Source organism: Scyliorhinus canicula, chromosome 2, assembly GCF_902713615.1.
Source record: "Scyliorhinus canicula chromosome 2, sScyCan1.1, whole genome shotgun sequence".
Lineage (NCBI taxonomy): Eukaryota > Metazoa > Chordata > Chondrichthyes > Carcharhiniformes > Scyliorhinidae > Scyliorhinus > Scyliorhinus canicula.
The window spans coordinates 49101694-49313819 of record NC_052147.1 but is presented as its reverse complement, the minus strand read 5'-3'; the positions used below and the strand labels follow the sequence as shown (position 1 = coordinate 49313819).

The window sequence follows — 212126 nt, the reverse complement described above, 5'->3', positions numbered from 1 at the left end:
TAGCACAGGCCTCAATCTCGCTGATACCTAAGAAGGACAAAGACCCAATGGAATGTGGGGGTCATACAGACCCATATCTCTGCTGAACGCAGACGCCAAAATACTGGCCAAAATCCTAGCAAAAGGCTAGAAGATGTGTACCTGAGGTGGTCACAGAGGACCAGACGGGCTTCGTCAAAGGTAGACAGCTTACCGCGAACATCAGGCGCCTGCTGAAACGTGATAATGAACCCTCCGGGGAGAGAAACACAAGAGGTGATCTCCATGGACGCAGAAAAGGCCTTCGACAGAGTCGAATGGAAATACCTCATAGAGGTATGGAGCGGTTCGGGCTTGGAAAGGGTTCACCGCTTGGGAAAGCTCCTATACAATGCTCCATGGCGAGTGTACGGACCAAACAATACCAACTCCCAATACTTCCAGCTGCACAGGGGCACCAGACAAGGATGCCCACTGCCCGCTGCTGTTCGCACTAGCAATCGAACCGCTAGCAATCGCGCTCAGGGCAGCAAAAAATTGGAGGGGGATCGAAGGGGAGGTAGAGAGCACAGAGTTCACTCTATGCGGACGATCTGCTCGTCTATATCTCGGACCACAAAAGCAGCATGGACGGAATCATTGCGGGGGGAGGGGGGGGGGGGGGCAGCACTAAAGGGGCTGCCGTTCAAACAAGCCTGACACAACTTCCGTACCGGGGATCCAAATAGCCCATGACTGGAAAGGGATCCACAAACGAACCTCACCAGCCTGACGGAGGAAGTTAAAAAGGACCTGCAAAGATGGAACACACTCCGCTCTTCCTCGCGGGGGAGAGTCAGACGATCAAAATGAACGTACTGCCCAGGTTCCTTCCTGTTTAGATCCATTCCGATCTACATCCCCAAGGCCTTTTTCATAGCGGGACAAACTTATCATGGGTTCGTATGGGGGGGGGTTAAAAATGCTAGGATCCCAAAGAAGGTCCTACAAAAAACAAAATCCAGGGGGGGGCTAGCCCTCCCGAATCTACAATTCTACCACTGGGCGGCAACAGCCGAGCGAGTAAGGGGGATGGATCCAGGAGCCAGAAGCTGAGGGGTGCGTGCGGAGGAGGCCTCCTGCATGGGGACCTCCCTCCGGGCCCGCCACGGCAGCACTCCCATCCCCACCCAAAAAAAGCACTCCAGCAGCCCAGTGGTGACAGCCACCCTCCAATCCTGGAACCAACTGCGGCAGCAATTTGGCCTGACCAAAATGTCGGACAAGGCTCCCATCTGCAACAACCATAGGTTCACACCAGCACTGCTGACGCCACCTTCAAAAGGTAGAGGCAGGACGGGGGGGACACTGACAGTCGGGACCTATACACGGACGACAGGATCGCAACACTGGATGAATGACAGAGAAATTTCAGCTAGCTGGGGGGAACGAGCTACGGTACCTGCAGCTCATAAACTTCCTAAGAAAGGAGACAAGGACGTACCCACAACCGCCATGACAGACATACTGGAAGACCTACTGGACGCAAGTACCCTAGAGAAAGGGAACTGTAGCAACATATATGACCGATGGTGAAAAGGGACGACACCGTACTGGACGCAAAACAAGAAGGAAATGGGAGGACGAACTGGGGATGGAGATAGGGGTGGGGACTCTGGAGCGAAGCACTGCATAGGGTCAACTCCACCTCCACGTGCGCAAGGCTCAGCTGACGCAACTAAAAGTGGTACATAGAGCCCACTTAACGAAACCGTATGAGCAGGTTCTTCCCGGAGGTGGAGGACAGATGTGAACGGTGCCAAAGAGGCCGGCCAACCACGCCCACATGTTCTGGTCTTGCCCAGACTTGTGGATTAACTGGACAGCCTTCTTCGAGGCTATGTCCAAAGTGGTGGGGTGGAGGGTGGAGCCATGCCAATAGTGGCGGTCTTCGGGGTTTCAGACCAGCCAGATCTATTCCTGGGGAGGAGGGCGGACGCCCTTGCCTTTGCCTCCTGATCGCCCGCCATAGAATCCTGTTTGGCTGGCGGTCAGCTGCACCGCCCAGAGCTGCAGACTGGCTGTCCGACCTCTCGGAATCTCTCCAAATGGAGAAAATCAAATTCGCCATCCGAGGGTCAGACGACGGCTTCCATAAACGTGGGAGCCATTCATGCAACTGTTCCGGGACCTGTTTGTGGCCAACGTACAAAAGGAAGATAGCGGGTGGCCAAGAATCGGGGAAAATGGACGGGAATCGGGGGGAAGGTAGCCCGGGGGGGGGGGGGGGGGGGGGTTACAGGTTGTTTGATGGCAAGCTAAGCCCAAAAAACCAAACTATAAATAAATGCCTATAAACATGTGCCTCGGCATATTGGGGAATGTAAAATATGTATGCTGGCTAAAGGGGGCGGCCCAATTGTTGTTATAAAAGATGCTTACCTGTAAATATACATGTTAAATTTTGTTTTCTTTTTTCTCTCTAATAATTTGTAACTTGTCATATATAAAACATGAAAACTCAATAAAAAACATATTAAAAAAAAAATGCTGTTAAAGTTGATCAGTCACAAGATGTTTCTGAAAGTGAAAGTTGCGAAGGCAATGGCCATAAACTTTCAATTCTCCTTCAATTCAGGGGTGGTGCCAGAGAAGTGGAGAATCGCAAATGTTACATCCTTGTTCAAAGAAAAGGGATGTGAGCATAAATAGAGCAACTATAGGCCAGCCTGATTAATCATTTAGACAATCAGGAGAATTATAAAAGGTTTATCATGTTGAACTCCCTTGATTGGGTTTTTGTTTAGGTAAGATAACAGGTAGGGTTGATAAGGGTAATGTTGTTAATGTGCTGTACAGGGACTTCCAGAAAACATTTGATAAAGTGCCATATAAGAGGCTTGACAGCAGAAAACTCATCGGATGAAAGCTGTAGTAAAGCTTTGAGAGGAAGTCAGCTGAGTGACAGGAAACAGAATGTGGTAGCGAATGACTATTTTTCAGACTGGATGAAAATGATGAGTGGGGTCAAGTCACCGTGAAAGTTGCCACAATTGCCCCCTCCCCATCAGTGGCGGGACGCATATCCTGCTGTTCAATGTCGAAACATCATTATGATGGCATTTAAATCTCATTATCAGACCCACATGCCAGAATAAATCCCCCCGCTTCCCCCCAGCGTTCAAGTAATCTATCCACAGCGGCATGAATCAAAGCTGGCTTCAAACTGTGTGTTCCTGGTGAACACCCTCGTGGGGAGGGCATAGGGTGAGCTCGGAGCTCACGGAGCGGCTCTGCATTAAGAGATTGACATGGGGGTGACCAGCCTTAGACTTGGGTTACCGGCTCTGACTGGGGGTGACCAGGCCTGATTGGGGGTGACCAGGCTATGACTGGGGGTGACCAGGCTATGATGAGGGTGACCAGGCCTGACTGGGAGTGAGGCTCTGATAGGGGTGACCAGGCTTTGACGGGGGTACCAGCCCTGACTCGGGTGTGACCAGGCCTGACTGGGAGGTGAACAGGATCTGACTGGAAGTGACCGGACTCTAACTTAGGGGGACCAGGCCTGACTGGGGGATGACCAGGCCTGACTCGGGGGTGACCAGGCTCTGACTGGGGGATGACCAGGCCCTGACTCGGGGGTGACCAGGCTCTGACTGGGGGATGACCAGGCCCTGACTCGGGGTGACCAGGCTCTGACTGGGGGATGACCAGGCCTCGTCTCGGGGGTGACCAGGCCCTGACTCGGGGGTGACCAGGCCCTGACTCGGGGGTGACCAGGCCCTGACTCGGGGGTGACCAGGCCCTGACTCGGGGGTGACCAGGGCCTCGTCTCGGGGTGACCAGGCCTGACCGGGGGTGACCAGGCCCTGACTCGGGGGTGACCAGGCCTCGTCTCAGGGGTGACCAGGCCCTGACTCGGGGGTGACCAGGCCCTGACTCGGGGGTGACCAGGCCCTGACTCGGGGGTGACCAGGCCCTGACTCGGGGGTGACCAGGGCCTCGTCTCAGGGGTGACCAGGCCCTGACTCGGGGTTGACCAGGCCCTGACTGACTTCAGTCTGACCAAGCCCTGACTCGGGGTTGACCAAGCCCTGACTCGGGGTTGACCAAGCCCTGACTCGGTGATGACCAGGCCCTGACTCGGGGGTGACCAGGCTCTGACTGGGAGTGACTAGGCTCTGACTCGGGGATGACCAGGCTTTGACTGGGGGTACCAGCTCTGACTGGAGGTGACCAGGCTCTGACTGGGAGTGACTAGGCTCTGACTCGGGGATGACCAGGCTTTGACTGGGGGTACCAGCTCTGACTCGGGGGTGACCAAGATTTGACTCAACAGAGACCAGGGTAACACTGGAGCGAGACCGGGATATCAGTGGATGGGTACAGAGAACTTAGTTTTTAATAAAATATATTACAGACTCAAATATTTCAGATAGTTTGTCATTTTTGATTTTGTCAATTAACTAAATTAACTAACTATAACCCCACGGTCACCGACTTGGTCCCAAAGTTCGAGGCCCAGAACTCAACCAATTTTGGACAGACCCAGAACATATGCGAGTGATTCGCTGGCCCTCTTAAATACCTTTCGCATCTGTCCTCCACAGGGGGAAGAACCCATTCATGTGCGCTCTAGTAATGTAATCCCTATGGACAACTTTAATCAGCCTCAGCCTGGCGCAAGAGGAAGTCGAGTTTACCTTTACAGTATCCCACTCCAGGCCCCTCCCTCCAGTGCCAAGCCCAGTTCTTCCTCCCACTTCCCCTTTATCTCGGGGGAACGTTCCTTGCGAGCAAAATCCCGCACATGCATATATCCAAATTCGCTCCCCTCGAGAGTTGGTACTTTTCCTTCAACTCCTCCATTCTCCTGAACCTACCCTCCACAAACAAATCCCTAATCATCTCGACCCCTTCCCTCTTCCAAATCCTACAAGTTGCGTCTATCTCCACGGTGCAAATCGATTCCGCAGATTGGCGACAATACTAACATGCCCACCATCCAAAATGCCGCCTAAACGGATTTCAAACTTTAAGGGATGGCACACTACCGGACTTGTTGTGAACCTGGCCGGGAAAATAGGAGTGGCACAGTGTCCAATACCCTTAAACATGACCCAACACAAGAAGCCTCCTCCATTTTCCTCCAACCCAGCGCCTGCTAGATCCACCACCGCTGCACCTTCTCTATATTTGCCACCCATTACGCCAGCCCTCCTGAATGCCACCCTTTCTGCAGAAAGGCTTTCCAAATCCTGACTGTCTTACCTGCCCATACAAATGCTGAAATTAACTTATCCACCCTAACAAAAAAGATTTGGGGAGGACGATTGGGGGAGACAGGAACATGAATAGGAACCTCAGCAGAATGTTCATTTTGATCGTCTGCAGTATTCCCAAAAGAAAGTGGGAGGCCATCCCACTTCTTCAAATCCCCTTTCACCCCCCTTCACCAGACTGGCCAAGTTCAATTTATGCAACAGGGACCAATAATGAGCCACCTGAATCCCTAGAGATCTGAATTCGGATTGTCCTGTTTGAATGGCACCATTCCCAAGTCTGCTCTCCTGCCCAGTGATTTTATCATAAATACTGCACTCTTGAATCCTGAGGAGGATCCCAAACTTCCTGAACAGCCCCATTACATTCCCCATTTCCTGATAGAAGGTCCGAGACATATGACAACAGGTTGTCTGCATAAAGGGGACACCCTATGTTCCCTACCTCCTCTCTCAATACCGCTCTATTCATTTGACACCCAGCACAAATAACATGCGGACAACGGACATCTGTCTCGCGGCCCCTGTACAGCCGAAAATATCCTGAGCTCACTGCATTAGTCCCTAAACACTCGCCGTGGGAAGCTGTACATAACATTCTCACTCAGGAGAATATACATTGGCCCAAACCCAAATCGTCCCAGGACCTCAAAAGGTACCTCCACTCCACCGATCAAAAGCCTTTTCTGCGTCCATAGAGATGTTTTATTTCAGGCACCTTCCCTGGATGGCATCATGACCACATTCAAGAGTTGCCTGATATAGTCAACAACTGTTATGCCCCTTAAAAAAGCCAGTCTGATCCTCGGAGGCCACCTCCAGAACACAACACTCCAAACGCTTCGCCAAGACCTTAGCTAGCACCTTCACATCAGTGTTCAGTAAAGTGGGCCTATAAAACCCGCACTCTGAACCGGGGGGGGGTGGCGATCCTGTGGGGAAGAGGGTGGCGTTTGAGGCGTCTGAGGTTGTGGCTGATAGTGGCGGCAGATATGTGATGGTGAGCGGTAAGCTGCAGGGGGAGAGGGTGGTGTTGGTTAATGTGTACGCCCCAAATTGGGATGATGCTGGTTTCTGAGGCATATGTTGGGCCGCATTCCTGCCTGGAGGTGGGGGGCTTGATCATGGGGGGGGGGGGGGGGACATAATACGTGCTGGATCCCCTACTGGATCGTTCTAGTTCAAGGACAGGCAGGAGGCCAGCGGCGGCCAAGGTATTGAAGGGGTTTATGGCCCAGATGGGAGGAGTGGATGCCCTGGAGGTTCGGGAGGGCCGAGGGCTCGGGAGACTCCTTTTTCTCCCATGTGCACAGGGTTTATTCCCGCATTGATTTCTCTGTTCTGAGCAGGGGACTGGTCCCGAGGGTGGAGGAGGCCGAATATTCGGCTATCGCAATTTCGGACCATGCTCCGCATTGGGTGATCTGGAGATGGGGGAGGCGCGGGACCAGCGCCCGCTTTGGCGTCTGGACGTGGGGTTGTTGGCTGATGAGGAGGTGTGTAGGAGGGTTCGGGGGATGTATCGAGAGGTACCTCGAGGTCAATGATACTGGGGAGATCCAGGTGGGGATGGTGAGGGAGGCTCTGAGGCGTGATTGGGGGGAGCTGATCACCATCCGAGCCCATAGGGAGAGGGGGGGAGAGGAAGGAGAGGAGAGACTGGTGGAGGAACTGTTGAGTGTGGATAGGAGGTACGCCGAGGCCCCGGAGGAGGGATTGCTGGGGAGCGGAGTAGCTTGCAGGCCAAGTTTGATTTATTGACCCCAGAAAGGCGGAGACACAGTGGAGGAAGGGGCAGGGAGCGGTCCTATGAGTATGGAGAGAAGGCGAGCAGGATGCTGGTGCACCAGCTTCGTAAGCGGGACGTGGCTAGGGAGATTGGTGGAGTGAAGGATAGAGATGGGAATGTGGTGCGGCAGGGGGCAGAGGTCAATTAGGTCTTTAGGGACTTCTATAGGGAACTGTACCGGTCGGAGCAGCCGGCGGTGGGAGAGAGGAATGGAGAATTTTTTGGACAGGCTCCGATTTCCAAGGGTGCAGGAGGAGCAGGTGGAGGGGACTGGGGGTGCCGATCGAGTTGGAGGAGCTGGTTAGAGGATTGCCCACATGCAGTCGGGGAAGGCGCCGGGACCGGAATGGGTTCCCGGTGAATTTTATAAGAAATATGCGGACCTGCTGGCTCCGTGGTCAGGACCTTTAACGAGGCAAGGGAGGGGGTGTGTTCTGCCCACGACGATGTCCTCGGGCACTAATCTCCCTGATCCTGAAGCGTGATAAGGACCCCTTGCAGTGCGGTTCATACAGGCCCGATTTCACTGCTGAATGTAGACGCCAAGTTGCTGGCGAAGATCTTGGCCACTAGAATAGAGGACTGTGTGCCGGGGGTGATACATGAAGATCAGACGGGTTTTGTGAAGGAAGGCAGCTGAACACTAACGTGCGAAGGCTGCTAAATGTGATAATGATGCCGGCAAGCAGAAGGAGAGGCGGAGATTGTGGTGGCATTGGATGCGGAGAAGGCCTTTGACAGGGTTGCGTGGGGGTACTTGTGGGAGTGTTGGAAAGGTTCGGGTTTGGGGAGGGGTTTATTCAATGGTGAGGTTGCTGTACGAGGCCCCGATGGCGAGTGTAGTGACAAATGGGAGGGAGGTCCGAGTACTTCAGTCTCCACCGTGGGACGAGGCAGGGGTGCCCCCTGTCCCCCTTGCTTTTTGCGCTGGCAATAGAGCCTCTATGCCATGGCTCTCAGGGAGTCGAGGAGGTGGAGGGGTTTGGTGCGAGGGGGGGAGGAGCACCGATTTTCGCTGTATGCGGACGACTTGCTGTTGATGTAGCAGACCCGGTGGGGGAATGCCGGAGGTGATGGAGAGTCTTGCTGAGTTCGGAGTTTCTCGGGATATAAATTGAACCTGGGCAAGAGTGTAGACTGTTTGTCGTGCAACCGGGAGATCAGGAGGAGGGGATTGGTGGGCTCCCGCTAAAGAGGGCAGTGAGGAGTTTTAGGTACCTGGGGTTTCAGGTGGCTAGGAGCTGGGGGACTCTGCACAAGCTCATTTTACTAGGTTGGTGGAGCAGATGAAGGAGGAATTTAAAAGGTGGGACATGCTGCCGCTGGCGGGTAGAGTACAGTCCGTTAAATGACGGTGCTCCAGAGGTTTTTGTTTGCCTCCCCATTTTCGTTCCGAGGGTCTTTTTTAGGAGGGTAAACAGCAGCATTCTGGGATTGTTTGGGCGCATGGGACTCCGAGGGTAAGGAGGGTCTTTTTGGAGCGGGGCAGGGATAGAGGGGGGCTGGCGCTGCCCAATCTCTCTGGATACTATTGGGCGGCTAATGTCTCGATGGTACGCAAGTGGGTAATGGAGGGGGAGGGGGCAGCATGGAAACGGATGGAGATGGCGTCCTGTGGAGGCACGAGCCTGAAGGCACTGGTAACGGCTTCCGTTGCCGCTCCCTCCAACGAGGTACACCACGAGTCCGGTGGTGGCAGCCACCCTCAAACTTTGGGGGCAGTGGAGGCGACACAGGGGGGAAATGGGGGGCTCGGTGGGGGCCCCGCTGCGGGGGAACCACCGGTTTGTCCCAGGGAACATGGATGGCGGGTTCCTGGGGTGGCACAGGGCGGACATTAGGAAGTTGGGAGACCTGTTTATTGATGGGAGGTTCGCGAGCCTTGGTGAACTGGAGGAGAAGTTGAGCTCCCCGGGGAATATGTTCAGTACGTTCAGGTCAAGGCGTTTGCTAGGCGCAGGTGGAGGGGTTCCCTTTGCTGCCCCCGCGGGGGGTAAGGGTAGGGTGCTTTTGGGGGTGTGGGTCGGGATGGGAAGGTGTCTGACATCTATCAGGTAATGCAGGAGGTGGGGGAGGCGTTGGTAGAGGAGCTGAAGACTAAGTGGGAGGTGGAGCTGGGGGAGCAGATTGAGGAGGGGACATGGGCGGACGCCCTGGAGAGGGTGAACTCCTCCTCTTCATGTGCGAGGCTTAGTCTCATCCAGTTCAAGGTGCTGCACCGGGCCTACATGTCTGGATCTAGGATGAGTAGGTTCTTGGGGGCAAAGACAGGTGCGTCAGGTGTTCGGGGAGTCCAGCGAACCATGCCCATATGTTCTGGGCATGCCCGGCACTGGAGGAGTTCTGGAAGGGGGTGGCGAGGGACGGTGTCGAGGGTGGTGGGATCCAGGGTCAAGCCAGGTTGGGGACTCGGGATATTTGGGTTGGGGTGGAGCCGGGAGTGCAGGAGGCGAAAGAGGCCGTGTCCTGGCCTTTGCGTCCCTAGTAGCCCGGCGGAGGATCTTGCTGCAGTGGAAGGATGCGAGGCCCCCAAGTGTGGAGACCTGGATCAATGACATAGCGGGATTTATTAAGCTGGAGAGGGTCAAGTTCGCCCTGAGGGGGTCGATACAAGGGTTCTTTAGGCGGTGGCAACCTTTCCTCGACTTTCTGGCTCAACGATAAGGTACTAGGTCAGCAGCAGAAGCAACCCGGGGGGAGGGGGGGAAAAGGGGGGGGGGGGGTTTAGGGGGATAGTGTTTAAGTTAATTTGATTAATGTTAATTTATTCTGTTAAGTTAATTTGCTTATTGTTAATTTATTCTGTTGTTTATTGGGGTGGGGGGGGGTTTGTTATATGAGTTGTTACGGGTGCCGGGGGGGTGTTCATTATTATTATTGTTATTATTGTATTGTTTTGTTGATATATATTTTTCAAAAAATTTCAATAAAAATTATTTTTTTAAAAATAAAACCCGCACTCCACCAGATCCTTGTCCTTCGGGATCAGGTGATGGACGCTTGCGTGAACGTGGCCTGCAGTTCCCCCTGTGACAGAGAGTCGTTGTACATCCCCAATAAATGTGGTGCCAGTGATGTTGCAAGCTGCTTATAAAATTCCACCAGGAAACTGTCCGGTCCCAGTACCTTCCCCGATTGGATAGAACTGATGACTCCATTATCTTCTCCAGCCCCAACAGTGCCTCCAACCCGTGTCCCCACCCCCTTTCCACAGCCGGGAAGGCCAGCCCGTCTAAAAATTGCTCCATCTCCAGGCCCTCCGCTGGGGTTCAGACCTATACAGACCCCGATAGAATGCCGCAAATGAACCATTAATTTTGTCCAGAGCCTTCACCAACCCTCCCCCATCGTCCCAACCTGGGCTATCTCTCGTGCAGCTGCCTACCGTCTCAGCTGGTGAGATAATAGGTGGCTGGCCTTCTCCCAATACTCATAGAATGCTCCCCATGAGCGACACAGTTGGTTGACCACCATCCCCGTCGATGCCAAATCGAACTCCACCTACACCTTCTTTCTCCCCACTAATGACTCTTTTGTCGGGGCCGTGGAGTACTGCCGATCTACTTCCAGAACAGAACAACCTCTTCCTTTCGACCCTCCCAACTTTGTCCCTGTGGGCCTTATATGAAATTACTTTCCCTCTGAGCACCGCCTTCAGCACTTCCCAAAATGTGGAGGGCGAGTCCTCCCCATTCTGGTTGAACTGCACATAGTTCCCTATGGCCGAGGCTATCTTTTCACAAAACTTCTTGACTGCTGGAAGCGCCGTATCTAACCTCCCCGGGGGCTGCTGGGCTCCACCTGCCTCTAGCCTCACATCCACATAACGTGGTGCATGATCCAATATCACTATCGCAGTGTACTTAGCCCCCAGCACCCCAGGAGTACCAACTTCCCTACCACGAAAATGTCTATTCAGGAGTATACCCGATGCACGTGGGAGAAGAAGGAAAACTCCCTGGGCTGGATTCTCCAAAAATGGGGCTACGTCCCCACGCCAGCGTAAAACGTTGGCGTTACACTCCAGACTTTCCTCAAAACAATATACAGCTATTCACCTATCTGCAGGGGGCTGGCAGGGACCCGGAGTGTTTCACACAGCTTTGGCTGCGGATACGTGCCCGCGCACTTCCGGTTCCGAGTCCACGCATGTACACGGAGGCAGCCTCGCCGAGCGCGATGGCGGACTCAGCCGGCAGACCTGGACCAACAGAAAAGGTCCCACCGATCTGCCCCGCGCCACTCCATCTGACCCGCCCGATCGCCGCCCCGGCCGCCGACAAAGCCAGCCACCCCCCCACCCGGTGCTTGATCCCCCCCACCAGTGTGCAGCCGCTGCGCGAGAGTCCCAACCAACTATACGTGGTTAGAACAACGTCTTCGGGAATTCGGCCGGTCAGGGCCGGGGTATCGCTGGGAGGGCCCCGGGAAATGGCCCCCCCAGCACGCTGCGTAATTCGCGCATGAACGATTCTCCGAGGACCGGAGAATCGCGGGAGCGGCGCCATGCCCGATTCTCACGTAAATGTTGATTCTCCGTCCCCACGCCAAATGCGATTTTGGTGCGGGGCTGCGGGGAATCCAGTCTCCTATCTCCCGGATGACTAAACCTCCATGGTCCACCCATCCCCTGTCCCTCATCTGATCCATAAACAGTACCAATTCTTTCGCCATCCCTGAAGTTACTATAATAATAATCTTTATTGTCACAAGTAGGGCTTGTGGGCTTTAGGGCAGCACGGTAGCATGGTGGTTAGCATAAATGCTTCACAGTTCCAGGGTCCCAGGTTCGGTTCCCGGCTGGGTCACTGTCTGTGTGGAGTCTGCACGTCCTCCCCGTGTGTGCGTGGGTTTCCTCCGGGTGCTCCGGTTTCCTCCCACAGTCCAAAGATGTGCGGGTTATGGTGGATTGGCCTGCTAAATTGCCCGTAGTGTCCCTAAAAAAAAAGTAAGGTTAAGGGGGGGTTGTTGGGTTACGGGTAAAGGGTGGATACGTGGGTTTGAGTAGGGTGATCATTGCTCGGCACAACATCAAGGGCCGAAGGGCCTGTTCTGTGCTGTACTGTTCTATGTTCTAAGTAGGCTTACATTAACCCCGCAATGAAGTTACTGTGAAAAGCCCCTAGTCACCACACTCCAGCGCCTGTCCGGTTACACAGAAGGGGAATTCAGAATGTCCAAATTATGTCTTTCGGGACTTGTGGGAGGAAACCAGAGCGCCCGGAGGAAACCCACGCGGACACAGGGAGAACGTGCGGACTCCGTACAGACAGTGACCCAGCTGGGAATCGAATCTGGGACCCTGGCACTGTGAAGCAACAGTGCTAGCCACTGTGCTACTGTGCCGACTTGGGGCTCGACCTGTCCATCCTTGGCTCCAACACACAGTTGATATCCCCCCCCCCCCCCCACCATGATCAGTTGATGAGAGCTGAGGTCCAGGATGGCTGCCAACACCTTCTCAATAAAATCCATGTCATCCCAGTCTGGAGCATAAATGCTGCAAAAACTACCGACGTCCCTGCCAAGACCCTACTCACCATCACGTACCGTCTACCTGGATCCAACACCCTACTGGATGCCAAAAAGACCACCCTCTTATTAAACTAACCCATCTCGACTTTGAATCAAAATTTGAGTGGAATACCTGGCGCCACCCATCCCTTCCTTACCCTCATCTGATCCCTCACCATCAAATGCGCCCTCGTGAGAAGATAACATCGGCTTTCAAGCTCTTGAAATGCACAAACACCCGGATCTTTTGACCGGACCATTTACCCCCTCACGTTTCAAGTAATCATCTTGACAGGGGTCTCTGAATCCCCCTCTATTAGGATCCACCATCCCTACTTTGTGAGGAGACCCAGTTGGGTCCAGGTCCACCTTGGTTTCGGACCAATACAAATTGGCCACCATCACCACCTTCTCCTCAATCTGACCACAAAGATACCTGCGTCCCAGCATTCTACCCTCCCCTCGCCCCCTCTTGACTTCCTAACCACCCAAACCAACCCCCTCCCCTTTGTGAACAATCAACCTGCCCAACCAACTCGTCAAAACATCCATCCCCTCCTCCCCAAACAATGAAAACCTAACCAACTTAGGAATGTTGCCTCCCCCCACTGACTGACTGACCGCCCCCCCCCCCCCCCCCCGCGCCTCCGGCTACCCACTGCAGCTCCATCCCTCACACTCACACTGCTTCCGTTTACCAGCATCCCTGATTGGAAAACAACGGTGACCCCTGATTGGAAAACAACGGAAAGAATGCCACCCACCCACATAGACCAAACAACCCTTCACCCCGCTCCCCCATCCAAACTGGGAAGAACAAACCCATACCCCCCGACAGGGCCCCAAATTTCGAATAAGAGAAAAACGCCTTAGAAGGATGATGGTGGATCGGCAGGGGGAGGGGGAGTGGGGGGGAGGGTGCCCCCCGACCAGACTGATCACATGGAACGTGAGAGGGCTGAATGGGCCAGTCAAGAGTGTCATAATATACACATAAGTATATAATGGTGCAGAGACACACACTGACTGACACACTGCAAGACCAATCAATATACACAACACAGCAGCCAATCACCAGTTAGGGCACGGTCACTATAAAGACAGAGGGCACTAGATTTCCCGCTCATTCGGGATGCAGCCTCTGAGACAGACAGAGCCCGCAGTCAGTAGCACAAACATCCACCATGTGCTAGCAGTGTAGGCTGGTCAGGTTAGGCATAGGTCTTCAGTCAATCTAGCATAGTGTCGACCCACAGTGCAAGTATGTTTAACAGCTCTTAGTTAAATAAAATAGAGTTGTACTTCTACAAGTGTTGGTAGCCTGTCTATGTTACTGCTAAGGTAAACGCCGTCTCCACAGATCCAGAGTACCCAACACATCATGGTACCAGTACGTGATGTTAGAGTTTGATAGACCTACCCTCAAGTGATCTGCCTTCGACCAGCAATCAGCCAACCGGTAGTATTGACAGCGTCTGCCCTCCCCGCCTCTCCGCATCACCGGCAAACCTCGGTGCGAACTGGAAAATCTTTAAACAAAGATTTCAGTTGTACCTCGAAGCTACAGACCTGGAAGCTCTGCGCCTTTAACACCCCATTTGGCCGGTATTGTTACAAACCGGATGCCGTTTGGCATCATCTCAGCATCTGAAGTGTTCCACAGAATAATGGAGCAGATGATGGAGGGCATCGAAGGGGGTTCGCGTACATGTGGATGACATCATCGTCTGGTCTACCACCCCACAGGAGCACATTGATCGCCTCCAGTGCGTCTTCCGAAGAATCCATGAGCATGGCCTCCGTCTCAACAGAGCCAAATGCTCCTTTGGTCAACCAGAATTCGTCGCCCACCTCAGAGACTGAATTTATGAACTGCCTAAATGCATGGACTCTTTGAATTCATGAACTGATTGTTTCGTTACCCTGTTTTATTAACTCACTGGTTTGTACATTCTAGTTGTACTGTTGTACATTGTACTGTTATTCTAGTTATGCTTTGTGTTACATACTGTCCATCTGCACTAGACAACTTCCTATGTAAATATATTAGAGTTTCTGGTTATAGTCCTGTAAATATGCTCACATATGCCCCACATAGTTAGGAACATTCACATATTATTTATTGCCCCGTACACACACAATTTATTTAAAAAGGGAGGATGTCATAATATACACATCAGTATATGATGGTGCAGAGACACACACTAACTGACACACTGCAAGACTAATCAACAGACACAACACAGCAGTCAATCACCAGTTAGGGCACGGTCACTATAAAGCCAGAGGGCACTAGTTTTTCCGCTCATTCGGGATGCAGCCTCTGAGACAGACAGAGCTCGCAGTCAGTAGCACAAACATCCGCCATGTGCTAGTAGTATAGGCTGGTCAGGTTAGGCATAGGTCTTCAGTCAATCTAACATAGTGTCGACCCACAGTGCAAGTATGTTTAACAGCTCTTAGTTAAACAAAATAGAGTTGTACTTCTACAAGTGTTGGTAGCCTGTCTATGTTACTGCTAAGGTAAACGCAGTCTCCACAGATCCAGAGTACCCAACACATCAAAGCGGGCTCGCGTGATTGTGCTTTTGAGGTGGTTGAAGGTGGACGTGGCAATGCTTCAAGAGACAAACCTGAGGGTAGTGGATCAGACTAGACTGAGGAAAGGGTGGATCGTCAGGTATTTCACTCGGGGCTAGACTCAAAAACTAGGGGGGTTGCGATCCTGATCAATAAGCGGGTGTCATTTGAGGTAGGGAATATAGTGGCGGACTCAGGGGGTAGGTATATCATTACGCACCAAATTGGGACGACGCGGAGTTTACGAGGCAGATGTTAGGGAAGACCCCGGACCCGGACTTGCATAAGCTGACCATGGCGGCGGGAGGGGGAACTTTAATAGTCATCGATCCGAGGTTGTATCGATCGAGTTCAAGGACAGGGAGGGTGCCAGCCGCGGTTAAGGAGCTATGGTTTTATGGAACAGATGGGGGGTGGGGGTAGACCCATGGAAGTTCGGATGGCCAAGAGCGAAGGAGTTTTCTTTTTTTTCCCCACATGCACAAAGTTTACTCCCGGATTAATTTTTTTCATTTTAAACAGAGCTTTACTGGCAGGGGTAGTGGATACAGAGTATTCGGCAATTGTGTCGGATCATGCCCCTCACTGGGTGGATCTACGGGTGAGCAAGGAAGGTCAGCGCCCGCAATGGAGATTGGATGTAGGACTGTTAGCGGATAAGGGGGTGTACGGGCGGGTGAGGAGGCCATCCAGAATTATTTGGAGATCAATGATACGGGGGAAGTTTCAGCAACAACGGTATGAGAAGCGCTGAAGGCAGTGATTGGGGGAGCTAATTTCGATACGGGCTCATAGGGAGAAGATGGAGCGGGTAGAGATGGTTAGGCTGATGAGGGAAATACTCCAGGTGGATAGAAGGTATTCTGAAGCCCCGGAGGCGGGGTTGAAGAAGCGGCAGAAGCGGCAGATGGAGTTTGGTCTGTTATCCACAGGAAAGGCGGAGGGGCAGTTGAAGAAGGTGAGGGGGGTGGTATATGGGTATGGGGAGGTGGTCAGTAGGATGCTAGCACACCAGCTAAGGAAGAGGGAGGTGGCCAGGGGAGATAGAAAGAGTGAAAGACAGAGGGGGGGAACAAGGTCTTGGACCCAGCAGGGGTGAATGTGGTGTTTAAGGCGTTTTATAGTCAGCTGTATGAGTCGGAACCCCCAGCTGGGGTGGAGCGGATGAGGCAGTTTTTGGAAGGATTGGAGTTTCCGACAGTGGAGGAAGGGCTAGTGGACGGGTTGGGAGCCCCGATCGGTATTGTAGAAATAGTAGAGGGGTTGGAGGCCATGCAGTCAGGCAAGGCCCCGGGACCGGATGGCTACCCTGTGGAATTCTACAAGAGGGATGCTGGGCCCGCTGCTGGTGAGGACATTTAATGAGGCAAGGGAGTGAGGTGCCCTTGCCCCAACAATGTTGCAGGCTTCGATATCATTGATCCTGAAGCGGGAGAAGAATTCAAAGCTATGTGGGTCATACAAACCAATCTCCCTACTGAATGGCAATGTCAAATTGCCGGCCAAAATTTTGGCCTCAAGGATAGAGGAGTGTGTTCCGGGGGTGATAGGGGAAGACCAGATGGGGTTTGTTAAGGGTAGGCAGTTAACAGCCAATGTTAGAAGGCTCCTAAATGTGATCATGATGCTCTCCGAGGGGAGGGAGGCGGAGGTAGTGGTCGCTATGGACGCGGAAAAGGCCTTCGACCAGGTGGAATGGAATTATTTGTGGGAGGTCCTGGGACAGTTTAGGTTTGGACAGGGCTTTATTGACTGGGTTCGGTTGCTGTACCAGGCACCGGTGGAGAGTGTGCGGACGAATCGGCTGAATTCGGACTATCTTAAATTGCACTGGGGGACAAGGCAAGGATGTCCTCTCTCCACACTGTTTTTTGCCTTTACCATGGAGCCATTGGCGATGGCGCTGAGAGCATCAAAGAACTGGAAGTGGGGGTGGAACACAGGGTCTCATTATATGCAGACAACCTACTCCTATATATTTCTGACCCGTTAGGGGGGATGGGGGAGATTATGTGGATTTTTTGGGATACAGGACAAGTGTGTGAGGTGTGCGAGAGGGCTAGCAAACCATGTCCATATGTTTTGGGCATGCCCGAAGCTTTGGGGACAATCTGGCAGGAATTTGCGGATGTCATGTCCACGGTACTAAAGACAAGGGTGGCAGCGAGTCCAGAGGTGACAATTTTTGGAGTGTTGGAAGATCCAGGAGTCCAGGGAGAGAGGCTGACGTTTTGGCCTTTGCCTCCTTGGTAGGCCGGAGACGGATCTTATTAGCGTGGAGGGATTCAGAGCCCCCAAAATCAGGGGTTTGGGTTAGTGACATGGCTGGGTTTCTCAGACTTGAGAAAATAATGTTTGCCCATGAGAGGATCAAATTTAGGATTCGTCCGGAGGTGGCAGCCATTTATCGACTTCTTCAGAGAAAATTAAACTGTTAGCAGAGACAATAATGGGGTTTAGAGTAGGCGGAAACAGTGGGAGATGGCGGGATGTGTTACGCACTGAACTATGTGTACATTTGTATCTATATTGTTTATTGTTATAAATCATAAATGCCTTAATAAAATGTTTTTAAAAATAAAAAAATAACACCAAAACTGTACATCATTCGCAATAATCCTCTCCCAAACCATTCTCAAAAGGCCATTTACCTCCTTCGGCGTATTAAAATAATGTCCTTTGTTCTAGAACGTGACCCATTGTTTTGCCGGGAACAGCTTCCAGAATCAACTTTGTTCCTGAAGAGCACTGCCTTGGTCTTGTTAAAGCCTGCTCAACGTTTGGCCAGGTCGGCCCCAATGCCCTGGTAGGTCCATATGGAGTGACCCTCCCAGCTAGTGTCTCACGTGGACTTCGCCCACTTCACAATTTGCTCCCTCTCTAGATATTTATGCAACCGAATGATTACTACCCATGGCAGATCACCGGCTCACCTGACACAGCGACTGGTAGGCCCAATCCATCTCTGGGGGCTTTGCGAAAACCCCCTCCCCGACCAACTTCCCAAATATCCTCGCCACATATTTGGTGACACTCGTACCTTCTATTTCCTCCTGATAGTCCAACTATCCTTAAACTTTGACGCCTTACTCGACTCTCCTGATTGTCCACCCTGGGCTTCAAAACTTTGTGGGCCTCCAACAGCATTGTAATCACTAACTCCAGGGAGACAATCCGATCACTGTGATCCGAGACCGCCTTCTCCACCTCCTGAATCGTCGTGCTCTGCGACTGCAGTTGTTGCTTCACCCTTTCCATCCCCCCTGCAGAGAGGAGCTACCACTACCTCAATCACCTTGGACATATCCTCCCACATCTCCTGCCTGCTCTTCTTGAATTCACCAACAATGAACTCCATTAACTGCTCCATTGGCAATGGGATGGCAGCAGCGATATGGTGAGGTCCGCCATATTTTCCTTCGCTGCCTCACGAGGGTCCTCCAAATCTTGAGCAGGGGCTTTGTTCAATTTAAGCCTTGTATTATAACCCACCGGCATCCCACATCGATGGAGGGACCAACAAACTTCACTTACTTTGTTCAACTTCCCACCAAAACACAAAAGGTTGCTGCATAAGATAAAGATGCATGGCATTAAGGGTAAAGTAGTAGCATGGATAGAGGATTGGTTAATTAATAGAAAGCATAGAGTTGGGATAAATGGGTGTTTCTCTGGTTGGCAATCAGTAGCTAGTGGTGTCCCTCAGGGATCCGTGTTGGGCCCACAATTGTTCACAATTTACATAGATGATTTGGAGTTGGGGACCAAGGGCAATGTGTCCAAGTTTGCAGATGACACTAAGATGAGTGGTAAAGCGAAAAGTGCAGAGGATACTGGAAGTCTGCAGAGGGATTTGGATAGGTTAAGTGAATGGGCTAGGGTCTGGCAGATGGAATACAATGTTGACAAATGTGAGGTTATCCATTTTGGTAGGAATAACAGCAAACGGGATTATTATTTAAACGATAAAATATTAAAGCATGCCGCTGTTCAGAGAGACTTGGGTGTGCTAGTGCATGAGTCACAGAAGGTTGGTTTACAAGTGCAACAGGTGATTAAGAAGGCAAATGGAATTTTGTCCTTCATTGCTAGAGGGATGGAGTTTAAGACTAGGGAGGTTATGTTGCAATTGTATAAGGTGTTAGTGCGGCCACACCTGGAGTATTGTGTTCGGTTTTGGTCTCCTTACTTGAGAAAGGACGTACTGGCACTGGAGGGTGTGCAGAGGAGATTCACTAGGTTAATCCCAGAGCTGAAGGGGTTGGATTATGATGAGAGGTTGAGTAGACTGGGACTGTACTCATTGGAATTTAGAAGGATGAGAGGAGATCTTATAGAAACATTTAAAATTATGAAGGGAATAGATAGGATAGATGCGGGCAGGTTGTTTCCGCTGGCAGGTGAAAGCAGAACTAGGGGACATAGCCTCAAAATAAGGGGAAGTAGATTTAGGACTGAGTTTAGGAGGAACTTCTTCACCCAAAGGGTTGTGAATCTATGGAATTCCTTGCCCAGTGAAGCAGTTGAGGCTCCTTCATTAAATGTTTTTAAGATGAAGATAGTTTTTTGAAGAATAAAGGGATTAAGGGTTATGGTGTTCGGGCCGGAAAGTGGAGCTGAGTCCACAAAAGATCAGCCATGATCTAATTGAATGGCGGAGCAGGCACGAGGGGCCAGATGGCCTACTCCTGCTCCTAGTTCTTATGTTCTTATGTAAAACACCCATTTCCCAAGCGGGAGCCACCTTGTATGCGACCGATCAGCTCACCGCCAGAGGTCCCGAGGGCCAAGTTGATGTGTACTGGGGGCAAGACTCCAGGCTACTGAGGGGAAGACTCCAGGGTACCAAGGACCTAGTCGAGAAAGACCAGGGAAGTAAGACTCCAGGGTACCTGGGAAAAGAGTACAGGGTAACGGGGAGAAGACTCCTGGGTACCGGGGAGAAGACTCCCTGGTACCGGGGACAAGACTCCCTGGTACTGGAAGCCTAGTCTGGGGAGATCAAGGAGGGGAAACTGATAAGTGTGAGGAAGTGAACCCGAACAGTGCAGTGGGCAGTCATCAAGGACTGAAGGCTCTACTTAAATATGGGGGATGGGTGGGCATATATACTGTATAAGAGGGGGTGGAACAGCTGGGACAGTGATTAGTGGGAGCTAGGAGGTATTGCAACAAAGATGTAGCAAAACCTAATAATAAGTGACAGATGGCACAGTGGGGGAGGGTGGGTTTAACATCGGAACAAAATACTGATGAGATATAAAAAACCGGGATATGATGGAAGAGAAAGGTCACACTCTAAAGTTGTTCAACTCAATGTTGAGTCTAGAGGGAACATTACAGATATATTCTTTTGCTTTGCTACACTTTTCCCATCTGACATCGGCTTTTGCCAGCTTCCGGGTAAATCTCGCCCCAAGTGCAGTGGCAGGTGGGAAAGTTGGCGTAGTTCCCACTGCCGGCATGGTTTCTGCGCCAGATTGTCCACGTTTCACCTCATAATATATGCATAAACGAGCAGCATTGACAATAAGGGAGAGTAAGTCACAGGCATGAGGGAGGGAACCCACGAGTCTTTGTATCTGAGTTTCTGTGTGATACCTAGTACGGCATCATCACTGCAGAGGATCTCTTTGATCAGGGCAGACTGTACGTTTGTCTTTGCATTCAATATGAACAGATTATTTGACCTAGAATGCAGATAAAGTCCTTCCATATTTGCAGGAATGGCAATGGTCAGAAGCATGGAGAAAGAAATACCAAAGTGGGAGCGAGGACACAGTCCTGGTTCAGTCTATTCTTCATCCTGAAACTGTCAGAGGTGGTACCGTCAAACCGTACAGCATTGTGCATATTGTCATGAAAGACGCAAATGAAGCTAAGAAGCTTTGGTGCACAGTCAATTCTCACCAAAACCTTATAGAGTTCTGATCTGCAGATGGTGTTGATTGCTATTCCTTACATTTCTTTTACAGCTAGCGTCTGGTGAAGAGCACATCCACTGGAAATCTGCCAGCACGGAAGCTGAACTGTGCGTCGAGATTCATTTGGTCTGTTAGCTGATGGAGTCTTTTCAACGTGACCCTTAGAGAGACCTTCCCAGGAATATGGCTGGGAGATTTAATGGAGTTCCCAAGGTTAGAGAAGGTTAAATTTAGTTTCAGAGGGAATGATGAGGGGTTTCATAAAATATGGCGTCCATGTATACCTCACTTTAAGGAATTAATCTCAGCAGCTAAAATGGGGGGAGGGTAGTTAGTTAATTAACTAATTGTTTTCGGGTTGAGGAAGGGATGCTAAATGTTAGTTAAAGAGGTGTAATATAGAACTTCCGGTGGCGGCCATGGAGGAGTAGGTCGCACATTCAATAGCTCCTGCCTGTAATGGACTTTTGGACCTTTTTTCCCTGACTTTTCGCGGACTTTATGGGATGAATCGGTGAAGCGGATAATAGTAAGGAGGATTCCCTCTCCGGTGTATGGCTAATTGGACTAAAAGTGTCCCGTGTGATACGCCTCAGTCCTGATAGAGAAAAGCAAGTGGAGCTGGTATCGCGGCACAGCATGGCGGAGGGTCAGGGCCAGGGAGCGGTGGCTCAGCGGTCGAAGGAGCAGCAGATGAAGTTTTTTAAGGATTGCTTCGCCGAGCTAAAAAAGGAAACACTGGACCCGATCAAGGCTTCGATTGATCAAATGGTCTTGAATCAGGCAGCCCAGGGGAAAGCGATACAGGAGATCGAGCTAAAGTTATCTAGCCAGGAGGACTATTTAACCATGCTGGAGCACAAGGTGGAGGTGCTAGATGACCGCCACAAGAAGATGCAGGAGAAGCTGGAGGACCTGGAGAAGAGGTCCAGGAGGCAGAACCTAAGAATTGTTGGCCTCCCTGAAGGCATTGAAGGACTGGATGCGGGAGCATATGTGTCGGGCATGCTGGAGACGTTGATGGGGGCTGAGGCGTTCTCTCGGCCCCTGGAAGTGGACGGAGTGCACAGAGCCCTTGCGAGGAAGCCCAAGGCGAATGACCCGCCGAGGGCCATGGTGGTGCGTTTTCACCATTTTTCGGACAAGGAACATGTCTTGCGGTGGGCCAAGAAAGAACAGAGCAGCAAGTGGGAGAACAGCGAGGTGCGCATCTATCAGGACCTGGGAGCGGAGCTGGCCAAGAGACGTGTTGGGTTCAATCGGGTAAAGGCGACCCTCTTCAAGGAGGGGGTGAAATTCGGGGTGCTATACCCAGCGCGGTTGTGGGTCACGCACGAGAATCGGCACTTTTACTTTAAGACGTGGGACGATTTATGGACATTTATTAAAGAAAAGAAGCTGGAGACGACCACTTAAATGACACTTAAGCTTCGGAGAAGTTATGTTGTGGTGGTTCGCAATACTGTACCGTTTTAAACAAGATTGTATGTAGTTCTGAGTGAAATAATGGGCTGTGGTGATGGTTGGAGGGTGCTTAGTTTTGCAGGGATTTGATGCGGGGAGGGGGTCCTGAAGTTAGTGCTATTCTTCGGGAGACTGGGTTTTGTTTTAAGTGATTGTCTCTTCACTGGTTTATGTTAATTTATTTCTTCTTGCTGCTGTTTACTTACTGGGGAATGTGATGTTGTTAAAAGGTTTATTCATGTGGGGAGAGGGGTTCAAACAATAGGGAGGCAGTCTGATCGGCGCCAAGGACGGGGGTTATCGGTGTCAGCATGGGTCAGCTGACTCTCGGAAGCGCAGTGGGGGGTGAGCAAGTGCTAAGCTGGTGCTTGACCTGGGGGATTAGGTGTCGGGTGTTCGGGTGGAGAGGGTGAGGCTGCTTTGCTGACAGGGGAGGAACTATTATCGGGGAACAAATGGGAGTTTGGGACGGCTGCTGCTCATGGGGGTGCTCGGGGAAGCGGGGGGCGCAGGCCCGGGGCTGGCCAAAAAAGGGTGATGGCTAGTCGGCAGGGGGTGGGGGATTGTGGTGGTAGCCCCCCATCCAGGCTGATTACATGGAACATGAGATGTTTGAATCGGCCAGTCGAAAGGGCCCGTGTGTTTGCACATTTAAAGGAGCTGAAGGCAGATGAGGCAATGTTACAGGAGACACATCTAAAGATCATAGACCAGACGAGATTGAGAAAGGGATGGGTTAGCCACGTGTTTCACTCAGGGCTGGACTCAAAGACCAGGGGGTAGCAATTTTGATCAGTAAGCGAGTGGCATTTGAGGCTGGCAGAATTGTGGCAGATAAGGGGGGTAGGTACATAATGGTGAGTGGGAAGCTGGAGAGTGGGGGTGACTTTAACACAGTCATTGATCCTGAATTGGACCGGTCAAAATCTAGGACAGGGAGGAGGCCGGCTACGGCAAAGGAATTGAAGGGGTTTATGGAACAGATGGGGGGGAGTAGATGGAGGTTCGCACGGCCGAGGGCGAAGGAGTTTTCTTTTTTCTCTCGCGTCCATAAAGTTTACTCTCATATTGATTTTTTTGTTCTGAGTAGGGCGTTAATTCCAAAGGTGGCGGGGATGGAATACTCGCCAATTGCAGTCTCGGATCATGCCCGCATTGGGTGGATTTGAGGGTTAGTGAGGAGAGAGGGCAGCGCCCGTTGTGGAGACTGGATGTGGGGTGGCTAGCGGATGAAGTGGTCTGCGGGCGGTTCAATAAGTCCATCCAGAACTACCTGGAAACAAATGACATGGGAGAGGTATCTGCAGCGACGGTCTGGGAAGCTTTGAAGGCAGTCGTTAGATGGGAACTAATTTCCATTCGGTCCCATAGAGAAAAGGGGGAACGGGCGGAGAGGGAGAGACTACTGCAGGCGATACTCCGAGTGGATAGGAGATACGCGGAAGCCCCGGATGCGGGGCTCCTGAGGGAGCGGAGGAAACTATAGGCGGAGTTTGAGTTGTTGACCACAGCGAAAGCGGTGGAACAGATGAGGAAGGTAAAGGGGGCGGATTATGAGTACGGGGAAAAGGCGAGCAGGATGCTGGCGCACCAGTTTAGGAAGAGAGAGGCGGCCAGGGAGATTGGGAGAGTAAAGATTAGGGAGGGGAACATGGTCTTGGACGCAGGAGGGGTGAACGAAGCTTTCAAAGAATTTTACAGGAAATTATATGAGTCGGAACCCCCGGCTGGAGCGGAAGATATGAGGCAATTTCTAGATCAGTTGAGGTTTCCAAGGGTGGAGGAGGACCTGGTGGAGGAGCTGGGGGCCCCCGACTGAGACAGAGGAAATTGTCAAGGGGCTGGAGGGCATGCAGTCGGGCAAAGCTCCGGGACCGGACGGCTACCCGGTGGAATTTTATAAGAAGTTCTCAGAGTTATTGAGCCCACTGCTGGTGGACTTTTTTTTTAATAAACAATTTTATTGAGGTAGTTTTTGGCTTTATAACAGTTACAGACATCATCAGAGAGAAAGCAAAAAAGGCAAAAATGTGCAAACATCCACGTACTTTCAATACCTCCATCGTAACATATTGCACAAGCCCGCTCCCCTCCCACCGGTACTACCCGCCATATTTTCCCTCCTACTCTACTCTTACCCCCCCCCTCCCCCTCACCCCCCTGCTGACGCTCACTCTCCCGCAAAGAAGTCAATAAATGGTTGCCACCTCCGGGTGAACCCCTGCACAGATCCCCTCAAGGCGAACTTAATTTTTTCCATCCCCAGGAGACTCGACATGTCCGCAAGCCGCCACTCAGTCTTCGGGGGCTTTGAGTCCCTCCACGCCAATAATATTCGTCGCCGGGCTATCAGGGAAGCAAAGGCCAAAACATCGGCCTCTTTCTCCCCCTGGACGCCCGGGTCTTCCGAAACCCCAAAAATTGTCACCGCTGGACTCATCACCACCTTTGTTTTTAGCACCTGGGACATGACCCCCGCAAATCCCTCCCAGTACCCCCTCAGCTCAGGGCATGCCCAAAACATGTGAACATGGTTCGCTGGTCCTCCCGCGCACCTAGCGCATTTGTCCTCTATCCCGAAAAATTTGCTCATCCGAGCCACCGTCATATGGGCCCGGTGAACGACCTTAAATTGGATCAGCCCGAGCCTAGCACATGTCGCGGTCGAATTTACCCTACTCAGGGCCTCTGCCCACAGCCCATCCTCCATTTCCCCGCCTAGCTCCTCCTCCCATTTAAGTTTCAGTTCCTCTGTCTGGGACCCTTCCTCCCTCATAAGCACCTTATATATACCCGAGACTCTGCCCTCCCCTTCTTCCCTCCTAGAGACTATTCTGTCAAGGATCCCCATTGGCGGGAGGCGTGGGAAAGATGGGACCTGTCTACGAACAAAGTCCCGCAACTGTAGGTATCTAAAATCATTTCCCCTTACCAACCCAAATTTCTCCTCCAAGCTCCTCAAACTCGCGAAGCTCCCTTCCAGGAACATATCACCCACCCTTCCCGCCCCTGCTCGCCGCCATACTCGAAACCCCCCACCCATACTCCCGGGGGCAAACCGATGGTTGTCGCAGATTGGCGCCCAGACAGACGCCCCCATCTCCCCCACATGCCTCCTCCACTGGCCCCATATCTGCAGGGTCTGGTGGTGTACTTGGCCGGCGGCAGCGGTAGAGGAGCCGTGACCAGGGCTTCCAAACTGGAGCCCCTGCACGAAGCCGCCTCCACCCGCTCCCAAATAGACCCCGTACCCACCATCCACTTCCTTATCATAGCGATGTTGGCCGCCCAGTAATAATTGACCAGACTCGGCAAAGCCAGCCCTCCCTCGCTGCGGTTCCTCTCCAACATCGCCTTCTTCACCCGCGGAGACTTTCCCGCCCAGACAAAGCTCATGATCAGCCCGTTAACTCTTTTGAAGAAGGACTGTGGGATAAAGATCGGGAGGCACTGAAAAATAAACAAAAATCGAGGGAGGATTGTCATCTTTACAGTCTGCACCCTCCCTGCCAGCGACAGCGGGAGTGCATCCCATCTCCGAAACTCTCCCTTCATTTGCTCCACCACCCTGGCCAAATTTAACTTATGCAGCCTGCCCCAGTCTCGTGCCACCTGGATTCCCAAATACCGGAAATTTTCCTCAACCAGCCTAAATGGTAGCCCTCTCAATCTGTTCTCCTGGCCCCTTGCCTGGACCACAAACATTTCACTCTTGACCGTATTTAATTTGTATCCTGAGAACTGGCTGAACTTCCTCAGCATTCCCAGTATAGTTCCCATCCCGGCCACTGGGTCCGACACGGACAGGTCGTCTGCATAAAGAGAAATCCTGTGTTCAACCCCGCCCCTCACCATCCCCTTCCAACCCTCTGCGGCTCTCAGCGCAATCGCCAGCGGCTCTATGGCCAGCGCAAACTGCAGCGGGGAGAGCGGGCAGCCCTGTCTGGTCCCTCGGTACAACCTAAAGTACTCCGACACTTCTCTGTTAGTCCTGACGCTGGCCCTCGGGGCCTGATATAATAATTTGATCCAATCCACCAATCCCTCCCCGAACCCAAACCGTCCGAGCACCTCCCATAGATAGTCCACCCGGTCAAAGGCCTTCTCGGCGTCCATTGCCACCACTACCTCCACCTCTGCTGGTGGACTTTTAACGAGGCAAGAGAGAAGGCAATCCTCCCCCCAACAATGTCGCAGGCCTTGATCTCACTTATTTTTAAACGGGACAAGGATCCTGAGCAGTGTGGGTCATATAGGCCGATTTTGCTTTTGAATGCAGATGCCAAGCTATTGGCTAAGATTCTGCCACAAGGATAGTAGATTGCGTCCCGGGGGTGATAGGGGAAGACCAGACTGGATTCGTTAAGGGTAGGCAACTCAACGCTAATATTCGGAGGCTCTTAAATGTCATTATGATGCCTCAGAAGGAGTGGAGGCAGAGGTGGTGGCGGAGAAAGCTTTTGATCGGGTGGAGTGGGAATTCCTGTGGGAGACGCTAGGAAGGTTTGGGTTTGGTAAGGGCTTTATTGGCAGGGTGCGATTGCTCTACCAGGCACCTGTAGCGAGCGTGTGTACGAACCGGCTGAGGTCGGGGTACTTTAAACTATAATGAGGGACAAAGCAAGGGTGCCCCCTCTCCCCGTTACTATTTGCTCTAGCTATAGAGCCGCTGGCCATGGCGTTAAGAGCTTTGAGGAACTGGCAGGGGCTGGTTCGAGAGAGGGGGTGGGGGTGGAGCACCGGGTCTCGCTCTACGCGGACGATCTGCTTCTGTACATTTCGGACCCAGTGGAGGAATGGGGGAGGTTATGCGGATCCTGGGGGAATTTGGCAGTTTTTCGGGGTACAAATTAAACATGGGGAAGAGCGAGATGTTCGTGATCCAGGCAAGAGGGCAGGAGAAGAGACTGAGAGAGTTGCCGCTTCGGATGGCAGAGAAGAGCTTTTGGTACCTGGGAATACAGGGGGCTTGGAAATGGGAAGCACGGCATAAGCTTAATCTAACCCGGCTGGTAGAGCAAATGGAAAGGGACTTCAAGAGATGGGTCATGCTCCCGCTATCACTGGTGGGGACGGTACAGACCGTGAAAATGACGGTCCTCCCCAATTTCAATTTGTCTTTAAGTGCCTCACCATCTTCATCCCTTTAAGGCCTTTTTCAAGCGGATGAACAAGATTATTTCAGGCTTTGTATGGGTGAATAAGACCCCGCGAGTGAAGAAAATGTTGTGGAGCGTAGTCGGGGGGAGGGTGGGTCGGCGCTGCCGAACTTCTGCAACTACTACTGGGCGGCTAATATAGCCATGGTTAGGAAGTGGGTAATGGGGGAGGGGTCAGCATGGGAGCGGTTAGAGGCGGCGTCATGTAAAGACACCAGTTTGAGAGCACTGGTAATGGCACCTCTGCCATCCTCGTCGGCCCGATACTCCACTAGCCCGGTGGTAGTGGCGTCACCAAAGATCTGGGGGCAGTGGAGGAGATACAAGAGGGTGCAGGGTGCGTCGGTCTGGACCCCAATTTGTAATAACCACAGGTTTGTACCGGGCAGGATAGATGGCGGGTTGCAGAGCTGGCAGAGAGCAGGAATTAGAAGGATAGGAGGTCTGTTTATAGACGGGAGTTTTCCCAGCTTGAAGGCTCTGGAGACAAGTTCAAGCAGCCGCCGGGGATCGGTTTCAGATATTTGCAAGTGCGAGACTTCCTGAGGAAACAGGTGTTGGCTTTCCCGCTGCAGCCGCCACGGGGGATACAGGATAGAGTAGTTTCTGGTACCTGAGTGGAGGAGGGGAAGGTGTTGGATATCTACCAGGAACTGCTGAGGGGGTGGAAACCCCGGTAGAGGAGCTTAAGGGCAAGTGGGAGGATGAGCTAGGAGGAGAGAGAGGCGAGTCTGTGGGTGGATGCCCTAAGCAGGGTCAATTCCTCCTCATCATGTGCCAGGCTTAGCCTGATACTATTTAAGGTAGTCCACTGGACGCACATGACAGTGGCGAGGATGAGCATGTTTTTCGGGGTAGAAGATAGATGTGCGAGGTGCGCGGGAAGCCCAGCAAACCATGTCCACATGTTTTGGGCATGCCCGAAGCTTAGAGTGTTTTGGCAGGGTTTTGCTAAGACAATGTCCAAGGTGCTAGGTGGTGCCGAGACCGGAGGTAGCCGTGACACCCAGCATGTCACTAACCCAGGTCTCTACACTCGGGGCGTCGAGTCCCTTCACATTAACAAGATCCATCTCTGGGCTACCAGGGAGGCAAAGGCCAAGACGTCGGCCTCTTTCGCCCCCTGAACTCCCGGCTCTTCCGATACTCCAAAGATCGTTACCTCCGGACTCGGCACAACCCGTGTTTTTAGCACCGTGGACATTGCCTTAACAAAACCCTGCCAAAATCCTCTAAGCTTTGGGTATGCCCAAAACATGTGGATATGATTTGCTGGGCACCTCGTACACCTATCCTCCACCCCAAAAAACTTGCTCATCCTCGCCGCCGTCATGTGCGCCCGGTGGACTATCTTAAATTGTATCAGGCTAAGCCTGGCACATGGTGAGGATGTATATACCCTGTTTAGGGCATCCACCCACAGACCCGCCTCTATCACTCCTCCTAGCTCGTCCTCCCACTTGCCCTTAAGCTCCTCCACCGGAGTTTCCTCCGCCTCCGAGAGTTCCTGGTAAATATCCGATACCTTCCCCTCTCCCACCCAGGTACTGGACACTACACTATCCTGTATCCCCCGTGGCGGCAGCAGCGGAAAGGCCAGAACCTGCTTTCTCAGGAAGTCTCGCACCTGCAAATACCTAAACCGGTTCCCTGCTGGCAATTCAAATATATCCTCCAAGGCTTTCAAGCTGGGAAAGCTCCCATCTATAAATAGATCCCCCATCTTTCCAATTCCTGCCCTTTGCCATCTTCAGAACCCACCAGCCAGCCTACCCGGTACAAACTGATGATTGTTATAAATCGGGGTCCAAATCGATGCTCCCTCCACTCTCTTAACTCCTCCATTGCCCCCAGATTCTCAGAGCCGCCACCACCGGACTTGTGGAGTATCGGGCCGGCGAGAACGGAAGAGGTGCCGTTATCAGTGCTCCCAAACTTGTGTCTTTGCATGACGCCGCCTCCATCCGCTCCCACACCGACCCCTCCCCCACTACCCACTTCCTAATCATGGCTATATTAGCCGCCCAGTAGTAATTGCAGAAGTTCGGCAGCGCCAACCCACCCTCCCCCTGACTGCACTCCAGCAACACTTTCTTCACTCGTGGAGTTTTACCCACCCACACAAAGACCAAAATAATCTTATTCACCCGCTTGAAAAAGGCCTTAGGGATGAAGATGGGGAGGCACTGAAAGACAAACAGAAATCTGGGGAGGACCGTCATTTTCAGGGTCTGTACTGTCCCCGCCAGTGATAGCGGGAGCATGTCCCATCTCCATTCCTCTTCCATTTGTTGTACCAACCGTGATAGGTTTAACTTGTGTAATACCTCCCATTTCTGGGCCACCAGGATTCCCAGATATTGAAAGCTCTTCTCCACCATTCTAAGCGGCAGCTCTACCAGTCTCTTCTGTCCTCTTGCCTGGATCGCAAACATCCGTTATTCCCCATGTTCAATTTATACTCTGAAAAATTGCCAAATTTCCCCAAGATTCGCATTACTTTCCCCATCCCCTCAAATGGGTCTGAAATATACAAGAGCAGGTCATCTGCGTAGAGCGAGACCCGGTGCTCCACCCCACCTGAACCAGCCCTTTCCAGTTCCTAGAGGCTCTTAACGCCATGGCCAATGGCTCTATGGCCAGAGCAAACAGTAGCGGGGAGAGGGGGCACCCTTGCCTTGTCCCTCGGTGTAGTTCCGACCTCAGTCGATTCATACGCACACTTGCTACTGGTGCCTGATAGAGCAACCGCACCCAAGGCCTCCCACAAGTAATTCCACTCCACCCGATCAAACGCCTTCTCCGTGTCCATTGCTACCACTACCTCCACCGCCTCTCCTTCTGAGGGCATCATAATAACATTCAAAAGCCTTTGAACATTGGCCGCGAGTTTCCTGCCCTTTACAAATCCCGTCTGGTCTTCCCCTATCACCCCCGGGACACAGTCCTCTATCCTTGTGGCCAGTATCTTAGCCAGCAGTTTGGCATATTCATTAGTAGAGAAATTGGCCTGTATGACCTGCATTGCTCTGGATTCTTCTCCCATTTCAGGATCAATGAAATTGAGGCCTGTGACATTTTTGGGGGGAGGACTCCCTTCTCTCTTGCTTCGTTAAATGTCCTCACCAACAGTGGGCTCAATATCTCTGAAAACTTCTTATAGAATTCCACCGGATGGCCGTCAGGCCCCGGGGCCTTGTTCAACTGCATGCCCTCCAGCCCCTCCATTATTTCCTCAATCTCAATTGGGGCTCCCAGCCCTTCCACCAGATCCTCATCTACCCTCGGAAACCTCAATTGATCTAAAAACTGCCTCATCCCCTCCACCCCAGCCGGGAGCTTCTGACTCATATAATTTACTATAAAAATCCTTAAACACCTCATTCACCTCCACTGGGTCCAGGACAGTATTCCCTACTCTACTCTTTACTTTCCCTATCTCCCTGGCCACCTCCGTTTTCCTTAGCTGGTGCGCTAACATTCTGCTTGCCTTTTCCCCGTACTCATAGATCGCCCCCTTGACTTCCTCAACTGTTCCACCGCTTGAAAATTGAAAATGAAATTGAAAATCGCTTATTGTCACGAGTAGGCTTCAATGAAGTTACCGTGAAAAGCCCCTAGTCGCCACATTCCGGCGCCTGTCCGGGGAGGCTGGTACGGGAATCGAACCGTGCTGCTGGCCTGCTTTAAAAGCCAGCGATTTAGCCCAATGTGCTAAACCAGCCCCTGACCCTAAACCAGCTTTCCCTGTGGTCAACAGCCCAAACTCCGCCTGTAACTTCCGCCGCTCCCTCAGTAGCCCCACGTCTGGGGCCTCCGAGTATCTCCTGTCCACCTGGAGTATCTTCTCAACTAACCTGTCCCTCGCAGCCCGTTCCACCTTTTCTCTGTGGGTCCGTATCGAGATTAATTCCCCTCTGACCACTGCCTTCAGAGCTTCCCAGACCGTCGCTGCAGAGACCTCCCCCGTATCATTTGTTTCCAGATAGTTCTGGATGGACTTGCTAACCTGCCCACAAATTGTTTCATCCGCTAACAACCCCACATCCAGTCTCCACAGCGGGCATTGCCCTCTCTCCACACTAACCCATAGATCCACTCAATGTGGGGCATGATCCGACACTGCAATTGCCGAGTACTCAGTATCCACCACCCCCGGTATTAGAGCCCGGCTCAGAACAAAAAAGTCGATGCAAGAGTATACCTTGTGGACATGTGAGAAAAAAGAAAACTCCTTCGCCCTTCAAACCTCCATGGGTCTCCCCCCCCCCCCCCCCCCCCCCCCCCCCCCCCCAATCTGTTCCATAAGCCCCATGAATTCCTTGCCGGCCTCCTCCCTGTCCTGGATTTTGACTGGTCCAATTCCGGATCAATTACTGTGTTAAAATCTCCTCCCATAATCAGGTTATGTGACTCTAAGTCTGGTATCTTACCTAACACCCGCCTCATCAATTCCACATCGTCCCAATTCGGAGCATATATGTTCACGAGTACAACCCGCTCCTCCTCCAGCTTCCCACTCACCATTATGTACCTGCCCCCCAGGTCTGACACGATTCTCCCTGCCTCGAATGCCACTTATTTGTTGATCAAGATCGCTACCGCCCTGGTCTTTGAGTCCAGCCCTGAATACTTGGCCAACCCACCCCTTTCTCAGTCTCGTCTGGTCTGTAACCTTTAGGTGTTTCTCTTGTAGCATTGCCATGTCCGCCTTCAGCCCCCTCAAATGCGCAAATACGCGAGTCCTCTTGACCGCCCATTCAACCCTCTAACGTTCCATGTAATCAGCCTGGTCAGGGGGGGCTTACCGCCTGTCGACTAGCCATTATCCTTTTTAGGCCAGCCTCCAGCTCGCACCCTCTGCCTCCTCAACACCCCCCCCCCCCCCCCCCCCCCCGGACATTCGCCGTTCCCAACCTCCCATTTGTCCCCTAGTAACAGTTTCTCCCCTGCAAGCAAAGCAGCTCCCCCCCCCCTCCCAGCAACAGCACTAGAATCCCAACCCCCCAAGTCAAGCTCCAGCTTAACACCTGCTCACCCCCATTGTGCTTCCGTGAGTCAGCTGACCTATCCTGACTTGATAGCGCCCGCCCCTGGCACCAAGCAGTCTGTCTCCCCATTTTCTCTCCCCTCTTTCCCCACTTGAACAAACATATTAAGAACATCACATTCCCCAGTAAACAAACATCAGAAAAAACAGTGAAGAAACTATGGTGATCGTAGATCTGAGTAGATGCAATACAACTGAACCAGCATTAGAGGGAGCACGGGAGAGCTATATATACACAGGGACAGGAAGTGACGACACACTTCACGGAAGGCAGAACTGGTAGCAGGACACAGACACACATGCAGGCAGCATTTGAGGTAGCCGTAAGTTAAGCTCTGAAGAGGGAACAAATTCACAATAAAGCATCTTCTCCACCATTGAGACTACGAGCTTTATTAAGACACGAGGAACAACACATGGTACCAGGATTGGATACCCACCTCAGCTGGACACGACTAGCAATGTAAGAAATGTCTGGAAAATGTTTAAACAAATATTCGATTTTTATATCATAGCTAATGATGTAGCAGCAGCCTCAGACGAAATTAAAATAGCAATGCTCATCGCAGGACATGAAGCTAGGAAAGTATTTAATAGATTTAAATACTCAAAAGATGAAGACAGCAACAGCTTACAAACAATACTAAACAAATTTGAAGAGTACTGTAAGGAATTTGAAGAGCACGGTATGCTCAGAGGCTAAACTGCACAGAGACTGAGTGATGCAAAACTCAAACAATCAAAATCAGAACAGGAAGGTTTCAGTCAAGAAAAGTACAGATCAAAAAGAAGAAATAACTTGAATTTTTCACAAAGCCAAAATGCTGAAATCCAGTCCAGATCAAAAGGAAAAGGTAACTTACAACTTTTAGAAAGAAAAAACGCTGAAATCCGCAATAAAATGGCGGCGGACCACATTTTGCAGTCTCGGGCAGGCAAAGAACTACAAACTGCGTCTGCGCATGCGCAGGAAACGGAAGCCGTGCATGCGCAGTTACAATCACCCATTCTGTGTTCTGCGCATGCGCAAGACGTGCATGCGCAGTTAAAAGAAGTTTGTGTTGCTGATCGTTATGCGCAGGCCGCGCATGCGCATTGGACACAAAACCGCACAGTAAAGGAAGGCTGAATTGCGCATGCACAATTGATTCCTACGCATGATGTCACGAGTGTCATGATGTCTGAGCATCCGGGCCACGCCTACTTAAAAGGGAAATGCCCGAAAATTTAAAACAAGATACTTAAAGCTGTAAAACCCAATTTTCTTGCCTCAGAACACAAAAAAACGCCTGAACTTAAACCAGCAGTTAAAAACAACTCGCACAACACCCTGGAAAAAGTAGTCTGCACTACCCAAAGTGAAGAGAACAAAAAGAAATCAAAAACAACAAAAGATGATTTGTTTTTCGAAGATTACTACTCAGACATGGCTGAGTTATTCGGATATGCTGATCACAGCATCAGCGACACGGTCGCAAAGCTCAACACGAATCTACTCGTGGTAGATGAATCCAACCAAGATGATTTGGTTTTCGAAGAATTCTACTCAGACATGGTTGAGTTATTCGAATATGCTGATCACAGCATCAGTGACACGGTCGCAAAGCTCAACACGATTCTACTCGTGGTAGATGAATCCAACCAAGATGATTTGGTTTTCGAAGAATACTACTCAGACATGGCTGAGTTATTCGGATATGCTGATCACAGCATCAGCGACACGGTCGCAAAGCTCAACACGAATCTACTCGTGGTAGATGAATCCAACACCATGGTGCCATGGCAGATCGTCGATACATTGGATGACAGCAATACCCAAGATGAAGACGACGCCACACAGAGAGCACAGAAAGACTCCACAGAGCGAGCGATGACAGGCTCCACAGTACGTGAGATGAAAGACTCCAAAAGGGAAGCAAGCAAACACTCCCTGGCGAACACCATGCATGAACAAGACCATGAAGGTCAACCCGCTGTATCTGAGCAACCGCAAGCAGACTATGAAAGTCTACCAAGCTCACATAATCAAGAAGAAGACAATGTACATCTACCCACTGCATGCGAAAACAGTGACAAGGTGATCACACTCGACGTACAGGATTACAGCAAGACTGACAGTTCTCAGCTTGTCTGTACAGAAGTACAGAGTAGGACCACCCAAGAGTCCAGTGAGACAACGCCAAAAGAAACCATGCAGATTTTGACTCCAGAAGAGGAGCACCAAGAGTCCAGAGAGACCACGCCAATAGAAACCATGCAGGTTTTGACTCCAGAAGAGGAGCACCCGGAGTCCAGAGAGACCACGCCAACAGAAACCATGCAGGTTTTGATTCCAGAAGAGGAGCACCAAGAGTCCAGTGAGACAACATCAACAGAAACCATGAAGATTTTGACTCCAGAAGAGGAGCGGCAAGAGTCCAGAGAGACCACGTCAATTGTAGTCATGAAGATTTTGACTCCGGAAGAGGAGCACCAAGAATCCAGAGAGACCGCGTCAAATGAAATCGCAAAGAATTTGACTCCAGAAGAGGAGCACCAAGAAAGCAAAGACGAGGAATCAAATCCACCACAAATGACTGATGTCACCAGCATCGATGCAACATCAGATCATTCTCACCATTCTCGAGACGAAACATTCAATGACTCAAATTATCCACACGGGACACTCATTGAGCATAACAAGAAAAACAAAAGCCAAAAGAAGCACAGCAGAAACGAGAACAACACCAGAAAGTACAAAAGCAACATGAAGTGCGACAAGAACAACAAAAATCGCAAGAAGCACCGCAGAAACAAGAACAACAGCACCAACAAAAACTACAAGCACAACGACAAAAACTACAAGAAGAACAACAAAACCAACAAGAAGCATAACAAAGATAGCGACAACAACAAAGACAGAAACGACAAAAACAGCAACAAGAACGGCAACGAAACAAAGACAGGCACGACAGAAACAACAGCAATGAAACAGCGACTTGTACAAAATGGTACAACTCTGCACAAGAAGGACAATGCCACAGCACACTGCAAAACAATGACAAGACTACAAACATGCCATGGGATGACAACAAATCGCACAAACTCACATCCGCTTCAGAACAAGCAAGCACACCAGCTTTCAAGGCAGATGACATAATAAATCGATACCACAAGCACAGAAAAAAGTCCATGTCAGTCAACATCAGTGGTTCGACCATGCAAACACCTCGGGATGACGTATTGGTTACTTAAAATAACAAGAACACCAACAACATTCACAACAGAGTTGCAATATCAATATCACCACGTCGACAACAACAAAAGAAAAAACTCTGAACAAATTCATCAAGTTTGGACTCATAAATGTTTTTATTGAGTGGACTCATAAATATAAATTGGCTTTGTAAAATATGCAATAGCACCATCACTTATATAGATACACATATCATAAGTAACTGTTTTGTACAATTTTCTTTAACGATGTACAGAAAATATGTAAAGAAAAAAGGGGGGATGTGGTGATCGTAGATTTGAGTAGATGCAATACAACTGATCAAGCACTAGAGGGAGCACGGGAGAGCTATATATACACAGGGACAGGAAGTGACGACACACTTCACGGAAGGCAGAACTGGTAGCAGGACACAGACACACAAGCAGGCAGCATTTGAGGTAGCCGTAAGTTAAACTCTGAAGCGAGAACGAATTCACAATAAAGCATCTTCTCCTCCTTTGAGACTACAAGCTTTATTAAGACACGAGGAACAACACAGAAACAGCCACTTTAGCAAAAAAAAACACCCAAAAACAGAGCCAGCCCCAAAGACCATCCCCCCCTCTAACCAGTTCCCTGCAACGCAAAGTTACCTTTAGCCATCCAAACAGCCCCTTATTACACATAACACTACTTATACTTATACAGCCCAGCACAACAAATCGCCACCACTGTACTCTCCAAGGCTTCAGTGTCTTTTAGTTCGCCTCCAGCCTTTTTTCTTTTATAAAAGTCCATACTTTGTCTGGTGTTTCGAAGTAGAAGTCCCGTTCCTCATGTGTGACCCACGGACGGTCTGGGTACAACATCCCGAACTTCACCCCCTTCTTAAAGAGGGCCGATTTTGCCCGATTAAACCCAGCTCGCCTCTTGGCCAAATCCACGCCCAGGTCCTGATAAATGCACAGCTCACAATTCAACCATTTGCTGCTCCGCTCCTTCTTGGCCGCAGGACGTGTTCCTTGTCCAGGAATCGGTGAAAGCGTACCACCTTCGCCCTCGGCGGCTCGTTCGCTCGGGGCTTCTTCGCGAGGGCTCTGTGCACTCTATCCACTTCCAGGGGCTGAGGGAATGCCTCAGCCCCCATCAACTTCTCCAGCATGTCCCTCACATAAGCCCTCACATCCGATCCCTCACTGGTTCAGGGAGGCCAACAATTTTAAGATTTTGCCTCCTGGACCTGTTCTCCAGGTTATCCAGCTCCTCCTACATTCTTTCCTGGCGGTCGTTCATCATCTCCACCTTGGTCTCAGCACGGTTATAGAACATAGAACAGTACAGCACAGAACAGGCCCTTATGTACTCCTTGTGCTCGGACACCTTTTTCTCCACCTCCTGGATCGCTCTTCCGTGGGTCTCTTGATTCTGCACAACTTGATCAATCAAAGCCTTAATGGGCTCCAGCGTGTCCTTCTTCAGCTTGGCGAATCAATCTTCGATAAACTTTACCAACTGCTCCGTCGACCACTGTGTCGTCTCCCCGTGGCCCTTGCTCTCTGCCATGCTTTCCCGCGTTACCGGCTCTGCCCGCATCTTATAGGACTTTGTCTTGACTTTCTGCTTGTTGAGCAATCAATGGCCTCTTCAAGCTCAAATGACAAAGCTTCTGTGTCTAACTCCATAATGGCAGAAAGCTGTGGGAGAGCGTCTCACAGAGTACAGTTCACAGTAGTGTTGAACTCAGTGGGACATCTGTTTGCTTCTGTTGATGAGGGCTTCACCATTTGTCTATTTCAGAAGGGCAACTTTAGTGATGGTAGGACCAAGTGTCCTCTTGATCCCATCAAATGTAGCCTGTAGGTTTCCATTGGCCTCACCCATCTCTATTTCTGTGATCCCCTCCAATTTTGAAAATCCCTGAATTTACTTGCTCCACTATTGGCGGCTGATGGCTCTCATCTGTGCCAATATTTCCTTAAATGGCAGTGTCAAATACCACTCTTGTGAATCACCTTGGGACACTTTAATACATTAAAGGTGCTATATAAATGCAATTAAACATTGTTGATATCCATAGTAGTAAAGTGCCTATTTGCAAGTTATTTTGAGCTCTGTATTGCTTAAAAACCTATCTTTGGTATTTACAATTGGTTCGAAAGCTTCAAACTAAACATCACCTTATACCCCACTCATCCCTGACCCATCACCTCGCACTCCCATCGCATCCATCACTGTTCTCAATCATGTTCTTATCCCTTTCACAGTTATTTCTTACCCTCCTTTGTTCAAACTGTAACTCACGGAAATGGTCTAAAGTTTCTTTAAACAGAATTGAAAGGAAATTACTGCTCAATTGTGCAGCATTACAACATGGCATTTCAAATGTTTTAGATTATTTTTAAAATGCTGACTTTAATAATCTTAATGAAGGGTATCTATTCAAATATGTTATACATCTCTAGAGTATTTTTATTTTCATTTCAGATTTCTGACACCGAAGACCCAGCACACCCATCAGATTATATTTATTAATTTCATTTTGCAAACCCTTCCTCCTCAATGTGTAGAAAGAGAAGACAGTGATGAAAATTGGAAATAATCAAATGACAACTGTGACTTACCTTTAATTTCCGTGTCAACATTGACAAGTGCTGACAGATTAGGTGAAAGATATGCACGGAAGCTTTCTGCATCAACTTTAATCACACGGTTTCCTCTGTATAATTGGTGGTGAAAATACAGACTGACCTAAATAATTGAACAAAATGTCAGTAATGGAAATAAAATGTAATAAATAGATGCTAAATTACCATATCAAACAAGACAAACTTCTGAGCTCACTGAGAGTTACACACATACCTCTGGTATTACATACTGGCCGGCAATCAGAAGGGCCCCGAGCAAATTATCATGGGCATCACTTCTCATCTCATAGATGGGAATCTGAAAGAGTGAAAGGAGCTGTAAAATATGCTACCCCTTCCACAAACATTCAATCCCTCCACCACCAACAAACAGTGGCAGCCGTGTGTACCACGGCAGTAGCTCACCAAGGTTCCTTAGGCAGCACCTTCCAAACCCACGACCACTACAATGCAAGAAGGACAAGAGCAGCAGATACGTGGGAACCCCACCACCTGGAAGTTCCCCTCCAAGTCGCTCACCAACCAACATGGAAATATATCGCCGTTCCTTCACTGTCGCTGGGTCAAAATCCTGGAAATCTCTCCTTATCAGCACAGTGGGTGTGCCTACGTCTCAGGAACTGTAACGGTTCAAGAAGGCAGCTCACCACCACCTTCTGAAGGGCAACTAGGGATTGGCAATAAATGCTGGCCTAGCCAGCAAAGCCCACATCACATAAATTAATTTTTAAAAATAAAGTTTGGGCAGCACAGTAGCAGCTCCAGGGTCCCAGGTTCGATTCCCGGCTGGGTCACTGTCTGTGCGGAGTCTGTACATCCTCCCCGTGTCTGCGTGGGTTTCCTCCGGGTGCTCCGGTTTCCTCCCACAGTCCAAAGATGTGCGGGTTAGGTGGATTGGCCATGCTAAATTGCCCGTAGTGTCCTAAAGAAAAAGTAAAGGTTAAGGGGGGGGGTTGTTGGGTTGCGGGTATAGGGTGGGTTTGAGTAGGGTGATCATGGCTCGGCACAACATCGAGGGCCGAAGGGCCTGTTCTGTGCTGTACTGTTCTATGTTCTATATGGTTTGCCAAGGCAGAAAGAAATGAATGGTCAAAGTACAATACTAGATTTATTGGTCAGCGATTAGGCAGGAAGGAAATTGGCTGGCTGTTTGGCATTCTGTTTTTCTTATGTCTGATAACCTACTATTTCCTCCCCAACTTCCCCCAAACAGTCAGAGTTTAGCTCTTGAGCCCATTTCTGGTTTCACCGGATCTCACAATACTTGCGGCCAAGGAAACCATGAAGGACATACTGACAGTGATGAGACACTCATTTTGCCCAACTCCCTCTGGGAGAATGATTGTCTCTGTTCTGAACTGTCCCACAAAAGCACAGTTGGACAATGTGAAACCAACATGCCATCCCATAATTTGCAGCTCTACACCATGACAGCACAGCATCTCTGGTCCTATGTTCTTTTTACAATACACTGCACCGCCATGAAATATATTAGGATTTTCTTTTGATAGCATAGGATCAATTAAATCCAAGTTATTTTTGTTACTATTCTTATGTTGCTTTCAGAATTCCAAGGTTTGGAGTGAGTGATAAAAGAGCTTTCAGAGCTTGTTTGAGGGAAGCATTCACTGGAATGCAGAACATTCCTGCTTCAAAATGATTGAATGTAGTTAATAAGAATAAAGGGATGGGTTCACCATTTTTGAGACTAAGTGTTGACGCCAGCGGAGGATGTGTGGCGTTTTACGTCAAAAAAAACCGTGCCGACTCCTCACCGATCCTGGGGCCTGTGAGGGGCTGGCTGCCGCGCCCAGTAAAACACCTGGCCCCCACGATATAAATGGCTGGAGAATGCGCGGACCTGACCTGCCAGATACTGCCCACCTGGCCACCCCCCACCAGCCTAAGCCCCCGCGGAAGTACCCCCGGCCAGCAGTACGGCTCAAGCCCGACTGTGGCGGCACTCGACACGCGCTGCGTTGCTGACCGCTAAGACCACAGGTCCCCAGGGCAGCACGGTGGCCTAGTGGTTAGCACAACCGCCTCACGGCGCTGAGGTCCCAGGTTCGATCCCGGCTCTGGGTCACTGTCCATGTGGAGTTTGCACATTCTCCCCGTGTCTGCGTGGGTTTCGCCCCCACAACCCAAAAATGTGCAGGTTAGGTGGATTGGCCACGCTAAATTGCCCCTTAATTGGAAAAAATAATTGGGTAATCTAAATTTATAAAAAAAAAAAAAAAAAAAGACCACAGGTCCCCCACCCGGAACTTGGGCCATCGAGGCAGATCTTCGGGCCTTCAGGTGATGCGACAACACCATTCGAATGGCGTGTGCTGCGCGCCGCGAGGACGCTATTTCAGAGGGGGGCGGAGGATACAAAACCGGCTCGGAGCGAGCGTATGGACAAACAACACCAACTCCCAGTACTTCCAGCTGCACAGGGGCACCAGGCAGGGATGCCCACTGTCCCCGCTGCTGTTTGCTCTAGCGATCGAACCATTAGTGATTGTTCTCAGAGCAGCAAAAAGCTGGAGGGGGATCCGAAGGGGAGGCAGAGAGCACAGAGTCTCACTCTATGCAGATGACCTGCTCCTCTACATCTCGTACCCACAAAGCAGCATGGACGGAATCATCGCGCTCCTGGAAGAGTTTGGTGCCTTCGCGGACTACAAACTCAATATGAGCAAAAGCGAAAGGGAAAATGCTGGAAAATCTCAGCAAGTCTGGCAGCATCTGTAGGGAGAGAAAAGAGCTAACGTTTCAAGTCCGATGAATCTTTGTCAAAGCTTTGACTCTTTGACAAAGAGTCATCAGACTCCTTACAGATGCTGCCAGACTTCCTGAGATTTTCCAGCATTTTCCCTTTCGTTTCAGATTCCAGCATCCGCAGTAATTTGCTGTTATGAGCAAAAGCGAGATCTTCCGGTGTACCCACAAGGGCAGGGACAGCACGAGTGGGACTGCCATTCAAACAAGTTCGACACAAATTCCGCTACCTGGGGATCCAAATCGCTCATGACTGAAATGGAACCTGGCCAGTCTGACAGAGGAAGTCAAAAAGGACCTGCAGAGATAGAACACACTCCCGCTCTCCCTCGCGGGGAGAGTCCAGACGATCAAAATGAACGTACAGCCCAGGTACCTCTTCCTACTTAGACCTATCCCGATCTACATCCCCAAGGCCTTTTTCAAATCACCAGACAAACTAATCATGGCTTCGTATGGGGGGGAAGAATGCTCGGATCGCCAAAAAGGTCCCACAGAAAACAAAGTCCAGGGGAGGGCTAGCCCTCCCAAACCTACAATTCTACTACTGGGCGGCGACAGCCGAACAAGTAAGGGGATGGATCAAGGGGCCAGACGCCGAGTGGGTGCGCGCGGAGGAGGCCTCCTGCAAAGGGACCTCGCTTCGGGCCCTCACCATGGTGGCACTCCCATCCCTACCCAAAATACACTCCAGTAGCCCGGTGGTGATAGCCACCCTCCAGACCTGGAACCAACTACGGCAGCAATTCAGTCAGACCAAAATGTCAGACAAAGCCCCCATCTGTAACAACCATAGGTTTATACCAGCGCTCACTGACGGCAGCTTTAAAAAGTGGAGACAGGATTGGGGGACACTGACAGTTAGGGACCGATACACCGACGGCAAGGTCACAACACTGGATGAACTGACGGAGAGATTTCAGCTAGCTAGGGGAAACAAACTAAGGTACCTGCAGCTTAAAAACGTCCTACGGAAGGAGACAAGGACATACTTACGACCACCACGACAGACACTACTAGACGAGTTACTTGAAGCAAACATCCTAGGTAAAGGAAACCGTGGCGACATGTAAGAACGACCGGTAGAGAGGGCTGACACCACACTGGTCGCAACGAGGAAGAAATGGGAGGAAGACCTGGGGCTCGAAACAGAGTGAGGACTCTGGAGTGAAGCACTGCACAAGGTCAACTCCACCTCCACGTGCGCAAGACTCAACGTAACGCAACTAAAAATGGTGCATAGAGCCCACTTAACAAGGACCCGAATGAGTAGGTTCTTCGCGGAGGTGGAGGACAGATGTGAACGATGACAAGGGGCCCCAGCCAACAACACCCACATGTTCTGGTCTTGCCCCAGACTTGCTGGGTACTGGATGGCAATCTTTGAGGCAATGTCCAAAGTGGTGTGGATGAGGGTGGAGCCATGCCCGAAAGTGGTGGTCTTCAGGGTATCAGACCAGCCAGATCTATTCATGGTGGGGGGGTGGAGGGCAGACTCCCTTGCCTTTGCTTCCCTGATCGCCCACCGTAGAATCCTGTTCGGCTGGCGGTCAGTAGCACCACCTAAAGCTGCAGACTGGCTGTCCGACCTCTCGGAGGATGGGGAGGGAGCAGCGCCTTACCGTATCTGGGTGTATTAAGCTGTCTGTGCTCATGGAGTCAAAAAGGCAGGCCGTCGCGAGCCCGTTGATCCGGGCAGTCATTGTAGACTTTGCAAGGTGGTGCCGACGGGACTGGTCCAGTGTGACGGAGACGAGTGTCTGAAGACGGTCGGCGGTAGCGGCAGCCAGCGTACGGTCAGGCGAGCTGGGTTCCCGGGAGGCAGCAGAGGGGTCCCATGTTGGCGGCCCCCATAAGTCGCACGTGGCGGGCGAGGTGCAAGATGGCGTCCAAGATGGCGGCCCCCGTGGATCGCACATGGCGGGCGAGGTGCAAGATGGCGTCCAAGATGGCGGCCCCTGTGGGTCGCACGTGTCGGCTGAGATTAAAGACGGCGGCTCCCACAGGTCGAACATGGCGGGTGGCACGGCAGCTGGGGGTGGCCGCGGCAGGCAGCAGGCAGCGCTGCTGGGCCTAGATGACTTAGTGGAAGGTCGGGCCTGGCAGGCTTTTGCGAAGTGTCCTTTCCTCCCACAGCCGTTACAAGTCGCGTTCCGTGCCGGGCAGCGTTGTCGGGGGTGATTATTCTGGCCGCAGAAGTAGCACTTCGGGTCTCCGGCGCTGGCGGGCCGGTGCGTGGCCAGGCTTGTGTTGCGCCCGGGTCGGTTGATGGCTGCGCCCACGAGGCCCACGCGGGTGCCGCACGGTTGGAGGTGTAGGCCCCCATATTCTGGGAGGCCATCTCCGGTGAGTTGGAGAGCTGGACTGTCTCTGGGAGGCCAAGAGTCCCCCCTTCTAATAAACGCTGATGGATGTAGTTGGAGTGTATGCCCGCGGCATAGGTGTCCCTGATCAGCAGCTCCGCGTGCTGAGTAGCCGATATCGCCCGGCAGTCACAGTTTCAACAGAGGATGCACAAGGCACACAGGAATTCCGCGAGTGACTCCCCAGGGCGTTGGCGTCTTGTGGCGAGGAGGTACCTGGTTAACGGATTTCACGTATTTATCAGCATTTTATCAGCATTATCGCCTCCGCGTACGAGGGGGCGGCCCTTATGAGGTTAAAGACTGTTGGGCTCACCCGTGCATGGACGACCTGCTTCCGGAGGTCCGTGAAGTCTTCATTGAAAGATATGAGGTAGTGAAGCAGCTTAGCCAGTGTTCAAAAGTCTCTGTAGCGGCAGCTACTTGTGGGTCCAGTTCCAAGCGATTAGGCTTGAGTGAGGAGTTCATCTTGAGTGAATAGTCCAACTTTAGAAGTTTAGTGTATTAAATTGATGCACCATCAATAATAGACGACGAGTGATAAACGTAACTGAGGCTTTAATACGCTGAACAGCAAGCCTCATGCCTCTGGGCCCGAACTGGATTCGGAGGTGGAGACTTGCCACTTTTATACAGAAGCCCCGAGGAGAGGAGCCCCAGGCCAGCCTGGACAAGCCCAAGCATGTACAATACAGCACAGTGAATATATCACACTAAACACAATAACGTGGTTTACCACAAGAACAAACCCAGCTTTTCCATGCAAACTAGTGTTGCTAATTCAAAATCACTAGTTTAAGGGCGCCTATCATTTTGTAATCTGCATTAATATGTTCTTAAGCATTTTCTGCCAAAATTGATGGAAACCATTTTAAGAAAAACGAAACCAGTATTATTGGAAATCAGCCAGATTGATTACGTAGACAGTCTTAATTGTGAGACAATTAAAGTAATTGATTAATATACATGTTTGAAAGGCTGGAAATGTAATTTGGAATGCAAATGTTTATGGATTTTGTAATTATAAGCATATTATAAACACATGATTATTAATACAAACTTTTAAAATGCTATGAGAATAATATTATTGTGTGCTTCTCAGCCCATGGAATAAAGAGACAACATGAATGTTAACCTAGACTAGGAGAAAGACTAAATAGTCCCTTGCCTAAGGGCCGCAACTACAAATGAAAGGTATGTTGACCAATTACTGCTCGACACTCAAGCCTACCTCAAGCTAAGAAAAATAGTTTGAATAAAAGCATTGTCTTAAAACTGAGAAAATATGTGTAATTAGCTAAACACCAGTGTGCTAATTCTTATTCCATCATTGACAAGTTATAGACCAATTGGCTATTTTACAACAGTTGGCTAAGATGGGCTTTCAGTATTTTAAGGTATAAAAAAAGGATCCCGGGAAGACATTTTGGGTAAGGACGGGCAGAGGGGGAGAGAGAGATACAGTGAAGAAGAGATGGGAAGAGAGTGATGTGCTGAGTGCTATTTTCCATGTTGTCACTTCACGACCTGGTCTGAGAAGGGTAGCAAAGCATTTGTTCAATTGTTAAAGTTAAGCTTTCTTCACTTCCTGTTAATTACTGCTAATTGATACTTTGCTGTTTATCTTTCTGACTTGTTACCTTTTTAATGGCGAATAAACTTTCTGAATTCATCATTTAAAGTGTTCTTTCTTGCCATATGGTTAAGTCTCTAGAATCTTATGTGATTTACGATTGGAGGGGTTATTGCAAACAACCGAACCCCATAAATCTTAGTTCAGATAAAGATAAATTTTGAAAACTACTTACACGAGTAACTAAAATCTGGAAACATTCTGGTAAATCTCTTTGGCACCCTCCACAGGACCCTCATACCCTTCCTAAAGTGTGGTATTGTGGTCACCGGAATTGGATGCAATATTCAAGTATGAACCTCGCCCGAGCTTTATATAAAAGTTCAACAAAACATCCTGAGCTGGAAATCTGGTGCGGCGCGCACCCGGGATTCTCCCTCTCGCCAGCCGGCCAATGGGGTTTCCCATTGTGGGCAGCCCCACGCCATTGCGGCTATGTGACGTTATAGATGATTTGAAAGTTTGGCATCGTCAAAAGGTTTAGAAATTTTATTCCATATTCCAAGAACCAAGCCACTTACGTAGAAGTGGAGGGTTCTCAAAGACTGACTACTTCAATCACGGGCAAAGCAGCCAGCCCATACTTCTACTCCGCCCACACTCCGGGCAGAACTCCCATGTTCCTGTCACATGACCCTTCAGTAGCCACATCATCACATGGCCCCTCGGTCTATATCTTTCCCGTTTAAGATCCAGTGGTACGGAGATGTAACAGTGTGTACGAAGAGTAACTGTGTCCGAACCATTGTATAACATAAGGATTGAACAGAATAACAGTACATATTTACATATGGTGAAATATGAATTAAGCTGTTGCAGCTGGTGCATAGCCCATCATCCTTGCCCCCTCCCCCACCCATTTTCTTTGTGTAAAGATGGGGGTGCGATCTAACCGAATTGCAATAGAGTGCCACATTTAGCTGGGTGATCTTTGCTGCAATTCGGGGTCTCAGTGAGAAACTCCCCAACGAGGCTGCACTTAGTCCTGTTTCTGGCACTGAGGAACTCTGTTCACTAGAACTCCTCAGTATAGGAGGCTATCAGGACACCATTTAAAAAGTGTCCCAATCTCGTGATCCCCTCCATGCAACCTCCAGACCCCTCAAAGCCCCAAGTCACCTATCAGCGTGTCCTCAAGGTGCCCCCCCCCCCCCACACCCCACCTCACGTTTCCCCAGCGCAGGAAAAATGCCATTCTCACATCTCCGCAGTGCCAGGCTGGCACCCAAGTGCCGCACATGAGCGAGGGGCACAGCCAGTAGATCACGCCCGAGATTCGAAGGTCATTTGTAGACTAGTTGATGACATAGTCCTGGAACCTTTATGGTTTGATAACACATCCTGAGCATGTGATTGTGCTGGTTGGCTGCGCTGTAATTTTTCTCAAGCTGGTACCCTTGGTGTGGAATCTGTCAGTATACTCAGTGGATGCAGCGCTCGCTGTGTAGGCCTCTGGATGAGCCTCCGTGTCCACTTGTATATGGACCTGTGTTGTAGGCTAGGTGACTGGGATGATATGTCATCTGTTGGTGCAGGTTCCAATACCTGCAGTCCGTGTCAGCGTACATAGTGCGCACCGTCTGAGGCTACCAGATAACTGTTTGGCTGCGGGGCATGGCTGTGTATCACTGCCAACTTGTCATGGGCACCTGCGGTCTGGATCCTGACCATTTGACCAGGTATGAGAGGGCTGCATCTGTGGGCATTTTAATCATAGTGCGTTTTGCCTCTTGATCAGCATTCCATGAAGGTACGGCTCATATTGCTTTCATGTTTGAGTTGCAGCATGGCCTTAGCAGTAGGAATTGTGGCCCCGGTGTGCCTGGAAGAGTCGTTGTGTTGACGAGGGCTGACCCTGTTGTGGTAGATTTCACAGGCTGAGGAGAGCCGCATCACAATCTGTGTGACCCCAGGCACTTTCCTCCAGAAGATGCTGAGCTGAATGTACTGCCCGTTCTGCCAGACTATTGGATTGTGGGTAGAGGGAGCTGCACGTGATATACTCAAAGTCCCTTGTGTGTTTGAAGTTTATAAATTCAGTGGAGATGAATTGGTGAGCGTTGTCTGCTTACCAGTCCATTTGAACATGTCAGCTACTGTAAAACCAGGGGACATCCGGGACTTCATGTAACTACAGTGGTTCTTTTATTTGATGTGGCTTGAGTGCACTACATGGTGCATATCTGGAGACTTCCTGCCCCATGTTGGCGTACACAGAGGGCGGTATAGTGATTTCTTGCCCTGTATTTGTTGCTTCCACCTTAAGCTGTCCCTGGTGAAGTTGTTGGGTGTAGTATCTCTGAAGATGTAGGGATGATGAATATCTGGCCAGGTAGCATCAGTCCATACTGTACGGAGCTAATGGGGAAGCTACGTTGAGGACTCTGGCCAGCCCCTGATGGTGATGTTGACCAGCTATCTGCAAGTGCTGTCTACCTGTAAGGCACCTTTGAGTTCCTGGATTATACGAAAGGACAACACCTCTATTGTCATGATGTTTATGTCTTCCTAACAATCTGCCAGGCCTGTAGTGGGCAAAAAGGCTCTGGAGAAGGCATCAGCCAAGTACAGCTCCTTACCGTGTTTGTTACCAACACTCAGATTGTAGTGTTACAGCTTTCACATTATGCATTGCAGTCGTGCAGACTCAGCGTGGAGAGGCTTTTTAACGATAATTATCAGTGGCTGATCATCAGTCTCAATAGTTGCAGGACCACCATAATAATAATAATAATCTTTATTGTCACAAGTAAGCTTACATTAACACTGCAATGAAGTTACTGTGAAAATCCCCTAGTCGCCACATTCTGTCGGCTGTTTGGGTACACAGAGGGAGAATTCAGAATGTACAAATTACCCAACAGCACGTCTTTCGGGACTTGTGGGAGGAAATCGGAGCACCCGGAGGAAACCCACACAGACACTGGGAGAACACGCAGATGCCCCACAGACAGTGGCCCAAACCGGGAATCGAACCCGGGACCCTCGTGCTGTGAGCAATAGTTCTAACCACCGTGCTACCGTGCCACCCACCATATGATGTCTTGAAATTTCTGACAGGTGAAGACGAGAGCAAGGAGTTCCTTTTTGATTTGTGCGGAACAAACCTCAGTGTCAATGAGGGCCCTTGACGCAAAGGCTATTGGTCTGATATTCTGGATGCAGACTGTGCCAGGTCTGTGCTGGGATGCATCTGCTGAGATAAATACAGGTGCTCGAATATCAAAGTATTGTAGCACTGGTGGGGCTGAGAGTGCCTGTCTGACACGGTCTGGTGCTCCAGCCAGCTCAATACCAGAAACAAAATCAATCCTATTTGTCTTACTGATGATTTATAAGAGTGATGCGACCATCAATTCACTCAAAGCCACGTGTTGAATCAGCTTAGAACATTGCCTGCCTGCGACTGTGAACCTCCTACATGTCAACTGCTCTTTATACTTCCTTTCAAGGGGAGGAGCCATAGGCGGAGCCCGTACATGCCCCAACATATCCCCCTGTGGGTGAAGCCACACAATGGCCCATAGGTGGAGCCCACAAGGTCAACAACATAACATAGCTGTAACACAATGGCAGGACATGATACTAATACACTGGTGAATTACTAGTACTATACATTCACCACATTCACCCCCTGTTACAAAAATGAAGTCCGGCGGGGGTGACGGGCTCGTAAGTTCAGCGATGGCCGAAGCTCTGGTGTGGCTGCTGGTCCGGGTGTCGAGCTCATCTGTGCTGGCATCGGAAGTGGGGCGGGCACAGGCGTGGACTCCGGGAGCGTCTCTTCTGGAGCATCATTCCTGTGGACCGGTGTGGCGGGCGGGAGGGAGCGTGGGAGCCATATAGGGGCGGGGGGCGCTGGACATGGTAAGTTGGGCGGGATATAGTGGGGGGGCTGAGGCGGTGGTGGTGGAGCCTGTGGGCGCCAGGTCCCGGAGGGAGACGGTATCTTGTCGGCCGTCGGGGTGTTCGATATAAGCATTCTGGGGGTTGGAGTGCAGGAGCTGGACCCTCTCTACCAGAGGGTCGGTCTTATGGCTCCTGACGTGTTTTCTGAGGAGGACTGGTCCCAGTGTCTTCAGCCAGGACGGAAGCGAGGCCCCTGAGGTAGCTCCCCTAGGGAAAACAAACAAGCGGTCATGTGGAGTCTCGTTCGTGGGCGTGCAAAGGAGGGACCTGACAGAGTGGAGCGCAGCGGGGAGGACCTCCTGCCAGTGAGAAACTGGGAGATTCCTGGACCGCAGGGTCAGTAGGACCGTCTTCTAGACCATCGCATTCTCCCTCTCCCCCTGCCCGTTTCCCCTGGGATTATAACTGGTAGTCCTGCTCAAGGCAATGCCCTTACTGAGCAGGTACTTACGCAGTTTGTTGCTCATGAACGATGAGCCCTGGTCGCTGTGGACATAACTGGGGAAACCAAACAGGGTGAAGACACTATGCAGGGCTCTAATGACAGTGGACGTGGTCATATCGGGGCAGGGGATTGCAAATGGGAAGCGGGAGAACTCATCTATGATGTTGAGGAAATATGTATTGCAGTTATTGGAGGGGAGGGGCCTTTGAAATCGATACTGAGGCGTTCAAAGGGCCAGGATGCCTTTACCAAGTGGGCCTTATCTGGTCGATAGAAGTGCGGTTTACACTCCGCACAGATTTGGCAGTCCTTGGTCATGGCCCTGACCTCCTCAGTGGAGTAGGGCAGGTTGCGGGCCTTGATATAATGGACGGGCCAGGTGACCCCCGGGTGGCAGAGGTCATCATGGATAGCCCGTAGTCGGTCATCTTGCGCGCTGGCACATGTGCCACAGGACAGGGCATCTGGGTGCTCCTTGAGCTTCCTAGGACGATATACTATATCGTAGTTATAGGTGGAGAGTTCGATCCTCCACATCAAGATCTTAGCGTTCTTGATTTTGCCCCGCTGCGTATTGTCGAATATGAAGGCTACCGATCGTTGGTCGGTGACGAGGCTAAACCTCCTGCCAGCAAGGTAATGCCTCCAGTGCCGCACGGCTTCCACGATGGCTTGGGCTTCTTTTTCGACCGAGGAGTGTCGAATTTCAGAGGTGGTGAGAGTGCGTGAAAAGAACGCTACTGGTCTGCCTCCTTGGTTGAGGGTAGTGGCGAGAGCGACCTCTGATGCATCGCTCTCCACCTGGAAGGGGACGGGCTCATCCACCGCGCGCATCGCAGCTTTGGCGATGTCCGCTTTGATGCAGCTGAAGGCCTGACGGGCCTCAGTTGCCATTGGAAAGATGGTGGCCTTGATTAGTGGGCGGTATTTGTCCGCATAATTGGGGACCCACTGGGCGTAGTATGAAAAGAACCCAAGGCACCTCTTCAGGGCCTTGGGACAGTGAGGGAAAGGGAGTTGCAGGAGGGGGAGCATATGGTCAGGGTCGGGCCCTAGGACCCCGTTCTCCACGACGTAGCCAAGGATGGCTAGTCTGGTTGTGCGGAAAACGCATTTCTCCTTGTTGTAGGTGAGATTGAGGGTTTGGGCGGTTTGGAGAAATCAGTGGAGATTGGCGTCGTGGTCCTGCTGATCATGGCCGCAGATGGTGACATTGTCCAAGTACAGAAATGTGGCCCGCAGTCCGTACTGGTCCAACTTTCAGTCCATTTCTCTTTGGAACACTGAAACCCCATTCGTGACGCCAAAGGGGACCCGGAGGAAATGGAAAAGGCGGCCGTCTGCCTCAAAAGCCGTGAAGTGGCGGTCCTCCGGGCGGATTGGGAGCTGGTGGTATGCAGACTTCAGATCCACCGTGGAGAACACCCGGTAATGTGCGATCTGGTTTACCATGTCTGCAATCCGGGGAAGGGGGTACGCATCGAGCTGCGTATACTGGTTAATGGTCTGGCTGTAATCAACCACCATCCGGAACTTTTCCCCGGTCTTGACGACCACCACTTGAGCTCTCCAGGGGCTATTGCTGGCCTCGATGACACCCTCCCGCAAGAGACGCTGGACCTCGGACCTAATGAACGTCCTGTCCTGCAGACTATACCGCCTGCTTCGAGTGGCTACTGGCTTGCAGTCGGCGGTGAGGTTTGCAAAGAGAGGGGGAGGGTCGACTTTTAGGGTTGCGAGGCTGCGTATGGTGAGTGGGGGCAGGGGTTCCCCGAACTTCAGGGTTAGGCTCCTGAGGTTGCATTGGAAATCTAGTCCCAATAGGAGAGGAGCACAGCGGTCTGGGAGCACATATAATTTAAAGTTAGCGTACTCAGGGCCCTGTATTGCGAGGGTTGTAGTAGTGCACCCTGGGATTTGCACCGAGTGCGACCTAGAGGCGAGGGAAATGGTTTGTTGCGCCGGGAAAATTGGGAGCGAGCAGCGTCTTACCATGTCCGGGTGAATGAAGCTCTCTGTGCCCCCGGAGTCGAAGAGGCAAGGCATCTCGTGCCCGTTAACCCTGACGGCCATCATGGAGCTCCGGAAGTGCTTGGGTCGCGACTGGTCCAGGGTGACCGCGCCGAGCTGTGGGTAGCCTGCGGCATGATCGGAGGTGCTGGGACGGCCCCGCGATGACTGTCCATATTGATCATACGCGTCGAGCAGCATATCAGATGGCGGCCAAGATGGCGGCCCCCGTTGGTCCAGCGTGGCGGGCGGTGATGAGGATGGAATCCAAAATGGCGGCCCCCATGGATCGCACGTGGCCGGCCACGTGGGGGAGGATGGTAAAGATGGCAGCCCCCATTGGTCTAGCGTGGCGGGCGGTGATGAGGATGGAATCCAAGATGGCGGCCCCCATGGATCGCACGTGGCCAGCCGCGTCGGGGAGGATGGCCAAGATGGCGGCCCCCGTGCGTCACACGAGCTGTGAGGGCTGGAAGATGGCCGCCCCACTGATAGCACGAGGCTGATGACGCGTCTGCAAGGAGCAAAGTCAGCAGACACTCTGCCACACTGCGGGGTCTACGGACCTGTGAGTCTGAGGATTGGGCCTGTGAGTTAGAGTTCTTAGACCTGGCCAGGCAGACTTTGACTAAATGTCCTTTTCTCCCGCAGCTGCTGCAGTTCGTGTTGCGGGCCAGGCAGGGATGTCGGGGTGTTGAGACTGGCCCCAAAAATAGCAGGGTAGTCCCCCGTGACGGGCGGACGGCCGCGCGGCACAGGCCAGGGGGAGTCTTTGTTCGGGGGCCGACGAGGGGGTCGCGTAGTCAACCGGGAAGGGAGTAAGGCTCTGAAACGCAACCTCCAGAGAGGTGGCTAACTTTACCGTGTCGTCCAGGTCCTGGGCCCCCTTTTCGAGCAGGCGCTGTCTCACATAATTCGACCGGACTCCCGCCACGTAGACGTCTCGGACGGGGAGTTCCACGTGCTGAGTGGCCGTAACGGCCTGGTAATTACAGTTGCATGTGAGGGCTTTGAGGTTGCGTAGGTAGTCATCTAGCGACTCCCCGGGGCGCTGGCGGCGAGTGGTGAAGATGTGTTGCGCCTAGACCTCGTTCACGGGTCATACGAAGAGGCGTTCGAGCATCACGAGGGCGTCTGCGTAGGAGGAGGCCTCGTCGAACTGAATAGAAATGCGACGGCTCGCGCGTGCGTGGAGGAGGCTCAGCTTCTGTTCATCGGGTAGAGTAGAGGTAAACCGAGTAGAGGTTCACACGAGTAGAGGTAAACCGAGGTTTTAATCAGCTTAGAACAGTGCCTGCCTGCGACTGGTACAATACTGTGATCCGCCTACAGGTCAACTGCTCTTTGTACTTCCTTTCAAGGGGAGGAGCCATGGGCGGAGCCCGTACATGCCCCAACATATCCCCCTGTGGGTGAAGCCACACAATGGCCCATAGGTGAAGCCCACAAGGTCAACAACATAACATAGCTGTAACACAATGGCAGGACATGATACTAATACACCGGTTAATTCACCACAAAGAGTTAAATTCTACATTTATTGTGAGAAATCAAAATCACTATTTCCTTTCCCTTGCAAATCCAGGGCAGTGGATAAAGTTTCTGTCTAAAACGTACAAAGCTTACAAACGAAACTTACCTGAGAGCCAGTCAAGATGATGGGTTTTCCTAGGTTCTCACAGATGAATGAAAGGGCTGAAGCTGTATAAGCCATCGTATCTGTGCCATGAAGGATCACAAAACCACAGTACTTTTTGTAGTTTTTCTGGGGAAGGAATAACATTACGCTTAGAAAGCAGTAGGTCTATCAGAATGGTTTCATGTCTACTCAAGGACTCTAACAGCAGCAGTTGGTTATTAGGACGGAACCAATGTCAAATTTTACTCTGCAATGAATGAGACCATTGTTAACTTTCGTCTTGTACATCAAGTACTTCAAGCTAACGTGCTGTTAAAAGGAAGCTGAAAAAATAGCACAAAAAAAATATAATAATTGATTTGACCATTTGAGGCCAAGGATAGTATTTATATCTCAAATGATGTAGCACTTTTTGGCACTCAAATCTACTGTAGCGACATCTGACATAAGTGCTGAAGTGTATTCAGCTTGAAGCACCAATGCTACCACTACCAAAATTTGCAGCTCAATATACACAGCACTTATGGGGACTTGGGCAGCATACCCACCTGCCATAGGATGCTGCAACATGCAAGAGAGTGCGGAGAGTTGGGGTTGATTCCAGGATTCCCTCAGAAAGAAAGCAGGGTATTTAAAGATATTTAAAGAGCTCTTCAATTGGACTCAAGCCACAATCACAGCCTGGAGCTCCACATCGGGGCCTAGATGATCCAATTGTGGGCCAGGTGCCTGTCAACTGGGAAACATGAGAATACTTGGCATTGGAAGTTTGTGCTTTCCTAAGCTCATTCCTTCTTACACTAATGACCTGCCTAAGGGGAAGATGGAGATTGCACCACTAATCGGGCCCCATGGAATCTTCGATCTAACTCAGGAATATCTGGGTCCTGGCCTCATTTGCACTCTTACCAAAGGAGTACAATAGAAGGATTGTGGATATTCATACATATTGATGCCTGTTTTTCTGCCTCTAAATGTCATCTCAAATATGTCAAAGTTGTAAAAGAAACCTAGGCCAGGATGTTTCACCCCCATGTTCGGAGAATCGAGCAAGAGTCCCAAAACGGCTTTTATGCTAGCGAATTTCCCCGCTCGATTGTCCCCACCTCCCGCCAATGACATAATATCAATTTGCATCTCATTATCAGGCCTTTACCTCTGATAGTCCCCCACATTTAATTGTCCATTCACTTCATGCGTACCCTCACTCTGATGCCCTTAAAAAGGACACCTCAATCTTTCAGCGGCCTAGGTTGCAGGTGGAGCTTACCACTTCCTTTTTTTCCCCCCAAAGTGTTTGACAATGTGACGAGAAAACATGGCAAAGCAGCCACTGGGCTGCCATCGCTATCTGCGACCACTTTGAAAATATATCGGAAAATTCTGGCCCGAATTATAAGTTATTTAGTAAAAGCATTATGCAGCTAGCATAATACTGAACTATAAAAAAAGAATTTTTTGGGGTGTGAGTGCTGCCCTCTAGGCCAGCATTCATTCCCCATCCCTAAGTGCCCTTGAGAAGGGTGATGGTGAGCTGCCTTCTCGAGCCACTGCAGTCCACCTGGTGTAGGTACACTGACAGCGCTGTTAAGGAGGGAGACCCAGGATTTTGACCCTGCAACAATGAAAGAATAGCAATATAGTTGCAGTTAGGATGATGGGTGGCTTGAAGGGGGACTTGGCGGTGATGGCGTTCACAGGAATCTATGTGGTAGAGGTTGCAGGTTTGGAAGGTGCTGTCGAAGGAGACTTGGCAAGTTGCTGCAGTGCATCTTGTAGATGATGCAGACTGCTGCCACTATGCGCCGGTAGTGGAGAAAGTGAATTTTTAAGGTGGTGGATTGGGTGCCAATCAAGCAGGCTGCTTTATCCAGGATGTTGTCACACCTTTTGAGTGTTGCTGGAGTAGCACTCATCCAGGCAAGTGAAGAGAATCAGCAGGTGAGTGACTTGCCGCATTATTCCCAGCATCTGACACCTGACCTTAAAGATGGTACACAATGCTCAGGTGTACAAAGATGAAACTGCAGTATTTGAGTTTCAAAATCGGCGATGATTTTATGGTCCAGCAGCTTTGTTGCAATCAACACAGATAAAAATCTAAGGCCCAAAATTATTAGCTTCCTGCTGACTTTAAAGCCTATTAAGCCTTCAGGGATGGATTACCCTTTCGGTGCAATATATCATTGGGGCCATTAGAAGGACTAGTACAGAACTCATGCCTCCTTCATCAGTCATGGGATCCACTGGATCAGAGTGGGATACTGGAACAGAATTCCCAGAGGCGTTTGAGAAATGATCCACCACCAACCCTCAACCTGTGTCCAAATGCGGCAAAGCAGAGTGACTGAAACAGCTCCCTGGCCCAGAATTTCAAAGAAGAATGCAGTAGGAACAAAAATTAATGGGTTCAGATTTTGCTCACAGTTCTGATGTGACAGTAAGAACTCTGCATAAGATACAGTCCCCCACACAAGATATTTCAGGTCTTCAAAATCATCTTCCAAATCATGGAATTTACAGTGCGGAAGGTGACCATCTAGCCCATCGAGTCTGCACCGGCCCTTGGAAAGAGCACCCGACCCAACTATCCCCGTACTCCCAGTAACTCCACCCAACCTTTATTTGAATACTGAGGGCAATTCTAGCATGGCCAATCCACCTAACCTGCACATCTTTGAACTGTGGGAGGAAACCGGAGCACCCGGAAGAAATCCACGCAGACACGGGCAGAACGTGCAGACTCTGCGCAGACAGTGACCCAAGCCGGGAATCGAACCTGGGACCCTGGAGCTGTGAAGCAACTGTGCTAAGTCAAAACCCTGGATCTCCCTCCTTAACAGCACTGTCAGTGTACCTACCATGCTGTCCCTAATGGTACTTGACCCAAGTCTCAGCTTACCTTGATATCATTTGCAATTTTTTTCCAATCATCTGCGGTCATGTTAGACGAGTCCAGCAAAGGTGAATACTCAATTATCTTGTACGCAATCCTTTTCTTGAATTCAGATATTTTCCTAAATAAAACAAAAAGCAAGATTTTCATTTCCAACATGTTTAGAACCTACTCAACTTCAACAAATGGGCCAGAAACTAAACTTTTAAATAAGCAAAATTATAGAAACAAGATTTTGATTTCCAACATGGAAACGGTTTAAAACTTACTAAACATCAACAAAAAAGGCCAGTAAATAAACTGTTGTGTTTTGCACGTGCAGCAAGGCATCAAATAAAATCAAAGTGCTGTCACCAGCAGGAAAACCTGCTCATGTGGGATACAGCAGCACTTTGAAACGTTTTAGGAGGAGTGGGTTTTGTGCTTGCCTTGAGAGGGGTGGAGTCTAAGTTCACTGATAGTTCAGAGATCAGAGATCTGGGCATCCTTTTAAAAAGGGTGCCCCGATTGCAGAATAATATTGCAGCCCCACACCATTCCCCACAATCGCTGGCAAGGACCCCCCCAAAATAAAATCACTGGCAAGGCACTCCCCTCCCCACCCCTCAAGTGAATGACACCCATTTGTGGGCTCAGAAAATGCCCCCTCCCGCTTCAGGCCCCTCCCTGATTCAAGCCCCTCCTTTCAGCCCTCCCCCTGCAGTTCCCCTTTCAGGCCCCACTCCTTGACAGTGCCAGTCTGGAACTGTGGACTCAAGGGGGGCGGGGGGGGGGGGGGGGGGGGGGGGGGAGGGAAGAGAGGTTGAATACCCTCTCTACACTTACCTCCAGTGACCTTTATGGGAGACTGGAGGACGCAGGTTGGGGGTCTTTCCCACAGTGGGGATCATATGATAGGTCTTCTCTCCGTAGCTTTGAAAATCATTAAACTCTCTTTCAGCATGTCAACTTGTAGTTAAAAACCTTCCCTCCATCTCTTCCAGGATCTCAAGTTCAAAGATTTGTAAAATGAAGGTAAAAGTCTTCGCTTTGATGTGTTGGAAAACCTTTGAGGTGTTTTTTTCAGTCAATTTCATTCTCCTTTGCCTCTGGGCATGCTGGGAAGCCGAAAAACTTTGAACTACATTGTTTACATTCAATTTCATGGTCCATTACCTTTTGCAATCCTCTTGATTGACAGGTTCAAGTTACGTCAAAAGAGGGTTCAACTTTTGTTTGTTTTTATAGCTCTTCACAGTCCATTAACTCTGAAATGCTTCAACCGATCTGGCAAGGTGGGATGGTATCCCTCTGTCACTGGCGGGTCGGGTACATGCGGTTAAAATGAATGTATTGCTGCGATTTCTGTTTATTTTTCAATGCCTACCGATTTTCCTCCAAAAGTCTCCTTTTAGGGAGATTGAGGGAAGGATTACCTCGTTCATATGGGGAGGGAAGGTGGCCAGAGTGAGGAAGGTGCTGCTACACAGGGTAAGGCAGGCAGGGGGTTTGGGTCTACCTAACCTGATGTACTACTACTGGGCGGTGAATGTGGAGAAGGTGCGGAGCTGGGTCAGGGGGGTTGATTCCCAGTGGGTCAGAATGGAGGCGAGTTTGTGTAGGGGGTCGGGGCTGAAAGCACTAGCAACAGCGCCACTCCCGATAGCTCCGGGGAAATACTCAGGGAGTCCGGTAATAATAGCTTCATTGAAAATCTGGAGGCAGTTTCGCCAACACTTCGGGTTGGGGGCAGGGTCAAGGGAGATGCCGATTCGGGAGAACCACAGATTTGAGCCAGGGAGGTGGGATGGAAGTTTTCAGAAATGGGAAGAGAAGGGGATTAAGACCCTAAAAAATTTGATTCTTTGGGGTCGATTTGCAGGATTGAGGGAGCTGGAAGCGAAGTATGGGCTGGAGCAGGGAGAAGTGTTTAGATACATGCAGGTTCGGGACTTTGCCAGGAAGAAGATACAGAGTTTCCCGGAGGAACCGGCCTCCATGTTGTTGGAGGAGGTGCTGATGACAAGGGGACTGGAGAAGGGGACAGTGTCAGTGGTATACGGAGCTCTGTTGGAAAAGGATACGGCACCACTGGAGGGGATCAAAGCAAAGTGGGAGGAAGAATTGGGAGAGGTTATAGAGGAGGGGGTCTGGTGTGAGGTGCTCCGGAGAGTGAATGCCTCCACCTCGTGTGCGAGGTTGGGGCTGATACAGCTGAAGGTATACAGAGCACACCTCACGAGGACGAGGATGAGCCAATTCTTTGAAGGGGTAGAATATGCGTCTGAACGTTGTGCGGGGGGGGGGGGGGGGGGGGGGGCTAATCATATTCATATGTTTTCGTCCTGTCCAAAGCTAGGGGAGTACCGGAAGGAGGTGTTTAGGGTCATTTCCAGGGTGGTGCGCGTGAAACTAGACCCGGGTCCCCAGGAGGCCATATTCGGGGTGTTGGACCAGCCAGGGTTGGAAACGGGTGCGGAGGCAGATATTGTAGCCTTCGCATCGTTGATCGCCCGAAGGCGGATCCTGTTGGGATGGAGAGCAGCCTCTCCACCCTGTGCCCTAGCGTGGCGGGAGGACCTGTTGGAATACTTGACCCTTGAGAAGGTTAAGTTCGAACTGAGGGGAAGCTCAGAGGGGGTTCTACAAGCCATGGGCACTATTTATTATGCACTTTCAAGAATTGGAAAACATTAGTTGGGGGGATGGGTGGGTGGGTTGCGGGGGAGGGTAGCTATGTGTGTTAAAGATGGCTATGGGTAATCCCTGATTCCTTTTTTTGTCATTTGTTTATGTAAACATGCGGGCTGATATTTGGGGGTTGGTGGGAGGATGGGATCATTGTTATTGTTATGGGGTTTGATATATTTGTTGTTGATTATTGTTTGTTGTTGGGGGTGTAAATTCGGGAGAAAAATTATGAAAAGGGAGAATTAAAATATTTTTTTAAAAACTCTGAAATGCTTCCCCTTTTGAGCAGGTTTTGGATCTAATTGCAGTTCTGAGGAGCTTCCTGGAAAGACCAGAGTGGGGGAAACGCTCAAACAGAACACCTGCTCTTTCTTAACTATCAATAAATTGTGAGAAACCAACGACTCCAAAAGAATTCCCTGCTCGTCTTTTAATTCTGAAGTGCGCCATTATCCATCATAAAATCTGATGTTTCATCACAGGTTGTTACTTCTGACAGTGCAGCACCTCCTCAATACTGAAGTGTCAGCCTGGGTTATACATTTAAGTCCTGGTGCAGGTCTTGAACACACCGCCTTGTCATTGGGAAGCAAGAATGCCCTGAACCAAACCAAGCTGTATATAATATCTACCGGTATATCACTTTGCCTGATAGAAGCTGAGTTCAACATTATCCTGTCTGGAATATAGATTGGTTAACCATGTATTTCTGAAGTTTAGTATTTCTGGAGTTTGAAAGAATAATTACTTACGGAAGAACCAAAGTATCGGGCCTCTTGTCAAACCCGTGATGTTTGGCATATTCTACATCATGTAGGCCTGGCATTTTTTTAAGGGCTTTTATAAGGGCGCCTGGTTTTGGTACATATACTAAAAACAAAGGAAACAAATCAAATAAATATTTGTAACCAAATGCATTGGTCAAACCTGCTTCCTTTAGAAGCATTTACCATTGGCAATCGTGTAATAGTTGCTAGACATACCAAGCTATATACACACACAAACACACACACACAATGTGTTTAGTTTTGGAGAAATTATGAGGATTTCCGATTAAATATGTACAAAACTTTTAAATAAAGTGCTAATAATGAATAAATCGTGTAATTTTCAAGCAGTTTTAATTCAAATGGTACAAAATTCCAAACATTGGAATTGATTGGGTGGCAGAAACGGCCCTAGGGTTGCTGGCGCCATGGGCAAGCTGAACTTCGGCGCCCTTACAAGTATAATTTTTAAATATAATTTGGCCCCTGACATCGCAGCAGGAGCTGCCCAGGTACAATATTACCCCTCCAGCAGTAATTTTCAACAGTGAATACTTGTGAGAATTTACTTGCAAAACATGACACCAGATATTGGTTCATAAGAGAAAAATTAAAGAGAACAAATAGCCAAGAACCTTGACCTACCACTTTTTAGATTCAGGACCTCAGACGCCAATTGTCTGTTTCTTCATTGCCACTTAGTGAGAAGTGCAAAGGGTTTGGCAGCATACAACCCACATCTTTTTTAATCAAGGTTAACTCGGCAAGGAGTGCCCAGAAACTCCCTCCAATGCTATTTACGGCGGCAAAATCTGCCTTCCTTGTGTGTGTGTGTTTTTTTAAACAACACTTCGAGAGCACCAGAAGTATGATGAAATTTCGGGAAGCTTGCTAGACCCAGTTAATCTAAAATACCTGACTCTTTAGCATTCCAAGGGGGCTAAATAGCAGCTCAGAAACTGCAGCGCTCCGAGGAGGAAAAATTCCGAGCCAGTCTCAGAGTGTGAGGCATTATTCTCCTAAAGTTTGCTTTCAGCCCACTTGTGGCTGTTCAGCTTATTGTAGCCCAAACTAAGATTGTGAGGGTTTAACTCACAATTTGTTTAGTCTCTCTCTTCTTTCCTTCTTCTGGTTCCTTTTCTCTTCAAACAAGTTATGTTTTTGTCTCATGATGGCGCCCCCTAGCACATAGCGCCCCGGGCGACTGCCCGAGTTGCCGGTACCTTGAGCCGGCCCTGTTGGGCGGCACGCTAGAACAGTGGTTAGCACAGTTGCTTTACAGCTCCAGGGTCCCAGGTTCGATTCCTGGCTTGGGTCATTATCTGTGTGGAGTCTGCATGTTCTCCCCGTGTCTGCGTGTGTTTCCTCCAGGTGCTCCGGTTTCCTCCCACAGTCCAAAGATGTGCAGGTTAGGTGGATTGGCCAAGCTAAATTGCCCTACGTGTCAAAAAATGGTTAGGTGGGGTCACTGGTTTACAGGATTCGGGTGAAGGTATGGGGTGAAGTAGGGTGCTCTTTCCAAGGGCCAGTGCAGACTCGATGGGTCGAATGGCCTCCTTCTGCACTGTAAATTCCATGATTAAAATACCTTTGTTTTGTTTCCCCCCTCACATGTGTGGGTGACGGGAGGTGGATTTTGTCAACAGCATGTCCTTCCCATCAGCCTAACCACTTCAACTCTTTTCCCTGTTTCCCAAGTAACTACAATTACAATACTAAGTACAGTTGGTGTGCATGGGAAACACGTGTGATTCAGTGGCAGGGAATGCTTTTTCTTTTTTTTTAAATTTAGAATACCCGATTCATTTTTTTTTCAATTAAGGGGCAATTTAGCGTGGCCAATCCACCTATCCTGCACATAGAATTCATAGAATTTACAGTGCAGGAGGCCATTCGGCCCATCGAGTCTGCACCGGCTCTTGGAAAGAGCACCCTACCCAAGGTTAACACCTCCACCCTATCCCCATAACCCAGTAACCCCACCCAACACTAAGGGCAATTTTGGACACTAAGGGCAATTTATCATGTCCAATCCACCTAACCTGCACATCTTTGGACTGTGGGAGGAAACCGGAGCACCCGGAGGAAACCCACGCACACACGGGGAGGATGTGCAGACTCTGCACAGACAGTGACCCAAGCCGGAATCGAACCTGGGACCCTGGAGCTGTGAAGCGATTGTGCTATCCACAATGCTACCGTGCTGCCCTATGGGCATCTTTGGGTTGTGAGGGCGAAACCCACGCAGACACGGGGAGAATGTGCAAACGCCGCACGGACAGTGACCCAGAGCCGGGATCGAACCTGGGACCTCAGCGCCGTGAGGCATCAGGGCTAACCCACTGCGCCCCCGAGCTGCCCAGAATGCTTTTTCATTTGTGAAACCCATTGATAGTCGACAGTGCTGAAGCTATGTGGCAGGAACAGAGCCTCCTGGCTGCCTCACGGCCAGAATGTTCCTGCCCAGCTCCATTGCCATTAATATTAGTCTTGGGCGCACATAGGTGTCACAAGTGTTTTCCAAAATGAAATTTCACTTCTAAATATTTTACATCACATTTCTTTCATAGAATCATAGAATTTAGAGTGCAGAAGTCTGCACTGCCCTTGGAAAGAGCAACTCACTTAAGCCCACGCCTCCACCCTATCCCCGTAACCCAGTAACCCCACCTAACCATTTTGGTCACTAAGGGCAATTTATCATGACCAATTACCTAACCTGCACAGCTTTGGACTGTGGGAGGAAACCGGAGCACCCGGAGGAAACCCACGCAGACATGGGGAGAACCTACACATGATATATTGGAGGTATTCCGCTTTAATGAACCATTTACATAGAATTTAGAATTTACATAGAATTTACAGTGCAGAAGGAGGCCATTCGGCCCATCGAGTCTGCATCGGCTCCTGGAAAGAGCATTCTACCCAAGGTTAACACCTCCACCCTATCCCCATAACCCAGTAACCCCACCCAACACTAAGGGCAATTTAGCCTGGCCAATCCACCTAACCTGCACATCTTTGAAACCGGAGCACCCGGAGGAAACCCATGCACACACGGGGGGGATGGGAAGACTCCGCACAGACAGTGACCCAAGCCGGAATCGAACCTGGGATCCTGGAGCTGTGAAGCGATTGTGCTATCCACAATGCTACCGTGCTGCCCCTTGGTGGAAGGACATTTTGCATTCGTTAAGTGAATGGCCTTTTTTCACTCGTGCTCTCTGTCTTGGACACCAAGTACTTACATCATCTCTTGTAAAATGCAGGAATAGAAGTAACAGACGACGATTCCCAGGAAGCAGAGGTGTAGCCGTAGCTTCTTGCTGGGTATATTCTCCATTGAGGATTTGGCCACCTCGCCCGACACCTCCAACTCCACGGCAACAACCTCAAACGGTTCCATCAACCTCTGCGCCCGTCAGGCCCCCATTACTGCACACACCCCCACAACCGCCCCCCCCCCCTTCCCCCAAATTGGAGCATTAAAACATTCACCTTTGCAAAATCAAAGATTCAGGTCACCAGTGAGCTACATCAATATTCCTTTCCCCATACCAGTCTAGGTTTTACAACAAAGCAGCTCAACACCAGCTCCACCCTCCTGCTTGTTGAAACCATTATGTCCAATACAAACCACCAGCTGCATCATATTCATCAATACGTGGGGAACTTGTGCACAGAGTTTGTGCCGTCTCCTCATGGCATGACCAGTGTATATTGCCCGTCGGAATTGCTTTTCAGAACTTTCCAATTACACATAATATAATAATCGCTTATTGCCACAAGTAGGCTTCAATGAAGTTACTGTGAAAAGCCCCTAGTCGTCACATTCCGGCACCTGTTCGGGGAGGCTGATATGGGAATTGAACCCGCGCTGCTGGCATTGTTCTGCATTACAAGCCACCTGTTTAGCCCACTGTGCTAAACCAGCCCCTGGAACAGAGCTGGTTAAAAGCACCGAAAGGGAAACATGCTGTGAAAATGTTATTTTATTCCAATGTGTTGCAAGTGAAGCACGTTAAAAAAAAATGCAAATGAAACCAGGAGCGTCCCCGACTGTCCTTTGAATTTGACATTCGATCCCAAAATCCAGCGCAGTTGGAAATAGAAAAAAGTATTTTTTAAAGCAAAACAATGTTTATTCTATTAACTCAATAGAAGACCTCTCACAGCCCTGGTCCCCATGGTTTTTTAAAAAGTCATTTCGTTTTGATTCCTATATTAGATGGTCTTTTGCAAAGATTCATTTTTCGCTCCCAATGTTTGCACCTATGGTCCAGGAGCCCACTCCACAAGACGTGTGTTTTTAAGCCACTTCACTCCCTCTCCAATTGGTCCTGAAACCCTCCTGACTTTTTTTAAACGGCTACTCCTGGTGTTTGTTCCACTTGAAAAAATAACTTTGTTGCTCTTTAAGGCTCTGCTCCGTCAGTTAATCGTTTCTAGTGTTACAAATATTTGGGCTCTCATCCCTGTTTCCTTTGCTGTTCTATTCACCATATTCCACGCTGAACATCACGGAATTCTTCGCCATCCCGACACTTCCTTCTAAAACTTTGCAACACTCATTTCTGTCTTTAGCATTTGCAGCCCCCACCCCGTGCAGTACCTCCATGCGAATTCAGCACCATGCCGATGGTCCCTCCAGTATATATCACCAGCACATTCTTCTCTTCCGACTGGAATACTTTCTCCAATTCCGCCATATCACTGGGACTCCTGTTCCGACGGCTTCTCCGCCGACAGAGCAAAAGGGGCAGAATGAGGAACCAAAAGAAGCAAAAGGAGGTAGAGGCAGGTCAGTGACATCACAGCCTGTCGTCAATATCCTCTCAGTAACATCTCTCTAACACGGACCTTGGCTCCTTTCGGGAACACCCCCATTCCCATGAACCATGGCTGCCTGCAGGCACCAACAACCTGCAACATGTTTTTCCAATGTCTTCCATGGCGGCGAACATTACCAACGTCTCCAAGAACATAACTGTGACTTCTTGTTTTCCTATGACATTTCTTGAGCTCTGGGTTCAGAACTGGACGGAAGATGCAACACGGGCTGGTTCTGCCATGCATGGCCTTTCCCATCAGCACTTGAAGCTGTTCCTGGAAAGCCCTCTCAAGGCCAGTCCCTGGCCAGGCCCGCTTCTCTCAGCAGCACACCCTCTTGAGATGTCTCCATTGATGACAAGACACAGGCAAGAATTGCCAAAGCAAGTGTGGCCTTCAGCAGATTTCAAGGTGTCAGTTTGGGAATGAAGAGGAGTGAGTCTGCCAACCAAACCGAAGTGCAATTGTTTTTTTAAATGTATTTTATTCCAATTCGGGAAACAAACTTCCCAACAAACTATACATTTTGACATTTTTTCACCCCCCCCCCCCCCCCCCCCCCCCGCCCGCAATGGACAACTCCTCAAACATGGTCACGAACATCCCTCACCTTGCCTCAAAAACCTCCGCTGAACCCCTTGTATTTGATCTTTTCCAGTCGAAGAAAGTCCCTCAGCCAGGCCGCTACTCCCGGTGGTGATGTCGACCGCCACTCCAATAAGATTCACCGCTGGGCAATCAGAAAGGCACATCAGCCTTCCTCCTCTCAATCAGCTCTGGCTTCTCTGATATCCCAAATAGCGCCACCAGAGGGTCCGGCCTAACCTCCTTCCCGACTATCCTTGCTAGCGCTGCGATTACTCTTGCCCAGAATCTCTCCACCTTTTCACAGCCGCAGAATATATGTGCATGATTCGCTGGTCCCTGCCCACACTTCTCAAACTCGTCTGCCATCCTGAAAGAAACCACTCATACTTGCCCATGTCATGTGTACCCTTTGTACAACCTTGAACTGTATCAGGCTCATCCTTGCGCACATGGAGATCCCATTTACCGTTCGTAGTGCCTCACTCCATACTTCCCAGTTTATCTCCCCTTCCAGCTCCCCCTCCCACTTCTCCTTAATCTTCACCACACGTTCACCTCCCTGTTCTTCCAGCCACCTGTATATGTCTCCGATCCTGCCCTCCCCTTCCACAGTTGTTCCAGCAGTGTGCACCTCGGCAACCTGGGGAACTCTTTCAAAACCGTTTGGGCAAAGTCCCTTACCTGCAGGTACCTAAACTCACTTCCTCTCGGGAGCTCTACCCTCTCCTTCAATTAATCTATACTGGCAAACCCCTTTGGCCATCACGCTGAGGAGCTCAGGGCTGTGGAAGGGATCTATTACTGTATATATCAGAGCTGAGTGAGTCGATGGGGGGTATTTTGGAGCTTCTCCGAATGTTTGGGTCCTTTTCAGGGTATAAATTAAACATGGAAAAAGTGAATATATTGTGATGTCCCGGCTGGGGGTAAGGGCAGGTGTAGGGGGGCTGACCCACTTTAGGTATCTGGGGGTGCAGATGGTGTGGGACTGGAGAGGGCTCCGTAGGTACAATCTTACTAGTTTGGTGGGGAGAGCGAAGGCCGATCTGGCAAGGTAGGATAGTCTTCCTCCGTCACTGGCAGGTCAGGTGCAGGTGATTAAAATGAATGTGCTGCCGCGATTTTTGTTTTTATTTCAGTGCCTGCCACTCTTTTTGCCAAAAGCTTTTTAAAGGAGGTGGATAAGTTGGTCACCTTGTTTATTTGGGGGGAAAGGTAGAGAGGATGCAGAGAGGATGGCAGGCAGGGGGGGTTGGGCCTCCCAAATTTATTATATTATTACTGGGCAGCGGATGCTGAAAAGGTGAGGAGTTGGGTTAGAGGGGCCGAGGGTGGGGGGGGGGGGGGGGGGGGGGGAGAGAGAGAGAGAGAGAGAGAGAGAGAGCCCCAGTGGGTTAGAATGGAGGAGAGTCTGCGCAGAGGGTCGGGCTGAGGGCATTGGCAACAGTGCCACTCCTGATAGCCTCGGGGAAATATAATATTCTGGGAGTCCGGTGGTGGTGGCAATGTGGTTAAGTTGAGGATGGGGTCAAGAGAGATGCGGATTGGGGAGAACCTCTGTTTTGAGCCAGAGAAGTGGATGGGAGTTTTCAGAGATGGGAATCAGGGTATTAAAAGACCTGTTCCTGAGCGGTTGTTTTGCGGGGCTTGAGGAGTTAGGGAAGAAACATGGAATGGGGCCGGGGAAGTATTTAGGTACCTACAGCTCCGGGACTTTGCCAGGAAGGAGGTTCAGAGCTTCCCGACAGGGCTGGCCCCCTCGTTGTTGAAACAGGTGTTGACAGCAGGGGGACTGGAGAACGGGGTGGTGTTGGTGATCTATGGGAGGATTTGGGGGGAGGGTAAGGTATCCTTGGAGGGGATTAAAGCCAAGTGGGAGGAAGAGTTGGGGGAGGTTATGGAAGATGGTCTATGGTGAGGTGCTCTGGAGGGTAAATGCCTCAACCTCGTGCACGAGCTTGGGGCTGATACAGCTGACGGTCATGTATAGGCCGCACCTCACAAGGGCGAGGATGAGCCGACTCTTTGAGGGAGTGGAGGGTGTTTGTGAACAATGTGGGAGGAGCCCCGCAATGTTCACATGTTTTCTCGGGGAAAATTGAAATGTCAGCAGATGCAGCATTCCAAAAGGCGGGGGGGGGGGGGGGGGGGGGGGGGGGGGGGGGCAGTTGTTGCATGGTTGAGGTGTGTGTAGATTGGGTAGGGGAATGTTTATTTTACCAGCACTTTCAATAATTGGATGCCATCGGACATTAAGGGGGGGGGGGGGGGGGGGGGGCCTATTGGTGGGGTTGAGCACATTGTTATCGGATGACCGTTAATATTCTTTTGGTCTTTTTCTATTGTTTTATTTGGAATGTATGGGTGATGTTTGGGTTTGTATGTTAAAGGTGCTGCTGTTTATTTCACCCGTTCTCTTGGATGGGTGAAATAAATGCTTTGTTTTAAATGCTATTAGGCTGTTTTAATATTGACTGTGTTTGACATTATGTTGTTGCAATGCTATGTTGAAAAGCTACGAAAACTAGAAATATTAATAATCCCAATTAACAATCCATTATTACACTTTATAAATAAGTTATAAAGTACCTTAATTTTAATGGTTCTACTTTACAACAGTGACAACACTGGCAGTGAGCACCTGACACATTTGGTTGCTCAAGGTTGTAAAGGACACAGCACAGAACAGCAAACGTTCATGTTCCACTCGAGCCTCTTCCTATCTTTTCATATCTAAACCTACCATTGTAACCAACCACTACCTGCTCCTTCAACATGTTTCTCTAGCATCCTCTTAGTTGTATCTATATTATTCATTCCAACCACTTTGTGTTGTAGTGATTTCAACATTCTCTCCACTCATTGGGTAACGAGGTTTTTTCTGAATTGCCAAAAGAATTTCCGAGAACTGTTCAACATCAATAACACTGAGTCATGCTTCTCCACTCAAGAGAAAACATTTCCTCTGCATCCACCCTATGTTGTGAGTGTGATCGAACAAGATGCGACAAGTTTAGCTACTTTCCCGTTTTAGTTCTGTCATACTAAAAATAAAGCCAAACGTTTCATTCACTTTACGGGCAGCACGGTAGCAGAAGTGGATAGCACTGTGGCTTCACAGCGCCAGGGTCCCAGGTTCAATTCCCCGCTGAGTCACTGTCTGTGTGGAGTCTGCACGTTTGCCCCGTGTCTGTGCGAGTTTCCTTCGGGTGCTCCGGTTTCCTCCCACAGTCCAAAGGTGTGCATGTTAAGTGGATTGGCCATGATAAATTGCCTTTAGTAACCAAAAAGGTTAGGAGGGGTTATAAATGAGGGCTTAAGTGGGTTGGTGCACTCGATGGGCCGAATGGCCTCCTTCTGCACGGTATGTTCTTATGGTCTTGTTGACCTGTGGTGCAACTTTTGATAATTGCTGCATTTGTGCTCCAAGATCCTTTTGTTCCGTGACCCCACTTAGATTCGGACCTTCGAAATAATAAGTGACTTCCCTATTCCTACCAAAATACATTATCTTACATGTAACTGTATTGAACTTCATTTACTAATTATTTGCCCATTCTGAAAATTTATTAATGCCCTCCTGTAATTTGTCCCCAGTATTAGAACATAGAACATAGAACAGTACAGCACAGAACAGGCCCTTCGGCCCTCGATGTTGTGCCGAACAATGATCACCCTACTTTAAACCCACGTAACCCGTATACCCGTAACCCAACAATCCCCCCATTAACCTTACACTACGGGCAATTTAGCATGGCCAATCCACCTAACCCGCACATCTTTGGACTGTGACTACCATTCCCATTTTGTGTCCTCTGCAAATTTATAAATTCTGTTTTTCATTCCAAAATCCAAATAATTAATGTAAATTGTGAAGAGCAGTGGTCCTTTGAAGCACACCTCCCACCTACTGGCTCTCAATCTGAAAACAAAAACCTTTTACTCTCCCACTCTCTGTTTTTTTTTAAGTAATTTTTATTGAGAAATTTTGATTTTATACAACATTGACGCACCTTAGTAAAATATCGAAAATAACAATAATATTAACAATCATATACATTCGCCCCATCCCCATGAACAACCCAGCATTTTAACAACAACGCATATTAACACACTATAAAGTTACAGAATAAACACTACAATAATGCACCCCCCCCCCCCCCCCCCCCCCCGGGTTGCTGCTGCTATTGACCAAGTTACCTATCTCTGAGCCAGGAAGTCCAAAAAAGGCTGCCATCGTTTATAGAACCCTTGTATTGATCCTCTCAGGGCAAATTTGACCTTTTCCAATTTTATAAATCCCGCCATGTCACTGATCCAGGTCTCCACACTTGGGGGCCTTGCATCCTTCCATTGTAACAGAATCCTTCGACGGGCTACTAGGGACGCAAAGGCCAGGACACCGGCCTCTTTCGCCTCCTGCACTCCCGGCTCTACCGCAACTCCAAAAATCGCGAGTCCCCACCCTGGTTTGACCCTGGATCCAACCACCCTCGACACCGTCCCCGCCACCCCCTTCCAGAATTCTTCCAGTGCTGGGCATGCCCAGAACATATGGGCGTGGTTCGCAGGACTCCCCGAACATCTGGTGCACCTGTCCTCACCCCCGAAGAACCTACTCATCCTAGTCCCGGACATGTGGGCCCGGTGCAGCACCTTAAATTGGATGAGACTAAGCCTCGCACATGAGGAGGAAGAGTTGACTCTCTCCAAGGCATCCGCCCAAGTCCCGTCCTCTATCTGCTCCCCGAGTTCCTCCTCCCATTTAGCCTTCAGCTCCTCCACTGACGACTCCTCCACCTCCTGCATTACCTTATAGATGTCAGACACCTTCCCCTCTCCTACCCACACCCCCGAAAGCACTCTGTCCATCGCCCCCTGCGAGGGCAGCAAAGGGAATCCCTCTACCTGTCGCCTAGCAAACGCCTTTACCTGCAGGTATCTGAACATGTTCCCCTGGGGAAGGCCAAATTTATCTTCCAGTTCCCCCAGGCCCGCAAACCTCCCGCCAATAAACAGGTCCCTCAATTTGCTAATGCCCGCCCTTTGCCACCCCCTGAATCCCCCATCCGTGTTCCCCGGGATGAACCGATGGTTGCCACCCAGTGGAGCCTCCATCGAGCCCCCTGTTTCCCCCCGATGCCGTCTCCACTGTCCCCAGATTCTTAGGGTCGCCGCCACCACCGGGCTTGTGGTAAACATCTTAGGGGAGAGCGGCAACGGTGCCGTTACCATGGCACCCAGGCTCGTACCTCTACATGGCGCCATCTCCATTCTTTTCCACGCCGCCCCTCCCCCCTCCATCACCCATTTACGCACCATTGACACATTGGCTGCCCAATAGTACCCCAGAAGGTTGGGCAGTGCCAGCCCACCTCCATCCCTTCCTCGCTCCAGGAACACCCTCCTCACTCTCGGAGTCCCATGTGCCCACACAAAACTCAGAATACTGCTAGCCACTCTCCTAAAGAAGGCCCTGGGGATAAATATGGGCAGGCACTGAAAAAGGAACAAGAACCTCGGAAGCACTGTCATTTTGACGGACTGCACCCTCCCGCCAACGACAATGGCAGCATGTCCCACCTCCTGAACTCCTCCTCCATCTGATCTACCAGCCTGGTAAAGTTATGCTTGTGGAGAGTCCCCCAGTCCCTGGCCACTTGCACCCCCAGGTACCTAAAGCTCTCCCCTGCCCGCCTAAGCGGGAGCCTACCAATTCCTTCCTCCTGGTCGCCAGGGTGCACCACAAACACCTCGCTCTTGCCTAAGTTTAATTTATAACCTGAGAAGGTCCCAAACTCGGCTAGTAACTCCATCACTCCCGGCATCCCTCCCACCGGGTCCGCCACATACAGTAACAGGTCGTCGGCATACAACGACACCCTATGTTCCTCTCCACCTCGCACCAAGCCTCTCCACCTCTCTGAATCTCTCAATGCCATCGCCAGCGGCTCGATTGCCAGTGCAAACAACAAGGGGGACAAGGGGCAACCCTGCCTGGTCCCTCGGTAAAGCCGGAAGTACTCCGACCTCCTCCTATTTGTAGCCACGCACGCCATCGGGGCCTCATATAACAGCCTTACCCATCTAATGAACCCTTCACCAAATCCAAACCTCCCCAACACCTCCCATAGGTACCCCCACTCCACTCTATCGAAGGCCTTCTCCGCATCCAGTGCCACCACTATCTCTGCCTCCCCCTCAATCGCCGGCATCATAATGACATTCAGCAATCTCCGCACATTCGTGTTCAGCTGCCTTCCCTTCACAAACCCTGTCTGGTCCTCGTGCACAACCCCTGGCACACAGTCCTCTATCCTGGTGGCCAGGATTTTTGCCAGCACCTTAGCGTCCACGTTGAGGAGAGATATGGGCCTGTATGAACCACACTGCTGGGGGTCCTTGTCCTTCTTTAAAATTAACGAGATCAGCGCCCGTGACATCGTCGGGGGCAAAGTCCCCCCCTCCCACGCTTCATTGAGTGTTCGCACCAGCAAGGGGCCCACTAGATCCACAAACTTTTTATAAAATTCCACCGGGAACCCATCCGGCCCCGGTGCCTTCCCTGACTGCATCTGCCCGATCCCCTTAACTAGCTCCTCCAGCTCCATCGGCGCACCCAACCCCTCCACCTTCTCCTCCTGCACCTTCGGGAAAGAAAGCCCGTCAAGGAACCTCTCCATTCCCCTCCTCTCCCCCATTGGCTCCGACCGGTACAGTTCCCCGTAAAAATCCTTGAAGACCTCATTCACCTCTACCCCCATCCGCACCACATTCCCACTCTTATCTCTCACTCCAGCAATCTCCTTAGCCGCATCCCGCTTACGCAGCTGATGAGCCAGCATCCTACTCGCCTTTTCACCATGTTCGTACACTGCCCCTTGTGCCTTCCTCCACTGTGCCTCCGCCTTTCTAGTGGTCAGCAAATCAAATTTAGCCTGCAGGCTGCGCCTCTCCCCCAACAGTCCCTCCTCTGGTGCCTCTGCATACCTCCTGTCCACCTCCAGCATCTTTCCCACCAGTCTATCCCTCTCACTCCTTTCGCTCCTCTCCCTGTGTGCCCGGATGGATATCAGCTCCCCACGAATTACTGCCTTCAGGGCTTCCCAGACCATCCCCACCTGAACCTCCCCCGTATCATTCACCTCAAGGTACCCCTCAATACTTGCCCGGACCCTCCTACACACCTCCTCCTCCGCCAACAACCCCACATCCAACCGCCACAACGGACGTTGGTCTCGCACCTCTCCCATCTCCAACTCTATCCAATGCGGAACGTGGTCGGAGATTGCAATGGCCGAATACTCGGCCTCCTCCACTCTCGGAATCAGTCCCCTACTCACCACGAAGAAATCTATCCGAGAGTAGACCCTATGTACGTGGGAGAAGAGTACTCGCGTGCCCTCGGCCTTACAAACCTCCATGGATCCACCCCACCCATCTGGTCCATAAACCCTCTCAGTACCTTGGCCGCCGCCGGCCTCCTACCCGTCCTAGAGCTGGACCGATCCAGTGAAGGATCCAACACCTTATTAAAGTCCCCCCCTATGATCAGACCTCCCGCCTCCAGATCCGGGATCCATCCCAACATACGCCTCATAAAGCCCGCATCGTCCCAATTTGGGGCATACACACTAGCCAGTACCACCTTCTCTCCTTGTAGCCTGCCCCTAACCATCACATACCTACCCCCCTTATCCGCCACCACCTCCGATGCCTCAAACAACACATTTCTCCCCACCAGAATCGCCACTCCCCGGTTCCTCACATCCAACCCAGAGTGGAAAACCTGCCCCACCCATCCCTTCCTCAGGCGGACCTGGTCCGCCACCCTCAGGTGGGTCTCCTGAAGCATTGCCACATCCGCCTTTAGCCCCTTCAGGTGAGCCAGTACCCTCGACCGCTTCACCGGCCCATTCAACCCTCTCACATTCCAGGTGACCAACCGGATCAGAGGGCGTCCCGCCCCCCTCCCCCGTTGGCTAGCCATAGCCCGTTGACTGCCCGCCCCAGGCCAGCACCCCCTGCTCGACCCCGTCCCCATAGCGACAACCCCTCACCTCTGTCCCCCCAGCCCCCACCAGCTCCTTCTTGACCCTACCAGCAGCAACCCGGTATTCCCCTTTCCCCCCCTCCCTTCCCCCCCCAGGCTAGGAACCCTCCCAGCCGCGAACCATCCTCCATTGTACTTCCGTGGGTCAGCTAACTTCTGCTGACCCCGGAAACTCCCGCCAATAGCCCGACCCCTCCCGAAGTGGGATCATCCCCCAATCTATCCCTCCTCCTGGCACCGCTCCAGCGCGGGGAAGAACCAGTTAAGGCCCCGCCTCCCCCGTCACCATCTCCACCCCCCAGCCCCGCAGCACGGGAAACCAGAGGAAAGCCCGCGCTTTTGCACTGCCCCACCACACCCTTCTGACGCAGCTCCCAAATATCAGCCCCACTCCATACCCCCACTCCGGCATAGAATACAACATACCCCCCTGACCCTCCCCTCAAGATACACAGCCCAGACAATGTCCCACAGCACAAAAACAAAAACATAGCAGAACAACCCCTCCGTAAATAACCATATCAAAATTGCAAAAGTACTGAAACAAGAAGAAAACAACAGAAGAAAAAGAGAACACAGCAACAGCAGAATCCAGCACTAATATCTTACAGCCGACCTCGCAACCCCCAACCCCTAGTTCAAGTCCAGTTTCTCCGTCCGCACGAAGGCCCACGCCTCCTCCGGGGAATCGAAATAATGGTGCCGGTCCAAATAAGTTATCCACAGGCGTGCGGGCGGCAACATTCCGAACTTTATCTTTTTTCTATAAAGCACCTCTTTCGTCCGATTAAATCCGGACCGCCGCTTAGCCACCTCCGCACTCCAGTCCTGGTAGATTCGCACTACCCCATTCTCCCAATTGCTGCTCTTCACCTTCTTGGCCCAGCGCAGCACGCACTCCCGATCACTGAACCGGTGGAACCTCACCAGCACCGCACGCGGGGGTTCATCTTCCTTGGGCCTCCTGGCCAGCACCCTGTGCGCTCCCTCCAGCTCCAAGGGCAGATGGAGAGATCCGGCCCCCCCTAGCGAATTCAGCATTACAGCCACATAGGCTGTCAGGTCCGATCCCTCCAGCCCCTCTGCAAGGCCCAAGATCCGCAGGTTTTTCCGCCTCATGCGGTGATCCAGCTCCTCAAAGCGTTCCTGCCACTTCTTGTGGAGTGCTTCGTGCCCCTCCACCTTACTCACGAGGACCACGGCCTCCTCCTCTCGTTCAATGGCCTGCGTCTGCAACTTCTTGATGGCAGCACCTTGGGTGGACTGAATCTCTGACAGCCTTCTGTTCGTTTCCTGCAGAGAGCTCAGTACTTCATCCTTGAATTCTTTAAAGCAGCGCAGGAGATCAGTTTGTTGTTCCTGGGCCCAGAGTCTCCATTCCTCTGGAGCTCTGTCGGCGGCCATCTTGGATCCCTTCCCCCGTTTTTTCTGAGGAGCTGCTGCTGTTTTTTCCCCCTTTCCACTCCGCGTTCGAGTCATGGACTGCAGGGAAAGTCGTTCAGCACACCTTCCCCCACCGGGAGACGTCGAAAAATTTCCGTTTTGGGCTCTCAAAAGAGCCGAAAAATCTCTTTAAAACGGGAGCTCCCAAATGTGTGGCTTACTGATCCATCAAAGCCACCGGAAGTCTCCCACTCTCTGTTTGTAGCCAACTAACAAGCTATTCTTTCACTTGTTCCCGATTTCACATTCTCGAGTGTAAATCACTAGTCTGTTATGGGGCACCTTGTTGAAGGTAATTTTAAAATCCAGATAAATTACATCCATTGAATTACCATTGTTTACCCTCTCTGTTACCTCCTCTTGTTACCTTCTGCACTGTAAATTATATGTTATAAAACAAACAATAATGTTGGTCCAGTAAGATTTTCCGTTTTAAAATCCACATTTTTATATTTCTTGTTTCTAGATGTTCTTCTACTCTCCCCTTTAGTCAGAATTCCATTATTTTCTTATAAATGTTAAGCTAATTGGTCTATAATTTTCTGGATATGTTCTTTTTCCTTTCTTAAGTACATGAATGACATCAGCTATCCGTCAATCCTCTGGTGCTACACCTTTTCCTAATGAATTAATAATTGAGTAGCAATGCCTCTGCTATCCCTTTTAAAATATATGGATTGGGGTTTGTTTATCTTTTATTTGAAGTGGACTTATCTCATTGTTCAATGTCATGTCGATCTGTATTGTAGGAGACATCACAGGGTTACAACTCACTGGAATAGTTACCCAGGAAATGTTAGAAGAGAAAATCACGCTTAACTGGGTAACTATAAAGCTGACCTCCTCATCCCAATTTTCCCCATGACCCTCCAACTCCCCCACCGATTACTGCCTGACCTTTGGACACTCCACCTGATCTGACCTCACCAGCTGGCACTCTGTCCACTTACCTCACTGACTAACAGTGAAAAGGTACTTAAACATCACAAAGCCTTAAAGTGTGTTAGTGAATGAAGACTTGCTAAAAGATGGCAGCTAGTGCTATAAAAGGGGTGGCACGGTAGCACGGTTGCTTCACAGCGCCAGATTCCCAGGTTCAATTTCCGGCTTGGGTCACTGTTTGTGCTGAGTCTGCACGTTCTCTCTGTGTCTGCATGGTTTTCCTCCGGGTGCTCCGGTTTCCTCCCACAAGCCCTGAAAGACGTGCTGTGAGGTGAATTGGACATTCTGAATTATCTTCTTGGTGCACTATCAATTACCACAAAGTCGAGAGTAGTGAATAATCGAGGCTTTATTGAGCAAAGATGGTGCCTCCTGTAGCTGCTAGCAGAATGGCTGCAGCACCAGTGCGCACCCACTCTTATAAGCCACCTACTGGGTGGAGCCAGCAGGCAGGGATTTACCCATGTACCTCTAGTATATGTGTCTTGCCGTAATACATAATACAGCTAGTGGTGACTACCACACCTCTGTGTACCCGAACAGGTGCCGGAATGTGGCGACTCAGGGCTTTTCACAGTAACTTCATTGCATTGTTAATGTAAGCCTACTTGTGACGGATGGTAGCACAGTAGGCAGCACTGTAGCTTCACAGCGCCAGGGTCCCAGGTTCGATTCCCGGCTTGGGTCACTGTCTGAGTGGAGTCTGCATGTTCTCCCCGTATCTGCGAGGGTTTCCTCGGGATGCTCCGGTTTCCTTCCTCAAGTCCTGAAAGACGTGCCGTTAGGTGAATTGGACATTCTGAATTCTCCTCTGTGTATCTGAACAGGCGGCGGAATGTAGTGACTTGGGGCTTTTCACAGTAACTTCATTGCAGTGTTAATGTAAGCCTACTTGTGACAATAAAGATTATATAATAAAGCAGATTATTACCTGTGGGAGGATGCTCTGAGTAGAGTCAACACGTCCGCAGCATGTGCCAGGCTCAGCCTGATACAATTTAAGGTGGTTCACCGGGCAAACATGACGGTGACCCGGATGAGCAGTTTCTTTGGGGTAGAGGACAGGTATGTGAGGTGTGCAGGAGAAAACCATGTCCAAATGTTTTGGGCATGTCCGAAGCTGAGGGGATTTTGGCAGGGATTTGCCAATGTCGTGTCCACGGTACTAAAAATGAGGGTGGCGGCGAGTCTGGAGGTGGCGATCTTTGGAGTATCGGAAGACCCGGGAGTCCAGGGGGCGGAAGAGGCTGACGTTTTGGCCTTTGCCTCCCTGGTAGCCCGGAGATGGATCTTATCAGCATGGAAGGACTCAGAGCCCCCGAAATCGGGGGTATGGGTTCACGACATGGCTGGGTTTCTCAGGCTTGAGAAAATCAAGTTCGCCCTGAGAGGATCAGTGTTAGGTTCGTTCGGAGGTGGCATCCGTTTATCGACTTCTTCGGGGAAAATTGAACTACAATAGGGGGGGGGTTAGGGAATAAGGGGGGCAGGGGCAATTAGTTCAGTTCAGTTTATGCGGGAACAACGAGAGGACATGGAGGGACTTGGGGAGTGTGAGTATAAGCCAAGTTGGCGGGGTATGGTTGGGGAGGTGGAGTGTTACGCACTGAATTATGTTTATATTTGTGTCTGTATCTTTTGTTGCTATGAAACCATAAATGCCTTTGATGTACCATTAATCCACTGCTAGACAATGAGAGGGAGAACATAGTCTTTATTGCACAAGAACTTGCCTGCCTGAGATCGCTGTAACAACCAAGCGCCTATATACTGTCCGGGGGGGGGATTAGTAATCCAATAGTGTTGTGTATTCATGATATTTCTAGTATTCTCTCACCAGCAGCCTTGCAATGGAATGGGCGCACTTTAAGAGACCGATCACGACATTACCGCCAGCAGTTTGCACAGGCAAACAGGCGGGGTATGTTACCTATGCAAACAGCTGCATGTAAACATCTTCCAATAAAGCTCTTTATTTGTTTGAACCTCTTGAGGCTTGCAGACTTAATTTTAAAAACACCACATAAAAACCGGCAACGAGGTAGATGAACAGTGTTTCTAGGTACCCAGAAATAAAAACATAAAAAATTGCCAAGACACTAAAGCTGGCAACAGGGGAGCCAAACAAACCGGAAATTTGAGTTATCTGAAGAAAACAACTTTCATTGAATCATAGAATTTACAGTGCAGGAGGCCATTCGGCCCATCGGGTCTGCACCAGCCCTTGGAAAGAGCACCCTACTAAGCTCACGTCTCCATCCTATCCCTGTAACCCCACCTAACCTTTTGGACACTAAGGGGCAATTTAGCATGGCCAATCCACCTAAGGACTGTGGGAGGAAACTGGAACACCCGGAAGAAACCCACGCAGACAGGGGGAGAAAATGCAAACTCCAGACAGTGATCCGGGGATTCAACCCAGGTCCCTGGAGCTGCGAGGCATCAGTGGTAAACACTGTGCCACCCAAAAAAGAGAGGTTTGCCATGATCTCTGCCCGAAACGACCGTGACAGCAACGGGAGGACCGTGAGTAGTGATGCACCATCAATTGGACACGAGACGAAGATGAGATCCAAACAAAAGGCTTTAATGCACAAGAAGTGTACCTGACAGCAGACGTACAGAATGGCCGACTGCCGGGAAGCACGGGTTCTTATATCCTGCCTTGTAGGCGGAGCTACCTACCTCTCAGCCAATTGGCTGAGAGGCACATGACCTACCTGGGCCAATGGGCAGCGAGTCCTCTGCACATATAGCAGTTCACTTCTAAGGTACCGTAATACCCCTCGTCATAACAACAACAAATTCAGAGCTGGAATGTTGTAAAACACAAATGGAAAACAGGCTGGGCTCTGGTTTGGACCAGATCTGGTTTACCCTGATTTGGGGAGAAAGGAATAGGAAAAAATTGTGGCACATCGTGCACACGCATGTCTTTCCATCGTGAAAAATGGCCGGTGTTTGGCAGCATGGGACCGTTTGATGATAATCGGGAACAATAGAGCTCATATAGAGAGATGTGGAGATGCCGGTGGTGGACTGGGGTGAGCACAGTAAGAAGTCTTACAACACCAGGTTAAAGTCCAACAGGTTTGTTACAAACACTAGCTTGCGGAGCATTGGTCCTTCCTTAGGTGAATGTGAGGAATCATTCTGGACTCCATCCGAAAAGGCAGATGTGAATTTTGTACCTCAGTTGACAACCAGACACCGAGTCGACTGCAGAATACTACATCGACTCCAGTTAAGATGATCACAGATGATGTCCAAACCTCTCTAGTTATGAAATACCAAGCGTGTTGTTTGTTTGGAGTGGTGAATTAAGCGTTGAAAGTTGCAGCCTGAGGTTCACCCAGAACCACAGAGAACGACGACCTCCTAAGGTGATGTATCGACATTTTGTTGTTGATTGATTGTTACTGTATACTGCTTGTGTCAAGGACCCTCGATTTAAAGGGCAAGGAAATTAGTGTATTCATGGTATTTCTAGTGTTTCCACACTCACGGCCACTTTAACAGGGAACTTTGTGACCAATCGATGATGGCATTGACCGTTTGTGTGGGAAAATAGGCAGTGTAACATAGCAGCCTGTAGTGTTAACATCTTCTCATAAAGCTCTTCCTTTGTTTGAACCTCTTGAGGTCTGGACACTTAATTTTAAAACCACCACAGATAGGGAGGCCCCTGGAAGATTCAGCGCTCCATTTCCGTACCCCTTTTCTTATCTCTACTGTCCAATTATTATGAGGACAGTTGAAATGTTCCATGATTATTGATATTGCTTTTTAACCAAATCCTTCAATTGTCTGCTAATTTCTTCCTCCATCTCCCTTCCACTATTAGGTGCTCTCCAGGCTACACCTATTAGTGATTGAGCCTTTATTATCTCCATCTATATGGGCCGGGATTCTCCAATCCCATCGCCAAGTTCTGACAGCGGTGTCAAACGCTGCGCGAGCCACTCCAGCGTCAATGGGCCTCCAGGCCCTGGTATTCACCCCTTTCCAGGGGGCTAGTACGGTGCCAGGGTGGTGTCCGCTGCTCCAGCTGACGCGAGTTCACACATGTGCGGCCACCGTGAGTTCGCGCATGCACGTGGGCCCTGCGCCGGCCCCCAGGCAATATGGCAGAGCTCTAAAGGGGCCCGGTGCAGAGGAACATTGGCCCCCACAGAAGTAGCCCGCCCGCTGATCGGTAGGCCCGGATTGCGGGCCAGGACACTGGGGGGGGGGGGGGCCACCAGGACGGCCCCTGCAGCTAGAACTCTGATGTCCCGCCGAGTAGGACCATGCATAATCTATGCCGGGGGGGGGGGGGGGGGGGGGGGGGGGGGAAGAGATGCTTTCAATGGCCCCCGATTCGTGCGGAGGCGATCAGCAGTCCCATGCCCACCCCCCCCCCCCCCCCCCGGAAAATCCCGGCCATGGATTCTCTTTTCACCTTGCTGACACATGCACCCTTTTCTTCTATTCTCAGTATATTACCTTAGATTAGTACAGCTACTCCACCTCCCCCCTCACTACTTTTTCTAAATATATTGTACCCTGTAATGTTTCAATCTCAGTCCTGATTTTACTGTAGCCATGGCTTGGATTTTATGCTCCCCTGCTGGTGTGCTTGAAGGCAGAGGGGGCATGCAAAATCCAACGGTCAGCCTGCCCATCATCTATTCTCCGGTCCCTTACCGCACCACAATTATACCAGCAGTGGGGGTGGCATTTGAGGTCCTGGAGCGGCCCAAGGCCCTGTGAACATTACAGTGTCAGCTTTCCTTCCACCTCTGCTATTAGCTGAACACAAATCTAGCAGGGCATGGCTGAACTAGTACAGATCCACTCATTCCAGTTGTGACTAAAAAAGAATTACCGCATCACAGGCTCAACTGGATAAGACAATTGCATATTGCAATTTATTTTCTATTGCTACATGGGGATGGGGGGGGGGAGATTGACAAAATAAATGTAAATCACATTGTACGGAGAAACATTCTAAACCTGCTTTTTTGTCCCAATGCAGTGTCCATTATTCTACATGTCCTTGTCCAATCGAGGGCAGACAGTGACTTCAAAGTAGAACCGTGGCATTTTCTGATGCAGACCATCCTTCTGTGCTCCTGGTGTAAATTGTTCGGTTTTGGTAACTTTACAAATATAATTGATTTTAATGCAACAGAAATCTGAGACTTACAGGATCTCTTTTATTTTAAAAAACTCCTTGTTAAGAGGATGAAGAATATCAGTTAACATTAATGACTATTGATTGTGCAGTCAGTCCAGAATGTAAACTTGATGATGGAACCTAGAGCTGAAAAACAGAAACAGGTTCAGCAAAATGCCACAATCTTGTGGTTACATTTCAATAAAACCAAGTGAAAAATAATAAGCTGCTGCAAATCTTCAGTTACGATAATTGATGTCACAAAATTTGCTTCCCTCCAGGTAGCTTGGGCAGCACTGTTCAACCCAAATATCTGCTGCACAAAGTGGTACTTCCATCTTCTACAGTCGTCACAATCCTAGACACCTCACATTAAGGCTAGCATGACCTTCAGAATGTGTCGCAAATGCAATCAATCACTTGCAACATTTAGCAGATCAGATAATAGGTCTGGTACTGGAGTGCTGTTTGGGAAGCACAAGAGTGCAAACTGGCAGTCTGACAAGATAGGGGGTTTTAAAAAGGTTAATTTCTGTTGAAAGACTACTCTTCTTTAATATAGTAATTAACTAATAATTACTCCAAATTGAGAAGTTGCGTTTTACTTCAGCCTTAAAAGTTGGTATCCAAGCTCTGAGAGCAGCAATGGTTAGTTAGTAGGTAGCTAACTTTATCTGCAGTGGAGTGCTTCTTTAGGTGCATGGTGTTCAAACTGGAAGTTTGGGTGAGTGAGTGGAAGTGCTTATTTATTTTACCCCACCTTTTTCAGCTTCCAGTAGTTGGCACTTCAGTACGGGGAAAGAAATGGATTGGTGAATAATGGGCAAGTTTTTCCTACCTATTCTGCAATAAACAAATTTTGAGGTTGCTTATGGCAGGCCAACTGAGCCCAGCAGAATGTACATCCTGTGGAATGTGGGAAGTCATATATACTAGACAAACACATCTGCAGGAACTGTCACTAGCTGGAGATGCTTGAGCGCCATGTTTCAGAAACTGAGTAGCAGCTGGAGTCGCTATGGTGCGTCAGGGAGGCAGAGAACTGAGGTTTGTAAATTTAGGGATGTGGTCACACTACAGGTTAGGAGAGTACAGGCAGAGGGGGAAATCGATGACCGTCATGGCAGTCTACGAGAACCAGGCAGATAGTGCAGGAATTCCCAGAGCCAGTCTTGCTTGCTAATCCATTTTTCATTTTGGATCTGCTGAGGGCGATGGTCCCTCCGGAGAGTGCAGCCAGAGACAGGTCCATAGCACTACGGTGGCTCAGCGGCACAAGAATGAAATGAAATGAAATGAAAATTGCTTATTGTCACAAGTAGGCTTCAAATGAAGTTACTGTGAAAATCCCCAAGAAGGGAGGAAGAAGAGTGGAAGAGGCATAGCGGTAAGGGACTCAATAGTTAGGGGATCAGGTATGCGTTTCTGCAGCAGTAAACGGGACTGCAGCAGTAAACGGGAAACCTCAAAGGTAGTAATCTCGAGATTATTCCCAAGGCCATGTGCTAGTGAGTATAGAAATTGGAGAACACACCAGGTCAACGTGTGGTTGGAGAGATGGTGCAGGAGGGAGGGCTTCACAATTCTGGGACATTGGGATCTGTACAAGCTGGAAGGTCTACAATTGAACCGGACCAGGACAAATGCCCTTGCAAGAAGGTTTCCCAGTGTTGTTTAGGAGTGTTTAAACTAGATTGGCAAAGGAAAGGGGAACCTGAGGGTCGATTCAGATAGGACAAACCGGGCAGGGAGCACGAGACAGAAAATTAGCGGGTGCCTCTGAAAGACAGGAGAAGGCAAGGTTAAAACATGTACAGCACAGGAATTTGCAAGTATTAAAATGTATATATTTAAATACAATGAGTATAGCAAATAAAGCCAATTAGTTGAGAGTACCGATTAACACAAGGCAGCATGATATAATCACTATACCGGGAACTTGGCTTAAAGAGGGGCAAAAATGGCAGCTCAACAGCCCTTGATATAGGGTTTACAGGCAGGACAGAGAAGGGTTGATATAGTAAATAAATCATCAAATGAGACTGTATGAGTTGAGCTCAGAAATAAAAAAATGGGGAGCCACACTACTGGGATTGTACTAGACCTCCAAGCAGTACGAGGGACATAGAACAGCAAATAAGTAGGCAATTTCCGAGTGCAAAAACAATATAGCAGTAATAGTGGGGGACTTTAACTGTGCTAAGATCGAACACGATACAAACAGTGTGAGGAACACCAGAGGTCAAAATTCTTTACCCGCATTCAAGGGAACCTTTTGGCCAGCACATAATAAATCCACAAGAGGGAATACAATTCTCAACTTAGTCTTAGGAAATGAAGCTGGGCAAGTGGATAAAGTTGCAGGGGGTGACCACTTTGGAGATAGTGATCATCATATGATTAGATTCAGCATAATTATGGAAAAAGATAGAACAGGAGTAAGAGTTCTAAATTGTGGCAAAACACATTTTACAAAGCTGAGAGCTGATCTGGCAAAATTGGACTGAATACAGTGACTGGAATGGAAAACAGTGACAGACCACTGGGAGGCATTCAAAAGCAAGATTCTAAGGGAACAGTGTAGGTATGTCCACACAAAAAAATGGGTGATGCTACCAAATAGCCCCTTGGTTATCTAGAAGCATACAAGGTGATAAAGAAGAAAAAGGCTATGACAGTCACAAAAAAATACATTAGAAAGCCGAAAGATGTATAGGAAATACAGGGTGAAGTAGGAAAGGAAGTCAGGAAAGCCAGGGGCGGATATGAAAAAATATTGGCAGGTAAAATCAAGAAAAACCCAAGAGATCAGTACATTGAGAGCAAGAGGATAACTAAGGAAATTGGAGGCCCTATCAGGGATGTACAAGGTAAATTGTGCATTGACACAGAAGATGTAGGCAGGATTCTTAATGAGTACTTTGTCTCCGTCTTCACAAAAGAAAGGCATTATGCAGATATTCTAGTTAATGAGGGACTGTGAAATATTAGATGCAAGAAGCATAATGAGAGAGTAAGTACTGAAGAGACTGACATCCATGAAGATGGATAAATCACCCGGCTCAGATGGAAGCCAGGGAGGAAATAGCAAATTTTCTGACAATCATTTTTTCAATCCTCAGTAGATACAGGCGAGGTACCAGAGGTTTGGAAATCTGCGAAAGCTGCATCATTATTTAAAAAGGATGTGAGTATTAGGTCAAATAATTATGGCTGGTCAGATTTTGGTGTTGGGAAAATGATTAGAATCGATTCTGAGTGGCAGGATAAACTGTTACTTAGAAAAGCAAGAATTAATCAGGGATAGTCAGCATAGTTTTGTGAAGAATAATTTATGCCGTACAAGTAGTGCCATTCTAATTTAACTGATTTTTGAGGAAGTAGCAAGGAGGATTGATGAGGGTAGTGCAGTGGATGTTATCTACTTGGATTTCAGCAAGACATTTGACAAGGTCCCACATACCATGAGTCGGAAAAGTAAGAACTCATGGGATAAAGGGAAATGTAGCCAGTTGGATCCTAAATTGGGTAAGTAAAAGGAAACAATGGGTAATAATTGACATACTTTTGCGAATGCAAAGTGTTTCCAGTGGTGTCCCAGAGGGCTCAGTGTTGGGTGCTTTGCTGTTTATGGTGGTATATTAATGATTTGGACTTAAATGTCGGAGGCATGGTTGGGAAATCTGCGGATAACACAAAAATCAGCTGTGTAGCTAACAGTGAAGAGGACAACTGCAACTCCAGAATGGCATCAATGGTTTGGCTGAATGAGCGAAAAAGTGGCAAATGTAAATGAACCCAGAGGAATGTGGGGTAATACATTTTGGGAGGACAAATAAAGCAAGGGAATACACAATGAACAAGAGGATACTGAGAGGGGTAGAGAAGTGAGAAACCTTGGAATGCATGTCCATAGGTCCCTATAGTTGGCAGGACAGGTAGATAAGTTGGTAAAGAAGGTATCTGGAAAGTTTTCCTTTATTGGATGAGGTATAGAATACAAAAGCAGGAATGCAATGTTGGAATGGTTTAAATGCTGATTAGGCCACAAATGACGGTTTGCATACACTTCTAATAATAATCTTTATCAATGTCACAAGTGGCCTTACATTAACACTGCAATGAAATTACTGGGAAAAGCCACTAGTCGCCACACTGCGGTGCCTATTCGGACACATTGAGGGAGAATTCAGAATGTCCAATTCACCTAACAGCACGTCTTTCAGGATTTGTGGGAGGAAACTGGAGCACCCGGAGGATACCCATGCAGACACGGGGAGAACGTACAGACTCCGCACAGTGATCCAAGCCGGGAATCAAACATAGGACCCTGGCACTGTGAAGCAACAGTGCTAACCACTGTGCTACCGTGTCGCGCACTGGTTACATTACAGGAAGGACAGAGCGGGCAAGATCTTCCAGCTCTTCGTGCCAGTGGGATCTTCTGATCCAACTAACCGCCCACCTCCACTGGGGCAGAATCAACGGGAAATCCTATTAAAAGCAGCAGGCCAGAAGATCCTGCTGCCAGCCAATGGTGGGCTGCCTCCCGTTACCAAGAAACACACCGCAAGAAGGCCAGAAAATCCACCCAATGGCGCTGGAGAGAATGCAGAGGAGATTTACAAGAATGCTGCCAGCACTCAAAGCGGAGGAAAGATTGCGTTGGCTGGAGTTGTTTTCCTTAGAACAGAGGAGATTGAGGGGTGACTTGATTGAGGTGTACAAAATTATGAGAAGATTCGACAGTAAAGACCTGTTTCTCCTAGCAAAGAGATCAATTACCAGGAGGAGTAAACTTAAGGTGATTTGTAAAAAGATTAGAGGGACTAGTGGGAAACACTTTTTCACCCAGTCTGGAATTTTCTGCTTGGATTGGTGATTGAGACAGATACCCTCAACTCTTTCAAAGGTAGGGCGGCACGGTGGCACAGTGGTTAGCATTGCTGCCTACGGCGCTGAGGACCCGGGTTCGAATCCCGGCCCTGGGTCACTGTCCGTGTGGAGTTTGCACATTCTCCCCGTGTCTGCGTGGGTTTCACCCCCACAACCCAAAGATGTGCAGGATAGGTGGATTGGCTATGCTAAATTGCCCCTTAATTGGAAAAAAATGATTGGGTACTCTAAATTTAAAAAAAAAACTCTTTCAAAGGTACCTGGATCTGCACCCGAAGCGCTGTAACCTACAAGGTTCCAGACTGGGTGCTGGAAGGTGGGAATAGAATGGGTGGCTCAGTTTTTCAGCTGGTACAGACCTGACGGGCTGAATCGTCCCTTTCTGTGCTGTAGCTTTTTTTTTAGTGGATCTATGGATGCATTTAAGTTATCAAATACCAGGCCAGAGGTTTTCTCAAATTCCTGCCATGAAAGACAGCTTCTGACGTCAATAACTTGGATTCATTTTTCTGGGGGAATTTAGTGCCAACGTTTAACTGTTCATTGAAGTGAGCCCTTCCTTCGGCAAGGTTACAATGCAATGAGATTATGCAAATTGTTGCAAATATCTAGTTCATGGTTCATGCTAATATTTGAGAGGTAATATTTAGTTCTGGGAAGATTCAAAGTTGTAAAGATCAGGCGATTAAAATGCTGGGTTTAAGAGACAGCAAGAAGCGTAGTTTAAAAAATGGCCGCTCAAAAGATTATCCCTTATATGTGTAATAAAATCAGAAAAGATGAAGCTATAAAAAAAAAGCCCAGCAAGTGGGTTTACTTAGCCGGAGAGCTGGAGACAAGATGTTTGCAATCTTTGTAACGAGGACAGTCCAGAGAGATGTTTTTTGTTTTGGGAGTCAAGAGCTAAATTGGTTTAAAAGCATTTACTGAACGGAGACTTAATCTCCGGTTGAATTCCGAGAAGAAACAGAAACTGAAAGATTGCCTAGTTTGAAGTTAGTGAAATAATCTACAATGGTCTTCATTAATATCTTGTGCCAAAGAAAGCAACAAGCAGATTAGATTGGAAGTATTGGAAAGTATCCAAAACAAGTTACTGAAGCATCAAAGAGATGATAAATGTAAGATTTAGGCGGGATTAGTTGGGTGCCTGTTTTTGCTTGCTCCGCCCCCTCCAAAACGGTGTCATCGAGGAGCGCGCCGCATGCCGTTTGGACGGCCTCTAGACGTTATCTGAAGGACCTCCCCCGATGCTCCGCCCCGCTGGGCCGAGGTCCCGACTGCGCGGGGGACGTGTCGTCTCAGCGGTCGGGAACCCAGCGTGACGACTTCGGACTGTGTCTCACGCCGCCAGTCGGGTGGGTGCCATGCTGCTGGCCGTGGGGGCTTCAGCAAGGGCTGGGGGTACTAATGGGGAGGGTGTCCAGGGGGACACTATCTGGCCGCGCATGGCCGGTGCCATGTTGTACGGTATGATCGCTGCAGGTCGTCGCCGTGTGCATGTGTGGCCACAGACCCAGAAAGTCTCCAGCCGTTTATTTCGTAAAAGCCATGCGTTTTACATGGCGAGGCTGCTAGCCCCTCACCGGTCGGAGGATCAGTGCTGGGGCACCATCGGTTTCTTTGACTTAAAACGGCATGGATCCTCAGGACATAGCCTGAAAATCGGAGAATTCAGCACCTTATATGAGAATAGCTGGAACGGAGGAAAAGTCTCCAGAAGACTGTTGCATACTTATGGGGGGGGGGGGGGGGGGGGGGGGGTCCTGACAGAAGTAAATCATTTAAAGATTATATAAAATACAAGAGAATTATTGCAGAAAGTAGTAAACCTAAGGGCTTATACTCTATTTACATATAAGTTATAGCATTCACTTAATTGTAGTATTGTGTTCAATTTGTTCCATAAACAAAAAGTTTGCGTTCATTTAAAAAAAAGACATTTTGTGGCGCAGCCCTATTAGTTAAAACAAGGTGTTGGGATTTCTTTTTAAATGTTCATAGTTGTAATTTTTGATTAAAATTAAATTATCCTGCAATTGCTCAATGGTTCTACCAGATCTCTGCCAAAACTCCAGTGAGAGTCTGGCACAACCTACCAGGGCTAGGCGTGGACTCCATAAGCAGGGTCGCCACCAATTCTAGGCACACCTGATCAATTTTGTGAGAAAACCTCTTCCAACTTCTAACAAAGCCAATGATGCATAGAGTGGTTGAGGAGGATGGTGCAGAGCAATAGGGTTGGAACTCTATCAATAGAGTGCTGCCTCTCCAGGTTTAAAGAATAAAATGAGGTGCATCGGGACTCCAGATGGGGACAAGTAAGCCGTATGCAGGAGAATCCAGCTAACGATCACGAAGAATAGATACATTGAAAAATAACACTGAACTTAGTCCTTCACATACCAGGCCCAAAAGGGAGCTCTTTATGGTCTCAAAAATGGCACGGTTAAGGATACCTTGCATGACATTTTGCAGTCAGTAGCAAAGTGCCACTGATCTTGAAAACAGTTGCTCACCAGGATGTAGCATTCTCTAGTTATAGATTCCACCTTTCCCAACATTAATGTGAATCTGGTGCCAAATTAGAGGGATCTTGAGGCATCAACAGCAAAATCATCAAGCAAGTTAAGCAGCCCATCACATTGAAGAATTTTCAGATGGCAAACCAGGATGTAGAAAGCACTGATTAACCTTCACTTTGTAATCATTTCAGAGAGCAAAACAAGGATTTGGATATACCCATGAGAGGAAGCTGAAGCTGAAATACCAAACCAACTTTAGGAAACAAAATCTACAAGTTTTTTAAAAATCATAATGGAGAAATTCAGCATTCCACAAATGGAAAAGTGTTTTTTTCAGGGTCAGTGAGGTTTTTCAGCAGTAAGGATCTGATTGTATAACTTTTAACAAGACACAATTTTTATCAAGCTTATTTTGCAGTGAGACAAAGAGTGTAAAAGATGACTCCAATTGATTTATAAGGTTTTCACCTGTGTTGATTCCGATAGCGTATCCTGTGGAGGAGCAAGGATCTACCGAGAGCAACTTCTGGATGTGCAAATATCATAAGTTGCTGTCAGTTTCTCAGCAAAGATGGTGAATGCACACATTTTCCATCCTTGATAACTCCAGGCTGCTGAATATTATAGCATAGAGATAGGCTATCTAAATTTGTGCTCGTGTCAACATTTTCCCCTAGGGCCACCCAAATTAATTCCAATTTCCTGCTTGCTCCTCTCTGGACTTTAAATCCTCTTCTCTCCCAAGCAATGATCTAATTTCATTTTCAAGTAATTTACAATCAATATTCTAGTCCTGTAGAAGAGAATGTCACATTACAATTACTCTAAAAAATTAAAGCCACCCCGTAATTTTTTTTGAATATTCTTAAATTTACAAACATAGAAATTAGGAGGTGTAGCTTCTGATTATTTATTTGATCAATACAAACAATCCATCACTCTTCATAAACCTTCATCATTTGAAGACCTTGATTAGGTCACTCCTTAATCTTTATGGGTTCTCATGGGAAAAAAGCTTTATATTTCCCAGAGCAAGAATTTTACGCTCGCCCATCATTGGATTCTGAGGCTGCATATGGATGGAACGTTGTCCTGACCCAGACACAATTTCATGGTGGAGTGGGCAGGGCCTTTGACGGGAAGCCCACCCATGTCCCTATTAAGGTCTTTAAGTAGCAACATTCAGATTTGAGGCGCACCCCCCACCCAGAATCCACTTCCCTCCTGCTCCCCCATAGCATCTCCTCCTCTCCTGCTCCTAGGACTCCTGGGGCGGGATTCTCTGTTCCTGAGACTAAGAGTTGGACCATGTGAAGGTGAAAAAGGGGTGGAAATTGGAAGCAAAACTGTTACATTTTGACATTCCAACTCAGTTGGCGCGATTCTCCAGACAAATTTCCAAGTGTTGTAGTGAGCGGGAATTTCCACGGGTTTCCTGGCGCTCGGCCCAGTGAAACCGGCAACATAATTAAATGTTAATTGGTCCACTTAAGGAAGCCTCACGGGATTCTTGCCGTCAATAATGCCTTGCCAGCCGATTCCCCGGGACCGTGCTTACAGTCCCCCGCTAACAAAGGTCAAGCAGCACTTAAACTGCGCTTGCTCAGCCAGCTCGCAATAATAGCGCTGAGGAGACCGACCTGAAGCTTCGGGAACGCTGAGCTGGGGAGGCTCCTGGATGTGGTGGTGATCAGGAGGGATGTCCTGTTCCCAGAGTGTCGTGGAGGGTGAGCCACAACGCAGCCAGTGCTGCCTGGGATGAGGTGGCGGCAGCAGTCAGCTCGGGCAGTGTGACCAGGAGGACTGGCCAGCAGTGCAGGAAGGTCAATTACCTACATCAGTCAAATGAGTAGATCACCCCCCCCCCCCCAAAGGAAGCATCCACCCCCCAACTCTCCAAGTGACCCCCAGCCATCCCTCCCCCTTCCCACCAACCCCTCCTTCACTCCGCCTCTCCCACCAGGGGCTCTGGGTTACCCGGAGCTGATGGAGACAATAGGGAGCAGCCGGACATTCAGAGGGAGATGTCAGCGTCCTTCCAGCAGATTCATAGCCGCTTGAAGGAGTCCCAGAGGCTACGGGAGATGGTGCTGGCAATGAGTTGCACCGAGACCAACACTGCTAGGGGGGCGACCACAGTGGAGAGTCCAGTGCACGAGGTCAACCGCATGAGTGAAGGTGTTCAAGGTGTCGCGCAGTCGGTGACGGCCATGGCTGAGGATCTCGACAGAATGTCTGACTCGCTGGGGACATCACCCAGTATCAGGCTAACCTTGATGAGTTTCTGCGGGACATGACCCACTGCCAGATGGTCATGGCCTAGGCACTGCAGTGATTGTCCCAGTTGCAGTAGTGACTGGGACTGGCAGAGCATGTCCCAGTCACTACAGAGCATTGCAGAGGATGTCGACACCATGGTGCGGACTATGAGAAACTGCCAGAGCTGGCAGAGTCAGATGATGCTGGGGCAGCCGGGGGTCGAGCCCCTCCTTCCCAAGGTGAGCCCCAGGGCCCTATGGCATTGATTGGAGGAGGGGGCGCTTGGTGCCAACCCGGACCTGTCCCATGGAGTGGCAAAGGTGGTCAGAGTTCCACCCCTCTGATGATATAATGATAATCTGACCTCATGATAATCTTTATTATTGTCACAAGTAGGCTTACATTAACACTGCAATGAAGTTACTGTGAAAAGCCCCTGGTCGCTACACTAAGGCACCTGTTTGGGTACACTGAGGGAGAATTCAGAATGCCCAAATTACTTAACAGCACGTCTTTCAGGACTTGTGGGAGGAAACCGGAGCACCCGGAAGAAACCTACGCAGACACGGGGAGAACGTGCAGACTCCACACAGGCAGTGACCCAAGCCGGGAATCGAACCTGGAACACTGGCACTGTGAAGTAACAGTACTAACCACTGTGCTACCGTGCCATCAATGAAGTCGCGTCTCGCAGGCAGCACACGGGACAGGGCAGCACCCTGTCCAGCGGTCAGCCCGCATTGCGGAAGAAAGTGACAGGGGCGACATAATGGTTGTGCAAAAAGTTGTTTAATGTGCTATACAATACCCCATTCACGATAGTGCCAGCCCCCAACACCAACCCCTACCTCCCCCCTATCCCGGTGCCCTCAGTGATCCTCAATGTGCCTGGCCCTCCTAGCTCTCCCACTACGTCTTGGTGTTTCCCCAGGATGTACATCTGAGGTGGAGGCAGCCAGCTGTTTACCTCATCCCGTGGCCCTTGATGCCCCTGGTGGGCGTCCTCTGGGTCTGGAGGGCGCTGGCTCACTTGGCGACACGTGCATATATGGTATTGCCTCCCGCAGTGTCCAAGCACAGTGTCCAGGCATCCAGTGCGATTGGAATGCTAGGCAATGACTCCCACATGCTACATGGCCCGCCCACCCGCACGAATCCACTTGGGTTGTGTCAAGTGCTCACTTATCCATGATTGCCAATTCCCTATTTGCAATAGCCTTCAGCCACGCAGCCAGAGTACTCAGCAGTCGTTGAGGCAGACGGGGCGGGGTCAAGTGTTTCCCCTTGAATGGGGTTGGGATGGTGCCGCGAGCGATGTTAGAGAGTGGGTGGAGTGGGCTGTCTATCAGCTTTTTACTTTTGCTTTAGGCTGTTTGCTGCAGGGTGTGTTTTAGTTTCATTTTCAGTGTTGGAGCTGAAGCCAGACAGAGCAGGTGTATTGTTGATCTCTCTGCCATAAAAAGAATTATAAATGTTCGCAGTAGTGAATGTAAACTTAATGTGCTTCTGTTAAAAGGTGTTTTGTTTGTCTGGATGTTGTTTGGGAATTTATTAAGGGTTACTTAGTGTTGTATTCTTTTGGGGTTGTATTTGAATTGATGGTTGCTAAGATGTTCACATATGTTTCAAAAAGGTTAACTTGAGTTCATAGGATAAACATTGTTTTGCTTTAAAAAAAAATACTTTTCCATTTCTGCTGTACCACACCTATAGAGTGGGCCGTGTGCTCTCCATACCACAATCTATTAAACGCTGTGGGTCAGGTGAACTCCAAGATACACTTTGGGGTTCTCTAAACCCTGGCCCATAACAGGGGCCTGGCGCGGACCTCGATTTTGGCCTCTGTCACTATCATCGGCCTTGTTACGCTTGAGCGTGAGTGTAATGAGGCTGGAAGATCGCACCCAGTATATTTCTCTTATAACTGGTTTTCAGGGGCAGCACAGTGGCGCAGTGGGTTAGCCCTGCTGCCTCACGGCGCTGAGGTCCCAGTTTCGATCCCGGCTCTGGGTCACTGTCCGTGTGGAGATTGTTCACTCTCCCAGTGTTTGTGTGGGTTTCACCTGCGCAACCGAAAAGATGTGCAGGTTAGGTGGACTGGCCACACTAAATTGCCCCTTAATTGGAAAAAATTGGGTACTCTAAATTTAAAGAAAAAAAAAATAACTGGTTTTCATAAAGGTTGGATTTCTAGAGGCAAAATGTTTTTGTCTGATCTTAACCTGGTGCAGAGTTCCATGTTCTCTGATGATTTAGTGCACTAGCGTCAAGTACTCATTACATCTGCTAGCACAGGTTTATTGCAGGCTTAAGGGAAAGCTTTCCAAAACCAAACTAGTTCTGTGAAGTTATGCAATGAATTTAGAGTTTTCTACAGACCATTAAAACTTGTGAAAAGATCGTAATGGTTTAATGGACTGATTTCTCGGCCGTTTCAATGAGAGGTGTATTAAAACCTACTGCAGCCCCAAAATCCGACGTCTAATATCTTGCATACCTCCTGCTATGGATTTAGTTATTTCCTTTTGCAGCGGGAGTTTAGAAATGATGGATTTTCATTATTTCAACCAGAGAGGAATTTTGATGACTGCCAACACAGGGGCGGAAATCTCCGGCCGCGCCTGCTTGGCGACCGGAAATTCCTGCCCGAGGTCAACGGACCTTCCCATTGCCCTTGCCGATCCCACGCCCGTCCTTGGCGATCTTGCGGCGGGCGTGGCCGAAGAATCCAGCCCAGTGAATACACTTCAAATTAACAAGTGCATTACTGGATTAAACTTTAAACAGCAAAATAAGATGATACAGAGAAGCAAGTTGGTAAAGGTATGTTCCAGATCACAGTAAAAAGGAGAACGTGAAGGATAATGAAGCACAATAGTAAATAAATAAGGGAAACAAAACTGCCAAAAGGCTTGAACAAAGCAATGAAGAGAAACAGAAAGGAAAGGACAATATTTAAAATATATATTCATTAGATCTGATATTTGGAGAATTATTTTGGCATCTCTCCCACAACACTTGCACATGTTCTATTTTTCATAGTTTTAAGTCCTGTTGTTTTAAGATTCTCCCAAATGGCACTCAGTAACAAGCTGTTGAAAGTCATCTGCAGACACTTTCGTAGATCTCATCAGTGATCTACCCATATCCTCCCAAAGATGTAGCCATGGGTTAGGGCCTTATTCCGGGAGAAATAAGGGGTGGGATTCTCCGATAATGGGGCTAGGTGTTGACGCCGTTGTAAATACCAGAGCGTTTTATGACGGCGTCAACAGGCCCCAGAGTCCACCGATTCAATGGCCCAAAAGGGGCAAGCACGGGCGCAACGAGAAGCACAGGGGAGTGGCCTGCGATCGGCGTCCGATAGGCGGGCTGCGTCATTGACGCGATGCCTTGAAGAAATGCGTCCCACCACACACAGCAATCCGAGGGAAGATAACCGCCCGCCGTGCCGTGCCCAGGTTCCGTGATGGCGATTTGGAAACGCTCCTAGACGCTGTGGAACAGAGGAGGGGGGCTCTGTACACCGGGCCTGGCCGCAGGACCCCAGGGACCACCGTTTGGCGTTTGTGGAGGGAGGTGAGCGAGGCCTCCAGCACCATTGGGCTGGTAGCCAGGACAGCCCTACCCCGACACAGAAACGCACAAGACGGACACACAGAGGAGGGGGACATGCAGAGGAGGGAGACACACAGAGGAGGGGGACACACAGAGGAGGGAGACACACAGAGGAGGGGGACACACAGAGGAGGGCGGGGACACACAGAGGAGGGCGGGGACACACAGAGGAGGGCGGGGGCACACAGAGGAGGGCGGGGACACAGAGGAGGGGGACACACAGAGGAGGGGGACACACAGAGGAGGGGGACACACAGAGGAGGGGGACACACAGAGGAGGGGGACACACAGAGGAGGGGGGACACAGAGGAGGGGGGACACACAGAGGAGGGCGGGGACACACAGGAGGGCGGGGACACACAGAGGAGGGGGCACACAGAGGAGGGCGGGGCACACAGAGGAGGGGGGCACACAGAGGAGGGGGGCACACAGAGGAGGGGGGCACACAGAGGAGGGGGGCACACAGAGGAGGGGGGCACACAGAGGAGGGGGGCACACAGAGGAGGGGGGCACACAGAGGAGGGGGGCACACAGAGGAGAGGGACACACAGAGGAGGGGGGCACACAGAGGGCGGGGACTGGTGAGCACCACACAGCCGCTGCGGTACAGCAGGTGGAGGTAGGAGCAGCCGACGGGCCGGACGATCGGAGGGCAGCCCGGCCCTAGCAACCAGCTGCCGCCCAGACGGGTTCTGGGTTCCTTGGATTTCCACACCCACCCATAGACCCGTTGCAGTCAGAGGCCCAGGGACGAGAGAAGGGGGTGACAGACAGTTTCCAGCACCTGCAGATGCAGGTGGAGGAGTGCATCCGTATGCAGGAGCAGGGAATGGAGCCGATCTACCTTGCCACCCAGGCTGAAACTGCACGGGTGGCATTGGCGGTGGAGCGACGGTGTCGGACATGGGCCAGGTTATGCAAGGTCAGGGGCTTTCTGTGCCCGCGGCTTCCGTGGCTCAGGACAGGGCTGCCCTCTCACAGGCAACCTTGAGCCAGAGCCAGCTGCAGATTGCAGTTCATTGTGGCCCAGGCTCAGCAGGCCATCGCTGAGAGCATCGGTGCCATTGCCCAGGTGCTGGCCGCTGTCGCACAGACCCAGACAGGGATGGCCAACTCCCTGAGCTCCATGGCCGATACCAGAGTGGGCCTCCAGGACTGGCAGCGCCAGGTGCCGGGGGTGCCTCAGGTGTTGGATCCGCTCGCACTCCCGTCTCATGGAGAAGCCCGGGGGCCATCGGGCACCTCGAGATAGGAGGACGTGCCGAGGCCCATGCCAGTGACCCGTGCAGGGGAGGTCCCGGAACACTGTGGCACCTTGGACTCCCCCCCCCCCTACTGTCCCTGGTGCATCTGGTGGGCAGCGGGCAGAACAGGGTGGCAGCACCCCATCCGGGACGCCCGAAGTGTAGCCTGGCCCCTCCAGGCCGGGCCGCCTCAGGAAACGAGCGCCAAAGGGGACGCTAGTCACAGGGCAGGAATCTCAGCAGTCCACCTCCACTTCTGCCGTACCATCTGGGGAAAACACCTAGATGTAGTCATAGAGCCCGTCAGGCCCGAAGGTTAGACACCTAGTAAGTTGGCACGGGTGCAGGGCAAAGCTAAGATGTAGGGGCTAGAGCACAAGTATATTACGTTTGTAATTAAACACACTGTAACATCTATGAAAGCTGCCTCTGTGTCATGTCCGATGTGTGCGGGGGTGGGGCGGGAACGGACCGCCACTGTGAGGGGGTGATGAAATGTTGAGTCCTGGTGGGTGTGAAGTGCCCCCGCCCCAGGGATGTCCATGCCACCCCGCCCCCAGCAGAGCGACAGGGCCATGTGATGCAATGCCCAGCCCAGATACAGGGACCACCCAGGTGGAAGGTGTTACTGTGGCCATGAGTCACACATTGCCTAACAATGTGGAGCTCAGAGCTCATCGCAGAGCGGGCTGTCATCACCCTCCATGCCATGGACCAGACCCGCTATCACTAGCAACCGTGTGAGCCCAGCTCGTTGTGCCGCAGGTGGATGTATAATGGAGGCGTGGTGTGCATGCAAGTGATGCGGTGGTATGGGAGCTAAGGTTGGTCGGTGATGGGGGAGGGGAGTCTCATTGGTGTTGTGGTAATCAAGAATGGTGCCATCATGTGGCAGATATAGGCGACGGTTTCCCTGCTCATCCGGAGTCTCCTCTTGCATGCTGGTCTGGGAGTTCCTGGAAGGATATGCGGCGCCGGTATGCATGAGGCCTCATTGGGTAGCTCCATCCACCCCCCCCCCCCCCCCCCCCCCCCCCACATCCTCGTCCTGTGGCTTCCCCTGGTCTTGGTCCTCTTCCTCCTCCGCCTATCGGGCAGGTGGCCCTCCAGCCTGAGTGACTGGCACCTGCCACACTGCGGCATGCTCCTCTGCTGCAGCCTCTGCCTCCTCTCTGTGATGACCCTGCTCCTGCTCCCACAGGGCTGCATGCAGGGCAGCGTCCCAGCCACGCATGCCCCCACCCTCTCGGTGCCATGACTGTCGCCCGTCCCTCCTGCCAGGGCCACTGTTTAATGGCACTGCTCTCACTGGGGGCCACTGTGGGTATGGCCCTGGATCTACCCGCTGGCTGGGTGGGGTGCCCCGTGAGGGGTCCGGCACCCATCCGGACGGACCGGAGGCCTGCGCTCAGCCAGCGCCTGTTGTGGGTGCCCATCAGCATCCATGCCATTGGCACCACCCTGTCGTGGCGGGTGATTCCCTGCCGCCACGAAAGTCTTTCCCCCCCCCCATAGCAGCCACGGCCATACCCTTTTCGCCAGCCCGAGGTCCTCCCATGCTGACCGTTACCTCCTCCGGACACCTCGTCAGCCAACACGTCTGGCTGACGATTTTTTATATCTGGCTAGGACCAAGCCATCGTGGCTTCTGACCACGCCGTCAGGACTCAGGCCCATCCGGAGCGTAGCATCGCTGGGGGTCTGGAGAATTGCTCATTGGGCCACCTCCCGCAATTCTCCGGGCCGTGTGGCACCCGCCGCGACCGGGAGATTTTCAGGGGAGCGGAGATTCGCAAAATGGCATCGGAACGGCGTCGCGGGCCGTTTCGACGCAAACGCCTATTCTCCAGCCGTGCGCCGGCTCGGAGAATCCCGTCCAAGGTACACATACCTGCAATCTGAAATACGCATTATATGGTTCACAGGTATAATTCAGACGCCTGTTGGATCAGTTATAGGTATATGGGGTTAAATTAGGTGGGAAATAAGGACGGCTTTGTTTTCATGTCATAAAACCACCTCCAGAGAAAAAAGATAATTCATGTGGGTGAATCCTTAAATGGCATGGAGATGTTTCCTGTGGGTGGGCAGTGAAAAATGAGAAAGAAAATCATGGCCTTCCAGCTTCAGGGAGGCACCCTGCTCCATTAAAAGATAAATGGCTAAATGGGCACCTCAACATGAGGCTGCCTTCTATGCCACTTTTTAGAAACTTTAATTAAAAGCAGTGAAACAGAAAAAGCAGCCAGGCCACACACTGGGTGTGGTTGGGGACTGTGGTGCTGCTCTACAGGGTGGTCACTGGCCGTACCCCCAGCCAGGCAGGTACGGAGGGCCTATAGACCCGTTGATTTGCGTTCCACCCCCGCTGTGTTGAGACACTGGAGTGGAAAATAGCAGGTGATCTACTAAACTTACCTTTAACAAGGTTCTTGATGAGCCTAATTGTTTCCCTGCCCCAATCCTGGGCGGAGGGGCAGTAAGTGGCTTTCCAGGCCCAAACCAATGATCCTGAAAATGGCCAGTGCCAGGTAGTGTCCTAATATCCAGGTGTTGACACACTTGTACCAGTCTTTGTAGGCCCCCTCCTACTCTGCCTCCATTTCCAGTTCAAGGAGAGTTGAAAATTTAGCCCATGCTGGGAACACACTATCGAGCAAAGTGAAGAACAACATATTTATTGTTTTATAGCTGGAATCGAAAGGGGACAATTATCCAAAATGAGTGATTCAGGATTTCAGTTTATTATAGAATTTCTGTGGGTATACTGCACGATCAGTGAATTCATGCAACTCTTACCAGCCTGTTTTGCTTGAGTGCTGATTGAAGGAATGCAACCACCTCTTCATTGCCATCAGCCAAAGCCTGGAGGCAAAGGCAGAAACATTCATACATCTTAACTTCACCCAACAGAAAGATGTGATTCATATCAAGTGTCAAAAGTTATTTTAAAAACCAGCTAATGAGTATTTCAGCGAAGAATGTCAAAGTACCATGTGCGTCTCATTTGGGAGGAATGTAACCTGTAGGATTTTTAACTTTTCTGAGTTTCTCTCAAATACAATTCTAAATGTTTGCTTACAAATTCCAGAGGACTTTGTCCATCGTAGCTGCATTGGTCCAAGTCCAGCCCTGCAAGGTGCCAAGCATTCAGTCCGTCCACATCACCATTTGCAGCCAGGCTGTGTACAACAAACAATATTTTATGTTCTTCTCACACAAATAGAATGACAAAAGTAGCAAAAATAGAAAAAAATGTTGGGTTAAATTTGTTTTAAAAGCAACAACCTATCTTTAAATATTCTGTAAAACAACTAGTGTCATCATCTGTCAACTCATAACCTATTCAGCTTTAAGCACTGATCCACATTCAAGGTTTATTATAACAACTGGGCGGACCAGAATAACTTTATTTTTCTAAAGAATTATTGATCCTGGGCATTTAAAAAACAGAAACACTGCCATTTTACCACAAAAGAATCCCTCCTCCTTCATATCAACATTCATTCAGGCTCGAGATTGTTCTGCTATCATGCATGTTTTCCCTGCTAAAAGGAGGGACAAGTGGTCTGCCTCCACAGTTCCCTGGCAACAGCCTTCAGTGACTCAATCTCTACTTCTCATCCAACCACACTCTGGTCCAAACATGGACAACAGCTGAAGTCAGGTCAAGTGAGAGTAACTTTTATTGGCATAGGAGTATCATGTGACCGAATTTGGCATCAAGGAACCCTAACAAAACAGAAGGAATCGGAATCTGGGGGAAACCTTTCCACTGGTCAGTCACTCTACCCAAAGGAAGATTTGGGTTTCTTTATTGTCACATGTACCGAGGTACAGTGAAAAGTATTTTACTGCGAGCAGTTCAAACAGATCATTTAGTACATGAAAACGAAATAAAAAGAAAATACATAAAGGGGCAAAACAAGGTCCACAATGTAAATACATAGACACCGGCATCGGTGAAAAATGAAATGAAAATCGCTTATTGTCACGAGTAGGCTTCAAATGAAGTTACTGTGTAAAGCCCCTAGTCTCCACATTCCGGCGCCTGTTCGGAGAGGCTGGTACGGGAATTGAACCCGCGCTGCTGACCTTGTTCTGCTTTACAAGACAGCTGTTTAGCCCACTACACAGGAGTGTAGTATTAATCAGGTCAGTCCATAAGTGGGTCGTTTAGGACTTTAGTAGCAGCAGGGAAGAAGCTGTTTTTGGATCTGTTTGTGTGTGTTCTCAGACTTCTTTATCTCGTGCAGATGGAAAAAGTTGGAAGAGTGAGTAAGCCGGGTGGGAGGGGTCTTTGATTATGCTGCCCGCTTTCCACAGGCAGCGGGAGGTGTAGATGGAGTCAATGGATGGGAGGTAGGTTTATGTGATGGACTAGGCTGTGTTCAAAACTCTCTGAAGTTTCTTGCGGTCTTGGGCCGAGCAGTTGCCATACCAGGCTGTGATGCAGCTGGATAGGATGTTTTCTATGGTGCATCTGCAAAAGTTGTAAGAGTCAGTGTGGACATGCTGAATTTCCTTAGTTTCCTGAGGAAGTATAGGCGCTGTTGTGCTTTCTTGGTGGTAACGTTGACATGGGTACAATAAGAAGTTAAAGAGCGGATGATGTGCTCCATTAAGATGATCAGTTCTCAGGTGGTGCCAAACTGTTGATGCCAAACTGATAAATCCTCTGAAATCTCTGGTCTGACATATACATTGTCACTGTAACAAAACATTGTCACTGTAACGAAAGGGATTATAGCACCAATGGAGCACAGGTACAAAGGATGGGATACAGGAAAACTGCACAAAGTGGAAATATGGCTCAAGTCACGAGTAGGACTAATTTTTACTGAAATTATAACGCTGATTTTTAATTGCTGGCAAGACTACCATTTTCTGCCCATCACTCATTGCCTTGAACAGTTTTGGCTCGCCACACCATTTCAGAGGGCAGTTAAGAGTCAATCACATTGTTGTGGGTCTGGTGTCACATGTAGACCAGATCAGATACGGACAGCAGATTTCCGTCCCTAAAGGACATTAGTGAACCAAATGAGTTTGAACGACAATCCACAATGGTTTCATAGGGTGGAATTTTCCAGTCCCGCCAGTGGCAGGTTTGTGGCGGGAAAGCATGCCAGAATTATACCTTCACCACTTTCATGGCGGGCCCAATTTCCCACTGACCCATGACAGGAACCCTGTCTGTATGCTTTAACATGACACGAATACGGATTAAAAATGCAACTCGCCAGAATGACGTTCCCTCTCCTAATTACCTACCACACCTGCGAGAGCTCAGAACAGTCCCTTTCACATCCGGATAGAAGTGGCGTGTAGCAATCTACCCTCACCTCACCTACAACTGCACCAGTCTCTGGAATGGAAAATTCCACCTGTAGTCACCATTATGGAGAATAGTGTTTCAACTCAAGATTATTAACTGAATTGAAATTCCACCAGCTGCCGTGGTGAGATTTGAACAAGTGGCCTTAGATCATTAGGCTGGGCCTCTGGATTTCTAATCCAATGATGTTACCACTACCTTCGGCCTCCCACATTCCCCTTAACCCAGGTTGGTAAACATACATTCAGTGGCATGACGTCAGAGCTTGGATGATTTTTACCCGCTCGTGGAATTACCAATATTATCATTTATATTAGGAAACAACAAATTAAAAATCATCTTTGAAACTGCTTTAAAAAAGCACAGGAAACACAATTCTAATTTGACTCACTCGGTGTCCCTGTGACCTGCGTCCCAGGCAATGTAGGAACTTTTATGCAAACAAGGTGCAAAGTAGGTACATGAGGCCAACTAGATTAGGAAGACAATTCCTGAAACCTATTAATAAGGAACACAAACTGCGCAATCTACGAAGAATAATGATATATTAAAAAGCTGCTTATTTAAAGACATTTGGCTCCTTTTTCAAGATTTCTAGTATCTTCTGAAGTTTTGCTTTTTGTGTTAGATGCAAAATCAATTCTGACCCACATTGATTTGGGTTTTCTGAATTTATCTGTCCCGGTAACCATGCTCATTCTTTTGGTTCTTTTTTGTGCATCAGCCAGATCTGCTGCTGCAACCTACAGTTGCGAGGAGGCTGAAGCAATTGCATCCAGCTCCTGTCTTTCCTTTTTGGGGATGAGGTAGTTCCAGTTCGCACCATATTAGGAAATGCTGCACGGCCTGTTTTTCCATAGTGAACAAATTTGAATGAATCAATTTTGGTATTGTTATTGTAACTCACTTATCGTTTTCTCTGAGGAATCATGTCCTACTATGTCGTAAAAAATGTCACCGTGTTTATGATTGCTACCGTATCAGCAGGGGATAAACATAGAAATGTTGGTGGAATAAAGATGTTAGATACTTGTTCAATGTTTTGGCAAGGTTTGGGCCGGGATTTGTGGAATGGGAGCAATTGTTGTATGTGGCATCAAGGGCGAGTGTGAGGACAAATGATTTGAGCTCACAAAGCTTTGACGTACACAGGGGTACGAGGCAGGGGTGCCCGCTGTCGCCGTTGCAGTTTGCACTGGTCATAGAGCCATTGGCAGTGCTCTTAGGGGGTCGGCGGAGTGGCAGGGGATTATGAGGGGAAGAGGGAGCATCAGGTGTCACTTTATGCCGATGACCTCTTGCTGTATGTTTCGGATCCTTTGGAAAGTATGGGAAGGATTATGGTCCAGCTGGGGAGGTTTGGAGGGTTCTCGGGGTACAAACTGAATGTAGGGAAAAGCGAGGTTTTCCTGGTGAATGAGCTGGGACAGAGGACCACCTAGGGGGTGTGCCACTTTCGGTAGCAAGGCATAGGTTTAGGTTTTTGGAGATTCAGGTAGCAAGGAAATGGACGGAGCTCCACAAGTAGAACTTAACACAAGTGGCTGCTGGAGGAGACCAGGGAGGATGTTACGAGGTGGGATACAATGCACTTAACGTTGGCGGGCAGGGTCCAAGTGGTGAAAATGAATATTTGGCCGAGGTTCTTGTTTACTTTTCAGGCTCTCCCGATCTTTATACCAAAGGCTTTTTTTTTCAGAAAGTGGACACGATCGTTTAGAACTTTGTGTGAGCGGGGAAGGTGCTGAGGGTCGGGAGGACCCTGCTACATAGGCAGAGGTAGCGGAGGGGGTTAGCGTTGCAAAACTTGCTTTGTTATTATGAGCAGCAAATGTGGACAAGGTGCGGCGGTGGTGGGAAGGAAAAGGGGTAGAGTGAGTTAGGATGGAGGAGGAATTTTGTGAGGGGTCTAGTTTGAGGGCTATGGTGACGGCAGCGTTGCCATGGCTCAGAGTAGGTATTCAGGGAGCCCGGTGGTGCAGTCCACGGTGAAGATATGGAATCAGTTGAAAATTTTAGGGTGGAAGGGATGTCGGTGCTAACGGTGCTGTGCGAGAATCATGGGTTTGAGCCGGGGAGGATGGATGGTGTATACAGGAGGTGGAGAGAAGTGGGGCTGGTCAAGGTGAGGGATCTGTATTTGGAGGAAGGGTTCACCAGTCTGGAGGAACTAAGGGAGAGGGTCGAGCTGGCGAGGGGGAGTGAGTTCAGGTATCTGCAGGTTAGGGACTTTGTGCGAAAGGTCTGGAAGGGGTTCCCTAGGTTGCCGGGATACACCCTGCTGGAGCTACTGCTGCTTCCGGATGTGGAAGAGGAGGGAAGAATTGGGGATCTATACAAGTGGCTGGGGGAGCAAGGAGGCGAGCAAGTGGTGAAGATCAAGGAGAAATGAGAAGCGGATTTGGGAGGGGAGGCCAGTTGGGTATGGAGTAAGGCACTGCGTAGGGTAAGCGGGACCTCCTCTTGTGCAAGGGTTAGCCTGATACAGTTTAAGGTGTGCACAGGGTGCATATGACTCAGGCAAGAATGAGTGGGTTCTTTCAGGGGGTAGCAGGTGAGTGTGAGAGGTGTGGGAGGGGGCCAGTGAATCACATGCATGTTTTGGGGTTGCGAAAAATTGGGAAGATTCTGGGCGGGAGTGTTCGTGGTCTTAGCAAGGATAGCAGAGGAGGAGGTTGACCTGGACCCTTTGGTGGCGATATTTGGTGTTTCAGAGAAGCCGGAGCTCATGGAGAGGAGGAAGGCCGATGTCGCGACCTTCGCCTTTCTGATTGCACGGTGATGAATTTTGATGGAATGGCGATCGGCAATGCCACCTGGGCTAGTGGCTTGGTTGGGTGACCTGTACGACTTCCTGCGGTTGGAGAGGAGAAAGTATAAGTTAAGGGGCTCTGCAGGGGGGTTTGAGAAAGGGTGAGGGATGATTGTGACCGTGCTTGAGCAGCTGTTCCTTGCAGTGGGGGGGGAAATGGGTGAAAAACATGAAATTCTGTACAGAATGTATAGTTGATTGCTGGGAAGTATGGTTTTCCGAGATGTTTATTTGCTGGAACCTGTTTTGATACACGTTGTTGTGAAATACTTTTTATAAAAAAAGGAATATGCTTATTAGTCTGTGATGCTGACACAAGCAGAGCAGAAGCAGACACAAGCTTAAGTTACAGATTAACATTTTTCAAAAAGAACCAGCAGAGATGTCGGTGAAATATTATTTTAGAATATCCCAATGGAATACAGCCCGGGATTCCTATTTGAAGGTTTCTGCAATTCACAGTCAAATGTCAATAAAGGTTTCACAAGTACACACCTGGAGCCTCATTCTAGTTTTATGCATGAATTGACATGTTCAAAGCAAAAATTATGCATGACAGCAGACTGGACTAAGAAGGGTTAACGACAAAGTGTGAGAAGACAAGGCAGGGAGGGATAGGTTCATTACAAAATTAAGACTTCATTCTGAATGTACCGATCTCATCTTAGGACTCAAGTTAGTCGATGAGTTTTTTGACTCACGATTTCTTGTCACTTGGTTCAACAGGCAAAGTTGCTCTTTGCAGCCCCACCCCCTCCACCTCTTACAATTTCCCTCGATTTCTTGCAGGCGCAGACCAGTGGCACAAAATACATGTGTTATTTATGGGCAGGTATCCATGCAAAAATGGAACAAATGGGTCAAGCAAATAAGTATTTGCATTGTGCATTGCCACATCACTGCATCATTGTAAAACTCTGCCATCAACACTGCTTAATTTTTAAGCCGATGCAATCACCCGCGGATCTGCAAGTCATGGGATCAAACTTAAAACATATTTTGTCAACGAAAACTTCAGAGGGCATATCTTTCAACGATTTAGCAGGTCCGAGGCCAGTTGCCGCAGTTCTTCACCTCAGTGCCAGGTGGAGGCGAGACAATCCACTCAAATGATTGAAGTTGGGAAACTGGCTGGAGTGAGACAGCAAATTTCTGGCAAAAGAAAGTCCAACGGCATACATGTGTCAATTTTATTATTAAGTCAGCTAATCCTAAACCTTTCTCAAACTAAGTTAAAGTACCCACTGCAGGCCCTACAAATTAAAGGAGGAAATGCGGATAACTGGGAAGGAGGATGCCACCTGCCGGCGTGCCTGTGCAAAGGTGGCAGAGGCCTTCAGTGCAGTGGGCAATACCATCAAAACCTGCCGTAAAAAACTGCACAACCTCCTCAGGCTGGCCAGGGCGAGTAGGCAGCAATGTGCCCCTGGCACTAACTCGCGTCCACCCGACTCCTCTCCCCCCCCCCCCCCCCCCCCCCCGCAACCCGGCGGTCAAACTGCACTGCACTACATATCGGCACCCAAACAGGCTGCCATCGCCAGGTGCCCTGGCCACTGAGGCCACCAGCTACTCACCCCCTAGGCTGCATGCGTCGTCGGACTTCTAACACAGACGTTTTCTGTTTGTCCCCCCCCACTCCCCAGAATGCCACGCACAATCCCCAGGAGAGAGAGACGACAGGAGGAGTACCGCCGGACCTGCGGCCCCTAACCATGGCATAGCAGAGGGCCCAAGACGTGATCGGCGGACCGGAGAAAAGGGAAGTTGCCAAGGTGGATTTGGCAGGGTTGCTGATTCGCAGGCAGCCATGTGCCAGAACCACCTGGACCACTTCCGGTGGCGGCCATGGAGTAGGAGGTCGCACATTTGGTAGCTCCCGCTCGTCACGGACTTTTAGGACCTTTTCCCCCGACATTTTTCAAGTTTTCTTTTGAAATTCGGGAGTGGATGGGACAGTGAGGAGGAATCCCACACCAGTATACGGAGACGTGGACCAGAAGTGGTCGGATAAGAAGGAGAAATCGAGTAGAGAAGGCACATGTAAAACCCACAGCACAGAAAAACAAGGTGGAGGTGCAGGGTACTGGCTCAGCGGCCCAGTGGTCAACGGAGCAGCTGGTGAAATTTATTCAGGAGGGTTTCGCCAAGCAAAAGGAGGAAAGTCTAGACCCGATCAAGGCGTCCTGCAACGGAGTGGAGCAGGGGCTGGAAGCCCAAGGACGGGTGATCCAGAAGGTTGAGGAGAAAGTGGTCGAGCACGAGGAACACCTTACTGCGTTGGAGTTACAGGCGGAACTGATGAGGGATCGGCATAAAAAGCTGCAGGAGAAGGTGGAGGACCTGGAGAACAGGTCCCGTCGACAGAACTTGAGGATCGTCGGCCTCCCTGAGGGCTGCGAGGGAACGGATGCAAGGGCATGTGTGGAGAATAAGCTCGAGAAGCTAATGGGTGATGGGGCGTTTGCCCGACCCTTGGAAGTGGATAGAGCGCACAGAACGCTTGCGAGGAGGCCGCGTGTGAAAGAGCTGCCGAGGATGATGGTGGTGCGAATGCACCAGTTCCTGGATAAGGAACAGATTTTACAGTGGGCCAGGCAGACACGGAGCTGTAAGTTGGAGAACAGCATGCTGCGCATCTACCACGACCTGGGTGCGGATCTGGCCAAGAGAAGAGCGGGATTCAACCAAATCCTTTTCAAGAAGAAGGTGGTGTTTGGACTGCTTTTTATGGGTCACCTATGAAGAGCAGCAACTTTATTTTGAGACGCCAGAGGAGGCGGTGGACTTTGTTAAAAGTGAAGGGCGAGCAAGTGACTGAGATCATTGAAGTCTCGAAATGGGTAATGCTGTATCGATTTTGTTAAAGTTATTCTTGCTTTTGCACTGTATGTGAAATTTTTTTAAAAAAATATATTGATTCTTGGGCAGCATGGTAGCATGGTGGTTAGCATAAATGCTTCACAGCTCCAGGGTCCCAGGTTCGATTCCCGGCTGGGTCACTGTCTGTGCGGAGTCTGCACGTCCTCCCCGTGTGTGCGTGGGTTTCCTCCGGGTGCTCCGGTTTCCTCCCACAGTCCAAAGATGTGCGGGTTAGGTGGATTGGCCATGCTAAATTGCCCGTAGTGTCCTAAAATGTAAGGTTAAGGGGGGGTTGTTGGGTTACGGGTATAGGGTGGATACGTGGGTTTGAGTAGGGTGATCATTGCTTGGCACAACATCGAGGGCCGAAGGGCCTGTTCTGTGCTGTATTGTTCTGTGTTCTGTGGGCTGTTGCTCAGTTTTGTAAGTTAATTTGGTGCTGGTGGGGGAAGGGTGGATGGATCTTCTTTGTCTTTTCTTTGTGTTTGGTTAGAACTGTGTTTTTTAAAAAATATGTAATGCTCTGTGTAACAAGGAGCTATTTCTGTTTCTAAAGTTAACTTTGTTCTATTGGGAGTTAGGTGGTGGGATTTACTTTTTTCTACTGTTTGTTTACTGGGGACTGTGATGTTTTGAATATGTATGTCCAAGCGAGGGGGGGGGGGGGGGGGAAGGGAGAACAGTGGAGAGTTAGGATGTCTGGTGCCATGGGCGGGAACTACCAGGTCAACTAGGTCAGCTGGCTTACGGAAGCACAGTGGGACGCAAGCAGGTGATGAGGTTAATATTGGGGGGTTGGATTTTTGGTGCTGTTACTAGGGGGGAAGGGGGGGGTTGTTCTGCTGAAAGGGGAGAAACTGTTACTAGGGGACAAATGGGAGATCGGGAACGGCGGAGGCCCAAGGACAGCCTCGAGGCGGCGGGGGACGCTAGCTGGAGGCTGGCCTAAGAAGGGTAATGGCTAGTCGGCGGGGGAGGCAGGAAGCCCCCCCCCCCTCGGTTAGGCTGATTACTTGGGATGTCAGGACTAAAGGGGCCAGTCAAGAAGGGCTCGCGTGTTCGCGCATCTGAGGGGATTGAAGGCGTACGTGGCAATGCTACAAGAGACACACCTAAAGTTTATAGATCAGACCAGATTGAGGAAGGGTTGGGTTGAGCAGGTATTCCATTCAGGGCTGGACTCTAAGACCAGGGGGGGTTGCAATCCTGATTAACAAACGGGTGGCATTTGAGGCAGGGAGAATTGTGTCAGATACGGGGGGGGGGGGGCAGATACATAATGCTGAGTGGGAAGCTGGAGGGGATGTGGGTGGTACTTGTGAACGTCTATGCACCAAACTGGGATGATGTGGAATTTAAGAGGCGGGTGTCAGGTAAGATCCCAGACTGAGAGTTACGTAATGTGATCATGGGAAGACTTCAACAGTCATTGATCCAGGATTAGACCGGTCAAAATCTAGGATAGGGAGGTTGCCAGCTGCGGCGAGGGAATTGAAGGGGTTTATGGAGCAGATGGAGGGAGTAGACCCATGGAGCTTTGGACAATGTCCAAAGTATATTCTCGGATCGACTTTTTTATTCTAAGCAGGGGCTCTACTGCCTGGGGTGGTGGATGCCGAGTACTCGGCAATCATGGTGTCGGATCAAGCCCCACTTGATCTCTGGATTGGTATGGAGAGAGGACAGCGCCCGTTATGGAGTCTGGATGTGGGGCTATTAGCAGATGAGGCGGTCAGTGGGTGGGTGAGTAAGTCCATCCAGAACAATCTGGAAATAAATGATACGGGGAGGTCTCTGCAGCAACTGTCTGGGAAGCGTTGAAGGCAGTGGGCAGAGGGGAATTAATCTCGATACGGGCCCATAGGGAAAAGGTGGAACGGGCAGAGAGGGATAGGTTAGTTGAGGAGATAGTCCAGGTGGATAGGAGATATTCGGAAGCCCCGGATGCGGGGCTACTGATGGAGCTGCGGAGGTTACAGGTGGAGTTTGGGCTGTTATCTACAGAGAAGGCGGTGGAACAACTTGAATTGAAAATCGCTTATTGTCACGAGTAGGCTTCAAATGAAGTTACTGTGAAAAGCCCCTAGTCGCCACATTCCGGCGCCTGTTCGGGGAGGCTGTTACAGGAATTGAACCGTGCTGCTGGCCTGTTTGGTCTGCTTTCAAAGCCAGTGATTTAGCCCTGTGCTAAACAGCCCCTTAAGAACAACTGAAGAAGGCAAGGGGAGCAGTGTATGAGTACAGGGAAAAGGCAAGCAGAATGATAGCGCACCAGCTTAGGAAAAGGGAGGCGGCCAGGGAAATGGGGAGAATAAAGAACAGAGGTGGGAATGCGGTCTTGGACCCATTGGGGGTAAATGAGGGGTTTAAGGACTTTGACAGTAAATTATACAAGTTGGAACCCTCGGCTGGGGTTGAGGGGATGAGGCAGTTCTTGGGGCAGTTGAGGTTCCCGAGGGTAGATGAGGATCTGGTGGAAGGGCTGGGAGCCCCAATTGAGATTGATTAAATAATGGAGGGGCTGAAGGGCATGCAGTCGGGCAAGGCCCCGGGGCCAAACGGCTACCCGGTGGAATTCTACAAGAGGTTTTCGGAGATATTGGGCCCACTGCTGGTGAGGACATTTAATAGGGCGAGAGAGGGGAGCCCTTCCCCAACAATATCGCAGGCTTCGATCTCATTGATCCTGAAACGGGAGAAGGACACTGAGCAATGTGGGTCATACAGGTCAATCTTCCTATTGAATGTGGACGCCAAACTGCTGGCTAAGATACTGGCCACAAGGATAAAGGTGTCCCGGGACTAATTGGGGAAGTAGTCAGGATTTGTAAAGGGCAGGCAACTCACGGGCAATGTTAGAAGGCTCTTAAACGTTATCATGATGCCCTCGGGGGGGGGGGGGGGGGTGGGGAGGCATTTGATCGGATGGAGTGGAATTATTTGTGGGAGGTATTGTCGGCCCCCACCACCCCCACCCCAGGGATTCAATGCTACCGTGTAATGGAAAGGCCAGCTCACATGCAGGGATCATCCAGGTGGATGGTGGAATACCATGGGCAGTAGTCAGACGTTGCCATACAATGTGGGGCACCTGAGCTCATTGCAGAGCGTGTTGTCATCATCCTCCATCGCATGGACCAGACCTGCTGTTACTGCCAACCCAGGGCCCCCACCCTGTAGTGTAGGACCTCTGGCCCTGGCACCCATCCCTGATGGCAGGGGTACCGTCAGCTGGCACTGCCCTTGCCGTGGGTAAGCTCCGTGGCCACCGCCCCATAGGGACTACAGTAGCCATTGGTGACCAGATTGGGGCTAGTGTGGCGGAAGGGTGAGGTGTGGGGATGGGAGCACCCATATGGCCGGTGTCACTCTGCAGAGCCAGGGGCCAAGGTGAATGGTCAGTGGGATGCGCAGCAAGATGGCCGCGGTAATGGCAGTCCATGACTGGACATTGTCCCAGTCACAGAGAGATCACCCAGGCTACTCGGCCTGTTCCCCCCGTCATCCCACCCCTCCCTCTGGCCCTGGCAGAGCCAGCCCATCCAGTGTCTGGCTCGTCAGCCCACAGTCGCTCCTCTCTGTGTCCTACCTCTTCTCTCCCTCCCTCATCAGCCACGTCGCCGGTTTCACAATTTTTGAAAGCACAAGTGAACCGTGCTGTCGGGAACTCGGCCCATCGGAGGAGGAGAATTGCAGAGGCCCATAGAATGCCGGCTCAGGCCCGCTAAAGATATGCACATGGTGGCTACTGTATGTGCGTTCCGAACGCATTGACGCCGCTGTTGAGGTGACGGAGAATTGCAATTTGGAATTTCGGCGTCGGCCAACAGAGAATCCCGCCCATGGTCTCGCTCAAGCTGGTAGCATGTCGAGGTCTTTTTTTTGGAGCCAGCAGGAACCTTCTTGTTCCTCCTGATCTCTCAATAATATTTCTTAGTGGCCAACAGCATTGCCTTTAAAGACTGCTAGTTAGGCTACTCTCACCACTTGACAAAAGATTGGTTGGAGGTACTTCAGTGCTATGAAATGGAAGAATAACAAAATGCTCCCCCTTTATAAACAGCATAAAACCCAGCAGATTTCTGCCAAAGAGGGGTCATGTTGGACTCGAATTGTTAACTGTTTGTTTCTCTCTCTGCGGATGTTGCCAGACTTGCTGAGTTTTCCCAACACTTCCTGGTTTTATTTTAGATTCACCATTATTTTGCCTTTATTAGAACAAAATTGTCTCCTTTTTAGAGGGGCGCAAGTAGTAGAAAACTTAAAAACAAAGAAAATGTATAACTGAAATATTATTCACACTATTACAAATCTGCAGTGCCCACTGGTCACAGGTCTCAACTGTATCAGCGGACTTTGTATACGGTCAACAATATTGTAAAGCAGGCTCCTTTAGGCACATGACACAGGAGAAATTGTACCTGCACAAGTCCGTCCCCACATCGACAATCTCATTGTTTGAGAAATGTGCACCAGTCTGCCGCAATAACTTGATGACCTCAGTGCGCCTGCAAAAGCAAAGCAGAGTCACTATGGCAATTGGAAAACAAGACATCTTATGCAAAAGGTGTCAGAGCTTATGCTTTATTAATGTGAAACATTAGAAATGGTGGGAACAGTTAATTCTCATTGAGATTTGCCAGCTAGGACTGGAAATCTACTGTACCCACTCCCCTTTCACAGGAGAATTGTATCTGGAGACTTTGGTATATAAATTCTGAATTGTTGCATCCATTTTATAGGCCTAAATCAGGTACCAGATAACCAGGTTATTCATAGAATTTACAGTGCAGAAGGAGGCCATTCGACCCATCGAGTCTGCATCGGCTCTTGGAAAGAGCACCCTACCCAACCCCACACCTCCCCCATCCCAATAACCCAGTAACCCCACCCAACACTAAGGGCAATTTTGGACACTAAGGGCAATTTATCATGGCCAATCCACCTAACCTGCACATCTTTGGACTGTGGGAGGAAACCGGAGGAAACCCACGCACACACTGGGAGGATGTGCAGACTCCGCACAGACAGTGACCCAAGCCGGAATCGAACCTGGGACCCTGGAGCTGTGAAGCCATTGTGCTATCCACAATGCTACCGTGCTGCAGAAGTGCAGAGTTCCATGCCTGATTTGCATGGGAGTTTGGACCTCTGACAAATTGGCCAGAGCCCTTTTTTAAAAAAAAAGGCATACAGGCCTTATTTCAATATTCAATTGAAGCACCTGTGTCATACTTGGCACAAAGGAAGATGGGTGCAGTGGTTGGAGATCAATCATCTCGGTGCCAGGATATCACTGCATGAATTTCTCAGGATAGTGTCACAGGCCCAACCATCTTCAGCTGCTTCAGCAATGATCTATCTTCTATCATAAAGTCAGATGTGGAGATGTTCGCTGATGATTGAACAATGTTCAGCACCATTTACAACTCCTCAGATACTTAAGCCATTCATGTCCAAAGGCAGCAAGACCTAGATACCAGCTCCCCGTACCAGCCTCCCCGAACAGGCGCCGGAATGTGGCGACTGTGGCTTTTCACAGTAACTTCATTGTAGCCTACTCGTGACAATAAGCGATTTTTTCAGTTCATAATATCTAGGCTTGGGTTGACAAGTGACAAGTAATATTTGCACCACACAATGCAAGGCTATGACCATCCCCAACAATTGGTAATCTAAACATCTTCCCATGGCGTTCAATGGCATTACCATCACTGAATCCCCCACTATCAACATCCATATCAATACTTTGGCTAAAAGAGCAGGACAAAGGCTGGGAATTCTGCAGTGAGCAACTCACATCTCGACTTCCCAAAGCTTATCCACCATATACAATGCACAAGTCAGGAGCGTCATGGAATATACACTTACCAACAAGACTCACTAAACTCGATACCATCCAGGACAAACAGTTTGCTTTGTTAGCATCCCTTCCACAAACATTCACTCCCTCCTCCACCCACAAACAGTGGCAGCCGTGTGTTCCATCTACAAGATGCACTGCAGGAACTCACCAAGGCTCTTTTGGCAGCATCTTCCACAACTGCTACCACCTAGAAGGACAAGGGGAGCAGACATATGGGAACACCACCTCTTGAACTTTCCCCTCCAAGTTACACACCATCCTGACTTGGAAATGTGTTGCCGTTCCTTCACTGTCCCTTGGTCACAATCTTGGAACTCCCTCCCCTAACATGACTGTGGGTATCTACACCACAGGGTCTGCAGCAATTCAAGAAGGCAGCTCACTATCACCTTCACAAGGGCAATTAGGGATGGGCCCACATCCCATAAATGAACTTTAAAAATGCAAGGTCCAGCTAATAATTCCAGATCTTGAGCTGCCCCAACACGTGGTCTTTAAAGAGATTGCCGATGGCTGTTTAAACAGACCATAAAACCTGGACATCTTTTTGCATTGTTACAATTACAAGGTTTATAAGATTGTTATACTGTGTCTTTGATTGAAGGTAAAATGAAGAGGGTTGTGAGAATGGTTCTGGAGTCTGCCACACAGCAAGCCGAGGCGGTTTGATTGTTCGAGACTAACGGGGGCCCAGATTGTTTTACGGAGACGGTGCAAGTTGTTTGCAATAATGGCAGCATCTTGTATGCTAGTGGCACAGACTGAGAGTCTCCCAAGACCCAGAAAAATGTTGAGAATGTCAGCTTGTAAACAGTTGTGCTTTAAACTGCCTATTTATTTTGAGATAAAAGAGAATTGGGATCCCAAGGACAGCTAATCAGCATCTCTACCTAGATTCGAGGCTTATGTAATTCACATTGCAATGCAGATGTACTTTTGAGATGGGTAGGATACAGCAGAAGCCATTTTGATATTGGGTTACGTACTGTCCTAAACCACCACCAAATATCAGTTTCTGCACCTAGGTCTGGGAGGGAGAACGCATCTGTAGGTCGAAGTCTCAATGGTTCAACGTGAAACAGTGTGGAAGGCATCTGTGATTAGTACAGTGGTTATCACTGTTGCTTCACAGCTCCAGGGTACCAGGTTCGATTCCCAGCTTGGGTCACTGTCTGTGCGGAGTCCTCCGGGTGCTCCCATTTCCTCTCAGTCCAAAGATGTGCAGGTTAGGTGGATTGGCCATGATAAATTGCCTTTAGTATCCAAAAAGGTTGGGTGGGGTTACTGGGTTATGGGAATGGGCGGAGGCGTGTGATTGGGTAGGGTGCGCTTTTCAAGGGCTGGTGCAGACTTGATGGGCTGAATGGCCTCCTTGTACACTGTAAATTCTATGATTCAGATTGGAAAGGACAAATTTGTGGGGAGTTAAAAAAAATGTTTAATATAAATTTAGAGTACCCAATTATTTTTTTCCAATTAAGGGGCAATTTAGCGTGGCCAATCCACCTATCCTGCACATCTTTTGGGTTGTGGGGGTGAAACCCACGCAGACACGGGGAGAATGTACAAACTCCTCACGGACAGTGACCCAGAGCCGGGATTCGAACCCGGGTCCTCAGCGCCGTAGGCAGCAATGCTAATTACTGTGCCACCGTGCTGCCCTTGGGGAGTTAAAAATGAGCCTAGCTTCAGCTAAAGGGAGACGTCTCCAGGAAAACTTGCACAGTTCTGGAGTCAAATGTTTCCAGGCTGGGAAAGGAAACAAATGGAAGTAAATTCTCAGGAGCCAAAAATCAGTTTTGGATTGATTCGGGGAGAATGTCTACTTTATGGATAGTGTAATGTATACCTGATGGGTGTTTTTTCGGGTGTTAGTCCTGTTCTGGCGTTTAAAGTATAAGATGTCCATCAAAATAGTGCTTAGTCAGTAGTACTTTCACTCTGTTAAAGTAAACATCCTGGAGGGATTGTCCCGTGCCCTGCGAGGCAGGGGGTCCCAGCGGGACGGAGTGGCGTTAACAACTCCGGCATCGGCCCGCCCCAAAGTTGCGGAATCCTCTGCACCTTCAGGGGCTAGGCCGGCGCCGGAGTGGTTTACGCCCCGCCGGCTGGCATGGAAGGCCTTTGATGCCATGCCAGCCAGGGCCGAAGGGACTCCGCCGGCCGGCGAGAGTCCGCGCATGCATGGGAGCGTCAACGGCCGCTGACGTCATCCCCGTGCATGCGCGGGGGGGGGGGGTTTCACCTACGCGTTGGCCATGGCGGAGGTTGACACGGCCGACGCGTAGGAAAAGAGTGCCCCCACGGCACAGGCACGCCCGCGGATCAGTGGGCCCCGATCGCAGGCCAGGCCACCGTGGGTGCACCCCCCGGGGCCAGATCGCCCCGTGCCCCCCCAGAACCGGCCCACGCCACCAGCAGGACTGGCAAAGAACCAGCGGGACTACGGCCCATTGCGGGCTGGAGAATCGCGGGGGGGGGGGGGGGGGGGGGGGGGGGCTGAGAGCGGCCGCCGACCGGCGCAGCGCAATTCCTGTCCCCGCCGAATCTCCAGTGCAGGAGAATTCAGCGGACGGGGGGGGGGGGGGGGAAGAGAGAGAAATCCCAACCCATAAAACTTTAAATCTTGATGTGTTATCCATTTAGCTATTAACTGCAAGTTCAAATGTCATTTTTAAATAAGTTATCGGTCTCTGTAGGGATTGTAACAGTATTTTCTAGATCCAGAAGGAAGATGTGCTCCTCTTACAATTGTTTTGTCACCGGATTGTCACTGCCTCGCTCCCTCTATTTGAGAGTTAGCCGTGGGACTCTGTGTGATGTGAAATTTCTATGGCTACAATGGGAAAGCTGCATCAGGGCACCTACTTGGCACCCGGAACTTATTGGAATCCATTTTGGTGAGCCTGGGAGGAATTTACTTTAGTCCGTAGGCATCTGTGTTATATTTGGCACTGATGGGATTACGGCTGATTTAGCACCTAATTTATTTCTGCAAATTCACAACAGTTAAACTTTGATCCCTTTCTTTCTCCTAATCTCACAAACACAGTAAACATAAAACTGTATGAAATTGAAATCAACAATTACATTTTCCAAAATATGGAAACTGTTCACTGGCACCAGTTAAAAGAGGGGCTGGAAAATGTTTTTTTAATGTAATTGAAAGCACACATGAAAATGATTTCTCATGCCAAAAGACACTTCAATCATAATAAGTCATTTTCTGGCTTTATACTTTCAGTAGAATGCTCTGCCCGGCTGTGCATGATTTCCTAGCCAAAATAATTGGAAACTCATTGACAGTGTGTTCACAGATATCAGAAATACGGGGCACAATTCAGCAGACTCAAGTTAAAGTTCGCTGTCGGACGGGCTTAGACGCTAAAGGCTCCCCACAAAGTGGGACATAATTTTGTCTGGCAGCCCCGATCACTCCCCCACCCCCTCCCACTTTCAGGCCCCCTCCTCCCCACCCCAAATCATGGGGAGGCACCACCCCCACCACCCCCAACCCCAAAAACCCCCTCTTCACCCACTCCACTTGGCAAGGCCCCCTGGGCCTAGCCTTGGAAGTGCCAACCTGACACCTGGACACCCTGACAGTGCCATCAGGGCACCCAGCTGGCCCTAAAAGGGCACCCACCTGGCCCCACCAGCCTGCCTGTCCCTGAGCACCCAGGAGTCACCAATGCCCTGGGACACCCCCTCCCAGGTGCCGTTGGTGAGTCACTGGTGCCAGATGAACTGGTGTCTGGGTATTTCAATGAGTTGTTAGGCTCATTTAAATATTCAGGTCTGGATCTCGAGAAATCTAGATTGCGCCAGGCAGAGCGACTTGGGTAACACGCAATCCCACCTGGAGCCCGTTATGGGGTTCGCGTGAGATTCACCCGTCTGGAACTGCACAGGGCAACTGAATCATGTCCGTTCTAACACCAACTGCGAACTAATGATTCTTTTACAATTTTTTGAATCCTCACATTCTTTTCTCCCCTTGGAGAATGATGTTGAATGTTGGATAGATTTACAGGCTAAATAACAATCAAATGATTGTTTGTTCATGCGATGTGGGCGACGTTGGCTGGGCCAGCATTTATTGCCCATCCCCGAGGTCATGTCAGAGGGACGGAAGGATATGAAACTCACTTCCTGAAAAAGTGGTCAAAAGATGGAAACCTTCGTCACGCTGAAAAAATTATTGGATACTCACTTGAAATGCTATAACTTGGGAGCGCTCGTGACAAACAGCTGGAAAGTGGGATTGGGTTGCATAGCACCATTTTGGCATATTGAATGGCCTCCTGCTATGCTGTAAATTTTCTGTTCCTATGTTTCTGCCTCTCTGTCAATTCTTTTTCAGACAATACGAGTAGAATTACAGTACAATCATATGTACTTCATCCCTTCTTCCTTAATTTCCCCAGTGGACAAAAATGACTGATTTTCATTCATTATCACCCCCATAGTAGCACAGTTGGGATTGAAAGTGCTGCAGGTGAAGTAATGAAGGTCTATGGCCATAATCACTTACCCCACAGTTACCATAGTTGCAAAATGTCACACTGCTTGGCAGAATCTTAAACAAAAACGATGCATAAATTTGATCATCTTCTCTCCAGATAGGAACGGATAAAGAGGTGTTCTGTGTAACTTTACTGCAATTTGAGTAGAATCAGCTATTTTCGTGGCAGGTCATTATTACTGCCGTTCAATTATACACTATTAACCATTCAGCAATCATATGCTGAATTCGCATTCATGAAAATAATGCAAGAGTTTGTTTCCTCAGTACAGATAATCATGCAAAACACTTGCCCGATTAAAAGTCCTTCTCAAACATTACAAGGAGGTAGAAAGATTGGTTCATTGGACCATTACATGGTTTGGGTTTCAGGGCGGTTTTCCTCACAAATTATATGTAAAAGTGTTCTGCAATCACAAATTATATTTAGTTGTTTATTTTTGCTAATGATACAGATAAAAACAACTCTCTCAGTCACTCAGCCTTCTAATACAAAAGTAAAGCACCCAATACAGTGCATCCAGGCGTAATCATTTTCCCACAATCCTGTACATACTCACTGGGACTTTTCACTTGACTAAATATACAAAAACTAATCTGTATTCACAATAATAAAATAATTGAAACAGATTAAAGGGTTTAAAGGTCTCAAAGGATAATGGTTAAACTGGTTGGATTTGAATTGAGAGAGTGGAGAGATTATCATTAACCAAGATGTGCTCTTTGCACAACAATGGAGAGCTCATCCATATCCAGTATCTATTGGGATGATCTCCATCGTTTGGTAAAGAGCGCAAATAACTTGCACTTTTATGTTATACTTTTTTTGTCCTCAGGACATCTCATGTGTGTTACGGCCAAGGAATTGCTTTGAAGGGTAAGTAATGTTATGACTTGGGGAAATACAGCAGCAAATTTGTGCACCGCGAGATTCTTCAAACTGCAATTAGACAAATGACCAATGAAACTACATCTGTGAAGTTGGTTGAGGGATAACTCCCTTTCTCGGTTTTAAATAATGCCATGGTATCTTTTGCACCCACCCGAGATGGCAGATGGATCCTGGTTTAACATTCCATCTGAAAGACAGCCGGCTGGATTCTCTATTTCTGAGACTTAAGGCGGGATTCTCCGATTGCCAATATCACATTCAGCGATTGGCCGGAGAATCCATTTTAATGCTGAAATCGGGGGCGGCAACGTTTTTCCAATGCTCTGCCCCTTCAGAAACGGCGTACTCGGAGTATGGCGCATGCCCTTGGAATGGCCTCAGGACGTCACCTGAGGCCCTCCCCCGATACATCACTCCCGATGGGCCGACTTCCTGAAGGTTCAATTTTCGTAAATCTGCCATGGTGGCTGCGGACTGTGTCCAGCGCTGCCACAGTGGGGGTTCCGCTGGCAGGGGGGTTTCGGCGGGGGCACCGGTGGGGGTGGTCCAAGGGTGGCCACAGGGGAGCAGGTTTTGGCAGGCGGGGTCGGCGCGCTGCCGGCGCCATGTTTTACTGCACGGTCGCCACTGTGCGCATGCGTGGCCACGGGCCCGGCCATTCTGCGTCCGTATTGGCAGGTAAAGCCAGGGGCTATACATGGCGTGGCTGCCAGCCCCCCACCGGGCGGATCCTCGACTGGTCGTAAGGCCAGGTGGATCCTGCGGACATAGCCACACAATCGGAGAATCCAGCCCCAATTGTTGACGCTGGTGCAGAATTATTGCAGCAAAACTGGTGCCGCACCTGGACCGATTCAGCTTCTGTTGAGGGGCTAGCACCGGCACCACGTGGAACACAATCGATTCACAGTGCGAGATTCGCCAGTTTTGCAATTGACACTCAGGAGGCTCACAAGCTGCAGCCATATATATATATATATACGCAATGCACTCCCCACACACACACAATCCCAGCCAACAAGATGGCAGCAAGGAGAGTGGCTCCACGCTTTACCAACGCCAAGTTGGAGACCATCCTGAATGCAGCGGAGGAGAGGTGGATGACCCTGTACCCTGACCCGGGAAAGAGACTGCAAGCTGCCACTGTTCGCCGTGCCTGGGCACAGGTGGCAGAGGCAGTCAACGCTGTTGGTAACACTGTCCTGAATGGTCAGAAATACCAGAAGAAACTGCACGACCGCCTCAGGGTGGCCGGGGTGAGTAGGCAGCACTGTGCCCCGATACAAAATCCCGTCCTACACACCGATAACTGCAGCCACCCCCCAACCTGGAGGGTGACCGAACCCCCACTCTGCACCACATGCCAGCACCCATACTGAGCGCCATGGCCGGGTGCCCTGGCCACTGAGGCCACTAGCTACTCCACCCTCTTGTCCCAATCACTGGTGGGCATTGCTGAGGTACTGCAGAGCATATCTCAGTCACTGAGGAGCATCCCCTAGGGCTTCACCATTATGGTGCAGACTATGGTCAACCGCCAGGGCTAGCAGCTAGATGATGCAGGAGTAGCCGGAGCTTGAACTAGCTGAGCCTCTGTCCCAAGATGAACCCCAGGGCCCTATGGTCACCGACCAGGCAAAGGCGGTGCTGGGGCCAACCCGGACCCATCCCATGGAGTGGCGACGGTGGCCATCAGCTCCCCCACATTCCACCCCTCTGATGAGACACATCTGAAAGTCAGCACCCGGAACAGGGTGGCACAGCTGTCCATGTGCGTCAACAAATGAGCCACATCGCTCTGGCCCCAGAGGAAACCCGCCAGGGGCATCGAAGACCACGGGACGTGGTGAGCAACTGGCTGCATCCACCTCTGATGTGCATCCTGGGGACACACCTAGACGTTGCAGTAGAGCTAAGATGGCAAAGTACATTGAGGATCACTGAGGGCACCGAGGGAGGGGGGCGACACCACCATCGAGAGAGTGGGGAATCGTTACACACCATTGTCCACAACCAGTACGATGATCTGTCACTTTCTTCCATAATGCGGGCCGACCTCCGACCCTTGGCCCATCTCTCCAGGCATTCCCCCCTCCCGTGGCACTAACCCACCCTCCGGCCGTGAACATGTCCCCAGAGCTGTGTCTGATCCCCGGTATTCGGATGTTGGCTGGTGTGTGTGGTGTTACCTTCCGCAGTTATCCCAGAGTGTCCAGGCATCAAGGAGTAATTGGGATGCTAGGCAATGACTCCCACATGCTGCATGGCCTGCCTATCCACTGGAATCCACTTGGGTTGTGTGAGGTGTTCACTTAACCACGATTGCCAATTCCCTATTAGCAATAGCCTGCAGCTGCATGGCCAGAGGCCTCGGTGGGGGTTATGGGGGGGGTTAGTGGGGCAGAGACAGAGGCTGCCCCCGACTGGATACACATGACCCAAGATTGGCATGATGGTGCCACATGCGCCCCCCCCCCCCCCCCCCCCCCCCCCCCCCCATGGTGGCCCAGTCGTGTGCACAGCCGAGGATCCCCCCATCCCCGCCAAGCACTGGGGTGGCCAGCGTCCCCAGACTCTTTGCCTGCGAACAAAGATGCCTACTCCTCTCTTCGGTTACCCGCAAAAGCCCTTCCACCAGGTTCACGTTTTTCAAAAGGAGTACTAATCGCGCCAGCTGAGGAGGCCGCTGAATGGCAGTAGGCGTTTGGATATGGGGTGGCTCTCGTTTATTGTAAGGAAATAGGGTTTAAGTGGTGATAATTGGTTTCTCGCCAATCTATTTGCCGCCTGGCACGGTACTTGTTTTCGGCCTCTCCCGCTATTCACTGGCTTCGTTTCGCTCAAGCAAGAGCGCAATGAGGCCAGAGAATCAGAAAACAAAGAGGAACAGGTTAATCAGATTAAACAAGCGAGAGATACGCAGATCACACAATTACAGCAAGACATGGTGGGCGCCACCACGCACATTCACCAATTCAAAACGATATAGCGCAGAGGGAAGAGGGATACCGGCTCAACCTCATACGTATGAGCCAGTTTCAGGCCCAGTACGATAAGGCCAATCAAAAGTTACAGCGCCATCACTGAGAAAGACAAGGCACTAGCACAATTGGAAGAACTAAAATTAAAAAGTCTTCCATCAAGCAGGGAAAGATAACAGTGCCCGCACAACCGACCAAACCAAATGCCTGCGTGAGGTAAAGAGAGTACAGTCCCAACAAGTTGTTAAAAGAAGTGCACTTACACCATACATTCCAGGGACAGCGACCCAGGGGTAGAATGGGAGGAATTAGAAGAGGCTGCCGTACCTATTCGACCGCCAGTCCCACTACTGACTGGGGACCCCTACCTCTGCTCCAAACGGCTGAACCCATCACACCCCCTGAACTATCCCCGGAACCGACCCCCAGCCCGATGAATCCGGTCACTATCCAACCACAGGACGGACAGAACCCCCAGCTGTCCTACATAACACCCTACACCATGACCCAGCTCACCGGCATCGCAAAAGCAATCGTCGTGTTCGAACGCTCTGGGGACCCGAACACACTTTTTGACAGCGACTTTCAGTACCGGCATGTAAATGGCCTGGATGAGGGAGAAGAGGTCAAGTTAATCTTATTATGTTTAAGCCCACCATTTGTTCCGCCCTATCCGCTTCCCAAAATGCAGCAGTGGGAACCTTACCAGACATCAAAGCAGCTGTTCTGACTGCTGTGGGGTATAATAGGGATGACACGGTGAACGGTTTAAATAACTGCCAACAGAAACATGAGGAACATCCAACGGCATATGCTGGCTGGCTCGGGAATCAATTTGTTGGTGTATTCGGGTGGTTAAATTGGCTCAATAAGACCCACACCACCGATCCACATGGATCCTCACCCTGATAGCCCATGCCACTGAGAGCAGTCGCAAAACATGTGAGAACTACAACCCCAAGGATAATACACATTATGCAGATAGCCTGGGCTATCCTTAAAATGACTCACGCCTGACAAAGGGACGTTGAACAGCTAAACACCCCTAAACCCACCAAACCAGGGAAACACTTTGGTAATAACGAGATAGGCAGAAAGAGTGATGAGGTCCTGCAGAAGGAGTTCAGGATGTTCAGCAGTAAGGTAAAAAGAAGGACCTCTAGGGTTGTAATCACAGGATTACTCCCTATGCCATGTGCCAGTGAAGCTAGAAATAGGAGGATAGTGCAGCTAAATACGTGGCTAAATTGGTGGCATAGGAGGGAGGGTTTCAGATTTCTGGACCATTGGGATATGTTCCGGGGCAGGTGGGACCTGTACAAGAAGAACAGGTTGCATCTGCACTGGAGGGGTACCAATATCCTGGCTGGGAGATTTGCTAGAGTCATTCAGGAGGATTTAAACTAGTATGGCAGGGGGGTGGGAACCAGAGTGTCAGCTTAGAAGGTGTAAGAACTGGAGGGGAAATACAGAAGAAAAATAAGAGAACATCACTCTCAAGTGCAAAACTGATGACGAGTGTGATAAGGGACGTATTCAATGCAAAACTGAGGGTGTTGTACCTAAATGCATGCACAGTAAGAAGTCTTACAACACCAGGTTAAAGTCCAACATGTTTGTTTCAAACACTAGCTTTCAGAGCACTGCTTCTTCCACAGGTGAATGAAGAAGTTTGTTCCAGAAACATATATATAGACAAATTTAAAGATGCCAGGCAATGCTTCGAATGCGAGCATTTGCAGGTAATTGAATCTTTACAGATCCAGAGATGGGGTTACCCCAGGTTAATGAGGTGCGAATTGTCTCAAGCCAGGACAGTTGGTAGGATTTTGCAAGCCCAGGCCAGGTGAAAGTAACGCGACATGAATCCCAGGTCTAAATGCGTGCAGTATACGGAACAAGGTAAATGAGCTTGTTGCGCACATTGAAATTGGCCGGTACGATGTTGTGGGCATCACAAAGACGTGGCTGTAAGGGGATCAGGGCTGGGATCTCAATATCCAAGGATATATGTCCTATCGAAAGGACAGGCAGATGGCAAAGGAGGTGGGGTTTCATTGTTAGTAAGGAATTAAGTTAAATCGATAGCAAGGAGCGATATAGGATCAGAAGGCATAGAATCTCTGTGGGTAGAGTTGAGGAATCGCAAAGGTAAAAATACCCTGATGGGAGTTGTGTACAGGCTCCCTCAGCAGTGACCACAGTATGATAGAATTTACCCTGCAGTTTGAGGGGGTGAAGCTGGAATCAGTTGCAACGGTATTACAATTAAATAAGGGCAAATACAAAGGCGGCACAGTAGCACAGTGGTTAGCACTGTTGCTTCACAGCACCAGGGACCTGGGTTCAATTCCCGGCTTGGGTCACTGTGTGCAGAGTCTGCACGTTTTTCCTGTGTCTGCGTGGGTTTCCTCCGGGTGCTCCGGTTTTCTCCCACAAGTCCCGAAAGACGCGCTGTGAGGTCATTTGGACATTCTGAATTCTCCCTCAATGTACCTGAACAGGTGCTGGAGTGTGGCGACTAGGGATTTTCACAGTAACGTCATAGTAACAAAATAGTGAGGATTAGTGGGAAGCCAGTGGAGTGGGAAGCCTTTAAAAGTGAGCAGGGGACAACTAAAAAAGAAATAAGGGGGGAGAAGATGAAATACGAGTGTAAACTAGCTAGTATATAAAAGATAAGAACAGTTATATGAAAGGTAAGAGAGAGCCAAAAATAGACATTGGACTGCTGGAAAATATGGCTGGAGAAGTAATAATAGGAAACAAAGAAATAGCAGAGGAACTGAATAAGTACTTGGCATCAGTCTTCACGGTGGAAGGCACCAGTGAGATGCCAGAGCTCCAGGAGAACCAGGGGGCAGAGGGGAGTGCAGTGGCCATCACTAAGGGAAGGTTCTGGGTAAACTGAAAGGTCTGAAGGTGGCTACATCACCTGGACCGGATGGACTACACCCCAGGGTTCTAAAAGAAATAGCTGAGGAGATTGTGGAGGCATTGGTGGTGATCCTTCAGGAATCACTGTAGGCAGGAAGGGTCACAGAGGGCTAGAAAGTGGCTAATGTAACACCGCTGTTTAAGAAGGGAGGGAGGCAGAAGATGGGAAATTATAGGCCAGTTAGCCTGACTTTGGCCATTGGTAGGATTTTAGAGTCCATTATTAAAGATGAGATTACAGAGTTTTTGGAAGTGCATGATAAAATAGCAGAGTCAGCATGGCTTCGTCAAGGGGAGGTTATGTCTGACAAATCTGTTAGAGTTCTTTGAAGAAGTAACAAGGAAGTTAGACAAAGGAGAAACAATGGATGTGATTTATTTACATTTCCAGAAGGCCTTTAACAAGCTGCCGCATAGGAGACTTTTAAATGAGTCAAGAGTTCATGGTGTGAAGGGTAAAATCCTGGCATGGATAGAGGATTGGCTAGCAGAAAGCAGAGAGTGGGGATAAAGAGTCTTTTTCAGGATGGCAGTCGTTGACTAGTGGTGTGCCTCAGGGGTCAGTGCTGGGACCACAACTTTTCATAATATACATTAATGATCTGGAAGAAGGAACTGAAGGCACTGTTGCTAAGTTTGCAGACGATACAAAGATCTGTAGAGGGGCAGGTAGTATTGAGGAAGCAAGGGGGCCGCAGAGGACTTGGACAAGCTAGGAGAGGGGCAAAGAAGTGGCAGATGGAATACAATGCGGAAAAATGTGAGGTTATGCACTTAGGAAAATGCTTAGGAAATCAGAAGCACAAAGGGACTTTGGAGTCCTTGTTCATGATTCTCTTAAGGTTAACGTGCTGTTCAGTCGGCTGTTAAGAAGGCAAATGCAATGTTAGCATTCATGTCAAGAGGGCTAGAATACAAGAGCAGGGTTGTACTGCTGAGGTTTATTACAAGGCTCTGGTCAGACCCCATTTTGAGTGTTGTGAGCAGTTTTGGGCCCTGTAACTAAGGAAGGATGCGATGGCCTTGGAAATTGTCCAGAGGAGGTTTACAAGAATGATCCTTGGAATGAAGAGTTTGTCGTATGAGGAACGGTTAAGGCCTCTGGTTCTGAACTCGTTGGGAGTTTAGAAGGATGATCGGTGATCTAATTGAAACTTTCAGGATACTGCGAGGCCTGGATAGTGGAGGTGGAGAGGATGCTTCCATTTGTAGGAAAAACCAGAACTAGAGGTCAACATCTCAGACTAAAGGGACGATCCTTTAAAACAGAGAAAAGAGAGGAATTTTTTTTAGTCAGACGATAGTGTATCTATGGAATTCTTTGCCACTGAAGACTGTGGAGGCCAAGTCACTGAGTGTCTTTAAGACAGAGATAGATAGGTTCTTGATTAATAAGGGGATCAAGGGTTATAGGGAGTAGACAGGAGCATGGGGAAAAATGTCAGCCATGATTGAATGGCGGAGAAGACCCAATGGGCCGAGTGGCCTAACTCTGCTCCAATGTCTTATGGTCTTATGATCCGCCTGAACGTACCTCCCGGACCGGTACGGCGAAACGAGGAGGGCGGGGGAAGAGGTAGAAACAGGGTACCCCCAAACCCCAATCACCCTCCCCCATATACCCCTCCCGACAACATTGGCCATTGGCCCGTGCGGGCTATACTCCTAATCCCTGAAACCGGGAGCAGCACAGACCCGACCCAAGACACCCGCCCACAAGCACAGTGTTACAACTGCGGCCAGTTTAACCATTTTGCCCAGATCTGTAGGTCCCCATCCAACTACCCCCCACGACCAGCTCCACGTCCCGATGATGGACCCTGACCCATGCCCCTTGAAGGAGCAGCACGACAAGCCAATATAACCATAATAGAGAACCCCAATACTCCCTTCGGATTATACCTCCACAAATGGCACAAATGGAGCATGAGCAAAAGGGGAGTTTTTTCCCACTGAAGTGGCACCAAATGCCTTCCATTTGGAGGGCAGTGGAAGGAGATTACGGGGGAAATGGAAGCTTACAAACATTACCTTCTGAAAATGGGAGTAAATGGCCAGCACATTAAATACACAGAATCCAGCCGATGTGGACTTGGCAGCAGCGCTGCAAGATCAATTATCCCACAAGGGCGGTCAAGGTCATTGAATGTACCTTCACATGATATCACCTATCTGCTACACCAACAATCTGGAGTTGCTAAATGCATAACACACCCATCAAGCACCAGCAGGGTACCTGGCAGTCAAAACTCCAGATATTCCACTTCACCCTCACTCGCCTTCCAATGATGCCAGCCTTGTATCCACCTTCTGCTGTTGCAACATACCTCCAGCTACTCAATGGAGGCCAGCACATTGCTCAAATAGTGTAACACGATCAGCGACAGTCCTCTCTCTCTTGCAGGACAAGTGCTTTATAACTGATGGGAGCAGATCAGAAGTGGTGGAGGACAAACATGTCTGCACTTCCTGAGCTCCATGGAGGAAATTATTCTCTGCTTCCTGGTGCCGCTACGGCAGAGCCCATGGAATCTGGCATCACTGAGAACATATGTTGGTGCATATTGCCCTTTTCAAATTCCACCTCACCCTCATCTTGCTTTCTGGTACAATGTGCAAGCTACTGATGGTGTGACCATGGAGCCCTTTCCAACAAAGCCCACGTCAACTCCAATCTTCCCCTGTTGATTTGCCTGAAAATCAAACTTATTTTCAGCCTCAAGAGGAAGCGAGAGAGCAACACACTGTTCCTCATCAGTTCATCTGACACTCGTAGCCTTAAGCTCAGATACTGGCACAGCACATAGCTGAGAGAATAGCATAGAGCTGGGATCCGCATCTGGTGATTCAGCGGGGATGGGTGGGGAAAGGTAAGTTTGTCCGCCAGTTCACCGAGGGGTGAGGTCACAGGATAGCTCTGCTGCAGGGAACTTAGCTAATGATTTCCAGGGGGCAGCATACAGGAGGCCACTGTCTCAGTTTCTTGCTGCAGGACAAGCAGAACCACATCCGACCCCCCCACCCCTGCCAAAGTACTCTCCCTCTATCAAGGTACCAACCAAAAGTCTTTACTGTGGCTTCTTGGGGTATACTACTCCCATGATTTATGAAATGCGACCAAACATACAAACTTTCACCAATGAGTTACATTTCAAAGACTGTGACTTACAGCAAGTTGTTTAGTTCCCTCAAACACTGTATACCTGAATCTCACTGCATTCTTCAGTGGTGTATCACCATACCGATCTTTGGCATAAACAGTGGCTCCACGACTGAGCAGGTACTTCACAACTTCCAGTTGTCCCTCACAAGCTGCCACATGGAGTGGGGTTCGTCCATCATAATCCTCACTGCACAAATTGCCGCCCTGAAATGCATGTTTTTCTCAATTAAGCATGAGGAAAAAAGTGAATTGCAGATTTGTCTTCTGATAACCCTCTGCATTTGTTATTCTAGGTATTGCTCTTTGTTACAATGATAATCTAACAATCTAAAGACACGGATGCGCCCTGTGGTATTGCAACTAGCTCTGCTGTCCAGAGATCAGAGCTTTAGTTCACCATATGGCGTTTTTTACTTTCACAGATCATGGGCTCATCCCTAATTGCACCTGAGAAGATGGTGGTGAGGTACCTTCTTGAACCACTGCAATCCATGTGCCGTGGATACAGCCACAGTGCTATTAGGACTGTGAGTTCCAGGATTTTAACTCAGCAACAATGAAGGAATGGCGATATAGTTCCAAGTCATGATCATGTGCAGCTTGGAGGAGAACATGCAGACGGTGGTGTTCCCATGTACCTGTTTGTCCTTCTAGGTGGTAGAGGTTGCAGTTTCGGAAGGTGCTGCAGAAGGAGACTTGGTGAGTTCCTGCAGTGCATCCTGTCGATGGTACACACTGCTGCCATTGCGCATCAGTGGTGGAGGGAATGGATGTTGAAGGTGAAGGTGGTGGATGAGGTGCCAATCAAGCTTTATATTGGATAGTGTCAAGCTTCTTCAGTGTTGTTGGAGCTGCACTAATTCAGGCAAGGAAACAGTATTCCTGACTTGTGCCTTGTAGATGATGGAAAAACTTTGGGGAGTCAGGAGGCAAGTTACTCTTTGCAGAATTTCTGGCCTCTGATTTGCCTTATAGCCACAGTATTAATATTGCTGGTCTAGTTCAGTTTCCGATCAATGGTAACCCAGAGGGTGTTCATAGTAAGGGGTTCAGCGATGATAATGCCATTTAATGGAAAAGGGAGGTGTTTGGATTCTCTCTTATTGGAAATGTTCACTGCCTGCCACTTGTATGATGCAAAAGTTACCTCTTTACATGAATCCACTGGAATACAGAATAGGTATTCCAGAATAGAGAAGTGGAAAAATCAGTCACGGCTTAATTAGATTTTGCAAGAGGTATTCGGGCCAAATGGTTGGTGTTTATTCTCCACACTAGCCTCCTCCCACAGTACTTCATCTAACCATCTCTGCTTTTGATCATTAACCGATGATTCCTGTGTGTAAGTGTGATCTCTAGTGAGCATAGAAGTGAGCTCGACTATGACGCATTCAATGTTTGAAGAACCTATTTGCAATCATTGTACAATCTCACACATGATGAATGAAGAGTTAGGCAAAGTGCATCTAAATATGCCTTTGACAGAAATGGGAAAAATAGGATGAAAAATAGCTGTCAATCTGAAATAACAACAGTAATTGCACAAATTGCATCATTAATTCTGAACAGATGCGAAATAAAAGCAAATGTGTTGTTTGACTCCTTTTATGAAGTCGATAAATACCTAACTGGGAAGAGGAGTGGATGTTACAGAGATGGGTATTACCCACGATAATCACAAACTCCACGTTAGGCAACAATCTGCTGCTGCTTGGGCTGGAAATAAATGTTGACTTGCGTTAAGTATTGAGGATGTGAGCATGGTGGCGCAGTGGTTAGCATTGCTGCCTCATGGTGCCAAGGTCCCAGGTTCAATCCCGACTCTGGGTCACTGTCCATGTGGCGTTTCCATATTCTCCCTGTGTCTCCATGGGTTTTGCCCCCACAACCTAAAAATGTGCAGGGTAGGTGAATTGACCATACTAAATTGCCCCTTAATTGGAAAATATAATGAATTGGGTACTCTAAATTTATATTTTTAAAAAATATTGAGGCTGCAACAATGAATAAATAATTTTGCAGTTCTCAGGATTATCTTCAAAGATGAGGATGTGTTTATGAAAAAAGTTTCTTCAGGTAACTAAGGCGAGGTGAAGTCCTGACTGAACAGACTGGAAATGGTCTGTGTAAGCAGTAGGCCTGATGGACCAAATGGACTTTTCTCGTTGTGGCTTTCTCAAGACTTGGATGAGCGAGTTTCCTGACCGTTGAAAAGATTGAAGTCTTGATTAAGCCAAATCATCTGCGTTGTCTCCCTGTCCAGTGTCTCAGGCTGAACCAGTCAGTTCTCAAACTCAATCCGCCTCATTGGGAACTTCTGATAATATGTCCACTCCCTCGCAAAGATCGACAGTATTTTGCCTCTCTTTGAGTTGCTGACTCACAATACACATCTAATGATGCTCACTAATATCACACTCACTCCGCCATCTTCATGAGCCTAGATGGTGATTGTCAACAGGCTGTTCAACCATAACAAACTGATCAAATCTTTACCAACATCCAGCAGTGTGAATATCCTGGCAGAGGTTTCTAAATAGTGATCTGAGTAGGGAACAGGTTTCCTTTTAGTCCTCCTAGACTCTGGGATGTCAAAGCAATTATTTTAACCGGAATTAGAAAGAATCATGGATAAAGAATTGTTTAACACATATTTTCGTTCACTTGTTATTTGGTATTTTTGACATATCCCACCTGCTTTTTAAAAATTGGATGGTTGTGTCAGTATTAACTCATCACACTAAGTGTATCGGCGCTCCAGAACAGAATTCCAAAAGTAATCAAAATAAAGAGACACTGTAGTGTTGGTATTAAACTCTTGCATATAGCACAATTTCTATCCCATTAAGTTCAAGTTATAAGGCATCTTTTTAGCGTAAATACTGTTTGTACCATAATTGAACGTCTTATGTAAAAACGTGACTCAGACAACTGCTCGTCTCAGATTAGTTGGACCAAATGACTAGTTTCTGTAATTTGGTTTCTATGTAAATGGGTTTGGGTCTTGTAGCTGCTCAGTGATGAAGCTAGCTTTAACTACAAAATCCACTGTCACCAAGTGAGATCTTTTTGTTCCACAAGGCAAAACCACAGAAAATACTAGAAACATACAGCAGGTCAGACGGTATTTCTGGAGGAAAAATGTTAACGTTCAAGTTTGGATCCTTTATCAGAAAGATTTTCATCAAGAATCCATCCTGAATCTGCTGTTTTCTCCACAAGCGCTGTTTGAGTTGCTGAGTGTTCCCAACACTGTGTTTTGTTATAGAATTTGCTGGTTTTATTGCAGTTCTATTTTGCCTTCTTTACCATATCCAGTATAGCTTCCAATGCACCAATATCACCGGCCTTGGCCGCCGCACAAGCCAACGAAGGAGTCAGAGCATCTCGGATAGCCTCCAGCTCCTATTGTTTTAAAAGAGAACAAGCTTGTTACAAAGAAAATAATTCAACATTATTAGATCAGAAAGAACGTTCAAACATTAAATATGTTTTTCAAGAGCAGCACAACACATTGATAGTCACACAAACTGACCCGATATCATCACTTTAAGGTCCTGGTCTGATTATTATGGCACAAAAGGGCTATAGTCTGAGGTTTAACAAATCAGAATGTCAAATAGCACAGTCAATTTATGATACGTTACAGCGTCTGAACTATAAAACTGACCTCTTTGCAGCTGACACTGAGAGACTTGGCAATTGCTTGAATAAATCGACTGTCTCGAAGAGAAATCTTTGCCTCCCCAAGTGTTGAACTCATTTCTCCTCGCAGGTTTTCAGATAGCATCTGAGAGAAAGCAAAATAAATGTCATCAGTTGAATGTTGCAAAATCACATTTATGCAAGCTAAAGTGTCAAATTGAAACTTTCAATTGTTACCTTTAAGTTACATTTTTATCAATAGCAAAAAAAATGGTCCAGTGAATATCAAGCCATTAAAAATTAAAACTGAAAAGATATCAGACCAAAGTTTGTGCGAACGATGATTGCTGTTAACGGGCAAATCACCCAGCAATTTATGGCGAGGAAGACATATCCTGTGAATTATGAATCATCACAAGTAGCTGCACAATTTCCACTACAGCTAGCTTTGTGAAAACAACACCTCACTCTGAACCTACCCATGAATTTAATGCAGTTGTTGCATTTGCCCAATAAAAACGCAGGCAAGACTCGTCATGATGATTGCTTGTGACTGTCAATCAACCTCTCTGACCTGGAGAGTGAACAAGTAAAAGTATGGAGCCTCATTTCTTCAGATGAGAATACCTGTTGGGGATTTAAACATTTTAATTTCTTAGACCTCTGCTCTTTCTTTTTCTTTCTGCCTTTCATCTCTTCTTCAATCCAGTCTTTCTTTTCCTCTTTTCATTTCTCTTTCGGTACCTGACTTGGCATTAAATTTGCCCCCGCTCTAATTCACCCTCCTTACTTCGCCCATTTCACAATCTTTAAATCCTATTGCGTACGAGATACTCTGCTGGTCCCATTGTTTACCAAGGTCGCAGTTGCTTTTGCCATGTTTTTTCCTTATACTTAAGTCAAGAGACCACTGGTGCAGTGGTGCAGTGCTGCCTCCTGTGCAGAGGACTCTGGTTCGATCCCGGACCCGGGTCACACTGTCCGTGTAGAGTTTGCACATAGTCTGCGTGAGTCTCACACCCACAACCCAAAGATGGGCAGGTTAGGTGAATTGACCACGCAAAATTGCCCCTAATTGGAACAAAAAGAATTGGGTACTCTAAATTTATATAAAAGATAAGGGACCACAAACTGAATTCTTTGGAAATTTGGCATTTCAGAGAAAAAGTTGAATTTCACTCCGTAAGGATACACTTTTATATGATACTGTACAAAATACTATTAGAAATATTGTGCCAAAATAGAGCTAAATAAATTTGCCATACCAGAAATCAAGATTATTTATTGAATCTGCAGATATTTATACACTAACCTCTCCATTCTGGAAATCAATTGTTCAGAAACTCCAGTTATCATAGAATCATCAAATCCCTACAGTGCCGAAGGAGGCCATTTGGCCCTCAAGTCTGTGCTGACCCTTCGAAAGGGTACTCCACCCATGTCCAACCGCCCCACCCTGCCCCCCATTACCTAACCTGCATATCCCTGGACACTAAGGGGCAATTTAGCATGGCCAATCCACTTACTCTGTACATCTTTGGACCGTGGGAGGAAACTGGAGCACCCGGAAAAAACCCACGCAGACAGGGGGAGAACATACCAAGGCTGGAATTGAACCCGATTCCCTGGCGCGGTAAGGTAGCACTATGCCACCCTGCCGCCCAGACGGTGTCTGAGCTTTTTTTTGAGCAGGTCCAAGCAATTCTCAGAATAGAATAAACACTTGCCCCACGACATTACTGGCACCATTTGAGTGCAGCACTTTGGGAGAGGAAGCATTGAAGATACAGTGTTTGGATAAGTAAAAGCATTTTCATTACTGCTTCATGATATTTTATGTTTCAGATACATATTTATCTACATGTTTTCCAGTTCACACACTTGTGGTTCAACATTCTAATGTAATTTTATAATCCAGAAAATTCTTCAATTCAGAAACAACTTGGTGCCAAGCATTCTGGACTGGAGAGGTTAGAGTGCTACTACACATTTATATTGCTGTTTAGTTATAAATAAATATATTACTAGTTTTCACTTTCTGTAACTTGCACCGAATTCTGACAAACTTGCTGTTCACTCCTAACGTTGGTCCTGTTGACTTTTTCCCCAATGTAACATGGGGTCACCACAATGCTGGTTGATCACTCCTCACATCAGCCAGCATTTTTGGATTTTAAGGGTGGTTTTACAGCTTGGTAGCCTTCCCACCGCTAACCCTCCCCATTTATCCAGATTGGGGAACAATGCACACTGGCCTTCCTGCACCTGAGGCTGATTCTTCGTGACCAACAAGTCCTGAAGTGGGACTTGAGCCCTGGAACTTGTAGCTCATGAGCGGAAAACTACATACTAAGCCACTCCAGCTCCTAACTTGCTATTTACCTCAGTTAAAGAGATTCCAGGTCACTATCTGATTCTAAATGAAAGCCCTCCACTGTACACAAATCTATTCTCCAGGGACCAAAACGTACAATATAGGTGTTACAGTGCTCTGTAATATTAAGCATGAACATGTCCTGTGATATATCACAAGCCAGGTTCCTTTCTTAATGGACTATTGCCAATAATAGGCAACAGGCTATATTGTTAGGAGCCATTGGAGTCGGGATCAGAGGAGGATCAAATAAAATGAATTCCACAGGTACAATCCAGCCCGAAGTTTTTCATCACAGAGTTGGAAGGGGAAAGATATTAACCAATAAGATACTGGACTATCCTGGCAGTGAACAGCTCAATACGAATATAGTGCAAATCCTTTGAGGAAGAGGCCTGCTCACGGGACTAAAATGTAAGCTTTTAGAAAGTGTTTGTGTGCGTAATACTGGAATATTATTTTGTGACTGAAAAACATTACCTTTCTCTTCTCCTGTATGCTCAGTTTGGTCTTGCCCAGTACATAGGACAGCTTGGCCAAAGCAGCTTCAGGTGTCATATCACATCCAGGAATGAGACCTAAGTCAGTGAGAACCTGAAATCAAACGTTCACAGGGCTTGAAACAAATTTCAGCTGAAATAAGAGGAACTTCTAGCATATGGTTAACTAAATTTTAACGAAATTGGACCATAGATCTGTACGCATAAATTCTTGGAACTATTGCTAGATTAATGCAATAGTTAGGTCAATAGTCTAAATATTCAGGAATTGATTTTACACTTTGGATGTGGCTTACAAATACCACAAACTCAACACAGAGCTACTGAACTTAGGATAATTTTAGAACTCTACTGTATCTTGTCCTCAGCTGGAGTGACAGATTCAATGGGTGCCTGTGTCATCAAACATAAGCAAAATAGGATCATGGAAGCACATTCTGTTCAAACCAGCAATCCTTTAGACCGTTGTGCCAATTGAGCAGCTGAATAATTCCGTTCATTCATAATAATTTACTTTTTTTATTAATTGACAGAGTTGGAAACAGAAATCATGGCAAGGGTAGTTCTGTGATGAACAAGTTTGATTTAAACACATTACAGCTGATGTTATTAACCTTCATCGAGCATAAATGGGGCATAAGTAGCCCAAAAACAAAGTTAAATTATTTACACCAATGCTCGCCTCCAACATCTTAGGTAGGGTCTTTAGAATGCTTTTTAAAAATGTATTTTCCTATGATGCGGGTGCTGTTGGCAAGGCCAGCATTTGATGCCCATCCCTAAATCACCCTTGAGGGCAGTTAACAGTCAACCACAGTGCTATGTGTTAACCAGACCAGGCAAGGATGGTAGAATTCCTTCCCTAAGCGGAGATCAGTTGTTACAATTTATGATGGTTTCATGGTCATCATTATCAACAGGGTGTATCAAGATGGTTTCATGGTCATCATTATCAACAGGGTGTATCAATTGTAGATTTTAAAGTTTAGGGCAGCACGGTAGCATGGTGGTTAGCATAAATGCTTCACAGCTCCAGGGTCCCAGGTTCGATTCCCGGCTGGGTCACTGTCTGTGCGGAGTCTGCATGTCCTCCCCGTGTGTGCGTGGGTTTCCTCCGGGTGCTCCGGTTTCCTCCCACAGTCCAAAGATGTGCGGGTTAGGTGGATTGGCCATGCTAAATTGCCCGTAGTGTCCTAAAAAGTAAGGTTAGGGGGGGGGGGGGGGGGGGGGGGGGGGGGGGTTGTTGGGTGATCATTGCTCGGCACAACATCGAGGGCCAAAGGGCCTGCTCTGTGCTGTACTGTTCTATTCTATCTATAATTTAAATTACCAGCTGCTGAGATGGGATTTAAACCCATGAACCCAGAGCACTAGCTTGGTCCTTTGAATAAGTAGTTCAAAGACAGTGTCACGATGCCACCTTATGCTCTTGCTCGAGTTTCTGCTTGCTTAAGGTGGTTAGTCACTTGTAATAAGCAAATTGGGGTACAAAGTGCAATTTGACAATACTTCAAAGTACTGTAGTCTGTACTGTAAATGAAAGTCACCATTGTCCTCGAGGACCATAGGCTCCTCTGCCCTTTTTTGAGAGAGAGTTGGTTGGTGGTGATTTAACCTGAGGGTGACCACACCTCACGCAAGGAGCAAAGTTGAGAAGGCGGGGCCTTCATGGAATACTTCAGCTGGTACGGGGATTGAACCCGTGCTGTTGGCGTCGCTCCGCATCATAAAACAGCCGTCCAGCCAACTGAGCTAACCGACTCCCAAGTGCAGTGTTGTAATGCAAGAAATATGGCAGTCGATTATGTACTGGAATCTCCTGCAAACAGCAATGTGATAATGACCAAATAACATTTTTTGATACTGCCCAAGGGGCAAATACTGGCCATGACACCAGGGCAGCTCTCCTGCCCTTTACTGTAATAATGTTGTGGGGTCTTTTATGTCACCCGTAACTTGTCATTTTAAAGATAGCGTCTCTGACACTACACATGGAAGTTTCAGTATTGATTTTTGAGCTCATGACCTGGAATGAGATTTGAACGCACAATCTTCTGAACAGCCTTCCATTATTACAGGCATGACAGAGGAGTTACCCCCAGGATAGTGACAATCCCAGAGTTGGAAACCCAATACAGCCAGGGTTAGGACCTCAGAGGAAGGCCAAGTTGTCTGCCTTCTCACCCTCCTCATCCTCTCTGCCACCGCAGCTCAAACAAAAGCCCATAACATTCAGTTACTTCAAGAACTACAGGGCAGAATTATTCAATCTTTACTTAATAAGCTTAAAACTATTTTCCAATTTAATCAATTTTGAGGGAAGCAAGTAATGTTTAATGCAATGATTAATTGATGTGCTCCCTAGCTAATGATATTCTTCTTATTAAATAGATGAAAATCCTGAGCTGATAGGCACAGAAATTGGGAAATCAAAGCCATTATATTTAAGTAGATCAGTGACTCACCTTTCCTGTTGCATATGACTGCCTAACGCAGCCCCTCAAACACTGAGTACAGTTTATTATCAACACCCCACGATCAACAGCTTTCTTAAACTCCTCCAATATATCAGGGCGGTTATCTGGAGCATTACCCGTCCCATATGTCTCCAACACAATTCCTTCCAGTGGTGGTTGCAGAAATGCTTTTACCTGAAAACAGGATGCAACAATAAATACAAAATGCACACAAACTTCACAATACACATTTCTTATGTCTTAAGAGCATCTTGAATTCGACTTCACTAAAACAAAATCTAAATGCAGTTTTAACTTTTCACCACTAAATGAATCTTTTGAAAGCAAAATGGGATATTATCTACACAAAGATGATGACATAAATTTCATGTCGTTAAAATTGTCAGAACCTGGGAATTTTGTTGTGCCTAACTCACCTCCTGCCTCCCAAAGCCTGTCCACCATCCATAATGCACAAGTCAGGAGTGCATTTGTCTGGATGAATGCAGTTCCAACAAACTGGAAACCATCAAATACAAAAAAATCCACTTGATCGGCATCCCATTCAATTTGTCAAATGTTGACTCCATCCACTACCAGCAGACAGTGCACCATTCTGCATCACCAAAAGATGCACTGCAGCGACTCGCAAAGGCCCCTTTTGACAACACCTTCCAAAACTGTAACTTCCACTACCTAGAAGAACAAAAGCACCAGATACATGGGAACATCATCTGCAAGTACCTCTCTAAGCCACACACCATCCTGATTTGGAACTATATCACTGTTCCTTCACTGTCACTGGAGTTCCGTCCCTAACAGCGCTATGAAGTGTACCTAAACCACATGGACTGTATGCTTCAAGATGGGAGCTCAGGGGAGGTGGTGGAGTAGTGGTACTGTCGCTGGACTAGTAATCCAGGAACCCAGGTTAACACTGACGACTCGGGCTTGAATCCCTCCACAGCAGACGACAACATTTGAATTCATTAAAAATCTGGCATTAAAAGTCTAATGATGACCATAAAACCATCGCCCATCTGGTTCAGCAATGTCCTTTAGGAATGGAAATCTGCCATCCTTACCTGTCTGGCCGACATTATTTATTGGGCGGCACAGTGGCTAGCACTGCTGCCTCCCAGTGCCAGGAACCCGGGTTTGATTACGACCTTAGGTCATTGTCTGCGTGGGGTTTGCACTTTCTCCCAGTGTCTGCGTGGGTTTTCTCCGAGATGCTCAGTTTCCTCCCACAGTCTAAAGATCTAGGTGGATTGGCCATTCTAAATTGCCCCTCAGTGTCCAAAGGTGCATGGGGATACAGGGCTAGAGTGAGGATTAGGCTTAGGTAGCGTGCTCTTTCGAAGGGTCAGTGCAGATTCGATGGTCCGAATGGCCTCCTTCTGCATTGTAGGAATTCTATATGACTCCAGACTCACCACAATATGGCGGATTCTTAAATGCCCTCTGAAATAGCCTAGTAAGCCACTCCATTCAAGGGCAATTAGGGATGCGCAACAAATGTTGGCACATCCCGTAAATTAATTAATAAAACTACCACCTGTTCAAGGACAATAAATGCTGACCCTGCCAGTGACATCCATATCCCATGAACAAACATTAAAAATATTTATGTTATACTTCATCTACATACATTGCATCCTCATACTTTAGAAGCTGTTTATAAGCGATTTCCATATTTTCATGCTCAACGTGATCGTAAAGATGGCACAGCTCTTGTGTAGGACATATTGACCAAAGTTGTGGAATAAATGCCAAAAGCAGTAAAAGTGTCAATGCCTCAGCAACTTTAATTATCCTAAACGTGGATTCATTTTGAAAAATATAAGACATCTTACATCAATCAATTACTCCATTTGCACTTGGAGAGACCTGCAACCATCCAAATATTATCAATTTTTCTTATGTAACTGGAAATTGAATGACAACCATGGACTTGATGACTTGGAAATGTCAGGGTCTTGAACTCATTGTTGTAAGTGCAGTGCATTTCTCTTCCACTGCTTAGGCCACTGCATTGGCCTCGTACCAAATCCCAGGCAGGGGTTTGGGATCCCAATTGTGAGAAGGATGTAAGGAGGCTTCAAGGGGGCTTGGACAGGCTGAGTGAATGAGCAAGAACATGGCAGATGGACTATAATGTGAATTAAAGTATGAAGTTACACACTTTCATAGAAAAAACAAAAAGGCAGAGTATTTCTTAAATGGTGAGAGATTAGAAAGTGTGGATGCCCAAAAGGACCTAGGTGTCATTAAAAACTGGCATGTGGGTGCAGCAAGCAATTAGGAAGGCAAATGGTATGTTGGCGTTCATTACAAGGTGGTTTGAGTACAGAAGAAAAGATGTCTTGTGGCAATAGTATAGAGCCTGCAGGGGAACAACATTGGCCATCATGAGGTAACTGATATGCTTCTCAGCTCTTCCCCTCCCACTGATGTTTGCAGCCTATTGGAAACACTGACGGAACCCCCGAGGCGTCCCCACCCCTTAAAGCAACAGCAGACCTGGGGAGGGTGTGGTGGAAAAGGGGCCTACCACCACACTCACCATCCTCACTAAAGTTTGGGTCAAAATGTCAATGGGCTGGGTAATTGGCAGATTCAGATGTTGCCATTCTTCTTCTTCCTTCCATGATTTTATCAGGATGCAACCTCCCTTCCTACCAAAATGGCAGGCCTCCAGACTTTCTCTGCTTCTTGAAAACTGCCACATCAACTGGGCTTAAATTTTGTGATTTTAATTAACTTCCTCCTTATAATTTGCATGCACCAACAAGCACAATTGCCAATTCAGTATATTATTCCCAGGCTCTGGCCAGTGAAGTTATGTAACCTGCCATTTGGTGCCAAGTATCATCTTTCCACATGAGGAAGCATCTTAAAAAGAGCCGTATGTTTTGTTGCCACATCAGCACGCAATCCTATTACTTAGTTATAAAACCACAAAATTTTAATCTTGCCGGTTTTCTGACCACCAGAAGGATTATGTTTTTTTTTTAAAAAAGGGTTTTGAATGAGTGCTGGTTTTCACAGTTTTATAAGCATCACAAAGACTTCCTCGTGTTATTATAGAGTTCATAACACAGTGGATACTGGTTCAGTGGGCATTGGTTGGGAGTGAGGAGTAATATGGCAGCATGGAGAGCAATTGTGGGATATGACGGGGGGGGGGGGGGGGGCATGATCGGCCTGGGGATGTACGGGAATTGGTGAGTGGTACCAGTTTTGGGGATCGGGGCTCACACTCATCTGCAGAACTGGGCCGATGTCCTAGGGAATGGAGGCGGGTCTTCTAACCTGCCTGCCTCTGTATCCATCCATCTCTGTTCCTGCCTGGGGCGTGCTATGGAAGGGGAAAGTCCTAAATTCAGTCTGCCCCATCCATGTGGGGTGGAAATATGTTGGGAGTGCACAGCCACTCACTCAAGAGGTAGGATCACGACATTAGGAAATGGCCTGACTCACCCTCAAAAGAGGAAAATCCAACCTGTAATTTCAATTTTGTTCCAGTCATTTCAAAATCTTATGGTTAATTAGTTACCGTGGCAACAGTGATTCCTGGGAATAACCTTATCAATCCCACATTTCGATTCATATCAGTGTGCACCATAAACTTTTTGGTTGTATTTGGTCTCCAGACGGTGTCCCAGTTGACTATAAAGGAAACAAACATAATTTCATTGCACCTGCAGTTTAAAAGACAGAAAGAAAAAATTGCACTTTCTTGACCATGTAAGAACAGCAAGTACTTAAAATTGAAATATAAGGCACGATTTCACGGCCGCGCCAAGCCTGATAAATCTCACGAGGGGCCTCTCGTGAGCTTTACCCTGCTCGTTAGGCCTCGCATGATCAAACGACATCTCACGAGGTGTCACAATCTGGATCTCTGGACCCAGATTTGTATATTCAAGAGAGTAGTTAGCTTCACTTGAATATACCGCCACCAAATCTACCCAGCACCCGGGTTCGAATCCCTCACTTTGGACCCCCCCCCTCCCCAAGCCGGCGTAGACCAGGCAGAGCGGCACTTGGGGAGGGGGGTCCCAGGCAATCGGAGGCCCCCGGGTGGTCTGCCTCTGGGCAGGGTGGTACCCTGGCACTGCTGTTGCCACCCAAGCACCGTGGCACTGCCAGCTTGGCAGTACCTGTCAGCCTGGCTGTGCCCCCTGTAAGTGCCAGGGTGCTCAGGGGTCACTTCCGTGTGCCAGGTTGACAGTGCCAAGGTGGCATCTTGCCCATATAACGGGGATCTGGCCTGGGGGCTGTCCTGCCCTTATGAGGTGGGATGAGTGGGGCTCAAGCACCCCCTAATCAGTAAGTCTGGGTACGGGGTCACTTTGGGATGTCGAGGGATGGGCGATCTCTTCCTGCACTAGCGAGCGGTGTTCTTCAATGGAGGAAATGAAGGCAAGTGCGGCCTCGGTGGGCCCTTCCTCACTGAGGACAGAAAAAAAGAGCAAAGCCCCGTTTAATAGTGGGGCGTTTCCTGGCGCTGCAAGTGCTGGGAAACATCCCGCTAAACGCACGCAACACAGGACTCATTCTTTTCCGTTAAATCGCACCCGTAGAAAAATAGAAAATTGGAGCAGGAGTAGGCCATTTGGCCCTTCAGGCCTCCTCCGCCATTCATTATGATCCTGGCTGATCATCCAACTCAGCAACCTATTCCTGGTTTCCCTATATCCTTTGCTCCCTTTAGCCCCAAGAGCCATATCCAACTCCTTTTTGAAAGCATACAGGGCGGGATTCTCCGTCCCACAGACCCGTTTTCTGGTGCAGCGCGCCCTCACCAGCAACGGGCTCCTCCATCGTGTCAGCCAGCCAATGGGTTTTCCCATTGTGCCCACCCTCGCACGGTTGGGAAATCGGCGGGCGTGAATGTGCTGCCGGTGAAGTGGAGGATCCCGCCGACGGAGAATCCCGGCCACAACGTTTTGGCTTCAACTGCTCACCACTCTCAGGATGAAGAAATCTCTCCTCATCTCAGTCCAAAATGGTCTACCCCATAGCCTCAGACTGTGACCCCCGGTTCTGGGCACACCGACCATAGAGAGCATCCTTCCTGCATCCGCCCCGTTTAGTCCTGTTAGAATTTTATAGGTCTCTACTTTAAGGCAATTCACTTTGATATGTTCTTTGTGTGAGAACTGATGAAATGCGACAATTTGTACAGAGCATCTCCCACATTCCATGTGATAATGACCAGATAATCAGATTTTGTGATGTTAATTGAGAGATAAATATTGGCTAGGAAACTGGGCTTAAATCAGCTGTTCTCTGAAATAGTGCCATGGGATCTTTCATGTCCACTGCACGGTCAGAGGCGTAAGAAGCCTCTGACAGTGCAGCACTCCCCTCATTACTACACAGCACTGTCAACCTTAGTTTTTTACATTCCAGATCTTGCCGTGAGGCTCGAATCCACCTTTTGACTCCAGCAAGAGTGCGATCAACTGAGCCACAGCTGACACAGTATTTCCATTGTTATGACCGGGTGAGGAGGAATAAGCTGGCTTCACCTTTTATCCAACCCCTCGATTGGCCACAAGAAAGGTTTGTTCAAAATTCTGTGCCCACCGTGAATACCTTGCCCTGCGCGAATATATTTACTTTTTTTTAAACATTGAGCCAATCAAACCAGTTTTCCTTTAAAGAGTAAGTTTATTGGTCATTAAAGCTAAAAAAAAAAAAAGCAGCCACAATGCACATCCACACAGATCAGAAAAGAAAGTTAAGAATCCAAATTAAAGTGAAAAAGAGTGCACGAACGAGTCCTTAGCTTCTCTGTGAGACATAGACGGCGGAACACTGCGGCTGTTCGGTGATTACAGTGGAACTCTGCACTGACTGGCAGTAGTGCAATCTGTTGAAGACACTTGTTGGCTTGGTTGAATTTTGCCTCTAAGGAAAAACTGCACCCTTTGATTGCTTCAAGAGAGAGATGATGTGTGTGATTCTGCAACGGTGACTGCCAATTTCTTCTTGTTCTTTGCTTCTCCTTGTTAAAACACTTGGCTCCAGGGATCAAGATAGAGAGATGGAAGAGGTGCCATTCCTGCTTCTTTGTCACTATTCTTCTGCTCCACCCAACACTCGAGTCGGAGCCTTTAGTGAACTCATTTCTGTGTATTCCCAGGAAGCCAAATACCATTTTGCTTTCATCTGACAAACTTTTAACACATTCTGAGATATAAGCCAACATGAGATGGTTTTTGGATGTCTGATGGGATGTAGCTGGCTGGGGACATTTGTATTGTCTTCATAGCAGCACAGAGATTTAAAAGTCCAACCTTTTTTATGCTGAAGGTGCCTCAGTTTTAAGTGAGCTATGACATCTCCCCAGGTGTGAAATTCCATGTCCTCTCAGGACAGGTCAGTCAGTAGAATCCACAGAGATTTTCCCAAAGTCTCTTTACAGTATCAACCATCTTTTCATCAGTGACTTTTCTTAAGAAAAGACCTTCTTTAAACAGCTCAATGCCTGTAGTTAGTTGTAGGTCGCTCTCACTCTGACATTGTGTAAGTTGTTGTAATATCTCCCGCCCACACAGAATGAAATTAGATTAATTCGCATTTTATTACAAAGAAAGAAAAATATACAAAACAAATACACTCCCTCTTATTCATTTTCTTAGCCTTGGTCACGACCCAGATGACCCTAAACGGTTTTAGGCCTTCAATAATTGCTTGTGCAATGGTTGTTTTTACACTTTATGGTGGTTGGTTACATTCATTTACAGGTTAATTAGTATCTGGGGGCCGGTTTAGCTCAGTTGGCTGGTTTTTAATGCAGGGAAAAGCCAACCCGTATCGGCTGAGGTTATTCACAAAGGTCCCCCTTCTCAACCTTGCCCCTCGCCAGAGAAGTGGTGATCCTCAGGTTAAATCACTACCAGTCAGCTCTCTCCCCTCAAAAGTGAAAGCAGCCTATGGGACTCTGGCAACTTTACTTTGACTAGTTTAGTATCAAGGTCTCTAGTGGTGGTCATCTCTAGCCAGTAACAACTGTCTTTGACCCTTGTTTATGACCCTGGATTAAGTACATTACCTAAAATAGGTTGGATGGGAAGAACTTCCCCTTAATACAAGGATCAATGATCAGGGGTCAAAGAGTTAAGGCAATTGTTTGAAGAAAAACCTTTTCACCTAGAGGGTAGTGGGAATCTGGAACTCTCTGCCTGAAAAGGTAATGGAGGCGGGTACCCTCAACATTTAAGAGGGATTTAGATGAGCACCTGAAATGCCACAGCCTACAAGGCTGCGGACCGAGTGTAGGAAAATGGGATTAGAATAGATGTGCTTGACGGCCGGCACAGACACAACGGGCCTCTTTCTGTCTTGTACAACTCTGACTCTGTGAGGTTTGGTGATGTTGCCTGACTGTTCACTGCCAAGTTGTTAATAACAGCCAAGTTATTCTGGAACATACTGTGCCTTTCCCTGGCCTTAGCCTCATGCTGCCTTCCACAAAGACTGTCAATGTGTAAATTTGTTTGGCTGTTCTAGTCAGGCTCAACTGTTTCCTAACCATCTCAACCCATGAATTTACTGACACAAACCCAGGCGTTTTTATAGATTTAATTGCTAAGAGGTTAGTGGGTTGCGCTTGCAATTTCACCTGCATAGGAATTGTGGTTCTGTTATTTTTTAGTGAGTTTTTCATCAACACAATTCTGGTTGATGTTTAAAGCTGGGTTTGTTTTGTCTGGTTTATCAGTGCTTACCCTGGCATGGGTTTCACTGCTATTCGCCTTGTGATCTCCGCAACTATTACCAGCTTTGGAGTAGGTTACCTTCCCTTTCTCCTTTGTTTCAGGAAGCATCCCCTAACCTGTCCCACGTGCTCTGGGACACAACTGCCCTCAGGTGGAGCCTCAGCTTCTGCCCTACTGACTGTTGCTCTTGGGGTATTACCCTCACTCTCTCCTAGCTGGACTGTGAATTTCCCTGCTCCCCATTTAAGTTCACCACAAAACTATTGATTAAACAGGCTATTTGTTCAATAGCACCCTCTGCTGTCTTTGGAAATGTGTGTTCCTCGAACATGTTCCATGTCTCCTGGATATTGGGCTCCTGCCTAGTGGCTCTTCAGCTGGGTGAAGCATTTCTCTCACTATCATTTTTCAGTTTGGGAATTCTTCTTGTGTGTTTGAATCTGAAGCTGTCTGCCAAACAGATAATTGGCTTATTCCTCCCCTTTCTAACCTTCAAAGGCCCCTCATGGACCTCCTATTTCTGCAAGTCTGTCTCTGGCTCCTTTAATGTCCTCAGTTTCTACCTTTGACTCTTTGTACTTCTACTGGCCCTTTTAACTTCAAGTGGTTCTGCATCTGAGTGTGGCACCTCCCGCACCATCTCGTTGTGTGTCTGGTCCCCTTATAATTCTTCAAAAAAAGCTTACCTACTAATTCATTTTGTGGGCCATCCTCCTTGCCTATTCCACTGGTCCTTCCTGGACCTGTTGAGTCTACATGCCTAACTTTGGCTTTTTGAAATTTAGACAGCTGTTTTTTTTAGCTACTCCAACGTTCCTCTGAACATTCTCCAGCACTCTGCACCATTTTGCTGCATGTTCCCAGCGTCATCAATTGTAAGTAGCCCTTGCCTAGATTCTTCAAACCTTGCATGTGCTAATCCCCCCTTTAAGGTCTCTAATCCATTCTTGGTATTCCTATAGATCCCAGCTGGTTTCCTCTAGCTCTCTGAGCTACATTTGGGTCAAGTGATTGTTTCTGACTTTTCAGGAGGACTATCCTGCTTCAATCACCTTTATCTCCTTTTCCAGTTCATACAGTCTTTCGTGGTAAGCTGCCTCCTCTATCTGAGATTCTCTCTCTTCTCGCAGTGCCCCTTCCTGACTTTCCTTTTTCATTTTCTATTTCCTGGAATTCTAACGCCTTTTGTTCTAGCTGCATTCCTGTCATTTCTACTTCCTTTCATAGTCCTGCCTTCAATTTGAAACCTAATGAGCTGGACACCGTGTTTTTACAGCTTTTGGGGAACACTAGTTTTCAGTGGCAGTTTTAAACAGATCTTCTTTAAAGAGTTCAATATCTCCCTAGTGAGTTGTAGGTCGCTCTCACGTCAACATCGTGTCAGCTGCTGTGACATTATTATATGAATCAAGCAGACTAAGCACATAAATAAAATGCAATTTGCAAAATCTATAATTATGTAGAAGCAGGCTGGTTCGCTCAGCTTTGGGATTTACCTTTCAGTTCAGCCCAAAGTAATGGGATAAAAGACTCAGCAAGATCCAAAAATACTGGCCAGAATTCTCCGGCCGTTCAGATTCTCTTTTTCTGCCGGCAAGGTACACTCTATTCCGGCGGTGTGGGGTGGCTTCAATGGGAAACCTTATTGACAAGCAGCGGGAAGAGAGAATCCCGCCGCCAGCGAATGGCACTCCGTTGAGAAACATGCCGCTGGGGGACCGGAGAATCCCACTCATTACGTGAAATAAGTTTGGACGGGTTCAATTCTACTCCTAATAATCACGAGTTCACAGCTCAAAGCCATTCACCTCAATCACAGGGGTAAGAAACAGGGTGGTCTGCAAAATGGGAACTAGGATACTGGCCTAGTTGGGGTGCTCTTCTGGTGTTGAAGTTTAGGCACAGTGGAAGAAACTTTTCTCTACATCTGACCTGTAAATATTTCATGTGGACTCTGTACACCATCATGGGAAGGTTTTCATGTGTTGTATTATAGAATCATGCCGTCATTACGACACAGATGGCGGCCATGTAGCCCATGATATCCATGTCAGTTCACTGTAAAGCCATGGTCATCGCCATTCCCTCACTCAATCCCTGTAACCCTACAAGTTTATTTCCCTCGCGTCTTTCCGATTTCCTCTCAAAATCATTATCTTCCATTGCCTTTGCATGCAGATTTCCAGGGCTATTACCATTCACTATGAGGGCTGGTTTAGCTCAGTGGGCTACACAGCTGACTTGTGATGCAGAACAAGGCCAGCAGCATGGATTCAATTCCTGTACCGGCTGAGGTTATTCATGAAGGCCTGCCTTCTCAACCTTGCCCGAGGTGTGGTGATCCTCAGATTAAATCACCCAACAGTCATCTCTCCCCCTCAAAAAGGGAAAGCAGCCTATGGTCTCTGATATAGCATGGATGGGGGGGGAAAGAGAGCGAAGGCGAGACAGAGACAGTGTAATGGTGGATTATGATTCAATAATGAGATATGGGGTTCAAGTAGGGGACAAATGTGTGGAGCTAGGGAAACCGACAATGGGGTGGGAGTAATTTGAGAGTTCTACCCAAGAACAGACACAAGCACAATGGGCCGTGCAGGCATCTTCTGAGCTGTACCTTTCTAGATTTTATAATAGTAACTTCAGATGCTTGTGAGCTGGTGTTTTTTTTTTGATAACCAATTTTATTGAGGCATTTTGGCATAATAAACAACAACAATACAAAACAGTGTGCAAAGAAGTCCTGGGCTTGTGTTGATGGTGTTTTTACCATAAGACTCTAAAAAAAAGTTCATAGTGTGTGTGTCTAGATGGGGTAGGTGAACAAAGGTATGGCAAAGTACAAATACACCAATCACTATAAGTTGCACAACTAGTGCAAACCAACATTAGGCTTTATTTGCAGAGGGATAGGTCAGAAGACAATTTACTGTACTGCATGTATTTCTGGTCACCATATTATAAAAATTATTAGAAGGCACTGGAGAGGGTGAAAAGAAGAGTTACAAGGTTGATACCAGAAATGCATGCGTATATTTATGAAGAAGGTAGGTCTCTTTTCGCTTGACGAAAGAAGGTTGAGAGGGGACCTAGTAAAGGTCCATAAAATTCTGAAAGGTTTTGGGAGAATGGATATAGAGGAAATTTGGTTTCTACTGGTGGGCAAGAACAAAACTAGGAACCATCAATACAAGACAGCTACCAAAATATACAATAGGAACCCAAAATAAATCTCTTTACCCAAAGAATAGTAATAATGTGGAACTCTTTACCACAAGGAATCATTGAAGCAAATGGCAGCGATGCACTTAAAGGGGAAGCAAGACAATAATTTGAGGGAGATGGGAATAGAGGGTTTATGACAATATTTAGATGAGGAGAGATGGGAGGATTCTGGAGTGGAGCATAAACCCTGCCATGGACTGGGTTGGGCCTGTTTCCGTGCTAAATATTGTATGTAATCCATTAAATTGTCTCAGCTAGCACAAAGGTTATAACCTGCCCTGTTCTATTGGCTGGAGACAATCGGTTACCCCACAAACTATTTTGGGGAATGTGAGCTCCCCCGATGAGGGGGCGGGGCAATCACTAACCTATAAATAGAGCTGGCCAGTGTGGTACTGGCTAGAGAGAGAACCAGTAGTGAATGGCTACTGCTGTGTAAGTATTGTTGTAAATAAGAGTTACTTTCTGTTTGACTCTATAAACATAGAACATACAGTCAAGAAGGAGGCCATTCGGCCCATCAAGTCTGCACCGACCCACTTAAGCCCTCCCTTCCACCCTAGCTCCGTAACCCAAAACCTTTTCAACCTTTTTGGACACTAAGGGCAATTTAGCATAAATAATCCACCTAACCTGCATGTCTTTGGACTGTGGGAGGAAACCGGAGCACCCGGAGGAGACCCACGCAGACACGCACAGCAGTGACTCAGCCGGGAATCGAACCAGAGACCCTGGCGCTGTGAAGCCACAGGGCTATCCACTTGTGCTACCCTTCGTAAACCCCTGCTGGACTCTTTGTGGCTCTCAAAAACAAAATACATGATAATTTGCGTTGGAAAGCTCTTTATCCCGCTCTGTCGTGAACTGAGAGATAAAACAGAGTCAAGCAAGGGCTTCTTCAAACAGGAATGACTTGAGGACAGTCAACTTTGTGAAATAGAATACTGTGGTGCGTCTATGGAAGTGAAGGGGATAGGAATACTGAAAATTAGCTAGCAGCCAGATAGAAACCATATTGTTTAGGCAGAGTAAGATAATCCACTGCAACGGTAATATGTTCCTTATTTAATAAGGGCAAGGGGAGTCCACACCGAGTAAAAACAAGATCAAAGTTTTATTTATGTACAATTCCTGTTAGACCCCCTACCAAGTTCCTGCTTGATTGATGCCTTACTGGCCAACATTATATACACCAGGTTAATGAGACACCACGCCACCAGCAGGGGAGCCTGTAATCTACAAGGAGTATGGGGAAGACAAGCATTCCCACATTGTAGTTCCTTTGCGGGGTATTACACCTTACTTTATATTATCTGAAGATAAATCGTAAGAATTGAGTCCAATCTGTTGTACACATTCACCTTTCTGTGTCAAAGATGCTCAATGATTTGTATCTGGCCAAATTTAACCAAGTATTTTTTGGTTCCACCTTCTGAGAGAATAGAGAAGTAGACCTGTGAAAGTTACCAATATTCGGTCAGGATTACAGGGGTGTATTATTGCACTACTGTGCAAACAGATATCAGGCAATTAAAGTCAAGTCTCTTGGAATTAAGACACTTCGATCACTTTCTTAAGTTAGATATTGGCTTGGATTTTGCAGTGAGATAATCAGCGCTCGTCGTTACTGAACAATAAATTGGATAGCAACTTCCAGTAGCTACACACATGTAGTTAAAGCTGGAAATGGTGTTCTAGATGCCCTGTTTTTCTTTTGGAAGCTGTATTACACTGATATTCACAGTCTGCATTCACAACGATGGAAGGTTGCGACATGATAAAAAAAACCAGGCCAGAGTAAGTTAGGTCTTCTCCATTTCAGTGTAAATACATTTTTAATTGTGTGATAAGTCTTAATTCCGGTCTTGCTGGTCCTGAAAATTAACTTTAGAAGTATGGAGTACCATTCCTTCGGATTTCAAGAATGAGATTTTCAAAGAAGTAAATTTTCAAAATGTTTTAATTGTGTCTCTTTCGTTTCATACACGTACTGATGCATCACATTTGCAAATATTTTTATTGAATTTCAACACATTATAACAAAGAAGAAACCACTACATAGTGTAATAATATCCACACAAAAATCAGAAAACACAAGCAACAGCAATAACATGAACTCCAATAACTATAATACTACCTAAAACAATCCACCCCCCCCACTCCTTCCCTTAACAGCTAACAGGACCAATTCGCTAACGTGCAAAATGAACGGCTGCCATCTAAGATAGAAACCGTTAATTGACACTCTTATTGTAAACTTGAACTTCAAGGTACAGGAATTGCAGAAGATCACTCAGCCATGCAGTGACACTGGGTGGTGTTTCTGTCTCCAGCTCAGCAGAGTTTGTCACCGTGCCAACAGTGCTGCAGATGCCAGAGCATTCACTCCTGTCCTCAGAACTGGTTGGTCTGACACACCAAAAATAATGACTAATGGATAGGGTTCTAAGTCAAGTTTCAGAGCTGCAGATATGGTGCATCAAAAGGACCTCCCAATAGCCCACCAACTTGGGACAGGACCAGAACAAGTGCATATAGCGAGCAGGCCCCCTTGAGCATGGCTCACATTTATCCTTGACCTCCCTCGAAGAATCTGCTCATCCTGGCCTTAGTGAGGTGCGTCCTAAACACAGCCTTAAGTTGTAGCAGGCTTAGCCTCCTGGAGGATGATGTAGCTTTTGCTCTGCAGAGGAACTCACTCCATACCTCTTCCTCTAAAATGGGCCAAAGCTCCTCTTCCCTGGCCTTCATCTCATCTAACAAAATCTGCTCTTCTCCCATAATCCGCTTATAAATCCCAGAAGTGCTGCCCTCTACTGATCCCGCACACGAGAGGATCCCCTCCAGCAGGGTGGGGGCGAGCAGTGTCTCTGGAAATGTCGGTAGCGCTCTCTTGACAAAGTCCCAAGCCTGAAAATATCTAAACCTATCCAGTCTCCCAAGCTCTGCCTTTTCCTTCAATTCCTCTCACTCGCGAACTGTCCCTCCAAGAACAAATCCTTCACCCTATTGAGTCCCTCATCTCCTAAATACAGCTTCCAACTTCGTTAGCTCAAATAAATGACTCCTACAGACTGGGGCGCACTTTGACATCGCCCTCATCTTGAAATGTTGACAAAACTGCTGCCGTATTTTTAACGTGCTGATGACCACCAAATTTCTAGAATATCAAGCCTGCAGACTGCTCCTCTACATGATCCAGACTTCATCTGTACCCAACTAACTTCCTGATTCCCCAATCCCCAAACCACACAGGCACTTTCTCCGCAATGGCCACCAATAATAATAATGTGGCAAATTTGGTGGCGCCAACCCCACCCCACCCACCTGTCTCTTCCTCTGTAGGATCCCTCTCCGGATCAAAAGGTGTCATTCCCGCCCATATAAAGCCCATTACGATCTGCTCCACTTCTCGGAAAAAAGTCTTGGTCGGAAACCCTGAAAGGCATTGAAATAACACAAATCGCGGCAAGGTGATCATCTTAATAGACTGAACACGACTCGCCAGCGATAGTGGAAGAATGTCCCATCTTTGTAAGTCCGCTTTCACTCGGCTCACCAGGCTAGTGAAATTCAAAATGTCCAGTTTCAGGCCACCCGCACCCCTGAATAGCGGAAACTGGTCTCCGCAAGACAAATCAGGACCCCCCTTCAACCCCACACTTCCCCTCGGGAGATTAACTACAAAATACTCACTCTTCCCAACAACACATTCGTGGAAACATATTCAGCGAATTTTGAGATTAATTTTATGGCTGAAATTTTCTGACCGAAACCCTTCCATATTTTAGCAGTTATTTTTTAAACTAATGTAACTTGATGTTTTATACCCCACCACAGCCCCAAACCATGATTCAGAAAACAAAGTCTATCTGATGCCAATTGGTATGGACACAAAGTCCATCCATTCGTACAAGTGAGCAGAATTTGAGAGCTCAGGAAGCCATCTCAGAGGATAAATTTGAATAAAAGCTTTCTGCCCCTGGATTTCCTCTTTTAGATCGGACAATCAAATGTTTATAATATTTCCCTACGCTGTTCAGAGAATCATCAAAATTCCCGTCTCCACATTTCCCCAAGGGGGGGGGGGGGCAGACAGGTTATGGGTCATTTTTATCCACAAGGGCCTGTGGAAATAGGGAAGAAGGTGAGGGGGTCAAAAATACAAGCATGGAAAGTCTAATCCCACTAAAAACAGATCTTGCAAAAAGCAACTAGCCACATATGATCTGAGGTGCCATATAATGTGGATCTTTGTAGTCCTTTGGGGTTTTAAAGAGTCTCAAGATCGTACCAACGAAGGCAATATGGCAAAAGTACATGTAAGCAGTTGGACCCCATTCAACAGGGGGAAAATCAACATTGCTGTGCAAGAAAATGAATCAAAGCTCCAGAATTATTTCTTTTGTTCTCATATTGACAAGCCAAAATATTCTGGTCATTATTTCTATTAAACTGCCGGTCCACCCCCCTTCCTGACTCCCATGTTAGCACTGTTCCGGAGGCAAGGGTGGAAATTGGAAATTGCCGAGGTACGCCCAATCCACAGGGATACAGGGGTGTTGTCAGAGGACTGGGGAATTGTAAATGTTACAACCTTGCTCAAAAAAGTCTAAAATAAGCCCAGTAGCAACAAATATCAAGTCAGTTTAGCCTTAGTGGTGGGAACGATTGTAGAACAGACAATGTCTGACAAATAGTCACTTGGGCAAATGTGGATTTCTTGTGGAAAGTCAGCTGATTTGTCGATGGCTAACTAGATTTGAGGGTTTTTTGATGAGATTGATGAGAGTAATATGGGTGATGTGTGTACATGGGCCTCCAAAAGGCATTTGATAAAATGCCACCTAACAGGTTAAGTCAAGGTCAGTTTAAGGGCCTTGCCAGTGACATTCCCATCGCATAAAGAGCAGGTTGAGAAAGCAGTTATAAAATGTTGGATTTCATAAATAAAGGTACACAGTACAAAAGCAAGGCAGTTATAGAGAAACTTTAATAACCCACAAGTTGAGCCTGTAGCCACCGGAGTTGGCCATTCCCTCAATACAAAATGGAGGAATGCGAAGCTTGCAGGGTAAAATGGACAAAGTTTGCAGCACAAGCAGGCTGCAACAAGCCACTGTATATTCTGTCTGCTAAGAGAGCAGACAGCACCGAAACGAACATTCCGCATACTAATGAGGCAATCTCCGGGACAGTTAGCATAGTAATGGAACGATCCCAGGGACAATGGACACAAATAGGGAAGTGATTGCAACATTGTATGGGACACCAGACACCCCGGCATCAGCAGGGTTCAAAGACAAAGCACCTGAAGGCCCGCCCAGTAGCCGAGGGACAGCCTCAGTATTGGGGGGATTCAAACAAATCGATTGGGAAGAGACCCAATCAATCCCCAGCAGATAGAGGGTCCGCAGATAGAGGGTCCGCCCAAAAGGGCGCGAAGCCCTGGGACCTATAAAAGACAGGTCCCAAACTCAGTTCGTTCTTCTTGACCAGCCCTCCTCTCTTGACCAGCCCTCTCGACCAGCCTTTACCGAAGAAGACCTTGACCGAGAGAGAAGAGAGGTTCGGACAGCAGCCGCCAGCAAGCAAGTGTCTCACAACGATCGCTACCAGAGATAGACACTCCTGACCCCTTTTTAACCCGTACCAACCTGAAGTCTGCGGACCCAGTGCAGAGCAAGAGGCCCTTGTCCCCTGATCCGGCAGTTCCTTATTCAGATAAGTATTGGTCTATTTAGTGGTAGGAATACTTTAGTCATCTTAGCGTGTGCATGAGTAGTTTATAATTGTATTATAATAAACTCATATGTTTGAACTTACTAATTGGTGTATGGTTTTATTGCTTTGAACTTGACCTTGAAACTTGTGGCGGTATCTTAACGATACCTGACGACTCTAAAGCTAAGTAACGAAACAGAGCCAAATCGAGTGTTAAGCACACTCACCCAGAACGAGCAACAAGCCTCAATGGGAGTGGTGTCCAATTCTGTACAATATAGTTTGAGGGGGATGCAATGACATTAAAGAGGTTCAGAAAAATGATGAGAACGGTCCAGGAATGAGACCCTTCAGTTACATGGATAGATTAGAAAATCTGCGGTTGTCTTCCCCGAGGGGAAAAGGTGGAGAGGAGATTTTATAGAGGAGCTCAAAATTATAAGAGATCTAGATAGAGTACGGGGTTTCGGTAAGCCAAGTTGGTTAGATAGCCTGTACGTGGCTCAGAATAACATGAAATAATGCAGGTTTGATTTTCTGTTCCGACTGAGGTCGTCTTCAGATCTGCCTCTTCGTCCTGCCCAAATGGAAGAATCTGGAATCTACAGACAGTAGGGTCGCTGATTTAGCTCTTGCAGACAGCCAACATGGACATGATGGGTTGAATGGCTCCTGCGCTGTACCCACCTATGAATCTAAGAATCATAGTTCTCGCTCCTAGATACTCTTTCTTCTTCAAATCTGCCAATCACCCTGCTTCTCAAGCAAAAAGACCGTTAGCCACTCCCATACAGTCCTTAAACTTGCGTTTGCCTCTCCAAAATCCATCACTCTCCTTTCTGGCAACTCCATGTTTGAATGCATTCAATCTTTTTTTCTGCCAGATTACGGAAATGACTCTTCAATTCAAGATCATAAATTATATCCAGTATCACATGACAAAAGTAAATTATCCCTCAACATTTTGCAGGCTTTGTCATAGCGAATCACACAGTCCGCCTCCAACACCTCTCCACTGTTGTCCAGCTTGGCGGGAGTGCACACACCCATCCAGTTACGCCCAGTCAATAACCTGCAATGGTTCCCACAATCACTTATGGTGTCCCGGAAGAATATATTCTTGGCTCCCTCCTGTTTCACATCAACATGCTGACCCTGAGCAAATCCGATGCGCTGTACACATGGACACGGATGATACCCAGTCCTATCGCACCAATGTTTCTCTTGACTTCTTCATTGTCTGCAACTTATCAGACTGTTGTAATGGATGTACTCCCAAAGAAATGTTAAGAAGTTTGATGTCAGTGCTTTTAGTACCTGCAACAAACCCCATCCCCGAGTCACCGACTCCATCCATCCTTCTCTCTGCTAACGCCTCTTGAGATTTGAAGATGGCAACTTTGTTGTCATACTGTATTTGAATTTGAGATGAGTTTCCGACTGCATATTCACGTCATGACAAACACTGCTAGATTCCACCCCTGCCTATTTCAACTGCTGCTGAAACACTCATTAATGCCTCCATTAGCTCTAAACTATTCCAAAATACTCCTGCCCATACTCCACTGTTCCAACATTTTCTCCCGCATAAACTTGCAGTCATCCAAAACTTTGCCGCCTGTGCCCTCACTCAGAGTTCCAATCACCCAACACCTCTGAGGAGACAGTGGCATAGTGGTATTTTCGCTGGACTAGTAAACCAGAAACCCAGGGTAATGCTGTGGAGACCAGGGTTTGAATCCCACCATGGCAGATGGTGAAATCTGAATTCAATAAAAGTTTGGAATTAGAAGACCAGGATACGAACTGACTCCAATGTCTGAATCTGTCCAAATTAAAGCAGACCAATTATGGCTTGTGTTTGGCCTATTGTCAGCTATCACCCTGTCTGGCTACATTGACAAAGATAGCATCGAAAATAAAAATCAAAACAAATTCCTCATAATTCTTAGTGCCCCACTGAGACCATTGTTATGATGGTTTGGCATGCGCATGTCGAATATTAATCTTTACTTTCATTGGTTGGTCAGATATACATTGAACTTCTTAAAGAGGCCTCCTAAAGCAAGCAAAGACACTGACTTGAGATGGCTGCCACAGTTCACCTGATATGCCTGCAAATCCAAGTTGGTCAGTTTCTGAAATTTCCAATGTAGATTACAATCAAGACATGCCATGGTAAACTTCCTATGGAATTGCACACCTGATGTAAGAATTGTTTCAAAGATAAACTGGCTCTCACCATTTGCATTATTAGAGTGATATTCCAAGCCCCAGGTATAGGCAGAAAGTATGATTCAAACAGTATGATTCTATGTTTAGAGGACACTTAAAAATCCCAAATCAGCATTTCCAAGGGGGAAAAAAATCAAAACCACTTAAATAAAACTTCCTTAGCCACAAACACTGATGAAGGACTCAAACAATAAACTCTCTTTTATCGTCCACAGTTAACCTCCTCTAATATATGACTTGTACTTTTGCATGCTTATGTGCATTGCAAATGTCTGGCTGTGTGTGTACATTACAAATGCTCAGTTACATAAATCAGTAATGTCGCAGATTTGTTTGCTGAACTATGGGAATGCAGGAACGCCTTTTCTCAGGAGTAAAGGTTTCGGATTATATTCCTTCCTTCTGCCTCCCACCCCAACATTCACCAATAGAATTTATTTAGGTTTTAAAACTGTACTTGAGGCACAGTTTTAAAAAAAGTCTGCTTTTCTACACGTGTAAATGCAACTAGCATAGTTTAGGTTCTCAGCTTTTTGAAAGTGTACCAGCAGGTGTACAATTTTGTGGCTTCTTTCTAACTTTTTAGATAATGTGATAGGTTTCCTCTTTCCCCATTCCAAATTCTTATAGATCAGCTGTTTATTTCAAAGAACAAAGAAAAGTACAGTACAGGAACAGGCCCTTCAGTCCTCCAAGTCTGCGCCGACCATGCTGCCCGTCAAAACTAAAATCTTCTACACTTCCGGGGTCCGTATCCCTCTATTCCCATCCGATTCATGTATTTGTCAAGGTGCCCCTTAAATGTCACTATCGTCCCTGCTTCCGCCACCTCCTCCGGCAGCGAGTTCCAGGCACCCACTACCCTCTGTGTAAAAAAAACTTGCTTCGTACATCTCCTCTAAACCTTGCCCTTCGCATCTTAAACCTATGCCCCCTAGTAATTGACCCCTCTACTCTGGGAAAAAGCCTCTGACTATCCACTCTGTCTATGCCCCTCATAATTTTGTAGACCTCCATCAGGTCTCCCCTCAACCTCCATCGTTCCAGTGAGAACAAACCGAGTTTATTCAACCGCTCCTCATAGCTAATGCCCTCCACACCAGGCAACATCCTCGTAAATCCCTTCTCCACCCTCTCTAAAGCCTCCACATCCTTCTGGTAGTGTGGCGACCAGAATTGAACACTCTACTCTAACTGTGGCCTAACTAAGGTTCTATACAGCTGCAACATGACTTGCCAATTTTTATACTCAATGCCCCAGCCAATGAAGGCAAGCATGCCGTATGCCTTCTTGACTATCTTTTCCGCCTGTGTTGCTCCTTTCAGTGACCTGTGAACCTGTACACCTAGATCTCTCTGACTGTCACTACTCTTGAGGGTTCTACCATTCACTGTATATTTCCTACCTGTATTAGACCTTCCAAAATGCATTTACCTCACATTTGTCTGGATTAAACTCCAGAAATTTAATCATTATTGAATCAAAATATAAAAACTAGGTAAGCCAATAGATATAAAAATTAAAATGTGCAATGCGTAATATGTAAATGTGTAATATTCAACAAAGCTTTTAAAAAGTAATTTCAAAGATTAACAACTTTGTGCAGAACCATTTTGGTTGGGTGTCAATCAAAACCCACAGTTCTGACATAAAAGATTTCCTATTGGATTCTGATGAAGAATCATATTCAAAACTACGAAGGTCGAGTATTACTTTCCACTACCTCTACTGCATGGGTCACCGTCCACAAGTTATCCCCCACCTTCCATCTTCAATTCAAACAGTAAACATATTTCCCCATTCAGTCTACACTAAAACGCAAACACCTCGGGCGTAAAGGCTGCCGTGAGACAGGCCGTGACCCACGGCAGCCTTCACGCCCACATCCAGGGCCGATTCTCCCCCCCGAGCGGGGCTAGGAGCGCGGGCCCGTGCGTCATCGCCTTGACGACCGCTGTCAAGGCCGCACGTCAAGCATCATGCCGGCTGACACGGCCGATGACGTCGGCCGCGCATGCGCAGGTTGAACAATGCCAACCTGCGCATGCGCAGTTGCCGTCTTTTCCCTCAGCCGCCCCGCAAGACGTGGCGGCTTGATCTTGCGGGGCGGCGGAGGGAAAAGAAGGCGTCCGTTACGGACGCACGGCCCACGATCGATGCACACCGATCGCGGGCCTATGCCCCCCTTGGCACGGCCGTGGTACTGCCGTGCCAATCGGACCCCCAGATGCCCCAAACGTGCATCTGGCGCCTGTTTCACGATGGCAGCGAGCAGGCGTGTTTGCTGCTGTGTTGAAACAGGCATGAAGGCCCGGCCGCTCGGCCCCGGAGAATCGCCGCTCGCCGTAAAAAACGGCGAGCGGCGATTCATGGCGTGGGGGGAGGGGAGAATAGCAGGAGGGCGTGAAAAATGTCGGGAGGCCCTCCCGCTATTCTCCCACCCGGCGTGGGGGACGGAGAATCGCGCCCCTCATACTTTACAAAGAAACAAGCTATGGAAGAGATAATATCCTACATGCCATACAAATGCTTTCCTTGTATCCACGAAAGTGTGTTCCACAACCAGATAAATGCTCCCAAACGTGTGTTGAGAGATAAGGCACAAATAACAGTTGTACAAAGTTCGTGTGACTAGAAGAATGAGAAAAGGAGGACCGTAAACTGCAGAGATGCAGCCAGAGAGCTGCAGCCCTAGAGAGAGAGCAGATTAAAAATGTTTGGAGTAAAATTGTAAAGAGTAAACTCTTTAGTTTCATGTTTGCAGGTTTATAATGCAAAATCGTATACAATGTAACCCACGTTGTGAAAGATATTAGCCATTAGCTGCACAGGTGTACTAAATTCGTTTTTTGCTTAGTAAATTGAAACAAATAGGGCATGCTATTTCAAGAATTGTGTTTGTTGCTGGTTGGATGGTGAGGCAAAAATAAATTGTGTGGTATCCTTATGAGCTCTTTACTTCACAATCCCGGAATATCTTTGGAGCACCCCGTTTAATTATCACAGACCTCTCCCATTTCTCATGTGCATGCTATCCCTTTGTCTTCTATCATAAGGCCAAGATTGGTGATGCTAAGTTATGATTGCAGTTTTTAGTACAATTCAAGGCTCCTCAAATAATAAGCATTCTGTGCCTACATGCAACAAGACCTGGACAACATCCAGGCTTGAGCTGATAAGTGATAAGTAACATACGCACCACAAAAGTGACAGGCAACGATCATCTTCAACAAGAGACATCCCCCTCAGACATTCTACAGTAATACCATTGCTGAATGCTGCCCACCTTCAACATCCTTGGGGAAGGTTACCACTGACCAATAGTTTAACTGCACCCGCTACATAAATACTCTGGCTTTCAGAGCAAATTAGAGGCTGGGAATTCTACAGGGAGTAACTCAGCTCCTCACTCCCTACACCTGTCCACTATCTGACGAGGCATAAGTCATGACTGTAATGGATACTCTCCACTTGCCTGGATGGGTACAGATCCAACAACACACTGGAACCTCAATGGGCGAGATTCTCCGGAAGTGTTGTAGCGAGCAGGAAGGTTCAGCAAGGCCAGGAACGCTATTCAACATGAACTGGGCTTCTTAAGGAGGCCTCATGGGCTTCTTGACGTGCAAATGAAGGCTCGCCAGCTGATTCGTCGGCACTGCGGTCGTCAACCCCCACTAACGCTCGCCAGCTGATTCATCGGCACTGCGCTCGTCATCCCGCCACTAACAAGGTCAAGCAGCACTCGTTCAGCCAACCTCAGCCAGCTCGCAACAATTGCACCGAGGAGACCAGCCCCAAGATTCGGAGACACAGACCTGGGGTGGCTGCTAGATTCTATGGAGGCCAGAAGGGATGTCGAGGTGCGATTGGGATGCTCGGCAATGACTCCCACATGCTACATGGCACACCCACCCACGGGAATCCATTTGGGATGTGTGGAGTGCTCACTTAACCACGATTAGCAATTCCTTATTAGAAATAGCCTACAGCCGCACGGCCACAGGCCTCGGCAGTCTCTGGGGGTTTTGGGTGGTCAATGGGATAGATGGGCAGGAGTTGCCCCCGGAATGGGTATACATTCTAGGGGTTTGCATGGTGATGCCACCCCCTCCCCCACACCCCACCAAAGGCAGCCCACCCCTGCAGAGGGTCGCCCAACCCATCGCCGAGCACTGGGTTGGCAAGCCCAGCACCCCCTGGCTCTGTGCCAGTGAGCAAAGATGGCTACTCACCTCCTCGGCTCCCCACAGAAGCCCTCCCGGCAGGTTCACATTTTTCAAAAGGAGGACTAATCGGCGTCAGTGTGACCACTTGCTGGGAAGGCCGCTGAATCGCGGGAGGCTGTTGGATATGGGGTGGCTCTCGTTAATTGTATGGAAATAGGGTTTAAATGGTGATGATTGGTTTCTTGCCAGGCTACGGTGAGATCCCGATTTCGCCTACTAGAGCGGGCCTGTTGCTTCGCAAACTGTTTGGCGCCTGGAGCTGTTCTCGATTTCTGCCTCTCCCACTATTCACCGGCCTCGTTTCGCTTGAGTGAGAGTTTAATGAGGCAGGAGAAATGCGCCCAATATCATCCAGGCTAAAGCAACTTGCTTGACTGACACACCATGTACCACCATAAACATTTACTCCTTCCACCAGCAGCATACAATATGCAAGATGCAATGCAGCAACTCACCAAGTCTCCTTCAATAGTCCCTTCCAAACTCATCACCTGGAGCATCTGGAATGAGAAGGGCAGTAGATGCACCGGAGCACCATCACTTGCAGGCCGCCCTTCAAGCATCTTGGACCTCTATTTCACAGCCTAAAAGCCTGAAACTGCCTTCTCAGCACTATGGACTGCAGAACAACTCACAACCACAATGAAGGTTGTGCAACAAACGATGGCCTTGCCAGCAAAGCTCTTGCCTCATGAAAGAATATAACCATAGAATTCCGACAGTACAGAAGGAGGCCATTCAGTCATCAAGTCTGCACCAACCCTCTGAAAGAGCACCAAACAAGTGTTACCCAAGACAAATTTTCAACCACATATCTACACACTGTCATTATGACGCTTACTACCACGTCCACCCTGGCTCAGCTCATCAATTAGCTCGAGACTTGCCCATTTCAACAAACTCTGGCCTCACATATTCTATCCTCCATAAACTCTAGTTTATTCAAAACCCGGGCCGGAATTCTCCTCTACCCGGTGGGCGGGGGTCCCGGTGTAGCGCCAACCACTCCGGCGTCGGGTCTCCGCACCTTTAGGGGCTAGGCCCGCGCCGGAGTGGTTTCCGCTCCGCCGACCGGCGCCAATGGCCTTTGGCGCCCGTGCCCGGCGTCGGGGCTGGCCAAAAGGCATTCACCGGTGCATCAGCGGCCGCTGACATCACCACCGGGGCATGCGCGGTTGGGGGGGGGTCTCTTCCGCCTCCGCCATGGTGGTGACCGTGGCGGAAGAAAAAGAGTGCCTCCACGGCACTGGCCCGCCCACCGATTGGTGGGCCCCGATCCCGGGCCAGGCCTCCGTGGGGGTCCGATCGCCCTGCGCACCCCCCTCCCCCAGGAGCCTGCTCGCGCCGCCAATCCCGCCAGCACCAGAGGTGCTCCAATTCCCGCCAGCGGGAGAGGCCCGTCAGTGGCGGGACTTCGGCCCACCGCGGGCCGGAGAATCGCCACGAGGGGCACGCCGATCGGCGGGGCGTGATTCCCACCCCCGCCGATTCCCAGGTGGCGGAGAATTCCAGCCACGACGGGGGCGGGATTTACGCCAGCCCTAGGCGATTCCCCGACACTGCGAGGGGTCAGAGAATTCTGCCCCCTGTTCCCCATGTCTTTACTCACACCAAGGCCCATTCACTCATCGCCCTTGTGTTTATTAGTCTACACTGGCTTCCAGTCGAACAAAAGTTTGATTTTTTTTTTTAAATTACAATTAAGGGCAATTTAGCATGGCCAATCCACCTAACCTGCACATCTTTGGGTTGTGGGGGTGACGCTCACACAGACACAGGGAGAATGTGCAAACTCCTCATGGACAGTGATCCGGAGGCAGGATCAAATCCCGGTCCCAAGCACCATAGACAGCAGTGCGAACCACTGCTCTGCCCTTGATTTTCAAAACTTGCATCCGGTTTTAAAATCCCTCCATGCCATCACCCCTCCCTATCTCGACAATCCCTTCCAATTCTGACCTTTTGCGAATCCCTGATTTTAAATGCTCCACCACTGTCTGCCATTGACTTTCACCCGAGTGTCAAATTATACACATTAGCAAATTATGCAATAACACTCCAGTGAAGCACTTAGGACGTTTCAATATTTTAAATAGGTATTGTTACTGTTCATAGTAGTATAACCATTTGGAAAATGAATTATCCATCTACAGGTTATTTTTAGGTTTGAGTTTACTTAAAAACTTATATTTGCAATTCCTTCTAAAATTCCTCATCATCACATTCTATTCCGCTCACCCCTGACCCATCATCTTTCATTCCCATCTCATCCATCACCATTCTCTCCCCTACTTCTTAATGATCATCTTACCCCTCTTACTATTCTTTCCATTCTACTCCCCTCTTTTGTTCCTGAACTCAAACTGCAGCTCCTGTAACTCTAGAGAAATGGGCTGTGTAGGGCAGTACAGTGGCACTCTGGCAGTGGGTTAGCACTGCTGCCTCATGGCACCAAGGTCCCAAGTTCGATCCCGGCTCTGGGTCACTGTCCGTGTGGATATTGCACATTCTCTCCATGTTTGCGTGGGTTTCACCCCCACAACCCAAAGATGTGCAGGGTAGGTGGATCGGTCACACTAAATTGCCCCTTAATTGGAAAAAATGAATTGAGCACTCTAAATTAATTTTAAAAAAGGAGAAATGGGCTGTGGTTTCCTTAGACTGGTTATAGAACCAAAAGTAAATTTATGAGCTAATGGTGGGTCAGTACAGCATAATTTTGAAAAACAGATCTCTATACAAATGATGTTGCACATCTCCAGGATTTTAGTTTTCATTTGAGCCAAGGTGGACGGCATTCGAGGCAGATGGCAAGTTTGTTCACATGGGACGCACGCACACACACACATACCATTTTCCCCAAAAGTGGCACTGATGGCAGAATAAAGATCAATTATCAGCGGCCAAATAGAGATTTCCCAGCTAGCCGCGAAGCATCAGGAACAGGCCATTGCCCTGGAGACGGCCGCTCGGTAGGAATAGCGTTCTAAGATGCCTTTTGAGCCCTCACCGCCTACCTGGCTGCCAAGGTGACCTGGCAGCTGTGGCCATATTTTAAAATTCAAACTTGTTTGCTGAGAGGCATACTCCATCTTAAGGCATACTCAAGAATGACACACTGCTGTTTCTTCCATGCTGGAGGACATCTAATTTACCGTTTGCGACAGTCCACCTGCTGTCCTTAATTGGACAATATGTGCACCCTCTGACCTTTGATAAGTTTATCAAGTGAAAGTCAATACTGGATGACTACTCCTGACAGGACAGCGGTGCCCCCCCCCCCCCCCCCCCCCCCCCCACCCCCCCATTTGACCTCAATGTCGGGCTCCAGACCTAAAGTATAAATTTGTAACCCAGATTTCGAACACCTAAAAAATATTGTTTCAAAGTCTCCAAATCACACCCAACAAGTTATATTCATTAATTTCCTTTTACCAACTGCTTCTCCGCAATGTGTAGAGAGAAAAGACACAGCTCAAAATTATGAAATGATCAAATTCCAACTGCGACTTACCTTTAATTTCCACTTCAGCATTGACCAGTGGCCGCAGATTAGGTGAAGAAAATGCAGTAAAACTTCCTGCATCTATTTTTGTCACACGGTTTCCTCTGTATAATTTGTGTTGAAAATACAGACTGACCTAAATAATTGAACACAACTTCAGCAGTGCAAATAAAATGTAATAAATAGATGCTAAATTACCATATCAAACAAGACAAATATTTGAACTCACTGGAAGCTGCACACATACCTCTGGTATTACATACTGGCCGGCAATCAGAAGGGCCCCAAGTAAATTATCATGGCCATCATTTCTCATCTCATAGATGGGAACCTGGAAGGACAAAAGGAGCTGTAAAATATGGCTTGGCAAGGCCGAAAGAACGCAATGGTTAAAAAGCACAATACGAACAATTTTGGTTCGGACTTAGTGAGGAAATTGTCTGGCTGCTCGTTCCTTCCACTCCACCCACTCCACCCCCCCCCCCCCCCCCCCCCCCCCCCCCCACCCTCCAAATTTAGCTCCGTTCTGGTTTCACCAGACCTCACAATACTTGCGGCCAAGGAAACCGTGAATGACATACTGACAGTGATGAGGGACAAAATTTTTTCCACCCCCTCAGAGAATGATTGTCTCTGTTCTGAACTATCCCACAACAGCACAGCTGTACAATGTGAAACAAACCAAACATGCCATCCCATAACCTGCAGCTCTACACCATGACAGCACATCATCTCTAGTCCTATGTGGGCAGGACGGTGGCGCAGTGGGTTAGCACTGCAGCCTCACGGCGCCGAGGTCCCAGGTTCGATCCAGGCTCTGGGTCACTGTCTGTGTGGAGTTTGCACATTCTCCCCACCATTTTAAAAAAGAGGGAGAAAATAGGGAATTAATGATTGGTTCTCTTAATGTCAGCGGTAGGGAAATGCTATGCCTATTATAAAGAATGAGATAACAAGACGCTTAGAAGTCAATAGGATTAGACAAAGTCAACATGGATTTATGAAAAGGAAATCAAGTTTGACAATCCTTTGAAAAATATACATTTTTATTAACTTAATTTATAAAATATAAATTAACAAAAACAAATCTACATATATTAACCAAAAAAACAGAAACATAAAGCAGGCCCTCACTAAAACTGACACTGCTGTATCCCGTCCCGTCCCCCCCCCCCCCCCCCCCCCACCCACCCCGCCAAAACAACTAACGGTGACTAATTCCTTGAAATAAACAAAAAAGAAAATGCCATCTCCAATAAAACGCCTCAATTGCTCCCCTCACGGTTTACTTGAGTTTCTCGAGGTATAGGAACTCCATCAGGTCCCCCAGCCACAATTGAGGCACTGGGTGGCGATGTGGAGACCTCCACACCAGCAGTACCCACCTCTGGGCAATCAGCGAAGCGAAGGCCAGGACATCAGCCCCCCGCAACAGTCTGCAGTTCCAGTAAGTCTGACACCCCAAATGTGGGTACTAAAGGACGGCTCCAGCTTAATCTTCAGAATCGCCGACATGGCGCTAAACCAGGAGACCCAAAACCAATGAGCTTTAAACAAAACCAGAACATGCGTGGGTGGTTAGCCGGACCTTCTGAACAGCACTCACACTTATCCTCCGCCCTGGCAAAGAAGCGACTCATTCAGGACTTGGTCAGATGCGCCCTAAAAACTATCTTAAGTTGGATCAAACCAAGCCTTGCGTACGAGGACGTGTTCACCCTGCGAAGGGTCTCACAACTCGTCATGGGGCCCCAACTCTCCTCCCACATAGCCTGTCTATCCACTCCACTGACACCAAATCTTCCAACAAAATCCATCCATAAATACCTGAAGTGCCCCCTTCCCCTGCAAATGAAAGGACTCTCTCTATTAGAGGGGGCGCCAGCGGGAATGTTGAATCCGTTTCACAAAATTGTGAACCTGGAAATATCTGAATGAATTTAAACCCAAGAGCGCAAACTTTTCCATCAATTTAGACTGGCAAACCACCCCGACAGGAACAAATCGCCCATTCTCTCCAGCCCCTCTTCCCACTCCCCAAAAGTGGCGTATAATCGCTCCGTCTCAAATTGATGGGAGCCAGCTTCAATACTGACCCCAGTTTCAAATGCTGTTGGCATTGTCTCATATCTTCAAAAGGGGAAACAGCCACTGGATTTGGTGAATACCTTGTTGGTGAGAATGGGAGTGAGGTAGTTACTAATGAGGGTAGCATGGTAGCACAGTGGTTAGCACAGTTGCTTCACAGCTCCAGGGTCCCAGGTTTGATTCCCGGCTTGGGTCACTGTCTGTGCGGAGTCTGCACGTTCTTACTGTGTCCGCATGGGTTTCCTCCAGGTACTCCGGTTTCCTCCCACAATCCAAAAATGTGCAGGTTAGGTGGACTGGCTATGCTCAATTGCCCTCATGTCCAAAAAGGTGAGGTGAGGTTACTGGGAGAGGATGGAGGCGTGGGCTTAATTGGGGTGCTCTTTCCAGGAGCCAAAGCAGACTGGATGGGCCGAATGGCCTCCTTCTGCACTTATGATTCTAATGCCCCAGACCAGACTCCATATATGACCTTGATTCTATCTGCACCCACATAGCCCCCGGATCACTACACCAACCTAACACCTTCTGTGCATTAGCTGCCCAGTAATAAAATATCAGGTTCGGCAATGTCAAGCTCCAGACTGTCTATCCCATTGACGGACTGCCCTACGAATCCTTGAGGTCTTGCCCGCCCATATAAAGTATGATCCACTTCTCAACCATCCCAACCAACCTTTTGAGGAATGGAGTCCCAGAGTCTCTCAACCTTCTTGGCAGGGCTGCACAGACTGGATATAGGTAGATTGTTTCATCTGGCTGGGTCTAGAACAAGGGGCTGTAGACTCATAGTACGGGGTAGGCCATTTAGGACTGAGATGAGGAAATAGGTCTTCCTTCAGAGGGTGGTGAAACTGCGGAATTCTCCACCATAGAAGGCGGTGAAAGCCGAGTCATCGAATATATTTGAGAAGGAAATAGATTCCTTGACTTTTAAGGGTGGAGCTTCCCCATAATTTGTCAGACTGCCAGGATCTGATTGAAAACAATTGAGTTTTCAGACCAGATTTTCAGCCACTCCAAGCCAAAAAAAATCTGGGGACGTGGTTGATGCCCGAGAGGCGAGGCCTGTTCAAGCCGGCACAGCTAGTTCCAGAGAGATCGGGGCCCAGTATTGAAATTAAAGGGCGGGATTCCCTGGCTACAACCGCCTAACAAGTCCTGCCTGAGGTTAATGGACTTCATCATCGGTGTCTCGTCCATGGCATTCTTGTGGCAGGCGAGGCAGAGGAATCCAGCCCACACTTGCCCCCCCCCCCCGCCCCCCCCGCCCCGCCCCCCCCCCCCCGCCCCCCCCGCCCCAAAACACACGGACATGGAAGGCGACTGCCAAGCAAGTATGGCAGATATTCTGTAAATATGATGTGGGTTTCTGCCTCGACCATTCTTTCAGCCTGAGATTCCAGACATCCATCCTTTGGATGAAAAAGATTTTGCCTCCTCTGCCAATTACTTTAAATACTGTGATTTCCTGATTACTTTCGAAGTAATTTCCATGGCCCGATTTTATTTTGAAATGTTTCAAAGTTGCTTTAAGGTGTTTTGGAAAAGTTGCTGAGCATCAGAGAATTAGTGAGATAGTTAAACATGGTTAATTTCATTAGTGGACTATTTGGAATACGAATTTGATTGATTATCTATACTGTATATTAGAAGTCCTGCTGTCTCATAAGATGAAAACCAAATGCTTTTGCTGTTATCGTTGTTTGAAAAGTAGGAGAACTACTATGGCGAGTGTCAAAGCACATCTATACTCGTAAATCTAACCAAAATGACTTTACTTTGGTTAGATTTACCTTCCAGTGACTATCACATAATTAAACAAAGCTGTTGGAACCGTGCCACATTTACACATGCTTAACATTCACGAAGGAACCCGTTTTGAAATTACCAGTGCAGAATCTCATCAAATGATTTGCACCTCCCCCATCCCAATGTCATGCGATTTACTCAGGCTGCACATCCAATGCGACTGCAGCAGGCTTTTTCAACAAATACAAAGAAATTACCATGTGAATTCAGGGTTAGGAACTGATCTGAATTCAGAGTGACGTGAAGAGAGATTCTCTCCTCAAGGTGGTCTCAGCTCTGTTTCAGAGTCAGGACTGGCCAGATGTTTGCATCAGTTAAAGCAAACTGCGGCCTGCACTGATCTGATCATTTGATTTTCTAAATAGTGAATCCATATGGACACTCGTGTGGCGTGTGGTTGGGGGGGGGGGGGGGGGGGGGGGGGGGGGTAGAGGAAAGAGGAGTTCAACAATAGAAGTAGAGAAATTCACAGTGATTCAGTGTTTTGAGCTTAGCATTGCTGAAGAGAACAAGCTTACTCCACCACCAGAGCACCAGCAAGACATTCAACCAGCCTATGTTTAAACAGCAATGCTCAAAATACTGTTGACAATCACAAGTTTGGGGAAAATAAAATCCAGGACATAAAACCTATCAGCCTGAATAAATCTCATGACATTGGGATGGGGGAGGTGCAAATCCTTTGATGGGATTCTGCACTGGTAATTTCATCACGGGTTCCTTCATGAATGTTAAGCATCTGTAAATAATTTGGCACAGTTCCAACTGCTTTGTTTACCAAAGTAAAGCCATTTTGGTTAGATTTACGGGTATAGATGTGCTTTAACACTCGCCGTGGATAGTTCCACTACTTCTCAATGAAAACAGCAAAAGCGTTTAGTTTTCATCTTATGAGACAGCAGGACTTATATTGTTCAGCATACATAATTAATCAAATTCATATTCCAAATCGTCCACTAATGAAATTAACCATGTTTCACCATCTCACTAATTCTCTGATGCTCAGCAACTTCTCCAAAACATCTTAAAGTAACTTTGAAACATTTCAAAATAAAATTGGGCCATGAAAGTTACTTTGAAAGTAATCAGGAAATCACAGAATTTAAAGTAATTGGAAGAGTCCTTATTGTTCAGGGTTGATAGGGACAAAGTATGAAATTTTGAACAAAATCATTCTGCTTTCTCATAGTAAATCTGTTCACCATTTCGGGTTTGTAAAATTATTTGTGCGCGTGTCATATTTGAAGAGACAGATTCTGCCAATTGCACATTTTTAGCTTTTAAACTGGAATTATAAACTAGAGCTGTGCATATTACAGAATCACATTACTCTCAAACATTCAAGATCAAAATACATCCAGCAGTTTAATAGAAATGGTTATATTACTTCAAGCCACACATCCACCCTAGCCTTTGTTTTGATGTTACCACTGCTGCCAGATCTCAAAACGATCCATCTGTCAGCAAAGACCAAGACTGATGTCAATGCTGACACCTATTTTTAATCTGGTACATTTTCCATAATATCTTGTTGTATATTCTCAGTTTTATAAAAAGGGATTAAACAAAAATATTTTTTTAAAACACAGAAAATCAAAAAGGGTTCATAAATATAATTTTTTTAAATCATAAATATAGCTATCAAAGCTTTTGCAGATTGATGAACAGTTGCAGCATTTAATTCCCTAAACAAGAATCATCCAAAAATGCTGTGCAATGAAAATAGAATTTGACAGCCTGTACCTGTTGGCCACAGTCCCTGATAATAATAATCTTTATTGTCACAAGTAGGCTTACATTAACACTGCAATGAAGTTACTGTGAAAAGCCCTTGTCGCCTCATTCCAGTGCGTGTTCAGGTGTACAGAGTGAGAATTCAGAATGTCCAATTCACCTAAGAGCACACGTTTCGGACTTGTGGGACGAAACCGGAGCACCCGGAGGAAACCCACTCAGACACAGGGAGAACGTGCAGATTCCGCACAGACAGTGACCCAAGCCTGGAATCGAACCTGGGACCCTGGAGCTGTGAAGCCACAGAGCTAACCACTGTGCTGCCGTACTGCCCCTTAAAAGTTTCCAATTAAGGGACAATTTAGTGTGGCCAATCCACCTACCCTGTACATCTTTTGGGTGGTGGGAGGGCGGCGGCATGAGACCCACATGGACACAGGGAGAGTGAGCAAACTTAGAATGTGCAAACTCCACATGGACAGTGACCCGGGTCTAGGATTGGACCCGGGTCCTCAATGCTAGGAGGCAGCATTGCTAACCACTTTGCCACCGTGCGGCCCATACACATTGATAATACATTGGGTGCTACTTGGTATAGAACCCTTATTTTTTATAAACAGTAGATTGTTTGACGTATTGTGAGGAAGGCCAGGGGACATTTGATTTATATACAGAGCTTCGAACTGCCAAAGTGGGTAATGTGCTGCACCAAAAACATGCACATAAATTTCCAATCAAATGTTACTCAGGATATATGAACAGAATAAGGGCTAATAAAATGGGTCATAAAGAAAGAAGTTGCTCAAAATAGGTTTTCTCTCCAAAGTGTAGTAATTGGCGCTTGAAGAAAGATCTATATTAAATAAACAAAATTAAAATTAGTATTTTGTTCCTTGTGAAGTATCTTTAAACAATGGCATGGACGTTTCTCAGAACTACTCCCACTACATCATTGCAAACAAGATTTCCACCACAATGGGAAGCAGAATGGTTAAAACTGTTGCTCCACAGAGCCAGGGACCCAGCTTGGGTCATTGTCTGTGCGGAGTCGGCGCGAGTTTCCTCCCACAAATTGCGAAAAACATGCTTGTTAGGTGAATTGGACAGGCGCAGGAGTTTGTACACAGCAAGCTGGGGGCTTAGTGTAAGGGCGTTCCAAGACTGAGGCAATCAAATAATTAAAAACATATCTGCTCAGACCCAGACAATTTAGCTACACAAAAGAGGCATAACTACGATAATGTGGAAACATAGACGGTAGGAGCCATGAAGTAACAAGGCGTTGGTGGGCAGGGCCAAAAAGAACAATACTTAAACAAGTTTAAAAAAAGATCCAGAGGAGGATTGAACGGTAGAATAAATAACACCTGCCTTCTGAAGGAAAAGCAAGAAAGACAAGATAAAAACCATCACAAATGGGGGGGGGGGGGGGGGGCAGAGATTATAGACTGAAGTTGTTGAACTCAACATCAAGCCCTGGAGGCTATACAGTGCCTAATTGAAAGATGGTGTATTGTTCCTCAAACTTGCACTGAGCTTCAATGAACATTGCAATAATCCAAGAAGAGACATCAGCCATGGAAAATTTAAATGGCAGGCCTCCGGAAGTTCAGAATCAAGCTTGAAGACTGAATGCAAGTGCTCCCCAAAGCAGTCACCCAATTGGTGTTTGGTCTCCGCAGTGTGAGCAGTGAATACAGCATGTTAAATTGAAAGAAGCACATGTAAAGCTGCTTCAGCTGGAAGGAAATTTTGGGTCCTGGGATGGTGAGGATCGAGGAGATAAAAATTAGACTAAAGGATAGGTCAATAGAGGTGTAGTGCCAGACACATAAGGGGATATTTCAGAATACACAAAATAACAGTTGTCAGGAGTAGTTAGTTTTAGTTTCAAATAAAAGACGGAGCTAAATTATTGATATTTTCTCATTCAGATGGTTCTATTGATAGAATATTCAGTGCACTGTCTGTAACCTAGGGCGAGGGGGGATTCTCTGTTGGAGACACAACCTCCAGTGAGCAGGAGGGCAGGACGGATAAGGGTTCAGAAGGTGGCTCAAGATGTTCGGAGTTCTCAGGACAGGGACAGAGCAGTGCCAAACCCCAATGGTCAGCAGAAGCCCTCATGAGAGGCGGAAATGACATTATACAGCACCAAGAGTGTACAGCCAGCAATTCAGTTACATGCAACTAAGTGAGACTCAGCACAGATGACTGGGGCTTTCCAAGAGCAACTTGCTACACAGATTGTGGCAGCATCTGTAGGGAGAGAAAAGAGCTAACGTTTCGAGTCCGATGACCCGGGGTCAAAGCTAACAGACAGAGAAAATGGGAAATATTTATACTGTGGAGTGAGAATGAAAGATGAGTCATCGCCACAGAAACCCAGGGAAACCAGGAGTTAATGGCCATAGAAACCACAAGGAAAGAGTGTTAATGGCAGTCCACAGAGAGAACAAAAGATGTGAAAGGCCAAACAGCAGAGAAACAAACATCAGAGTGTGAACTGTAGATGTGGGGGGAGGGGAAGGGGGATGCAAAGAGGAGAAATGGTAAGGAAAGGTGGAAAGATGGGGGGGGGGGGGCAGTGTTTAAATATATATTAAGAAAGACAAGAAAGAATGAAATGGTAAAAGACAATTAAAATGAAATGGGATGACCTTCCCTGAACTTCCCGTTGCTTGCCATTTTAACCAAAGTCCCTGCTTCCATGCCCACATGTCTGTCCTTGGCCTGCTGCAATGTTCCAGTGAAGCTCAACGCAAACTGAAGGAACAACATCTCATCTTCCGGTTAGGCACACCACAGCCTTCCGTTCTCAACATCGAATTCAACAATTTCAGATGATTAGCTCTACCCCACCTCCACCCATTTCATTTTAACTGTCTTTTACCATTTCTTCCTTTCTTAAAACATATTTAACCTCCCCTCCATCTTATCCACCACTTCCTTACCCCCTTCTCCCCTTTGCTTCCTCCTCCCCTCCCCCCACATCTACAGTTCACCCTCTGAAGTTAGTTTCCAAGGTGTTCATAGATTCAATGTCCAGAGGGCCAGCAATTACATCACCTTCACGCAGGATGCCTAAAGCCGGACCAAGAGAGCCCAAGGATTTGCCGCCATTGTTTGTTTCCCCAGCATGCAAGGAGCCATTGATTGCGAACACTTAGCCATCAGCTCTGCACGTTCATAAACAGAAAGGGATTCCACTCAATGTAGTTCACGTGCGATCACATGTGGTGGGTCATGTGGGTGTGGGCCATAACTGGGCGGAAGCCGCAGCGTATATATTCTTAAGATGTTTTAAGCTCCAGATATTTCCACAGGCCTAGATGCACTGGAGGGATGGTTTCTAGGTAATAAGAGCTATCCTCTCAAGGATTGTTCATGACACCGGTGAGGGTGCAAAATCTGATGAAGATACAACAAGCAACCTCAAGATGCAATTCCGCTGCCTGGACCATTCTGGTGGTACATCAACCTTCAGATAGCCACCAATAAGAACATAAGCGTGAGGGAAAGAAAGAGTTTTGTATTTATTCAGAAGCCTTAGAGGCATGCCAACATCGTAAAAAAGAAATGTCACCATGTGCCCAAATTCGTAACTAACGTGGATATTTACTAATGCATTTACAAGTGCTCCAGCGCAGTGTTCCCCCTTCGATTGTGCCTACACTGGAGCAATGCAGCTGAACTGTTGCCTCCTTTCCCCAGGATGACTTTGGCGAGTGTCCTTTGTGTGGCTGTGGCCTTAAGCAGTGGGTCACTCCAGGAGACATGCATGTCTTCAGTCAGTGCGGAAATGGTTGTGGCCTTGTGAATGATGAATGGAGGAGATGCTGCCCCTTTCAGAATTGTCTCGAGAGGAACTTCCAGATGGAGGCAGCTCAACCCCCATCATTAGGGCTGGTAGGTCCTTCCTACTGACCAGTGTTTCCGGGAGCTGGGTGGGCCGCAAAGCTCCTAGTTCCCCTGTCACCTGAGGTCTCTGCCCCAGAGCTCAGAGCCAGGGCAATGGTGTAGAGCACATCCCAATGATTGCATCTGCAATGCACTGATTATCCCCTCCATGACAGTCCACCAGTCTGTCTAGAGGATGCTTGGCACTCTGATGAGTGGTGAGTGTAGTGCTAATCGCCTGGATTGACACCTCCATAGTGCGGGCCAGTACATGCAACACCTCTGGTATACCTTCCAAAGCTTCTTAGACCTCGTGTTAAACACCCAGCATCTTCCATCTTACTGACGACTCCCAAGGCTTATCAGCCAACTCAGAATCGGTCTCTGAATCATTCCGGACACTCCAACGAGTGCCCTATGTAGCTGCACGTGCAAACGTGAAGTGCCCTCACCAGTGCATGCGTGATCCCTGCCTGACACACAGATCCCTGCCGAAATGCCAGAAAAATGCGATGGTGCTGAGTGCAGAGAGAGGATGTGACACTGCACCCTCTGAGGCACCCTCCTCAGAGGAGCAGAGAGGCTGTTGCACAGATTCTGCCGCAGCCTGCACGGGACAGGCCTCCTCTGATCACTTTGTCTGATACTTTGGCCATCTCCCCAGAACCAGGCCTCCCTCCAATCTCACCACGGTCGATACTCCGGGACGTATCGGGCTCCAGCAGTACTTGCTCCTCGTAAGGAGTCAGTATAGCCCCACCTGTACAGGCACAATCTCAGGCCTTGAGGGCTCACCCCTCCTGTAAAGATTTGACACAGAAATTCCATCAACAATCTCAAACTGTCACTTGTCATCTCCCAATCACATTTTTGGAACACTGCGCGCCTGATTGAAGGCTGTGCTCAGATGTTATAAAGTCATCCTGCCAACCACCTACCGGTTCACTTGATCATTGCTTGGAATGCAGTGTGGCATTGTCCAGGACAGCTACACCCTTGTGGAAACTGGCAACTTTGGATGAGCAGCTTATATTAAACACATTATATTTGCTTGTGAGACCTCATCACATTGGACCAATATTGCTCTTACTAATGCCATACTTGCCCTTGCCAACTTCATGAATTCACGGAATTCTTTTGTGGCACTTGGACCAGTTCCTCCTCTCTGTCCTCCTCAGTCAACCCCTCCCACACCTCATCCTCCCAACATCGAATTCGATCTATAAGTCTTCCCTCAGCTGCACAGAGATGGCACCAAGGGCAGCCTCACTGAAGCTGAGGGGCAGTTTTGCCCCAGCTGGGATGACACAGACATCTATTCATATAAATATTTAATTAAGGTACACTCCTACATAACTAAAAGTGGTAGACTTGCTGATTTATGAAAACTTTTGTCACCTCTGAAGTTTCAAATGGTTGGCAGGCTTTTTTTTTTAATTTAATGCTCCCAATTCATTTTTTTCCAATTAAGGGGAAATTTAGCATGGCCAATCCACCTACTCTGCACATCTTTTATTGCGGGGGCCACGCAAACACGGGGAGAATGTGCAAACTCCATAAGGACAGTGATCCAGAGCCGGGATCTAACCTGGGACATCGGCGCCGTGAGGCAGCAATGCTATCCACAGTGCCACAGTGCTGTCCTAGATGGTTTTGGCAGGCGAAAACACAAATTAAAATAGACTTACCTGGATAGGCTACAGCAATTAAAATGATTTACTATTATTACACAAGGGAGATAAGGGAGTTTAAATATTGTTTTTTCTTTTATTTTAATAAAGTTTGTTCTCTCAAATAGCCACGCCCTATTTCTTACATAATCTCTCCTGGAATCAAGCGATCTTTCCCCACCGTCATAAAACTTAAATACGTTATGTCTCTAGTTCAGTTTCTTAGCCACGGTTGAGAGCTGACCAGGTGTGTGTAACACTATGCACAGTTTAATCCCTTCAAGAATCACGTGATGGATCCTGTGCCTGTAGGCCCTTTAATTGGGGGGGGGGGGGGGGGGGATTGCTGGGATTATGGGGATATTAGAGGAATTAGGCCAGTTTTAGAGATACAAATTGAATGTTGGTTAGAGTGAAGTCTTTGCGATCCAGGCGAGGAGTCAGGAGAAGAGATTGGGTGAGATGACGTTCAAGGTGGTGGGAGGGACTTTGGATATTTGGGTATCCAGGTGGTGCGGGAGTGAGAGCAGTTGCGTAAACTGAATTTGGGTCGGTTGGTAGAACAGATGGAGGGACTCTCGGAGGTGGGATGAGTTCAGTTTGTCATTGGCAGGGCGGATTCAGACAGTTAAAAGGATTGTCCTCTCCAGGTTTTTGTTCATTTTCCATCGCCTCCCAATTTTTATTCCCAAGGCATTCAACTAAAAAGCTAAAATACCGAGATCTCAGGATTTCTGGGAGGAGGGGGGGGGGGGGGGGGGGGGGGGGGGGGGCACTGACTCTCCCAATTTCATTAATTACTACTGGGCGGCGAATATAGCGATGGTCAGGGTGTGGGTAGTGAGGGAGGGGTCGGTGTGGGAGCGGGTGGACGTGGCATCATGCAAGGACATGGGTTTGGGGGCATTGTTAATGACACCCCTACCGTTCTCACCTGCTTGGTACTTCACAAGCCCAGTAGAAGTGGCAGCCCTGAAGGTGTGGGGACAGTGGAGGCAGCATATGGGGTTAGAGGGGGGATTGTTGTGGGAACTGATATGTGATATCCACTGGTTCTCTCGGGGGGGGGGGGGGGGGGGGGGGGGCGCGCCTGCCGCCCCCGATAAGGTGGTGTGGAGAACAGGAGTAGGAGAGGAGAAGGTCTCAGATCTAAAAGGAGCTGATGGGAGTGGGAGCGAGCCCCAATAGAGGAGGTGAAGAGAAAGTGGGAAGAAAGCTTTTTTTTTAAAAATGTAGCTTGTCACAAGTAGGCTTCAATGAAGTTACTGTGAAAAGCCCCTAGTCGCCACATTCCGGGTGGGAAGTTGGAGGACGGACTATGGGAGGAGGCCCTGAGGAGTTAACGCATCCTCATTGTGCGCCAGGCTCAGCCTGATACAGATTAAGATGGTCCACAGGGCACACATGACTGTGGCTCAGATGAGCAGGTTCAGGATCGGTTTGGGCACTGTGCTGGGGGTCCTGCGAACCATGTCCATATGTTTTGGGCGTGTCCGAGATGGATGGGTTTCTGGCAGGGGTTTGCTGATGGCACGTCAGAGGTTTTACAAGTGAGGGTGGTGCCGAGTCCAAAGGTGGCGATCTTTGGGGTGTCAGAAGACCCGAGAGCCCAGGGGGTGAGAGAGGCCGATTCCTGGCCTTTGCCTCCCTGGTGGCCCGGAGACGATGTTACTAGGATGGAGGGACTCGGAACCCCTCAAGTCAGGCGTATGGGTTAGCGACATGGCGGGGTTTCTTGAAAAAGTTAAATTTGCCTTGAGGTGTTCGTTGCAGGGGTTTGCTTGGAGGTGGCAGATGTTCATTGCAAAAGGCTAGTATGGCGACACAGCAAGTAATTAGGAAAGCTAATAGAATGTTATTTTCATTGCAAGGGGAATGGAATACAAAAGTAGGGAGGTTATACAGGGTATTGGTGAGACCGCATTTGGAGTAGTGCAGTATTGGTCTCCTTCTTTAAGGAACAATGTTAAGTGTTGGACCTCAGGGAAGGTTTATGAGGCGAATACCTTGAATGGGTGGGTTGCCTTATGAGGAAAGGTTGGACAAATTAGGCTTGTATCCACAGGAGTGTATGGGGCAACTTGACTAAAATGTAGAAGATCCTCAGGGGTCTTGACGAGGGTGGTATCTAGAACTAGGGGGGTGACGGTTTAAAAATAAGGGGCCATCCATTTAAGACAGATGAGAAGACATTTTTACCGAGGGTCATGAATCTTTGGAACTCTTTCCCAAAAGGTGGTGGAAGCAGGGTCTAGGAATACTTTTGAGGCAGAGCTAGATATTCATGATAAACAAGGGGGTGAAAGGTTATCGGAGTGATGTAGGAATGTGGAGTTGAGATTGCAATTAGATCAGCCTTGATTTTATTGAATGGTGGAGCAGGCGTGTGGGGCTGAGTGGCCTCCTTCTGCTTCTAATTTGAATGTATGCATGCCCTTTCTTATGCAGAAATAGTACAGGGTATAATGTCTGTGTGTAAAACTTACCTGAGAGCCAGTCAAGATGATGGGCTTTCCTTGGTTCTCACACATAAATGAAAGGGCTGAAGCTGTATAAGCCATCGTATCTGTGCCATGAAGGATCACAAAACCACTGTACTGTTGATAGTTATTCTGTGGGAAAGAATAAAATAAAAGAACAAGTAAAGAAAAAGCTTGGAGGGCAGTAGGTTTATCGGAATAGTTTCCTGTCTACTCAAGGAACGTAACAGAAGCAGTCTGGTTTGTTCAGAATACAACCAATAAATATAAAATTTTACTCTGCAATTAATAAATCCCATTTTTATCTTTCATGCTGTACATCAGGCACCTCAAGCTGATTGTGTCAATGCTCGTTTAACAGCATTAAGATGTCATAATTGATTTGACCATTTGAGCACTTGGGTACCGGGTACGGTCTACATCTTTGGCCCCAAAATCTTAAATTTACAATTGTTTTGCAAGTTAAAGCCTTCACAAATCCCATCCCTTCCCACTTCATTAAACTGTGCAAAGGAAAGATGGAACCTTAACACTTGGGAGACACACAGAATGTGCAATGTAAACCTAGGACCTGCCATGCATCTGGGGCCTGGTCTCATTTCCAATTCTCTTAGTGAACTCTTGCCAGAGTTCCAATGGGAGTTCAATAGAAAGGTCGCTGATATTCAGAGGTATTGATGATGTCTGTTTTTATATCATCTCGAAATTGTTCGAAAATGTAAAAAAGACCAAATAAAACTATGTATATTCAGTAAAAGCATTACAAAGTGAACATAATGCTGAACTTAACGTATCAGATCAATAAAACAGCTTTGTCTGCGACATTATTACACGGAGATCTTGTATACATGAGATTAGTTCAATCGGAGTGAGACCTGTACAGTGTCTTGCATTAATTTTTGTTTTGATGATTAATGACCACACATTGTATTTTTCTTTATCTTAATAATTCAAAACCATTGTTTACTACAGTTTGTTAATGTGATGTTAAAGATGGAACAGAATATGCAAGGTACAAAAATAAAACTGCAGTATTTGAATTTCAACAGCATTAATGATCTTATGATCCAGCGTGGCCCCAAATTACTGGCTTCCTGTTGGCTGTAAAGACTGTTGTGTCGTTTGAGACGGATTATCTTTGCATTGCAACATACTTTTGGGGCCGTTAAAAGTCTCGGTCCAGGACACATGCTCCTCTTTTAGTCATGGGATCCACATAACCTCAAGAGTGGTATGTTGGAATAGAACTTTCAGAATTGTTTGGATTAAATTTGGATTTGATTTATTGTCATGTGTACCGAGGTACAGTGAAGAGTATCTACGCACAGTCCTTTCAGATCATTCCATACATGAAAAAAAAACATAGGACATACATAAATACACAATGTAAATACATAAACATAGGCATCGGGTGAATCATACAGGAGTGCAGTAGAGAAGGTGTGTGAAGAGATCAGATCAGTCCACGAGAGGGTCGTTTAAGAGTCTGGTAACAGTGGGGAAGAAGCTGTTTTTGAACCTGTTAGTGCGTGCTTTTGTATCACCTTCCTGATGGAAGAGGTTGGAAGAGAGAATAACCTGGTGGGAAGGGTCTTTGATTACGCTGCCTGCTTTCCCCAGGCAGCAGGAGGTTTAGACAGAGTCAATGGATGGGAGGTGGTTTTGCATGTGGACTGGGCTGTGTTCACGCCTCTCTGTAATTTCTTACTGTCTTGAGAACACTATCCACTATCATGCTTCAACATGTCTCCAAATGTCTTCTGCGAGTGTGTATAACTGGAAGATGAAGAGCCCCCCCCCTCCCCCTTTCAGGACTTTTGACAAGAGTTCAACTCGGGCAGAAACTGATGGACCCAGTTTCCTCCCCACGTTCCTGTCAAACAGCAGGAGATCTGCCTGAAATACAGTCCCCCAAACCAGAAATTTCAGGCTTTTGTTATTTCGCTTACTTGGCTACTTTGCTTATCTGCAAAATCCTCTAACCAAATTTACTTGACCCAAGCTAAGTCTCAGCTTACCTCTATATCAACTGCAATCTTAGCCCAGTCATCGGTGTTCATGTTACACGAGTCCAGCAAAGGTGAATACTCAATTACTGAGTATACAATCCTTTTATTTGACCTGCAATGACTGCAAACAGAATGAAAAGCAAGGTTTACATTTCGAACATGTTTAAACCTACCTAACTGTAATAAGTCATTAACTAAACTTTGTGTCTGTCACATGCAACATCTAATTTTTGACGGTACGCATGTAATTCTGGTGTGCACCCCCTTACCAAAACATCATAAAATATAACCAGCTAAAAAGAATTGTAACTAAGCAGCCGTTATTAAATATTTGACTGTATTAGTAGTATTTAATGTACTATCTTAATTCTGTTGGCATGCTATTGTGGAATATGTTAATCCCTTAAAACAATCAAAAAAGTAGTCACACTGTAAATGCAAGCACTTCACTGTGTATAGAGTTATTGACAGGATCAACAATCCCCTTGTTCAAGGCCCAGTGTATTTCTTTTTGATATATCAACCAAAACAAATCAACCACTGGTCACATCACCTCAATTTCCACCTCATTTTCAAGCACCTGGCATTCAATGAGTTTGCTGAGGCGGAAGATTATATCATTATGAAGGTTACTATTATGTCCCTTTCAAGGCAACTAGCCCTGGTGACATTGAAAGGCAGCTTTAATGCGCGAATAATTCATTCTCAATGTAATTAGAAAAGTATAGGTGTGGAAGATATCCAATAAATCAGAAAGTATTTTTTGCCATGCATCTTGCATCAGTAAAATGAGTTGTGGCTATGCTTAAATGAGGAACAAATGACACATTTGGTTTTGAGGAATGTTGGCGGAGGAAAATTATTGAGCAAAAGAATTTCCTGTTTTACTTTAAATGGTGATATGGATACAATATTTCATTCAAAGGACCCAACTCCAAATGCAGTCCTCTCTTATTGAAGTTCAGTCTGGATTCAAGTCTTGGTGTAGAGTTTGAACACAGCACCTTCTGATTAGGAAACAATGAGTGGAATGAACCAATCCAGGCTGAGTATATCGGTATCACTGCAGAAAATTAGTCAGATCTCGGTAGAACTCCATTTCAAGATTATTTTGTCGGCAATCTGGATTTTTTTATCCATGCATTTCTAAAGTTTAGTTCAGCTCTGGAGTTTGATAGCAAACAGTAAAGAATAATTACTTACGGGAGAACCAAAGTATTTTCTGGCGAATCACAAAAATCATAAAGCTTGGTTTCTTGAGCATAATCTTCATCATGCAGACCTGGCATTTTCCGAAGGGCTTTTACAAGAGCATTTGCTTGTGGCGCAAGTACTAAAAAAAGGAAACAAAGCAAATGCACAGCTGGTCAAACTTGCTTCCTTTGCCAAGCAATTATCTTTGGCAGCATTAGTTTTGGAACTTCCACGTTTGAGATTTTTCTATGAAATACAAACAAGAGTTTAATGAATTGCTAATGAGGAACATATAATTTTCAAGCAGCGTTCAACTCAAATAGTCTTAAAATCCAGAAAGCAAAATTTATTTAAAGGGCATATTGGCAGGCGAGGACCACATCTGCCCTTTATTAAGTCCAAGGTGGTAAGATTTGCGGCCATAACAGCCCCCAAGACAACAGAGGCCCTTAAATGGGCAATTAATCTGACTTAATGGACTCCTGCCGCACGATCAAGCGACCTGGTGTTGGGAAGGTGTGGCGTGTAAGAACCACCACCTTGTCCTTTCTTCTAACCTTCCCTGCCCCATACTAGGCGGTAATCTCCCTCATGTGACACTGATCCTGCCCTCACTCAGCTGCGGCCTGGGTTCCTCGCTTATCCTAATGCTTTGCTGGGTGCACTGGTGGCAGCTACTACCACCACTCCCACTGTGGCGTCGATAGCGACATAAACACAAACTAGGAACAGGAGTATGCCATCTGGCCCCTTGAACCTAGAGTCTTTTGTTAAGATCATGGCTGATCTGATTGTGACTTCAACTCTATACCGTGTGTTTCCCTTGTTAATTAAGAACCTAACTCAATCTTAAAAACATTCAATGATCCTACGTTAACAGCTACCGGGGGCGGGCGGGCGGGCGGGGGGGGGGGGGGGGGGGTAAAATGCCTTCTCATCTCAGTCTTAAATGGGTGACCCCTTATTTTTAAACTGTGTTCCCTAGTTCATGTTTCTCCCACAAGGGAAAACTCTGAAGTGCAACGGATATAAACCCAACCTGTCCAATCTTTCTTCACAAGATAACCCCTTCACCCCAGCAATCAGTTGAGTGTACCTTCCCTGAACTGCTTCTAACATTTTCCCCCTGACAGATGTTAAGCTAACTGGTCTGTGTAGGTTCCTGCTTTCTTTATTTCAAAATTTAGAGTTCCCAATTAATTTTTTCCAATTAAGGGGCAATTTAGTGTGGACAATCCATCTACCTTGCACATATTTTGGGTTGTGGGGGCGAAACACATGCAAAAACTAGGGAACACAGTTTAAAAATAAGGGGTCACCCATTTAAGACTGAGATGAGAAGGCATTTTACCCGGGAGTGCAAACTCCACGGACAATGACCCAGAGCCGGATCGAACCTGGGACCTCGGCACCGTGAGACAGCAATGCTAACCACTGCGCCGCCGTGCTGCCCCAATGATATCCTTTTAAGTAAGGAGACCAAAATATGTACACAGTACTCCAGAAGTGATCTCACCAACTGTACAGAGACTTTTAAATTCCATTCCCCTTGCAATTAAATTATTTTCCGTCAAAATCTCTTGGCAGTACCTGCATACTAACCTGTTTCGATACACGTTTCTGGACACCCAGACTCTTCTGCCCCACAGAGTCTTGCACTCTCCCTATTTAAGTGATATCCTGCTTTTATATCCTTCCTGCCAAAGTGGATGTGTTCACATTTTTCCACATTACATACCACCTGCCAAATTTTTACCCACTCATCTAACCTATCTATATCCCTTTGCAGACTCTGAGGGAGATCAACCGGTCGCATTGAACCCAAAAAGGAGCACGGGGCAACACAGCCAGTGATGCCGGGAGGTCCCACTTCCGGGATCTACCTGGCTTGGGGGTGGGGGGTGGGGGGGGGGGTCTTCCAGGGGATCAGTGGCCCCAGGTGCTTGCTGATCAAGTTTATTACCGGAAAATTGGTTCATAGAAAATCTCAGTACATTTTATATTCCAGTATTGCAACTAGCAGCAATGAAGTTTGATGATTATCTGTTATGCCTTCTGCAATTCCAAATCAATAAAATTTGGTCAAGAGTATCTGCAGGATATTTTCACTCCATAACCAAATTGTATGCATAAAAAAGGATTTGATGTAGCAATTGAGCACAACTGACATTTTATCCGATCATACCAGACATTGGGGACGCGATTCTCCCAGACAGGGAGAAATTGTAAGGCTGGCGTCAAAACCGGGCGGGTTTGACGCCAGCCTCCCCCTCCCCGACCGGGAACCGATTCTGGTCCCCGGTCGGGGCTAGTATGCCGCGGCCGTGAACTCCGGCATCGCGGGCATAACGAATTTCGTTAAGCCCGCTTCCCAGAGCTTGCGCCGGCTGACGCGTCACATGACGTCAGCCGCGCATGCGCGGATGACGTCATCGCGCATTTGCGCGAAACCCACGCATGCGCGGGCCGGGATGCCCCTCAGCCGCCCCGCGAAGTGATACAGCGGGGCGGCGGAAGGACAAAGAGTGCGCGGGAATCGGACCCGCTGCCCGCGATCGGTGCCCATCGATCACGGGCCCATGGCGCCCTTGGCACAGCCGTGGTACTGCCGTGCCAATCGGTGCCATGGTTGCCAAGATCGGGACTTTACGGCCATTTTTACGAACGGCCAGACCAGGTGTGTTTGCCGTTTGTAAAAACGGCCGTAAAGGGCTTGGAATTCGGCCCATCGGCCAGCTGAGAATCGCTGCTGGCCGTAAAAAAACGGCGGCAGCGATTCGTGTCGGGAGTTGGGCGTGGGGAGAATAGCGGGAGGGCGTCGGACTAGCGTGGCCGTAAAAATTTACGACCCCCGCTATTCTCCGCACCGTCGTGAGTGCGGAGAATTGCGCCCTATATTTTTTATGATTACTTAGTTATAGATAATAAGGAGAGAAGGATTTTATAACAAACTATTCATTCCCGAGATAAATGTTACCTTTAATTTCCCAGTGAGGGAAAAACTTTTAAAATAAGGTACATCTCCAGTGAGTCACAAGACTGCTGACAGCTTCATATTATTGTAGTGCCCTTAATACCATACTTGTGCATGGTTAGCACAACCATGAGATACGGTGCACTGTGTGTTGCTAGTTAGAAAAGGGATTTTCTTGGCATGGAATTGGATCGTGCAGATTCTGGTTTGCGTAAATATTGTCATATTTGCCTGTATTAAAATAAAGTTGATCATTCATTAGAAAACCCTGCTTGAATATCCAGATGTTGAATATTGACTTGTCATATATTTGTCAAACTTCCACATAGCTTGATATATTTTGCAACCTTAAAAATTACAAGAGGTCTTCTGTTCCAAGGTATATTTTGAACAGAAACATCAGGAGAGCAAGTTACGAAAAATGCTTCTCATCACCTCCTCAGTCCTTCCCGACTCAGCTTCTTACGTTCAGCAATTTTTGAGCTTTGACTCAATGATAACACTCATACCTTCACATCAAGTCTCAAACTCCTAGCTCAGAACTTGGGCAGGTCATTTATTCGGATACTTCAGTACATACAGATTTAGTGCTGCTCTGATGGCGGACTGAAGCCTCGTCCAACTATCAGGTAGATGTAAAAGATCCCACAGCATTATTGCAAAAGCAAGCAAACTCGTCACCTGGCTAACATTTAACCCAGCAATGTCACTGACAGTTGATTAAATACTTATTTCTTTCCTTTTTGTTTGCGCGGCCTTGTTGTGTGCAAATTAACTTCCATTTTGTAAGGAAAGACAGCAAAGACTACATTTAGATGTAAATCATTAACTGCAAAGTGCTTCGGAAATCAGAGTATAACAGGTGCAATATAAACACAAGGTCATTCTTTTTATTGACAAGTTACTTTCAATCCAAATAATACCATAAGCTCTTGCTTTCCTTAAGAATTTCATACCTCGGGCTTCCGGAGGCGACCATGAGGGAGTAGGTCGCACGTTTGGTGGTTCCCGCTCTGGCTAGACATTTGGACCTCCCCCCCCCCCCCCGACTTTGTTTGCACTTTTAAGTGCTGGATTTGAAGAAACAGTGAACAAGTGTTCGGTGTATATATTGGTTTATGGAACAGAGAGCCTGAAGAGATCGAAATGGAAGAAACAAAATGTCAGGGTCGAGCTGGATGTTGGCTGCAGCAGCGGACAAGATGGCCGGTGTCCAGACCCCTGGGGCTTCGACCCAACCATCAATGGAGCAGCTGATGCAGGTCATCCGGGAAGGCTTCGGCAGACAGAAACGGGAATGTCTGGACCCGATTAAGGAAACGGTGGAGAGGATGGAGCGGAGGCTAGATGCCCAGGACAGGGCGATCCAGAACCTGGAGAAGGCGCTAGCTGAACAGGAGGAACACCAGACAGTGGTGGAGATGGGGATGGGGATGCTGAGGGACCGACAAAAACGGCTGCTGGAACAGGGAGAGGATTTGGAGAACAGGTCCCGTAGGCAGAACCTAAGGATTGTTGGCCTCCCGGAGGGGGCTGATCCCAGGGAGTTTGTGGCGAACATGTTCCAGAAGCTGCTGGGAGATGGGGCTTTCCCCCGACCGTTGGAGGTGGATCGGGCGTACAGAGCGCTGGCGAGGAAGCCGCGGCAGGGAGACCCCCCGGTGGTCAGGTTCTATAGGTACCTGGATAAGGAGCGTATTCTCCAATAGGCAAAACGTACGCGGAGCTGTAAGTGGGACAACAGCATTTTACGGGTGTACCAAGATCTAAGCGTGGAGGTGGCCAAGAGGAGGGCAGGCTTTAATCAAGTCAAGTCGATCCTGTTCAAGAAGCAGGTTAAGTTAGGTCTGTTGTATCCGGCGCGACTTTGGGTTACGCATGAGGACCAACATCACTACATTGAGTCGCCCGAGGACGCTATGGAGTTTGCCAGGAACAAAGGACTGGTGCCAACTTGAGAACATTCTGCTCTAAGTTTCAGAAACTGTTTTTCCTGTTCGTTTCAAATGCTGTTTGCACGGATTTATTCGTTTGTTTGTTTTCGTTCTTGGCTTTTCTCTTCGATAATTGTGTTTTGTTTAAGAAGGGGAAAGTAGTTAAAAAATTATTCGATTTCGGTGGGTTTTCTGTGTTGCGAGGGGGATGCTGGTGGGGATTTTTGACTTTGTATTATTTTAAGTGGTATTACTTTGATCTGTATTATGGTGAGAGTTTGGCTTTGTTTTTCTTTATACTGACTTTGGGTGGCGTCTGTTTCTTAAAGGGAGGCGGCCGTCGGGGCTGGGTTGATGAGGGCGATGGTTTTGAGAGGCGGGGGAGGGCAGGAGGCAACAATAGGTGGGAGATATGCTGGCGCAAGAGACGAGGGCCACTAGGCTAGCTGGGTGAGCTAGTCTGCGGGAGCGCAGTTGGGTTGTGTGTATACAATCAGATTAGGGATGGGGTTAGGTTACAGAGTGTTGTTGCTAGTGGGGTGGGAGGGGGGTGGGAGGGGGAGGGATTGCTTTGCTGACGAGGGAGGGATTTGATTTTAGAGTGGAGAAGAGGTCGGGGATGGGTGCTGCCAGGAGGTGGGGCTACAGAGGCGTGGGTCAAGGGCTGGGGGCGGGCCCAGGAAAGGGGATGGCTGACCAGCAAGGGGGTGGGGCGCCAACTAGACTGGTTACGTGGAACATTAGAGGGCTAAATGGGCCGGTGAACAGGGTTAAAGTGTTCGCGCATCTTAGGGCTTTAAAGGCGGACGTGATAATGTTGCAGGAGACACACCTGAAGGTAGCGGACCAGATTAGATCGAGGAAGAGCTAGGTCAGTCAGGTATTCCACTCAGGGCTAGATGCTAAGACCAGGGGAGTGACAATTCTGGTGAACAAGCGGGTGTAGTTTGAGGTGGGGAATATTGTTTCGGACGGGGGAGGTCGCTACGTTATGGTTAGCGGTAGGCTGGAAGGGAGGAAGGTGGTCTTGGTCAACATATATGCGCCAAACTGGGATGATGCGGATTTCATAAAGAGGGTGCCGGGGAAGGTACCAGACCTGGATTCCCACAAGCTGGTTATGGGAGGGGATTTCAACACCGTTATGGATCCAGGCCTGGACCGGTCGTGCTCAAAAACGGGCAGAGTGTCAGCAATGGGAAAAGAGCTGAGGGATTTCATGGAGCAGATGGAGGGGGGGGAGGAGGATAAGATCCGTGGAGGTTTGGTAGGCCGACAAGGAAGGAGTTTCCTTCTTCTCGCACGTTCATAGGGTCTACTCCCAGATCATTTTTTTTAATACTGAGTAGGGATCTACTGACACGGGTGGTGAATGCACAGTATTTGGCAATCACCATTTCCGACCATGCCCCACATTGGGTTGAGCTTTAGGTGAGTGAAGAGAGCTTCCAGCGCCCGCAGTGGAGGCTGGATGTGGGACTGCTGGCGGATGAAGGGGTGTGCGAGGGGGTGAGGAAGTGGAAACAAAACTACCTGCAGGTCAATGATACGGGGGAAGTCTCAGCAGCGGTGGTGTGGGAGGTGCTCAAGGCAGTGGCGAGAGGGGAGCTGATTTCAATCCGGGCTCACGGGGACAAGACGGACAGGGCAGAAAGGGACTGACTGTTAGCGGAGATTCTGCAGATCGACAGGAAGTATGCAGGGACCCCGATGCGGAGCTCTTGAGGGAACGGAGGAGGCTGCAGGCAGAGTTTGGGGTGGTGTCCACGGGCAAGGCAGTAGAGCAGCTCAGAAAGACGAGGGGTGCGATATATGAGCATGGACAGAAAGCCAGCAGGATGCTGGCTCAGCAGCTCAGAAAGAGGGAGGCAGCTAGGGCAATAGGTAAAGTGGTGGATGGAGGATGGTAACTTGGTTGGGGATGTGGCGGGTGTGAACAGGGCTTTCAAGGACTTTTATAGCAGACTCCATAGCTCGGAGCCCCCCCGCGGGGCCGGAGGGGTTGAGACACTTCTTAGACGGCCTGACATTCCCAAAAGTGGGCAGGGAGCTAGTAGAAGGGCTGGGCGCCCCGATCAGAGTTCAGGAGATATTAGAGGGCTTAAAGGCCATGCAGTCAGATGAGGCCCCGGGGCCAGGTGGGTACCCGGTAGAATTTTATAAAAAGTTCTCTGGGATATTGGGGCCGCTGCTGGTCAAGGTTTTTAATGAGGCAAAAGACAGAGGGGTGCTTCCCCAGACGATGTTGCAGGCTATCATCGCCTTGATTTTAAAATGGGACAAGAACCTGGAGTCGTGTGGATCTTGTAGGCCGATCTCCCTTCTTAATGTGGATGCCAAACTGCTGGCAAAGCTTTTGGCCACTAGGATTGAGGATTATGTGCCGAGTGTTAATGGGGAGGACCAAACAGGGTTCGTTAAAGGTAGGCAATAGATGGTGAATGTAAGAAGATTGCTCCATGTGATCATGATGCCCCCGGAGGGAAAGGAGGTGGAGGTAGTGGTGGCTATGGACAAGGAGAAGGCATTTGACCGGGTCGAGTGGGACTAGTTAAGGGAGGTTCAGGGACGGTTTGGATTTAGAGTGGGTTTCATCGACTGGGTCAGGCTGTTATATCAGGCCCCAGAGGCGAGTGTGAGGACAAACAGGACAACTTCCAACTATTTCAGACTGCACCGTGGGACGAGACAGGGGTTCCCCCCTCTCCCCACTGCTGTTTGCGCTAGCTATTGAGCCGCTGGCAATTGCTCCGAGGGCTTCAGAGGTTTGGAAGGGGCTGGTTCCGGGGGAACCCCAGTGGCGGGGATGGACGGAATCATGGCGACCCTGGGGGAATTCGACTGGTTTTCAGGATATAAATTGAATATGACAAAAAGTGAAATGTTTGTAGTCCAGGAGAGGGGCCAAGGGGACCGGCTGAGGGAGCTGCCATTCCGGCAAGTTGAGGACAGTTTCAGGTACCTGGGAATACAAGTGGCGCGGGAATGGGGTTGACTACACAAGCTGAACCTGTCCCAGCTGGTAGATCAAATGCGAGGGGAGTTCCGGAGGTGGGATGCGCTCCCACTGTCATTAGCTGGGAGAGTTCAGACAGTTTAAAATGACAGTCCTCCCAAGGGTCTTATTCGCATTCCAGTGTCTCCCCATTTTCATTCCACGTTCCTTTTTTTAAGAGGATAAGCAAGATCATTTTGGGCTTTGTATGGGCGGGCAAGTCCCCGCGAGTAAAGAGGGTGACGCTCAAGCGGAACCCGGGGGGGGCCTTGCACTGCCCAATTTCAGCAACTATTATTGGACGGCTAATATAGCCATGATAAGGAAGTGGTGGTGGTTGGGGCGGGGGGGTCGACTTGGGAGCGGATGGAGGCAGCCTCATGTAGGGGCACCAGTCTAGGGACGTTGGTGACGGAGCCTCTGCCGTTCCCGCCAGCGCACTTCTCCATCAATCCTGTAGTGGTGGCGGCCCTTCGGATCTGGGGACAGTGGAGGAGGCATGTGGGAGCAACGGGAGCATCGGTCTGGTCCCCAATATGTGATAACCATCGGTTTACTCCGAGGAGGTTGGACGGGGTGTATCGGGTATGGCGGAGGGCGGGGATTGAGCGAATGGGAGATTTGTTCTTGGAAGGGAGCTTCCCTGGCTTGAGGGCGCTGGAGGACAAGTTTGGGTTAACGAGGGGGAATGAATTCCGGTATATTCAGGTGCGGGACTTTTTGCACAGGCAGGTGCCGTCTTTTCCACTCTTGCCACTAAGGGGGATCCAAAATAGGGTAGTGTCGAGGAGGATTTGGGGGGGGGAGAAGAGAGAGAGAAGTGTCAAGGAGCTCATGGGGCGGAGGAGACCCAGACTGAGGAACTGAGGCATAAATAGGAGGAGGAGTTGGGACGGGAGATTGGGGAGGGCCTGTGGGAGGACGCGCTGAGCAGGGTTAATGGGACTGCAACATGTGCCAGGCTCAGCCTGATTCAGCTTAAGGTCGTCCACCGGGCCCACGTGACAGTGTCCAGGATGAGCAGATTCTTCAGTGTAGAGGACAGGTGTGTAAAGTGTCTGGGAGGACTGACAGACCATGTCCACATGTTTTGGGTGTGTCCAAATCTTAGGAGATACTGGCAGGGGTTCGAGGACGTCATGTCTAGAGTATTGAACACGAGGGTGGCAATGGGTCTGGAAGTGGCGATTTCTGGGGTTTCAGAGGCCCCGGAAGTCCGGGGGGAGAAAGAGGCCGACGTTTTGGCCTTTGGTTCCCTGGTAGCCCGGAGACAGATACTTCTCGCTTGGAAGGAGTCAAAGCCTCCGAAGTCGGAAGCCTGCCTGTCAGACATGGCGAGTTTCCTGGGCTTGGAGAAAATCAAGTTTGCCTTGAGAGGGTCGTTGTTAGGGTTCGCCCGGAGGTGGCAACCATTCATTGACTTCTTCACGGAGAATTAATCGTCAGCGGGGGGGGGGTGGGTGTAGTATAGGGGGTCAATTAGGCAGATCTGGGTAGGACGAGTTAGGGCATTGGAATGCGTACTTTGTTTATTGTACAGTCCTTTTATTTTCACTTTCTAGAATTTTACTGTTTACAATGCCACAAAATACCTCATTAAAATTGTTTATCAAAAAAAAATTTCATACCTCAAATGTTATTGCGTCTTTGAAACATGCAGACAATGTAACTACTATGTAGACTTGGTCTACTATGGTGACTAAGTTTACAAAAAAGTAAGCATATTAATTGTATAAGGTATATTGATTTGTAATCCTTCTTTAGGCTAGCACATTTCTTATTCTTCAAAACCTAAGAGCATCTTATCTAGAATTAATGTCTCACTAATTTTAGATGGCCATTTGATAATTCTCCACCTTTTCAACTAATTTATTTTCTGAAGTTCTTAAGCACAACTACCAGAACCTGCTATTTCCTTGAAAATTTTAGGATGCACCTCATCTGGCACAGACATACTCAAAAGGCAAATAGAGGGCCAAAATCGTCCTGCTGGCAAATTTACAAAGTTCTCAACTCAAGTAGAAAGTGGGAAGGCATTGGCCAAAACCTTCATCACCTTGATTTAACCAATATCGTCCTTTGACCAAACTTGTCAGCTGTCTCACAGTAATATCTTAAACATATCATATTTTGTTTTACAATCCTCCTGTTAATGTAATGTCTTACTAGATTAAAGCTGCTATACAATTAGTTGCTGGTTAGGGGTGGCACGGTCGTCCAGTGGTTAGCATTGCTGTCTCATGGCGCTGAAGACCCGGGTTCGACCCCGGCCCCCTGTCTGTGCGGAGTTCCTTCCCGTGTCTGCATGGGTCTCACCCCCACAACCCAAAGATGTGCAGGGTAGGTGGATTGGCCACACTAAATTGCCCCTTAATTGGAAAAAAAAAGAATTGGGCAAATTTAAAAAAATAATTAGTTGCTGGAGAAGAAGGTCAAGAACCCGGTTAATAACAACAGGAGGATTTTTTGAAATGCAGCACATGGTTAGGGTCTGGAATACATTATCATAGAGAGTGTGATGAGGGCAAACTCAAGCATGACTTTCAAACAAGGGAATTGGATAAGAACCTGAAGATGCTTTATCCATTTGTCTATGTAATAATAATAATCTTTATTGTCAGAAGTAGGCTTACATTAACACTGCAATGAAGTTACTGTGAAAAGCCCTAGTCACCACAGTCCGGCACCTGTTCGAGTACATAGAGGGAGAATTCAGAATGTTCAGTTCACCTAACAGCACGTATTTAGGGACTTGTGGGAGAAAACCGGAGCACCCGGAGGAAATCCACGCAGACGCGGGGAGAATGTGCAGACTCCCACAGACAGTGACCCAGGCGCTGTGAAGCCACAGTGCTAACCATTGCGCTACCATGCCATTGTGTTTTATAAGATGTGATTTTTAAACCAAAAGTTCTGGAAGATTAATTTATTCAAGAATTGTGAACATGTCTCAAAATTTTCTGATATTGCTACAATGCCTCTTCCCTTGTCCCCATGATAGTATAATTGGTTCTTGTTGTAGCTTTAAAAAGATTTAGGTTCAGCAGATGTTCTTTCCTGTCATCTAATATTGGATGTGGATAAGAGGTGGCCTTGGACAAACCTCTGAACTGGCATTCAAGCAATTTTTAGATCAGAGTCACTAATGCTCTGTGGTAACCTGACAGGGCCTAGTTTTGAGCCCGATTAAATTGAACATTTTAAATTCAAGAATTGGCACTTTAAAATCAAACTGCAGTCAATCCTCAGGCAGGCTGGTGGAAATTCAGACTTGACCAAAGTCAAATATACAAACTCAGACAGGCTGCCTGGGCATGTCTGGACCTACCGGCTCAATTGCCCATCAAGAGATCATCGCACCCTATTGATATGCACCGGTCTATTGCCCAGAGCCTCGATTGAGCCAGACACTCGGGCACCCAGAGTTTCTGCTTTTACCTTTTTTGGGAACCGGTTATGTGCGGACCACAGGAAAGGGAAGAAAGGAAAGGAAAAGGAGGGAAAGGAAAGGAGGGTGCTGCCAGCCAGACTCACCTTCGTGAAACCAGACCAGAGGGACCCAAGAATCGGACCCACCCTTTAACTGAATCATCTTTGCTCGCGGGCAGTATAAACGAATCCTGGGTGTTTCTAGCACAGGGGTGGGCAAACTACGGCCCGCCAAAGGTATTTCTGCGGCCCACCAAGTCATTTAAAAAAAAATAATAATAATTTTTTTTTTTAAAACATTTTTTATTTAAAAAAAAAAATTTTTTTTAAGGTTAATGGGGGGGGGCTGTTGGGTTACTTACTGATATAGGGTGGATACATTGACTTGAGTAGGGTGATCATTGCTCGGCACAACGTTGAGGGCCGAAGGGCCTGTTCTGTGGTGTACTGTTCTATGTTCTATATGAGGCGCCCAGAATCATAACCGGGTGAAGTAATTATTTTACTTAATATACTATGCGGCCCTTTGTGAATTGTGAATTTCTGAATGTGGCCCTTGCACGGAAAAGTTTGCCCACCCCTGTTCTAGCATATATATGTTGGGTTAATTGTGTGTCTAATAAAGATTGTTGATTCAAATTTGTGTTTGCCATTTGTTCTCCTCAGTATTAAAGACAGAGGTAAAACCTTAAGTAAACTGGTCAAAAGTTATCGGAATTGGACCGATCCAGCAACCCCATACCAAACCCATTCTGCCTTGGTTCACTGTTCGAACTCTTTACCTCTAGAGCTGTTGGTTCTGGATTTACCAACATGAGTTAGGAGCAGGTGGTCGGTCATTGGGTCAAAATCCTGAAACTTTGAAACTCCCTACCTCAGAGCAAAGTAGGTGTATATGCACCTCAGGGACTCATGATTCAAGAAAGCAGCTTACCACGGAGGGCAACTAGGAAAGGGCAATAAATGCTGGCCCAGTCAGTTACGCCCACATCCCAGAAATTAATTTAGAAAAAATATTTATGCCACTCGACCCCTGAAGCCTGCTCCATTATTCAAGATCATGACTGATCGGATTGTAACTTCAACCCCACATTCCTGCCCAGCTCCAATAACCTTTCACCCCCTTGTTAATCAAGAATCTATCGAGCTCTGCCTTCAAAACCTTCAAAGACTCTGCTTCCACCACTTTTTGAGGAAGAGAATTCCAAAGACTCACGATCCTCAGAGAAATACTTTTTCCTCATCTTTTTCTTAAACAAGCGACCTGTTATTTTTGAAGTGACCCTCTAGTTCTCACAAGAGGAAACACATCCTCTCCACATCCACCCTGTTATGTTCCCTCAGGATCTTAAAGGTTTTCGATCAAGTCACCTTTTAACTCTTCTAAACACCTGTGGATATAATCCTAACCTGTCCAACTTTTCCTCCCAAGACACCCTGTCCATTCCTGGTATTGGTCAAGTAAACATTCTCTGAACTGCTTCCAACACATTTGCATCTTTATTTTGTGGCACTAATAAAAGGTTATTATAAATAAGGAAACCAATACTGTACAGCAGTCATTTTAAAACTCAGGGTCGCAACCAGTGCACGGGTGGGTCGCAGGCGGGTATCGGCCGAGGGGCCATCGCTCACAGCCCTCCCAATCACGGGAGGAAATGCCCAACGGCCACAACCAGGGCCGCGATCTGCTTTTAGAATGCTGGCCTTCCCGCACATGCATGCCCCCTCTTGACCTCAGGGCACTGATCCAGGAGCAGATTCTTTTTAAAGAAATCGATGGAAGTCCTCCCTGTAGCCATCTGGGATGGCCACTTCCAGAGTACAAAATGGATGTTTGCAAAGACTATAGGGAAACATGGACAATGCTAAGAAAGCAGGCAGGCACAGAGCCTGGATGCGTATTGAGAAGGCAACTCCCAGACGAGACTGAAACTGTAGGTCAATTAGCATATTGATGGCCCATCTCCGGGAACAAAGGAATGACACTCAAGTAACCGATAGTATTGCAGACATCCCGGCGCCAGAAAGACACAAACAAAGCAAGGCCATCGGCCACCAAAGGCACGCCCAGCCATCAGGGCACCCACCCCTTTATTGGTCGAGATTGATACCAGTGGTCAATATGCGGTCCAATTAATTGGGGCCAAGTTCAAGGCCCGCCCAAAAGCGTGCGAAGCCCCTTTCAGGTAGAAGAAGAAGCCCCCCCCCCCCCCGAGAGTGAATCGCTCTCTTGGACTCCGCTCTCGAAGCAGAGCAATCCGTCCACCAGCTGCACCAGAAGCAAGTAAGTCCAAGGTCAACACTTGCCATCAGACGGACCACCTTAGCTGTTCTCTTGTTACCTCCTCAAACCCAACAGCCTGAGATCCGAACAACAGCCATTGTTCCTCTGACTGAGTGGGCACCTGAAGTTAAGTATAGGCCTTAGCGTTTGAGATAGTTTAGTTTATGGTATTTTGTGCATGAGTAGATATTACAGTGTGTGTAAATAAATAGTATTGACTTTGCATTGTATTAACTGGTGCATTGGTTCTTTGATCAGTATTCGGGTTTGAACCTTGTGGCGGTATCAAAAGATACCTGGCGACTCTAGAGCAAACATAATCAGGATTAAGGAAGGCGACCATACTGACCGTCATATTTAGAACCAGATAAACAGAGCAACGTCTCTCCAGAAACTACGGCAGGTCACGTGCCCTGGACACACATCACATGGTCTATGTGCGAGAGAGATTCCTCCATTTTGTAGCTGCCAGCAGTGCTGGTGTAAGCTCCAGGGCCTCTGGTGAACAACCCAATAAGAAGCTGAAATCGGAACAAAGCACTATAAAGAGAATTTCTTGAGGTATGGGTTTATTGATTGTACAAATACAATTCAGGATACGAAGCTCATGTGTGCAGGGAAGTACTGGCAAATAAAACCCTCAAACCTTTAATGGTATTTGAAGACTATAGCATGGTAATTTTGCGGACAAACCTCTTCCATTTTTTTTCAACAGATGCAGTGGGAATTTAAAATCATCAGTTGAAGTCCTTAGCAGAAATGTAACAAATAACAATACAGCACAGGAACAGGTGCATCGGCCATCCAAGCCTGTACCGGTCATGATACCATGATAACAATGAGTGACAAAGGTGAGATCTTGAGGACCAAGCAGGCTTATCTATCACATTAAAGGCAAGCAAAAATGACGAGTCTTGAAGGTTGGCCGGCGTGGGTCGCAAGGTAGGCCAGTTGGTAAAAATGAGTCAGCCCCTTCATCCAAGTCATTTATATAAATTGCAAAAGGTTGAGGCCCCAGAACGGATACCTGTAGCACACCATGCGGCACGGCGGCACAGTGGTTAGCACTGCTGCCTCACAGCTCCAGAGAGCTGGGTTCAATTCCGGCCTCAGGTGGAGTTTGCATTTTCTCCCAGTGACTGCGTCGGTTTCCTCCGGATGTTCCGGTTTCCTCCCACAGTCCAAAGATGTGCCGGTTAGGCCATGATAAACTGCCCCTTAGTGTCCAAAAGGTTAGATGGGGTTACTAGATTACAGAGTTAGGGTGGAGGCGTGGGCTTAAGTAGCGGTGCTCTTTCCAAGGGCTGGTGCAAACTCGATGGGCCGAATGGCCTCCTTCCCACTGTAGGGATTCTATGGTCCCTTGTTGCCAACCAGAAAAAGACCATCTTCAGTCCCATTCTGAAATCTTGAGCACCCCAGAATCTTGGTTGACTCTTCAATATGGTACACAGTGAGTGCTGCCGTGTTAGAGCTCTCGGCTTTTGTGAGATGTGAAACTGAGGCTCCACATATTCTAAGGTACATTACAGACTCCACAGCACTGTTTGAAGAACAGCAGGGAAATGCACCCCAGTATCCTGACCAATATTTATCTTCCAATAAAAACAGGACATAAACAGTTAAGAGAAATTCTGATTTGTCATGATGATAGTGACTAATACCACTTGCATTCTTCCTGTCCAGTTCTTTCCTGTTGTGTGTGTATTTTGTTGTGTAGAGCCCAACATTTGCCTCAAAAGTACAGCTTTGCTGTTTGTAAGTACAACTCCACTGTTCATTTTTAGCTCACTTTGATTGTTTGCGACTTTGGCCCACATCTCCACTGTTAGTCCATCTGTGCAAATTGCTTTCAGCACGGTAGCACAAGTGGTTAGCACTGTAGCTTCACAGCACCAGGGTCCCAGGTTCGATTCCCTGCTGGGTCACTGTCTGTGCGGAGTCTGCACGTTCTCCCCGTGTCTGCGTGGATTTCCTCCGGGTGCACGGGTTTCCTCCCACAATCCAAAGACGTGCAGCTTAGGTGGATTGGCCATGCTAAATTAACCTTAGTGACCAAAAAGGATACGAGTTATTGGGTAACGCGGATAGGGTGGAAGTGAGGCCTTAAGTGGGTCGGTGCAGACTCGATGGGCTGAATGGCCTCCTTCTGCACTGCATGTTCTATGTTCCTCTCCAATTGTTCCTACTACTTTCATTGTGACTGCCTGTGACCGCCTCTGGAGTTTGTTTTTAAATCATAGAATCCCTACAGTGCAGGAGGCCACTCAGCCCATTAGGTCCACACTGACCCTCTGAAAGAGCACCACCGAAATCCACTTACCTACCCTATCCCAACAACCCCTTAACCTAACCTGCACATCCCTGGACACAGAGGCGATTTAGCATGGCCAATCCACCTAACCTGGACTGTGGGAGGGAACCGGAGCACCCGGGAGGAAACCCACGCAGACACGGGGGAAAATGTACAACTCTACACAGACAGTCACCCAAAGCCGGAATTCCCGGGTCCCTGGCGGGAGTTGAAGGCATTTGGTAAGAAATTGATAAGTAACTCGGATGTAAATGCAACTCAAAACAAGCTGGAGTTTATTACAATTAAAAGCTAACCTATGTTTGGCTTACAGGGTCAGAGTTAAATAACTAGTCTTGGCACTAGTTTAATTTTAAAGAAGCCATCCCCTATGGACAAGCCCTCCGTATACACAGGATCTGCTCAGACGAGGAGGAGCGTAACAGACACCTACAGATGCTGAAAGATGCTCTTGTACGAACGGGATATGGCGCTCGACTCATCGATCGACAGTTCCAACGCGCCACAGCAAAAACCGCACCGACCTCCTCAGAAGACAAACACGGGACACCACTGACAGAGTACCCTTCGTCGTCCAGTACTTTCCTGGGGTGGAGAAACTACGACATCTTCTTCACAGCCTTCAACACATCATCAATAAAGATGAACATCTTGCCAAGGTCATCCCCACACCCCAACTACTGGCCTTCAAACAACTGCGCAACCTCAAACAAACCATTGTTTGCAGCAAATTACCCAGCCTTCAGAACAGCGACCACGACACCACACAACCCTGCCAGGGCAATCTCTGCAAGACATGCCAGATCATCGACTTGGATACCACCATTACACGTGGTAACACCACCCACCAGGTACACGGCACATACTCGTGCGACTCGACCAATGTAGTCTACCTCTTACGCTGCAGGAAAGGATGTCCCGAAGCGTGGTACATTGGCGAGACCATGCAGACACTGCGACAACGAATGAACGGGCATCATGCAACAATCACCAGGCAGGAATGTTCCCTTCCAGTCGGGGAACACTTCAGCAGTCAAGGGCATTCAGCCTCTGATCTCCGGGTAAGCGTTCTCCAAGGCGGTCTTCAGGACACGCGACAACGCAGAATTGCCAAACAATAACTTATAGCTAAGTTCCGCACGCATGAATGCGGCCTCAACCGGGATCTTGGATTCATGTCGCATTACATCCACCCCCCACCATCTGGCCTGGACTTGCAAAATCCTACCAACTGTTCTGGCTTGAGACAATTCACACCTCTTTAACCTGTGATTATCCCTCGCCCTGGATCTGTAATGATTTGATTACCTGCAAATGCTCGCATTCCAAGCATTGTCCAGCATCTGACTTTGTCTATATAAATGTTTCTGGAACATACCTCTCCATTCACCCGAGAAAGGAGCTGCGCTCCGAAAGCTCGTGTTTGTAACAAACCTGTTGGACTTTAACCTGGTGTTGTAAGACTTCTTACCTGTTCTTCTAGATTGTAGAGATTGGTGATTTGGAAGGTGTTCGTTGATTTGGAAGGTGTTCCCCAAGGAACCTTGAGTTCCTGCAGTGCATCCTGTAGATGGTAAATACTGCGGGCACCATTTGTCAGTGGGGTAGGGAGTGAATGTTTGTGGAAGGGGTAGCAATCAAGCGGATTGTTTTGTTCTGAATGAAGTCAAGCTTTAAATGCTGGAGCTGCACTCATCCAGCAAGGGGAGATTATTCCATTACACTCCTGACTTGTTTCTTGTAGATGGTGGACAAGCTTTGGAGAGTCAAGAGGTGAGTTACTCACTGCAGGAATCCTAACCATTGACCTGTGCTGGTAGCCACAGTATTTATATAGCTAGCCCAGTTCAGTTTCTAGTCAATGGCAACTATCAAGAGTTTGATCGTGGGGATTCAGCTATGGTAATGCCATTTAATATTAAGGGATGATGGTTAGACCCTCTCTTATTGGAAATGGTCATTGCCTTGCACTTGTGTGGCCTGAATGTTACTTGTCGCTTGTCAGCTCAAGTCTGGATATCATCCAGGTCTTGCAGCATTTGGATATGGACGGTTTCAGTATCTGAGTCGTCATGAATGGCACTGAACATTGTGCAGTACCATTGTGCGAAGTCATCAGAAAACATCCCCACTTTTGACCTTATGAGGGAAGGAAAGTAATTGATGAAGCTGAAGATGGTTGGACCATGGACACTACCTTGAGGAGCCCTGAGGTGATGTTTTGGAGCGGAGTGATGATTGATTCCCAACCACCATCATCATCATCTTCCTTTCTGACCGGTATGACTCCAACCAATGGAAGGGTTCCCCCACAATTCCCATTGACTCCAGTTTAGCTAGGGCTCCTTGATGCCATACTCGGTCAAATGCTGCCTTGCGTCAAGGGCAGTCACTGTGTCTTTCAGCTCCTTTGTCCATGTTTGAACCAAGGCTGGAAAGAGGTTGAGAACTGAATGACCCTGGCGGATCTCAAACTGATCCATCTGTGAGCAAGATATTGGTCCATAAGGTGTAGGAGCAGAAGTAAGCCATTCAACAGGATCATGGCTGATCTGCTATCATACTGAACTCCACTTTCCTGCCTTATCCCATAACTGATGAAAAATCTGGTCTATCTCAGCCTTGAACATACTTAACGACCCAGCTCTCTGTGATAAAGAATTACACAATAGTACAGTTACTGCTGAGCAAGTGCTGCTTGATCGTGGTGTTGATGACCTCTTCCATCACTTGATCGCGAGTAGACTGCCAGAGGCGGTAATTGGTGGCCACTTTGGATTTATCCTGCTTTTTATGTCCATACCTGGACAATTTTCTATATTGCTGATTAAAGTTGTAGCTGGACTGGAAGAGCTTGACTTGTGACTCAGCAAGTTCTGGAGCACTAGTCTTCAGTACTGTTGCCGAAATATTGTCAAGACCAACAGCCTTCGCAATATCCAGTGACTTCAGCTCTTGATATCACGGCGAGTGAATCAAATTGGCTGAAGACAGAAATCTGTGATACTGGAGACCTCTGGAGGAGGCAGAGATGGATCATCCATTCGTCACGTCTCACTGAAGATTTTTGCGAATGATTCTGTTTTCTTAAATTTTTCCAATTGTGGGGTAATTTAGCGTGGCCAATTCACCTACCCTGCACATCTTTGGTTGTGGGGTGAAACTCACACAGACACGGGGAGAATGTGCAAACTCCACACGGACAGTGACCCAGAGCCAGGATCAAACCAGAGTCCTCGTCGCCATGAGAAAGCAATGCTAACCACTGTGCCATCGTGCAAATGCTTCAGTCTCATCTCTTGCACAGAAGTGCTGGGCTTCTGCATCAATGAGGACAGGGGTATTGCCCCCTCTTCTGCTCAACAAATTTATCTTTTCTGTTCTCACTATCACGGCATTTCTTTCTCAAATTTCTCACTTTTTTCCTTTACCATCTAGCACCCATGGATGGAATCATAGAATGTTTAAAAGCACAGAAAGAGACCATTTGGTCAGAGTTTCTAAGAGTCTTTGCAAAAGCTACTTAGCAAGTTCCACTCTCCCCAGTCTTTTCCCTTGGCTCTATATTTTTTCCCCCCTAGGTGCTTATCCAATTATCTTTTGGAAACGATGTTTGAATATGCCTTGAGCACATTCTCGGCAGTGCACCCAGCGGCTGACGCACTCGCTGCTTTTTCTCGTGTTGTTGTTGGTTCTGATGCCAATCATATTAAATGTGTCTCCTCTTGCTCATGGCCTTTCCACTAATACAACAAATTATATTTATATAGCACGAACAAACTAAAATATCACACAGTGTTGTAAGCAAAATGATATCAAATCACAGAAGGTGATATTGGGTCAAATGACAAAAAGCTTGGTCAAAGAGATATACTAGGAGCATTTTTAACTATGAAAATGAGGTTGGAGGCAGAGAAGTGTATGGATAAAATTCTAGAATTTAGGGCCTAGACAACTGAATGTTTACCAAGGTTGGGGTGATTCTGGCTCAACAGGCCAACATATCTTGGTGGGTATAGGGTCTGGAAAGGTTTACAAGGATATAGGTCTTGGAGTGATTTGAAAACAAGAATAAGAATTTTAAGATCAAGATGTTCCTTGACTGGAAGCCAAAGCAGATTAGCAGGGATGAGGGGTGAAATGGGACTTGGTGTAAATTAAGACATCAGCAGCAGAGGTTTGGATTACCTCATCTTTAGAGGCTAGAATGTGGGTCGCAGCCGGGGTGTATTGGAATAGTCAAATATAAAGGTAAAGGTTGCATAAATTTGGGTATCAGCAGCAGGGGCGCTGATCAGGGACAAAGTCATGCAACGAGAGGTGGATACAGGCAGTCTTAGTGGTGGCACGACTATGAGGCTTGAAGCTTATCTCCGGGTCAAATGTAACACCAAGGCTGCAAATGGATTGGCTTAATCTCAGATTGCTGCTAGGGAGAGGTATGGAGGGTGAAGTTAGGGAACATGGTTTGGAGTGCTGTCTGCACAAAATAGCTTCTGACTGTACTGCATGTCGCATCAACAGTCTGATAATTCGTCAACACTTTCTTTCCATTGACTCTGTTTAGACTGGGGTCAGCAACCTGAATAACTAGATGAGCCATTTTTTGAAATATATTCTAAAGAGCTGCAGTGCTGTTGCTCAATGCCCACAATAATGAAAAACAAAAGCAGAGGCAACACCTTTAAAATGCTTGATATTAATCTTCATTTTTTCACTTCTTTGTAGCCACTTCAACCCTTCCAATTATGCCCATTTTTAACATGCTAAATTCAAACATTAATCAAGGCCGATCGATCGTAATATTCTGCACAGTCCTGCTGATGAACGTTGATTTTTTTGTTTTAGTAAAACAACAAAATCAAAGGCCACAGTTAAGTCCCATATAGATGTACATATCTATGCCTGTAAACATGTGCGATAAGCCAGAAAGCAATACATAAGCCATCAACACTATGGCACATGACAAGATTTTGCTTAGCAAAAGAATGCTATGATTTTTGATGCAAGGAAATTATACAATTTTACATTTTCGTGATCAAACATTTTACAAGTTCTCGCTATTACCTGCTAAAATATCAATCATGAAGGACATTTCTAGACATGTGATATTCTTTTAAAATTAGAAACCTATAGGTAAAATTTGAGATAGAAAAAAAGACTCAATCAATCTAAGTCAGGAGCCACATTTGGCTCCGGAGCTGCAGGTTGCTGATCCTTGTTCGATAATCCCTATAATTCTGACTCTCTACCATGAAAACACTTCCACTACTGACATCAAGCGCCGAGCTGTTTTTCTGTTTTCTTTTCACAATACAAACATACTCCTTCCCAGCCATCTGTCACATATCCAATTTCATACTTACATTCCAGCCTGCAGAGAAACCAACTACACATATGGAAGGGTTTGCATTCATTATATGTCATTTTCAGTATTTTATACACATCATATAGATTCCACAAAATTTTATGAACGTGTGTACAATATATTATAGAAATAATGCATTTTATATATTTCAGATGAAGTTTAATCTCACATTTCCAATATTTTGTAAGCCTTTATATAAAACTTTGAATGTACAGTTTTATTGCAACTTCCAATTACTGTCACTTATTTATTACAATTTCTATATACCACACGACTATAACTCATCTGTTCTCAGCAGCACAAATTGGAAGATGATATGAAATGAAAAGGAGTGCTGGAATCGGACAGTAGCTCAAAGCTTACACACCAAGTTGGGTGAAAATGAGAAAAGAAACTTGAAATGTGATGTAGACATTGTGAAAGATAAATAAAGAACACTTATAATTCATGAATGGGAGTCAGAGTATGACATTCACAATTCAGGGCAATGGTCTACAAAGCAAGAGTACTGAACCAAAATAGTGTCAGAGCTTCTGCTAATCTAATGGTATTGTACTCTGGTGAGATGACCTCTGATGAGAGGTCCACCAGAGAAAACTTCAAAAATTGGTAAAAGTGGAAAGAAGAGCTCAGGCATGATTGTGAAGGCCTGAGAATGCCCTATTTTCCATAAAGTTTGTAATGGTTTTAAAAATAAAATATCACAATTTTAAGTAAAAATTGTGAAAAAAATTGCCCCTTTTTATGTGTTTTTGCGTAACATGTTACATTGCTTTCCTTGTCGGGAATTATGTATCAGTTCTTCCATAGGTCTTGTACCTACACTTATCACCATCCACTTGTCAGGAGAAACAAAGAAAGGTCTCACACAGACTGGGAAGCAGCATGCACAGTTAAAGAATGCAAGAGGGGCTTAATGAAGTTTCAATTTTCCTCCTTACTGTTCCTAGAAAATTGCTGCTCTCGAAATACGATAAATCTTCAAATTATTTAAAATATTTGGGATCCTCTGGCTGCTGCACTTGCATTCCTCCCCAATTTGTCGGCATATGGGGAAGGCCTAGATCTAAAATATAACTGGACCATAAGAAAAGGGTCTTCACAAGCAGCTGTGTTCTTACTGTTCCACACACCAACAGTTGACATTGGACCATTGTTGGAATTGCAACTCTCAAAGTGAGTGCAGATTATTCCATCACACTCCTGACATATTCCTTGTAGGAGGTGGAAAGGTAAGAGACGAGTCACTCACCAAAGAATACGAAGTCATGGCATTTAAGTGGCTGGTCTGGTACAGTTTCTGGCGAATATGAATCTCCAGGATATTAATGGCGAGGGGTATGCTCATTCTCATGTTCAAATCAGTGGGTGATGCTTGAATGGAATGGATGTTACCAAATCAGCCAAATTTGGATGCACTCTAAGCCTGCTGTACGAGTATGGACTGCTCCATTATCTGAGGAATTGTGAATTAAATTGAATACTGCAATCATCAGCGAACATCCCCACTTCAAACTCTAGGTTGGAAAGAAGTTCATTGACAAGCTGCTTGAGATGTTTGGACCCAAGATACTGTTCTGAGAGCATGTAGCCATGATCCGGGCTTTGATATTGGCCTGCAATGACCACAATCAACTTTCTTCTGTGCTAGATATGACTAGCCATTGAAGAACTCTGATGCCCACTGATTTCAATCTTGGGCTTAATGAGGTCTTACTCACTCAAATGCTGCCTTAATGTCAAGGACAATCATTCTCACCTCAATCGCTGGAATTCAGCTCTTTATCCATGTTTGAATCACGGTTGTAGTGAGGTGTGGAGCCAGGAGATTCTGGCAGAACCCAATCTGAGCATCAATGAGCAGCTTATTGGGATGTGCCATTTGATAACACTATTGATGACTCTTATGACCTTGCTGATGATTCAGAGTATGCCGATGCAATAATAATTGGCAGGGTTTGATTTGTCAAAGGGATTTGATGAGCATTTTTCCATATTATAGGATATCTGCTAGTATTATGATTGTACTGGGACAACTTTGTGAATGGCAAAGCATTGGTCTTCATACGATAGCTGGGATGTTATTGCGGTCAATTGTCTGTCTGGGGTTCAGTGCACTGACATTTCTTTGTGTCATTAGGACTGAATTGAATTAGCTGAAAATAGGCATCTCAAGAGTAAAAAGAGAAGAGTCATCTAATTGGCACTTCCGGCTTGAAAGTGGTTGTGCAATATTTCAACCTGACCTTGTATACTTGCACGCTGGGCTCTACCATTTTTGAGGCTGGGGCTGTCCTTCGGGGCCTTATCCATTCATTGCTCAAAACCATTCACAACTGAATGTGGTGGAACTACAGAACTTTGACCCGCACTGTCGGTTGAGAGATTTTTCAGCTCTAATAGGCTACTTTTGCTGTCTAGCATATGCATGTTGTCTTGTGTGGCAGCTACACATCCAGATATGCATTATGCTGCTCCAGTCAGGGTCTTCCGAACTCCTCACTGACCTAATGTTGACTCATCTGGCTTGGTAGCAATCAAGGAGCAGTGGCCATGACAAGTCGTAAGATTAGAATGCTAAGATATAGCTTAGTAGCTTGCTAGGACACTTCAGGGAATGATCACGTATAGGTCAGAACGGATAAGGATCTAAAAGAATATCAGATGATCCAACAGCTTCATGGCCATTTTAGCTTTACCTTTTTACTCCCTTTCTGAAACTACTGTTATTCTTGGAATACTCCACAGATCTGGCTCATCTGTGGAGAGAGAAGCAGCACTGACACTTCAAGTCTGTGATTTTGTTTTCATCAGAACTGGGAAAAGCTAGAAATACAACACATTTTGGGCAAGTGAAAAATCCATTTTATTTCTAACTTCGGCCAGTTCTGAAAAATCACAACCCTGAAGTGCTAACTCTTGTTTTTTCTTTCCATGGATAATATAACCAGGCCTGCTGAGTATTTTCCTAATTTAATTTTTAATTCAGATATCCAATATCTGCCCTATTTTCTGGCTCAAAAAGTGTCACTTGGGGTTTTGAATTTATTATCCAAATTATTAGTCGAAACCGCAGCTTCAAGTCAACAATGTAACTGCTGTGCTATTGTAATTTTCAAAATGGCTATGTACACAGTGCTTCCAAAGGTAACAGCACCAGTTAGAGAATAATCTGCTTATCTGAAGTCCTGGTGATGTTCAACAGATATAGCTTGATTCAAAACAATAATATCTCTCAATGTTGGAAAAATTATTTAAACATCCTTACATTTAAGTGAATTTAATTGGCCCACTTTACATAACTGCCTTACAGAAATGCAAGGTAAACAGCAAGTGGCACAGGAACGCTGGGCCTGAAGGCACAATATTAGACAACAGGTCTATACCACGTCCGACTGTCTGTAATGACTCTCGGATGGCCTCATTTTTTTAAATTCATAAAAATGCCATGATTTTACAGTTCATGTCTTAAAAGCGGATTCAACGCGTTTTATGAATACTACATATCTCAAGGCTGGGATCATGCAATTGTGTTCCTGATGCCTCTGGTCCTTTATGACGCTCAGCCCTCGAAAGACCGGCATGTTAGAATGGGAATAAACCTCAAAGTATGGCTCAGCCACATTCTGATTGGAGTAAGCTCCTTAAGGATGGTTCCAGCACATTATAACGGGAATAATTAGCTCCTGAAACATAGCTTTGGCACATTGTTTCCGTGTGCCGGATGCGGACTTGTGAACAGTCCCTGACTGCAGGCTGCTCACTCACCATTATCCCTGTACACCATGCCGATAGTTCCTCCGGTATTTATCACCAGCACTTGAACCTCACTCGGGCTGTCTGCCGACTCCAGGCTGTAGCTGCTTGACCGCCGACGGGGTCGGCGCCTCTGTGCCTGGACACTGGCAGACGGACGGGGCACATGAGATCCATTGCGGGCAGCAGAGCACTCCGATTCCAGCAGGTCGAGCCTGGTGTTGGACAGCGCGCTGGAGAGCGACGAAATGCTGCAACTGGAACCGGAACTCGGGACAGTGAACTTCTCCGCCATCAGAGCAAAAGCAGACTGAGGAACCAGGAGAAGCAAAAGGAGGCGGTGTAAGCAGAGCCAATCAGACCATAGCCTGACGTCAATATACTCAATAACACTCCTTCTCTAACACACACTGTGCTTTCGATTAATAAACACCCGCCTCCAATTATACACCGTGCATTCAATTCCCCATTCTACCTCACACACCGTGCGTTTAAATCTCACTGTACCCCTTCTCCCTCCCCTGCCCATAATACTCAATTATACGACCCCCTAAGAAACATATCAATTATCACCCTCTATGCTCTGCACTGGTCTACACTCCAAGATCTGTTGTTGTCTCTGAACAGCTGCTCGATAAGTTTATCTAACTAACAGCAACCCCTCCCTCTGCTGCTACTATGGGCTTATCTTGTAACTGGTTCACTGGTTTTTCAGCTTCAGATAAGGTCTGGTTTCCTGGCCAAAGTCCACTTCCTCACTGTCTCTGGATGTTATGGCGACCTCCAACTTTGCCTCTTTTTGTCCTATAATTCCTGAATAATATGACTTCAGTACCACAGCAATACTTCCAGAAGTGCATCCTCTTGAGACGACCTTCCAAATTGGCTTCTGAGGCTCACAGTCTACACCCATCTGCAAACTTGGACATTAGTTTGGAAATGCTTTATGAATGACTCCCTCATGATTTGGAAACCCTGTATCAAATCTCCTGCTGTACCATCAATTACCACAAGACGAGAATGGTGGAACAATCAAGGCTTTATTGAACAAGATGTTGTGCCTCCTGTAGCTGGAACTAGAATGGCTGCAGCACAGGAGAGCACACTTTAGATGCTGCCTGCTGGGTGGAGCCAGCAAGCAGGGATTTACCGTTGTACCTGCAATATACGGGCAGTGCCTTAGTACACACAATATAACACTAGTGGTGTCTATCACATTCACCCCGTTAAAAAGAGTCCGGCGGGGGTGACGAAAACATTACAAATTAAGTCTGTCAGGGGCATTGACCCTCCGCCGTGATCGCCTCAGTCCTGGTGGTGATGTGAGTGCCGACATATTCACCTGCGACTCCGGGAGCGTGTTGTCCTCATCTTCGTCACCCGAGTGGATTCAGTGGGAGGACGGATCCTGCTGGGGTGGGGGCTGCGGTGAGGTTCACTGGAGGTTGGGTGAGTGGCACAGGGGTGAATGAGGAAAGCTGTGTCAGGTCGGGGGTGGTGGGTGGGAACCCAGCGGGTGCCAGGTCCCAGAGAGAGAATGTGTCTTGGCACCCGTCGGGTGGGGGGGGGGGGGGGACGTAGGCATACTGCGGGTTTGTATGTAGGTAGTCTTTTTCAATCAAGGGGTCCGATTTATGGCTCTCACATGCTTCCAGAGGAGGACGGGTCCAAAACTGTCAGCCATGTTGGGAGCGAGACCCCGGAGGTGGACTTCCTGGGGGAGGCAAACACACGTTTGTGAGGGGTTTCATTAGTGGCGGTGCAGAGGAGCGACTGGATGGAGTGGAGCGCATCGGGGAGGACCTTCTGCCAGCGGGAGACCGGGAGATTTTCTGACCGCAGGGCCAGCAGGACAGCCTTCCAGACCGTCCCGTTCTCCCTCTCCACCTGCCCGTTTCCCCGGGGGTTGTAGCTGGTCGTCCTGCTCGAGGCGATGCCCTTGCTGAGCAGGAACTGACGCAGCTCATCGCTCATGAAAGAGGATCCCCGGTCGCTGTAGATGTAGGTGGGAAACCGAACAGAGTGAAGATGCTGTGCAGGGTTTTGATTACCGTGGCAGAAGGCATGTCGGGGCATCGGATGGCAAAAGGGAATCGGGAGTCCTGATCAATCACGTTGAGGAAGTACATGTTGCGATCGGTGGAGGGGAGGGGCCCTTTGAAGTCCACGATGAGGTGTTCAAAGGGGCGGGAGGCCTTCATCAGGTGCGCTCTATCTGGCCGGTAGAAGTGCGGCTTGCACTCTGCACCGACTTGGCAGTCTCTGGTGAAGGTCCTGACCTCCTCAATGGAGTAGGGCAGGTTGCGTGCCTTGACAAAATGGAAGAACCGGGTGACCCACGGGTGGCAGAGGTCATAGTGGAGAGGCCGGAGTCGGTCCACTTGTGCGCTGGCACATGTACCGCGGGATAGGGCGTACTGCGGGATAGGGCATCAGGGGGCTCGTTGAGCTTCCCTGGGTTATACAAGATCACATAATTATAGGTGGAGAGATTGATCCTCCACCTCAAGATCTTGTCATTTTTGATTATCTTGTATTATTAAACAGGAAGGCAACTGACCATTGGGTCAGTGAGGAGAGCGAATCTCCTGCCGGCCAGGTAATGCCTCCAATGTCGCACAGCTTCCACAATGGCTTTGACCTCCTTTTCGACAGAGGAGTGCCGAATTTCAGAAGCATGGAGGGTACGGGAAAAGAAGGCCACAGGCCTGCCCGCCTGTTTGAGGGTGGCGGCCAGAGCTACATCCGATGCGTTTCTCTCCATCTGAAAGGGGAGGGACTCGTCGACTGCGTGCATCATGGCTTTGGCGATGTCCGCCTTGATGTGGTTGAAGGCCCAGCGGGCTTCAGCCGTCAGGGGAAAAACTGTGGACTTGATGAGTGGGCGGGCCTTGTCCGCATAATTAGGGACCCACTGGGCGTAATATGAGAAGGACCCCAGGCATCGTTTCAGGGCCTTGGGGCAGTGGGAGTTCCAGGAGGGGGCGCATGCAGTCGGGGCGGGCCCTAGGACTCCAATTTCCACAATGTAGCCAAGGATGGCTAAGCGGTTGGTGCGGAACACGCATTTCTCCTTATTGTATGTGAGAATTAGGAGTTTGGCGGTATGGAGAAATTTTTAGAGGTTTGCATCGTGGTCCTGCTGGTTGTGGCCACAGATGGCGGCGTTATCTAGGCACAGGAAGGTGGCCCACAGCCCGTACTGCTCAACCATTCGGTCCATCTCTTGCTGGAAGACCAAGACCCCATTGGTAACTCCGAAGGGAACTCTGAGGAAGTGGTAGAGGCGGCCGTCTGCTTCGAAGGCAGTATATTGGCGGTTCTCCGGGTGGCTCGGGAGCTGGTGGTAGGCGGACTTCAAGTCAACTGTGGAGAAGACTCAATACTGCGCAATCTGATTGACCATGTCAGATACGCGTGGGAGGGGGTGCGCGTCGAGCTGCGTGTACCGATTGATAGTCTGACTGTAGTCAATGACCATCCTGTGTTTCTCCCCAGTCTTTACTACTACCACTTGGGCTCTCCAGGGGCTGTTTCTGGCCTCAATGATCCCTTCCCGCAGAAGCCGTTGGACCTCTGACCTGATGAAGGCCCTGTCCTGGGCACTGTACCATCTGCTCCTAGTGGTGACGGGTTAGCAGTCCGGGGTGAGGTTTGCAAACAGGGAAGGTGGATCGACCTCAAGGGTCGTGAGGCCGCAGACAGGGGGGGGGGGGGGGGCAGGGGTCCGCCGAATTTCACAGTCAGGCTTTGGAGATGGCACTGAAAATCCAGGCCGAGCAACAGGGCAGCGCAGAGGTGGGGGAGGACGTACAGCCGGAAGTTGCTGAACTCTGGACGGTGAGGGCGCAATACAGTACCCCCAGATTTCAATGGAATGGGATCGGATCCGCAGGCCACGGAGATTTTGTGTAACGGGGTGTACTGGGAGGGAGCAGCGCCTTACCGTAGCGAGGTGGATGAAACTCTGTGCTCCCTGAGTCAAAGAGGCAGGTCGTCTCGTGCCCGTTGATCTTCACCGTCGTCGTAGAGGTCGCGAGGTTGCGGGGCCGAGACTGATCCAGGGTAATGGAGGTGAGTTGCGGAAGATGCTGGCTGGTCCTGGGCTGAACAGCGGTGGCGGCGGTAGCGGTAGGCTGCAAACGGTCATACGAGCAGGGGTCTGGAAGCGCGGTCCAAAATGGCGCCGAAGATGGCGTCACCCATATGGCAGGCAGCAAAGATAGCGGTGCCCCATGGGCTGCACGTGGCTTGTGGTGGACAAGATGGCGGCGCCCACTGGCTGCACGTGGCTTGCGGAGGGGAAGATGGCGGTGCCCCTGGGTCACACGTGGAGCGTGTAGAAATGCAGGGCCTGGAAACAGTGACGACCGACCGGGCCTGGCAAACGGAAACAAAATGCCCTTTCTTCCCATCCCCGTTGCAGGTCGAGCTCCGTGCCGGGAAGCGCTGCCTGGGGTGTTTGCTTTGCCCACAAAAATAACACTTGGGGGCCCCCCAGAGTTGGCTGGCTGCCGCCACAGCGCAGGCTTGCTGCGAGCTGGAGTCGACAGCTGGTGGTCCCTTCAGGAGCGTCATCGCTTCGGAGTAGGTGGGCGCATCCCGGATGAGGGGAAAAATGTCAGGGCTCACCCATGAGAAGTGGACTTGGAGCTTTGCGAGTCTGAGGGTTCTTCAGTGGCTGCTCTGAGGTAGCCTTCGAAGCAGGCTACTCAGTGGTCGAAGGTGGATGTGGCGTTGGATGAGTGAGGGCTCAGCTGCAGACGATCAGGCTTGATGAGGAGATCCATCTTTTAAAATCTTGTTCAATAAATTGATGTACCATCAATTACCAAGAGACGAGAATGGTGGAACAATCGAGGCTTTATTGAACAAGATGTGCCTCCTGTAGCTGGAACCAGAATGGCTGCAGCGCAGGAGAGCACACACTTTTATACGCTGCCTGCTGGGCGGAGCCAGCAGGCAGGGATTTACCGTTGTATCTGTAATATATGGGCAGTGCCGTAATACAGACAATATAACACTATTGTCTACCACATCTCCTCTTAACATTCTCCTCTTCAAGGAGAACACCCAGCTTCTCCTATCTATTGACATAGTTGAAGTCCTCATTCCTGGAACCATTCTCATGAATCTTGTCTTCACCCTCTCTAATGCCTTCACATCTTTCCGAAAGCAGGTACCCGCTACAGCACATAATATTCCAGTTGAGGCCAAAGTAGTAGTTTATGTTTTTATCACATCCTTGCATGTGTACTCAAATCACCCTATTTATAAGGCCCAGGAAGCCATTGGCTTTATTAACAAATTTCTCTACCTTCCATGGTTTGTGTACATATGCCTGCACCCACTTTGTACCCTTTAGTTTATTTTCTCACATTTTTTAAACCAAAATGAATTATTTCATACTTCTCCACATGAAATTTCATCTACCATTTGTCCGTCTGAAGTTTATCACTATCCTTCTTACAGTTCACAATACTTTCGAAATGTGTCATCTACAAATTGTGTCCTATGCAGCGATACCTGGGGCACCCGACTATATGCTTTCCTCCAGTCCGAAAAACAACTGTTCACCACTACTTTGTTTCCTGTCACTCAGCCAATTTTATATCCATACTGCTGCTATCCCTTTTATTCCATGGGCTAATTTATCACACACCTGTTATATGCCCCTAAACCAGGGGCTGGTTTAGCTCACCAGGCTAAATCGCTGGCTTTTAAAGCAGACCAAGCAGGCCAGCAGCACGGTTTGATTCCCGTACCAGCCTCCCCGGACAGGCGCCGGAATGTGGCGACTAGGGGCTTTTCACAGTAACTTCATTGAAGCCTACTCGTGACAATAAGCGATTTTCATTTCATTTCATTTTCATTTCATTTCATTTCATTTATCAAATAACTTGATGTACAGCACATCAACAGCATTAAGCTCATCAATTATCTGTCACCTCATCAAAAACTCACAAGTTTAACAAATCCATGCTGGCTTTCCTTAATTATTCCACATTTTCCGAGAGACTGTTAATTGTATCTCGAATGACTGCTTCTGAAAGCAATCCAGCCACCAAGGAACGGACATGTCCACGCTGACTCTTAGCAACATTTACAGATGCACCATAGAAAGCATCCTAGCTGGCTGCATCACAGCCTGGTATGGCAACTGCTCGGCCCAAGACCGCAAGAAACTTCAGAGAGTCGTGAACACAGCCCAGTTCATCACACAAACCTGCCTCCCAGCCATTGACTCTATCTACACTTCCTGCTGCCTTGGGAAAGCGGGCAGCATAATCAAAGACCCTCCCATCCGGCTTACTTACTCTTCCAACTTCTTCCATCGGGCAGGAGATACAAAAGTCTGAGAACATGCACAGATTCAAAAACAGCTTCTTCCCTGCTGTTATCAGACTCCTAAACGACCCTCTTATGGACTGACCTGATTAATACTATACTTCTGTATGTTTCATCCGATGCCAGTGTCTATGTATTTACTTTGTGGACCTTGTGTTGCTCGAATATTTATTTTATTTTTATTTTATTTTCATGTACTAAATGATCTGTTTGAGCTGCTAGCAGAAAAATACTTTTCACTGTACCTCGGTACATAATTAAAAAATTCAATTGACTGGTCTGAAATTACTGGGCTTATCCTTGCACATTTTTTGAACAATTGCAATTATCTAGTCGTCTGACACCATCTCTATGTCTGAGTAGAATTGGAAGATTATGACCAGTGTCTCCACAAATTCTACCCTTGTGTCCCTCAATATCCTTGGATGCATATCATCTGTCCCTGGCAACATATCAACTCAACAGTTGAGCCAGCCTATTCAATACATCTTCTATCAGTTTTTAGTGGATCCAATGTCTGAGCTACCACCTCTTTCACTATGGCATTCTCCCTGTGTCTGTATGGGTCTCACCCCCACAACCCAAAAGATGTTTCGGGGATGTGGATTGGCCACACTAAATTGCCTAGCTCCTCCTTTTAACTATTTATATGCCTACTTTTTGATCCCATTTTTATTCATCAGTTTTTCTCCAGCCGTTTTTCTTTGATTTTTCCACTTCCCTTCTGAATCTTCTATATTCGACTAGCATTCTCAATTCTGACATATGTCACATTCAACATTTATTTGCTTCATCTTGCTCCTTTGTCTCTTACAGCAGGAAAATATCTTTATTATACCCAAACTATCTCCTTGTTAAAGGTGGTCCATTCTTCTGTCAACAGTTTTGTCTGACAATTGTTAATTCCAAATTATCTAGGTCAGATTCTGTACTCTCCCCCAATTAGTTTGCTCTTCCCCAACTAATTATTTTTACTTGGGATTGCTCCTTGTCCTTTTCCATGGCCAACGTAAACGCTGTGATACTATAATTTATGTTCCCCTACTGACACTTCTTCATTCTCCAGAATCAGATCCAACAATGCTTCCTTCCTCCTTATGAACATTCAACTGCTGGCTGAATTGTTTCGGCCATCAACTTGGAGAAAATTATACATAGAGAAACAAATATGTAAGAAATTCCTTCCTCCTTGGGACTGGAAACATACTGATCTAAAAACACACTTCAGAAATTCTTGTCCCTCTCTGCCTTTACACTTTTAGTATCCCTGTCTATATATCGATAATTGAAGTCTCCATTATAACTAATTTTCCATCTGTCATTTGTTTCTCTGTATTGTAGCCACCTAAGATGGCCACAAACGGACACAAAATGGAAGACTGCAAAGAGTGCAGGGAAAACGGACATGTTAAAGAGCAAACAGCTTGCAGAAGCAATTATGCATTAGACAATTGCAGAAACCAGTTTCCTGACAGCTGCAGAGATCAGGCAGCGCTGTAAATGGGAAAGCCGTTAACATAGTAATGAGGTGATACCGGGCAGTTCCAGGTACAATGGATACAATTAAGTATCAATTGATACTTTTAATAGCGAACCAGACACGATGGAGC

At 48.1% G+C, this 212126-nt stretch overlaps 2 protein-coding genes across 5 annotated transcripts in view; both read right to left on the bottom strand.

Moving 5' to 3' along the window:
• LOC119953515 (60 kDa lysophospholipase-like) overlaps positions 1-64899 on the bottom strand; it is a 161869-nt gene extending 96970 nt beyond the window's left edge. Inside the window, exons 1-6 of one of the 3 annotated variants that reach the window (XM_038777890.1) lie at positions 64275-64899; positions 59648-59765; positions 56232-56346; positions 53330-53455; positions 38779-38862; positions 38541-38667 (exon numbers count right to left, since the gene is read on the bottom strand). In XM_038777890.1, coding sequence (XP_038633818.1) covers positions 38541-38667; positions 38779-38862; positions 53330-53455; positions 56232-56346; positions 59648-59765; positions 64275-64371 — 667 coding nt within the window. In that variant the 5' untranslated portion in view covers positions 64372-64899. Of the gene's footprint in view, positions 1-38540; positions 38668-38778; positions 38863-53329; positions 53456-56231; positions 56347-59647; positions 59766-60307; positions 60517-64274 lie in introns of those variants that run through there. The other 2 variants (XM_038777883.1, XM_038777897.1) reach the window with 2 other exon arrangements.
• Positions 64900-80402: 15503 nt separating this feature from the next.
• aspg (asparaginase homolog (S. cerevisiae)) lies at positions 80403-204510 on the bottom strand. Of its 2 annotated transcripts, XM_038777863.1 has the most exons (16): positions 204181-204510; positions 179121-179250; positions 177927-178038; positions 175915-176040; positions 162472-162555; positions 162234-162360; positions 139129-139241; positions 135579-135764; positions 133094-133207; positions 130265-130384; positions 129904-129999; positions 126635-126798; positions 110652-110738; positions 98301-98400; positions 98018-98083; positions 80403-80823 (listed from the first exon to the last, which is right to left on the bottom strand). In XM_038777863.1, exons 1-16 carry the CDS (start codon positions 204461-204463, stop codon positions 80818-80820), a joined length of 1914 nt encoding a protein of 637 aa, XP_038633791.1. In that variant the 5' UTR covers positions 204464-204510; the 3' UTR covers positions 80403-80817. The 2 variants fall into 2 exon arrangements, with proteins under 2 accessions (XP_038633791.1, XP_038633798.1); XM_038777870.1 differs by lacking the exon at positions 98018-98083 and having other exon boundaries at positions 204181-204478.
• Between the last annotated feature and the right edge of the window lie 7616 nt (positions 204511-212126).

What these genes read in the sequence shown, in the direction of transcription:
- aspg (XM_038777863.1), bottom strand. Translation starts at nt 204,463, where the DNA reads ATGGCGGAGAAGTTCACTGTCCCGAGTTCCGGTTCCAGTTGCAGCATT. An exon ending in CAGGAATCACTGTTGCCACG is followed by an intron (nt 135,765 to 139,128) that starts GTAACTAATTAA and finishes TCCTGTTTTCAG; the next exon opens with GTAAAAGCATTTCTGCAACC. An exon ending in GTGGGGACGGACTTGTGCAG is followed by an intron (nt 98,401 to 110,651) that starts GTACAATTTCTC and finishes TGTTGTACACAG; the next exon opens with CCTGGCTGCAAATGGTGATG.